Source organism: Homo sapiens, chromosome 4 (genome assembly GCF_000001405.40).
Source record: "Homo sapiens chromosome 4, GRCh38.p14 Primary Assembly".
Lineage (NCBI taxonomy): Eukaryota > Metazoa > Chordata > Mammalia > Primates > Hominidae > Homo > Homo sapiens.
In genome coordinates, this window is record NC_000004.12 from 168209126 (window position 1) to 168497483 (window position 288358).

Genomic DNA, 288358 nt, shown 5'->3' on the forward strand with positions numbered 1-288358 from the left:
CCTCCATACATACTCCTGGTGGGAGCAGGGCCAAGCAGGCTGTTGAGCTTCCATCCCTACCCTGAAACAACAAAGCAATGTGAACCACGCCTCTGTTTTCATTCTCCCAGGTTGTCAGCAAGGCCCAGTAGTGAGTTAAGTATACACCCCCACTAAAAGGCAACCAGGCAGGGGAATTCACTGTCCCACTAACACCAGAAATGTTTCAGAGGAAGTATGGGAGAAGCTAAACTTCAACAACACCACTATCTGCATTGAGGCAGTATAAGCCTATGCTCCGTTTGTCATAGTGATATCAGCAAGACCTAGCAGGAAGCTAATACCTGCCTGGCTCTCAAGCTGGTGAGGCTACACTTCACCAAGGAGATGACCTGTTCAAAAAGCATATTAAATATGATTCAGTGTTTCATCATATAATATCCAAAATGTTCAAGATACAATAAAAATTACTCATTATACCAATAATCAAGATAATTAAAACTTGAATAAGAAAAGACGATCAACTGATGCCAATACCAAGATCAATCTGATGTTAGGATTATTTGAAAAGAACTTTAAAAGCATCTATCATTATAATGTTTCAACAAGCAAACACATATTCTCTGGAAACAAATGGAAACATGGAAAAATCTGTGTAAAGAAATAGAAGTTATAAAGAACCAAGTGGAAATTATTGAATGGAAAAATATAATACAATAGCAAAAATCATTCTTCAAATATTTTTGCATGGCTTTAATAGTAGAGGGAAGACGACATAGAACAAAGTCAGTAGACCTGAGGATAAGTCAATAAAATTTACCCCATCTGAATAACAGAGATAAAGTGACTGAAAAAAGAAATAAACAGTTTTAGGAACTTGCAGGACAAAACCGAAGAGCTAACATATCATTGGAGGCAAAGAAGGATAGGGAAAAAAGGGTGGATCTGAAAGGGTATTCAAAGAATTAACGGCTGAAAAGTCCCAAATTTAACAAAAGACAGACAACTTCAGATTGAAGATGCTAAGTGATCCCCCAGTAAGACTTGAAAGAAAGCAATGCCAAGAAACATCTTAAACTTCTGAAATCTGTCAGAAAAAAAAAATATTTAAAGCAGACAGAGAAAAGTAACACATAACTAATAAAGAATTGCCAATCTGAAGCCATAAAGGCCAGAGGAGCTTCAATCATAAGTTTTACATCCAGGGAAAATATTCTTTAGGAATAAAGAGGAAATAAAAACATTGTCCCATGGGGAAAAAATGAAGAGAATTTATCACCAGCAAACCTATTCTTAATGAGTGGGTAAAGGAAGTTCTCTCAACAGAAAGAAAATGAATACAACAGAAAGAAAATGAATACAAAAGAAAGCACGGGACTTCAGAAAGGAAAGAAGAAAACCAGAAAGGAAAAGAAATAGAGTTAAATATAATAGAATATTCTTCTCATGAGCTTTTTAAATCATATTTGATAGGTGAAGTGGAATTTTTAACATTATCTAAAGTGGTGCTCAATGTATTTGGAGGAAATATTTAAGGAAATTATATTTTAAATGTGTGGAGGGCAAAAAAACCTAAATAAAAATAAAGTGATAAAAACTTTGATACCAGTATACTGTGATAAGTTACATGTGTATTGCTATGGTTTCCACATGTCCCCCAAATTTCATGTTTTGGAAACTTAGTTCCCAGATTCATATGTTGATGATATTTGGAGATGGGGCCTTTGGGATTTAATTAGGATCAGGTAAGATCATCTGAGTGAGATCCCTATGGTGGAAGTGATGACTATAAGAAGATAAAAAGATAATTTGAGAGGCTGAGGAGGGTGGATCACTTGATCTCAGGGGTTTGAGACCAGCCTGGCCAACATGGCAAAACCCCATCTCTACTAAAAATACAAACATTAGCTGGATGTGGTGTCACACGCCTGTAATCCCAGCTACTCAGGAGGCTGAGGCACAAGAATTGCTTGAACCTGGAGGCGGAGGCTGCAGTAAACTGAGATCACACCACTGCACTCCAGCCTCCAGATAAAAAGAGACCTAAGCTAACATACTCATGCCCTCTCACTGTATGATGCTCTCTGCCACATTATAAAGTAGCAAGAAGGCCCTCACCAGATGCCAACACCATGCCCTTGGACTTCTCAGCCTCCAAAACCAGGAGCCAAATAAACTTCTGTTCTTTACAAATTATCCATTCTGTAATATTCTGTTATAGCAACAGAAAACAAAGACACGTACATTGCAACACCTAGAGCAACCACTAAGAATACTACATATAGTGATATACTCGAAAACAATATAAGTAAATCAAGAAGTATGCCTAAAAATGTTCAGATAATTCACAGGAATACAAGAAAGGAGAAATAGGAGAATAACAAACAGAAGGAACATGAATATTTATAGCATAACCTAAAACTAGAAACAAGTTAAGTGTCCTTTAATGGGTTGATAGGTGAACAAACTATGGTACATCCATACCATGGAATGCTATTCATTAATAAAGAGGAAATAAACTATTGATATAAGCAGTGATTTGGACGGTCTTAAGGAAATTATGCTAAGTGAGAAAAGCATATCTCAAAAGGTTACATATTGTATGATTTGATTCCATTTATATAGGTGTTTGCTGTTGTTGCTGTTTTGTTTCGTTTTGAGACAGTCTCGCTCTGTCACCCAGGCTGGAGTGCAGTGGCATGATCTTGGCTCACTGCAACCTCCACCTCCTGGGTTCAAGCGATTCTCCCACCTCAGCCTCCTGAGTAGCTGGGATTACAGGCCTGAGCCACCATGCCTGGCTAATTTATGGTATTTTTTGTACAGATGGAGTTTCACCTTGTTTGCCAGGCTGGTCTCGAACTGCTGACCTCAGGTGATCTGCCCACCTTGGCCTCTCCGAGTGCTGGGATTACAGGCGTGCACTACCTCACCTGACCTCCATTTACATAGGTCTTGAAATAACAAAATTACAGAAATAGAGTACAGCTAGTGGTTGACAGAGATTAAAAAAAGGGGATGGTGTCAGATGGGGAAGAGAGAAGGGGTGTATGGAAGAGAGTGAGAGGGAAGTGAGTGTGGTTAAAAGGGCAAAGAGAAGCATCCTTATGGTGATGGAACTCTTCTGTATCTTGGCTGTGGTGATGGATATACAAACCTATGCATGCAATGAAATTGCATAGAACTAAATTCACATAAATGAGTGCATCTAAAACTGCACTATTAAATAATAGATCATTTAGTGTTAATTTCCTGGTTCTGATATTATATTGCATTATAATTATGCAAGCTGTTACCATTTGAGAAACTTGGCAAAGGGTATACAAGATCTCTTGTGAATTATTTCTTGTAACTACATCTATCTACAAATTTCTCAAAATAAATAATTTAATAATTGGCTATTGCAGGACACCTTGTAAAGGACCAATGACAATACGATTTTTTTCCCCTCTTGGGAAAAGGATGGGAATGAATTGTGGCCACCGTAATTTTTCTCCATCAAGTCTCACCAAGGACTCTGCATGTGTTTCTCAAAAACAAAAATTACATTTTATTACCACAAATAAAACATAAAATGCTTTTAGAGTTCCTATGTAAACTCATTCTTCATAAATTGTTGCAGGTCATTCCTTAAAGTTGTTGCTAAACATCAAAAATAAAGCTGCCCATTGGACCCACCTCAAGGTGGTTAGGTATAACTCCTCTCCTTTAAGAAGATTCTGGATTGTAAAAAATATTTCAGTTTCCTCCTAAAAATGAGGAAGTCAGATTCGCTCAGTAATATGAGAAAAAAAAATCTTCACGTCTCAATCAGACTCATGAAACTACAAATGGAGGAAAGCATCACGACAATATATTAACATTGTGTACCATTGTTTTGAGTACAGATTAACAGGCAGTAGAAAAACACTTTAGTCTCTTTTTTTATTATTATACTTTAAGTTCTGTGATACATGTGCAGAATGTCCAGGTTTGTTACATAGGTATACATGTGTCATGGTGTTTTGCTGTATCCATCAACCCGTCATCTACATTAAGTATTTCTCCTAATGCTCTCCCTCACCTTGCCCCCCACCCCCTGACAGGCCCTGGTGTGTGACGTTCCCATCCCTGTGTCCATGTGTTCTCATTGTTCAACTCTCACTTATGAGTGAGAACATGCAGTGTTTGGTTCTCTGTTCCTGTGATAGTTTGCTGAGAATGATGGTTCCCAGCTTCATTCATATCCCTACAAAGGACATGAACTCATCCTTTTTTATGGCTGTATAGTATTTCATGATGTATACAGGCCACATTTTCTTTACCCAGTCTATCATTACTGGCATTTGCGTTGGTTCCAAGTCTTTACTATTGCGAATAGTGCTGCAATAAACATATGTGTGCAAGTGTCTTTATAGTAGAATGATTTATAATCTTTTGGGTATATACCCCAGGAATGGAATTGCTGGGCCAAATGGTATTTCTGGTTCTAGATCCTTGAAGAATTGCCACACTGTCTTCCATAATGGTTGAACTAATATACACTCCCACCAACAGTCTAAAAGCATTCCTTTTTCTCCACATCCTCTCCAGCATGTGTTGTTTCCTGACATTTTAATGATCACCATTCTAACTGGTATGAGATGGTATCTCATTGTGGTTTTGATTTGCATTTCTCTAATGACCAGTGATGATGAGGTTTTTTCATATGATTCTTGGCCACATAAATGTCTTCTTTTGGGAAGTATCAGTTCATATCCTTTGCCCACTTTTTGATGGGGTTGTTTGTTTTTTTTCTTGTAAATTTGTTTAAGTTCCTTGTAGATTCTTGATATTAGACATGTCAATTTTGGCTTTTGTTGCAATTGCTTTTAGTGTTTTAGTCATGAAGTCTTTGCCCATGCCTATGTCCTGAGTGATATTGCCTAGGTTTTCTTCTAGGGTTTTTATGGTTTTAGGTCTTACATTTAAGTCTTTAATCCATCTTAATTTTTGTATAAGGTGTAAGGAAGGGGTCCAGTTTCAGTTTTCTGCATACAGCTAGCCAGTTTTCCCAGCACCATTTATTAAATAGGGAATCCTTTCCCCATTGCTTATTTTTGTCAGGTTTGTCAAAGGTCAGGTAGTTGTAGATGTGTGGTGTTATTTCTGAGGCCTCTGTTCTGTTCCCTTGTTCTATGTATCTGTTTTGGTACTAGTACCATGCTGTTTTGGTTACTGTAGCCTGGTAGTTTAGCTTGAAGTCAGGTAGCATGATGCCTCCAGCTCTATTTTATTTTGTTTGTTTGTTTTGTTTTTGTTGTTTTGTTTAGGATTGTCTTGGATATAGGAGCTCTTTTTTGGTTCTATATGAAGAACAAGAAGAGTTAACTATCCTAAATATATATGCACTCAATAGAGGAGCACCCAGATTCATAAAGTTCTCAAAGACCCACAAAGAGACTTAGACTCCCATACAATAATAGTGGGAGACTTTAACACCCCACTGTCAATATTAGACAGATCAATGAGACAGAAAATTAACAAGGATATTCAGGACTTGAATTCAGCTCTGGAACAAGTGGACCTAATAGATATCTACAGAACCGTCCACCCCAAATCAACAGAATATACATTCTTCTCAGCACCACATAGCACTTATTCTAAAATTAACCACATAGTTGGAAGTAAAACACTCCTCAGCAAATGTTAAGGAATGGAAATCATAATAAACAGTCTCTCAGACCATAGTGCAATCAAATTACAACTCAGGATTAAGAAACTCACTTAAAACCACACAACTACGTGGAAACTGAACAACTTGCTCCTGAATGACTACCGGATAAATAACAAAATTAAGGCCAAAATAAATAAGTTCTTTGAAACCAATGAGAACAAAGACACAACGTACCAGAATCTCTGGGACAGAGCTAAAGCAGTATTTACAGGAAAATTTATAGTACTAAATTCCCACATCAGAAAGTGGGAAAGGTCTAAAATTGACACCCTAACATCACAATTAAAAGAACTAGAGAAGCAAGAGCAAACAAATTCAAAAGCTAGCCAAAGACAAGAAATAACTAAGATCAGACAGAGTAGAACTGAAAGAGATAGAGTCATGAAAAACCCTTCAAAAAATCAATGAATTGGCTGGGCACGGTGGCTCATGCCTGTAATCCCAGGACTTTGGGAGGCTGAGGAGGGCAGATCACGAGGTCAGGAGATTGAGACTATCCTGGCTAACACAGTGAAACCCCGTCTGTACTGAAAATACAAAAAAATTAGCTGGGCGTGGTGGTGGGTGCCTGTAGTCCCAGCTACTCAGGAGGCTGAGGAAGGAGAATGGTGTTAACCCAGGAGGCAGAGCTTGCAGTGAGCCAAGATCACACCACTGCACTCCAGCCTGGGAGACACAGTGAGACTCCGTCTCAAAAAAAAAAAAAAAATCAATGAATCCAGTAGCTGATTTTCTTGAAAAGATTAACAAAATAGATAGATCACTAGCCAGACTACTAATAAAGAAGGAAAGAGAGAAGAATCAAATAGATACAATAAAGACGATAAAGGGGATATCACCACTGATCCCACAGAAACACAAACTACCATTAGAGAATACTATAAACACCTCTGTGCAAATAAACTAGAAAATATAGAAGAATTTGATATATTCCTGGACACATACACCCTCCCAGGACTAAACCAGGAAGAAGTTGAATCCCTGAATAGACTAATAGCAAGTTCTGAAATTGAGGCAGTAATTAATAGCCTACCAACCCAAAAAAGAAAACACTTTAGTTTCTAAGTGTCTTGGTGTCCAGAGTTCTTGCAGTGCTGATTTTAAGCAATGAAAATGAGATTAGCCCAAAGAAGGGAGAGACCTATAATATGGTACATGAAATGATGGGTTAGTCTCAGAAATCAGAATATTCTTCTATCTCCAGACAAAATGAAAAACAGGTTTTATTCTAAGCCAATGTAATCTATTTATAAATAATAGCATACAAAAGATCCTCTTTTCAGTAAGACATCTGGGTGGCAGGAGACAGCAAACTTTTTACTCTGAGGAAAAAATTTTATGTTTTAGTTTAGGATCTAAAATAGATTCTAGAACTCTGACCTGAGGCTAAGGGTAAAGGGGGAAGATTTTTATATATAAAGTACAATATATATGATGAATAGATTGTGCCAGAGGATTGATAGATGCATATATTTAACACAATGAGACCAATGGTAAACAGATCGAACCCACTTTATTTCTTTGTGCTTTTCCAGTCACTTATATACAATTACAATAAAGCAAATCATTCTCTATATTTTTGTTAAATCATCACAAAATGTATGTTTAAAAAGTAGTTTAAGTTTACTAGAAAGTACTATCTCAATAGCTGTATAGCTAACTTATGTAAATCATATTTATGCTAATTGAAGAGAATATATTTCACCTTCAGGATATTGTATTCATTTTTTCTAGCCTTAATAAACATTTTATAAATACTGACACTGGGGATAAAGTTACTGATAATATTATATTTACTTTGGCTTCGCAGAGTAAAAATTGTTATTCAGTCACATACAACATTCTCGCATTTTTTTAGTCAATCCTCAAACTACCTGAGATGTAACCATTATTACTCAGTTATAAAAAGAAACCAAGATTCAGGTATACTAAATAATTTGTGAGTATTCATGACAGAACATGGCAGGTTTGATTGCAACTCTGTTTGATTCCAAAGTGTTTGCTCTTTCCACTTCATCGTAATGTATTTCCACTTTATCATAATGTATTTCTGGCAAGAAGCATAAGAATCAAAAACGTGACCTGAAAAACTACTATGGAATTATTTTTAAGTGGTTTGCATAGACTTTGTTTTTAGACTTTGTTTAACTTTTCCCAAAAAGTTGTACTCAGTTGTTCAAAGGCTAAGACAACGTTGTCGTCTTCATTTTCACATAGCTCACGCAAGGAAACACTGGAAATGGGGAAAAAAATATAGGATCCACTTTAGTGAGATTGAATATTATAAGAAAGGCTTTCCTTGGTTAGGCAGAAGTAAGGAAATCCCATCAGATGATGAAATTATGTTAGCAAAATATGAGGAATAATGATAAGAAACATATTTCTCCTAAAAAATCTTGTATAAAAAATTTAAGAAAAGATAACAAAACAACCCCATGCAATTCTTCTCCATGACTATTACCAAGAGAGTCTGAAAAGCCATCAAATTCCACATAACTTGATCCCTTCTCCCTTCAAAAGTGCAACGCAAATTCCTTTTCTTTCCTCTACATATCTCTTGTGGAGTCATTTTGTGTTATTTATGCTAGTGTCCAGTGTATACTGAAACCCACAGGCAGCTACATCTACGAAGAGGAAAATATTGCTTTCTTTACCTAGATGTGTAAAAAGATAAGGACAACAAGATATGGTAAGCAGAATAATGGCCCTGCAAAGATGTCCATATCATATATTCCCCAGAAACCGATGAATAGGTCAGGTTACATGGCAAAGGGGAATGAATTATGGCTGCAGTGCGAATTAAAGTTGCGAATCAGCTGACCTTGAGATAGGAAAATAATCCTGGATTATCTGGGCAGGTTCAGTGTGATCTCAAAGGTCCCTGTAAGTGGAAGAGTGAGGCAGGAGAGAGTCAGAATGATGCAGTGTGAGTCTACGAACCATTGCTGGCTTTGGAGATGAAAGGGAGCCACAAGCCAAGGAATGCCGGCAGCCTCTAAAAGTTGGAAAAGGCAATAAAAGTAGATTGTCCCTTAAGAGCCTTTACAAAGAAATGCAGCCCTGCTGACAACTGGATTGAGCCCAAGAAGACACATTTTGGACTTCTGACCTCCAGAATTGTAAAATAATAAATTTGTGTTGGTTTAAGCCACTAGGTTTGTGGTAATTTGTTGCAGCAGCATTAAGAAACTAATGTACAGGTAACAAAAAAGGAGAGAAGAAATCCAAGAATGAACAGTACAGCTGGACTGATCAAGGGCTGAAAACTGTCATGATCTGACATCTTATCAGCCTTTTATTATTTGCCCCTACCTTGTTTCCACTAGAGTTCCAGTTATTTTCGAGTGTCATCACTGACCTACCACAAAAATTGATCAGTTCTGTCTCTACAACACCAAATTTCCTTCTGAGTTACAGACTTATCATTGTGACTACTGAACATTTCCTCCTGATTGATATCTCCCAGATATAATGTGATGTGTATAAATTCTAGCTCACTATTTTTCATTCTCATCCCCAAATGTCATGCTCATCCTTGTTTCCTATACATCCTTAACAAAAATAGGAACTTTGGTCATCTTTACCAACTGCATAAATTTTTTTACCAATTTCTTGAATTTTACCTCGTAAATATTTTTCTGATCACTCTTCTGCATCATATTTCAATTCCCTTAATTCAGACCTTCACTCATTTTCACCTGCATGACTGTTACAGCCTTTGCACCTACATATTTCTGCCACATATATAATCCGCATGCTCATGCTCCCCTCAGGCTTATGCACTGTCTACACGTTGCTCAAAAGATGAAGCCCAAACTTCTTAATGTTAACATAAAGACCTTTCCTGATATAGATCCAAATTCCATTTAAAGTCTCTTACAACAACCCAGCATCTTCCCCCATCTCTGTCAAATGCCCATAATCTCCATGTTGACATAGTGAGCTTGGAGTCTATCCCTGACACATCAGGCCCTTTCTCATTTCTGTACTTTGAAAATACTATTTCTTCTTCCCCATAATTTAAGGCTTAGTCAAAAAATTACCTCATTTGAGACTCTTTCTTTGAATGCAAGTCACATTAGTCATTCCCTTATCTGCCATCATAGCTCTGACCATGTTTGTAAGGTCTATAAGTCAGCTTCTTTCACTACACATGTAAGAATTTTTTTAAAGCAGGTATATCAATTTAATGATCCTTTGGCCAGGCGCAGTGGTTCTTGCCTGTAATCCTAGCACTTTGGGAGGCCAAGGCGGGTGGATTGCCTGAGCTCAGGAATTTTGAGACCAGCCTGGGCAGCATGGTGAAATCCCATCTGTACTAAAATACCAAAAAAAAAAAAAAATTAGCCAGGCATGGTGGTATACACCTGTAGTCCCAGCTACCTGGGAGGCTTAGGCAGGAGAATTGCTTGAACCTGGGAGGTGAGGTTGCAGTGAGCCGAGATCGCAACACTTCACTCCAGCCTGGGTGACAGAGCGTGACTCTCCGTCTCCAAAAAAAAAAAAAAATTATGAACCTTTATAGCTCAAATGCTTAGGAAGTGTGTCTCATACCAACAATGCTTCAATACTTCTTGGATGAATGTGTGAATGATTGATTGATTGATTTCCTTGCCCAAGTTTTTGAGACAGCTTCCAAGTCTGTGGAGTTTCTTGGGCTGCTCTGGAGATAATAACTTCAGTAACTATGAGCCACTCAAGGAATACCCTATCTAGAGATATTCCAAGTGGACAAAGCAGTTTCCTTCTGCTCCCAAAAGTTTTACTCTGTTATAAAAAGTCCAAACAGGCCGATTCTGCTCAGATCCAAGATATAAAAAGAGACTTGATTAGCAAGAACCTAATAATGGAGAGAGTTGTGGCAAATTAAATATATAAAAAGGGATAGGACGAAGCAACACCTATAAAGTATTGAGTTGCATGCAGATTGAAGGCTTTAGAAAGATGGACATTTAGGCCAGGAGCGGCAGCTAATGCCTGTAACCGCAGCACTTTGGGAGGGCAAGGCAGGCAGATCACCTGAGGTCAGGAGTTCGAGACCACACTAACCAACATGGAGAAACCCCCTCGCTACTAAAAATACAATATTAGCCGGGCATGGTGACACATGCCTGTAATCCCAGCTACTCAGGAGATTGAGGCAGGAGAACTGCTTGAACCCAGGAGGCAGAGGTTGTGGTGAGCCGAGATCATACCATTGCACTCCAGCCTGGGCAACAAGGGCAAAATTCTGTCTCAAAAAAAAAAGAAAAGAAAAAGAAAGATGGACATGCAACTAAGCAACAGTAGATGGTCAATGAAGCCTAAGAATGGGGTACCCACATAAAGTTTGGTGTTGCTTGGGACCCCACTAGGTTTTGTTAAAGGTGAAAATAGGAGGCCAATATGAAAGATCAGAGTCAGACGGAGCCTGGAGAAAACATCAGAGAAAACACAAAATTCAAAGTATGTAAGTGAATATAAACTAGAGACCGGATGGAACCCTAAGGAGCCCTCTGAAATATCGTGTCCCATGTCTTTGACATACACTGCTTGTGGCAATTGAGAATACCAGGATCGAGGAGTCAATGAAGCTTTTGAATATTGCTGCCTGTCAGTGCATGATGCCTGGGGCTGAGACTCTAGTCTGGATGAAACTTCATCTCAACTAGACATTGGAATTAATTCTGTTATAGAAATAATACAACACGTGTTGAACAGACATTCTGCAGAGCCTTTGGGGAGTTGAAATGCATAGCACAGAAGAAGCTTAATGGCACCTTCATGTACCTGGCTTATAGTAACAGCTCAACATTTTTCAAATTATAAATAAATTATTAAAAAATCTAAAATCAATATTTAAATATATAACACACCTGATAGATTTAATGGTGAGTGCAAAATCCTTCAACAAATAATAAGCATCTCCTTCATTCATCCTAAAGAAAACAACATTTTGAAAATTAATAATACAAAACATTAAAGAACATCCTATTTTATATTTAAATGCTGAATTTATCAGTAAGAGGTTGCTTTTGTCTGTCAAGATCTCTTTCCAAAAATTATTTCTGCCACAGACTCCTAGATATTGATCTAACCTATGGCAATGGTGATTATGAATTCAAGAGTTGAAATTTCACAATCATATATAAGCAATAAAAATAGGAGGCTGGCCATCTCAGGAGATAACCAAAACAGGAAAATAAAGCTCAGGAGGGTAAATTGGAACTAGAGACTCAAAAGGGAAGAAACAGTTGTATCATTTACTAATGTCACAGCTGCTTTATTCACAATGAGTCACTTTTTTTCAAAACAGTGCTCAACATCTTTGAAGAGTGTCAGATATTTTAATACCTTCATTCTATAAGGACTGCTCAACATTTTATGTAAAAAACAAAATTGGTTTCCTGCTTTGATGTGACAGAATGCCCCTCCCCAAATCTATGTGCTCAGTGCCCAAGTCAATTTCTTCATCCTGGATAAATCCAACAGTGTTTACCCCTGGCTACTATTTTTGAAAATGTTTTTCCTGCCACAGAACTAAAACAATTGTCATGTACTCAGTCCTCTATCTACTCTTCTCAAATACTGGAGAGCATGCCATTATTTGTTATTCAGTTTTAAAATATCTAATAATGAATAAACAGGAGAGTAATAAATACAAATATATCTATGAGCATGTGCAAATATTTATATCGTTAGAGCACAGCATGATGTCATGTGAGCTGGGCTAAGTGCCAAGATTTTGTTGGAAAACCACAAAGAAAAATAATACCGAATTGTTATTCTCTCTTGCCATTAGTCTCTAAAAAAAATCAATCTAGTATGTTTAGTATGATTTAACCTGCACTTGAAACTGTAATGAGGTTTCTTCCTTAAAATTCATTAAATTAATTCATTAGAGATGGAGATGGGAGGACAGAGAAACAGAGACAGACAGAGAGGACATACCTGTTATCCTGGACTAATCCTATCAAGGAACCATGTTTGTAGAAATCCAGTGCATAGGCATTAAGCGACATTTTCCTTCCTCGGTTATCAAATTTCTGTGACAACAGCACTGGAGCCTGAGAGCGATTGACACCGATTGTGCCTAGAGTAACCTGAAAAAATACGATTATTCTTAATGTATTATTTATGTATAAAGAAAGTTGATAATTTCTTATGTGGTGCTTTGTAGATACATCCTTTAGTTACCATTTTTAAAGCCCACTCTTCACTGTGAAGTAAGAGGGTGCCTTAGCCACACATTGTGGTAGCACCATCCTAAGCAAGAGTGGAGAGTGGCTCAGCTCCACCCCATGAAGATTATTGCCTCCACAAAATACCAATGGCACTTTCAACCATCCATCCACTAGAATATAGAAACACTCACTAGGAAAGAAAACCTAACACCATTTCATTCTCCTTATTGGTGAAAGGAATTTACTTGTAAACAGAATATTAATGAGCTAGAGGATTATACATCACAAGAAAGGAATTCAATTGAACAACTCTAACAATCTTGGGAACCCAATTACCTGAATAAAAAGGAGGAAGAAGGAAAACAAAAAGAAGAAAAGTAAAAAGAAGGCGGTGAATAGTTTTCCCATGTCTGCTCATTTTTTGCAAACTGTACTGTAGAGGATCAATAGAACTCTAGCATACTGTTATTATGAGTGTAAATTGGCACAGCTATTTTTTTTTGGTAGTTACAAATAAATTTTAACAACTAAGAAAATTCATACATAAATATCTATGAATAATAAGAGTTGACTCCATGTACTATATGCAGATCAGTGATGCAAATTATAAACTGCAGCAATATCTAAACAAGACTCTATTATTAAAATTTAATAATTTGCAGGTAACCATTCGAGTGACAGATATCAACTGCGTTCACTCCTGCTGAGACTTGTTTGGCACAGCTACTTTTTAAATGAGTTGGTAGTAGCTTGAAAAGTTTAATATTTGAATATTCTTATTCTATATGACTCAGAAAATTATTTTAACCCAGAAAATCAATACCTAAGAGAAACTATTGCACATACGCACGAGACATCCATAGCAACACTGTGTGTAATAGCAAAGACAAGAAACAAACACAACTATTCGAAACAGGAGAACAGATTAACAGGCTGTTTGATATTCACACTACAAAATATTATTAAGTACTAAAAATAAAAGAGAGTTCGACGTTACAGCAGGGATGAACCTTAAGGCATAGCACTGAATGTAAATAAAAGTGACTTTCAGGTGACTGCAGTAACTATTCCTTCACTTTTCATAAAATTCAAAAGCAAATTAATATAAAAAGGGATTTTGTAATATGTAGTTTTTAAAAAGAAAAGTGAAAAACACAAAGTTTAGAAAGGTTGATGGCCTGGGGGAAAACGGGAGACAAGAAAATGAAACGTGGGAGGAGTACACAGATCCTTAGTACATGGTGTTCATTTAGTTCGATGCTTTAGAACTTATCTATATGCTATAAAAGATATATTTGTATGTACGCTTAGCATTATATTAAAATGTAAAACTAATTTTATTAATTAAAATAAACAATAAAAGCAAAACAATTTTAAGAGGTTATAACTTACTCTAGTAAAGTAAATTTGTATAAAGTGAGTTGGGTAAGGTAAATGTGAGGGAATATGGAAAGAAAATGTGAGTTCAAGAGGAAAAGAACTGCAAATTTATAAATCCTTATAAAAAGTTTTCCTGACTTGTTCTTAACTTACTGACTATGGGTATGAAAACACTTTCTTGTTGATATTCCATTTTATACAATTAAAAGAATGATGCATTGGTTTTAACACACCAACATTTATTTGAAACTAAAAACTGTATTTTTAGAAAGTATTTAAATTTAGGATAAAAATGTATGTGTTCATTTAAAATGCACAAGATGTATATAGTTTTCAAAATTATTTTAAGTGATACATGACTATGATTTTGGAATAAAATAGAGTTGAGACACCAATGTCAATCCATAATATCAAATGTAATAAAACACTTTTTCTCAAAGTTTGTATTAAGATATAAATTAAATTTCACCAAGTGTCAACATTCAAATGAATTAGCCAGGATCTTCCAAATGTGTCTAGTTCTTTGCATTCCATTTTAGGCATCAATGATGCAGACTGTAAGTAGTATTTACAGCATTTATAGCAGTACTGAGAAAGTCTGAAGACAGTTTTATGTGCTACTTCCACAGAAAACCTGTGTCAATATCAGTAGAGCCTTCAAAGATTGAAGAAAAGTAGTGGTGCCTGGAAACTCTCTGAGCAGGGTCCTCAGGCCAACTCTGAGAAACAGAAATCATATTGACTTCAAGAGCACCAATTCCTGAATATATCTGTTGATACACCCAGATTTTTTTTTTCCTTTTTAAGCTGGGAAATTCGAAGTTCTTTCTAAGCTGCCTAGCAATATAAATCCATTCTTTCTTAAACAGCTTTTATTAATAAACCCCACTCTTCACTTACATGGTTTGGAGTTTCTAGTCGAAGCAAATCATCATCAAAGTTCCCAGACAGACAAACAAATGGTGAAATTGCTACTCTTCCTTCCTTGCAGCTCATCAAATGAGATACGAGTTGAGAGTCTTCACATTCTTTACCTGTGAATTCTGACAATAATAGTTAGGGATAGATTAGTGTTTTGAACTCAGTCAAATTGTCAAACCTCAGATACTTTCTCTAGACCATGTTACAAGGGGAGCCATTCAGCTTCATGTAATGAAGACTGAAATGTTTCGTAAGTTATATCGCATAAGGTTAGTAGCACAGCTTGGCACAGAATACATTCAATGAAAGTTGGCTATTAATGTTAGTATCACTATTATAAAAATGTGTATTATATTTTAGTTGCCTTAATCAATAAGAAATGAAAGACTAAATTTAAATTATATACTCTTATCAGAGAATTATTGTTATTACCTTTGTACTTTTTCTTACTGAACTCAGAATTGCCTTCAGAATCTTTCCTGAAACCATGCAGCCTCAATTAGTAAGTTTGGAAGTAGTGCATGAGAATAAATATATTTTCCATTTATATTCTTATAAAACCCAGATCAGACATTCAAACTGGGCTCTAATTTGTAATTGAGGCATAATATTCACAGACTCCAATCTCACCCCACCTGTGATGGTCACCTTTTTGTATCTATTTTCCCTTAGAAAGCTTCCATCTATTAGCTCATGAAAAAAAGTGCAAATGCTAAGAGTGTTAACCATGTACAAAACACTATTTTAAGATTTTCATATATGTTAACTTAATCATTTAAAACTCATCAAAACTACGTAGATAATGCTATTCCCTTTCTCATATATCTGTTCAGAAAACTAAGGCATGAGTATGGAGTCTCTTGCTCAAGATCTCACAGCTAATAAGTAGCAGAACCAGAGTTTGGACCCAGAAAATATGCTCAGAATCTGTGTTTATGAAAACTAAGCGTATTTCCTCTCAAGAGAGAGTGACAGAATTCGTCTCTAGTTTCTCTTCATCTCATAGATGCCCTTACTCAGTTTTCCAGGCTTGACCCTGAAGCAGCATTTAACAAGATGGTTATAAATTGCCCTACTTAGTTTGTCTCTTTTGCCCTTTTAATGTCTAATAAGCAAAATTTTTTTCTTTAGAAAGGAAAAGGAATCTCCTCACTTGAGGGCAAAATAAACTTTCTGGGGTTCCACTCTTCTTCCAGAATAAACTATTCTTAGGCAAGATTATTTATTCTTCAAATTGTTCCACAATGGAGGTAAAATATACTTACTGATTTTTGACAATGGGAGTTGATATTCCTGATTCATATCAGCCAGTTTGGAAACAATTCGTAGGAAAGTGGTAAAGTCCTCCATAATTTTCATGTTATATTCATCTAAAGCATCACTAAAATCCTCAGGGAGATCATCAAGGAACACCTAGAAGCCGAATAATTTTCATAGAGATAGATCTATTTACCTTCCTTCAAAACTGAATCGTTGGAAGAAGAAAGGTAAAGAACATTGCAATATAATTCTATAGTTATCTATTAATATTTATTCAATAATGTCACTGTTTCATTTTTTCACTGGTGAAGTTCAGGTAACTTCATGTTTTGTTTCTATTTGCAATTATGAAAACAAATACCTTACTCATTACCCTTAAAAATGTATTTTGACATACTGAATCAAAACCACTTTTAAATAGAAGCATGCCCTCAAATAACATTAGACTTGTGAAAATTTCAAAGACTCTAGTGACACATTTGAATAGCAAGCAATGAGACAAAGTACATTTGCATGCCTAGAGTAAATCTCGTTTTGTTTTGAGGGTTTTTTAAACCTCACTGGATTCATTTTGCTAATATTTAGTTAACTATTTTTTCACTTACATTCATGAAAGAGAAGTATCTCTAATTTTCCTTTTCATTATGTTCTAGTCAGGTTTTGGTATTAAAGCTAACTTTTGCCCTTAGAAAGAGTAAATATTCCCTCTTTTTGTATTATCCAGAAGAGTGTAGTGGACTGAATGTTTCATATTTTCTCAAAATTTATATGTTAAAATATGAACACTTAATGTGATGGGATTAGGACGCAGGGCCTTTGGGAGATGATTAGGTCATGAGGGTGGAGTCCTCATAACTGGAATTAGTGCCCATAAAAAAAGACGCCAGAGAGCTCCCTTGCCCCTTCCACCATGTGAGAACACAGCATAAAGACAACCATCTATGAACCAAAAAGCAGCCCCCACCAGACACCTTGATTTAGAACTTCCTTTTAATTATTAATTTTTTATTTTTGTGGGTCCATAGCAGGTGTGTATATTCATGGATTATATGAGATATTTCGATGCAGGCATGTAATGCATAATAATCACATCAGGGTAAATGGGGTATCCATCACTTCAAGCATTTATCCTTTGTGTTACAAACAATACAATTCTATTCTTTTAGTTATTCAGCCATAAAAAAGAATGAGATCCTGTCATTTGCAACAACATGTAAAGAATTGGAGGTCATTATGTTAAGTGAAATCAGCCAGGCACAAAAAGACACACTTCACACGTTCTCACTACTTTGTAGGACCTAAAAGTTAAAACAATTGAACTTATGCAGATAGAGTAGAAGGATGGTTATCAGAGGCTGGGAAGGGTAGCTGGGGGACGGAGAAGTGAATGTTTAATGGGTACCAAAAAATAGCTAGAAAGACTGGTCTCTTCTCAGCCTCCGAAACTGTGACAAGTAAATTTCTGTTGTTTATTAGCCAGCCAATCATTGCTACATTATAGCAGCCCAAACAGACTAAAATAAAATTTGTAAAAAGTTGGTGTTATTCTCTTTACGATAAAAATCATGCATATTTAAGATATACAAACTGGTGTTTTAATATACATATATAGTGATGTTATCCTTACAAAGTTTGGAAGAATTCACCAGTGAAGCCATCTGAGCCTTGGGTTTTCTTTGTGGGAATGTTTTTTTTTTTTTAAATAATAGATTAAATTTCTTTACTAGATATCAGAACCAGATTAATTATATCTTCCTTGCTCAGTTTTGGAAAGTTGTATTTTCTAGGAATTTGCCCATTTGTCTAAATAGTCAAATACGTTGCTATAAAGTCATTCACAAAATCTTCCTTTGCTCTTTGCGATGTCTAAAATAGAGCCTGTAGTACTGCCCCATTTTCTTTTCTGATACTTGTGCTTTTACTCCCTTATTCTTAATGAGTTTTGCTAGACATTAATCAATTTTATTATTCTTTACAAAGAACCAACTTAGAGGCTTTGTTGATTTCTTGTTCACACAATTATTGTTAATTTACTTTATATCTGTTCTCATTTTATTATTTCTTTCCTTCTACTTACTGTAGGTTAGATCTTCTTGTTCGTTTTGTTATTTTCTTAAGCTAAAGTTTAATTCATTGACTTTTCAGCCTGTATTTTTTTCTAATTTATGGTTTTAAGGCTGCAAATTCCTCTGTAAGCACTGAATAAATTCCAACTTATAAGCATTCTTATGTTTGCTTTATTTTTATTTAATGTAAAATATTTTTAAATGTCCATTTTATGTCTTTTTTATCCTTTGTGTATTTATAAATTAATTTTTTAACTTTTCACGCAATTGAGATACTTCTGATTCTTCTGGTTAGTGTTTACCTGGCATATATTTTTAATCATCTTACTTTCAAGCTTTCTCAGTTTTTATACCTAAAGTGTGACTTGTATAAATAGCATATATAGTCTGATGTCACTTAATGGCAGGGATATATTCTAAGAAATGTGGCATTAGGTGATATTGTCATTGTGCAAACATCACAAAGTGTACTTAAACAAACCTAGATCACATTACCTAGGCTTTATGGTACAGCCTATTGGTCCTAGGCTACAAACCTGTACAGCATGTTACTGAATTGAACACTTTAGGCAGCTGTAACACAATGGTAAGTATTTTGTGTATCCAGATATACCTGAATGAAGGAAAGGTACAGTAAAAATACAATATTATATTTATGCAACCATCATGTATGCAGTCTGTTGTGGATCAAAATGTCATTGTGTGGCACATGTCTATAGTTGTCTATATTTTAAGATATAGCCTGAAAATCTTTGTATTTTACTTAGTGTATTTAGTACATTTACATTTAATATAACTATTGATATAGCTATTTTCTACCTTGCCATTTGTTTTCTGTCTGAATTTGAACCACTCATTATATATTTTTTCTCTTCCCTTCTTGTTTTTACCAGTTTTTCCTTTTGTTAACATGTATGTGCACACTATTTTACTAGTCTTTTAGCTGTTACCCCAGAGATTATAAGATATAGCTTTAATTTTATATTTCTTAATCTTCCAAAATTTTAAAACATTTAAATGTATTAACCTTCTGAACTCTTACATTATAATTTTCATAAACTTCAGTTCTATGTATTATTTCAAATTTTATATGTTACAATTATTTTTTGACACAATGTGTATTCCTTTATATGTAATCACACATAACCCTTTCTATTGTGATTCATTCCTTCCTGCATTTTCATGTTTCCAAATTTTGGATTTTTTCTATGTACCTAAAGTATATATTTATTTTACTGCAGACTTGATAGCAATGAATAACCTCAGATTTCACATCTGAAAACATCTTAATTTTATCTTTATTTTGACGAATATTTCCTACAAGTGTAGAATTCAGGGATAGGAGTTATTTTAATTGAGCACATTAAAAATATTGTTCCATTGTCTGGAGAGCCAAAATAAAAATAAAAATAAAAAATGGCAGACAAGAGGCAGAACTAACTTGCAGCTCCCACTCAGACAGACAGATCAGCATGTGGAGACTCACACCATGAACTTTTGCTCCAAGAACTACCAAAGGAACACACCAGGAAAGCCAAGAGAATCCACAGACCCTTTCAAAGAAGTAACTTGCCTCTTCAGGCAAGCTGAAAAACTGTGAATGTCCAAAGTGTGAAAGGGGGAACATCCACCCCTTAACACATATCATCAATGGGGAAACTGAAGTTCCAGATCATGGGAGAAGGATCTGGAATTGAGACAAATTTAGAGAGCCAAGTGAAATATAGGTGTAGAGGAAGCAGTGGGATAAGCACTCTGGGCACTTTCGGTCCCCAGAAAAGCCGTTTCTGACTTTGTCTCACAGGGGTCCTTGGGAAGGCTGCCAATGGAATTGGGGAAAGACCACATGGAGAAGGAAACTTCCAGCTGAACTCTGTAACAATTTCAACCAAACACAAAGTTTCCTGGACAGAACCTGGGGCAGGGGGGTAAACAGGGAGTGCAGATACAAGCACAGAGGCTGCAGCAAGTGGGGAGGTGTGAAACCCAAGAGCCCTGCTTGCTTTCTCAGTGGGGAGGCTTGTAGCCTGGGGAAAGTTTTCAGCCCTGCTCACAGATTGCCTGGAAATAAATTCAGCGCTATTGGGGAGTGGGGGACAGTACTACAAGAACTGCTGAAAGGAGCTCTAACTCTTGAAACAAATCCCTGAAAGACACCAAAATAGAACCTCCTTAAAGCATAAATCTCACAAGACCTATAAAATAATAGCACAATGGAAAAAGAAAAAACAAGGTATTTGGGCAACAACTAGCATGATAAATAGAATAGTACCTCACATTTCAAAACTAAAATTGAATGTAAATGGCCTAAATGCTCCACTTAGAAGATTTGGAATAGCAAAATGGATAAGAATTCACCAACCAAGTATCTGCTGTCTTCAAGAGACTCACCTAACACATAAGGACTCACATAAATTTAAGGGAAAGGGGTGGAGAAACATATTCCATGGAAATGGACACCAAAAGCAAGCAGGAGTAGCTATTTTTATATCAGACAAAACAGATTTAAAGCAAAAATAGTTTAAAAAGACAGATGGACACTATATAATGATAAAAGGACTACTCCAACAGGAACACTTCACAATCCTAAATATATATACACCTAATACTGGAGCTCTCAAATTTATAAAACAATTACTAATATACCTAAGAAATGAGAAAGATAGCAACACAATAATAGTGGGGGACTTCAATACCCCATGACGGCACTAGACAGGTCATAAAGACAGAAAGTCAACAAATAATGGACTTAGACTACACCCTAGGACAAATGGACTTAACAGATATTTACAGAACATTCTACCCAACAATTGAAGAATATACATTCTATTCATCAGCACATGGAACATTCTCCAAGAAAGACCATATGATAGGCAACAAAACAAGCCTCAATAAGTGATCTCAGATCACAGTGGAATAAAATTGGAAATCAACTCCAAAAGAAATCCTCAAAACCATGCAAATACATGGAAATTAAATAACCTGCTCCTGAATGATTATTGGGTCAACAATGAAATCAGGATAGAAACTTAAAAAGTCTTTGAATTGAACAGTATTAGTGACACAACTGATTTAAAACCTCTGGGACAGAGCAAAAGTGATGCTAAGAGAAAAGTTCATAGCATTAAATGCCTACATCAAAAAGTCTGAAAGAGCAAAAATAGACAATCTAAGGTCACCCCTCAAGGAACTAGAGAAACAATAACAAACCAAACCCAAACCCAGCAGAAGAAAAGAAATAGCAAAGATCAGAGCAGAACTAAATGAAATTGAAACAAACAAACAAAACCAATACAAAAGATAAATGAAACTAAAAGCTGGTTCTTTGAAAAAATAAACAACATTGATAAATAGACCATTAGTGAGATTAGCCAAGAAAAGAAGAGAGATCCAAATAAGTTTCATCCAAAGAAATGAAACAGAAGATATTACAACCAATACCACAGAAGTACGAAAAAAAAAATTATTCAAGGCTACTATGAACACCTTTACGCACACAAACTGGAAAACTTAGAGGAGATGGGTAAATTCCTGGAAATATACAAATCTCCTAGATTAAACCAAGAAGAAATAGAAACTCTGAACAGACCAATAACAAGCAGTGAGATTGAAATGGTATATATTTTTTAAATGTCAACAAAAAAAGTCCAAAACTATATGGATTCACGACTGAATTCTATCAGGCATTCAAAGAAGATTTGGGACCAAGCCTACTGACACTATTTCAAAAGATAGAGAAAGAGGGAATCCTCCCTAAATTGTTCTATGAAGCCAATATCATCTTAATGTCAAAACCAGGAAATGACATAACAAAAAAAAAAAGAAAGAAAACTACAGACCAATATCTCTGATGAACATAAACGCAAAAACCCTCAACAAAATACTAGCAAACAGAATCCAACAGCAGATCAAAAAGATAATCTACCATGATCAAGTGAGTTTCATACTAGGGATGCTGGGATGGTTTATCATATGCAAGTGAATAAATGTAATATACTACATAAACAGATTTAAAAACAAAAATCACTGATCATCTAAATAGATGCAGAAAAAGCATTTGACAAAATCCAGCATCCCTTTAGGATTAAAACCCTCAGCAAAATTGGCATAGAAAGGACATAGCTTAAGGTAATAAAAGCCATCTAAGACAATCCCACAGTCAACGTTATACTTTACAGGGAAAAGTAGAAAGCATTCTCCCTGAGAACTGGAATAAGAAAAGGATGCCCATTTTCACCACTCTTACTCAACATAGTACTAGAAGTCCTAACCAGAGCAATCAAACAAAAGAAATAAATAAAGGACATCCATATCAGTAAAAAGGAAGTCAAACTGTCACCATTTCCCAATGATATGACTGAACACCTAGAAAAGCCTAAAGACTCGTCTAAAAAGCTCCTAGAACTGATAAATGAATTCAGTAAAGTTTCAGGATACAAAATTAATGTACACAAATCAGTAGCTCTGCCATACACCAACAGCAACCAAGCTGAGAATCAAATCAAGAACTCAGCCCCTTTTACAATAGCTGCAAATAGTAAAATAAAATACTTAGAAATATGCCTAACCAGGAGGTGAAAGACCTCTGCAAGGAAAACTACAACACACTGCTGAAAGAAATAATAGATATCACAAGCAGATTGAAACACATATCATGCTCATGTATGAGTAGAATAAATTCTGTGAAAATCATGAGGCTGCCAAAAGCAATCTACAAATTCAATTCCCATCAAAATACCAACATCATTCTTCACAGAACTAGAAAAAACAATCTTAAAATTCATATGGAACCAAAGAAAAGCCCATATAGTCAAAGGAAAACTAAGCAAAAAGAACAAATCTGGAAGCATCATACTACCTGACTTCAAACTATACTATACGGTTATAGTCACCAAAACCACAAGGTCCTGGCATAAATATAGACACATAGACCAATGGAACAGAATAAAGAACAGAAATAAAGGCAAATATTTACAGCCAACTGATCTTTGACAAACCAAATGAAAACATAAAATGGGGAAAGGACACCCTATTCAACACGTGGTGCTGGGATAATTGGCAAGCCACACGTAGCAGAATGAAACTGAATCCTTATCTCTCACCTTATACAAAAATCAATACAAGATGGATCAAAGACTTAATTCTAAGACCTGAAAGCATAAAAATTCTGGAAGACAATATTATAAAAACCCTTCTAGACATTGGCTTAGACAAAGGCTTCACGACCAAGAACCCAAAAGCAAATGCAACAAAAACAAAGATAAATAGATGGGACTTAATTAAACTAAAAGCTTCTGCACAGCAAAAGAAATAATCAGCAGAGTAAACAGACAGCCCACAGAGTGGGAGAAAATCACAAACTATCCATCCAACAAAGGACTCAATATTCAGAATCTACAAAGAACTCAAACAAAGCAGCAACAAAAAAACAAACAATCCCTTCAAAAAGTGAGCTAAGGACATGAATAGACAATTCTCAAAAGAAAATATATAAATGGCCAACAAACATATGAAAAAAATGCTTAACATTACTAATTATCAGGGAAATGCAAATCAAAACCACAGTGCAACGCCACCTTACTCCTGTAAGGATGGCCATAATCAAAAAATCAAAAATAATAGATGTTAGCGTGGATGTAGTGAAAAGGGAACACTTTTACAAAGCTGGTGGAAATGTAAACTAGTACAACCACCAGGGAAAACAGTATGGAGATTCCTTAACAAACTAAAAGTAGATCTACCATTTGATCCAGCAATCCCACTACTTGGTACCTACCCAGAGGAAAAGAAGTCTTTACACAAAAAAGATACTTGGACATGCATGTTTACAGCAGCACAATTTGCAATTACAAAAATATGGAACCAGCCTAAATGCCCATCAGTCAATGAGTGGATAAAGAAAATGTGGTACATATGTATTATGGAATACTACTCAGCCATAAATAGAAATGAAATAAGAGCATTCACAAGCAACCTGGATGGAGTTGGAGACCATTATTCTAAGTGAAATAACTCAGGAATTGAAAACCAAAAATCAAATCTTCCCACTCATAAGTGAGAGCTAAGCTATGAGGACACAAAGTCATAAAAATGGTACAATGGACTTTGGGGACCCATAGGAAAAGGTGTGAGGGGTGAGGAATAAAAGACTACACATTGGGTGCAGTGTACACTGCTTAGGTGATGGGTGCACCAAAATCTCAGAAATCACTACTAAAGAACTTATACATGTAACCAAACACCAACTGTTTCTCCAAAACCTACTGAAATAAAAAAAAATACCAAAAAAATTCATATGTGGTCATCCGGAAAAGTATCTTTGATATAAGTATAAAAAAGCAATAGCATGTCTAATATGATTCTAGTTATGTAACACCAAGAGTTTATATATGTATATATCAATGATTGCATGTATTTGCCTGTAAAATATCTGAATCAACAACAAAATATTGTTCCATTGTCCACTAGCTTCCATTATTTTGATTAAAAAGAAATCTAGCATTCTCATTGCTTCTTAGAAGGAAATGTGTCACTTTATTTCTGTCCTAGGTGATTTATGATTTTCTCTTTGTGCTTTTCAGCAGTTTAGCTTAATGTTTTTCTACATTTATCCTCCCTGAAGTTGACTACGGTTTTAAAACTATGGTGTGTTATCTTTAATCAGCTTTGGAAAATTCCCAGCTATTATCTTTTTGAATACTCTTCAGCCATTTTTCTCCACCATTTTTTTTTCTGGGACTCCCATTATATATACATTAAACTTTTTCCATGTGATTCATGTTTGTTACGCTGTCTGATTTTTTAATTTTTTTTAATCTCTGTGCTATACCTTGGATGCTTTCTATTATGCTGTCAACTTACTGATCATGACTTCTGAAATGCATATTCTAATGGTCAGATATTGTATTTTCAGTTCTAAAATGTCCAATTTAGTTTTATACATTCTAATTATCTAGTAAAAATATCCATCTTTTTATCAATTTTGTCTCTCTTCCTATTTTCTTGAACATATTAATCACACTTATAATCCTTATATGTTAATGCTAATGTCTGGATGATTTATGGATCTACAATTACCGACCTCTTTTCTTCCTGCTTATTGGTCATATGTTCATGCTTACTCACCATTTTAGGTTTTGTTTTGGTATTGGTTTTGCACCAGAAACTGTTTTCAAAGGACTTTACGGCTTTAGATGTTATCTTTCACAAGAGCGAATGCCCCCATTTTCGTGTTTGGCCAAGAGAGTGAAAGTATGATCACCTCAGTACAAGTACAGACTGCAGTGGGTATTGTTTTACAGTTTTAGTAAGCCTCATTTATGCTTTGTCTCTCTTTCTAGGTCATGGATTTCTTAAGATTTTGAGAATAAGGCTAGTTAGTCTTCGTCTTCTCAAATCTAAAAGACTGCTAAAGATCCACCTTTTTCCTATAGCACTTCCTAACCTGCTGTTAAATTTTCCAGTCCTAGATGGCTTCGAAAATGTCTTGAGGGGGATACAAGCCTACCTATGAAGGCAGACCCAGATCCTTTTCTCTAGTGAGTTTTTATTTAATATAATGGGACTTTAGGAATTATTATCTAATTTTTTCTTTTTCTTAGAGATGGGGTCTCTCTCTGTTCCCCAGGCTGGTCTCAAACTCCTGGGCTCAAGCAATCCTCCCACCTCTGCCTCCCAAAGTAGTGGGATTACAGGCTTGAGTCACCATGTCTGGCCTATTTTTTAAAGCTTTTTGGTGTAGTACCCCAACATTTCACGCAGATCTGTCTGTTATGCAGTAAAGTGTATTTTTATCATGAGCTTCTTTTTTCAAAATAGAGATAGTGAATTTTCTATGTTAAATATAAATTTATATAAACAGAACAATTAAATAATTGTTTCAAAAATGCATGAGTGGTGAAAAGTGTAAAGATGATAGGTCAATGACTAAAATTGTGTTCACTGCTCTAGAGGGCATTCTGTGAGAGCACAGATTTTTAATCCAGCATTGTGGGATTAGAAAATATATACTAATTCTTTTTGTTTGTTCCATAGCAACTTTTCACTAAGGTTATCTTGTATAAACCAGCATATCCCATTTTATTCTAGGGAAGTATAATAGTAATAGTATTTGATGTTGACTTGATGGTAGAGAATCATAACCAAAGAAAATGTTGCATGTTACAAATAAAATCGAAAAAGTGTTTCTCTGATTTTGGTCTCTGTGAGTCAAGTAATGATTTCTTAGATGACTATTCTGATATTTTCTCAGTGAAGACATTATAATTCACAACATATACTTCCCTTCCATAGTTCTACCTTAAGGTAAAAGGATCCTAAAAGAACAGTATATTCGGTGATACAGCTAGATGTTTCACTTAATGTATAATTAGCATATCTTTTCTTTAGTCACCTGATATTATAATTTGATACAATCAAATGAAAAACATGAATAAAATGTTTATCCTCTTTTTTTTCACAAAGACTTTAACTTTTTGGTAGATTTACAGAGGGAGACATCAATTACAGATTAAATATCACACTGATTACAAAAAGAACAAATTATTCTATAAAACAAATGAACTGCCCTTTGAATTAAAATTCTACAGCTGCTAAGTCATTTTAGGTAAGATCTATTTAGTGGTTTTACATTACTAAATTTTATCAGAATCACACAGTTTACCTTTGATTGATAAAACTCGAAGTGTGCATCTTGGAACTTTGGTGGAAAATATCTTCTTCCAAAGAGATGTGCCAATACTAATACTAGCTTTTCCATAACGTCTTGAGAAAAATGTTTTGAGCCTATATAAAACAAAGTGTCTTCTTGTAAATATGAAAGGGTATAATTCTATTTTTTCATGTTTAAATGGAATGTCATATTACATTTAATTTCATGGAAACTAAAAATTTATGACAAACATAGCAATTGAAGAATTACCATATATCCGCTAATAGTTTTTATCTGTGCCTTCTTTTTCATCCTTGCTACCTATACCCTAATTTAGATCCTAATGATCCCACACAAATTGCCTTATTTCCTTACCTAGATTTTCCTCCCTTTAGTCTATCTTAGTGATTTTAAGAACTACCATATAGATTTAGTGTTTAAATGTAAAAATCAAAGGATTTTAATCAAAAATGTATTAAATAAAATGTATTTAAAAATTTACTCAATATGGATAAAATTGTGCTATTTTTAGGGGAAAATATGATTCTAAATTACACTATTAATATACTATTAGCTATTTAGGTATACTATACAATAATATTCAAAGAAAATATGATTGGAAGAAAATATTCACAAACATTAATAGTGATTATCTGTGGATAGTGTAATTATGAGTAATTTTTTATTTTTAACTTAATGCTTTACTATATCCTTTTTCTATGATGAATATATATTATATTTAATTAGAAGAAAATATTTTCTAAAAAGTGTATATTATTTAATATGTTATTAATCCTGGAGGCAAGGAATCACTGAAGTTAATATTTTGGAGGTGTTGACATTGTAAATACATGTCATAAAACATGGCTGACTATCATTTAATATATATTAGTAGGTATTTACTTTATCAATTGAAGATCTATAAATTATCTACATATTAATTGTATTTTCTTTATTAAAAATATTCCTGAAGTGTTGTTTTTCTACAAATCTGTTGCTATTTTTGGACTCTCTCTCTACATATATATATAAAATCTCAAGCTTACCTTTCCTGGTTGGCTGACAGAGATCATGGAAGAGTCCATTTACAAGAAAACTGACAAAAACAAGATTAGAAGGTTCATGATAATGCAAATGTGATACAAGTCCAGCAAACCCCATAGGATTACCTTCTTGATCTAAATAGCCCTAAAGAACAAAAAACAATTTATTAGTTTGACTCAAGTCACCACATAATAAGTAACTTATTAAGTACCAGTTTAAAATAGTATTTAATGCCAATATAAGAAATATTTATAACTATTACTGGGCCCAACTTTTATAATTATACCATTTATAAATAATATCAATCATTGGATAGAACCTTCTAAAAGCTACAATTTGTTCAGCATGATAAGAAATCTAGATAGTAGTAATGCTATTTCCCAAAACAAAAGTGCAGTAATGCATACCTCTTTCACCAGGAACTGCAAAGAAAACAGGAAGTAAAGTTTTAACATGTCCATGACTCTGGGTTGCTTGAAGGACAGCAATGAATGCTTTAGCACTGATAGCACCTTTAAAGAAAAGAGTATTTTTAGACACACAATGTTAAGTGTTACGAAATACGTTTGAAAATGATAATAAATGATAGATCAATATCTATTATACCACAAAGATATCAGAAATGTATCAGAAAAAATTTGATTTCATATTATTTTATAGTGTTACATGGCAACTTCTTTAACAAAATAGAGCACATAAACTGAATTGTCAGAAATGAAACGTATTGCCAAACAGTCTGATTATTAAAGCCATTCCAGTTCAAGAGTTTATAGCTTTTAAGTTGTTCTAGGAGTAAAAAGATATATTATCCCATGTTCTGCAGTATTATTACAAAAATAATGTAACTAGGTTGATTTCACCAATGTTATAAAAATATTGCTTGTTTTCCAGAGTAAAACTGCATTAAAGTACATGTATCTTTCAACTTCCCATTAAAATGTCTATGAAATTCCAAAAAAAAAAAAAAAAAAAAAAACCCAGCATCACCAAAATTGAAACTTAACCTGTCTTTAGGCCTGAGGGTTTATAGAACCTAGAAAGAATCTCTACTTACTATAAGGTTAATGGACTAGGAGGAGGAAGGGAAGGAAAAAAATAAGGAAGGGAAGGGAAAGGGAGGGGAGGGGAGGAGAGGGGAGGGAAGGGAAGGGAAGGGAAGGGAAGGGAAGGGAAGGGAAGGGAAGGGAAGGGAAGGGAAGGGGAGAAAGGAAGAGGAAGGGAAGAGAGAGAAAAGGAAGAAGAGAGAAAGGAAGAAAGAGTGGAAGCGTAGAAGAAGGGAGTGCACTTTCCATCTCCTTACTGTGGGATGATATTTTTGAGGGCACCATATCTGGCCTTTTTTGCAACCTCTTCGCTCTCATATGCCACATATAGTCAGAGATGGCAATAGTCAGAAAACAGCATAGTAAAGGGTGAGGGTTTCATGGTGGTTCACTATAACCACAGAGGTACAGACCTCATATTAAAGTCATACTAAGATTATAAGAATCCTGATAGCATTGCATACTATAGTTTATTGTGATTAATGTCATCCAGATAATCAATGTGTAATAAGACTAGCAGAAGTAGAACGCGACCTTTCAGTCCAGAAAACTACATAGATGAAGATCTGCTAAACACTGATATTTGGGCCAAAAACTATTCATCCAGCTCAGCTCTGAAAGGGTATTTGATTAGCATTTAGGTGGATAGAGTGAAGCCAGAAGAAATTTCATACATCCTATTGCTTGGCAAACCATCAGATTTGGATAGATGTATCCAAAGTGATAAAATAGAAAAACACACAATAGATCAAATCTTCTTAAGAAAAATTGATCATCTTCCTAAAATTATGGTGATGCTGTAAATATTTACTGAATGTCTACATCAGAAAATCAGACAAACAAACATTATTGGCCTTGGAGTGCTTACATTCTAGTGGAAAATATAGAGAAAATATATAAAAACATGATAGAGATAGGAAGATAGAAAGATAGATGATAGGTAGATAGATGATTGATAGATGTAGATAGATGGATAGAAAGATAAATGATAGAATGATACATGATAGAAAGGTAGGTAGATAGCAGATAGCAGAGAGATGATAGAAGGAAGATAGATAGATAGATAGATAGATAGATAGATAGATAGAGGTAGGTAGATGGATAGAAATATAGATGATAGACATAAAGAAAGATAGATCAATGTAGATAGATACATAGATAGATTTGATGCTATATAGGAACTGATGAGAACTCTATTTAACTGAATAAGGAACATTGTCAATGCAGCAGACAGGGAAACATTTACAATTTAGAAGGCATGGTGAGGGTAGGCTTCACTATGTAATGTTAGAGCAAAGAATTTAATGTGGTAAGAGAGTGAGGCCATGTATATGTCTCAGGGACGATCTTAGAAGGAGAAGAAACAGCAAGAGCCATGGTCCTCAGACTGGAATGTGCCTGGGGTGTTCATGAAGCAGGTAGCAGGCCATATGGGAAAGAGGAAGAAGTGAGTTTTACAAGCTGGTAAGATATCATATTCTACAGGATCTCATAGACTGTGACAAGGACATCTTTTCCTCTAAAGAAAAGATCTGACCTATGAAAATTGTTTTCTATATGCAGCAAAAAAAAAAAGTTGTTTTGAAAAAATACTTATATGCCCTCTCTCACCACTCTTATTCAATACAGTATTGAAAGTTCTGGCCAGGGCAATCAGGCAAGAAAAAGAAATAAAGGATATTCAAAGAGGAAGAGAGGAACTCAAATTGTCTTTGTTTGCAGATGACATGATCCTATATCTAGAAAACCCCATCATCTCAACCCAAAAGCTTCTGAGAAGCAACTTCAGCAAAATCTCAGCATACAAAATCAATGTGCAAAAATCACAGGCATTTTACTACAAACCAACAACAGACAAGCGGAGAGCCAAATCACAAATGAACTCCCCTTCACAATTGCTACAAAGAGAATATAATACCTAGGAATACAGCTAATAAGGGAAGTGAAGGACCTTTTCAAGGAGAACTACAAACCACTGCTCAAGGATATCAGAGAGGACACAAACAAATGAAAAAACATTTCATGCTCATGGACAGAAAGAATCAATATTGTGAAAATGGCCATACTGCCCAGAGTAATTTATAGATTCAGTGCTATTCCCATTAAACTACCAGTGACTTTCTACACAGATTTAGAAAAAAACTATTTTAAAATTCATAGTGGAACCAAAAAAGAGCCCATACAGCCAAGACAATCCTAAGCAAAAAGAACAAGCTGGAGGCATCATGCTACCCAACTTCTACCTTTAACACAAGGCTACAGTAACCAAAACAGACACACAGACCATTGGAACAGAATAGAGAACTCAGAAACAAGACTATACATTTACAACCATCTGATCTTCAACAAAAACAAGCAATGGGGAAAGGGTTTCCTATTTAATAAATGGTAATAGAAGACCTGGATAGCCATGTGCAGAAAATGGAACTGGATCCTATCCTTACACCTTATACAAAAATTAACTCAAGGTGGATTAAAGACTTAAGGTACACCCCAAAATTATAAAAATTCTAGAAGATAACCTAGGCAATACTATTCAGGACATCGGCATGGGCAATATTTCATAATTGATGTGGTTTGGCTGTGTACCCACCCAAATCTCATCTTGAATTGAAACTCTCACAATTCCCGCATGTCATAGAAGGAACCCAGTGGGAGGTAATTGAATCATGGGGGCAGATCTTGCCCATGCAGTTCTCCTAATAGTGAATATGTCTTATGAAATCTGATGGTTTTAAAAAGAGGAATTCCCCTGCACAAGCTTGTTCTCTCTTTGCCTGCTGCCATCCATTGTAAGACATGACTTGCTCCTCCTTGCATTCTGCCATGATTATGAGACCTCCTCAGCCATGTGGAACTGTAAGTCCATTAAAACTCTTTCTTTTGTAAATTTCCCACTCTTGGGTATGTCTTTATCAGCAGCATGAAAACAGACTAATACAGTAAGTTGGTACCAGTAGAGTGGGGTGCTGCTGAAAAGATACCTGAAAATGTGGAAGTGACTTTGGAATTGGGTACTAGGCAGAAATTGGAACAGTTTGGAGGGCTCAGAAGCAGACAGGAACATGTGGGAAAGTTTGGAACTCCCTAAAGACTTCTTGAATGGCTTTGACCAAAATGCTGATAATGATATGGACAATGAAATTCAGGCTGAGGTGGTCTCAGATGGAGATGAGGAACTTGTTGGGAACTGGAGCAAAGGTGACTTTCGTTATGTTTTAGCAAAAAGACGGGCAGCATTTTGCCTCTGCCTGAGAGATTTATGGAACTTCGAACTTGAGAGAGATGATTTAGGGTATCTTGCAGAAGAAATTTCTAAGCAGCAAAGCATTCAAGAGGTGCCATGGGTGCTGTTAAAGGCATTCCGTTTTATAAGGGAAGCAGAGCATAAAAGTTCAGAAAATTTGCAGGCTGACAATGGGATAGAAATGAAAATCCCATTTTCTGAGGAGAAATTCAAGCTGGCTGCATAAATTTGCATAGGTAATAGGGAGCCAAACATTAATCACCAAGACAATGGGATGTCTCCAGGGCATGTCAGAGACCTTTGTGGCAGCCCCTTTCATCACAGGCCCAGAGATTTAGGAAAAAAAACTGGTTTCCTGGGCCAGGCCCAGGGTTCGTCTGCTGTGTAAAGTCTAGGAACCTGGTGCCTTGCATCCCAGCTGCTCCCGCTATGACTAAAAGGGGACAAGGTACAGCTCAGGCTATTGTTTCAGAGGGTGGAAGCCCCAAGCCTTGGCAGCTTACACGTGGTGTTGAGCATGACAGTGCACAGAAGTCAAGAACTGAGGTATGGGAACCTCTGCCTCAATTTCAGAGGATGTATGAAACTTCCCGGATGTCCAGGCAGAAGTTTGCTGCAGAGATGGGGCCCTCATGGAGAACCTCTGCTAGGGCAGTGCAAAGGGAAAATATGGGGTTGGAGAACCTGCACAGAGTCCCTCCTGGGGCACTGCCTATTGGAGCTGTGAGAAGAGGACCCCCACCCTCCAGACCCCAGAATGACACATCCACTGACAGCTTGCGCTGTGTGCCCGGAAAAGCCACAGACACTCAATGCCAGCCTATGAAGGCAGCCAGGAGGGGCACTATACCCTGCAAAGCCATTGAAGTGAAGCTGCCCAAGGCCATGGGAGCCCACCTCTTGCATCAGTGTGACCTGGATGTGAGACATGGAGTCAAAGGATATCATTTTTGAGCTTTAAGATTTGACTTTCCCACTGGATTTTGGACTTGCATGGGGCCTGTGGTGCCTTTGATTTGGCAAATTTCTCCCATTTGGAATGGCTGTATGTACCCAATGCCTGTACCCCCACTATATCTAGGAAGTAACTAACTTGCTTTTGATTTTACTAGCTCATAGGTAAAAGGGACTTGCCTTGTCTCAGATGAGACTTTGGACTGTGGAGTTTTGAGTTAATGCTGAAATGAGTTAAGACTCTGGGAGACTGTTAGAAAGGCATGATTGGTTTTGAAATGTGAGGATATGAGATTTGGGAGGGACCAGGAGTGGAATTATATGATTTGGCTGTGTCCCCACCCAAATCCCATCTTGAATTGTAACTCCCACAATTCCCATGGGTTGTGAGAGGAAACTGGTGTGAGGTAATTGAAACATGGGGGCGGGTCTTTCCCATGCTGTTCTCATGATAACGAATAAGTATTATGAGATCTGATGCTTTTAAAAAGAGGAGTTCCCTTGCACAAGCTCTCTCTCTCTTTGCCTGCTGCCATCCATTGTAAAACATGACTTGCTCCTCCTTGCCTTCTGCCATGATTGTGAGGCCTCCCCAACCATGTGGAACTGTAAGTCCATTAAACCTCTTTCTTTTGTAAATTGCCCAGTCTTGGGTATGTCTTTATCAGCAGCATGAACATGGAATAATACAATGATGAAAATGCCCAAAGCAATTGCAACAAAAGCAAACACTGATAAATGGGATCTAATTAAACTAAAGAGCTTCTGCACAGCAAAAGAAATGATCATCAGAGAAAACAAACAACCTACAGAATGGGAGAAAATTATCCATCCAACAAATGTCTAATATCCAGAGTCTACAAGGAACTTAAACAAATTTATAAGAAAAAAACAAACAACCCATTAAATAGTGGGCAAAGGACATGAAAGGACACTTCTCAAAAAAAGACATACATGCAGCCAACATATGAAAAAAACTCAACATCACCACTCATTAGAGAAATTCAAATCAAAACCACAATGAGATACCATCTCGCACTAATCAGAATGGCAATTATTAAAAAGTCAAGAAACAACAGATGCTGGTGAGGTTGCAGAGAAACAGGAATGCTTTTACACTGTTGCTGGGAGTGTAAATCAGTCCAACCGCATTGTGGAAGAGAGTGTGGAGATTCCTCAAAGAACTAGAGGTAGAAATACCACTTGACCCAGCAATTCCATTGCTGGGTATATGCCTAAAGAAATATAAATCATTCCATTATAAAGATATATGCATGTGTATGTTCACTGCAACACTATTCACAATAGCAAAACATGGAATCACTCCAAATGCCCATTAACAATAGACTGGATAAAGAAAGTGTGGTACATATACACCATGGAATACTATGCAGCTATAAAAAGGAATGAGATCATGTGCTTTGTTGGGACATGGATGGAGCTGGAAGCCATCATCCTCAGAAAACAAATGCAGAAACAGAAAACAAAACACCACATGTTCTCACTTATAAGTGGGAGGTGAACTATGAGAACACATGGACCCAGGGAGGGGAACAACACATACCAGGGCCTGTTGGGGCAGGGAGAGGAAGAGCATCAGGAAAAATAACTAATGCATGCTACGCTTAACACTTTGGTGATGGGTTGATAGGTGCAGCAAACCACCATGGCACATGTTTACATAACAAACCTGCACATCCTGCACATGTGCCTCAGAACTTAAAATAAAATAATATAAGAAGATGGAAAAAAAGAAAAAATTATTTGTCATACTTAATGGGTGCCAAATGATATGACTTCTTTGAGACAAGGCACTGGCACTACAGCCTATGGTATAGAGACAATATAAATTGACATTTAAAAAGTACATTATTATGATATAAAAGAGTGATGGATGGAGTAGTAAAGAATTTCAGGGGCCAGGTGCAGTGGCTCACGCCTGTAATCCCAGTACTTTGGGAGGCTAAGGTGGGTGGATCACAAGGTCAGGAGATCGAGACCATCCTGGTCAACATGGTCAAACCCTGTCTCTACTAAAATACAAAAAATTAGCCAGGTGTGGTGGCGCATACCTGTAGTCCCAGCTACTCAGGAAGCTGAGGCAGGGGAATTGCTTGAACCTGGGAGGCGGAGGTTGCAGTGAGCTGAGATCATGCCACCGCACTCCAGCCTGGGCTATAGAGCAAGACTCTATCTCAAAAAAGAAAAGAAAAAAGAAAGAAAAAAAAAGAATTTCAGGAAAACAAAAGTCCAGTAGTAGCAGAACTAAAATCCACATTTGCATTATGAAGAGCCATAACTGACACTTAAGACCATCAGTGATATGGAAGGTAAGTTTTATGTTTTCTCATAAAAAAAAATAGCAATGAAAAACAGAAAAGTGGGTTTCAATTTAAAAATTATAACTTTTCCTGAAAAAACAACAGAACAATTAACAGAAGCAAATAACAAAGATACAATTCAAGGATCTCTTCTTCATTTAAAAAATACCTGAGCATTGCATAGCAATATGAATGTACTTAACACTACTGAACTGTACACTTAAAATGGTTAAGATGGTAAATTTTATATGCATTTCACCGCAATAAATAAAAACCTGAGCATGAAGATTGAAAGGTCTCATATAATAACTAAAACATCAATTTTTAAAGGATCCATAAAATAGAAAATCATAGGAAATAAAACATTTGAAATAGAATAAAGAAAAAGATTCATATAATTGCATAAACAGAAAAAAATATCAAGTTAACTGCAAGAAAACAGAAACTGCCATGGCTCCTCTATGTAAAACATTAAATGCCAGAAGGCAACGGAAACAATCTTAGTTTGATTTGATGAATGAAGATAATAATATTCTAAGAATGTTATGCCCACTTTTAAGAGTCCCATATGTGAGAAGTTTACATGTGGGTCTTCCCAAATATGCAAAGCAAAGAAAATGAACCACCCTGATAACCATTTAAAAAAATAAGAAACCTTATTAGAAGATGTACTCCTCTTTATAGAGAGGTAAAAATGAAGAACTCAAGAATGGGGAAATTTTGGTCTTAAAAATGATGTATGACTGCTCTGTAGGATCAGCCAACTCATCAAAAGAATCCTAGAAGAATCCCCCCTTCAGAAAACAGTATCTGATTTAACTGGGCATGTTAATCACTATACAAAAACAGAAAGAACAGGTATCATTAACAATGCATCTCCATAAAGATGAGAATCAAATTATGTAATTATGAATTGTAAGTCTGTCATTGAGGGATTGGATACAAAATTTTTATCTGGGCAACACACATCAGGACACATTTACAACCATATTTTGAAGTTCAGTTACATACAACGATATCAGTGTTTAAAAATCAAATGCACACCCATGCCTAGAAAACTGGCTGAAAAAAAAAATGATAATGTGAATGTCTTTGGGGAGTGGAACAGGGGCACTTTTTCCTTATTTCAACGTTCTACATTTCCCACATACTCCTAAGTTTGAGTTACTTTTTTTATGAAACACTTAAACCTTTTTGTTACAAAATCATAAAAATAAATATTTTTTTCTTTCTAAATGGTAGAAAGGAGTCTATTAGTCACCTAGAGCTTTTTAAATCCATAGCCAGCACTTAACTATTATAGGACACTGCATTTCACACCTGAAAATAGTAATCCTGGGTAATTTTCAGTGCCCATCCAGCCACAAATTCCATGTCTGATGGTGGAAACAAACAAAACTGTTATTCTCCCTAGCTACCCCCAATTCTATACGATTCAAGACATTACAAAACATTAAAAGACTGATGAAACTCAAGGGTGATTGCTACAGACTTCTAAAAGAACAGCAGACCTGACTAAAGTCAGGCCAGTGATGAAGACTGAACCTCAGGCAGTGTCCAGCACGGTACCTTTGCCTTGGCATCCTCTGGGTCATCTCCCTTGGAAGCCAGCAGCATGAGTCGCAGGACCAGGGTTATGCTGAGAGGGAAGTGTCCTCTCAGCTCAGGAACATTGGATTTTATGAGTTTTCCTATTTTGGGGAATGGAATATCAAAGAAATATACATCTCCCATCAGGTCTTGACCTCTTCTTCCAGCACGGCCAGACATCTGAAAAGAGAATAGAATTACAATGTAAAACTTCCCTAAATGCTTCTACTGCCATAGTGTAAGAATGAGCCCTTTACTCTGGTTTGGAGCATGGAAATTGTGCATATGTCTAACCATTAAGGAACGGACACTAACATGCAACTACATAGTGCTTAGGAAATTTGCCATGACTGAGATAGATCTAAAAACTGAGACATCTGTCATCATTACGTACGTATTTCATGCCATTAATTGCAGTAGGCATTTGTGTAATATATATCAAAGAAATAATGATCTATTGAAGAAACAAAGAACACTGGCAAAGCAGTGATGTCAAAATCACTTACAGCTGAACTCTAATATACCAATTTTCTCTCCCGGCCCATCTTCCCCATCTCTCATCCCTTTTCTACCCTCTCTCACACACAAGTGTGTTGAGTTACAAATCACAAAATAAAATATGGGCACAAACAGAATAAATACATGAGTGAAATAAAATTCAGAAATGCTACTTGTGAAAAAGCAAGTTATGAATAAACTCTTTACAGAGCTTATGTTAACTCTTATTTATTAAGTGCTTAGACTATGGTAAGGCACTGGGAATGTAAGAGACGTACCCATACTGAAACAACCACAGAGTGGAAGATCTAGAACTCAAACCCTGACATTTCAATTCCCAAGTCCGTCATCCCACATATCAAACACCCTAGCTCAAGAGCCCAAAGGAGAAGATTCCCAAAAATGAGTCAGAAGAATTGATTCAGAGTATGGCAGCAGCAATAGAAATAAAAAGCAGGGGTTGTTAACATGCTGGGAAATGATATAAGAATGTTATATTGGGTAGGAACAAGGCCTATAAGGAGAACAAAAAGTGTTTAGAGATAAAGGGAGGGAAGCGCGTTGATAAAAACCTGCATGTGGGTGACATATCTAAATTTGATTCTGCGAGCAGAAATAATTATCAAATGTCTCTGAGCAGGGAGGTCGTATGAAGATAAACCACGTTGTCTGCAGGACGTGGTAGAATAAGGAGAATGGAGAATCAGGGGAATTGTACTAATAATACAAGGCTAAGAACGTACGATGAAAGATGGTGGATACAGAAATTGCAAGGCAAAAATCAAATACCTCTATGGGACAGTAATGAAGTGGGCTTGGTAACAGATTTGGTGTCAGGAGTAAAGATGAGGTCAGCATTAAAGATAATTCTAGAGTGCAAAATCTTGTGCACAGCAAATGAATGAGTAAATGCTTATCAAGCACCTTTGATGTCTATCTTCCATACAAATCACTTATTTAATTCTTGCAAATGCCGTGGGAGAGTAATTATTACCCATATTTTGGAGATAGAAAATGAGAATCAGGCAGTTCAGATATCTCATCCGAGGTCACACATCTGGTTAATCACACAATCCCAAATGCAGGTGCTTTCAACTATACCACAACTAAAACTGAAAGCCAGGCAAGGATGAATGTCCAGTTATGCTACTGTGAATTGTGGCATGTTTGTAAACTAAAGGTTCACATGTTTTACTACGCTATGGCCATATTTCAGCAATACAATAAGCAAGTTTATGCATTTTGCAATACCTGTCTATAATTCAACGCATCCAGATAGACTGAGTTTTGAGCAAAAACCACAGATTTACAAGGCATGTTGACACCTAAAGCAAGTGTTCCAGTAGCTGTCACCACCTTGAAAGAGAATAAAACAATTACTTCATAAAATAGCATTTTAATAGAATGCAAGTATTTCCTGTCATAAAGTTGCTGAAAAACTCTTTGAGCTTCAATTAAGCCACAATGGGAAAGCTAGAGAAACTAGACACATTGGTACTCTTGCTATTTCACAAACACCACAAGTACATTCCCAAATGCGCTGTTTGCTTTGCACAGAATATTCTTCCCCAAATATTCGTTTCTCTGGCTTCTTCAGCTGTCTACTCAAATGTCACAGAGGAATCTGTAGCTCACCACATCCAAAATAACCACCCCTACCATCATTATCTATCTCTGTCTCACATGATTTATCTTCATAGCATTAATGACTACCTCAATAATATTACTTGTTTGTTCACTTGTCTTATACCAGACTCCAAGCAAGATTCATTATTGTATCCACAGCATCCGTAAGAGTACCTGACAACTGATAGGTGTTCAGTAATTTTTTTTTTTTTTTGAGACGGAGTTTCGCTCTTGTCGCCCAAGCTGGAGTGCAATGGCACGATCTCGGCTCACTGCAACCTCCACCTCCCAGGTTCAGTCGATTCTCCTGCCTCAACCTCCCAAGTAGCTGGGATTACAGGCACCCACCACTACATTCGGCTAATTTTTGTATTTTTAGTAGAGACAGAGTTTCACCATGTTGGCTAGGCTGGTCTTGAACTCCCGACCTCAGCTGATCCACCCACTTTGCCCTCCCAAAATGCTGGGATTACAGGCGTGAGCCACTGCGCCAGGCCCAGTAAATATTTTTAAATGAATAACTAGAAAGAAAATTTTTTATGATAGGGCAATAATACTTTTACAAATCCACTTTTGGACAATTACCTATTTTGTCTACTAAAATTTGTTGAGATTATGCCTATGGAAAAAGCATACCTCAGTAATTTTAAAAAGTTGTCTTTCCCCCCTAAATTGTCATAACTGAGCAGAAAAGGAGCAGGACAAACTTAAAAGTTTACTTAGATAATCCTCTTTTCATATAATGCTGGGTATTTCTAATCATCTTCTCTTTCTTTTTATATTGATTGTCATACATGCCAATGGTTAGTATTAATGTTTAAGTATACGGAGTGATTTTCTGTAATTATTCTGTAACTGAAATCTATATATCTGCGAAAATGCAACACATCATTTATTACCTGTTTTTCTCAAGTTTTTTGATAAGAACAAAAATGTAGAAAATAATAATACATTTAGAAAATAACTAGAATAAATACCTTTTTAAAAAATGTTCTCTATAGCAAAGCTGTCACTATTTTCATAGTACCTTTTGTGGAGTGATCTCATTAACCTATTAGTAATTGAGCAACTACTATTTAACAGGTACTATTTTAAACACAGAATACCCTGATCAAAATAGGTGTTTCTCTCTTCTATCAATTCATAAGCATGTAGAAAATATTGTACGTGGTTATTAGCCTTTAAAAGAGATACATAATTTGTTATTAGTTAAGAGAAAAGCATAGCAAAGTTGCAAATGCTACATCTTATTTTTTTTTTCAGGGAATAGGATTTTTAACTATGATGTCAGATTTTCCTCAACATTTAGTTTAAAAGATGCTACCTAGAGTAGCAGAAACAATCTCAATCTCTTTGTCTTTCTTCCTCTCTCTCTTTTGTGAATGTAATATATGTCATACAAAATTCAATGTGAATAATTTTTAAAAGTCAGTCTATTTTTGAATATTACTAAAGATCCAAATTTACAAGCAAACCATATAAAGCTCCTTCATGAATTTATCCAGAAAATCCCTGCGCACTGTCATGGGACACACTACACAAAACATAGCAAGACTTCAGTTTGAAAGTTATTTTAGTATTCCTTTTGTTCATTATCACTGATAGGAGAGAGAACATAGATATATTTCATGGTAGAAAAATTTGCCAAAGTATTTATTTAGGAAATATTTTTATTCTCATGAAAAAGAGATAAACTAGGCCTTGTGCAGTGGCTAACACCTATAATCCCAGCACTTTGGGAGGCTGAGGCAGGCGGATCACCTAAGGTCAGGAGTTCGAGACCAGCCTGACCAGCATGGAGAAACCCCATCTCTACTAAAAATACAAAATTAGCTGGGCATGGTGGCACATGCCTGTAATCCCAGCTACTCAGGAGGTTCAACAACAAACAAACAAAAAGAGATAAACTGAGTAGTACATTTCAATCCCCTTTTCAATTAAATAAGACAGAGGATATCATGACTTTTTTTTTTTTTTTTTGAGACAAAGTCTTGCTCTTGTCCCCCAGGCTAGAGTGTGATGGCATGATCTCGGCTCACTGCAACCTCCACCTCCCGGGTTCAAGCGATTCTTCTGCCTCAACTTCCTGAATAGCTGGGATTACAGGCACCTGCCACCACGCCCGGCTAATTTTTGTATTTTTAGTAGAGGCAGAGTTTCACCATGTTGGCCAGGCTGGTCTCGAACTTCTGACCTAGGTGATCCGTCCATCTCGGCCTCCCAAAGTGCTGGTATTATAGGTATGACCCATCACGCCCGGCCAACTTATTTTTTTAAAAGACAATTACATGAGAAAAAAAGAAAAATGGTGGTTGTATTCTTTACTTTTCCTGAACATTCAGCTTGAAACAGTCACAATTTCAATTTTTAGAATGAAGAAAATTCACCTACCCTAAGATATCCTTTTCTAAAGAGGATTTCAACTAATTGTTTTTCTTTGAAACTCATAGCACTGTGATGATATCCAATACCCCTTTCTGCCAAGGCTTTCAATTCTTCACCTTTTCTTTCAAATTTTACTCGACCAAATACCTTCTGCAAAGTCTAAAAGAAGCAAGACATTTAGGGATTATGATTTAATTTTAATTATAATTAAAAATGTCTAAATGAAAATAACATGCATACTATGTAATAATTTGGCTAAACAGGCAACTATTTGAAACTGACTCTACATGAATACAAAGAACATTATGGCAGCAACAGTAACTACAAGAAAAATCTTCCCACTTCTTTGGACAGACCATCTTAAACTGTCTTACTCCACTTCTGGGGCAGAAAATTTTGACAAAGTAGCAGATAAAACACCAAGTGGTGGTGAGTGCATGACTGCTCTTGCCTGAGGGATATCAGTTGGCTATTGGAGCCTCAGGAGTTTTCCCCAACAGGGAGAATTCTCCAAGAAGGCAGAGGAGGTTCCTTACCCTATGTGGTCCGGGAATGCCTACTTCCCATTGAAACTGAGCACAAATGGACTTAAAAATATCCAGGTCTTAAAGAAGAAATACGGTTGTGTCCAGAGATACATGGACAAAGATGAACACTGCTTATGAAGGAAGAGCGACAAAAAAACGCTTCCAAAAGCAAAAGGCTGGTTAGTGGTTACTTCAATTATGTATTCACTCACACAACAGAATATCAAGTATTCATTAAAATGATGATCGAAATACATGGTTATAAAAAATAAGACACCATGAAGCTTACAAAAGAAGGTGCACAATAGAATGATACATATATGTGTACACACATACGCAAAATGTATGTAAGTTTGTATGTGTATAGTCACAGGAAAATGAGATAAAAGGTTGGTCTGGAAGGGCAGTGAGTACTATGAGTGATGACATTGATTTTATTATTACTATATTTATATCTTCAAATTTGTCTACTATAAGCATGAGTAATTTGCATTTTAAAAGGTTTCTGCATACCAGTTTTAGCTATTCCAATGCCTCTTTGGTGTTTTAGCTATAATGTAAAAAGCCCCTGATTTTGAGAAATTCTGTGAATATTACTTAAAGTGTATTGGACCACATGCACCCAAATTTTCAAATGCAGCATGTGAAATTGAAGTCTAGAATTCAGGCTGTGGAAACAATGTAATAGAAACAAATAACGAAACGGCAAACATTTTCAGAGGTGAACTGTTAACAGGCAAGAAATAATCTACAATTGCTAAATCTGTTGCACAGGTATCTCAGTGTGTGCTACTAGGGAATTTGACCTAGGAGACTCCTCCATGAACCCTGGCTTAGACTATTATGTCCTTTTTAGATATGCACTGCAGAGCATTCAAGAGTGATATGTAGCTAAAGGAGAGTTCTCTTTTGGTAGGGATTGTATTAATTATGTATTATATTATGCATATATCTTATTAAGCATTATCTACAACTAACAAGCTATGGCTGACAAATGAAATAGTTTGGAGAACGATCAGGTTGTAAGTGCTGACCTCAGTGTCCACTGCTTTTTGATCAGCATATGTGCAGTCCTGTGGGATTTCCAGGTTCTTCTCTAGACACTTCACTAGATTATCATGTTCAGCTTCATGTATTAGGCTTTGATCCACATTTCTGGTTTTTTTCTGGCTCTTTTCATCTCTGTTCATAAAAATAAAATTTTAATTAATGAAATTGTAAATAATGAATGAAGTAATTAATTTGATTTGGCCACCAGAGGATGCCCAAGACTTCCCAAGTCAGTCTTCTCACCCAGACTTCCACGGCTGTGCATCTTTATTATTTTATTTTATTTTATTTTATTTTCAAGATGGAGTCTTTCTCTGTCACCCAGGCTGGAGTGTAATGGCGTGATCTCAGCTCACTGCAACCTCCACTTCCTGGGTTCAAGCAATTCTCCTGCCTCAGCCTCCCGAGTAGCTGGGATTACAGGTGTCCACCACCGCACCTGGCTAAATTTTGTATCTTCAGTAGAGACGGGGTTTCACCATGTTGGCCAGGCTTGTCTTGAACTCCTGACCTCGTGGTCCACCTGCCTCGGCCTCCCAAAGTGCTGGGATTACAGGCATGAGCCACCGTGCCCGGCCTGCTGTGCATCTTTAATAACTCAGTCTTCCTCTAATGCCCTTCCTTTTCAGCCTCTGGATGTTATGATCCATCATGAGAAAATTCTATCACATATTGATATTTTCTGGGATGTTCCTTTTCCTTCTGGCTGTAGTCTTGCCAAACCCAGTTCTCCCAAGATAACTCTGTTTCTCCTTGTTAAAGTGATGATCATTTTCTCTTCCTCGGCCTTCATGACCCTGGGCTTGGATGTAAGGTAGGCATTCTCCTTGCTCCACATTGCCAATTCTAGTCATTCTCCTTCCCTCCTTGTAGTGGATGCTACAGCTGCTTTGAGTTGGGTTGCTAAGGCTCTCAGCTGCACCATTCCCTGGACAATTGCCCTAAACTGACAGAGGCCTCTTGGAGATGCCTGGGTGGTTACGACCTCTCCTGGGGATGGGAAATAGCCCACACCCAATGTCTGAGTGACATGAAGTATAAAAATCAGCCCCCTTGACTCAAGGTGGGGCAATTCTCTGGTGTCCTGGCATTCCCAGTAGGGTTAGAATCAGGCTATATTCTAGCAGAAGCCACATTCTTGCTTTTCTTCACCTTCCCTTTCTTGCTTCGTTCATTTTCTCATAGGTCCCTCATGAGCACACACCTTCAATAAATCCCTTCCACAGATATCCTCATCTCAGTGTATGCTACTAGGAATCTACCTAGAAGACTCCTCCGTAAACCCTGGCTTAGACTATTGTATCATCATACTGTGTTGTCCATCCATCACCCCTCAATGTAACATGCACCCAAGTCACTTATCACTTATTTGATTTTTTAAATTTTTCTCTTAGCTGTGCACGGAAGACAATTCTAAATATGAGAAGATGTGCTCACTTGTATGTCATCATTACGTGTTAAGTAACGTTACCTTTAACTCAGGGGAGAACGCTCTGACTATGGAAGGGCCTGGCCCTAAAATTTGCAGAGCATGTGGCAAAGCTCCACATATTATTGCCTCACTGTAAGTTTTTAGTCAAGGTAATAAACCGTCAAATAAAATAAATTCTATCCACCTACCTTGACAAATATAGCTCCATAATAACCTGGAATTCAAGGGTGAGAATGAGCTCCGGGTGGGCATGTCTCCTTAGCTCCACTGGCCCCTTGCTTTATGGGAATGGATGCAGATGGAAGAGGCCAGAGTGGGACTATCTAAAGGGTCCCCTCACCCTCACTTTATTTTTATAACTTGAAGTCACTAAGAAGGCTTACACCTCCTATGCTGTCCCTGGGTTTTTACCTCCCATGCTTCTAAGGAAACAGAAAAATAGGTAGAGGAAATATAAGCAGAAGGATCAGCAGCAAATTCTAGTTTGCTCTAGAATTTGGAAAACCTAAATCAGAAATGCTCTAAAAGCTGTTTCAACTTGGAGAGAAATATCTTTCATTCATTCAAATATATTTATGGAATAATATTACCTGCCAGGTAATGTGCTAAGCACTAAAGACACAAGAAGAAAAATACACGGTTCCTGTTGAAAAGGAACTTAAAATTTAGGAAAAAGAAATACATATAAACAACAATACATTACAATAATTGATCTACTAGCTATTGAAAGTGTAGAAGAACATAGGAGAGAGGGTAGAAATTCTAACTGCAGGAATCAAGGAAAGATTCAGAGATGAGATACCAAAAAGGGAGCAATCAGGAAGGAGGGCACTCAAGGCAGATGGGTCAGTTCATGGAAAGGAAGAGGTAGAAAAGTAAGTCATGTGAGGAGAATCATAAATATTGAGTATTGGTAGAGGAGAGTGGTAGGAAGTGAGACTGATCGAGTTAAGGCAAATACCAAAACATTTTGGCATAATGGTAAAGAAGCTTAGACTTCATCAGCTAAGCGAGGGCAAAGGAAGAACATTGAGCATGGGATAATTTAATCAATTCAAATGTGTGCAAGATCATTTGTTGACTGGATTGGAGAGTGGTGAACCTCAAGGCTCTCAAGTCCAAAAAAAACACCTCTGTGATCATCCAGGCAAGATATGATGAGCTTCTAAGCCAGGAAGTTACTTAAGATGGAGAGGATCATAGAGAGGGGATAAACATTTTGGCCCTAGAGTTGACAGAATTAGACATTGAGAGCAAGGAAGAGATGTTATATTAGCTAAGTCTTTCCAGGCATCAAATCAGCATTTCCATCCATTCTCAAGTTCTTTTTATGATCACTCACAAAACTGTGATGTTATATTAGTGAGACTTCTTTGTCATGACCAAAGACAAAGTGTGTAGTCTATATTTAAACCTTCTGAGAACTAAGTGATAGCCAGAGTTCATATATGTATCAAAGATGTGCTTATTGTGTAGGATGATTATGTCAGGTTATAAAATCTACCTAGGCTGACAGGCTGTGGTTCTACCTCTCCCAAGTCCTAAATGAGGCTGATTGATGCAATTAAGGAATGAATGTACAATTATGGTCACTCATCTTTATCCCATTCTCTCACCCAAATGTACTCAATTTAGAAATAAGTCCAAGCGACAACTAGAACTTATTTATAGAACATATTCAATTTACGTTTCCTACTAGGACTTGGGGAGTATTTTAACCCTCTACTTATCAATTTGTTTAGTTAACTACTTACATGATCTTTTGTTTCTCTATGGATTTTTTAACTTTTCGAAGTTTGTTAGCCATGACATGGGCTTCTTTATCAGCTTTGGGAGGCCTTTTTGTCTCCTGCTTTTTCTTTAGGAAAGTGCTCACACTTTCAGCTGCGTTTTCTACAGCTCCTAACTTGAATCTGGAAATAAAAAGAATGTGCGCCTTGAAAATAACATCATAAATACAATTCAAAACCATATTTCCATCTACTACTATCATCCCGACATCTGCCTGTTGGGTTTTTAATACCCACCTTTATAAATGTTACCCAGAATGTGCACACCAGGTGTTCTGAATCAGCAGACTCCTTATTAACTACCTTATAGTAAATAATGTTGCCTACCCTCCCCTTCTCCCTCCCCACTCCCCCCCACCCCACCCCGCCACCCAGACATTACCCCTGGGACAATGCAATCAGAACTCGTGGAAATTTTTCCTCTAAGAGTAGTCAAATATTCCATAAGCAAGGAACAGAGAACAATGGTTTTTCTCCGTTTATCTCCATTTATATGCAGAAGACAGATAGCTATCCCCAACACCACCCTTCTCTAAAAATGAGAAAAAAAAGATTAATCAACAAAAAATTGTTCTTTTGGTAGAAGGTGAGAACCTATGATTCTTTCCCAAAGAATAAACCCTAGTTGTTGCTGGACTTTGCAATGCAGAAATGTCTCCAAGGTCTGGGCTTTATACTTCTTGAAATGTAAATACCTAGGAATATAGTGATCCATACTTCCTGGCACCCTGGGGCTCAACCTAGCAACCTGGTCTAGGTTGGCTTTCTCAGATCTGAGCAATTAGCTACAAATTGCTAGACATTTATAGACAAATGGCTGCAGATCAAATTCTCCTGATACATGAAAAGTAAAATGTTTCTAGAGGAAGTAAAGGCAAACATTTCCTATGTTTATTTCACATGCATTTCCCTGTGTCAAGAAGCTAGGGCTTTTTACAGGAGCACTGAAAAGCCCAGGGAGGTCTTATTTCTCCACTGCATCTTGGTGGCAAAATGCTGTGGCTGCAAGTAGCCAGTAGCTATTGCCACTATATTAACCATAGCTTATTATAGCAAGTCATAGATTTGGTTTGTATAATAAAGCTTTTTAAATCTATGTTGTGAAGCAAAGGGCCTTTCTAAAGTTTTTATAGAGCTAACATCAAAAGGAAATGTGTTTAGCTACTAAACAGTAAATAAACTGGCACACTGGTGAAGTAAGAATTTTAAAACTGAGAGTCTATGCCACATGGCAAGAAATTTCATATAGTAGACAATAAAATAATGGTAATAGTAAAATTCAAGTTATACACAGTTGGCCGGGCATGGTGGCTCATGCCTGTAATCTCAGCACTTTGGGAGGCCGAGGTGGGCAGATCACCTGAAGTCAGGAGTTCGAGACCAGCCTGGACAACACAGTGACACAGAATTCAAAAATGAGCTGGGCGTGGTGGCACATGCCTGTAATCCCAGCTTGGGAGACTGAGGCAGGAGAATTGCTTGAACCTGGGAGGTGGAGGTTGCAGTGAGCTGAGATTGCACCACTGAACTCCAGCCTGGGCGACAGAGTAAAACTCCATCGCCCTTCAAAAAAAAAAAATTATACACAGTTGTCAGGCATTATTCTCAGTGACTTCAGTATGTTAACTCATTTAGTACTCACAACAATCCTATGAAGAAGGCACTATTAATATTAATATTTCTATTAATATCCTTATTGCCAGATTCAGTGACCTGCCCAAGAGCCCACAGTTTATATGTGGCAGAGTCTGGCCTGCAGGCCCCTGTTCTCAAATCCTGTTTTTAACTGACATATGTTGCTTCTCTTTTTACATTAATGCAAGTTACTGGGGCCTAGGAATATATTACTTTTTAAAATAGTGTCACTTTCATCATAGCACTTCATTTTTAAAAAACTCTTGTTCAAAGATCACTTAGAAATAATGTTGCCTCTTAAATCTCTCTGATAACCTACATTTTATGTCAACCAAAACAAAACCAAAGAAAAAATATCTCCAAATATGTTGACTATATTTGGAATTAGAAATGAGAATTATAACCCAAGATGCACAGCTATGGCAAGCCACATATGTATCTGAAGGGAGGAAGATAAAAGGAAGCTTGTACTGGCAAAAGGGGAAGTTCACATAAGCTGCTTAGAAACACAGTTCTTTGGTTTTGGAGACGCAAAACCAGAGCTGGCATCAATTTATCGGTGGAGATGCCATTACTGGGTGGGTGTTCTTTCAAGGGCATCTTATCTGAATTGCTTCAGCAGTAAATAAAGAACTGCCTGTGGGATTATTTTAGAAAGTCCTTGAGACAGTTTATCTCAGCCATGCAAGCATGAACAACCCGCCTTCATGCTCTCTCAGCTCCAGTCTGTTTGGATCTGACAAAAAGGGATCATCCTGGTATACAAGAATGAATGCGACCTAGAGATTAGACCTTATTCAATAACATTTTTGTAGCACTGTACTAAGTGCTTTCATAACTTATGTTTATTTAATTCTCACTCCAATCCTTTGTACTATTATTCTGATCATCTCATTTTGCAAATAAGTAAATTAAGGCTTAAAGTCATTAAGTAGCTGTCCAGAAATAACACAATTCATGGGGGCAGAGGTGGGATCCAAGTTTGGGTCTGGCCATGAAGTGTGTGCCCTTAAGCACACACTGCCATTGCCATCAAACACTGAATATGCTCCATGTATTTTTTTTTTAAGAGATCAGACTGCAAAAGGCTTAAGGGTACACTACTATTTGAAAAGCTCCTAGAGGTAAAACTTGAGCCCAGAAAAATCCTCAGATCTCTTGATGATCTGGGATCAAATTGTGTAATACCAAGGATGTTCACAGTTTATTTTGTAGAGAATTCAAGAGTCATATAAACATGCCAAGCTTCAATTCTTCAAGTATAATTAAACTTTTGATGTTTTCTGAAATATTTTAGTTTTAAAATATTTTAAGTATGTGAAGGATTTTGGAACATGCTACTCCCAAAATATACCACTCTGGCATATTAACTATTTTGAGTTGAAAGCACTAGAAAAAACAGCAGGGTCAAGAAGATCACTCTGATCTTCTTTCTTTTTCTTAAAAGTAGCAGATTAAATGCCCACAAAAATATGTTTTCATACCCGAAGGACAGTAACACTCCTATCTTCAAAGATGGGAACTTGAAGACAAGGGAAATCTATACTAAAAAACCTTGTTAAACTAACTCTTACCTTCCTAGTCACATCTTCACCCAAGTTACCCTAGCCTACACCCCTTTACTTTGTCACATTTTTCACAATTTACCACTCTTTGTCCAATTCACTATGTAAGTGTCCAACTCTAACTGCATCGTTGGGTTTTCAACTCCTTATGGAGCCTTCTGCACCATATAAAACATACTACATACATGTGCATGCTTTTCTATTGATTTGTCTTATATCAGTCTAATTCTGAGGCCCAGGTAAAAAAGCCTAAGGTGGTAGAAGTAAAATTTTGCCTCCCCTATATTTGTATGAAGGTATGAATAATAAACAGATATTTTTCAGTTTCTGTTTTGCAGTGAGGCTTTCAGAAATATCCCAGAGGTACAGAATTACTTTTGTTTCTAATTACAGTCTATAGCCACACTTGAAAGTGAAATGGGTGAGCTTTGTAAATCCTTGGCAGTGCAGAAATGTATTTTCCTTATCCCAACAACAAAGATAAAAGGAGTAATATTATTGCAATCCCCCAAATTTGCAAACACAATCTTACATTCACCCATCATCGTTATTTCAGAAATATATCATCAATGATTCATCCCTATATGTCTGTTTACATGTGAGCAAGTTTCATTAAACTTTTCCACCTAACAAAGACTCTGGATTTATTTACTTCAGCTTCCATGGCTTAAGTGTAGCTTGAAATTGCCCAAAGTAAATAGAGTATTGTGTTCTAGTCCCAAACTATGTTACCAAAGTTAATCCAGGATCTAGTATGTTATCCATTTAATAAATTATACTTTGATGTCCAACGAAATTGCACTATTTTGTTCAATTTTAAGCTATTTGATACTATAATATATAAAATTTAGCAAGATATCAGTGTATCTGGATCAGAGTTCTCATTACTATAAATTAAATATAATAAAATACACTGTCAATAAGTAGTATATTGTGAAGATACTTTAATTTTATGTGGGATACTTGTGTGCATATATATTCAATTTGTTTTGCAAAGAACCTTTATGTATTAAAAATTAACAAGGCTAAATAAAAAATAATAGTTTACAGTAGAAAGAAAACAAAAAATAGAGTAGCAAACTAAATAAAGAAGGTAATTCATAATAGCACAAATACAAATATAAGAATTGAACTAGAAAGTTGTATTTTTTTCTATGTCGTCTTTAATTTCTTTTTTTAAAATTATACTTTAAGTTCTAGGGTACATGTGCACAATGTGCAGGTTTGTTACACATGTATACATGTGCCATGTTGGTGTGCTGCACCCATTAACTCACCATTTACATTAGGTATATCTCCTAATGCTATCCCTCCCCTCTCCCACCACCCCACAACAGGCCCCGGTGTGTGATGTTCCCCTTCCTGTGTCCAAGTGTTCTCATTGTTCAATTCCCACCTATGAGTGAGAACATGCGGTTTTTAAACAAAACGTATGTATTCAAATAACCAATGGGTCCCAGAAATAGTAATGAACACCGCACTACGATAGGGAACTTTGTATAACACCCCTCACCTTAAAGCAGCAGTCCCCAACCTTTGTGGCACCGGGGACTGGTTTCATGGAAGACAACTTGGCAGTGGGTGGCGGTGGGGAAGTGGTGCACAAGGATCGAGGGGGATGGTTTCAGGATGAAACTGCCCCACCTCAGATCACCAGACATTCGTTAGATTCTCATAAGGAGCATGCAACCTAGATCTCTCACATGTGCAGTTCACAATAGGGTTGATCTGACAGGAAGTGGAGCTCAGGCAGCAATGCTCGCTGGCCCACCACTCACCTCCTGCTCTGTGGCACAATTCCTAACAGACCATGGGCTGGGCCAGTGATGGTCTGTGGCCTGGAGGTTGGGGACCTCTGCCTTAAAGGAATGAGTCTAATACAATTACAAGCAAAACCAAATTAAATTAAATAACTTACAAAAAAAATAGTGCAGGTAACTTCTCCATTTTCCTTAGTTTTTCAACTAGAAGTGGAAACATGGTGATCATGTTTTCTGGACTCAAATCTGCTTCAGGACTAAGATTCTGAAGTACCATTCTGGCCTGTAGTGGTGAATACAAAACAATTTTAAGTTCTGCATGAGAAAGAAAGAAATTACTACTTTTTGCTAAAATATTTTCATAGTTGTCTAATATATGTTTTTGGGTTTTTTTAAAATAGTCCTATGAAAGTACATTATAAAACGAGGCAAAGAACCATCAAAGAAACATACAAACCCATACACTAGAGAACAAAAATTTGGCAGTAATATATACACACATATGCAATTTAACCTGCAATTTTTAAGACAATACAAATCAGGAATAGAAGGATTTTTCAGCAAATGATGCTGGTTTCACTATGACAGGAGGGCAAGTGTGAATCAGTTTCTACATTATGTCAAAAAATCACATCCAAATATATTTTCAAGGTCTGTAAATGACAGAATAGCTAGAAGAAAATGTAACTCAATTATATTATGTTTTTGAATGGGAGTAGATTAAGGTATTACAACAAAAAAAAATCCAATGAGAAAAGTCTAATATATGTCATTCCTCAATCTGTGCCAATAAATCAAATTTCAAAATATGAAGACCATCAACTTATTAAAACAAATATCTGTAACTTATATAATTCCAGGTAAAGTTTTAATACACAAATAGTTCCTACAACTTGAAATAAGAAGAAGAAAAGGACAATAAACTGCAAGTCAAAAAAGACAGAGGAGTAAAACAATCTTCTCAGAGACTGTTACTGTGAGTTCAGTTTCTCTACTGCCAAAGTATCAACAATATCATCTCTATGGATAGTGAACCTTCTGTTCTTATCTGCTATGCCATTTAGAAGCAACCAGTAGCCTCTGGCACATGGTTCAGAAGACACTGAGGATAAGACAAAGACCAGTTTACTTTCTCTTTTTATTCTATCTCAGAATTACTAGACTTCAAGTTCAACTTAAATTTCTAAAATAAAAATTGAGGATTAAAAAAAATCAGAAAATGGTATTAACTGAATGATATAACTCAAGAAAACAACAAAAATAAAGTTTGGCCAAAAAGCGTATGAAAATTACCTGCTCTACGTTGCCATTTTTAATCCAACTTGTTAATTCTGCCTTTAGACTCTCTTCATATTTCCTAGCATCCATCTTTTTAATGACTAATTTATTGTTAAAATGAATGAAGTTTTCTGGGCACAGTTCCTTGAAAACAAATATTACAAAATTAGGCACAATCATGCAAGAAAATCCAAAAGTATTTCTCAATTATATGCCTCATTAACAGCCTTACAAGTTTCTTGAGCACAGAGATGGTTAAACTTTTTATCTCCACATGGCTTCTAATGCATAACGTTACTAGGATGGATGAGCTCTTCAAAAGAGAGGATACAAAGCAAAACAAAGTAGAAGATGAAAACAAACAGCAATTGGGACTTAGAAGGGAAGCAAGTGTAATAAAAAGAAATATGAATCTAAGGTGTAAGAAGACTGAAATATAATAGTGTTCTAGAAGTTGCAGAAGTTGAAAAGATTTCAAAAAAAAAAAAGAAGAAATATTCTCAGGAATTAAATAAAATACAAATTAAAACCCATTAAAAAACAAACAGATAATGTTAGAAATATGAGAAGAGGCACTCTTATTGTAGGAAGAGTCAACTAATAATTTTAAAAGATTAGATGCCAGTGATTAGAAAGGGTGAGAGTTTGTCAATATTATCATCCTCTATAATAGGATTAATTACATCATTATTATTTACCTGGGCCCGAGGCCAACTTTTCCAAATTTGAAACATGGCATCATACAGCTGGATGCTTTCTCGAGGTGAAAGGGTAAGATCAGGAGGGAATCCATACCTTTCAATCTGTTTAAAATAAAATTAAAATTTTTACTCTTTATTTTATTTTATGTCGTATCCTTTGCCTCTTAGTCACTATCATAACCCAAAGACACTGAAAGGCAATAAACTAAAATGTTCAAATGCTGATAGGTGCTAAATGCTACCAAATTCTATCAACACAGTTCCCTGAATCACAAAAGAGGGAAAAAAGCCAAAAGCCCACCAAAAAATTTTAATATTACTTCCCAAGACCTTTTCATTGTGCTAATTTTCTATGAACTGACTTCATAATTGAAATCAGAGCGATGGGAAGCTGAAAGATTTGTGGACTCAGTTTAGACAATACATAACTTCTATCTTACAGCTAACACCAAAACTGATGTAATTAAGAATGTGATTCTTTACTTTTATGTGTACCAAGCCAGGCTAAAATGGGAAAATCTTATTTGCTTAAGTTTCAAGATAAGAACTGGGTCAACTTCAAGATAAAGGCTCTTAAACCACCTTCAAGACTCCAAGAAATTTCTCCCAAAGGTCACTGACAGGTCTGCTTTAAGTCTTCTTAATAATGTATGCCATTCATTTTTTCCACAAATATTTTTAAGTGGAAATAAAAAATTCCTGTTCTCAAAAAGTTTCACTGTAGTATTTTCTACTGGTTTCAATCACTACTGCTACAAATCATTTGCATGTAGAAACATACTCTCTGAGATGTTAATAGGAATGTAGTATAGACTGAATGTTTGTCTTCCCCCAAAACTTACATATTGAAACCGAATCCCCAATGTGATGGTATCTGGAGGCAAATCCTCTGGGAGATGATTAGGTCATGAAGGAAGAACCCTCATGAATGGGATTAATGCTGTTATAAAAGAGACCACAGAGATCTCCCCTGTCCCTTCTGCCATGTGAGGGCACAGCAAGAAGACAGCTTATCTATGAACCAGAAAGCAGGCCCCCACAAGACACCAAATCTCCCAGGGCCTTGACCTTGGACTTCCCAGCCTCCAGAATTCTGAAAAATAAATCTTTGTTTCTAAAGCCTCTCAATTTGTGATATTTTTGTTACAGAAGCCTGTTGAATGGGCTAAGAGAGTATTCTTCAAAAAAGAAAAAAGAGAGAGAAATGATATATATTGTATCAAATAGGATTCTTTGGGATTTCTCACTGGAAATGTTAAACCTCAAAGAAGTAAATATAGCATGCAAATTTATCCAAAATAATTTGACAATAGGGCACTTGCTTTCGTAAATAGCTATTAATATGTTTTAAAATTCAGGCTTCAAATTTCGGGGCTAAAAAAGCCACTCCAAACACAACACAGTTGAAAAAAACTGGAGATGATGTTTGGTAGAATGGAAAGTACAGGAGAGTATGAATCAGAAGATCTGGTTCTAATTGCACCTGTAAATGCTAGTTCCTCATCCATAATATAGGAATGAAAATACAATATTTTTACTTCCACCCTAAAGACTGCAGTGAGAGCAGACAAAATCAACATATGTTCTTCAAACCTTTAAAACTATAGAACGTAAAACAATTCCTGGAATCATCGTTTAACATCTCAGTTGGAGTACTGAAAGATAGCTAAATGCTAAGGACTATATTATATCAACATACTAAATAAAACAAAACACCTATTATTTTGTAATGTTGGCATCTTGCTCTCTTGTTAGGTATTACTTGAAAGTGGTTACTTATTCGACCTATCTAAAATAAAAACATACAATAAATCCAAGATTTATTATAATTTTAAAATATAAATCTTCTGTTTTTGGTTGCTAGCTAGAATGCTTATGATTTCTTAAGTCTCTTAGCCTTTTAGAGAGGTCTGAGCTTCCTCATTTCTAAAATGGAGGATAATTCTGCCTGTGACATAGATTTCTTATGAGAATTATATTAGATAACATATGTAACAGACTTAGTAAAATGCCTGGCATATGATTAATGCCACAGCCATCAATATGATTGACTAATTATCCCTTATAGTTCTTAATCTTTTAAATCAGTTTAACAGTCCTATGCCTAAATACTGGGGATCCAATTCAGTTGTTCTCCACTACACAGTGACTAATGATCCTGCAAAAGTTGAGTGAGTCTAGGCAGAAAATGAAGAGAAATAAAAGGTCACAGATTTGTACCATTCTTTATTTATAAACACAATAGTATTATACCATGATGCTATTTTTGTAAACCACATTGTCCCTAATGTCATAGGTGACGGTAGGCATTGATCTATGCTGAGCAGAAACAGATAGATAGCAGTTCTTTCAAGGACTTCCTGGGGCTGATAGCTCTCCAGGAGTCAGCAGCTGTTCCTGTGTGGCATGAAAATTGGGCCAAAAGCCAAAGACACTGTCCTTAGCCAGAAACAAGCCATGTATGGATTGAAGGCGATCCCTCACCATGGTTGGATTCAGATCAGCTCACTGGTCCTGCCCCCACTCCTGAAATCATTTTTATACTACAACTATAGAGGAAAGGACCCAGGTGGATGGCCGTTCTTATGTTGCCATAGTTTATTATGTTTTTTTCTTGCCACTCCATTTTTTCATATTAATCTGAAAAATGGACTACACAAGACCAGGAATTATTTACTCAGTTGAAAGGTCTCTTTGGTTTTTATCACTGCTTCTTTAGGATATGTCCTATATAAACACATGCTATACCATGCAGCTGTCAAAACGGACTTACTAATACCTAAGTCTTTATGTTCATTCTGCATTCCTGCCACAAAAGTCTAGACATCTTAAGAAGACTCATACAACAGCATGACCTTTGCAGAAGTCATCTGGGGTCACAGCACACTGTAGCAGTTCTATTGCTTTCCAGTTACTCCATTAATAGCTACTGAAAATAGAGGAAAGGCACTTGGACCAAAATGACAATTTCAGCAAGTACTCCAAACCACTATATTCATTGCTGCTTAAAGATAATCTGCCTTGAACCATCCTACACAGAATAATTTTTAAAAACTATACTGTTTTTAAAATGCCACATAATGATGAAAATGTCAGATAACTCCTGGATATCATAAAGGAAAGAAGGGAGGGAAGGAGGGAAGGAGGGAAGGAAGGGAAGGGAAGGGAAGGGAAGGGAAGGGAAGGGAAGGGAAGGGAAGGGAAGGGAAGGGAGAAAGAAAAATGAGAGAATAAAGTGCCTTTTATTCTTATATGTGGGTTATCATCCATATTCTAGATTTGGGGTATGAGTTAAGTCACAAGAATTTTGTCCATATTTAGGTTTATTTAGAATTTGGATTGGGCCATTGTCACACAAGAGATAAGTTCCCATAACAAAATCCTATTAGAAAATTACCATCAGCCAGCTTGCTTTTAGAAGCCAACTTGTTTGAGATTGTATCCTGGCCCCACCATTTACTTAATGATGCAACACTGAGTTAGTTAAGTTCTCTATGCCTCACTTTCCTCATTGTAAAGTGGGAATAGTATTAAGACATCTATCATAAGATTGTTGTAATGGTTAAAAGAGGTTTAAAAACGTAGAATTTTTAGAACATGAAGTAAGTGCTCAATTTAGGTTAGCTGTTCTTATTTAACATACACTTAGTACCTTTTATATACATAGCAATTTGTTAGGAAATGAAGGACACAAAATTTGTCTTCAAAGAGTTATTCTAGTAAGTAAAGACTATATGCATGTAAACAACTTAAGCAGTAAGCTCATCATGGCTGGTGTCGTATTAGAAACACAGACAAGGTATTATTGAGAGAAGAAAGATTACATCTAGCTAAGAAAGTCAGAGAAGAATTCAGAAAAGGTTTCACATTTGAAGAATTATGGAAGATGAACAGTATCTGAATGACTGGTATTTGGCATCCGGTTTGAAATATTCTAAGAGCAATATATAGCATGAGGGCTGCCAGGTAAGATATCCCCAGTGAATGAATGGAAAGGAGATTGGGGCCAGGTCATAGATGACCTTGGTTGTCAAGCTAAGGAGGTATGCATTTAGCTTTTTCCAAAAGAAAGTCAAAAGAGACTTGGAAAGATCAAAATTATCTTCAAAGAAAGCTGAGAGTTACATTTAATTATATTCGTGTCAAATTATGTTGACTTTTGTGCTCTAAAAATTTTACATATTTTACCTCCTTTAATCATCACAACAATCTTATGATGGATGTCTTATTATGTTTAACATAACAGAATTTGGAATATATTTAAGGTTTTAGAAGGAAGACAAAACTATTGACTAATCATCACTTTGAAAGCCAAAGGAAGTTTAAATGGGCCATGTATGGGACTAGGATGAGAGAGGAAGAGAACTATGCAAGAAAAAGTAAGTAATCTTTCCCCACTCACACCCCGGTGTCCCAGCTGAAATCTTCCTAAGACCTCCACCTTACTGGCTCACCACCAAAAAAATCATGTCGTGATTGCTACATTAGTGAGAATGTCTTTTACCTGATTTTTCTATGTACTAGGGATTGTCTACATATAATTGTATGGCTGCACTATGAGAAGAATTAGTGTCAGAGGGGTAGACAGACAGACATGGGAGCTGAGAGGAAGAAAAATTGCCAAAGAAAACATCCGAGAATAAATAAAATTAGCTAAAAATTCAGGTTAAATTTGTAGTGGTTTTTAATCTTTGTGTATTCAGGCATTGTTGAAGAACCAATGAGAATTAGAAAGAATACTCTTGTTATTTTTTAAATTAAGGTTAAAGTATCAGTTTCTGTAATTCTGTAATTCTATTCTATAATTCTGATACATATCAATTAGGCAGCATTTATTTATAATATATACAAATATTTTATATTACTTAGAACAAATATGGCTAAAATATTACCTACATGATCTGTTGTTAGTGCAGCACATGGGTGAAAATGATCAAAATGAATGTCACCATGTTTTATTGAACATACATGCTTCTCTAGATCATTATACCTCTCTCCATAGAGCACTAAAAATGAAGAACAAGAATTTCCACATCAATGGAAATGTAATCACTGAAACAAATTTAAAGTAAACGGCATCAAGATCAAGGCAATGGCAGATTTTTTAAAAATAATAAAATAAAAGGCAAGCTTTATATAAATATATCAAACATACCAAGTCTAACTTTATACGATTGTTTTACTTGCAAGTAGTCTTTGGGAAAGCCGGCCTGACGACCCACATGTCTTTTAGAAGCGGTATTATTTTCAATTATTTTGTCTTCTTGTTTCCAGTACCATTTTACCGATTGTAGCCACCTTAAAAAATAAATGTACATATTATTTAGGCAGAACATGGAACTACTTCCTGTGAAATTAAGTAGTTTAAGTAAAGACAATTTCATCTTCCTTATAAAGTGTACTTAGGGGAATAGACTCAGAAGCCAGACTACCTGAAATTAAATCCCAACCTTCTTAGTAATAGCTGTGTCTCTTGGTTGAATAACTTCATCTTTCTGTACCTAGTTTTCCACATTTTAAAATGGAAATATGGTATTCATATTGGAACTGTGACTATTTAATAGTAGTAATGGAAGTAAGCTTAAATCATAAGGGTTGCTGGGCATTTAAAATAAATTAATACATGTAAAGCACTTAGAACAGTACTGGGCACATAGGAGGTATTATAGGATTGTTATTAGTAAATAAATAACTATTATTATAAAGTAAAAAAATTATTAGTAGTAGGCAAAAATCAAGCCCAATGACAAGATAAAATGGGGTTTTCATCTAATAAGAATTTGCTATCTTTCTAAACATCTCTGTAAAGTGGGAAAATGGACCACAGGACCCATGGCTGAGTGTGTTGTTATATCATTTTATTTTTTATTTCTTGGTGAAGGACAAAAAAAGAAACAAAAATATATCTTTTCTGATGAATCATTTTTGGGATGGGGGAAATTTCCTACTCAATTGTAGATCTAGGTGGGGAAGTCCTTAATTTATACAGGGTGGCTTTCCTCAACTACGGCCAGGAGGTGTAGAGAGATGCAGTTTCTTGAAGATTCAGAAATAAACTATTAAATTCACTAGAAAATTATGAAACTCCTCAGAATCCACAGAGAAATTATGAAATTCAAATATTCAAAATAGATAAACACTCTGTCCAAATTGAAACTTAATGCCTACTCGGTGAGATGTTCAGGATTACTTATGGTAGCTGAAAGAGCCAAAAAGGGACATCGGATCATGACAAGGAGATGTTCCCAGATTTCTGCTCCAATTTCTCCACCAAGACAATGAACCTATTAAACAAAAAAAAAAAAATCTCAACTGAAAAGTTGATTTAAAAATAGCAAATGAAAGTTAAGACATGGAATCTTGAAATTGTCATGCATGCCTTCCCATCGCCTTTAAGTGACCATGCCAAGTTTAAAGAAATATTAAAAATCCTCACAACCAATGCACCAACAGTTCTGCTTTACTTTACTTTCAAAAATTTCCTTCAACTCAATGCATTTCTCTTCATGTCTACTGCCAACCTAGCTACTCTCATATCTCAGCAGCGTTACCACAATACCCACTTGACTACTGTACTTAGCCTCCCTATCTGCCCTTAAATTCTTCACATCACAGCCAAAATAAAAATGTTGGCCGGGCACGGTGGCTCACGCCTGTAATCCCAGCACTTTGGGAGGCCGAGGAGGGCGGATCACGAGGTCAGGAGATCGAGGCCATCCTGGCTAACACAGTGAAACCCCGTCTCCACTAAGAAAACAAAAAAAAATTAGCCGGGCGTGGTGGTGGGTGCCTGTAGTCCCAGCTACTTCGGAGGCTGAGGCAGGAGAATGGCGTGAACCCGGAAGGCAGAGCTTGCAGTGAGCTGAGATCGCGCCACTGGGTTCCAGCCTGGGCAACAGAGCGAGACTCCATCTCAAAAAAAAAAAGTTTAAAAAGATAAACTATATCAAGTCATGTCACTAAATAAATTGCTTTAATATCTTCCCTTTGCATGTGAAATAAAATATAAACTCCTTAATGGGATGTATAATGTCTGGCATCATTTGGCCGCTGCTGCCTCTCTGGCTTTATCTCAATCCACTGTCTCCACCTTTACTATGGTCCAGAAAGAATGACCTTTTCTTTGTTCCTTGAACTCACCCTTTCTACCCAAGAGCTTTCACGTATATTATTCCCTCTGCTTAAAATACTCTTACCCTCTATTATTCAAATGGTAGAGTTCAGCTCAATGCCACTCCATAAAAAAGACTTTTCTGACCACCTATTCCAGAGTTGCCTCCTCCTGACACTCTGCCAGGACTGCAGTCATGACAGCCTGGTCTCTCCCTTCACAGTTTGTACCAACGTGGGCTGGCATCATCATTTGTGAGCTCACTTGTTTATTTCCTCTTTCTTGATTAAACTGCTGTCAGCTCCAGTGTCTAATAGATAAGGCATTAAGTAAACTGTAACCTTAGACCTGAATATTCTATTCCTAGCCACTGACACAAAGCCTAGCACTGAGGAGGCACTCCTTAAATATCTGCTGAGTAAATGAACGGATGAGCAAATCAAACTAGATTCAGAAAAGAGTCTCAAATGTGGTCTTCATTTAAGAGATTAAAGTATGACACCTAGCAAGCAACTGAAAAAGACTTACTATCAAAGTCAAATTATATACCTATTAGAATATGCATACCCACTGCCCATCTGGGCTTGTACTGGTGAGATAAAATACCACTCCATCAAATATTGACCTTATGCTTTGCACTAGATAGCACTGTTCCCTGATTCTGCCAGAATAGACATTAGCCTTTAAAACCTTTTGGTTTTATCCCTTACACAAAATTTGAAAAACTGAAATAGCCAAAGTCATATCGTCATAGCACTTCAGAGTTTTGAGATCAGATTTTAATTCAAAGTTCTAGATTGCACAGACAAAGTTGTTGGATTTTTGAAAACTATAATATTCAAGACCTTCATGATGCAATATGAGATTAACCAAAAATAAATATAATAAATCAGTATCAAACAAATCCAAAGCACAGCCTATTTGGTAGCTCCAAGTTTACAGCAAGGAAAAGGTAAGTTACAGAGATTTGTTAAACTTTTCCCCTTTGAATGTAAAATTCCACAGAGTCAAAGAATATATCTTTCTATCATGTTTTAAATCTCTTTTAATAAATATTCCCCCTTTTTTTTCTTTCTTTCTTTTTTTTTTTTTTTTTTTGGAGATGGAGTTTCGCTCTGGTACCCAGGCTGGAGTGCAGTGGTACGATCTTGGCTCACTGCAACCTCCACCTCCTGGGTTCAAGTGGTTCTCCTGCCTCAGCCTCCTGAGTAGCTGAGATTACAGGCACCTGCCACCACACCCAGCTAATTTTTGTATTTTTAGTAGAGATGGGGTTTCACCACGTTGGCCAGGCTGGCCTCAAACTCCTGACCTCAGGCAATCTGCCCACCTCAGCTTCCCACAGTCCTGGGATTAGAGGTGTGAGCCACCGCACCTGACCAATAAATATTCCAAATAATGCTGCAATATAGCTTTGCTAAGTATCTTCCATTTGCCCCAATAAATCGCTACAAATCTACATTGTTTTTTATTCTGCTCTCTCTTCCCAGGGAAGCTGACCCATAGACACTTCGTCAAAAGGACTCTTATGATTTCTGGTTCCACTGCGTTTGGCCTATGAAGGGTCTTGGCCATAGATCAGAAGAAGTGGGGAGACTGAGGCTGAGGTCATTTTTCCATTGGCTCCTTTCCTGCAAAGCTACCTTGAATCAGCTATGTTCCTCACAATATGGCCAACTCAATTGGAATCTCCTTTTGAGTTTCCATAAATGCTTCCACGCCCTGCCCCTTTAAGCCAAGGGGCAAACTACTAGCTCTATATTACTGCACTAACCCTTGTGGATTCCCTCACATACACCTTTGAAAAATACACTTCTTGAATTATTGCATTTCAAGAGTGTCATTTAATTATCTGTTGGGATCATGACTGATAAAACTTATGTAATTGACATCATTGTTAGAGCCAAAAATTATTTACTTTAGAGGTCAAAGATTGGATTGAAATCTCTGTCCAGGGAAACTTGTACCAGGATGGTTGAATTCTATTTCCCCTGAAACAGTTGTCAATGAAAGATTCCACTCCCATACAGAACTCTGCAGGGTGCATCATTTTACCCTATTGAGTCACAACAGGAAAAGGGAGCCAAAAAAGTGATTTTTCCTGAAAAATCACTCAGGAAAAAAAAACGGAGGCCTTCTCAATCTGAACTCCATCCAAGGGGATAGATGTCCTGAAACACCAAATATCTTCATTGCTATGCAAGTGTGCACTAGGGAATTAAGCAAAGAAAGAACACCAAACCTACCTCATCAAATATAACATATCTGATCTTTTTCACCCAGTTTTGGCGATGAGGAGCAAGCAGCAGAATTTCAAAGCAGGCAGGCACTGTAATAAGTACCTACAAAGAATAATATTGTGTGAAGTAACATTTTGAGCACTTACTATGTGTTGACATATTTACAGGAATATGTAAGATAGACTTATGAGTCCTGAATGTACCTGCTGATAATTGGCATATAACATTGCTTCTGAGAATTCAGGGTTTCATCAAAACTGTGCTATATTCATTGGAACCATATGAAACTGAAATTTTGTTAGGCCAAAAATGGTAGAAAATCAGATTTGAAGTTTACATCCTTGTTTATGAACATTCAGGGTTTAAAAATAGAAATTATTCATTGTCACAAGTTTCATTCTTTAAAACCTGACACTGACATAGAGTTTAGATTGAAAGATGTTTATTAAGAATCAGCTAGTGTGAAAAGAGCAGGGAAGCAGGAATGAGCAGAGGGGGAAGCCTAACTGCAAGGCAGGCCTGATGGAGCCTCAGCCAACCTAGCTCGCAGTTCTGGAGTAAGGACTGCTGTCAGAGTTGTTCCACATCAAGCCACAGCAGCCCGCTGCTTATACTTCTACTTAGCTCAGTTGCAGGGTAGAGACTGTGGAGGCAGAACTGGGGGAGCTGATGGCTGGCATCTATCTTAACCACACTCCCCACATCAAGTCCTTCTTTGAAAGGCAATCTGGGTAGAACATCTCCATGTCTACCATGCAATCTTCTATAATCATGTGTTCATTCTTATTTAGTCTTAATTGTTGATCTGTGAGTTCATAAGGGTGAAAACTGTCTATGATTTAACACCAGGTATACGATCCATAATACAACATTTTCTAAATCATGAGTATCCTTAATAGATACTTATGAAGAAAAAGTAATTGATTTAAAATTGAGATTTGTTAATTTTCTATAACATAGCATTCTTCAGATCATTCTGAATCCCTTTACAAACCAAGACAATGCAATAAAATATTAATGAAATCAGAAATCCAAAGGTCAGTGTCCTTAGAGAAAGATGAGTTCTAGTTCTCACTCTTTGAAATGTAACAATATTACATTTTTTCTAAAAGTATTTTGTCTTTCATAAATTCAAATAAATTATTTTCACAAGCCTTGTGAAGATGTTGAATTTCTAGTCAAAGAGACATACAAGTACAGTTATATAATTTGATAACACACTTATTAATTAAAATACCCTACCTGACAGTTTAAGGCATCATGACGATACTCCCTGGTGAAAACACCACAGAGAACTTCACCACTTGGCAGATTTTTCGTAAAACGATTCTGAACAGTTGCTGCCACTTGATTAACAAGGGCCTGATTGACAAAGAAAAAGATCCATTAGTCACATAATAGAGAGAGGTGAAATATCAGAGGACAACAAGAACTGTCTAAAAGTGTGTCCTGCTTTCAGTGCAGAAAGCTTACTAACCCCTTTCATCAACCCACTACTCTAAACACACTAACATATTCTCTTTGAGATAGTTGACTCAGCACACAAATCTCATTGATAAACCTCAACCTAAAGTAAAATGGAATTTAAAAAGTATTCATCAGAAGGAAAAACAGAAAATGTTGCCTATATATCAGAAAAAAAATTGTGTCTCCTATATTTGGTGACTTTCCTCTGATGTCTAAAGTTTGAATATGTATATGTTATTTTATGTACATGTTTGTGTGTGTGTGTATGTATGTGTATATGTATATGTATATTATTTTAGCTTCAGACACTGAAACAAGAAAATGCAGGTTAAAAAATAAAGTGAACTAGATCTACCATGTGACCATGTTCATTATTTTTAAATAGTAGGTTCAGGAATGAAAGAGAATATTATAGTCACTTGAGCACTACCTTTGTGGGTGCAACGTACACGACCACCCCGTCGTCGCTCTCCTTCAGCACTTTCTCCATACAGTAGTAGGAGGCATAGGTTTTGCCTGAGGACGTTGGGGCAACAATCACTGCTGACTCATTCTTATCCACAACATCAAGGAGCTCTCGCTGCAGGGTGCAGAGTACCATTCATGTCAAGAAACTGAACCGTATGTTACCAAAACAAAGACAGTATTTATAGACTTCCAATACGATTTTCTGAACCTCAAAGGATCTGTAGGTACATCTGAAGGTCTCATGTCATTCTCTCAGAAGAGATCATTTTTATGCTTTTGAACATCTGTAAGGTGGGTTTTATGTGTGACAAATGGAGAGGATGTCTGAACAAAATATCTTATTATTGAGAAAACATCTTGTAATTATTTGCTATTTACTAAGTGCGGTTGAGAAACTAAGTTCTAAGAAAGAGACAATATGTATATTACTGATGGTGAAGAAAATAGCTGAGGAGAAGAAACATCAAACATTCTTAATTTTACTACTGATATTCTACTTTCTACATAGAAGAATGCCAGGATGAGAGAGCTCCATCCCTTCAGCCGAAGAATGTTGACTAGCCGAAGAATGATAATAAGTCTATGTAATAGGTAGAAGGTGGGAAAACAACTCAAAACCCCAACCGGTCCACTCCCGGCCACACCTCAGCGTGAATTGGGCATCAGAAGAGTTACAATGTGAATGAAATTAATGGAGAGCATTAGTGCCTCTAGTCCTGCACTGAAGCAAGGAACCGGTCTTCCTATTCATGAAAAGGCACCATGCATTTTTTAACCTACCCCACCATCATAAGAAAGATTCTGAAGGGGGCAGTCTATTAGACTGAAGCTATAAAACTGCATTTCTGTAGGCAAACATGTTCAATTTATCAGCAAGTTGGTATGGTTCAATGTATGTAGAAATGCATCCTTTTCTTCTAAATTTTATATCCCTCAATATTAATTTTATATACATTTTTAGAATAGCTACTATGGTGACAGATGCAATGTGTAAATATCTAAACAATTGTCCCTACTATTTAAACTATCCAAATTTCTCTATGCACTTTATATATTTACATATGAAATCCTATTGACACACGGAAAACCTGGAGGCTGCTCCATGATGATACAGCTGGATGACACTGAGATAACATCAGAGCTAAACATATGACTCCATTAATGTACCTCCAAGGAAATGGTCTATATAATAAAAGAAAATCTCACTTTCTTTAAATGGGGAAAAAATAGTCCACATTTGACATTTTCAATAACAAAGTATCTTTAAATGACATGAACATCAAATATAACATGTACAGCCACAATAATGAGAAACCTCTGAGATCACATATAATAAGAAAATACAGTAATTTTTGTTTCATTTGCAGTATTACCTGCCATGTGTCGGGAATAAAATCCTGGACCCTGGGATCTGGGTCTTTTCTCTCATCTCGTATCAAATAATGGCCCATGTATTGCAGTTGGAACCGAGCTGGCCCAATGCCAACTGAATATTTATTCCTTTTCTTCACTTTTACATCATTTTCTGCATCCTGCATTATTTTAAAAGTCCATTTTGAAAATGACATTGAATTAGAATATCATTTAAATAAGTAAAACATTTATTACTGAGCACTTTCTATGTGAAAAGCATTTTACCACCTTTTAAATTTAAATTTTTTAAATCATTGTCTTAACTAGGTAAAATTAGTAGACATCAAGATTTTCAAATATACGTCATGATATTTGTGGCTACAACCTGATATATTTAAAGACAATTGAATAATCACACTAGTTTTGAGATGTTTTGCTAGAATTAAGTGCAGGGTTAGTTTTAAAGGATCTGCAGAGATTATCTGGCATTTAATCTGTTTGTCCAGGTAAGCATTTGTACAAATTTTCTCATTATGTATTACTTCAAGATTGGGCAGTTGGGTTACTACTAATAATAGTATTTTCAGTAAAAAAAAAAAAAAAATCTGGAAGAGATGACTATCTTTGCAAAACACTTTATGTATACCTAATAATTACCCTGTTGAAATTGAGCTATTCTGATAATATTACCTGGGCTGGATGTAAAGAACTTGCCAACTCATCAAATCCTAAATACTTAAGGCATCTGGCTATGAGTTGCCGATCATCTTCTTGTAAAAGTTCTGAGTATTTTTCCATCAAGGAGTGGATCCTTTTCATCACCTGAACAGCTATACTTAAATCTTTCGTGGTTTTACCTTGATAAACAATAAACAATAAAATTGTTATAAAGACCATCAAAAATAATTCATTTGATTACCCAAGATTAATCATCTAGATGGCCTCACTATCTCACTTGGCATTAGTGGAGGTTTTGGAGTAGAAAGGACCAAATAAAGTAAAATTGAAGTTCCACTATCCACACTTCATCATCTCTGTGGATTGTTGAGATGTAGCTATATCAGTGTTGGGAAAAAAATTGTAGTTCATAATAGAAATAAGATCAAAAAAGCTCAAGTTTGTAAAAGTTTAGGAAGAATAACAAATATTTTCTCCATCTTTTATTTTCATATGTGCTCTACTATGTTCAAAGAAAAATATCTTTATTACTTGAAATATCTGGTTAAAACCTTAGCAACATTTATTGAGTCCTATGGTTGACCACAGATAAGTATTTGGTGTACTCATTGGAGCCCTTCAATTCAATCCACCTCTTCCAACTGTCACATTCTAGATGTTGCTAATCTCTCTCCATTGCTTTATATTCATACATACCCTTTTTGTTCCTCTGCTCTGCTAATTATTTCATACTTATTATGTCAGGGTTTCTTCTAATCAATCACCTATATTTCACCTATTTAACAATATTAACTAACACCTACTGAATACAGTAAGAGGCTACAAAGGAAATGTAATACAGTTCATACTGATTGTTATGCACTGTTTTTCTAGGTGAGCAGTTCACTTAGAAAAACAATGCATAACACTTGATCATTCCCAATTAAGCAGCAGAAACAATAGGAGGTTGCTGGAGAGAAACAATAGGTCAGGGTGTTGGAGAGAACATGGAGGTCATGTGTTAAATGGATCAAAGTGTGGAGATGCTCAAAACTGACAGATCAACTAGGTTTGCTCAGAAGAACTGTCAGTTTGGAGGTATTATGGAACAAGATCATTTCACTTGCCGTGAGTTTACACATCTTGATGTGATCCTATTTCACCTGTATCTTCCTCTTTCTGCCTCTTCTTTTCTTTTTTACTACCTGCTATGGAAATTATAAAGTAGAGCACATGGTATCCACAGCAGCTTTGGAAGAACTCAGCGTGCCAGGGAAGCATGAATACAGTGTTACCCAAAAAAGAAATGTTTACTCATTGGTCTCAAAGGTGAATGACAGATTCTTCCTGGGTGCCTCATCGTTTTTGTTGGTTCCCTTAACCACGCCCACAACCTTATAAGTTGTTCTTTTTGCACCCGTCTTTGAAGGTGCTTATGGATGTGCTATATATTTGCCCTTGGGACCCTCTCTGAGATTTCATTGCTCATTGATAAAATACAAAATTGTCCTTTTATTGGTGGTGTCAGGGATCTGAGCTAAACTGTGGTTCAAAACTATTAAATGAAAATTCCAGGCCGGGCGCAGTGGCTCACACCCGTAATCCCAGCACTTTGGGAGGCCGAGGCGGGCAGATCACAACGTCAGGAGATGGAGACCATCCTGGCTAACATGGTGAATTAGCCGGATGCGGTGGTGGGCGCCTGTAGTCCCAGCTACTCAGGAGGCTGAGGGAGGAGAATGGCGTGAACCCAGGAGGCAGAGCTTGCAGTGAGCCGAGATAGTGCCACTGCACTGCAGCCTGAGCGAAAGAGCGAGACTCCATCTCAAAAAAAAAAAAAGAAAAAAAAAAAAAAGAAAATTCCAGAAATACATAAATCATATGTTTTTAAATTGCACACCATTTTGAGTCGTGTGATGAAATCTCGCACCATCTCACTTCATCCTGCTCAGGACATGAATCCTTCCTTTGTCCCCCATGTTCACACTGTAGACACCACCTTCCCATTAGTTACTTAGTAGCCACCTTGATGATCAGATTGACTGCATTGATGCCTCAGTGTTGGTGTTCAAATAACCCTTCTTTTACTTAATAGTGGCCCCAAACTGTAAAATAAGTGATGTTGGCAATTCAGATATGCCAAAAAGAAGCCATAAAGTGCTTTCTTTAAGTGAAAACATGAAAGTTCTTGACTTAATAAGTGAAGAAAAACTCATATGCTGAGGTTGCTAAGATCTACAGTCAGAAACAATCTTTTATCCATGAAGTTGTGAAGAAGAAAAAAGAAATCCGTGCTAGTTTTGCTGTTGCACCTCAAATGGCAAAAGTTTTGGACACAGTGTTTGATAAGTGCTTAGTTAAGATAGAAGGTGGAAGACATGAATAGAAAATATTTTCCAGGTGATGGAAACATGTTGCACCTGAAAGCATTGAATCTGTATGAAGACTTCAACAAGGCATCCTCTGAAATGAGTGACAATGACCCATTTTCTTCAAATATAGGATGGTTACACAAATTCAGGAATAGGTTTGGACTGAAAAATATAAAAAATACTGAAGCGGGCCGGGCTCAGTGGCTCACGCCTGTAATCCCAGCAATTTGAAAAGCTAAGGTGGGCAGATCATGAGGTCAAGAGATCGATGATCCTGGCCAACATGCCAACATGGTGAAATCCCATCTCTAGTAAAAATACAAAAATTAGCTGGGCATGGTGGTGTGTGCATGCAGTCCCAGATACTCAGGAGGCTGAGGCAGCAGAATAGCTTGAACCCAGGAGGCGGAGGTTGCAGTGAGCAAGATCACACCACTGCACTCCAGTCTGGTGACAGAGCGAGGCTCCATCTCAAAAACAGAACAAAACAAAAAAACTACTGACTGAAGAGGCTCCATCTGCCAATGAAGAAGCTGCTGCCACATTTCTGGCAGAGTTGAAGAAGTTGGTTAGAAAGAAAGGATACCATCCAAAGCAAGGTTTTAATTGTGATGAAACCAGGCTCTTCTGGAAGAAGATGCCCAATAGAACCTACACATTCATAAAAGTCCAAAGGAGGCACCAAGACATAAAACATGGAAGGACAGAGTAACCCTGGTACTAGGTGGCAATGCTGCAGTGCATATAATAAAGACAGGCATAGCATACAGACTGAAGAAGACATACACTCTCAAAAACAAAAGCAAAAATTATCTTCTTGTGTTCTGGCAACATAATCAGAAAGTGTGAATGACAGCCAACATTTTTATGGAATGGTTCTACCAATGCTTCTTCCCAGAAGTGAAAAAATACTTGAAAGAGGAAAGCTTGGAATACTAGACAATGCACCTAGCCATCCCAAATCTGTTTTTGTTGAAAATGAAAACATTGAGATTGTATTTTTACCTCCAAATACAAACTCACTGCTTCAGCGCCTTGACTATGGCATCATTCAGTTTGCCAAAGCCACATACACCTGCCTGGTGTTTGATTACATTCAATCAGCAATTGATGCAGACCCTAATCTGGACATGATAAGGTGCTGGAAATTATTCACTATTGCTGATGCAATAACACTCACCAAAGATGCAATGGATTAATTAAACCCAAAAACTATAAATGCCTGCTGGAAGAATTTATGGAGTAAAGTCCTGAGTGATATTCGAGACTTCCTGGGGATCAATGGAGAAGTTAGGAAAATAATTCATGCAGCAAGACTGATTGATAGAGAGAGATTTGCCAACGTGTTTGATAAAGAAGTGAAACAACATATTGAAGTTCATTAGGAAATGTTAACAAATGAGGAAATGGAAGAACTTATTGAGTCATCTAGGGAGGAAGATGAAGAACCTGAAGCAGAACCTGAATTTGCTGAAGTGTTTCAAATTACATGGATATTAAAAGAAAAAATATGGAATACAATTCTCAGATGGAACACAGCATTAAAGTCACCCATATAATCACAAAAGAATGGCAACCTTCACAGAGACACTTTGATGAGTTAAAAAGTGACAACAGTGGCTGGGCGCAATGGCTCACGTCCGTAATCCCAGCACTTTGGGAGGCCGTGGCAGGTGGATCACAAAGTCAGGAGTTCAAGAGCAGGAGTTCAAAGAAATTAAACTTTATCATAGGTATGTATGCATAGGAAAAAACAATATACATGGCATTTGGTACTATCCACAGTTTCAGGCAACCATTGTGGGTCTTAGAACATACCCCCGGCAGGTAGCGGGAAACTATTGTAAAGGTAATAATGTATAAAGTAAGATAGGGCATGTAAGTCTTCTAATGCAAATTTCCAGTTAACAAATGGCAACTATCATCATTACATTTGTATTAATTCTCCAACTCACCGAAATAACAAAACAGAATTACATACCTTCTTCACTTCGGCAATGTTCTTTCCAGGCTTTCAAGCAAGCAGTTAACCCCACCATTTCAACCTGAAGTTTCACACAGCTACTTTTACAGGATTTCAAAAAATCTTCCAGGCTCTTTATTCCAGAGTGTAAATTTTCTTTCAATTGCTCTTCAATAGAAAATGACAAAGCATTCCACTTTTGCTCTTCCTTTTGTTCTTCCCTGGCAAATAACCTTTTCTTATTCTCTCTAGCAATTATTTCAGCCTTGGTCTCCTGCCCCAAAGGAAAAAACATCTCTTAAGACAAGTTGAAAATATTCCAAGATAACAGGTCATGAGTGAGACAATATTATGGGTGTATTGAAGACTTTGACCATCATCCCATTTTGAGTAGATGTGAAAAATTTCTTTTTTTCTTTTGGAAATTAAGCCTCTGTTAATTTATAACTTAAGACAATTTAATTTAGGGAGTGTAAAGGCTCTCTGTAGATAATTTTCTAGATTTCTGAGTGGTGTGGTTTATAAATAAAACAGTAAATGTTGCTGGGCGTGGTGAATGACACCTGTAATCCCAGCACTTTGGGAGGCTGAGGCTGGAGGATCATCTGAAGCCAGGAGTTTCAGACCAGCCTGGCCCACATGGTGAAACCTCTTACCTACTAAAAATACAAAAATTAGCTGGGCATGGTGGCACGCTCCTGTAGTCCCAGCTACTTGGGAGGCTGAGGCATGAGAATCCCTTGAACCTGGGAGGCAGAGGTTGCAGTGAGCCGAGATTGGGCCACTGCACTCCAGCCTGGGCGATGGAGCAGGACTCTGTCTCAGAAAAATAAAAAAGAAGAAGAAAAGTTAATGTCACAAAATCAGAGACAACAGACTGCCTCTCTTTTCATTTCTCCATGCTATGATATCTGCTGCTCTCTCTGGAATCGCCTGTCCTCTTCCATTCTTCCCACATCACCTCCCTGTTCTCTACTTGTTTATGATATTTCCTCCATGAAGCTTTCCCTGACTCTCCCAAGTCGAAGTCATGTATTCTTCCTCTGCTCAGACACCTATTGAAGCACTCATTAACATAAACTGTAGTTGTAATTTCATTTGCCATTCCTCCTCTCTTGATTGAGATCCTTGAGACAGGAATGTGCCTTTGTTGTCTGTATGTCTCAAGCACAAAGCATTTAGTCCATAATGTTTGATGAGTGAATAAGGAAAGAGGAAGAAGAGGAGTAGATAAGAGGAACAACACAAATACAACTGATTTGCTCTTCCTCAATAAGCACTTCCAATTAACTTAAACATAGTATGGACCCACTTTTACTATGCTTTTACCAACCTGACTCATTAATCTACAAAGACAAATTAGAGAATTGTTGTATTAGCAAGAGGATTCCAACACATTTTCCACACTTCTGGTTAGTCACGAAATTAATATGTAAATGCCTGCCTATAATGAAGTCAAGTTTAGTTGTCATCACTCTCTAAATTAGAAACAAATAATTCTAATCAATAATATTTGAGTTTTCCCAGTGTTTAGTCTTCCTAATTTGCTGTGTTGGGCCAATTTAGCATGGTTCTGTTTCAATAGTACAAGGGTTACCTTTGACCCTTTGCCATGTAGATTTTTCTATTTTCATACATTGTATTATGTAACAAGAATTTCTGCAAATTTACCATTTCATAACATCTCTCAAAACAACAACAACAAAAAAACTGAAAAGCAGTAGCCTTTTGTCACCCATAATAAAAAAGTAAATGTTTAATTAAGTAGTCTCACTGACAATACAATTGGCTATAAAAATGAAAAGGAGGAGAGAAACAACGATCACACAGTTGGGCTCAGAGAGGCTTCTCTTTGGCTCTTAAAACAAAAGATGGGACAGCCCAACTGCTTAAACTTTTGAAGCAGTTCAAGAATAGAGGCTTCACAGAACATGTGAGAACCTTTTAGAGTAATTTGTGATTATTTTTTGAAGTTATCCTGAGTAGAAAATACAAGAACTTTTTTGATAAGTCCTTGAACTGATGAACTATCTGTCTCTCGGAGTTCTGAAAATGTCCACTGAAGGCTTGACAAAGAGATGCACATTTTCCTGATCTTGCCAAAATTTTCGCAAAAGTAATTATTCAGAAGTGAAAATAAAAATATTTTTTGAGGTCTTTATATGTTCCATTCCTGATAACTTCACCACGTTTATTTCAATTTGTTAAGGTGGATATGTGACAAATACCTTTATTTGTGATTGGTTTTGTTAAGTTGGTACTTTCTCTAATATACTAAAACCTTTCATCTTGAGAGAAACTTTTTTGTGAAAATTAATGCCATTTCCAAAACCCCAACTTTGAGGCCACAGAAAGATACTAAAGCCTGATGAGTTTTCCATTTGTTTAAGATGGAAACCATTTATGACCTGCCTCTAAAGTCAGATAATCAGAAAATTCAGTTTTAAAATAAAAATATCTGTACTTAGACATTAATGTTTCAGGAATTATCAACTGATAATTTTAGATCATAAACTATTAGTATTATTATTCCAGAAATAGATTGGAACTTTCCTTATTTACTCCTTGTATTCCATCCCCAGTTACGTCTCCCAGGAAAAGAGTAGAAAAATGACATCCCAAGAAGGAAAAAGGTAAGTTTGCAGGAGTACAAGCCACACAGAAAGAGGGAATGGAGAGTTCTAACCTTCCACTCAAAAAATGTGTTGGATTAATCAATCATTTAAATACTTTGGAAAAGTGTAAACACTCTTTATAATTTAGAAAAAAAGTAGATAAACATTTCATATCCATTTTTACTACCTATATGAAAAAGATTTTCACTGTCATTAATGAACAACTATATTTTTAACGTTAGTTTAAAATTTCTAAACTCAAAACTTTAGTCACTTAATTATTCTTCAAAGAGATACATATGTTATTATGTATAGAATATCATTACAACTTTTTTATGAAGGTTAGGCTTTTTCAGCAAGAGGTAAAAGAATAAGTAATCATATACAAAAATATATGCATATAAATATCAAGAAAAGGCATTATATAAAAAGAAACCACCAAAGGGATAACACATATCAACCTGATAAAAGAAAAGGAAAATTTTTTTAATTGGATAGAATTTATAGAACCTACGTGTGCCTTTTTGCTCTTGGGCCCACTAAAATCCTTCTTTGACTTAATAGTTTGAGTCACGATGATTTTCGAAGAGACTGTTTCTAATGAATTCCCATAAAACCGTTGGAAAACATGATACTTTTGCACAGATCTAAGAACACGAGGGTCTCTAGATTTTTCTGAAAAAGAAAAGACTTAAAATGTAACTTTATTGTAGTTTTTCAATAGCATTCTCATCAATTCTTCATATTATTCCACATCCAGTAGTTAAATTAGTGGAAAAGTAATTTAATCTCATTATCTTTCTTAAAGAGAGAACGTAAAATCAAGTTAATAATTCCTTTTCTTATTTAAAAGATGGAAGTGACAAAACACACTTTCATGGTCTACCTCCTAAATTAGGTATCAGGTGCAACAAAAAAAATGACGGATTCCATTCATTACCTATGTCCTGTGCCCTGTGAATTAGTTTAAGAAGAAGGTAGAGGCAGAGTGAAGAAGACAACCATCTAAGATATTCTGACTTCTTGTATCACTGGATAGAAAAAATCCTTACTCCGGACCATAGCCATAGAGCCAGAGCCCAGAGCATGGCAGCTAAAATGGTAAAATTTAATAACATAAGATGCCCCCAAAGTCAAGATATGCCTTACTCCCTTATCTCCATAAAAACTGTAATACTCACAGTAATGAAATAACTAAGCTGATTAATTTTTCTATGTCTGTAACTACACATATCACACCAGACCACTCCGAAGCATGTTAATGGTTCATCTAAAGTATCCCCCCACACCTTGGTCATTATTTACATACCCAGGTACTTCACAGGAGCATACTTGCTATGCCTACTCCTAGGTTATTCTCAGAGTAAGTTTTGTCAACTCTAACGGGGCTGGGGGTAAGCATAGGGATACAGAAAGTTGAGATGAAGACAAGATCCCAAATTCAGTCTCTGTTGATCCACTGTTAGTGGTTTCATGGGCCTCCTTCTGTAGTTTCAACCACCCTGAGCATGAAGGCAGATAGAATGCTGGTGCTTGTTACATGCAGCCAATCGGGTGTTATCAAACAGTTAAAATTGCTTGAAAGACTATGGTCTCAATATATATGACTCCAAGGAATACATACATTGCTTAAACTACAAACCATCTTTCCTTGAAACAACTTCTAGCACTTCCTCCTAAAACACATACATATCTACATACGTACGACTGTCAATAAAGAGAGAGAGAATTTTTCATTACCATCTTTCCCAATGCACATCTAAATATCTTGTAGACTATTTTCATTCAAAAAAATTTAATTTGTGTCTTATGATAATTTTCCACTATAAAATAAGAGGCAGAGAGTAAAGTAGATTTAAATTTATATCACTGGAGTCACAGAGCTTACCATCAAACTGACACCTGGACCTGTCATAATCATCACTCAGGGGTTTATGAGAATGCCAGTGCACAAGTTCATCAAATTCCTTTTGTTTAACCAGTGAAGTAACAATAGGATCATCACTGTGAGACAAAAAAAGGCATATTTTAAATTGCACACTTCCAAATATAACACAGCACAGATTTTATTTTATAATGTTTTTGAAAATCATAGTTCCCCTTCTTCTTTCTGCAATATGATGTGGGTGGTAGACTCCAAACAGCAGTTTATTAGAGGTTTAATAAATCAAAATCTACTCCATGTCTCTAACAGTCCCATCAATATCAACTAATAGGCATTCATTAATTCATTAATTTAAAATATGCAGCTGTAGTGATTTATTCTAAGATTAAAAACTATACAGATTTTTACATAGTAATGGCCAAAAGGCATTGAAAATTTTGATTTTAAATTCATTATGTATTACAAACACATACTACATGTAATGTACTCTAATCGTCTGCATTTCAAATAATCCTCGTTGAGTAACTCATGTATTCCACACAAGTATTTATTGAGGCACAGTTTTTGGCCTTATACCTCTTTAGAAAAGGCAAATCTTTCAAAATATCTCCAGCAAATTTATCAACCACAAAAGATGACGTTGGAATAAAACCCAAATTGGGCACCATTTCATTGGAGCTGTCTGTAAACAAACAAAAAAAAATTGAGACAAGGTCAAATGTAAAGCTTTCAGACAGGAATATTACATATTATTTTCTAAAACTTCATATTAAAAACATTTTATATTAATCTTATTTACATATATCAAGTTCAGCCCTTCTCATAAAGCTATTTCCCACAGTAAAACACTTTGGAACACAGTAGAGTATAAAGAATCAGACAGCATTTTGGCATATATGTGGATATGCATGGGGGATGGGTGGGTGGATATGCATGGGGGATGGGTGGGTGAATGGATGCATGGATGGGTGGATGGATGTATGCATGGATGGGTGGATGGATGGATGGGTAAGTAGACAGATGACAGATGGATAAATCAGATAGGTAGGTAGATGGGAAGAAGAAAGGAAGGAGGGAAGAAAGGAAGGAAGGAAGGAAGGAAGGAAGGAAGGAAGGAAGGAAGGGAGGAAGGGAGGGAGGGAAAGGAAAGAATGAAAGAAAGAAAGAAAGAAAGAAAGAAAGAAAGGAGGGAGGGAAGGAAGGATGGAGGGAGGAAGGAAGGAAAGAAAAAAGAAAAAGAAAGAAAGAAAGAAAAGCAAGCAAGCAAGCACACAGGGAGGGAGGGAGGGAGGAAGGAAGGAAAGAAGGAAGGAAGGAAGGAAGAAAGGAAGGAAGATAAAGAAAAATACCTATGCCTTTTATTTTCAAATGTGAATTCCTTTTATTATCCCTTATTATAAGACAAAGATTTTGACGATGGAAGCCTCAGAGATTATATATCTATATACATATACATACACATATACAAAGACTTTCATGAAAATGAAATAAAAAAGAAGTAGGGAAAAATACAGATGGTAATGAAATTATTTGATATGATTACAGTATTCTCTTGAGTCCTCCTTGATTTTATACACACACACACACACACACACACACACCACACGAGATAGATAGATAGATAGATAGATAGATAGATATTACATATCAAGTATATTATGATAATAGACAAATGAATGACTTTTTATTCTATTGAATGTCTGGTTCATGATTCCAGGTTAACCACCATTGCTCTGCCTGGGATCCTCCTAGTGCTCCCTGTGCCTGCGTTTGTCGGGATCCTTTCTTATTTAAGCCCCTGCAACTTGCTGCCTAAAAGAGGTGGAGAGCCCATGTGGCCTTCCCTAAATTTTTCAGCCCCTAGGATGTTTTGAGCTTAGCTATAATGTTATAAAAAGATGTTTGGTGTCTCTTATTCAGCATCTCAAGTGCTTTACACAAAGAGATTTTTCTGTGGACCTATAACTGCCATATTGCTGGAAATGGAAGTCATATATATCTGGCTGTGTTTTTTAATTGAAACAATATTAATTATAAGCAAAATGTAAATCTTCATAATTATAGTCACAGCATACCACTCCAAGGATATAAGAATAAAGGTAATTTATTTTTATTATTAAAATTCAAGTGCCAGAAAATTATTTATACTTGCAGCACTGAATTAGTGGTGTTTCCTAAACACTTTCAGAGGAATAATGCTTTCATTTCAGATTAATTTAGAAATTTATTACCTTTGATTGGTGATGGTTTCTTTTCAAGAAAACAAACTTTTGTTGTTCTCAGAGGAAATGGCTGTCCAACCTCAAAGTCTCTGACCAACTTTGATACGGTATTCCAGAGATATTCATAATCTTTCATAATGGTATCTCCCAAATTCAAATGTAGGCCTACATAACAATTAAAAACACTAAATACTAGAAGCCATCCACTCCCACATAAAGAATCATTAGTCACATTTTGAGTAAATTCATGGAATTCTGAAATACTTTCCACATAGTGAAATTTTTAGTGAGTTCCACACTGGACATAAATGAAAATGGTCACTAGTGTTGACTATGAGATACAGATTGTAAAGTTTATCTTGTTTTTATTGTTAATAACTAAGTATTAAATTTGTAAGCACATTAACCCACAAACGCATCGTGAACATTTAACTACTCTTTAAGGTAATAAAAATGTTATGCCACACATAACTTTACAACAAACAAAACAGAATAAAAACTTTAGTTTTTGAGAGATGAGAAAATTGGTAAAGGATTGTTAAGTTTATATGCAGCTAATTCATTACAATGATTACAACATGAAGGAACCACATCACTGTGGTCAAAGCTTCAATAATGTTCAATCAGTTAGAGTTCTGTCCAAATATGTTTTTGTTTTGTTTTGTTCGGTTTTACTATTAGGAAACATCAGAAATCTTACCCTAAGAAAAGATTTTAAAGAAAGAAAAACAAATTACATATAAAAATATATAAATTAGCCTTATCTTTTGGAAAAAAATAAATTTTCTAAATATCTCAATAGTAGTGAAATAATTAAATTAATTAAACTTTATGAAGAAATATTATGCATGCATTTAAATGAAAAGTTCAACTTTTGAAATTAACTGAAAATGCTGGACACGCAAACATATATTTTCTCCTGAAATACTTTTAATGTAATATTAAGTGAAAAACATATTTTAAAATACAGCATTCCCTCTAATTGCAACTAAAATATTACATACAAATGTGAACAAAGATGAAAATAATTGCTATGTTATATGTTGGAAGTACAGAAAAATTATTTTGTAGTTTTAAATTCCTTATAAAGTTTATCTGTGGATGGAAGTATGATTATAATATACTGAGATGGTACCTTTTACATTTTCATTTTCATAGTAAAAAGCAATATTCTTCAACAAAAGCTCATCATTTAAGTCAGAAAGGTGAATTAAATTCAGATTCCAAAATTCAAAAGTATGTATATTTCTTAAGATGAAATATTCACACCACTTTTTCTGAAAATTGAAAAGAAAACCAAGTTATTGGCAATATTCATATTAGCAATAAACTATAGGGTTCATATGCTTCTGAACTGAAAGGCAGTGGGCAGGATCATTCCAATCCTTGTTTAGGCAAGCCCATTCAGGCTGGGTAATGGTGAATGCTTTACACCTTAAGGAATTAAAGCATAAAATAAAATAAAAACTGATCCAAAAATGCATTCTGTATAGTTCTTTATCCCGAATCAAGGAAATCTGCATTTGACTCTTAAAATAGTGTTTTTCTCACACTGTTACCCACAGATAGAATTCCAAAGCTACAGAAATACTTCTGCTTTGAAATGTGCCTCTGTTCTTTATTTAGATTTTAATATGTTCAGATTCAACCTTCAGGTCAAAAGAGCATTTAAAAAAATGTGTTTGAGTGTTCAGGGACCTAGAAGATGCTGAATCCTTCAAACTCTTAAGATTCCCATCCACCTACCTGGCTGGTCTCCATGCTTCAAGATTCAGAGTAAACCTCATGGAATGATCCCTTCTACGATTTGCTTAGTTGCTTTCTCAAGAGGCCTCAAGAAATGTCAAAAATTTCTTTTATTTTGAAAATATTAGGGGCTACCTGAAATTACACTTCAAGCTACAGAGTGTTACCAAATATCAGGCATGGAGTATGGGAAAGGCAGGAAGGTTGGCTGACTATGGGCTGATCAGCTGTTACTCCATAGGGCATATATTTGGAAGCTGGACAGAGTGAAGTCAGATCTCAACTTGATCATTCATTAGCTGTGCTCATGGACCACATAGCTGAGTCCAAGTTTTTCCTTTGCAAAATGAGGACATAAGAGGATCGTTGTTATGTCTAATTAAAGACTAAGGTTTTCTATTAGGTAAAGTACAACCTAGACCTTAGTCTCTTAATTATGATCAACAGTGAGCTCCGTTTCATTAAAACCAATGTATTTTCAGTCCTCAACCTATTACAATCCTCTATAGCAGCTGATACTATTAACCACATCCACATTTTGAACTGCCCAGTTCCTTTGACCTTCAGGACAACCCATTCTCCTTGATTTTATTCCCATCTATCTAAGTAGTTCCTTCTCAGTATCTTTTGCCACTGTCTCAACCCATACTTAAGTGTTTAATATTGGAATATTTGAACTCCCTGTCCTCAGCTCTCTTACCATATCTCTCTTCCAAAATAATTTCATCTCTTAGCATAGCATCAATTAACATCCACAGGGTAACAATTCCTAAACTTTTATCTCCAGCCCATTCCACCCTTCTAAGTCCAAAACATTATTTCAAATTGTTTACTAGATATCTCCATGTGGACATTGCATTGGCACTCAAAACTCAGTATTTCCAAAAAAGAAACCATTGATCCTTCCCCACTAACGTGCCCTTCATACAATGACGGCATCCCCACAAATGCTCAAGCCAGGGGTCTAGGAACTATTTGACTCCTTCCTTTCCCTCGTTACCCATATTCAATCACTAAACTTGTCATTCTTCACCTTAAATAACTCTTAAAATTGCCCAGTGCTATTCATCCCTACTTACCTCTCACTGGTCCCTGGCACCATCAACACTTACATGACTGAGGTAATAGCCACCTAATTTCCCCAAGTCCCCCCTGTTTTGCCTCTACAATGCACTCTCTGCATTGCAAGCCAGGGAAAGTTTCTGCAAATGCAAGTGCCACTCATCCATTTGAAACCACTCAGTGAATCCTCATTGGGCTTCTATCAAGTTACATCTGTATTTTCTTAACAGGGCCTACAGAATCCTACGTGACTTGTCTCTTGCCCGCCTCTTCAGCTTCATCACTTTCCCATATTTTTGCTACCCCTGCTGTGATAGATGTATCTCAGTTCCTTGGTTATGCCATCCTCGGGATAATCACACATGCTGCTTCACGCCCTACAATCCAGTTTCATCCTCTCTGCATCCTGCTAACTCCTTCTATTCCTCCAGGACTTGGGTCACTTCACTTCTCTTCATTTCTTTCTGTTTTCTTTTCTTTTCTTTTTTTTTTTTTTTTTTGAGACGGAGCCTCGCTCTGTCACCCAGGCTGGAGTACAGTGGTGCGATCTCGGCTCACTGCAAGCTCCGCCTCCTGGGTTCACACCATTCTCCCGCCGCAGCCTCCCGAGCAGCTGGGACTACAGGTGCCTACCACCATGCCTGGCTACTTTTTATTTTTTTTGGTATATTTTTAGTAGAGACGGGGTTTCACCATGTTAGCCAGGATGGTCTTGATCTCCTGACCTCATGATCCTCCTGACCTCATGATCCACCTGCCTTGGCCTCCGAAAGTTCTGGGATTACAGGTGTGAGCCACCGCGGCCGGCCTGTCTTCATTTCTTAAGAAACACCATCGTTTTCAGACTACGTTGGATCTTTTTATTATCAGATTATAAAGCATTCTATGATTCCGTCTTCATAATTACTTTTAAAATTTAATATCTGTCTTCTGTGGAAAATGTAGGTCTATGAAGGGGTTGGAGTGGGAAGGGTAAATATGTTTTTATTTTTCTCACTCTATCCCAGTGATTACCACAATGTACTAAATGTTTGTGGACTGGCTTCCTAGTTAATTGGTCATAAAATACTTTCCTTGAACATTTTCACTGTATGTATAATGATCCTTAAAAAAAGTTCATGCCAATTGATCCTTTAATCCCATTTCTAGCTCTCAAGCCAAAATCAATAACCCCAAATTAAAGGAAAAGGCTTATACACAAAGAGAATAACAACATCTATAATACAACCATCAAAGTCTTCTTAATATTCCATAATAGAGAAATGGGTAAGTAAACCATGGTACTAAAAGATAACTAGTAGCCATTAAAAATGATACTAATATTGTGAAAGGAAATAGAAAAACATGAAAAAATATATGTATATATAGAGTTCCAATATAAGAAACAATAAAACATCAGAAAAATCTATGCATTTAAAATAAAAAGAATAAACCAAAATGTTAACAGTTATCCCTATTGATTAAAATGGTAGACCTCCGGGGAAGTTTTTCTTCTGTTTTTGCTTCTATTTCTCTAAAGTATCCAAATTGTCTCTAAATATTCTCTATAAGAGTTGAAAGTAATAAACTACAAAACTGATTTCTTCAGTTCCTCTTAAGAGCAGACCACAGTGATCACCAACCATCAACTACAGTTGATAACACAAAAACCTGACCTTGGCAGAGATTTAACAAAGGAAAAATAGAGAGGCTTTTTCCTTAGGTTAGATATATATCATGCTATTTGTTAGTTCTCCTAAACATAGATGCTGAAATTGGAAAGTGACTGATGTAGCCCATTAAACTTTTATAGCCCCCAAGGGGCTAATAGTAGTCCCACATAAGAGAATTTTGAAAGTTATTGTAGTTTCTATCAAACATTCAAAACACAAAAATAGTAAACTAATAAAGAGTACATTTACCATTTGTAATAAAGGCTTCATGTCCTCAGCCCAATGGGAAGTGATGACTCTAGCACAAGCTCTTTGAGAAAGAGGCAGATGGAGTAGAAAAACCACAGTGAGACAATGCAGTTTACACAAATCTTCCATCTCCTGCAGGGTTAAGCAATTACTGTTCACCTGAATAAAATAAAGAAGGTATAAGCCAGAGAACAGCAGGGTGTGACATTGCATAATAAGCATCTAGGACCACAAAAGCTGACAGCTACCTTTGCTGTTCAGGAATCATGAATTATTCCTTTCTTTCTTTCTTTCTTTCTTTCTTTTTTTTTTTTTTTTTGAGACAGAGTTTTGCTCTTTCACCCAGGCTGGAGTGAAGTGGCCCAATCTCAGCTCACAGCAACCTCCAACCCAAGGTTCAAGTGATTCTCCTGCCTCAGCCTCCCGAGTAGCTGGGATTATAGATACCTGCCACCATGCCCAGCTAATTTTTGTATTTTTAGTAGAGGCACTGTTTCACCATGGCCAGGCTGGTCTCGAACTCCTGACCTCAGGTAACCCACCTGCCTCGGCCTCCCAAAGTGCTAGGATTACTCGTGTGAGACACCATGCCCAGCTGAATTATTACATTTTTCATTCTACATTTTTTAAGACTTTCCTTTTCTTTATAACATAAACTCTACTGCATTTATACAGATGTGAGGTAAGTGGAATGGGAAGCTGCTGGCTTAATCGCATTTAAAATAAAACATTTTTCAGGATTTTTAGTTAAGCCAAACTCTACATGAGCTGATCGAGCAACTAATAAAGTCGTAATTTCACAGGACTCTACGCTGATGGAGCCACACATTAAATGCTCTATCCCATCCAAGGCATCATATTTTTAAATAATATTGAAAATTACCAGGGCGAGGACACCAGGATGGTAATATATCTGAAAAACCTGCCCTGTGAGAACACGGGTAAAGAAGTGGACACATCTGATATCATGGGACAAGAACGTCATAGCTATCTTCAAACATTTGCAGGGCTATCAACAAAGCAAGTGTAAGATTTCATCAGGGCACCTCCAGAAGGCCAAATAGAGTCTAATCATTAGAAATTCCAGAGAGGCAGATTTGACTTAGTATCATTTTTGTGAGAATGATTTAAAATACTATGTCTAGTTATGAAGAAATGTTTCACTAAAAATATATTCAATCTGATAATTGGAAAAACAATTATAAGGATGCTAAGTAAAAGATAATGAGCCCTGAATATTTCTGAAATGTTCAGAAACTTCATTTCTCTTTAATAGAAACCTTCAGCCAAGAATCCCCCAGTAGGTAGATTGTATACAGAATAGTATGTATACACATGCGTCTGAGTGTGTAAGTGTGTGTGTGTATGTGTAAACACGCACACCCATAAGCACATATACTTAGAGACAACTGTATATTGGGGGAAGGAAAACAGACTGGCCAACAGATTCTTAATGGACCCTACTGGCCATAAAGAAAGTTAAAAACTTTAGTATCTCTCCAGCTAGGATGACGCCAAGACACTACAGCAGGAAGGTTCTTTCAAAAGACACTTTGATATTGTGGAACTTGCACAAGATGGACCGGAGTTCAATCCACCTTGCTATTTAGTACGTTTGGTTTGAAAAATGTTACCTGGACTATTTGAACTTCAGTGTTCTCATAGGTGAAATGGGAATACTAATGCCTTTCTCACAATGCTGTTGTGAGGATTTAAGGGCACAATGCATACAAAAAGCCCAAAACATACTAGCATATTAGGCCTCCACCAAGTGCTAATATCCTGTCTTGTTTCATTTTCTTTTGGATGATTTAGACTAAATATATACTAAGTGAAACATGCACATAGTAAAACATTAAATCATTTAATGGCACAATAAGTGTTTCCTGATAGACACAAATTTCAGTTTTATTTTCTGAAGTTTATATAAATAAGAGAAAAACATGAAGTACCAAATAGAGGAAATGAAAGATACAAATCAACAAAATTTCAAATGTGGAGAGAAATAGTATTTCTCAGTAAAGTTATAAAAACCACACCTGTTGGATCTCAGTTTCCTGACCAGAGGAGGGCTCTCTGTTTCCTAAAAAGCGATGGTACATTCTCAAAGATAATGAGCATGAAGTAACACAAAAGACACGCCGAATGTCAGATCCTTCTGGCCAGACTTGTGTAAGCAGAGATACAGTCTTGTGTGCCTGTCAAAGAAAAAAATTGTAATGTGTCATGCTATTTAGAAAAATATTTTTATTTGTAAGTGATCTTACTAGTGGGTACTACTAGGCTTAATACATGTGTGACAAAATAATCTGTACAACAAACCCCCGTGACACAAGTTTACCTCCATAAAAAACCTACACATATACCCCTGAACTTAAAGTTAAAAAAATGAAATAATAAAATTTTTCTGAGACGAAAGGAAACCTGTGTACATAGAATAAAAGAGCTCACTGTATAACAAGAGAAACAATGAAATGAAATTAGATCCTCACACCATATGCAAAAAGCAACTCAAAATGGATTAAAGACTTACATACAAGACTTGAAAGTGTAAAACTACTAGAAGAAAACATAGGAGGAAAGCTCCACAACATTGGTCTGGGCAATGATATTTTGGATACGGCCACAAAAGCACAGGCAACAAAAGCAAAAATAGCCAAATGGGATGGCATCAAAGTAAACATCTTCTGCACAGCAAATGAAAGAGGCAGTCCACAGATTTTGCAAACGATACATTTATTTATTTATTTATTTATTTATTTATTTATTTAGAGACAGGGTCTCACTCTATCACCCAGACTGGAGTGCAGTGGCCCAATCTCAGCTCATTGCAATCTCTGCCTCCCAGGCTCAAGCGATTCTCTTGCCTCAGCCTCCCAAGTAGCTAGGATTACAGGCATGTGCCACTACTGCCAGGCTAATTTTTGTATTTTTAGTAGAGATGGGATTTCACCATGTTGGCCAGGCTGGTCTCAAACTAATCACCTCAAATGATCCACCCACCTAGGCCTCCCAAAGTGCTGGGATTACAGGTATGAGCCACCGCGCCCAGCCAAACTATACATTTAATAAGGAGTTAAGATCTAAAGTATAGAAACAACTCAAACTCAATAGTAAGAAAACAAATAATCCCATTTAAAAATAGACAAACGACCTGGACAGTCATTACTAAAAACACACAAACAAACAAAAAACCCAACGGCCAATAGGTACATGAAAGATATGCTCAGCGTTAATAATTATACCAATAATTAGGCAAATGCAAATTAAAACTACAATGAGATATCACCTCACATCTGTCAGAAGGGCTTTTATCAAAAAGATGAAAGATAACAAGTGTCAGAGAGGAAGCAGAGAAAAGAGAACTCTAATACATTGTTGGTAGGAATGTAAATCAGTACAGGCATTATGTAAAACGATATGAAGCTTCCTCAAAAAACTACAATTAGAACTATCATAGGACCCAGTAATCCCATGTCTGGGTATGTATCCAAAGGAACCGAAATTAGTATGGTTAAAGCAAACTAAATATGGCTGGAGAAGGACTTCGTACTTCTATATTTGAATCCTTCTGGATGAATTGCAATGTAACTTAATAGGTAGACAAGATTGAAAACCTAGTTTAGGAGTATGTTCTTGTAACAGTCGCTGTCTTGGCCAATCCCTTACTTCAATCACTCATACACTGCTGAGCGTTCAAACTGTGTTCAAATAAGGCAAATGCAGAGTTGTACCCAATCCAGCTATTCTGTACCTCACTTCCGATTCCTGTATGTCACTTTACATTTTTTGTCTATAAGTTTGTTCAGACCATGAGGCACCCCTGGAGTCTCTCTGAATCTGCTGTGATTCTGGAGGCTGCCTGATATGTGAATCGTTCATTGCTCAATTAAACTCCTTTAAATTTAATTCAGCTGAAGTTTTTCTTTTAACAGTATTTCGAAGGTATATCTGCACTCCCATGTTCATTGACACATTGTTCACAACAATCAAGACGTGGATCAACCTAAGTGTTTATCAACAGATGAACGGACAGTGAAAATGAGGTATATATACACAATGGAATACTATTGAGCATTTAAAACGGGGGGAAATCCTGTCATTTTCAACAACATGAATGAATCTGGAGGATATTATGCTAGGTGAAATAAGCCAAGACAAAGAGACAAATACCAAATGATCTCACTTATATGTAGAATCTAACGAAGTTGAACTCATAGAAATAGAGAAGAGAAACTCTTCTCTTCAGAGGGTGAGGGGAGAAACGGAGACTTGCTGACCCAAGGGTACAAACTTTCAGATAAAAAAGAGGAATGGGTTTTGAGATCTATTATACAGCAGGATGACTACAACCAATAATAATGTCATATATTTCAAAATAAGTGCATAAATTTCAAATGTCTCACAATAAAAAATGATAGGTAAGCAAGGTGATGGATATGTTAATTAGCTCCATGTAATCATGTCACGTTGTATACATATATCAAAACAAAACGTTGTACTTCATAAATATATAGTTATGATGTGTCAATCAAAAATATTTTTTTAATTTAAAATTTTTAAAAAGAATAGAAACTATTTAAAAGGAACTACCTAAGGGGACAATTTTCTGAAAACAGGTTTGGGAAAGAAAAGGAAGCTTTAAAAAAGGAAGAAGTATCCTTTGGCAATTAAGTGGCGAAAGAGTAAAAGAAGACAAAGAAGAATTTGAGGGCTCTGCAAGTCAGAAGAAAAGCAGGTAATTTGAAGACCCAAAACCACTCACCCACTACCAAACAAATAAATAAACAAACTAACAAAAACCCCACTAACATGCCTGGATTCTGACAAGCTGGCAGAAAAAGATAACATTAAATTAAATTATATTAAATTAATTGGATTGGATTAAATCGAATTAAAGTATCTTGTAACAAACCTCGGTATCATTAAAATGAAAAGAAAGTACATAGAGAGCTATTACAAAAAATAATAGCAGGAAAAAAAATTCACACAAATTGTGTGAAAAATCTCATCATTATCTCCAAAAGTAGTAATAATATCAGCAATTATAAAGCAGAAGAAATCTCTAAGTCTACATTCTAAATATGGATATACTCAAACAAGCATTCGAACATACAAAAAGTGATCTTTTTTTTTTTTTTTTTGAGGCGGAGTCTCACTCTGTCACCAGGCTGCAGTACAGTGGCATGATCTGGGCCCACAGGAACCTCCACCTCCTGGGTTCGGCAATCTCAGCTCACTGCAACTGCCATCTCCAGGTTCACGCGATTCTCCTGCCTCAGCCTCCCGAGTAGCTGGGACTACAGGCATGCACCACCATGCCCGGCTAATTCTTGTATTTTTAGTAGAGACGGGGTTTCACCATGATGGTGAGAATGGTCTCAATCTCTTGACCTTGTGATTCACCTACCTTGGCCTCCCAAAGTGCTGGGATTACAGGCATAAGCCACCACGCCCAGCCAAAAAATGATCTTTATTCAGCAACTGATAAACCAAAAACAGGGCTGGAAAGAAAGAAAGAAAAAGAAAGAAAGAAAGAGAGAGAGAGACGAAAGAAAGAAAGAAAGAAAGAAAGAAAGAAAGAAAGAAAGAAAGAAAGAAAGAAAGAAAGAAAGAAAGAAAGAAAGAAAGAAAGAGAAAGAAAGAAAGAAAGAAAGACAATAAATAATTAATTCCGCAAAATAATCATAGAAAAATGCAAAGCTATGCAGAAATAAAGAATAAGTTACAAGATGCCCAAAGGAGAATAATCTCAATAAAATTTAATGAAGACAGGTAGGAAAACAACCAAATGACATAAAATAAAAACCAAAAAAGGTCAGAAAAATAATAGTGGAAATGAAAGACAGAAAAATATTTGTATCATTGCACATCTTATCAAAAACAAAACTGGGCCAGGTGCGGTGGCTCATGCCTATAATCCCAGCACTTTGGGAGGCTGGGGCCAGGAGTTCGAGACCAGCCTAGAAAACATGACAAAAGCTCATTTCTAATAAAAATTAGCCAGGTGTGGTGGCACAGGCCTGTAGTTCCAGCTACTTGGGAGGCTGAGGGGGAAGAATTGCTTGAATCAGGGAGGCAAGGAGGTTGCTGTGATCGTGTCACTGCACTCTAGCTTGGGCAATAGAACAAGACTCTGTCTCAATGAAAAATAATAAATAATAAAATAATAGTAATAATGATAATTTAATAATAAAATTAATATTTTTAAAATAATAATCCTAGAAAACCCACTATACACAATAAATGAGTGCTAATGGATACTGAGAAAAATTAAAACTTCAGAAACCAAATAGTGAAAGGTAAAATAAGGAAACAGAGAATTGAGATTATTCTTTTTATAAAAATGGTACAGCATGGTAATTACAAACGTAATTACCATAACGAAACATGTAAAACAGCCCAAAGTTTAAAATTGTTTAAATAAAATAACAAAGAATACACATATCGTAAAGAAACTTAACAAACACACCAGAATACAAATGCCTATAATATATTATAGAATCAAGACCAAACGTATCAGTCATAACAGTAAATGTGAGACTTACCTATAAAAGAAAAAATAATTTCAACTTGCACCACATTCCATATATAAGACACACAACTAAAACAAAGTGATTCAGAAATACTAAAAATAAAGGAATGGACATAATTCTATCAGGTAAATGGAAACTAAAAGAGAGCAGAAGTTAGTATCTTTATATTGGGCTAAGTAGAATTCAAACTCAAAAGCATTACATGTGAAAAAGAAAAGCAGTCTTTTATTCTAAAAGCCACAATCTATAATGAAAAGATAATCCTTATGAAAAATTATCCAACATATGCATGGCAACCAACTTTGTGAAACAAAAATGACAAAAGATAAAAGAAACTCTATAGAGAAACTCACCTATAGTAACAAATTTTAAAACACAAGAGAGACAGCTGGACAAAAAAATAAGTTAAGGGATAAAAGACAAACCACCATAATCAACAGAGTAGACCTTATGAATCAAACTACATTGTGGTGATAGGGAATCTTCATTTGTCTTAAATGTCCCCAGCACATCCATAAAAATTAACTATATGTTAACATCTTCATAATACAATAAAGGTAGTGGAAAAAAAAAAGAAATTTTAAAAATCATGAACGTAGCCGGGCACGGTGGCTCATGCCTGTAATCCCAGCACGTTGGGAGGCCAAGGAGGGCAGATCATGAGGTCAAGAGATTGAAACCATCCTGGCCAACTTGGTGAAATCCCGTCTCTACTAAAAATACAAAAATTAGCTGGGCTTGGTGGCATGAGCCTGTAGTCCCAGCTACTCGGAAGGCTGAGGCAGGAGAATTGCTTGAACCCAGGAGGTGGAGGATGCAGTGAACCGAGATTGTGCCACTGCACTCTGGCCTGGCGACAGAGCGAGACTGTCTCAAAAAAAAAAAAAAAAAAAAAAAAAAATCACAAACGTGCTTTAATCTGGAACTTAAAAACATTTCTATTCGGTCAAACTTGGGTGAAAGGAAATACAAACTAAAATTACAGAATTTATTTTTTTAATGACAAAAAATTTACAGCATAATCTATGGGCTATATTTAAAGCAGTGATTCAGAGGAAAGTTTATTTCACTAAATATGTTTAACAATAAAAATAAACGAATTTTAAAAATGAGTAAGTTCCCAGCCCCCCCAAAAATCTAAAAGAAACAACAACATAAAAACCAAAAAAGTAAGATGAAAGAAAGCACAAAATAAATTAAAAAATCAACAGATCTCATTAATAAATCAAAATTCTTGGTTTTAAATAACTTAAAAACAGACAAACCACTAGCTAACCTGATCATAAAAAAAAACCAAGAGAATTCACAAATACACAAAATAAAAACTAAAAGGGAAAGTAATTAATGAAACAAGATAAATTAAATCACAAAAGCCTACTTCACAAAGTTCTATGCAAATAGACTTGAAAACTTAAGTGAAATAGATAATTTTCACAGAAGAATAAATTACTAAATTTGACCCCATTAGAGTTAACAAGCCCAAAGAAGTCAATTGCCATGGAAGAAATACAGAAAATTAAGAAACTACCTCACAAAAAAGCACCAGGACTATATGGCTTCACAGGAGATTTCTATCAAATCTTCAAAGACTAGATAATCCCAATGATCTACACATTATTTCACAATATTGAAAAAGAGGAGAAGACATTCTAATCTTTTTTATGAAGAACATACCACACTGACATCTAACCAGATAAAGGCAATTCAAAGAAACAAAATTACAGAAATATCATTCATGCATACTGATGCAAAAATTCTAAACAAAATGTTAGTAAACAGAATCCAACACCATATTAAGAAGTAATAAACTATGACTAAGTTGGATTTATTCCAGTAATATAGAGTTGCTTCAATACAGGGAAAATCATTAATACAATACTAATAAAACTGAGGAGGAAAAATTGTGTAATTATATCCATAATTTTAGTAAACATTCATGCATTCATGATAAAAACACTCAAGCAAATAGAAGCTACGGCTGGGTGCGGTGGCTCACACCTGTAATCCCAACACTTTGGGAGGTCGAGGTGGGCAGATCACGAGTTCAGTAGTTCAAGACCAGCCTGGCCAACATGGTGAAACCCTGTCTCTACTAAAAATACAGAAATTAGCCGGGCATGGTGGCGGGCACCTGTAGTTCCAGTTACTTGGGAGGCTGAGGCAGAAGAAGTGCTTGAACCTGGGAGGTGGATGTTGCAATGAGCCGAGATCATGCCACTGCACTCCAACCTGGGGGACGAATTGAGACTCTGTCTCAAAAAAAAAAGAAGCTACGATCTATGTGTTTAACACCAGAATGTGTGTGTGTGTGTGTGTGTGTGTGTGTAGTGGAAGTGTTTCCTATACCTTTCACATACCTTTCAAAATGAACGTAATTAAAAACAACCAGGAAATAGGTGGGAGGGACCAAGATGAAATACAAACACTAACCAATGACTGTAACTGTATTACATAATAAAGGATAACATAACCACACCAAAGGAGGTGGGTGAGAAAGTCACTAGCCTGAATAACTTTGGAAACAGTATATTAACATATTCTATGGCTACAGTTAAAAAAGAACTGCACATAAATCTTATAATCTCATTGACTTTTTCTCACAGGTATGGTTAGCAATTACAAAATTACTATACGGAGGGAAATAATAGTCACGGGGGCTCCAAAACAGGGTGAGTCAGGGGGAGTGATGGTTGAAGAGTTACCTGCTGAGTACAACATTGGGTGATGGGTACACTAGAAAACCAAACTTCAACATTATGCAACATATTCATGTAACAAACCTGCATATGTATTCCCTGAATCTATAAAAATCAAAATAAATAAAATAAAATAACTTTCTGTGTATATAAAAATTGAACAAAAAAGTGAATATATTGTAGATAACGAAAGCTGGATTTCTCATGATTGAAGAGAGAAATTAAAAATAAAGAAAGGGGAGGGGTAAAATAAACCATTATGGATTTGGATCCTAGTTCAATTTGCTGAAAAGCCCTAGTAGCAATGACACCCCAGTAGCAGTTCACCAACAAAGTTTTCAGATCTGAACTTCTAAATGCCTTCTTCCTTGGCAAAGTAGTTAATTTCAGGGGTGGGGCAGGGAAAATACAAGATGAGACTGGACCATCTTGTGATTTCAGAAAGTTAGAAAGTACAGAAAGATGAGGGCTTGTAAAAGAACACAAGCGCCAACCTAAAGGGGCTTCTAATGTTCAAACCTGGAACATTTTGAGCTCCAAGATAATTATAATGTTGGATTTTAACCTGTAATATAAAATAAATATATTTATCCATACTGACATAAATAAACAAATAAATGGCAGCACTAGGACAGCTGTCCCTTACGGTGGAATTCCAAGGAAAGAGTGAAATAAAAGTCACCATTAGGCAAAAACATCAATAATTATTGTTGCAGACAAGATCCACTGTGGACATTAAAGTGAATCAACTAAAGTTTGAGAAGAAACAGGATCTGCATAGTCACAAAGCATGTCCTTCAAGATTTATTAACTACAAAGGGAAGATAGTAACTTCACAGTAGAGAAAACTGTCAGGCACCAACTTAACTAATGCTCAGACATATTGTTAGGATGTACTGAGGACCCAAGATTAATTCAGTGACATTCTGGCCAAAGATGTATAACCTCATTACTGATTCGCAGTCTTCAAAAATGTCAAGGTCATGAAAGACAAGAAAAGACTGAGAAACTGTTACAGACTGGGGGACACTCAAAAGTGTGACTGACAACTGAATGGATGTGGTATCCTGGACTGGATCCTGAAATAGCAAAGAGACATGAGTGGAAAAGTCAGTGTAATTGGAATAAGGTCTAAAGTTTAGTTAATAGGATTGACACAATGTTAATTTCCTGGTTTTCATAAATGTTCCGTGGTTATTTAAGATGTTAACATTAGGAGAAGCTGGATGAGAAGTACATGAGAACTCTGTATGATTTTTGCAACTTTTCTATAACTAAAAACTTAGTTCAAATACAAAGCTTTTTAAAATGTTTTGTTACCTCTTCCGTAATATTATTCCATTTTAAACTTCCAAAAAGAGGTGCTAATGCTGAAAGCTTAAATCTTTCCAACTGGTTAAGCAGGGTTGTATAAGCATCTTTAATGTTCTGCTTATTCTGTAAAATAAAGAAAAATCAGAAAAGTTGTTATAAATAAAATATGTAATTATTTTCCAACTATAGAAAATTACATATTTTAGATATAATTATGTTACGATATATTTCTAAGGAAAAAAATATGCCAATGTAATTGTAAGTTTTAAACCCCATTGAACATCACTATTTTGTCTTTGAAAGTTAATTTTTGCCTAGGAATATAGCGTATTTTGTTTTTTAACAGCTTCATAAAAGTATAATTAACATAACATAAAATTCCTTCATTTTGTTACAATTCAATGGCTGTTAGTAAATTTATCAACTTTGGAACCAATATCACAATCTAATTTTAGAACACTTCCAGCACCCTCCAAAACACCGTCATCCCCATTTAATGCCATATATTTTAACAAATTTCAAACATACACATGAATGAAAGATAGCATAACCCCCCTTTCAGGTACCTATCACCCAGCAGCAGCCATTTTAAATATGCATTGTATTTTCAATTGTATTTCACATAATCCTCAAATTGACTAATAACATAACTTCTTTAAGGTGAATATTCAACAAATTAGGAAATAGATTTTAACAAAAATAAAATCCTTCATTAAAAAAATTATTCAGCCGGGCTCGGTGGCTCACACCTGTAATCCTAGCACTTTGGGAGGCAGAGGCAGGCAGATCACGAGGTCAGGAGATCGAGACCATCCTGGCTAACACGGTGAAACCCCATCTCTACTAAAAATGCAAAAAATTAGCCGGGCATGGTGGCAGGTGCCTGTAGTCCCAGCTGCTCAGGAGGCTGAGGTAGGAGAATGGCGAGAACCCGGGAGGCGGAGCTTGCAGTGAGCTGAGATCACACCACTGCACTCCAGCCTGGGCGACAGAGCGAGACTCTGTCTCCAAAAAAAAAAAAAAATACTCTTAAGGAAAGATTCGACAGTGTGTAGGTACTGTTAAAACTCAGATTTAGAAATTGCTCTAACAGAGTAAAATGAGAAAATTAATAACAGTACTTCCTTCCAATATAAAAATGAATCCCAGGGCTATTCCTGCTCAGAGTAGGCAACCAGAATTGAAAATAGTTTAATAATAGTCAAGAGCCACATAACAATGTTTCTTTCAGCCACAGACCACTTATATGTTGGTGATCCCATAAGATTATAATGGAGCTGAAAAATTTCTACTGCCTAGTGATGTCATAGTGATGTCATAACACCACAGTGCAATGCACTACTCAAGTGTTCATGAGGCTGGTGTAAACACACTTACTGTGCTGCCAGGCATATAAAAGTACAGCATAGGCTGGGCGTGGTGGCTCACGTCTGTAATCCCAGCACTTTGGGAGGCCAAGACGGGCAGATCATGAGGTCAGGAGTTCGAGACCAGACTGGCCAACATAGTGAAACCCCGTCTCTACTAAAAACACAAAAATTGGCCCAGCATGGTGGTGCATGCCTGTAGTCTCAGCTACTTGGGAGGCTGAGGCAGGAGAATCGCTCAAACCCAGGAGGCAGAGGTTGTGGTGAGCTGAGATCGCACCACAGCACTCCAGCCTGGGCAACAGAGCAAGGCTCTGTCTCCAAAAAAACAACAATAAAAAAAGTACAGCATATACAATTATGTACAGTATATAATACTTGATCATGATAAAAATGACTGCTACTGACTTATGACTTACTGTACTATGCGAATTTTTTATTATTATTTCAGAGTATACTCTTTTCACTTGTATTTTTAAAACAGCTGCCAAACAGCCTCAGGAGGCCCTTAAGGAGCTATTCCAGAAGAAGGCATTGTTATCATAGAAGATGACAGCTCCATGTGTGTTACTGCCCCTGAAGACTTTCCAGTGGGACAAGATCTGGAGGTGGAAGACAGTTGATGTTGATGATCCTGACCCTGTGTATGCCTAGGCTAATGTGTGTGTTTGCATCTTTTTTTCTTTTAAGAAAAAAGCTTAAAAAGTACATATTTTAACAGAAAAAAAGCTGACAGAATAATGATAAAAAGAAAGAAAGGCCAGGCACAGTGATTCACACTTGTAATCTCAGCATTTTGGGAGGCTGAGGCAGTCAGATTGGTTGAGCCCCAGAGCTTGAGACCAGCCTGGGCAACATGGCAAAACCTTGTCTCTACAAAAAATACAAAAATTAGCTAGGCATGGTGGTGCGCACCTGTAATCCCAGCCACTCGACAGGCTGAGGCGGCAGGATCACTTGAGCCCGAGACGTGGAAGCTGCAGTGAGCTGTGATCACATCACTGCACTCCAGCCTGAGTGACAGAGTGAAGACACTGTCTCAAGAAAAATAAAGAAGGAAAATATTTTTGTACAGTTGTATAATGTGTTTGTACAGCTGTCAAAAAAATTTTGAAAATTAAAATTCACAAAATAAAAAATTACAGTAAGCTAATGTTAAGGTATTAAATAAAAAAGTATTTTTAAATAAATTTAATGTAGCCAAAGTGAATACTGTATATATTAATAACATCTACAGTGGTGTACAGTAATGTCCTAAGCCTTCACATTCACTCGTCAGTCACTCACTGACTCACCCAGGGCAACTTCTGGTCCTGCAAGCTCCATTCATGGTAAGTACCCTATACAAGTGTATCATTTTTAATCTTTTATACCATTTTCAAATGTACCTTTTCTATGTTTAGATATGCTTAGATACACAAATAATTATCATTGTGTTACAATTACCTAGAGTACTCAATACAGTAACATGCTGTATAGGTTTAGCCTAGGAACAGTAGGCTACATCAGATAGCCTAAGGGTGTCATAGGCTATACCATCTAGCTTTGTGTCTGTACACTAACGATGTTTACACAACAGTGAAATCGTCTAATGATGCATTTCTTGGAATGTATCCATGTGATGCATGACTGTACTAACTAAAGCAATACAAACTAGCTTATTTTATGGCAACCATGTGGATATTTCCAAATACATGAGGAGTATGACATAATTCTCAAACAGTGACAAATGTTAATTGTCTCAAAAATGATTTTGATGAATTAAAGAATGGCCCTCATATTCACAATTCACCATCAGTAGTGAAAAATAAGCAGAAACTGGATGTATTTATAATTTTATAAATAAATTTAGTAATTTATAAATAGCTATATTATTTAATGTACTAATTTTATTAATTTACTATATGGTACCGTATTGTCTTATTTATAATTTATTATGTAAATAAATTTATTATAATTTCTATTATATATTATATTATTATAGCTATCATTTATTTTATACATATAGTAATTTATAAATATATCCGTATGCATATTTACTCCCAAAATTTCAATACAATAATTGTCAAATATACTAATGTATCAAAATAATAACATCATGGAATTCGAACTCTAAGAACTTTGAAAATTCTCCTATTGATTACTTAATAATAAGAAATAAGCTTATTTCAGTTATTTTCCTTCTTTATTGACCTTCTCCATTGTTTTCTTATTAAAGGCTACCATATTAATAGCATTTTGTCAATATGTCTCAGCAACAGGGGCGTAATTTTTGCCTAATTCCATGCATTTCTGGCCTTCAATACCTTGAGGTCAACATATTATGCAGCAGTTAAGGACACAGGGGCTTGAGTCCAACTGTGTCTTTTCAAATCCATGTTCTACTATTCATTTGGTGTGTTTGGTGAGCAGATTACTGATTCTAGTATCTATTTCATCACTGTAAAATACAGACAATACTTAACACCTACCTTATAAGATTGGTTTTAAGGTTAAATAAAAATTATTCATGAGAAATACCAAGCACAATTTTATAACAATAAGTGTTTGATAAATGACTGCATTTGCATTATCATTATTTACTTAATATTATTAATTGTTATACCTATCTGTTAAGCCTCTGATAATTTCCTAGAGGAGGAGGAGAAAAAACTGAGTCAAGTAACTTAGAACATTTTGAAAATTTCTAGAAGAAATTGTCTTTTGGATGTGAATTACCTTCCAGGAAAAAATCTGGTGTCTGTACATGCTTGGAAGAAGGTATGCATAAAGGCAAAGAACATCAGATTCTTGCCCTGAGGAAAGTACAACGTTGACCTTCCTTGCCCAAGAATGAATGATTAAAAAGTTGAAAAGCTGTGTTTGTAGATCGTTCAGGCCTTCGTCTGCAACTATCAGGAAATATGGGTAACTCTCTTCCAAGAAACTTCCCCACTCTTTTGATAAGCATCTCGAAAATGTTGTTCGAACATCAATGGTGGTATTCTTCTGAAGATGAAGAATTAAAGCAGTTCTCAAAGAAAGAAGTTCAGGGAAGTTGAAATACGCATACTCGGCATCCTGTGGAGGAGGAGGTGAAGTACATTTTATTTCAAAATTATCATTTAATCATTTAGTTGGCTAACACATCATTAAAGGCACTGAAGGAATAAAATCCAACAGTTTTGTTCTGTCTGATGGTCGGGGAATAGACCCCTAAACTTTACTACCATCTTACAGATATTTGCTGAAAAAAATCACAGTTTGGATTTAAATGCATGTGTCTCCTTTAAGCAGGCACTTAATACTTGGAGCTTATCATGCTTACCCTTCCCATTTTCTAATTCTTTTCCTCTCCAATCTCATTTCAGAAAGAAAAAGAACAGAAAGCAAGTGGTAGATATAAATCATCTGCATCAGAAAGCTGAGGTGAACCATTGTGTTTTAGAGGATTGCTCCAGGTTACTGCAACCCTCCTTAAGCAACTGAGATTGTCTCGGCATAACAAAATTGGGGCAACCAACTAGATTGTAAACATTAGATCGGAAGCCTAGCTCTTTACACAAAACATGGCTGGCAAGCATTCAGCCATGTTCAGAAATGTAACAATAATTGAGACTGCAAAATGACTGAAAAGACTCACACCAAAGCTCTTTACCTTTAGGTATAGGATTAGGAAGGGTGGTAGTGGTTATGCATATCTTTATTTGAAATTGTTAAAAATTATATTAATTATATTCATAATAAAAAAGCAAACCAAAAATAGTATTATTTTGGAAATACCTCAAACAAACCATCATAAAACATTGATTATTATTGTTAGAGACTGGGTCTCACTATGTCACCCAGGCTGAAGTGCAGTGGCGTGATCATGGCTCACTGCAGTGTCAAACTCCTGGGCTCAAGTAATCCTCCCACCTCAGCCTCCCGAAGTGCTGGGATTACAGGCATGCACCACCGTGCCCAGCCAACAAAGCATTATTAATGACTGTCCCTAGGCTCAGATATATTTTCCTCTGGGCTCATATAAATTGCCTGCTGAGTTTTGAAAACAGAAATAGTTCTCAGAGCAGGAGAACTGGAATCCAGAGTTCAACTGGGCCGCTATTGAGGAGCTTTCTCATCCTCTCTCATGATCCTGTGTGTCCTTACAATAAAGTTCTCTTCATTCAAATAAAACATAATCTCAAGTGTGGTGATTTCTGAATACTGGGATTGTGGGTAATTTTTTCTCTTCTTTCCTTTCAATTTTCTGAACTTTTATAGATATAATCTACTTTGTAATAAGAAAAATATATATATAATAATTTAGGAAATTTTAGTTTTAGTTCTCATATTATAAAAAAGAACTCAACTATCATGTTACCTTGAAGAAAACTATGGTGAATTGTCCTCCTTTGCTAATAAGATCCACAAGATAGCGTTCAACCAGATAGAAGAAATGGAGGTTCTGCCCAGGCTTAAATGATATCTCACAGATACATGTGATAAGTAATGAATCCCCATCAATCAAAAAAAATTCAGATTCAACAAAATCATTGAATAAACTGGAATATCTAAAATGAAAAACAGTTAAAACAAAAATCACATATGCATTAAATCATGTTCCAAAAAGGCATCGTTCTTATTAGCTCATTATCATTATCATCAATAGCTAAATTTGCTGAGTTGTCTCATGGCAGTGTCTACACTAAGGCTTTTCAAACATATCTACATTCACAACTATCCTTCACAGGAGGAAGGCGGGATTATTCACATCTTAGGCTCAGAGAGCAAAGTATCCAAAGCCATGTGGCACAGCCTGATAGGACCATGAATATAGTACTTGTACCCTGCATATAAACCTAAATTATATATATTTTATGCTTAATCAACCTCAGCCCCTTACAAGTGGATTCACTGATGGCTATTGACAAATTAAGCAAGAGGAAACTGTTTCCATTCACTGTCATATAGCTCTAAAAGTGCTGTGTTGAACAATCATATATACATATATATAATAGTGTACATAGTTCTATATACTGTTATATATAATATTCTATACTATATATAGATATATATTATATATGTATATATATTATACATAGATACACACCAATATAAATACTGATACATAGATATATACTGATAAATGTATACTATATATTCAATAAATATATTAGAAAAATTTGTGAAAATTTGTGACTATTTGAAAAAACTCTCAAACCGTGCAGCCTACAAATATGAAAAAAATTTTAAGTTACCTATGTCACGAATGCATAAAGTATATGTAGTCTATTTTAGCATTTACTGCCATAAAATATACACAGATCTATTGTAAAAGTTAAAAATTATCTAAACTTATGCACGCACTTATAGACTACACATGGCAGCTTTCAGAGTTGAGAGAAGTGTAAACAAATGTTATGCTGCACTATTAAATCATAACTGCATAAAATTAACTCTAGTACATACTGTACTACTGTAATAACTTTGTAGCCACTTCTTGTTGTATGGTGGTAAGTTAGCAGTTCCTCTCCAGTAAACTGCTCTCCAAACACAATAAAAAGTGATCTCTCATGGTTCTTGCGTATTTTTCCATCATGTTTATTGCAATATCATAAACCCTAAATAAAACCATGGAACCCATATGAAGTGCCATTAGTGATGCCAGAAGTGTTCCCAAAAAGCAGAGAAAGTCATGACATTACAAGAAAAAGTTGAATTGCCTGATGTGTGTCATAGATTGATGCTTGCAGCTATAGTTGCCCACCACTTCCAGATAAATAAACCTAACGTAAGGACCATTGTAAAAAAATTTTTTTAAAGAAATGAGTGAAGGCATTGTTGCAGCAGTCATAAAAATCTTGCATTTTTTGTGAAAGGCTTTTTTTTTAATCTCACATTGAAAATAGAGCTTTTATGTGGGTGTGGGATTATCTAAAAAGGCAAATTTATAGACTCTAATATGATTCAAGAAAAAGCAAAGTATATGACAAAGCAAAAGGAAGACGAAATATCTAAAACTGGAAAATCTAATGCCAGCACAATATGGTTTGATAATTTTGGAAAGAAGTTTGGCTTTAAAAATGTCAAGATAACAAGAGAAGCAGTTTCAGCCAGCTAAGAGACAGAAGAAAATCATTGAGGGGAAAGAATATCTGCTTGAATAGGTTTTTAATGCAAATGAAATTATTCTGGAAAAAAAGTCACAAATAATATTTATTAGTACAAAACAAAAGTGAGCACCAGGATTTAGAGCAGGAAGGGATAAGCTAACTCTACTGTATTGTGTAAAGGCTGTTGGTTTTATCTTCAGGCCTGTCTTTATCTGTAAAGCTGCCAACTCCTGAGACTCGAAGGGAAAAGATAAACACCAGCTGCCAGTCTCTCAGATGTACAACAAAAAGTCCTGGACAATGAGGACACATTTTCCGAATTAGTTAAATTGATACTTTGTCCCTGAAATCAGGAAGTACCTTGCCAGTGAGGGAGACTGCTTTTCAAAGTACTTTTGATATTGGACAATGTCCCTGGCCACCTAGAACTCCATGAGTTCAACACAACGATGCTGAAGTGGTCTACTCGCCCCCAAACAAAATGTCTTTAATTCAGCCTTTAGATCAGAGTGTCATAAGAACCTTTAAGGCTCATTACACACAGTAATCTATGGAAAGAATTGTCAATGCTATGGAAGAGAACCCTGATAGACAGAACATCATGGAAGTCTGGGGGGATGGCACCATTGAAGATGTCACTATTGTTATGATCCACTCCCACTTAATAAATACATTTTTGCTTCCTTATGATTTTCTTAATTTTCTATACTAAGACCAGAGAAACAAGAGGGCAGGCAAGCCTTTGAAGGCATGTTTTGGGATTTTCTCTTCATCCCAGAATCAAATATTAGCCATTGAAGAATTTTAAGCAGGTGGCATTACGATGGGCTTTGCATTTGGAAAAGACTAGTCCAGCTACAAGATAGACAATAGATAGGATGGGTGCAAACTTCTTGGTAGAGCAGAGAGAAAGCTATTGCAGTTAAGTTTTGGAGGAGTAAAAAGTTAAACACCATCCTTTTGTAGTTCATAAATGTGATGATTGGGTTTTCATGTGTATGTGTTGGATGTGCCCTACTCAATCCTTGTTACAAAGTTATCTCATTATCCGGCTGGCATGAATTTAGAAAAAATATATAAAAATTAATTAACAATAATTTTTAAAAAGTTAAACATGGATTCTCAACTGCATAGTTGTTCAGTGCCCTTAGCCCCTACATTGTTCAATGGTCAACTGTCTATAAATCAGCATAAGGCCAAATAGACATACAGGGAACATGAGCTATGATTTCCCGTCTTTATTACTATAATAATACTCACTCAGCTTTTGGCATTTCATTCAAAATTAACTGGGACATTTCCTGTGAAAATGTTGTAAGAACATTTCTTTCTAAATTTAAAAAAAAAGAGAGAAAGAGAATGGGTTATTTTTCAATTGGTCCTTTTTACAGGAGCTATCATTTAGTTATTATTCAAGAAAGTAAAACAGTAATGTGGTTATTTTAATTCCATTAAATCTATGTAGTTTACAGGGTAACATTGTTTTATAATCTATAAATATTTTAAGTGGAAAATTACCCATTCTTGCTGCTGCCTGTGCCTCCAACCTGAACTGGCAAGTATTAAAGGTAGCAAATACCCTTTATTTTGGTACCTCTAAGTGGCAGTTCTTAATGAAAATGGCAGTCCTGCAAAAAAAGAAAAGAAAATGAGTCTTTATTCAACAAACATGTATTGAATGACTACTATATGTAAAGCAAAATATTAGACACAAGGAATACAAGAATGAACAAATCAACATTGCTGACAGTTCTCACAGAGCTTAAAGATAATTATTAATCAGATAATCATAGAAACAATGGAACATTGCAAAAACGACAAAGTCAAGAGGTCAGAGGAAGTTTCCCTAAAGAAATAATGCTTGAGCTGAGTTCTAAGAAATAAACAATAATTAATTAGGCAAAAAGAGAAAAAGTAGCATTTCTGGCAGAGGAAATACCAGAATACCATGTGTAAAAGCTCAGTGGCGTGAAGGGTTGTGGGTGACATTGATTCCAGAAAGAAGCCAGTAGGGCTGGAGTGGAGACCATCAAAGAAAAGACTAGAGAGGACAAGAGAAATAGAAGGACATGCAGAGCCTTTGAAGTCATGTTATAGAATTTTCTTTTCGTCCTAGAATGAAAAGTTAGCCACTGATGGATTTTAAGCAGGTGGTATTGTGATTGGCTTTGCACTTTGAAAAGATTAGTCCAGCTACAATATAGAGAATAAACAGGATGGGAGTAAGCTTCTTAGTAGAGCAGAAAGAAAGTTACTGTGCAGGAGAGTAATGATGATAATTTGATGTAATATAGTTTGATGGTAGCTGAGATAATAAAGCTGGAGAGATGTGGACTCACTTGAAGGACATTTAGGAGATGAGCTTGACATAATTTGGAACTGGACTGGATGTGGATGGACAAGAGAGGAAAGGGGGTTGTCAAGGATGACACAAGTTTCTAGCTCAAGTAACAGGATGGATGACTAGGCCATTCCCTGGGCTGGGAATTTTAGAACAAGGCTACGTGTCAGGAAAAGATTATGGCGGCATTTGTGAACCACCTGAATTTGACTTGCTTTCAAGATTCCCCATAAGCCATGATATGTAAGTAGTAAAATATACAAGTCTAGAGGACAAATACAAAGTCTGGACTAGATTTGAAGAGGTAAGTCATCTGAGTATTAACGGTAAATGAGGCCATTGGTGTAGATGAGCTTGCTTGGACAGGGAGAGACAGCATCATGGGAGAAGAGTACTAAAAACCCACATTTGAAGATACTAATACTTAATATATCAAGAGAGGAGGAAGAATCCACAAAGGTAATAGAGAAGAAAATACTAAAGAGGTAGATGAAAATGCACTTGAGCATTTTGTCATGGACACTAAATATTGAGACACTTGCCATTCAATATGTTAGGGCTATGAAACAGATAGGTAGATACACACATGATTTATGGATAGATAGTAGATAGATTGATTGATATAGATAGATATAGATGATGGATACACAGATAGATAGATAGATAGATATGATAGAGAGAGAGAGATTCCTATTCCATGATAGTAAGGAACATATAATGGTGATGCACATGCTGATATTAAATATTACAATAATAATGCAAGGAAGTATATGACTGTAATGACAAATAAGTTTAAAGAAAAATGGAATTACTGTGGGCTGGGGAGTTTAGGGACCCTTAATGGAGACACGAGCGTAAGTATGGTCTCTCACTCACTCAGTTACTATCTTATTTCAAAGATTATAGAGTATCTACACTTTACAAAACATTGTACTTGCTGAAACATATGCAAATATGCATGAAGCATGATTCTCTCCTTGTACAACCCAGTGTAAGTTGAAAGATAACTAAGTGACACACTACATCTAATTTGCTGTGTTCTAGCAGAAATGGCACAGGAAGCCATTAGAGAATTGAGAGGGAGTTCCTAAATCAGAATGAAGGGATCAGGGTCCTGTGTTCTGAGGTTTCAAGAACAGGTTGAAAAGATGATGAAGACTTATGAAAGCATGTTGGGGAAAGTGAGAGATATAGAGAATTACTTTTCAGGTAGCAAAATCAGCATCAGTTTAATGCATAAAGTTGTGAAACTACATGACAAGTTTGAGATCCTATGGGTTGTTCTACATGGCATAGGACAGGGTGACTCATTGGAGATGACATTGGAAAGGTAGGTTAGAACCAGACTATAATGGGTCTTGTGCCCAGGTCAGGAGATTAGGTATTTTCAAAAAACTCTCTGTCACCCATTTCATGCAATCCTCCACCTCACTAACTGTGCATTGGCCATACTATCTTTCTTCAACTCTCCAAATTGTACCAAGCTCAAATGGAAAAAAATGGGTCAGTGAGAACTGAACAGGCAAGAGAGAATTAACCCCAAGTATATTACAGAAAACTTCAGAAAGGATAGCATCAGATTCTACAAGATGAAATAAGTTAATTTACAGGTTCCCAGATGTTCACGATGCTCTTAGAGTCTCAGGAATTTTTTTATGCCACTCCTAGGACAAAATCAATAGCTAACCGTTTCATTTATTAAGTAGTTAGATACAAACAAATTAATAACTATTTATGTCCTGACAACTTAGAAATTGTTTTAAGAAATAATATACATAGATTAAAAGGAATAATATAGTTTTTATAATGAAATATAACTATGACTGAGACGTGAGTGCCCGTTAAACACTGTGAAACTTTCAGCAATAGCTATGGTGACAAAATAAAACTGCGTTAATGGGCAATCCCTCCTTAATTTGACAATCAAGGGATTCCGTAGCCTGCCTATGGGAAGTTTGAGATCCTACAGGTTGCTCTGCATGACATAGGACAGGGTATGCAAGACAATGCGTGTAAAGCCTAATAGGCTTTCCTCTTACATGCCCTATACTAAAGTAGGCTTACACACCCTAGGCTTTCCTCTTATATACCCTATACTAGAGCTACCCTATTAACCTCTGCCCCAACACATGCACGCCCTAACACCTAAACAGAATTCACAGTCATTATCCCCACTTCTCTGTCATTTAAGGGAGAGACATGCTAGAGATCCAGCCACCTGTAGTAACTAATGATTGAACACTCACACACACACACACACACACAAATTAGTACCAATAGACATTTGAGGCACACAAAAAAAGCAAAAATAAGAAACCAGATGAATAAGCATGATGCAGAGACAGAAAAGACCTTCAAAATTTTCTAATTACTGCTTTCAAAGAATTAAAAATATTTCTCATAAAATAGTAACAGGCTGCTAGAGAGAGAGAAAGAGAAAAAGAAAGCATGCAAGTATTCGTACACATTTAAAACATAATTTTACAAGGAAGAAAGTCATTGCAGAACAATAAAATGAGCATGCTGGAATTTTTAGTCAGTGATCTGTAGGGTTAAAGTCCAGGAAATTTTGTAAAGGATAAAAGTAAAAGACAAAGAGATGAAAAAATTCTAAAAATACTAAAATATCCAGGAATAAGTCAATAAGCTCTTTCTCCCCCTACTAATATTTCTAGTAGGAGATAACTAAGATTCCAAAATGAGTGGGGATAAAAATAATCAAAGATATATACTTAAACTAATATACTAATATTAGACTAGAACTAAAGAACAACATAATGTGTTTAGATTGAAATGTTTCTCTAACTACTGAGTAGAAATAATGACAAAAGAGAAAACTACGCCTAGGCACAACTTGTTAAAATTGCAGAGCTCCAAGAATAAAGAGAAAGACAGAAAAGGTACAAAGAAATGGAAGTCAGGCCATATGAGAACTGGTTTAAGAAATGAACACTGTTGGCCGACTACTTGCATTTTAATCTTGGTTCTGAAATATACTATAGTTCTATAAGCTTAGACAAGGTATTTACCATCTCTGAGTTTCAATTTACTTATCTATAAAATTGGAACAATAATATTACTCACCTCTGATTGTGTTTTCAAGCTACTTAAATGTATGAACTGATGGATACGAATTGATTAAAATAATACCTGGCACACAGAATTAATTAAAATAAGCAACATTCCTGGATGTTTTGATAAAATAAAGCACTTTCAGATTTCTAAAGGGAAAATAATTTGAACTTAGAATTCTGCATCTAAATAGTGATTCAATTCATGGAGGAGGCAAAAAGATGTAATTAGACTTCTAAGAAGTCATAAATTTCACCAACCATATATCCTTTTTTTATTTTAAGTTCTGAAATACATGTGCAGAACATGCAGGTTTGTTACATAGATATACATGTGCCATGGTGGTTTGCTGCACCTATCAACCCGTCATCCAGGTTTTAAGCACCTCATGCATTAGGTATTTGACCTAATGCTCTCCCTCCCTTTGCCCCCAACCCTCCGACAAGCCCCAGTGTGTGAGGTTCCCCTCCCTGTGTCCATGTGCTCTCATTGTTCCACTCCCACTTATGAGTGAGAACATGTGGTGTTTGGTTTTCTGTTCCTGTGTTAGTTTGCTGAGAATGATGGCTTCCAGCTTTATTCATGTCCCTGCAAAGGACACGAACTCATTCTTTTTTATGGCTGCATAGTGTTCCATGGGGTATATGTGCCACATTTTCTTTATCCAGCCTATCATTAATGGGTATTTGGGTTGGTTCCAAGTCTTTGCTATTGTAAATAGTGCTGCAATCAACATACATGTGCATGTGTCTTTACAGTAGAATGATTTATAATCCTTTGGGTATATACCCAGTAATGGGATTGCTGGGTCGAATAGTATTTCTGGTTCTAGATCCTTGAGGAATGGCCACGCTGTCTTCCAAAATGCCAACTATATATCTTAAATGATAATTTTATTTAAAGAGATAATACAGAAAATTGGGGAAAACCCATCAAGAATGAAGACAATCAAAAAACCATGAAACTTTGTGTGATTTAGAAAAGTTAAAGGAAGCTATAAAGAAAAACAAGAGAACCCATGGTACTTCGAATTTACAAAAGTCTATTTCAAACAGTAATTTTAACAACATAGAACTACATGTCTTAGCCTAGCAATTCCTAGATTGCTTCTACACTGAGTAATGTGTACATACTCATAATTTTGTCACTGCTGTTTACTTCTTTTTTACTGTTGACTCAACATACAAACAAATCACAAGAATCAAAGTCACAAACTGCTGTAAAATATGATAAACCTTGACAGTATGAAAATAATAATATAATTAACCAACTTGGCAGTTCACAAAGGGATGAATGAAAGAAAAATAAATATGAATGCTAAATTCTTCATCTTTCACAGCAGGATGTCCAGCAATAGCATCTGAAGACAATATATGAAAAAAAATAATGGTTTATGGAATCAAGAAATTATCCTGCTTTTCTTCTAAGTACTGCACCATCGCATTACCAAAGAGTAGATACAAGAGTGATTCATTTCTAGAAATAATGCAGCTAATAAACACAGAAGGAATGATAGAATTAGAATATCACCATTTTACAACTCCTAATGAATTAACAGATCTTGGTATTTTTAAACGATAGCACAACAAAAATAGAGGCAAGTGTCCACACCATCAGTGAAGTATTGTAGTTCTCCCAGCCAAAAAAAAAAGAAACCCAAAACTTGGGAGGCCAAGGCGGGCAGATCACCTGAGGTCGGGAGTTCGAGACCAGACTGGCCAACATGGTGAAACCCCATCTCTACTAAAAATGCAAACATTAGCTGGGCATGGTGACAGTCACCTGTAATCCCAGCTACTTGGGAGGCTGAGGTAGAAGAATCGCTTGAACCTGGGAGGCAGAGGTTGCAGTGAACTGAGATCAAGCCACTGCATTCCAGCCTGGGCAAAAGAGCAAGACTCCGTCTCAAAAAAAAAAAAAAAAAAAGAAGAAGAAGAAAAAAAAGAAAACCTGAATCTGATCAAAACGCTAGTAGTAATGATTAATTTACAAGAAATTTAGAGGCCAGCAAAATATGTTAAATGACACCACAGGGATTAGGACACATACACACACACACACATAAACACACACCCAACAGGACACACACATACAAAAACAAACAATCATAAGACCACAAATCTTACAAACGAATAAATTAAAAGGGGATGAAAGAAATTGCAAGAACCTTATAAGGCTTATCCTCCAATCACAGTAGTGTCAGAACCATATTCTGATTCAAACAATCTTAAAAAGGAAGAAGAAAAGAAGAAGGGAGGAAGAGAAATGGAAAAGAGAAAAAAGGAGGGAAGAGGAAAGGCGCAAAGGGGAGGTAAAGAGGAAAAAAATGGGGGCAAGGGAAGGGAAAGGAAATCATGGATTCTGTATTGGAACAGAATGGTGGAGCTACTTGATGAAAGGCATCAAGCTCCTGAAACCCTGCCTGGAGAAGAGCTGGTGGGTTAAAATGGCTTCCAGTACCCGGTATAACCCTCTCCCCTTGAGTGTGGACAGGACCTGTGAATTTAATGGCATAGTCTCTTTAATGATTCGGTTATATTATGTAAGACTTCATCATAGTAGACTCGGGAGATTCCCCCAAAGAGGCTTATACCTTCTTTAAAGGTACCCTATACCTTCTTTAACGGTATAAGCCACCTTGTTGTGAGAAGGCCACTGTAGCTAAGATCTCAGGGTGAAATCTAAAGACATGGGAACCCCCAGCCAACAGCCAGCAAGAAAGCAGGTAACCTCAGTCCTTTAGCTGCAAGAAACTGAATTCTTCCAACAACCTGAATGAGCATCCATGGTGTCCCATGAGGCCACAGCTCTGACACCTTGATTTCAGCTCGATGAGATGCTGAACAGAGAACTCACTTTACCCATGCCTGGGCTTCTGATCCACAGCAATTGTAAAATAATAAACTTGTAATGTTTTAAGCCACTATACCTGCCCCTTGACCAGGAATAAATTAAGTTACTGGAGTAGGAAATAAATTTCTATTGTCTTAAGCCACTGAAATTTAAGGGTGCACAGAAATTACCTGGGGGAATCTTATTAATAAACGCAGATTCTGATTCTACAAGTCTGGAGCAGGGATTGAAGGTGGAAGCTTCTTGCTGCTGTCAATGTACAGGTTTTACTGGCTGTGCTTAGATATGATGTCCCTTAATTTCTCCTCAACCTCCATTACCCAGCTCCCACCTTTGACGGGGACTCCTTAAATGCCTAACTAAGCACTCCTCTCTGTCTCAGACTTCAGGCCTTTCGCGGTTGTCCCTTTCCTCCGCCCCTCCCCACGCCCGGCCTTCCGGGCCAGCAGGGGGCCCGTGCGCCACGGCCTTGCGATCCCAGGAGGTTCCCCAGATTCCCGCGCCCCGAGCCCAGCACTCCTGGGCCACCTCCCTGTCCGGTCCGTTGAAGAAGACCTAGAACTCCCGCTAGACAGCTCCGCCCCAGGCTCTTCCCAAGGGACATCCCCGGCTCCTCACCGCGGACTCAGGACCGGTGGTGTCCAAAGACCCGCGAGCTGCGCGCCCCGCGGGGAGGGAGTGAAACAGAGACCTAGCGCAGAGCCCAGGTGGAAGTTCCAGGTTACCCCAGACCTGGCCTAGGACTCGGCGCTCTGAGCCACCGCAGCCAGTCTTTTATGCATCCGGCGGGAGTTTCGGTTTCCTTTCTCCTCTCAGAAGCACTTAGGTTTCAGTTTCCCTTCAGCACGAATTAGGCGAGGCACTTTCGTGGAAAGTTTAGCATCCTTCCCTTCAATCAGAATCTTAAGAAGGGGAGCATGGCGAGACGTTAGTTAAAAGGTATGAAGTTACAATAGCTAGGAAGAACCAGTTCTGGTATTCTATTCTGCAGTAGGGTGTGTATAGTTAACAATAATGCATATTTCAAAATAGCTAGAAGAGAGAATTTTGAATATTCTCATCACAAAGAAATAGTAAAGTTTTGAGGTAATAGATGGGCTAATTATCCTGATTTGATCATCACACAATGTATACATGTATTGAAACGTCACATTGTACCCCAAAAATATATACAATTATTATGCGTCAATTAAAAATAAAATGAAACTAAAAAAAACCTTAAAAGAGAGAGACAAAGGCAATAAAAATGGGCTTTGGAATTTGGGCATAAATATAGAGTAAATTGAGGCAGAAAAATTTGTAACATCTAAACAAGATAAAATCAAGAAGAGTTAGAATTTAGAAATTGATAAAATGTAAAAGACACTGTGGAATCTGAAACCCCACAATGAAATTGGAGATCTTGCTGCTTCTACTTGTATGCAAAAAGAAAAAAGAAAGTATGTAACAATACATGAACTTTGAGTTTCTGTTATGAGAAGCTGATGATTACTGTTCTGTATAAACTGTAATTGGTACTTTCATGGGCCAAGAATCAACATTAAAAAATAAATTGAAAATGCAGAATGGTCACATTTATTTGTGCCTCAAATTGATGAAATGTTCTCTTAATTTTTGCCTGTTGATACTTGCAGTGTGGGTTTCGATACTCATCTCCTTTCCTTTCAGTGCCCTCGTATGCTTGATTTCATTAATGCTATAAATATGCATTCATATATTGGAAATAGAAGAGGGTGTGGAGGAAAGACAGCAGTGAATTTGGGTAATCAGCATGATAAGAAGCCACAGGCTGCTTTGTCTACAAGGAAAGGAAAGAGCCAAGGTCCAGGCACTGCTCCACAGGGAACACAGAACAGAGAGAGTAGTGAATGATACTTTGTCTTGTGAAAAATTAGAGAGTCAAGTTGTTAAAAGAGGGGGATATGGGGAAGGAGGACATTTCTCACATCCATCAGACAATTACTTGTTTATTCATTTGTTTAGAAATTCACGTGTTTGTTAGTGATGAGATTAAGAAAGAAAATAAAAGACTCTAGAATTTAACACATGATTGGTCTTAAATCAGCCAATATTCCTGTCTCCTTCACTGTGATCTCTGATGTACCTGCCTGGGGTAGGCTGAATAATACCCTGCACTCCTCCCTCCAAAAGAGGCCAAAATCCTAATTCCTGGAACCTATGAATACAGTAACTTTCATAGCAAAAGTAACTTTGCAAAATAGATTAAATAAGAATCTTTAGAAGAGGAGATTACCCCTTACCCGGGATTATCCAGGTGGGCCCAAGGTCATCAGAAGGGCCTTTATAAGAGGGAGACAGGAGTTCGAGGGGCAATGTGATGATAGAAACAGTCAGTGACAGAATGTGGGGACACTACACAGATGGCGTTGAAGACAGTGGAAGGGACCACGGGCCAAGGAGTCTGGTGGTCTCTAGAAACTACCAAAGGCAAGGAAACATTTTTTTTTTCTAGAGCCTCCAGAAATCAGCCCTGATAACACCTTGACTTCAGCCCAGAGAGACTGATTTTGAACCTCTGAGCTCAGAACTGTAAGAGAACAAACTTGTGTGGTATTAAGCCACTAAATTTGTGGTAATTTGTTACAGCAGCCATAGAGAACTAATACAATATTGCAAACTGTATTGTAGGAAATGAATAACATATTTGCAAACAGCAGAAATAATGGATTGTGTTATAACAAGAGGTAGAATTAATTCAGACAGCTACTATGTGCTAAGCAATATGCTAATACCATATCAATGATCACAGCAAGTTCATGAGGTGTGTACTATGATTTCTGTCATTCTGTAGATAAGAAAAATAAAGCTTCGAGGGATAAAACAGCTAATAAATTATACTAAGATTCAAAATGTGGTCTAACCCAATGGCCTATCTACAACATTCTCTATTACATAATTTCATCAAATGCTTCAAATTCTACAACTGAAAGTGTTTCAGCTAGTGGACAAATGATTTTTTTTTGCTTAAATTATAAAGTTTTTTAGAATATATGATGTTCTACAGTTGTTTCGACTTTCAGTGACCGGATTTATCAGGTGAGAGTTCAAGACAACTTTGACTCATCCTCTTCAATTTTCCACCCCAAAGTATGTAAACACACAGAAACTTTTTATTTTTTTTTTACTTTTTCACTTCAACAGCCTACTCCCATGACCACACCCTGGACTTTGTTCTGAAGCTTGATAGTCACGTACTTTATTTTTCCTTTTAGACCCCTCCCTTTATGCCCTACACTTTAACCTCTGAGGACTCCCAAATGTTTGTCCTATCAGGGTGAACTCCATGAGCCAACACTTCAACTCTCCTCTTAATTAACATGTTCAACTGCTTGAACCTACTGACTTTCCTCTACACTTGCCTATAATTTGTTAATCCTGATTAATTCAAGTTTTCTTTTCTTTTTGATACCTGGCCACCAAGGGGAATGACCCAGTTAGGATCTCATCAAATGTATTATTTAACAACACAGCTGATACCTTTTTTTCTGTTCCCCTCAGCCTTCTGCATATTTCACAATGACAGTTACAATTCAGCACTTTACCATTCTCAAGTCTTTTAAATGATAGACCATCTCTTCTGTTTTCAAGGAGAATTCTCTCCAGCTTTCTGATAACTCCATATTCCAGTCTCACACAGAGTTTAAGCAGAACACACAGCATGCCACTTACACACAACATAACTAGCCTTCTAGATCTGGGTTTGGATCTCCCCTCAAGCATCCTAGCCCATCATTCTTCAGTTTGTTGTGTATTTTAACATCTCTTTGTCAACTAAAACATAGTGTTCATTCCACTAATAGGTTCAATTAGAACCTATTCAATTCAATAGAACTCAATTCAATAGAATTCAATTCTAATTGAACCTATTGAATTGAATAGGTTCAATAGGTTCAAACTTCCATTTTCAAACAATAAGAAAAATGATGTCATGCCCGATTTCAGCCCTTCTCTTTTCAGCATGGTGCCCTGTAGTGGTCTTCATCCATTGGCTACACTTCTTCACCTCCCTTCAAATTTCTCAGGCCCATTAGCCTAAATCTGATCTGGAACTGCTCTGTCAAAGATATCCAATGAGGATCCACTAATTGACAAATCCAAACAATGCTTGTTTAGTCCCTGTTTGATTTACTTGCCTCTGTTCAGCATTAGAAAGATAGTTTGTACAGCCCCTCTCTTCTAAAGTGCCTCTTCTCCCTTGATTTCAGTTACAATCTTCTCCTTCAAATCAATTTCTTTTCCCACCTTCTCTGTAAGGATCAGCAGAATCATCACATAACTACTGCTCAAGTTAGAAACCTGGGAGCCATTGTTGCATCCTCACTTCCCTCAAATCCCAGTAAATTCCAACTCCAAACACTTACAGAATCTTGAGTCTCTTGACTCTTCCATTTTTCCAAAGGCTAGAGCAAGCCTCATCATTTCTCATCTGGATTATTGAAACAACCTTTTCACTTTCTAACTCCAGTCTGTCCCTCCAATTCATTTTCTACTCTGCTGCATTTTTTCAGCAGGTAAAACTGAGCACATCAAGACCCCATTAAAAAACACTTCAATATATGCTCATTGCTTCTAGATCAAACTTTCCTATCAATATTTCCTCTCTTCTTAGAACACTTCAAATAGTTTATTCACCTCCTCTTCTCTCCATTGGTGAGGGAATGATTCCCACCCTAGGGGAAAGGGATGGCCAGACTCATGGCACTTGACACGGAAGTTTGACAGCAGTTTATTAGTCACATGTCCTCCCAGCCAAGGGAGAAGGAAACTGTGTGCCACACAGGGCCACACCGGGATGGAACTCAGGAGCAAAGTGAAAAAGCAGGGACTATGGGAACCAGGGTCTGCAATTACCAAAGGATGGGGGGAAGCTCCCTGTTTCCCACAGGAGGATGTGATTGTTTGATTGAATAATTTTGCTGGCTGACTAGACAGTGAAATCCAAAAGTTAAGTGCAACTGGTAGGGCTGATAGAGAAAGAGCTAGGTGGGAAGGCTTTGGAGCTGGGTGCAGAGTATATCTGGTGAGAGCCCAGAACTACTGGTTAGGTCTCTGGGGCCCCAAGAGCCTCAAAGCAGCCTCAACTTTCACATGGAGCAAGCACATGAAATTTTCAGCCTTATGATACAATGCCTTTCTATCCACTTAAAATTTGATGATGTCTGAGACTTACTGAGAGTAGGAGGGCTTTCCTAGGAAGCAAATCAGGTATTTGACCAGGAGGGAGAGGATCAAATAGTGAGATGGAAATCAAGAACATAAAATTTAGAGGTGCCCCCATTATGACCAATAAAAACAATTGAGGGACTCCTGTGGCACTGGTATAGGGAGTGCGAGTCCCCAGCGGTTGTGAATTTACATTAATCAATGCATGCATGTAGCAGTGGTGACACCCATGAGGGCATCTATTTGCCACATTGTAACTTTAATAAGAGCTCTTTGAACTGCCTGTTAGGCCTCTTAAATTAAACTGACTGGTACCGATATATAGGCAAGGTGGAAGTTCCACTGAATGCTTTCTTCAAGAGCCCACTGTTATATATTCTGAGAAGTGAAATGCACCTTTCTCACATTCATTAATGTCTAGAACTCCAAAGGGGATAAGAAATGTCCTCGTGAGGGCTTGTATTATGGCCTTAGTATGTATAGAGGTATCTATTACCTTAATTTATATTTTGGGTATCAGTAAGAAAGGAGATTTCCAGAGTTTTTTACCCCAAAGGAAGGAACTCATAGGCCATGGCCCGAGAATGGCCCAAGATTATGTAACAGTGGACAGATGGGACCAGTTCTCAATGAGGGCATCTAATGCGGAGATGACTTTCAAAGTTTAGCCAACAGTGCTGATGCTTGGGTTCCATCCTCTTTCAGAGACACCCTGGTTAAAGGATGGAAAGTCGCCACATTCCATTGAGCTCTAGCACATATCGTGGTGGTGATTCCATTCATTAAATCTATGAACTCCCATTTCTGTTCACTCAGTTGATCCCAGAGGCTCCCCAGGTAGTGTGGAGGCCTTCTCCAGCAATGTGGCATCTGGCAAGAGACTCAGGACAGGGGAGACCACCTCTTTCTACAAGTGAACTATGCCAGAGAGCCCAAGTTTGGCTCCATCCTGCATCCAGGAGGCCTTGGTAGCGGAGCCAGGCCGTGGAGTGTTGCTTCCATGACCAAAGCATAATGGGCAACTGGATAGAAAAGGTCACAGGCTTGGGGGCTGTGAGAGCCTCTGTTTTCAAGAGAGCCCAGGATGTGGCCAGTAAAATGCCAACACAATGGTGTACAGTACAGGGCTGAAGAAGGGCAATATTTTGTATCAGAAGTCATGGACAAGTTATGGCCATCACAGGTGGTTCAGAGACTTCATGAGGCATGAGAAGAGGTTGTTAAAGCCTCTACAGTGAAGAAGTCCCTGAGGGCACTAACAGAGATGCCTGCCCATTTCAGTTTGGACAGATTTTACAGCATTTGTTGGAGGGGGCCCTGTTTAAGGTGGGCTGATTTGCAAGTAAAAGCATCAGCGAGATTAAGTAAAATTTGTAAATGTGGAATATGTTGCCTCCAGAACCCAAAAGGACTAAAAGATGTTAGAAAGGGACAGTTATGTTCCTCTGCTCATCTTGACAGCATCAGAGATGGAGCAGTCCTCAGTTCGCCAAATAATTTTCAGGAATTTAACCAAGGTGGCAGGGTCTTATACTTATGCATGAACCAATGGTCCATCGCCTTTTTAAAGCTCCTTTATGAGTATTTGCATGTCTTGAATGAGTATCCCAAATGAATCTCTGCAGAGGAGGATATCATCAATGTATCGTACCTGTGCTTCTGGAGAAGGGTAGAAGCAGTTAAGATCTTGTCTGCAAAGACTGTGTGCAACAGAAGGCTGCTGAGGTATATCCACGGATGGCCTGGTAGAGGCGTATTATGTCCCTTCAGAAGTGAAGCCAAACTGCAGTCAAGAGGCTGGTGAAATACACACCGAACAGAAAATGTTAGTGAAATCTATTATAGCAGATTTTTTTAAAAAACAAATTTCTGGTTGGATAGAATCAGTAACTTTTTTTTGAGCATTATGTATGAGAGCCTTAAAGGGGCCCACAGCATTAAGTTTGTGAGGAGCCATTCATTCTTTCAAGGTTTAAGAACACGGCAAATAGGGCTGTTACCCACTGTTACCATATTGTTTTAGTTTTGATTTTTCTCTGACTCCAATGTGATTGTTTCAAGAGCTTTACCTGACATGTGGCTTTGTAAGAAAATTCAATGCTACTTATTTCTCCAGCTACAATAGGTTTCTACAAAGCCCAGATAATTGCATGCTTTCTTAAAATTAGGATGCCAACAATTTTTATTTTTTACAAAGAGAGTTCATTCTCTATTAATTTTGTTTAGGTTTGAATTGTGTAGTCATAACTTCAGTATTAAATTTATAAATCAGAAATAAACCTATGGTATTAATAAATTCATATGTGTATCTATGAAAAAGTGATTATGTCAATAACAATTTATTTACAGAAACAAAGGAAACATTTCCTCATTTAAGAATACATTCAAACAAAACCACAGATGCACGTATAAAATTAAAATGAGTACACTCCATCTGTGATATATCTGCCACAGGCTTTTTCAACACCAGTTGACTGGTCAGTGAGAGGAAACATTGGGGTCTAAGAATATGCCAGTTCCATAGAAATTCTTTCCCCAAATAGTCGTGAACAAACTGCTTGGCCAACAGATACACAACAGACCTCAGGATTTTAAGTTGCAGAGCAACTGTCTTCAGTGGTTGGCATTTCTTAAATACTTAAATCCTTCTTTGGTTCAACAGCTGATTTCCTCCTTTGTCATATTCTTTCCTATTTGTTTTCCCAGGGAGTGACAGCCACGTCTTTCCACATTAGACTTCTTGGGTAAGCAGCTTCTGAAATTGTCCCACAGCAGTCCATAGCTGTCCAGCGGTGACCTCTTTGCTTGCAAGTTGGATATCCCTTTTGACAAATATCTCTATGAGGCATGTATAATGTAAACTTTAAGAGAAACAAAACACTGTGCATTTTTAATTATGTCAAATAAGTCTTAAAGCCATTTTAAATGTTCAATTATTTCGGTAGATTACCCTTTTCCCTTTAGTGGAGAAAAATAAATAAAATAATGTAGAAAATCAAACTGTTTCAACTAGTCAATATGTTATCCTTTATTTCAACACAATTTAAAACATTAAAGCCTTCAGCCATAGAAAAGATGCTTACATTTTTAAATAATGCCTTAATAGTGTAAATGCAAATAAATAATTTCTTCTTCTTTCCATTAGCATTCAGTAATGAGTTTTTACTGTGCTATATCACTTTAAATGGTCCCTATGACCATTTAAAAATTTCATTTATTTCCTTAGCCATCCCACAAATTAAGAGATTTATGTTGTTTCCAATTATTAGTTATTATAAATAACAGGATGAATATGATTTTATACATGTCCTCAGAGTAAAGTAGAATAGGTCAAAGGATATGAACATTTTAAAGCGTGAATATTTTATTTTATTTTATTTTAATTTTATTTCATTTTGAGACGGAGTCTCACTCTATCACCCAGGCTGTAATGCAGTGGTACGATCTCGGCTCACTGCAATCTCCGCCTCCCAGGTTCAAGCGATTCTCCTGCCTTAGCCTCCCGAGTAGCTGGAATTACAGACACCCGCCATCACACCCGGCTAATTTTTGTATTTTTAGTAGAGACTGGGTTTCTCCCTGTTGGCCAGGCTGGTCTGGAACCCCTGACCTCAGGTGATCCGCCTGCCTCGGCCTCCCAAATTGCTGGGATTACAGGCATGAGCCACCTCGCCCAGCCTAAAGCATGAACATTTAAAAGTGTGAACATTTAAAGTGTGAAGAAACTGGTACACTTAGAAATGAATCCAAAGATTTGCAAATCTACAGACAATAGATGGCCTGGAATATAGGACACCTTGTTTCAGGGATTTAAAATCAATTAGGGTCACCTTTAGTGCTCTGGGTAAAAATATACTAAGTTCATATGTACATATTTTTTTAAGCCACTATATCACTTCTCGGCCTTTGGCTAAGATCAAGTGTTTAAAGTCACTATGTTTTGTAGTAATTTCTTACCCAGCAATAGATAATTGACATACATTTTGATTTGGGATTTTGGAAGCAGAGCACATCCAAGTGCAGCTGTGAAACTGAAGGACTGAAGATGAATAGAGGTGAGGATCAACAGATGTGAACAGGTCACAAAACAAGCATTAAGCAATATGTGAAGGTGTAGGATAAATAGAGAAACAGGTGATGATGTCTCCCAGGGTAATGACAGGACTTGAAAAAGAAGCACAAGTCCAACTGGATCCAAAGTCTTGATTAAACAAAGTAGGTCAACTCAAATGTCAAGAGCTTCAAAAGAGCAGGACTTTTTATAAGAAGAAGGAGTGATCATTTGGCAGCCATATCAGGACCCAGCCAAAAGATTGCTCACCCCTCTTCCCAACTTCAGCTACATGTGGAAGTGGGCTGCAGACAAATGTGAAAATGCATGAGACACTCGTTTTAACCATATGACCCTTGGTGAGGCACAGTAAGGCCAGATGCGAGCGAGAGGGAGGCTGGAAAGAGTTTTTCAATTTTGTTACTCAGAGTTCTCTGAAGGAACACCACCTGGAGGGTCACTCAGAGGAAGCACGGGTTTGGCCAAGAGGCATGAGAGAGGCACCTGCCAATAAGTGGCTATATTGTGGTTCGTGAAAGGGAACATGGAAAAGAAAAAGCAGTTTGGATTGGCTAGTTTGAGTAATTTCAGTGGGTTCTGGGGCCGAGGGGCTGCCCCTGATTGTCTGGTATCTGGCCCTGTGGTGATTAGGTGGGTGCATACAACCCCATATGGGAGATGGATAGGCTTAATGGGCTTCTCATAAAAGGAAGCTGGCCAGCTTCCAGCCAGGACCTCAAAACTGGGTCAAGAAAACATATTTTTTTTGCTTTTTTTTTTTTTTTTTACTTTAAGTTCTGGGATACATGTGCAGAACATGTAGGTTTATTACATAGGTATACATGTGCCATGGTGGTTTGCTGTACCCATCAACCCATCATCTAGGTTTTAAGCCCTACATGCATTAGGTATTTGTCCTAACGCTCTCCCACTCCTTGCCCCCCACCCCACAACAGGCCCCAGTGTGTGATGTTCCCCTCCTTGTGTCCATGGGTCTTCATTGTTCAACTCCCACTTATGAGTGAGAACATGTGGTGTTTGGTTTTCTGTGCCTGTGTTAGTTTGCTGAGAATGATGGCTTCCAGCTTCATCCATGTCCCTGCAAAGGACATGAACTCATCCTTTTTATGGCTGCATAGTATTCCATGGTGTATACATGCCATATTTTCTTTATCCAGTCTATCATTGATGATGGGCATTTGGGTTGGTTCCAAGTCTTTGCTATTGTAAATAGTGCTGCAATAAATATATGTGTGCATGTGTCTTTATAGTAGAATGATTTATAATCCTTTGGGTATATACCGAGTAATGGGATTGCTGGGTCAAATGGTATTTCTGGTTCTAAATCCTTGAGGAATTGCCACACTGTCTTCCACAATGGTTGAACTAATTTACACTCCTACCAACAGTGTAAAAGTGTTCCTATTTCTCCACAGCCTCACCAGCATCTGTTTTTTCCTGACCTTTTAATAATTGCCATTCTAACTGATATGAGATGGTATCAAATTGTGGTTTTGATTCGCATTTCTCTAATGACCAGTGATGATGAGCATTTTTTCATATGTTTGTTGGCTGCATAAATTCCTTCTTTTGAGCAGTGTCTGTTCATATCCTTTGCCCACTTTTTGATGGGGTTGTTTTTTTCTTGTAAATTTGTTTCAGTTCCTTGTACATTCTGGATATTAGACCTTTGTCAGATGGGTAGATTGCAAAACTTTTCTCCCATTCTGTAGGTTACCTGTTTACTCTGATGACAGTTTCTTTTGCTGTGCAAAAGCTCTTTAGTTTGATTAGATCCCATTTGTCAATTTTGGCTTTTGTTGCCATTGCTTTTTGTGTTTTAGTCATGAAGTCTTTGCCCATGCCTATGTCCTGAATAGTATTTGCCTAGGTTTTCTTCTAGGGTTTTTATGGTTTTGGGTTTTACATTTAAGTCTTTAATCCATCTTGAGTTAATTTTTGTATAAGGTGTAAGGAAGGGGTCCAGTTTCTGTTTTCTGCATATGGCTAGCCAGTTTTCCCAACACCATTTATTAAATACAGAATCCTTTCCCTATTGCTTGTTTTTGTCAGATTTGTCAAAGATCAGATTGTTGTAGATGTGTGGTGCTATTTCTGAGCGTTTGCCAGAAATGCTATACAGAATTGTCTATATATCTGTTTGGTACCAGTACCATGCTGCTGTGGTTACTGTAGCCTTGTAGTATAGTTTAAAGTCAGGCTGCATGATGCCTCCAGTTTTGTTCTTTATGCTTAGGATTGTCTTGGCTATATGGGCTCTTTTTTGGTTACATGTGAAATTTAAAGAGGTTTTTTCCAATTCTGCAAAAAAACTCAGTGGTGGCTTGATGGGAATACCATTGAATCTATAAATTACTTTGGGCAGTATGGCCATGTTCATGACACTGATTCTTCCTATCCATGATCATAGAATTTTTTTCCATTTGTTTGTGTCCTCTCTTATTTCCTTGAGCAGTGGTTTGTAGTTCTCCTTGAAGAGGTCCTTCACATCCCTTGTAAGTTGGATTCCTAGGTATTTTATTCTCTTTGTAGCAATTGTGAATGGAAGTTTACTCATGATTTGGCTCTCTGCTTGTCTATTGTTGGTGTATAGGAATACTTGTGATTTTTGCACATTGATTTTGTATCCTGAGACTCTGCTGAATTTGCTTATCAGCTTAAGGAGTTTTGGGGCTGAGATGATGGGGTTTTTTAAATATACAATCATGTCATCTGCAAACAGAGACAATTTGACTTCTCTCTTCTTATGTGAAAACCCTTTATTTCTTTCTCTTGCCGGATTACGCTGGCCAGAACTTCCAATACTATGTTAAATAGGAGTGATGAGAGAGGGCATTCTTGGGATTACGTTTATTGATTTGCATGTGTTGAACCAGCCTTGCATCCCAGGGGATGAAGCTGACTTTGTAATTGTGTATGTTTCATGAAGTTCTTGTGCTGTGTTTTTCAGCTCCATCAGGTCATTTATGTTCCTCTCTAAACTGCTTATTCTAGTTAGCAGTTTCTGTAACCTTTTATCAAGGTTCTTAGCTTTCTTGTCTTGGGTTAGAATATGCTCCTTTAGTTCAGAGGAGTTTGTTACTACCCACCTTTTGAAGCCTACTTCTATCAATTCTTCAGTCTCACTGTCTGTCATTTTTTGCTCTTGTTGGAGAGGAATTGTGATCATTTGGACGAGAAGAGGCATTCTGGTTTTTGGAATTTTCAGCATTTTTGCTCTGGTTTTTCCTCATCTCTGTGGATTTGTCTACCTTTGATCTTTGAGGGTGATGATATTTGGATGGGGTTTTTGTTTAGGGGTTCTTTATATTGATGTTGATGTTGTTGCTGTTTGTTAGTTTTTCTTCTAACAGTCAGGCCCCTCTTCTGCAGATCTGCTGCAGTTTGCTGGATGTCCACTCCAGATCCTGTTTGCCCGGGTATCACCAGTGGAGGCTGCAGAACACCAAAGATTGCTGCCTACTCCTTCCTCTGGAAGCTTCATCTCAGAGGGGCACTGGCCTGATGCCAGCAAAAGCTCTCCTGTTTGAGGTGTCTGTCAACCCCTGTCGGGGGATTTCTCCCAGTCAGGAGGCATGGGGGTCAGGGACCCACTTGAGGATGCAGTCTGTCACTTAGCAGAGCTGGTGAACTGTACTGGGAGAATCCCTCTTGTCAGAATCAGCTGCTCTCTTCAGAGCCAGCAGGCAGGAAAGATTAAATCCGCTGAAGCTGTGCCCACAGCCACCCCTTCCCCCAAGTGCTCTGTCCCAGGGAGATGAGGGTTTTGTCTGTAAGCCCCTGACTGGGGCTGTTACCTTTCCTTCAGAGATGCCCTGCCTAGTAAGAAGGAATCTACACAAGCAATCTGGCCACAATCTCTTTGCCATGCCCAGCCCAGACCTCCCAGCCTCCTTAGCACTGCCAGGGGGAAACTGCACACTCAAGCCACAGTAACGGCAAATGCCCTTCCCCCTAATAGGCTCGAGCGTCCCAGGTCGACTTCAGACTGCTGTGCTGGCAGCGAGAATTTCAAGCCAGTGGATTTTAGCTTGCTGGCCTCCGTGGAGATGGGATCCACTGAGTGAGACCACTTGACTCCCTGGCCTCAGCCCCCTTTCCAGGGGAGTGAACAGTTCTGTCTTGCTGGGGTTCCAGGTGCCACTGGGGTATGAAATAAAACTCCTGCAGCTAGCTCGGTGTCTGCCCAAACAGCCACCCCATTTTGTGCTTGAAACCCAGGGCCCTGGTGGTATAGGCACCCGAGGGAATCTCCTGGTCTGCAGACTGCAAAAACCATGGGGAAAGTGTAGTAACCGGGTAGGGTAGCACAGTCCCTCATGGCTTCCCTTGGCTGGGGGAGGGAGGTCTCCCAGCTTCTTGCACTTCCGGGATGAAGCGATGCCCCACCCTGCTTCTGCTCGCCTTCTGTGGGTTGGATCCGCTGCCTAACCAGTCCCATTGAGATGAACTGGGTACCTCAGTTGGAAATGCAGAAGTCATCCTCCTTCTGCATTGTCCTCGCTGGAAGCCGCCGACCAAAGCTGTTCCTATTTGGCCATCTTGGCCGCTCCTCAAGACAACATTTTTAAAAAATGGCTTTCAGATGGGGGTCTCACTGTGTTGCCCAGGCTGTACCGAAACTCCTGCACTCAAAGGATCCTCCCACCTCAGCCTCCCAAGGAGCTGGGTCTATGGGCGCACACCACCAGCCTAACCTGACAGCATCTAAAAAAACTAATTTGTAACACTGTATTACTTTCCAGGCACTAACCTCATCCTCAATGAATCAGTCTAACTTTGTTATAATAACTTAAGAGTCTTAGTCTGGTGTAAATTTTCTAAGGAAGAGAAGTTCTGTATTTCATATTCCTGTATTGCAATATTTTTTAACAGGTATTTTCTTCTCCACTCTGTACAGAATGAAAGAAATGTCATGTTGCATTATGTTTTTTGATGAAATCATATCCAGTTTTCAGACCTTTCAGGAGAATAAGCTTTTTTTTCCTTTTTTTTTTTTTTTTGTTCTTATGAATTTCTTCCTTCACTGGCCTTATACCCGGATTTACGGGCCAGGGAACCCAGGCAAATTTCAGGGAGGCCTCCTCTGGTCGGTAGTCCACTGCGGTTCACCATGAGACTCATTGTTCTAATCCCCATGGTCCATTACAAAGAAGAGGCACCCACTACTTTCACTGCAGCTTCCAAGGCCATGATGCTTAATGCTGAGTGCTCAGGAGTCTATGTCCAGGCCTGCTATGCCTTGACACTGTTCTGTCCTGCATGAGTGTCCTGGCCAATCACAGAACCCACCACCCACCTGCTTTTCCAGGCTCTGAGAACTCAACTCCTTCTCAGGCTAAGACCAGCATCTTCCTCTAGAAGCACAAGCCCCATCTGATGCTTCTAGAATTATTTCCATCATACGTATAAAACTGTATCATTTTGAGGGTTTTTACACCTATACTTGCAATTTTTTTATTCTTATAATTCAGAAATACAAAGTGAATTTCTCTCTGAGATAGAGGAAGTCTACTTATAATAAGACTTAGCTAGACTTCCTGAGAGGTAGAAGGGAAAACTTGTATTTTTTTAACACACCTTAAGAGGAAGGGAAACATTTTTTATTCATTTTAAAATGTCGGCCAGGCACAGTGGCTCATGCCTGTAATCCCAGCACTTTGGGAGGCCGAGGGAGGTGGATCACCTGAGATCGGGAGTTTGAGACCAGCCTGACCAACATGGAGAAACCCCATCTCTACTAAAAATACAAAATAAGCCAGGCGTAGTGGCGCATGCCTGTAATCCCAGCTACTTGGGAGGCTAAGGCAGGAGAATCGCTTGAACCCGGGAGGCAGAGGTTGCGGTGAGCGGAGATTGCACCATTGCACTCTAGCCTGGGCAACAAGAGCGAAAACTCCGTCTCAAAAAAAAAAAAAAAAAAAAAAAAAGAGTCAACAACAGCAAAAAGAAATGAGTAAGGTTTTATTAAAGGAAATATTAAATAGTGAGCATTTCTTCAGCACTGCATTGAGATGGGGTTGTAAAGTTTACCTAAGATTTATCAAAGTTACTGCCTGGGTGCAGTTCACTCTGGAGAAAAAAAAACCTGGTGAGACTCTGAGATCTGTACTATTCATTCAATAATAAAACATCGGAGGGAGGTGGGGAGGGTTAATGGGTACAAAAAAATTAGAAAGAATGAATAAGACCTAGTATTTGCTAGCACAACAGGGTGACTATAGTCAATAATAATTTAATTGTACATTTTAAAATAACTAAAAGAGTATAATTGGATTGTCTGTAAGACAAAAGATAAATGCTTGAGGGGGTGATATCCAATTTTCTGTGATGTGATTATTACATATTGCATGCCTGTACCAAACTATCTCATGTAGCCCATAAGTATATACCTACTATGTACCCACAAAAATTAAAAATAAATTTTTAAAATTAAATAAAACATTTGAAAACATTAACTTGATGGTAGATTTATATAATTTAATTGTTAAGAGAAAAAGCATCTATTTTATTTAAAAATTAATAATATATTGTATATATGATATTATTCACCATTTATCTAATTAATCCTGTTATTCCACTCCCTAATGCTCACACCACCACCAAGATTTTTCCAATGTTAATATTTTTACATATTGTACCATATCTTGTGTGAAGAAATAAAATTACAAGCACAGTTGAAGCTCTTATTTTCCCTTCCTCAATCCAATTCCCCAGACCTCTTCCAGTGATTCATCTGCTGTCTTCTAGGATGTGCGTTCTTAGGTCTGAAGGCTTCCGGATTAGTTTTTCTGGAGAAAAGTGGGGATGGGAAAGTAGGGTCTAACTGCACCTTAGGGATTCTTTCATCCTGGTTTGAAGCCCCTAACTCACTACATATATCCATAGTTTGCCAATTAACAGTATTTGTAAGGAAGTGACTGGTGCCTCCAATTCCTGAGCCTCCCTGGGCTCTAAGACAAATCGTTTGCATGTCATCAGCATCTCTTTCTGAAGGGGTTTCAGTTTTGATTTGCTCTGCTCTTCAATTTAGTTACATCACTACTTCATCTGTTTACCATTTCCAACAACCTTGTTGATTTCCAGCATATTTTACTATCTCTTACTCCAATCTTTGTCCTGTTAGGTTTGTATTATGATATTTGTGATGTTTTCAAAAGAAAAATCATATGTTAAATCAGCCAAGCTCACTTAGAAACTTGTTTAAATAAGAAGCTGGATCAAGTGTGATGATAAAGTATCATATAAATAAAAGACTCAGTACTTCAATTCCAAGTTAACATAACAAAGAATTTTTCATTATAGTTTCACCCTTTAGATATGGTTCTGCTACCAGACACTGGGACAGCCATGATTTTTGTTCTATTTACCTATATTTGCTATTTGGAGGATTAAAACATTAGACTACATTAAACACAGACTCTACAGAATAGGTAATATGGGTCTTGTGGGGTCATTTTGACAACTAAAGAAAAGACTTATCCTTGTTATGAACAAGTGTCCTACCCTACAGGCTATATTTAATTCTAGCATCTTCTGCTGTTGTATGATCTAGTACCCATTAACAATATGAAGAAATCTTTGACATTAGTCTTATATTTATATTATTTATAAGTATTCACAATCTCATTTATAATGTTGTTAATAGATGAAAAAATGGAACGTTGAGTCATTATCAACTGAATTAAATCAATATGTAGAGATAATTGCTTGGGCTTTTCATTTTAAGCCTAGATACAATCTTAGATTGCCCCAAATTAAAGGTATACAGTATAAAAATATGTAAGTTAGGTTCGTCCATTCATCCATTTAGTTATTCTTCCAACAAACATTTCTTGGACGCTTGATGTATTAGGAACTGATCTGAGAAATCAATGTATGACTTCAACCAGAGGTGTCCAATCTTTTGGCTTCCCTGGGCCACACTAGAAGAGGAAGAATTGTCTTGGGCCACACATAAAATATACTAATACTAATGAGAGCTGATGAGCTAAAAAAAAAAATCACAAAAAAAATCTCATAATGTTTTAAGAAAGTTTACAAATTTGTGTTGGGCCACATTCAAAGCCATCCTGGGCCACAGGTTGGGAAAACTTGGCTTAAACCCAGTCCCTATATGATTCCTGACAATCAATTTGATTTTCTTGTTATGAGCTATGTCTGTAATATTCATCAACATTGATGACCACTTTTACCTAACAATGTGAGTAAAACAGGTAGCTATTTTATAATAGTTACTGGGTTACTACGTTAAGATAATCTACCACTTGAGTAAAATTTAAATGCACATAGAAGATCATAGGAAGAAGAGCTTTCATTGGAGTGTCACTTCTTCTACTTGGAATCACATACTATACCTTTAATTGATTAAAAATATGCTGAAATGGCAGGTGGTGATTTTCAGCTACAAGTCCACAGTACACAGGAACATGTTTAAATCCTATGTTTATCAGATCTGTAAATATAGTTCCTTCTATGTTAAGTGGCTTTATTTCTAAGCACTCAGCCCTCAGTCCTGGGGGTGCTTCCCAGCCTGCTGCTGGAATTCCTGATCATGGCAGTCTGCTGAAACATGAGCTTAGTTACCAAATATAGCTGAGTGGAGTAAGAAGACAGATGAGAGTCTGAGGCCACAGTTGCCTCAAAGTGGCCATGGACCAGGCATTCTTTAATAAATAGACAAGACCAACCTCCATTCTCCCAGTAAAGAAGAAATACTCATCTGAAATTCACCACTTTTCTGGAGGCCTCAAACTGACCAAGTGTTGAAAACGTCTTTAAGGTGTATTTCGAAATGTTAACAAATAGTACAACATTTCAGGAACTTTAAAAAAAAACAGCTAAAATAATAACAATTTTTTTTCTGAAGTTATGATGCTATTTAGAAGATGCCTTGATTTTATTTTTATCTGGAGAGGAAAGGTGATAGGAATAGTATAGTCTTTCCAAAATACGCAATACATAAGATTACCTGCAGGCTTTATATCCACCTATGCTCTCGGAGAACTACATTTCTACTATAATCACAAGCATGCTACATTGGTGCTTTCAATCACAAAAGGATTAAATATACTCACGGAGAACTTTTCTCAAGATTGTGCATGTTTCACAGAAAATGATAATGCAGTTATAGGAAACTTCACCCATACTTAAGCTAAATACCGATGGCTAAAAACCAATACATTGCATATTTTAGTAACATTTGAAGTTGTGGATTATACTTTCAAATGATTTTTAAAAATAATTCACTAGATATAATAAAGTAATTGATACATTAAATAGAAGTTTTTAAAAATTATATTAATACATGAAATGTATATATTTCTTTTTCAAAAACTTAAAACTTGCCTAAGAAAACCACTATATAGTCTCTGGATGCTGGTTAAATTAAAACATTGCATTATAACATCACATTGCTTTAAGTTACATGTGAAATTTTCTTGCATCCAGTATAGGAGGCTGATAGAGATTAATTTTAGGTTCATATAGTTTTTGACATTTGCTATAATTGCTGATTGCCTATTAGTATGAAGACTACATATAAATGAAGAACACATATAAATTATTTCTAAAAGGTTATTTTTAATGGTTTAAAACCATTAAAAATCAAGTAAATCACTTTTGTACAGAAATTAAATCCTTATTACATGATTAATATCCCTTTCCATAATCAAATCTTACATAGATATGATTAAGATCTTGAGAAATAGTCCAACGAATTAGAGGAAAGTCTCTACTCTTCAACTGAATTATGCAAAATGATAAAATCATGGATGACTCATTAAATTATTGCAATTATGGACAGGGGCTGAGAGATTTATTGGGCTAACAAGCAAATGTATTATTTACAGTCCTAGGAAACAAATTAGAAGACATACTTGCCTGGCACCAAAACCAACTCAAATCCAGTTTCACAGCAAAAAAGATGTCATTCTCCCAGATTAAAAAAAAATCTTCACTTAATCTCATCAATGACTCCAACTATCACTCCATATCTCTGCTCCCTTTTATATGAAAACTAAAAACTTGTCTGTTCTTGCCTTCTTCACTGCTTCACCTCCCAGTCTTTCCTCAAACTACTCCATCAACATTTTTATCCTGATCACTCCCTTGTGAAACTGCTGTCTCACAGTAACCAACAACCTCCACATTGCTACATCCCTTCTCATCCTACTCAACGTCGACCTAGTTGATTATTCCCTCTTCTTAAAACACAGTCTACTCTTGACTTAAAGAACACCACCTTCTCCTTGTTTTTTTCCTACCTCACTGGCTACTTCTCAATCTTTTTTTCCAGCTCCTCAATTGATTTCTGACTTTAAAATGTTGGACTGAACAAAATTTCATCTCTCTTCTATTTATACTCACTCATGGCGATTTCACCAACTCCTATGGTTTTATGTATTATTTCTGTGCTAACTACTCCCATCTATTTATCTCAAGCCCTGGTCACTGCCTGAGTTCAAGCTATTCCTGGAATGTCTCATATGCTGCTCAGACTAGTTTGTTGCAAAACAGAACTCTTGAATCCTCCACATCCTCATACCTCCTCTTCTCTATCTCTCTAAATAGCACTCGCCCTATCACAAGGCAAAAGTCTCCAGGTCACCCTCGTTTCCTCTCTTAACCTCCTAACTATTATACAGTTCATCAACAAGTTCTTTCTTGAATTTTCCAGTTATCTGGAACTTCACTCAGAGTTAACCTAAATACTGATGGTCAAATACTGATCCCTTCTAATTGTATCCAACCAATTCCAAGTTCCATGACTATCATAGTAACATGCTTCTCCTCCCATCTCCTTCTCTCTATGCTCGTGTCACTGGAAACATCTTTTATAAATGCAAGTCAGATCATATTCATATCCTGGCCAAACTGTTCCAATGGCTTTCTTTAATATTTAGGTTTCACAGCCTACAAGATCCAACATTCCATCACCTTTCAAACCCCTCCACACTCATCTTGCACTGTGCTCTTTTGTGCCGCCTAGCTATGCTGGCCTTCTCTCTACAGCTTGACCACAGTTCATTCTTTTCTCAGGAGCACTGACCTACTGTCACTTCTGCCTGGAAATTTCTTTCTCCCAAACAATTGCATAGCTTGTTTCTTCTCCCACATTCTACATCACTCCCTATTTAGTCACAGACTCTATTACTACATAAAACTATATCATATGTTATATGTTTCTTTATTATCTTCCTACTTCATTAGAAGGCAAACTCCTTAAAAGCAATGACTTTTTTCTTTTCCTTATTTATGTCCATATCTAGATCAGCACCTGATGCATAGCAGGTGTTCAATGAACTAGAAACTCAACTGTTGTCAATACTGTCTCTTCATGACGTATTTTTCTTCTTTGTGCCAACTCAACTTCTCTGATCCACAGCAGAGAGCTTTACATCTTACTGCTTTATTTGCTAAAGAAATATTCTCTCTCGGTATTTTCATGTCAAAAAAATTCCAGAAAAGGAACTCATTGAAAGAGAAATTTTACATTATTTTAATAAATAGAGCATGAAATGCTGCCAGGGTTCCCTATGAAACCATGGTGCCAGCTTGCTCTTTAAAGTTCCTGCTCAAAAACAAAAACACAAAACAGAACAGAGAAGTGCTGCTATTAGACCTACCTCAAATGTAATTATGATTGGACACAATTACCGTCAATGATTCCTACCCAAGAAGAGGTCTGAATAAAGAAGTTAGAAACAGATCCTCTTTTGAAACGGATACCAGGTTGCATCCCATCTCCTCTATTATTCTTTCAAAAAGAAGGGGTCAAAGATTTGCTCATTCATCTGAAAAAAAAAAAAAAAGACTTTATCTTCCAGCCAAAGACTTGGAAATGTGATAAAGGGTATAAAACAAGTAAAGAGTGAAAGCTAATTTGGTAATATATTAAGATTATTTATTATTCCAATGACAGAAATAAACCACTCTTACATTAAGCATATGGTAAAGGATAAGAGATGGTAAAAATTTCTAGAGTCTCTGGGTCTCTATTTTTCTAAAACTGCTATCATTGTGATTTTTTTAATATACTTTATTTTCAGAGCAGTTTTAGGTTCATAGAAAAACTGGAAGAAGAAATAGAGATTTCTTGTATACCCCATCCTAAAATACGCATAGCCTCTGAGACTATCAAAATCCTTATATGAAAGTAGTACATTTGTTACAATTGATGAACCTACAGTGACAATCATAATCACCCAAGTTTCATAGCTTACATTTGTGTTCACCTGTGATAGTGTACGTTCTATGAGTTTTGGCAAATTTGTAATGACATGTTTCCACCATTATAGCATCACACATAGTAGTTTTACTGCTGCTAAAAAAAATCCTCCACCCATTCATCCCTCCCTCCTCTCAACTTCTGGTGACCAAAAATCCTTTGACAGTCTTCATAGTTTTGGCATTTCCCAAATCTCATATAAGTGGAATCATACAATATCTAGTCTTTTGAAATTGACCTTTTTCACTTAGTAATAATGTGTATTTAAAGGCCTTTCATGTGTTTTAATGACTTGATGGCTCATTCCATTTTAGAGTTGAATAATATTCCATTGTCTGGATGTATCATGGTTTATTTATCCATTTACCTACCGAAGAACATCTTGGTTATTTTCCAAGTTTTGAAAATTATGAATAAAGCCAATATAAATATCCATGTACATATTTTTGTGTAGGCATAAGTTTTCAACTCATTTGAGTAAATAACAAGGAGTACTATTTCTGGATTATATAAGAGTATATTTAGTTTTGTAAGAAACTGCCAAACTGTTTTCCATCATTTCCACAAGGAAGTAATGAGCATTTCAGTCGTTCCACATCCTTGCTAGCATTTGATAGTGTTTTAGATTTTGGCCATTCTAATAGGCGTGTAGTGGTGTCTCATTGTTCTATTAACTTCCATTTTCCTGATGACATATGATATTGAGCATCTTTTCATATACTTGTTATCCATATATCTTTTTGGTGAAATGTCCATTCAGGTCTTTATTTATTCAGATTTTTTTTTCATTTAAAACATTTTATTTATTTTTTTCATTTAAAACATTTTATAAAATCCAAACATATTTTGAAGAAAAATTCCCCAGACAAAATGAGAGAAATAAACCTCTCTTCCATTAAGTATCATATACTTCCTGAGACTTTCCATTCAGCTTCATTTTTAGCTATTTCACCTTTGTAAAGAAGTATTCTGATAACCTCATCTCTCAGTCTTACATCATATATGGTCTGAAGGTCATAACTTTGAAATTTAAAGACTGTAAGATTATATTCTTTTATGTCTCTTTATTGAAGTTCTCCATGACATTTTCAAGTAGAGTACTATATTAGAATTTTGCATTTGCTGCTCCCAACCAAATTTTTACATTTACGTTTTCTTTGGTTGTATTTTTTTATTGTTTTAAGTTCAGGGGTACATATGCATGTTTGTTTTGTAGGTAAATTGCGCGTTGTGGGGGTATGGATTATTTCATCACCCAGGTAATAAGCATAGTACCCAAAAGGTAGTTTTTCAATTCTCACCCACCTCCCACCCTCTACACTCAAGTAGGCCCTGGTGTCTCTTGTTCCCTTTTTTGTATCCATATGTACTCAATGTCTAACTCCCACTTAACAAGTGAGAACATGTGGTATTTGGTTTTTGGTTCCTGTGTTAGTTCACTTAGGATAATGATCTCCAGCTCCATCCATGTCGCTGAAAATGACATAATCTCATTCTTTTTTGTGGTTGCATAGTATGCCATGGTATATATGCACCATTTTATCTTCATCAGTCCACCACTGATGGACATTTAGGTTAATTCCACGTCTTTGCTACCATGAATAGTGCTGTGATAAATATATGTATGCATGTGTTTTAATGGTAGAGTGAATGATATTTCTTTGGGTATATACCCAATAGTGGGATTGCTGGGTCAAATGGTAATTCTAAGTTCTTTGAGAAATTGCCAAACTGCTTTCTGAAATAGTTGAACTAGTTTACATTTCCACCAGCAGTGTATAATTGTTCCCTTTTGTACACGACTTTGCCAGCATCTGTTATTTTTTGACTTCTTAATAATAGCCATTCTGACTGATGCAAGATAGTATCTCATTGTAGTTTTAATTTTCATTTCTCCCATCATAAGTAATGTTAAGCATTCTTTCACATGTTTGTTGGCTGCGTGTATGTCTTCTTTTGAAAAGTGTCTGTCCATTTTAGATCTCTCCTGCTTTCTCTTGTGGGCATTTAGTGCCATAAATTTCCCTCTACACACTGCTTTAAATGTGTCCCAGAGATTCAGGTATGTTGTGTCTTTGTTCTCATTGGTTTCAAAGAACATCTTTATTTCTGCCTTTATTTCGTTATTTACCCAGTAGTCACTCAGAAGCAGGTTGTTCAGTTTCCATGTAGTTGAGCAGTTTTGAGTGAGTTTCTTAATCCTGAGTACTAGTTTGATTGCACTGTGGTATGAGAGACAGTTTGTTGTGATTTCTGTTCTTTTACATTTGCTGAGGAGTGCTTTACTTCTAACTATGTGGTCAATTTTGGAATAAGTGCAGTGTGGTGCTGAGAAGAGTGTATATTCTGTTGATTTGGGGTGGAGACTTCCGTATATGTCTATTAGGTCTGCTTGGTGCAGAGGTGAGTTCAATTCCTGGATATCCTTCTTAACTTTCTGTCTTGTTGATCTGTCTAATGTTGAGAGTGGGGTGTTGAAGTCTCCCATTATTATTGTGTGGGAGTCTAAGTCTCTTTGTAGGTCTCTAAGGGCTTGCTTTATGAATCTGGGTGCTCCTGTATTGGGTGTATATATATTTAGGATAGTTAGCTCTTCTTGTTGGATTGATCCCTTTACCGTTAAGTAATGGTCTTCTTTGTCTCTTTTCATCTTTGTTGGTTTAAAGTCTGTTTTATCAGAGACTAGGATTGCAAACCCTGCTTTTTTTTTGTTTTCCATTTGCTTGGTAGATCTTCCTCCATCCCTTTATTTTGAGCCTATGTGTGTCTCTGCACATGAGATGGGTCTCTGGAATATGGCACACTGATGGGTCTTGACTCTTTATCCAATTTGCCAGTCTGTGTCTTTTAATTGGAGCATTTAGCTCGTTTGCATTTAAGGTGAATATTGTTATGTGTGAATTTGATCTGTCATTATGATGTTAGCTGGTTATTTTGCTCATTAGTTTATGCAGTTTCTTCCTAGCATCGATGGTCTTTACAATTTGGCATGTTCTTGCATTGGCTGGTACCGGTTGTTCCTTCCCATGTTTAGTGCTTCCTTCAGGAGCTCTTGTAAGGCAGGCCTGGTGGTGAAAAAATCTTTCAGCATTTGCTTGTCTGTAAAGGATTTTACTTCTCCTTCACTTATGAAGCTTAGTTTTGCTGGATATGAAATTCTGGGTTGAAAATCCTTTTCTTTAAGAATGTTGAATATTGGTCCCCACTCTATTCTGGCTTGTAGAGTTTCTGCCAAGAGATCCACTGTTAGTTTGATGGGCTTCCCTTTGTGGGTAACCCGACCTTTCTCTCTGGCTGCCCTTAACATTTTTTCCTTCATTTCAACTTTGGTGAATCTGACAATTAGGTGCCTTGGGGTTGCTCTTCTCGAGGAGTATCTTTGTGGCATTCTCTGTATTTCTTGAATTTGAATGTTGGCCTGCCTTGCTAGGTTGGGGAAGTTCTCCTGGATAATATCCTGAAGAGTGTTTTCCAACTTGTTCCATTCTCCCCATCACTTTCAGGTACACCAATCAGACGTAGATTTGGTCTTTTCACATAGTCCCATATTTCTTGGAGGCTTTCTTCATTTCTTTTTACTCTTTTTTCTCTAAACTTCTCTTCTCGCTTCATTTCATTCATTTGATCTTCCATCACTGATACCCTTTCTTCCATTTGATCGAATCGGCTACTGAAGCTTGTGCATGTATCACATAGTTCTCGTGCCATGGTTTTCAGCTCCATCAGGTCATTTAAGGTCTTCTCTATGCTGTTTATTCTAGTTAGCTATTCGTCTAATCGTTTTTCAAGGTTTTTAGCTTCTTTGCGATGGGTTCAAACACCCTCCTTTAGCTTGGAGAAGTTTGTTATTACCGATCTTCTGAAGCCTACTTCTGTCAACTCATCAAAGTCATTCTCCATCCAGCTTTGTTCCATTGCTGGCGAGGAGCTGCGTTCCTTTGGAGGAGAAGAGGCGCTCTGATTTTTAGAATTTTCAGCTTTTCTGCTCTGGTTTCTCCCCATCTTTGTGGTTTTATCTACCTTTGGTTTTTGATGATGGTGACCTACAGGTGGGGCTTTGGTGTGGATGTCCTTTTTGTTGATATTGATGCTATTCCTTTCTGTTTGTCAGTTTTCCTTCTAACAGTCAGGACCTTCAGCTTCAGGTCTGGTGGAGTTTGCTGGAGGACCACTCCAGACCCTGTTTGCCTGGGTATCACCAGCAGAGGCTTCAGAACAGCAAATATTGCAGAACAGCAAATGTTGCTGCCTGATCCTTCCTCTGGAAGCTTCATCTCAGAGCGACACCCAGCTGTATGAGGTGTCAGTCATCCCCTACTGGGAGGTGTCTCCCAGTTAGGCTACTCAGGGGTCAGGGACCCACTTGAGGAGACAGTCTGTCCATTCTCAGATGTCAAACTTCGTGCTGGGAGAACCACTACTCCCTTCACAGCTGTCAGACAGGGACTTTTAAGTCTGTAGAAGTTTCTGCTGCCTTTTGTTCAGCTATGTCCTGCCCCCAGAGGTGGAGTGTACAGAGGTAGACAGGCCTCATCGAGCTGCGTGGGCTCCACCCAGTTCGAGCTTCCTGGCCTGGTTTTTTGAAAAGATCAACAAAATTGATAGATCGCTAGCAAGACTAATGAAGAAAAGAGAGAAGAATCAAATAGACGCAATAAAAAATGATAAAAGGAATATCACCACTGATCCCACAGAAATACAAACTACCATAAAAGAATACTATAAACACCTCTACGCAAATAAACTAGAAAATCTAGAAGAAATGGATACATTCCTCGACAAATACACCCTCCCAAGACTAAACCAGGAAGAAGTTGAATCCCTGAATAGACGAATAACAGGCTCTGAAATTGAAGCAACAATTAATAGACTACCAACCAAAAAAAGTCCAGGACCAGACAGATTCACAGTTGAATTCTACCAGAGGTACAAAGAAGAGCTGGTACCATTCCTTCTGAAACTATTCCATCAATAGAAAAAGACGGAATCCTCCCTAACTCATTTTATGAGGTCAGCATCATCCTGATACCAAAGCCTGGCAGAGACACAACAGAAAAAGAGAATTTGGGACCAATATCCCTGATGAACATCGATGTAAAAATCCTCCATAAAATACTGGCAAACCAAATCCAGCAGCACATCCAAAAGCTTATCCACCATGATCAAGTTAGCTTCATCCCTGGGATGCAAGGCTAGTTCAACATATGCAAATCAATAAACATAATCCATCATATAAACAGAACCAAAGACAAAAACCACATGATTATCTCAGTAGATGCAGAAAAGGCCTTTGACAAAATTCAACAGCCCTTCATGCTAAAAACTCTCAATAAACTAGGTATTGATGGAATGTATCTGAAAATAATAAGAGCTATTTATGACAAACCCACAGCCAATATCACACTGAGTGGGCAAAAACTGGAAGCATTCCCTTTGAAAACTGGCACAAGACAGGAGTGCCCTCTCTCACCACTCCTATTCAACATACTGTTGGAAGTTCTGGCCAGGGCAATCAGGCAGGTGAAAGAAATAAAGGGTATTCAATTAGGAAAAGTGGAAGTCAAATTGTCCCTGTTTGCAGATGACATGATTGTAAATTTAGAAAATCCCATTGTCTGAGCCCAAAATCTCCTTAAGCTGATAAGCAACTTCAGCAAAGTCTCAGGATACAAAATCAATGTGCAAAAATCACGAGCATTCCTATACACCAACAACAGACAAACAGAGAGGCAAATCATGAGTGAACTACCATTCACAATTGCTTCAAAGAGAATAAAATACCTAGGAATCCAACTTACAAGGGATGTGAAGGACCTCTTCAAGGAGAACTGCAAATCACTGCTCAATGAAATGAAAGAGGACACAAACAAATGGAAGAACATTCCATGCTCATGGATAGGAAGAATCAATATCGTGAAAATGGCCATACTGCCCAAGGTAATTTATAGATTCACTGCCATCCCCATCAAGCTACCAACGACTTTCTTTACAGAATTGGAAAAAACTACTTTAAAGTTCATATGGAACCAAAAAAGAGCCCGCATTAACAAGACAATCCTAAGCAAAAAGAACAAGGCTGGAGGCATCATGCTACCTGACTTCAAACTATACTTCAAGGCTACAGTAACCAAAACAGCATGGTACTGGTACCAAAACAGAGATATAGACCAATGGAACAGAACAGAGCCCTCAGAAATAATACCACACATCTACAACCATCTGATCTTTGACAAACCTAACAAAAACAAGAAATGGGGAAACGATTCCCTATTTAATAAATGGTGCTGGGAAAACTGGCTACCCATATGTAGAAAGCTGAAACTGGATCCCTTCCTTACACCTTACACAAAAATTAATTCAAGATGGATTAAAGACTTCAATGTTAGACCTAAAACCATAAAAACCCTAGAAGAAAACCTAGGCAATACCACTCAGGACATAGGCATGGGCAAGGACTTCATAACTAAAACAGCAAAAGCAATGTGAACAAAAGCCAAAATAGACAAATGAGATTTAATTAAACTAAAGAGCTTCTGCACAGCAAAAGAAACTACCATCAGAGTGAACAGGCAACCTACAGAATGGGAGAAAATTTTTACAATCTACCCATCTGACAAAGGGCTAATATCCAGAATCTACAAAGAACTTAAACAAATTTATAAGAAAAAATCAAACAACCCCATCAAAAAGTGAGCGAAGGATATGAACAGACACTTCTCAAAAGAAGACATTTATGCAGCCAACAGACAATGAAAAAATGCTCATCATCTCTGGTCATTAGAGAAATGCAACTCAAAACCACAATGAGAGATACCATCTCACACCAGTTAGAATGGCAATCATTAAAAAGTCAGGAAACAACAGGTGCTGGAGAGGATGTGGAGAAATAGGAACATTTTTACACTGTTGGTAGGAGTGTAAACGAGTTCAACCATTGTGGAAGTCAGTGTGGCGATTCCTCAAGGATCTAGAACTAGAAATACCATTTGACCTAGCCATCCCATTACTGGGTATATACCCAAAAGATTATAAATCATGTTACTATAAAGACACATGCACACGTATGTTCACTGCGGCACTATTCACAATAGCAAAGACTTGGAATCAACCCAAATGTCCATCAATGATAGACTGGATTAAGAAAATGTAGCACATATACTCCATGGAATACTATGCAGCTATAAAAAGGATGAGTTCATGTCCTTTGTAGGGACATGGATGAAGCTGGAAACTATCATTCTGAGCAAACTATTGCAAGGACAGAAAACCAAACACTGCATGTTCTCACTCATAGGTGGGAACTGAACAATGAGAACACTTGGACACAGGGCGGGGAACATCACACACCAGGGCCTGTCATGGGATGCGGGGAATGGGGAGGGATGGCGTTAAGAGAAATACCTATTGTAAATGACGAGTTAATGGGTGCAGCACACCAACATGGCACATGTATTCATATGTAACAAACCTGCACATTGTGAACATGTACCCTAGAACTTGAAGTATAATAATAAAAAAAAGGGAAGTGTCTGTGTCTATTGCCCACTTTTTAACATGATGTTGTTTTTTTGCTTGTAAATTTGTTTAAGTTCTTTATAGATGCTGAATATTAGACCTTTGTCAGATCCAACAGTTTGGAAATATTTTCTCCCATTCTGTTAGGTTGTCTGTTTACTCTGCTGATGGTTTCTTTTGCTGTGCAGAAGCTCTTTAGTTTGATTAGGTCCCATTTGTTGATTTTTATTTTTGTTGCAACTGCTTTTGGTATATTTGTCATGAAATCCTTACCTGATCCTATGTCCAAAATGGTATTTTCTTTGTTATCTTCCAGGGTTTTTATAGTTTTATGTTTTACACTTAAGTCTTTAATCCTTCTTGAGTTGATTTTTGTAGGTGGTATAATGTAGGGGTCCAGGCTCAATCTTTTGCATATGGCTACTCAGTTATCTTAGTACCATTTATTGAAGGTGGAGTACTTTCCCCATTGCTTGTTTTTGCCAACTTCATTGACCATCAGATGGTTGTAGGTTTGTAGCAGTTTTTCTGGGCTCTCTATTCAGTTCCATTGTTCTATGTGTCTGTTTTTGTATCAGTACCACACTGATTAGTTACTGTAGTTTTGTAGTATAGTTTTGAAGTCAGTCAATATGACACTTTCAGCTTTGTTCTCTTTGCTTAAGATTGCCTTGGCTATTCGAGCTCTTTTTTTGGTTCCATATTAATTTTACAATATTTTTTCTAATTCTGTTAAGAATGTCATTGGTTTGAGGAAATAGCATTGAATCTACAAATTGCTTTGGGCAGTATGGCCATTTTAACAATATTGATTTTTTCCTTCCATGAGCAATGACTGTTTTTCCATTTGTTTGTGTCGTCTCTGATTTCTTTTAGCAGTGTTTTGTAATGCTCTTTGCAGAGGTCTTTCACTTTCCTGGTAGCTGTATTCCTAGAAATTTTATTCTTATTGTGGTCATTTTTTTTTTTTTTTTTTTTGAGACAGAGTTTCACTCCTTTTGCCCAGGCTGGAGTGCAATGGCGCAACCTCTGTCTCCCAGGTTCAAGCGATTCTTCTGCCTCAGCCTCCCAAGTAGCTGGGATTACAGGTGCCTGTCACCAAGCCCTGCTAATTTTTTGTATTTTTCATGGAGATGGGGTTTCACCATGTTGGCCAGGATGGTCTCAATCTCTTGACTTCATGATCCGCCCACCCCAGACTCCCAAAGTGCTGGGATTACAGGTGTGAGCCACCGCACCCAGCCTGCGGTAATTATAAATGGGATTGCAATCTGGATTTGGCTCTAGCTTGGATGTTATTGGTATATAGAAATGTTGCTGATTTTACTACATTGATTTTGTATCTTGAAACTTTGCTGAAGTTGTTTATCAGAACAAGGAGCTTTTGGGCAGAGACTGTGGGGTTTTCTGGGTATAGAATCATATTGTCTTCAAACAGAGATAGTTTGACTTCCTCTCTTCCTGTTTGGATGTCTTTTTTTTCTCTTGCCTGATTCCTCTGGCTAGGATTTCCAGTACTATGTCAAATAGGAGTCATGGGAGAGAGCATTTTTATCTTGTTCTGCTTTTCAAGGAGAATGCTTCTAGCTTTTGCCCATTCTGCAGGTTGGCTATGGGTTTGTCATAGATGAGTCTTATTATTTTGAAGTCTGTTCCTTCAATGCATAATCGAGGGTTTTAACATGAAAGAATATTGAATTTTATTGAAGGCATTTTCTTCATCTATTGAGATAATTATTTGTTTTTTGGTTTTAATTTTGTGTATGTGGTAAATCACGTTTATTGATTTGCACATTTTGAACCAACCTTGCATCCCAGGGATGAAGCCTACTTGATCATGGGGGAATAGCTTTTCGATGTGCTGCTGAATTTGTTTTGCTAGTATTTTGTTAAGGATTTCTGCATCATATTCACCAAGAATATTGGTCTGAAGTTTTCTTTTTTTGTTGTATCTTTGCTAGGTTTTGGTATCAGGATGATCCTGGCCTCATAAAATGAGTTAGGGAGGAGTCTTTCCTCAATTTTTTGAAACAGTTTCAGTAGGAATGGTACAAGTTATTTTTTATATATCTGATAGAATTTGACTGTGAATTCATCTGGTCCTGGGCTCTTTGTGGTTGGTAGGATTTTTATTAATGATTCAATTTTGGAACTCATTATTGGTCTATTCCTGTCCTGGACCAAGTTATTTCTTCCTAGTCCATTCCTGGGAGGTTGTATGTTCCCAGGATTTTATCCTTTTCTTCTAGGTTTTCTACTTTGTGTGCATAGAGGTGTTTACAGTCACCTCTGTTGAGTGTCTTTTAATATTTCTGCAGGATTAGTGGTAATGCCCCTTTTGTCATCTTTTTCTTTATTGGTCTAGCTAGTGATTTATCAATGTTATTTATTCTCTCAAAGAATCAATTATTAGATTCATTGATCTTCTGTGTGGTTTTCTATATCTCGATTTCCTTCAGCTCAGCACTGATTGTGGTTATTTCTTGTCTTCTGCTAGCTTTGGGGTTGGTTTGCTCATTTCTCTAGTTCCTCTGGGTGTGATGTTAGGTTGTTAATTTGAGATCTTTTTAACTTTTTGATGTGAGCATTCAGTGCTATAAACTTCCCTCGTCACACTGCTTTAGCTGTGTCCCAGAGATTCTGGTATGTTGTATCTTTGTAATCTTTGGTTTCAAAGAATTTCTTGATTTCTGCCTTAATTTCATTGTTTACCCAAAAAGTCATTCAGGGGCAGGTTCTTTAAATTCTATGCTTTTATGTGATTTTCTTAGTATTGATGTATATTTTATTGCACTATGGTCTGAGAGTGTGGTTGGTATGACTTTTTTTTTCTTTTAAATTTACTGAGGACTATTTTATGGCCAATTGTGCAGCAAATTTTAGAGTATGTGCCATGTGCAGATGAGAAGAATGCATATTCTGTTGTTTTGGGGTGGAGGGTTCTGTAGATATCTGTTAGGCCCATTTGGTCAAATGTCAAGTTTTGATCCCGAATATCTTTGCTAGTTTTCTGCCTCAGTGATCTGTCTAATACTGTCAGTGGGGTATTGAACACTCCCATTATTCTTGTGTGGTTATCTAAGTCTCTTCATAGGTCTGTAAGAATTTGCTTTATAAATCTAGGTGCTCCTGTCCCAGGTGCATCTATATTTAGGATAATTAGGTCTTCTTGTTGAATTAACCCCTTTACCATTATGTAATATTGACATGGTTTGGCTCTGTGTCCCTACTCAAATCTCATCTCGAGTTGTAATCCCCACATGTCAAGAGAGAGCCTGGTGGGTGGTGATTGGATCATGGGGGCAGGTTCCCCTATATGCTGTTCTCATGAGTTCCCACAAAATAGTGCATTCTCATGATATCTGATGGTTTAAAAGTGTGTGACAGTTCCCCTTCACTCTCTCTTTCTCTCCTGCCACAATGTAAGATGTGCCTTGATTCCTCTTTGCCTTCTTCCATGATGATAAGTTTCCTGAGGCCTCACCAGCCATGCAGAACTGAGTCAATGAAGCCTCTTTTCTGGCCAGGCGTGGTGGCTCACACCTGTAATCCCAGCATTTTGGGAGGCCAAGGCAGGTGAATCACCTGAGGTCAGGAGTTCAAGACCAGTCTGGCCAACAAGGTGAAACCCCGTCTCCACTAAAAATAAAAAAATTAGCTGGGCACGGTGGTGGACGCCTATAATCCCAGCCTCCCAGCCACTTGGGAGGCTGAGGCAGGAGAATTGCCTGAACCCCAGAGGCAGAGGTTGCAGTGAGTCAAGATCACGCCATTGCACTCCAGCTTGGGCGACAAGATTGAAACTCCCATCTCAAAACAACAACAACAACAACAACAAAAAACCAACAACAACAAAAACAACAAAAAAGCACTTTTCTTTATAAATTACCCAGTCTCACGTAGTTCTTTAGAGCAGTGTGAAAATGGACTAATACAAATATTCTTCTTCTTTTTTTTTTTCCTGGCACAGGGTCTCACTCCATCACTTACTACAATCTCTGCCTCCTGGGTTCAAGTGATTCTCATGCCTCAGCCTCCCAAATAGCTGGGATTACAGGTGCCTATCACCACCCCTGGCTAATTTTTGTATTTTTAGTAGAGACAGGGTTCTACCATGTTGTCCAGGTTGGTCTTGATATCCTGGCCTCGAGTGATCCACCCACATTGGCTTCCCAAAGTGCTGGGATTACAGGCATGAGCCACCATACCTGGCCTTGTCCTTTTTTATTGTTCATTTAAAGGCTGTTTTGTCTAAAATTAGAATACCAATCCCTGCTATTTTTCTGTTTTCCATTTGCATGGTAGGTTTTTCCCCATCTCTTCACTTTGAACCTACTGGTGTCACTGCCTGTGAGATGGGTTTCTTATAGACAGCATACAGTTGGGTCTTGCTTCTTTATCCAACTTGCCACTCTGTGACTTTTAATTGGGGCATTTAGCCCATTTACATTCAAGGTTATTATTGACATGAGCAGATTTTAAACTGCACATGTCTGACTGAGATATTTCAGATAACTGTTCTGCAGTCTCTGAGATTCTTTCCTCAGCTTGGTCGATTCTGCTATTAATACTTGCAACTGTATTCTGAAATTCTTGAAGTGAGTTTGTCAGCTCTTTCAGTTCAGTTCGGTTCTTTCTTAAATGGCCCTTTTGTCTTTATCTCCTGTATTGTTTTCTTATATTCCTTAGAGTGCCAGGACTAGGTTTTGACTTTCTCTTGAATGTTGATGACCTTCATTTCTATTGTGTTGTTAGCTGGTTGTTATGCAGACTTGATTGTGTAGTTGCTTTATAGTGTCAATGGTCTATGTACTTAAGTGTGTTTTGCGGTGACCGTAACAGTCTTTCCTTTCCATATTTAAAGCATTCCCTAAAAGACCTCTTGGAAGGCAGGCCTCATGGTAACCAACTTCCTTAGCATTTGCTTGTCTGAAAAGGATCTTATTTCTCCTTCACTTATGAAAGTTAGTGTGGCTGGATATGAAATTCTTCAGTGGAATGTATTTTCTTTAAGATTACTGAATATAGGCCCCCAATATCTTCTAGCTTGTAGAGTTTCTGCTGCAAGGTCTGCTGTTAGTTTAATGGGGTTCCCTTTGTAGCTGACCTTCCCCTTCTCTAGAACTGCCTTTAACAATTTCTTTCTTTCATTTTGAACTTAAAGAATCTGATGACAATGTGTCTTGGTGATGGTTATCTTGTATAGTATCGTAAAGGTGTTCTCTGTATTTACTGGATTTGAATGTTGGCCACTCTAAAAACGTTGAGGAAATGTGCATGGATGATACCCTTAAATATGTTTTCCAAGTTGCTTGTTTTCACTCCCTGTCTTTCAGGGACAAGAATGAGCCATAGATTTGGTCTCTTCACATAATCCCATATTTCTTGGAGGCTTTGTTCATTCTTTATTGCTTTTGCTTTATTTTTGTCTGACTGAGATATTTCATGTAACTGTTCTGCAATCTCTGAGGTTCTTTCCTCAGCTTGGTTGATTTTGCTGTTAATACTTGCAGTTGTATTCTGAAATTCTTGAAGTGAGATTTTCAGCTCTATCAATTCAGTTTGGTTCTTTCTTAATATGACCCTTTTGTCTTTATCTCCTATATTGTTTTCTTATATTCCTTAGAGTGCTAAGATTGGGTTTTGACTTTCTCTTGAATGCTGATGACCTTCATTCCTTATCCATGTTCTGAATTCTATTTCTGACATTTCAGCCATCTCAGCGTAGTTAAGAACCATTGCTGGGAAACTAGTGTAGTTGTTTGAAGACAAGAAGATACTCTGGCCTTTTCGGTTGTCAGAGTTCTTGAGATGGTTCTTTCTCATCTGTGTGGACTGATGTTCCTAAAGTCTTTGACACTGCTATCCTTTAGATGGGCTTTTTTCCTTTCATCTTCTTTGATGCCCTTGCTTTCATCTTCTTTGATGCCCTTGGGGGTTTGATTATGACATAATGTGGGTTCAGTCTACTGTTTTTAATTCTAGTCTGCTCCTGGGTCTTGCAGGAGCCCCTTCTGATTACTGTCTCCATGCCCACGTTTCTTTTGTTGTGTGTTCTGGTCCACAAGGCTCCCTCAGGTAGGGACTCCTGTTGGCAGACAGGCTGAATCCTTGCCCGTCAGCCTTAATCTGCTGTCCAAATGCCTCCTGGGAGAACATGGGGTTGCACCTGCCCAGAGAGTTCAGGCAGAAGTGGTACCATTGGGCTGGAAGCTCTAGCAGATGTGGGCCATCTGGCTATGAGAAGCTGGGACAGGTAGAGCTGCCCACCCTGCCTTTGGGTCATTTCCAGAGTAACAGGAGGCTAGGCCCCTCACTTAATTCAGGCAGTGTAGGACTCTGGTCTAGAAGCTGTAGCTGGCATGGTTCCCCTGGTTATCAGTGACGGGGATAGGTGGGTTCACCAATTCTGACATCTGGGTGCTTCCTAGAACAAGGGGCTGTGCCCTAGGGCTGAGTTCACACAAGTGTGACCACTAGGCCAAAAGCTCTAGTAACCATAGCACTTCTGGCCATGAGTGAAAAGGGTAGGTGAGGTAGCCCATCCTGCCATCTGGGCATTTCCTGGGACAATGAGAGGCTGCAGCTGCCAGTTGAGTTCAAATCAAAGCAGAACCACTGGGCCAGAAGCTAGCACTAGTACCGACCCCCATTTGGCAAATAGGGTGGAGCAGTCTTACTACTCCCAGGCACTACAACTATGGCCTCCATTGGAGCTACCATGCCAGATTCTGGTTTGCTATAGGGCCCAAGGCTTGTAGATGTCCCCTTTGTCTCAAGAGTTGCCCCTACTAAATTTCCAGGTGGTTCTATGCCTCAGCCTAGAAGCAGGGTAGGGGAAATGTGGATGGGAAGAGACAGACAGGGAGATCCTGTCATTTCCAGTATTGCACAGGTGCCTGTGAAGAGCATGAGTCATCCAGGGGTCTCTTACTCACTTATCCTTTCCCATGTCAGAGAGGTTCTTCTGGCTCTATGATGAGCCCAGACAGGCTGGTGCCTGGCTTCACGACTCCCTGCTTTGTCCCCCTGCTACCTTGATGGATTCCAATGTGGTTTCTCTAATGCAGCCTTCAGGGTGAGTTTTCACTAGCTACTTTGTTTCCTTTCCATGAGAGTGGTGCTTCTAGTCTGCCATCTTAGCCCAATCCCCTTCGAGATTTTTATTTTGAAAAGGTAAATCATCGATTTAATTTCACTGGATGTTTCATATAAAGATACTGTCTTCAAATACTAATTATATTTGCAAAGCAAAAGAAGAATAAAAACAATATGTATAATCATCATTTAAACTCTGAATTTCAGAATTTTTAAGTCTCAAAAAGGGGAACATTTTTAGTAACATATTAGGTCAAACCTAAGTTGACTAAAATTATCTAACTGAATTCTTAGCCTAAGCAAAAATCTCATGAATCCATTTTATTTCTTTTTATATTTTATGTTGTCTTTTTGTAAGAAAACAATTTATAGAAATTCCAGAATTTTATTTAAGATGGTATTGTTTTAGTTAGGGGTCTCCAGAGAAACAGAAACAATAGAACATATACAGAGAGATATGAGGAGATTTATTTTAGGAATTGGCTCATGTGGTTATAAAAGTCAAGAAGTTCTGTGATCTGCCACTTGCAAGCTGGAGAAACAGGAAAGCAGGAAGTATAATTCAGTCCCAGCCCAAAGACCTGAGGATTGGCGATGGAGCCTGTGGGTTGCCAATGGTGTATGTCCCACTCTGAGTCCAAAAGCCCCAGAATCAGGAGTGCTGATGTCTAAGGGCAGCAGAAGATGGATGTATCTGTTCAAGCAAAGAAAGTAAATTTGCCTTTCCTCTACCTTTTTGTTCTATTCTGTCCCTCAGTAAATTGGATAATGCCTGCTCCTCTGTTCTTGCTTGCTGCCTACTTTATCCATGGAAGCCCATAGCAAATTAATTATTTTAAATTAACTATTTTAAATTTCCATTCTGATAATTCCAACACTTCTGCCAAGTCTGATTCTGACGCTTGCTCCATCTCTTCAAACTGGTTTTTTTGCCTTTTAGTAATTTTTTGCCCAGTAATTTTTTCTTGATAGCCAGATATAATGTACTGGGTAAAAAGAACTGCTGTAAACAACAGGTCTTTAGTAATGCGGTGGTAAGTTGTTGGGGGAGTGGTCTATAGTCCTATACAGTCATGCATTGCATAATGACATTTTGGTCAATGACAGACTGCATATATGGCAGTGGCCCCATAAGATTATAACACCATATATTTATTGTACCTTTTCTATGTTTAGATATGTTTAGCTATACAAATATTTACCATTGTGTTATAAGTACCTATAGTGTTGAGTACAGTAAAATGCTATACAGTCTTGTAGCCTAAGAGCTATAGTTTATACCACATGGTTTAGGAGTATAATAGGCTACACTATCTAAGTTCATGTAAGTACACTCCATAATGTTCACACAATGACAAAAATCACCTAACAATGTATTTCTCAGAACATATTTCCATTAAGAAGAGACTTATGACTATAATTATTTCTGTCATTTAGTGAGCTTGTGCCTCAAGACTATGAACTTTACAAGTGCTCCTCAGCTTTATTCTACGCCCTGCTTTAGGTGGGGTAGATGGCTAGAGTGGGCTGAAGTTGGGTATTTCCCTTCTAACAGGTGAGTTAGTCTCTGATAAAACTCCAGCAGGCTAGTCTCTGAGTAACTAGTTTCTCTTGAGGGCAGACCTTATTAAAAAGAACAGAGTGCTCTGGCACATTTTAAAACAGTTTATTTTATCTTACTCCTTCCAGAAGCATGAGGGGATTCTTCTCCAATATTCAGTTCCCAGATATAAAACTCACAGAAGCATGGCTCCCAGCTGAATGTATCCCCCTGGAGTTTTCAGCTCTCAGATGTGCCCACACTGAGCAATTCGTTCATTAAAGTTCAGGTTTTCCTACTCCAGCACTATTTCCTGTGGAGGTTTCTGCCTCAGTATGTTGTGATTCTCTGTATCCACCTGCCTTTTGCTCGAATTTGAGGGGCCTGTGACATCACTTCTCTCAGGGATGTAGAATAATTATCAATTTTTCAGTTCATTTCTATTTTCACTAATTAGGATGGAGTGGTTGATTCCAAGATTCTTACATGAGAAACCAGAAACTAGAAGTCACATCCATTTACTTTTAATTTGCATATGTCTTTATGTTTAAAAGAGGTTTCTTGTAGACAACACATAGTTGGTTATTGTGTTTTGATCCACTCTGACAATCTCTCTTTTGCTGTGTTTAAGCCTTTGATATTTAAAGTTATTATCTATAAAGCTGGATTAATATCTACTATGTTTGTTACTATGTGCTTATTTTAAATAAAAATTTTAGGATTAGCCCTAAGAAAATAGTCACAAGTAAGATTTTGGCACATGACTAATATAAACCAATTTTGGGTTAAATTCTAAGGAAAAGAGGCTTTTCCATTTCTAGACAAAGTGTTTTTCTAAGCCTATGTAATGTATCTGTTAAGTAATGCCATATGATAAATGGTGTCTTGGTACATTCTGGATGATACAAAAGGTTATGTCTTTCACCCTGAGAAAGAAATGCTCTGTGTTCAAGGTCTAGGTCTAAAACAGATTTTGTAGTATGTGACCTAGGGCTGCAGTAAAGATAGATAGCAATGAAAGCAAAATACCTAATGCGTAGGTGTCTACAAATGGATGGACTAACAGATTTAACATAAGGAACACAACAGTAAATCAATTTAATGCCCTTTATTTTCTGATGGGTGCCAAGTCACTTACTACATAAACTACAACAATACCAAGTTTTCAGCTAATTGTTTGCTTAAAGAATCACAGAACTTACATTCAAGATTTCATTTACATACAAAATTCACTTGAGGTTTTCTGGTTGAAACTTTCAATAGCTTTAAGAATTATATTCTCTAATTTTTAAATCACTTGCAGTTTAAGCTCATTTGAGAAACTTTTTTCTCCTTCAGAGTACCGTATTCATTTATCACAGCAAAAACGCACCTTTAAAGGTTTGTTTTTGTTATGGTTGCTGTTTGTTCCCTTATGTTTGTTTGTATGCTTGTTTTTTAAGTATGATACTGAGGGCAGAAACAATCTGAATTCCATATTCGGGTTCACAGGGTATATATATTTTTTCTGTTAGATACACACTCCTTAATCACTGCCAGGAAGTGTACTCTTGATCATTTAGAAATAAGAAAGTGTAGGGGACTTAAACAAAATCTATCATTGCTATTGAACAAAACAGTTGAATCAGCATGTTCTGCTTTCAACAGGAAAGTGGTTTATAACTACTCCAAGTGACTGTTTTAGTCAATTCAGACTGCTTCAACAGAAAACCACAGACTAGATGGCTAAACAACAAACATGTATTTCTCACAATCCTGGAGGCTGGAAAGTTCAAGATCATGGTGTAAGTAGATTCAGTTCTGTTGAGGGCTTGCTTCTTGGTCTGCAGATGGCCATCTTCCCATTGTATCATCCAGTGGTAGTGAGCAGAGATTGGAGAACAAGCTCTCTTGTCTCTCTGTTAAAGGCACTAATTACATCCAAGGAGCTCCACCCTCATGACCTATCATCTCCTAATACCATCACATTGAGGGTTAGAATTTCAATATAAAAATTTTGGAGGGGAGGGCACAAACATCCAGTCCACAGCAGTGAGTTTCTTGTAATCTCAGAAGTCTTCTTACATAACTAAATTGTTGTTCAGAATTGATTTGGGTCCTTTGTGATTTATTGATCATTAATTTAAAATTCAATTAACTTGGGGATGTATTGAAAACTTGACAATGTGAAACTAATTTTGCTATACATTAACTACTAAAAAAACCACTACCGTTCATTAAGTCACCACCCAATCCCAATCACTTTTCTTACATTATCTCATTTAATCCTCAAAACAACTAGAGGTATTCATTTTTACTCCGGTTTTGCCAAAAATGAAGTTAAAGCTCAGATATATTACATAACTTAAAGTCATTCAGTTAGAAAATAGCAGAGCTGATATCTGAGTTTAATTCTGTTTGACTCCAAGACAAACATTTTTTCCATTTCATTGTGTAAGCTTAATTATATCTCTCCTTGCAAAGGGATAAATACCACATAATCAGACTTGAAAGTTTTCCATGGTGTTATTCTAAATGATTTTGACTCATTTGAATTTGCATTTCTTGAAGTTTCTCATAAAAGGTTTGACTCAATTGTTTAAATGCCAGGACTACATTGTCACGCTTATTTTCACATAGTTCACTCAAGGAGTCACTGTATAAATGATAATAATAATAAAAAAATAATGAGCCCACATTTTTATAACAATCAATATTATTAAAAGGTTAGCAGAAGTAATTCCCCCCAAAATCTATCAGATGTAAATATGGAGAAAAAGTACGCAGAATATTAATAAAATGCACAGTTATCTTGTAAAATCTTTACAACATACATCATGTATCTTGAGAAAGATAAAGATATATACCTTCACACAGTTCTTCTTTTTTTCTTTTTTCTTTTTCTTTTTTTTTTTTTTTTTTTTTGAGACAGAGTCTCGCTCTGTTGCCCAGGTTGGAGTGCAGTGGCGTGATCTGATCTCGGCTCACTGCAACCTCTGCCTCCTGGGTTCAAGCAATTCTCTGCCTCAGCCTCCTGAGTAGCTGGGATTATAGGCACCCGGCTAATTTTTATATTTTTAGTAGCGACAGGGTTTCACCATCTTGGCCAGGCTGGTCTTGAACTCCTGACCTCGTGATCCACCCGCCTCGGCCTCTCAAAGTGCTGGGATTACAGGCGTGGGCCACCGTGTCCGGCCACAGTTCCTCTTTATATTACACCTAAACTTGCTCTGTGAGTTTGTAAGACCACAGAATTCCATATTCTTAGAACCTAGAAGTGTTATTCAACTTCTTTTCTTCTCTTTACACATCTCATGAAAGCCATATGGACTTCCTAATATAGGGACAATTATTTTTAAAAACCCACAGTCACCCAATTCAGTGGAAAAAAATTCTGTCCCTATCCATATATCTTAGGATAGAAGCTGGGGTGAATGAGAGGAGACATAGAAAAGTGAGTCCCTCAGCTACCTGACATGCTATTCGAGCATTGCAATCAATTGGGATTTGACATTTTGCCATCCTTTTCGTTTTCATGCTCCACCTTATTCACTCTAGAGCAGAGTTTCAGTTTTTTACTAGTCCTCAGTGGCTGAATATTAGGAATGATCACATCTTTATCTCTAAGTCTGAAATTCCTCCAGAGTTTCAGACATATTATTCTATTGACTGCTGAACATTTCCCCCTGGATGTCTTATAGACAACACATGTGACATTTTAAATTCCAACTCATACTTTTTTATTGTCAGTTCTGAAGTCATCATCATGTATTCCCTACTTTCATTAACACTATCATTAACCAAATTAGAAACCCAATTTGTCATAATATCTCTTTCCCCATTGCATGAATTCCTCCTCTTAAATATTTCTCCAATCCTTATCATTCATTTCTACCACCACTGCCTAATTCAAGCCTTCATTTTCTCTCACCTGGAATATGGGTATAGCCTCCAGCTTTAGCTCCCTGCTTTCAGTTTCTCTACCTCTTGAGTTAATCTATATACCCTGCCAGAATAATATCTCTAAAACATAGATCTATGTCGTACTCATCCTTAGAAACTCCCCTTTGTCTACCATTTGTCTCACCTTTGTCTACCATTTTAAATCCAAACTTCATTGCCTAACAAATAAGACCCTTCGCATATACAACCAAATTCCTTTCAAAGACTCCACACTCACTTCTCAGCATTTTCCCCAGTCCCTGTCACAACCTCCACATTCTGTACTCCACCATCATTAGCTTGGGGCCTATCCCCGAATACATCAGGACCTTTAATATTTCTGCACATTTGGATACACTATTCTCCCTGCTTAAAATCTGACTACCCTAATTATTCTACTTAATTATCCTAATTAACTAGAATTATATTAAGTATAATTAATCTACTTAATGAATTTTCACTTCTCCTTTAAGACCTGATTGGAAATTACATCTTCTATAATGCTTTTTCCGATTATAGTAGCATTAATCATAAAGTTATTTATGTTATCTTAGTATTTTGTGTATAACTCAATCATAGCACTTACCACATATGACTGTCTACAAGAAAGTTTCTCCCATGACATTGAAGTGCCTGGAAGAGTGCCTCTAACACAGTAAGACCTTGATACTTTTATAATTGATAAATGAATGAAGGAATTATTTTTCCTGTTTAAACTCTTGAGATACATTTAAAATCTCCAAAGTTTCTCAGGCTACTCAAAGAGGTTGTAGCTTTGGTAGCTATAAGCCACTTGAGGAATCCTTTATGTAGAGATACTCCAAGTGGGCAAAGGAGGGTCATCCTAAGACTTTCACTCTTTGTAGAAAGCTTCCCAAAGGGTCAGACTCGGCTCAGACCAAGGAAAACCACAAATATGTCCTCACTAACAAGGAACTCTAAATAAATATTCTCCTTCCAAAACTGAATTTACGTGAAAAACCACATACACTTGATAAAGAAGTAAGGACTAGAGGTAAGGAAAATGGAGCTAGACAAAAACTGGATGACCAATGGAGCATAGAGAAAGGAGTGCCCACATAGAGTTCATATTTGCTTGGGTCTCTGTTGAGCATTGGGCAGATGAACATAGGAAATCAATGGGAGCTGCCAGAGTCTGGGAAAGGCACTGGGTACGAGAAAGATTTAACTGCTTTGAAGTGGATATAAACCAGAGACCTACTGAAGTCATTTATCTGACTCAGTGTGACTGCTCAGCATTTGTAGAAATTGAGTATAGTGAGAATATAGCGAGGCCTGGAGATTTATGAAGTCATGAGGAAGAGCCTTCCAGGCTCTGATCCGAATGAAATTCAATTACAAATGGATTTGAGATGAATCTTAATACAAAAAAAACAGCGTGACAGTGTCCTGAGGAATGGGTCTACAGAGCCTTTGGATAGCTGAATTGTAGAGAACCTGGGAGGCTCAATAGTATCTTCAGAGTGCTCCTTCATGAGAATCACAAACTTACACAAAGGAAGAGCTATATGTTTGCTAAACTATCATTAAATAATTGAGAAAATCAAACTCAGCATGAAACATACCTGATAGCCTGAATGTTGAATGCAAAATCTTTCAAACACTTTAAAAGCTGTCCCATACGCATCCTAAAGAGAACAACATTTCTTAATTAAAAAGTATAAAAACATAAACATAAAAGAATTAACTCAAACTTTAATAGTGGTCTGTCCATGGCAGTTAATTTATCTGCCAAATGCACTCCCAGTTAAGCATTCTATTGTATTAATCATAATGAAATTGAGAGGCATAGGTAAAAACCACAAAAAAAATTATTAAAGAGATAATTTGACCATTATCAAAGGGGGAGGGTGAAATATAAAAGTAAAGCATAGAAGGGTCAATGAGGACTACAGATTAAAGTGAAAACAAAACAAGTTGATAGACTAATATTATTTCTACTTACTTCTTCTACTTTCTTAGTTCTATTTCTACTTTCTTAGTTCTTCATAACTAAGAACTAGACCTAAGAAAAACAGATGTAGCTCAAGATTTGTCAAGAATAGGAGAACATTGAACAAGATGCAAGATGCCTCTGCCACACTGTCTCTCCTACCAGAAATGACTGGGAGTCAGGGTGGCTTCTTCCTACAGGAAAATGGTATGCAAAAGACTTCCAGCGGTTTCCACAGCCATCACAGATGCCAGCAGTTCTTGCTACAAGAGAGTCTCCCAGTCCTCACAGGCCCAGAATCTATTTTGGAGAGTTGCCAGAAGTTTAAGTAGTTTCGTTGCCCCAGAGTAAGAGCCCACATTGTGTATCTCCTCCTTCATGACCTAAGCAGCTATGGCATGATGACATTTTGAAGGCCAGTAGCCAATCTCTCTCTCCATCCCTGAAGCCCCACTATCATTTCACATCCAAAGCTATGTGGCAGCCCACCACCCACTGGGGAAAAGGCAGACATGCACAGCAAGAAAACCACTGAACAGGTGGCCAGGCCACTGCACCAGTGCATACTCGTGCTGCGCAGCCAGAAAAACCACCATGCCTGCACCAACCCATGCCAAGCCTGGCAGCCAGGGCAGAGGTGGCCCCACCTCCTGAAAAGACTGCGGCATGCCAGTCAGCCCAGCATGCATTTGCATGTGCCTGGCCTGACAGCCAGTTCAGCAGAGGCCTCACCTTCCCAGGGACACTGCCACACAGCCAGCAGTCCCACTACACATGCACTTGGCCCAATATCCAGTTCAACAGCAGCCCGACCTCCCCATAGACACTGCCACACAGCTGGCCAGCCCACATATGCCTGCACTCAAACCAACAGCAGTCCAACAGTGGTCTTACCTCCTCCAGAGACACTACTGCACAGCTGGCTGGCTCACTGCACCCACAGATACCCAGCTCAAGAGCCAGCCTGGTGATAGCCTCACTTCTCTGGAGAGTCCACCATACAGCCTGCTGGCACACTGAACCAAAATATTCCTGCCCCAAATAACCAGCTCAGTGCCCCTGCCCCCACCAAAACCATACCACCAACATCTGTAGCCTATCCTCCTGTAGATATCATACAAAAGAACCAAAAAAATCGTGGAGCTAAAGAATTCAATGCATTAAGTTTTAAAAGAATGAGAGCTTTAGCAACAGACTAGATCAAGCTAAAGAAATAATTTCTGAATTTGAAGACTGGTCTTTTGAAATAACCAGTCAAAGAGGGAAAAAGAATAAAAAGGAATTAAGAAACCATATAGGACTTATGGGACACCATTAAATGAACAAATATTCACCTTATAGGGGCACCAGAGGGAGAAGTAGAGAGATATTTTGTTATTATTATTAACAAAATAATAGCTGAAAACTTCCCATGTCTTGGGAGATATATGCATCTAAGAAGCTCAAAAGTCCCCAATTAGTTTCAACCCACAAAGATACTCTCTGAGGCACATTATAACCAAACTGTCAAAAGTCAAAGACAAAGAATTCTAAATGCTGAAGAGAAAAGCATCAAGTCACACATAACGGAATCCTCATGAGACTATCAGCAGATTCCCAGCAGAAACCTCACAGGCCAGGAAAGAATGGAATGATATATTCAAAGCGCTGAAAGAAAAAGAAAAGTCAGTCAAGAATACTACATCCAGGAAAGCTATCCTTCAGAAATGAAGGAGAAATAAAGATCTTCCCAGACAAGCAAAAGCTGAGGAAATTTATCACTACTAGTCTAGGCTTACAAGAAATTCTTAAGTGAATGCTACAACTAAAAATGAAAGAATGATCATTACTATCACAAAAATATTTGAAAGATTAAAACTCATCGATAGAAGTAAATTCGTAATCAAATTCAGAATAACCTCATGCTGTCTGGGTGCTACGGAAATCCTTCAGTTCTCTAGTCCGAAAGCTTTAAGTCAAAATGGTCAAAAAACAACAACACCTACAATTAATGACTAAAGAATACACAATAGATAAAGATGTAAATTAAGTCAACAAAAACAGAAATTATTGTGGGGAAGCAAGAAAGTCTAAAATATTTTTATGTGACCAAAGTCAAGTTGTTATCAGCATAAAATAGTCTATTATAACTACAAGACTCTTTATGTTAGCACATGATAACCACAAAGAAAGAACTTAGAGCAGGCACACAAATGAGAAAAAAGAAGAAAATAAAGCTTAGCACCACAGAAAACCACCAAACCACAGACATAAACAACAAGAGAGGAATAAAGGAACAAAGAATCTACAAAACGACCAGAAAACAATGAACAAAATGGCAGATGTAAGTTCTTACCTACTTATAATTACCTCGAAAATAAATAAAGTCTCCAGTTAAAAGATACAGAGTGAATGGATTTTATTTTAAAGGTAACAGAGTAAAACCCTGTCTGTACAAAAAAGAAAAATAAAAAATTAGCCAGGTGTGGTGGTGTGCACCTGTAGTCCTAGCTACTCAGGAGGCTGAGCTGGGAGGACTGAATGAACCCAGGAGTTGGAGGCTGCAGTGAGCTATGATTGTGCCACTGTACTCCAGCCCCAGTGACAGAGAGAGACTCCATCTCTTAAAAAAATTAACTCAATGTACAATTGTATGCTGACTACTACAGAATCACCTCACCATTAAAGACAAGCATAGAATGAAAGTGAAGGAAGGGACAAAGATATCCCATGCAAAGAGAAATCAAAAGTGAGCAGGAGTAGCAATACTTATATCAGATAAAATGAACTTTAAGACAAAAACTATAAAAAGGACAAAGTCATTATATAATGATAAAGGAATCAATTCAACAAGAGGATATAGCATTGTAATTCTATATACCAAAACATCCAAATATATAAAGCAATTATTATTAGATCTAAAAGGAGAGACAAACTGCAGTATAATAATATTAGGGACTTCAACATCCCACTTTCAACAATGAATGGGTCATCCAGGCGAAAAAATAACAAGGAATCATCAGAATTAAACTGCACCATAGACCAAATTGACCTAACAGCCTTTTTTTAGAGACAGGGTCTTGCTGTGATGCCTAGGCTGGTCTTGAACTCCTGACCTCAAGTGATCATCCCACCTCAACCTCCCAAAGTGCTGGGATTACAGGTGTGGGCCACTGTGCCTGGCTGATATTTTTTACAGAATATTCTGTCCAACAGCTTCAGAATGCACATTTTTCTCAACCGTACATGGAACATTCTCTTGGATAGATCATATGTTTGATCACCAAACAAGTCTGAACAAATTTAAGAATATAGAGATCATATCAAGTAACTTTTCTGAGCAAAATGGTATGAAACTAGAAATCAGCAACAAGAAATGCTCTGGAAAATTTACAAATACATGGAAATTAAACAACTACTCTTAAAAAAAACCCAACAGATCAATAAGCAAATTAAAAGGGAAACTTAAATATTTCTTAAGACAAATGAGAATGGAAACACATTATAACAAAACTTATGGAACACAGAAAAAGCAGTTTTAAAATGGAATTTATAGCAATAAAGGCCTAAATCAAAAAAGAAGAAACATTTTTACTAAACAACCAAATGATGCACCTCAAGAAACTTAATATACAAGAACAAACTAAACCCAAAACTGGTAGAAGGAAAGAATAAAGCTTAAAGAAGCAGACGTAAACAAAATAGAGGCAAAAAATGCAATTTGAAAGGTCAGTGAAATGAAGATGGTTTTAAAAAGATAAACAAAATTGATAAACCTTTAGCTAGACTAAGAAAAAAGAGGGAAGACTAAAATAAATAAAATTAGATATTAAAAAGGAGACATTACAACAGTTCCACAGAAGTACAAAAAATAATAAGATACTATTATCAACAACTATACACTAACACATTTGATAACATGGGAGAAATGGCTAAGTTCCTGGACATATACAACTTCCCAAAATTAAATAAAGAAGAAATAGAAAATCTAAACAGAGCAGTAATGAGAGAAGAAATTGAACTAGTAATCATAAGTTTTTCATCAGAAAAAAAAAAAAGCCCACGACTTAATGGCTTCACTGCTGAATTCTACCAAACATTTAAAGAAGACTAATACCAATCCTCTTCAAGCTATTAAGGGAATTTAAGAGGAGGGACTACTTCCAAATTTTTTTTACAAGACCAACATTATTCTGACTCCAAAACCAGATAAGGATACAGCAACAACAACAAAAATTATAGGCCAATATCTCTGATAAACACAAATCCAAAAATTCTCAACAAGATACTAGCAAACCAAATTCAAAAGCACATTAAAAATGTCATTCAATAAGATCAAGGGGGATTTATCCAGGGAATGCAAGGATAGTGCAATATATGCAAATCAATAAATGAGATAAATAGCATTAACAGGAAAACAAAAACCATATGATCTTTTGATAGATACAGAAAAGGCATTTGACAAAATTCAAAACATCCCTTCATAATAAAAACTCTTAACAAATTAGGTATAGAAGATATGTACGTCAACACAATAAAAGCCATATATGACAAATCCATAGCTAACATCATACGATCAGGAATAAGACAAGGATGCCGACTTTCACCATTTTTATTCAACATAGTACTAGTAGTCCTAGCCAGGGCAAGCAGACAAGAGAATAAATAATTAAAGACATCCAAATCGGAAAGGAAAAAGTCAGATTGTCCCTGTTTTCAGACAAGATCTTATATACAGGAAACCCTAAAGACTTAATGAAAAACTGCTAGAACTGATCAACAAACAATATAAATTTGCAGGATACAAAATTAACACACAAAAATCAGTAGTGTTTCTATGCAATAATAGCAAACTGTCTGAAAATAAAAAGTTTTTTTAAAACAAATTCATTTACAATAGCTACAAAAAATTAGATAATAAATAAACAAGAAGGTAAAAGATCTCTACACTGAAAACTGTAAAACATTGATGAAAGAAATTAAAGAGGACACTAAGAAATGAAAAGATATTCCACGTTCAGGGAATGAAAAAAATAGTATTGTTAAAATGGCCACACTACCCAAAATGATCTATAAATTTAATACAATCTCCATTAAAATACCAATGACATTTTTTACAAAAATAGGAAAAAAAATCCTAAAATTTGTAGGAAACCACAAAAAGTCCCAAATATGCAAAGCAATCCTCAGCAAAAAGAATGCAGCTAGAGGCATCACACTGACTTCAACACACTATATACTACAAAGCTATCATAAACAAAACAGTATGATTCCATCATAAAAACCACATACTTTGACCAATGAAACAGTAGAAAACCCAGAAATAAATCCACACATTTACACCCAACTGATTTTTTATAAATTAGCTTTTCCCTCATGTGTGCCAAGAACACACACGAGGGAAAAGGGAATGTGTGTTTAATATGTTATGCCATTATATTATATGTTAATATATTATATGCTATTATATATGTGTTTAATAGGTTATGCTGATATGTTATATGTTAATATGTTAATAACATATTAAATATAATAGCATAATATAATATGCTAATATGTCAATATATGATGCTGGGAAAATTAGATATACACATGCACAAGAATGAGACTAGACTCCTACTTCTCACCATATACAAAAATCTACTCAAAATGGTTAAAGACTTAAATGTAAAACCTGAAACTATGAAACAATATGGTTTGGCTGTGTCTCCACACAAATCTCATCATGAATCTTAACTCCCACAATTACCACATGTCGTGGGAGGAACCCAGTGGGAGGTTATTGATTTATGAGGGCGGGTCTTTTCTGCACTGTTCTTCTGATAGTGAATGAGTCTCATGAGACCTGATGGTTTTAAAAACAGGAATGTCCCTGTATAAGCTCTCTTTTCTCATCTGCCACCATGTGAGACGTGCCTTTCACCTTCTGCCATGATGGTAAGGTCTCCACAGCCCTATGGAACTCTAAGTCCAATAAAACTTTTTCTTTTGTAAGTTGTCCAGTCTTGGGCATGTCTTTATCAGCAGTGTGAAAATGAACTAACACAGTAAATTGGTACCAGTAGAGTGGGGTGCTGCTGAAAAGATAACTGAAAATGTGGAAGTGACTTTGGAACTGGGTAACAGGCAGAGGTTGAAACAGTTTGGAAAGCTCAGAAGAAGATAGGAAAACGTGGGAAAGTTTGGAACTTCCTAAAGACTTGCTGAATGGCTTTGCCCAAAATGCTGATAGCAATATGGACAATAAAGTCCAGTCTAAGGTGGTCTCAGATGGAAATGAGGAACTTATTGGGAACTGGAGCAAAGGTAGCTCTTGTATGTTTTAGCAAAGAGACTGGCAGCATTTTGCCCCTGCCCTAGAGATTTATGGAACTTAGAACTTGAGAGAGATGATTTAGGGTACCTGGAGAAAGAAATTTCTAAGCAGCAAAGCATTCAAGAGGTGACTTGGGTACTGTTAAAGGCATTCAGTTTTATAAGAGAAGCAGAGCATAACAGTTTGGAAAATTTGCAGCTTGGCAATGCAATAGAAAAGAAAATTCCATTTTCTGAGGAGAAATTTAAGCCAGCTGCAGAAATTTGCATAAGTAACAAGGAGCCTAACGTTAATCCCCAAGACAACGGGGTAAATGTCTCCAGGATGTGGCAGAGGTCTTCATGGCAGACCCTCCCATCAGAGGTCTGGAAACCCAGGAGGAAAAAGTGGTTTCATGGGCCAGGCCCAGGGTCCCTGTGCTGTGTGCAGCCTAGGGACTTTGTGCCCTGCATCCCAGCTGCTCCAGCCATGGCTGAAAAAGGCTAATGTAGAGCTTGAGCCATGGCTCCAAAGGGTGCAAGCCCCAAGCCTTGGTAGCTTCCACATGGTGTTCAGCCTGCAGGTGCACAGAAGTCAATAATTGAGATTTGGGAACCCCTGCCTAGATTTCAGAAGATGTATGGAAACGCCTGGATGCCCAGGCAGAAGTTTGCTGCAGGAGCAGGGCCCCCATGGAGAACCTGTTCTCAGGCAGTGAAGAAGGAAAATGTGGGGTCAGAGCCCCCACGCAGAATCCTAAGTGGGGCACTGCCTAGTGGAGCTGTGAGAAGAGGGCCACTATCCTCTGTACCCCAGAATGGTAGACCCACTGAAAGCTTGCACTGTGCACCTGGAAAAGCCACAGACACTCAATGCCAGCCTGTGAAAGCAGCCAGGAGGGAGGCTGTACCCTGCAAAGCCAAAGGGGTGGAGCTGCCCAAGACTATGGAAACCCACCTCTTGCATCAGCATGGCTCGGATGCAAGACATGGAGTCAAAAGAGATCATTTTGGAGCTTTAAGATTTGACTGCCCTGCTGGATTTCAAGTTGCATGGGGCCTGTAGCCCCTTTGTTTTGGCCAATTTCTCCCATTTGGAATGGCTGTATTTACCCAATCCTCATACCCCCACTGTATCTAGGAAGTAACTAACTTGCTTTTGATTTTACAGGCTCATAGATGGAATGGACTTGCCTTGTATCAGATAAGACATTGTACAGTAGACTTTTGAGTTAATGCTGAAATGAGTTAAGACTCTGGGGGACTGCTGGGAAGGCATGATTGGTTTTGAAATGTGAGGACATGAGATTTGGGAGGGGCCAGGGGCAGAATGATATAGTTTGCCTGTGTCCCCACCCAAATCTTATCTTGAATTGTAACTCCCACAATTCCCATGTGTCATGGGAGGAACCCGGTGCGAGGTGACTGAATTATGGGGGCAGGTCTTTCCTGAGCTGTTCTCCTGATAGTGAATGAGTCTCACAAGGTCTGATGGTTTTAAAAATGGGAGTTTCCCTGCACATGCTCTCTTCTCTTGTCTGCGGCCATGTGAGACATGTCTTTCAACTTCCATCATGATTGTGAGGTTGCGGAACTGTAGGTCAAATAAACCCCTTTCTTTTTAAATTGCCCAGTCTTGGGTATGTCTTTATCGGCAGTGTGAAAACAAACTAATACAGCCATTTAAAAAAAACAAAAAAAAAAAAACAGCAGAAAAACTTCATGATATTGGACTGGGCAAGGATTTTTTAAATAAGATCTCAAAAACAGAAGCAATAAAAGCAAAAATAGACAAAAGAGATTACATCAAACTAAAAAGTTTTCCACAGTAAAGAAAACAACAGAGTGGAGAGATAACCTATAAGATGGGAGAAAAATATCGACACACTATACATCAGACAAAAGATTCATATCCAGAATACATAAGAAACATAACAGCAAAAAAAATCTATTTAAAAATGGGCAAAAAACTTTAATAGACATTTCTCAACAGAAAGTATACAAAAGGCCAACAGGTATATGAAAAAATGTTCACTATCACTAATCATCATAAAATGCCAATCAAAACCACCATCAAATACCACCTCACTCTAGTTAGCATGGCTATTAATAATAAAAAGACAAAAGAAAGCAAGTGTTGGTGTGAATGTGACGGAAAGGGAACCCTTACATGCTGTGGGTAGGATTATAAATGAGTATATCCATTATGGAAAACAGTGTGTAAATTCTTCAAAACATTAAAACTAGAATTACGATAAGATCAAGCAATCCCACTACTAGATATATATCCAAAGAAATTAAATCAGTATGTCAAAGAGATATCTGCACTCCCATCCTTATTGCCACACTATTTACAATAGCTATGATATGGAATCAACTTAAGTGTCCAACAGTGGATGAACAGATAAAGAAAATGTGGTACATATACACAATTAGATACTATTCAGCCATAAAAAGGAATGAAATCCTGTCATTTGTGGCAACATGAATCAATCTGGAGGACATTATGTTAAGTGAAATAATCCAGAGACAGAAAGAAAAATATTGCATGATATCACTCACATGTAAAGTTTAAAAAGAAGAAAAATTAATACAATAGAAGTAGAGGGTAGAATAATGGTTACAAAGATTGGGGAGGGGAAGAGAAAGGAGAAGGTGGGCAGAGGTTGATCAACATGTACAAAATTACAGTAAGTAGATAGGAGGAATAAGTTCTAGTGTTTTATTGCACAGTAAGGTACGTATAGTTAACAGCATTGTATTGTAGATTACAAAGTAGCCAGAAGAGAGGTTTTGAACATTCTCACCACAAAAAAATGATAAGTGCATAAGGTGATGGGTACCCTGGCTAACCTGATTTGATCATTATGCAACATGTATGTTTCACAATATCAAACTGTATCCTATATATATGTGCAGTTACAATATGTCAATTTATAAACTTTAAAAAGAACAGCATTTAAATATTTAAAACTTATTTTTATCAGAATTATTTAAAAATGTATGTAAAATACATATAGAATTCCTGAATCACTGTTTAAAAGCATGACTTTCCCCATTTCTACCTACTTGTTTCCATGGCTAAATTCTTCACGTTCCATGTGAATTCTAAGTATTCATCCTTCTTTACTGCTTTGTAAAATGTTTTCCATGTCAAAGAACTAGAACAAGTGTCACTTTCTAGCAGACACCAGCTAAGTTAACTTTCTCAAAATGTAACTTTCAGATCTTTTCCCTCCATGTCACATTTGTGGGAAAAAAATAAATATTAATTTATTTCATAAAAAAGATTTATTTCATTAAAAATATTAATTTATTTCATAAAAAATAATATTTTATATACTCCTAGAAATCAACATTCTTTCTTAATGAATAATTAGTGTAACGGTAAATTATACTAATAATTTAGTATAGTTTATTACTAAATCATATTAAGAGAAATGTTAGTATAATTAAAATATCTTTTTGAGCTTTGTAATATATCCAAATTTTCTGTCTTCAGAATTACATTCACCAGAACTAGTTCAAGTGCCAAAATTTTGGTAGTAGCCCCAAAATCCCAAATAATACTGGAGTTTCTAATCACCAGAAATCAGTCTTCTACGAAGTGATCTAGTATGATTTTTATGATTCATCTGTATTTTAAACTCTTAAAAGATTAGGTATTAAAATTTCTATTTAAAAATATATAATATAAATTTATGTTTATATAACTATATAATGTAAATTATATGCTGTTACATATATAATATGAATATACAATAATAAAACATAGATATATATGTATGTATATATTTTACAGAAACATACCCATAAACTTACCCATTTTTTTGGTCTAATCTTGTCAAGCAGTTGTGTTTATAGAAATTGAGCACATATGCATTTAGTGGCATTCTCCTTCCTCGGTTATCTAATTTCCATGGCCACAGCAGAGGAGCCTGAGTGCCACTAACACCGACTGTGCGCAGGATGACCTGAAGAAAGACATTTTCTATTACTTCATTACTGATATGTAAAGAGTAACTGTTTGCAGTTTGAGATTTCCTTTGTATGAATCTGTTTCTTAAAGTACGTTCTGAAGAAGTTGAAGTGAAGGAGGCAGGCAGAGGGGGATTCCCATGGGGGTTGAGGGAAATAGGGCCCATTACAGTGAGGGAAAGGGCGTGTTACAGACACTGGCCACTGTGACACTAAGCATGCCTCGGGAATGGGCAGCACCGCTGAGGGAAATAGGAACTCTCAAAGCATACTGAAGGCAATTTCAACCATCCAACTACAATACTGTTAGCAACATTCACTAAGGAAAAATAAATAGAAGCTGATTTTAAGGTAGAATTTTCATCGTTATCTTCATTGGTGCACAGAATGACCTTGAAAGGAGTGTCATGTAGCTAGTGTCTCCCTGTGCTCACAGGGAGAATAAAATGAAACAGCACAAACCTCTGGGCTCCAGAGAGAAGAAAAAAGTGGCAGAGGAGGAGGCAGAAGAGGAGAAAATGAAGAGAAGCAAAACAAACAAACAAAAACTAAGTCTCCGTGGTTCTGGGCACATTAGACAAATTAATCTGTACAGAATCAGAAGGAATCTGCAAATTCTGCCAGTGCATGGGTAAAATTAAACTGTGGAGCAAGTTGGAATAAAAATACAAGTTCAGGCCAGGCATGGTGGCTCATGCCTGTAATCCTAGCACTCTGGGAAGCTGAGGTGGGTGGATTGCTTGGGCCCAGGAGTTCAAGATCAGACTGGGCAATATGCTGAAAACCCATCTCTACTAAAAATATAAAAAATTAGCTGGGCATGCTGGCACGTGCGTGTAGTTCCAGGTATATGGGAGACTGAGGTGGGAGGATCACCTGAGCCCCGGAAGTTGAGGATGCAGTGAGCCGAGATAGTGCCACTGCACTCCAGCCTGGGCAAGAGAGTGAGACCCTGTCACAAATAAAAAGTGGGGAAAGGGAGGGGAGTCGAGGGAAGGGGAGGGGAGGGAAGGGAAGGGAAGATACAAAAGTTCAATGAGAAAAATACATAATGTAGAATTTGTAACTTTGAAGAAGTTGTTTGATCATCTGTGTTCTTTTCTATTTGTTTACTTTGGGTATCAAATAGCTTTGATATCTATATTCTTTTGGATAAACTTTTAAATAATTTAACAGTTCTTTTAAAATGTCAATATTTATAATGAACCTGAAATTGCATTAGCAGCTATTAAAATTTTGGTTAACAAAATTTTTAGATATCAACCCAAACTGTGCAAGAAGATTCACGATTTTTTAAAATTCCTTTAAACGTTACATATGCAAAAATACTTGAAGACCATATTTGACATGATGTGTGACTCTCTGACCCAGGGATAAAATAAGCCAGTGCACAGTGTCAATCTTTATTATTAAATATATTCAATGTGGAATTTATTTCTCATATTTCAAATTAAATCTAAAATCTTCCAGCACCCTAATATTTTATCCAGAACCTCCCAGAGGTTCTAATGCTTTGTGGCCCCCTTTGTAGACCACTGTCCCCAAAGATCCATGTGGTCTGGAGTAGAAAAGCACTATGAGGTCTATGATCAATTTTAGAAAAATGTGAGCCGCTTTCTTTTCCTCTTCCCACAGCAAACCTGTGGCAAACCTCATTTAAAAAAATGAGAAAAAACAGTGGTGTCTGAAATTTTAGACAAAGAAGCAGGGTTTCTCAGGCCAACTCCATAGAGCATAAATCACACTGGCCTCCAGGGCTTCATTCTCTTAGACAATGATGCTCATCAGTGGACATTTTTCAGTGTTTTGGGTTTGAGGTCCTATCAAGGCTTCACAGCAATGTAACCCCACTCTGTCTGTTAAACACATTTTGTACATAAGATGTATCCTTCACTTACCTGGTTGATAGTCTCTGGTCGAAGCAAATCATTATCTGTGTTCCCCGAAAGACAAACAAATGGTGAAATGGCTACTCTTCCTTTCTTGCAGCTCATCAAGTGAGACACGAGTTGGGAGTCTTCACATTCTTTACCTGTGAATTCTGACCATTTTGGACTAGGTCACGTTAGGTTTTAAAAATCAGCCCAAATGTTAACCCTTTCAAACTCACTGTAGGTCAAGCCACAGTAGGTGACATTCATCTCATCAGAATGAAAACTGATTGAGATATGGTGCATAAAGTCATTAACACAGCTTGGCACAGAGTAATCATTCAATCCATGTTGACTATTAACTTATTATCATTACTCTTTTTTATTACCTGTTATTTTTGCCTATGAACTCAGATATAACCTCAGAAACCTCCTAGACATGATGTTCAGGCAGCTCCTACCAGTGGATTTGGAGCTGGCATAAGAGATAAAACAGAGGTTCTGTCCAGCGAGTACCATCTCGCTGGACTTGGAAGGCACCAAGTCATGCACTCAGGTCTGGCTCGTTTTTCCCATCACGACACAATCACACACTCCCATCATCTTTTCTCTGCACTACTTTCCTTGCTTCCACCATTATTGTCTGCATTTGCTCATGCTGTGTCCTACATCAACAAATCTTGAGTAGCTACAATGCTTACCTCCCTGTCTTTTACTCCAACTATGACTATATTAGGAGACAGGGGAATATGGGAATCATTTTATGGCTCCACTCTTTACTCTTAGTCTAGCTTCTTTCCATTTATTCTCCCCTAAAAGTTTCCCGCTATAAAATTGAAATTTGGAAGCTTAGTTACTTTGCAATACCAGTTACTCCTCAATCAAGAACAAATAATTGAAGCAAAGAATGATATTTGCAACGTCTGCTAGAACTTTCCGTAATGATGGAAATATTCTACCTCTACTGTGTCCAAAGTAGAAGCCACTAGCACTGGAAAGTTAACGTGACTAAAGCTAAAGTGACTAAAGAATTAACTTTTCAATTGTTTTATTTTTAATCAACTTAATTTAAATAGTGACACGTAGCTAGCTGGTGGCTACCATGTTGGGTAGAATAGACTTACGCGATGTTGACTATGTGCTATGCACTGTTTTAAGAAACTTATAAACATTAATATACCTAATCCTCTAAAATTCTGTAAGCTAGGTAATATTTTTAGTCATTTCATTTTACAGATTAAAAAAATGAGACACAGAAAGATTAAGTAACTGGCATGAGACCTCATGGTTAATAAGTAGCAGAGCCAGGATTTAGACCTTGGCATTCTGCTGCCAGTGTTCACATTTGTAACCACTATGCAACTGCCCCTCAGGGGAAAAAAATGCCAGAAATTATGCCGTTTTCTTTTTCATCTGTCACTTTTTCTGATCCAGTTTTCCAACCTGAACAGATAGGCAACTTTCCATCAAAATGGTTCATGAATGACTTTTATTTTTTTTCCTCCATTGCCCAATTAATATTTGGTAATTATAAAGTTTTTTTTTAATTGGAAAACAGAGCCATTATCACACCCTACAATGGGCTAAATTGTTTTCTGGGGATAAAACACTTGGGTTAGTACAGCTGCCCTGTAATAAGCTCCTTTACCAGCTTTGAAGCATCCAATATCCAGAGGCTTTCTTAACCAAGATTGTTTACTCTTTAAATTGTTCCGGAATGGAACTAAAATCTGCTTACTGATTCTTGACAAAGGGAGTTGATGCTCTTTTTTCATGTTCACCGACTTGGAAGCAATCAGCAGGAAGGAGGCAAAATCCTTCATTACTGCCAGGTTATACTCATATAAAGCAGCTTTAAAATCCTCCGGGAGTTCGGCAAGGATCACCTATGGGCGAAATACATTTCAGAAAGATCTCTTTACTTTTATTTAAAAAATTAAACTGCTTGGTGATAAGATTGCAGCATAGTTCTGTAGATTGATGCTCATTCATCAAAACCCTTGATTACTTTACTCACCTGTGAGATTAAGGTAAAATTTCCTTTTGATTTCAACCAACATTTATAAATGTAAGTATCTTTCCTTAAAAAAGTTATTTTGACTCCACTTAGCCAAAACCACCAATTTAATAGAAACATGTCCTACACTGATCTTAAACTTAGGTATATTTCAGAGACTTGAGGGACATATTTAGAGAGCAAGTAACAAGTTAGTGTAGCAGTAGTAGCGTCAATGCTTTATTGAGTTCAGATTATGTGCCAACACTGTGCTTTGCTGCCCCAAGCACTTGTTATATGTTAGCTCAGTTAATCCTGAGAACAACCCTATGCAGTAAACATTTTCATCTACATTTTGTACATGAGGGAGCTAACCCTCACAGAGGTAAACTTGTTCCAAACCTGACAGGTAGTAGATAGAGAAGTAGCTGGTATTGCAAGCTAACTCAGCTTCCAAATTTCATGTTTAAAAACAAATTCTTTCAGAATTAGGACTAGAAGTTTCTTTAGTGTGAGTTAGAAATAGCTATGACATTAGAAATGTTCTTGGTTTTCTTCTGTTACAATTATGGGTTTTATTATTTATTTGATATTTTCCTTAATTTATTCATAACCTGTACTTTTCCAATAATTGAGGTATTTTATAAGGGTAAAGATAATACAATATGATCATATAAATCAAAATTTGGTAAAAAGGAAAGAAAAACAAGAAAGAGACTAAAATGGGGCACAAATTATATTCCAAGATTCCTAGGAGCAAGTGTGAATGACACATTTCAGAATGTCTATGAGATAAACAGCTATTTATTCTCAGCACTAATATCAGGTAAGAATTTTCCAGGGGGATTCTTACAAAAGGCAACCGTGTGGACATAATAAAGAATGCCCCTACCAACTCCTTACAGTGGATAGTATGACAATTTCCACAAGCCTACTTCGGACTCAGCTCCATCTGTGGATGGACCAAGACAAAAGAATAAATTGACAGGTGCAGCTCTACACTCTGGTCAAAGTGATATGGTCTCTTTACTGCTATGCCTTCCATGTCCTGCCATTGTGCCACTGCTGGACACCGTTCTAGGGCAGCACGTGCTGCTTACCATGTACACCTTGTGTTGTTTGCCACCTTCTCGAATGTGTATGCTATACAGCCCCATCAGGAGAGCAAGCTCTTGGAAGGTAGCAACTATGTTTCCCAATCATGATTTTTGCTATAGTTTACACATATTTATTGCTCAATAAATCTTTGCTAATTGACTAATATAGAGCAGTTATCCCAAATTATGGTACATAATATAAGAGGTACATGAGATGATTTAGTGTGACACACAGAACATTGAGTAATTATACATCAGTTTTAAAAAATAAAAAGTGGGCTGGGCATGGTGGCTCATGCCTGTAATCCCACCACTTTGGGAAGCCAAGGCGGGCGCATCACTTGAGGTCAGGAGTTTAAAACCAACCTGGCCAACCTGATGAAACCTCAACTGTACTAAAAATACAAAAAAATTAGCCAAGCGTGGTGGCGAAGCCTGTAATCCCAGCTACTTGGGAGGCTGAGGCAGGAGAATGGCTTGAACCTGGGAGGTGGAAGTTGCAGTGAGCTGAGATTGCGCCACTGCACTCTAGCCTGGGTGAGTGAGCAAGACTCTGTCTCAAATAAATAAATAAATAAATAAATAAATAAATAAATAAATAAATAAATAAAAATATCTTCTTTCCAGTCCTCTTCTATTCTTTCTGATAACCCTAGAAAGTCCAGAGGCAATAGACCACCATTGTTTCTCTAAAAGTTTATAATCTCTTTTTGTAGCAAAGAGAGAGAAGCTTCAGCTGAGAACCATGTTAACTGCATCTATTTTTATGGCTTCCTTAGTTTTGAAATCAAAGATCCTGGCTTTCTATTTACAGTAGTAGTAAATATGAAGTTTCCTTTTTAAATACTTTAAAATGTGTATGCATTTAAGAAAATGATTAACAGTTCCAGTGGTTTGCAATGTGGATATATGTCAGTAACTAAAATTGGGTGCTCAGGTCTGGAGGTATATCCAGAGGCATTGTGAGGTCAGAAAGCCTAGATTAATGCTAATTACCTTTTTGTTCTCTATTCACTAGGGTTACTGGATAGAAACAAGCTTCTTCTACATTCCCAGGTTCTAATGCACATTTTCTTGGGTTCTGTTTGCTTGTTATTATTTTGTTGTTGTGTCTTTAAAAAAATAAGAAATTGGAAACAAACAGTGTTACAAAAAAACTTAGAAAATAATTTTTCTTTCAGTCTCTCAACCCTTAAGTTAGGGGATTCTTTCTTAGGTGACCACCTCAATATTGTCTGAAGAGGACATTAGAGGTCATAATGTAATTCCTTCCCTGCACTCCCATCCCTAGCTGTAAACAATCCCAATGGAACTATAGGTTCAGCAGTAGGGCTGTCATTCTATTTAAATGACTATTTGTGTATGTAATCTCTGTTGCTACTGAATTACATAATTTGCTCCAATAAAGTGAAAAAACTTTAGGGATAAGAATTGTTTGTTAGATTAGCAGGGGAAGATGTTTGAACTAAAAATTAAATAGAACTCTAATTATGAAAAGACAACACTATTAAAACAAATGGAGTAGCTTATATTAATTTAACCCTATAGGTACTGAATGCTTTCCAGTAGCATACATTTAATAACTATCATTATTATATCATTGTAAGTATAACAAACTTTACCTTTGACTGAGAAAAACTTAAATTAGCATTTTGGAATTTTGCTGGAATATATTTTCTTCCAAACAAATTTGCCAATACTAACACGAGCTTTTCCATCACATCTTGGGAAAATTGTTGTGAGCCTATTGAAATAAAGAGCATTATTATAAATAAGAATAATGTTGATTCCATTTATTTTCTGCCTAAATTTGTTTTTATAGTACATTTCCTTTTGTTGAAGGCAAAATTTTCTAGCAAATATATACCTCAGAAATTGACCATATTTGCAATACTATGTGCACATTTATTTTTTTGGGTAAGACAGGAGATTTTATATTCTGTGCCTTGTTTTTCCATCCTTGCTATACCCGCCCTAGTTCCCACCCCAGAATGTTTACTAACTGGTTTCCTGACTTGCACTCTCCTTTCTTCAGGCCATCTTGAGAGTGATCAGCCTTTCCAAAGCATGAATATAAACATATCCCTCCTTTACTCAAAAACCTTTGAGGGTATCTCAACGGCTAATTGAAAAATCCAGGTTCCTTGGCCTGCTCTTTAGGGTGTTTCAAATCCTGTCAAAACAAAGCTTCCAAACTTACCTACCAACACTTCTAAACACTAGCTCTAGGTTCTGGTCATCTTGACCTACTCTCCACTCCCCATAACGCATGAGCACCATACTGTGGGCATTAAAAGGTGGCTAGGTTTAATTAACTGGGCTCTGAAGCATACTAAAATCATATGACCATCAGAAACTTATTGTCTTTCTATGCTTCTCCGTTTTCTCTTCTGCAAATATTCTTTATCAGTTAAGTAATATATAAGTAGCCCTCAAATACTCTTTATTAGAATAAATATCAGTTGACTTTTAGTGTCTAATTTTTTGGCATCTGTAAATCTGAACATATACTTAGTATTTATTTGCTTTAATAAATGAGAAGGAGGAAGAAGAGAAAAACATATCTGCGGTTTTGGCTATTCAATAAATATGTTGCCATTTTTCGACTACAGGTATAAAACCCAAGCTTACCTTTCCAGGCTGGCTTACAGAGATTATGGAAAAGGCCTCTCTTGAGAAAATTTACAAAAACAAGATTTGAAGGTTCATGACCATGCAAATATGATGCAAGTCCTGCAAATTTCTTTGGATTACCCTTTTTATTTAAATAGTCCTAAAAATGAGAAACAAAAAGTTGATTTAACTTGTCATGTACTCAAATACCATAAAATACCAGTGTGAGTGACTGACAAATATTACCTGACTTCATTTATTAATAAATGATAAGTAACATTATCATTGAATGCAGATTATAGAAATTTCAGTTGGTTTAGCATAGAAAGAAGTTTACACGGTACTAGTTACAGAGAACAAAAAGCCAAAGCACGATGATACCTCTTTGATAAGGAGCTGCAAGGAAAACAAAAAGTAAAGTTTCAAAGTCTCCATGGCTCTTCGTCTCTTAAAAGACAGCAATGAATGCTTTAGCACTGACAACACCTATAAAAGAAGAGTACTTTAATTTATCTAGTTTTAAACAGTATTTGTAAATACTGATATGTAATAAATAGTACACATACATACTATATAGATAAGGTTACCAGATCTTACGTGAAAGTAAATTTCATTTGATTTCATATTATCTCTTTGATTGTATCTTCACATGGCACATGCTTCCTTGAATTAAATACATCATATAAAGCAGAACTGTTATACATAACCCAGACTGGCAAATAATCTGCTAAATCCCTGAAACAGTGGTGACCAATAGTGGCCTGAAAAAATGAAGTATGAAAGCCAATCCGGCTTACAAGATTAGTTGTCTTAGGCCATTCTAAAGGTAAATAGAGTAATTATATTGTTCTGAATCTTGAGTTATCCCATTAAACCTAATGGAATTAGGTAGATTGCAGTCAACAGAATGGAAATATTTGGATCTGTGTCATCACCCAAATTTCATGTCAAATTGTAATCCCCAGTGTTGGAGGTGGGGCCTGATTGGAGGTGATTGGATCATGGAGGTGAATTTCCCCTCTGGTGCTGTTCTCATGATAGTGAGTTATCATGAGATCTGGTTGTTTAAAAGTGTGTAGCACCTCCCCTCTACCTCTCTTCCTCCTGCTCCAGCCATGCATGTAACACACGGCCTACTTCTGCTTCACTTTCTGACATGATTGAAAGTTTCCTGAGGCCTACCCAGAAGCAGAAGCTACTTATGCTTCCTGTACAGCCTGCAGAACCATAAGCCAATAAAATGTCTTTTCTTTATAAATTACCCAGTCTCAAGTGTCTCTGTATAGCAGCGTGAGAATGAACTAATACAGGAAGTTGATACTGAGGAGTGGGGCACTGCTATAAAGATATCTGAAAATGTGGAAGCGATTTTGGAACTGCATAGTGGACAGAGGTTGGAATTTTGTGGAGGGCTCAGAAGAAGACAGGAAGATGAGGGAAAGTTTGGATCCTAAAGACTTGTTAAACTGTTGTGATCAAAATGCTAATAGTAATATGGACAATGAAGTCCAGGCTAATGAGGTCTCAGATGGAGATGAAGAACTTATTGGGAACTGGAGCAAAGGTCAATTTTGTTAAGTGTTAGCAAAGAGGTTAGCTGCATTGTGCTCCTGCTCTAGGGAACTGTAGAACTTTGAACTTGAAAGAGATGATTTAGGGTATGTGGCAGAAATAAATTTCTAAGTAGCAAAGTGTTCAAGATGTAGCCTGGCTGCTTCTATCAACCTATGCGCATATGTGTTAGCAAAGAAATCACCTGAAACTAGAACTTGTATTTGAAAGGGAAGCAGAGTATAAATCTGAAAAATATGCAGCCTAGCCATGTGGCAGAAAAGAAAAGCCTATTTTCTGGGCAGGAATTCAAGCAGCCTGCATGTATTTGTATAACTAAAAGGAAGGCAAATGCTGATAGTCAAGACAATTGGAAAAGTCCTCACAGACATTTCAGAGACCTTTGCAGCATTCCCTCCCATCACAGGCTGGAGTGCAGTAGGTCATAGCTCACTGCAACCTCAAACTCCTGGACTCAAGTGATCCTCCTGCCTCAGCCTCCCAAATAGCTGGGACTACAGGTATATGCCACCATACCCAGCCAGTGAAACTTTTTCTAATAAAGAAACCAAAGCAATTAAAATAGAAATCAAATTAAAAATCTAATTTAATAAATATACTTCTTCAAAAACAACTTGAATGTGATAAATTGAAAAGGTTCTGAATATGATAAACACTATCAATTTTTTTTAAAAAAAAAAACTATAACTAGAAACTTCTCCTAAAAAAGTAACATATAAGAATAAAGAAAAGGATCCATATACATGGGCAGAAAAAGTCAAGTGACCTACAAGAAAACAGCAATCAGTAGGGCCACAGATTATATCTCCACAACAGTAGATGCCAAAGAAAATGAAGCATCGACAATTCTGAAGACTAATGGCTCAAATCCAAAAAATTTATGCCAGGTTAAATTGTCCTTACTACAAAAGAAAAAATCTCCTCAAATACGCAGGAGCCCAGAAAATATGCCACCCTCACAAACGTTATTATATGAAAAACAATAACAAAAACCTTTAAAGTGTACTACTCTCTCTTCCTGGGAGAGTAATCAAAACCAAGAATGGGGCCACTTTTACATAGAACTGGGTGTCGCTGTTCTCTGTGACTATCAAAAGGCACACACCTGACTCATTACAGGGTTCTGGGAAGACTCTTTGTCTTGGCAAGTGGAATCTGACGTAACTGGCCATGATAATGAATATATAAGAATATGGAAAACTTGGTAACCTTACAATGATATTTTATTAAATTTAAATTTTAATGTGAATTATATATTACTCAACATGGGGTTACATCCCCCAAAATTGTTCTGATTGAAAACCTCAGGCAAATTTACCAAATTCTGACATCTAGTTCAACATAACTGCATCCATTCTTTAAAAAGCAAACACTTACCCACATTTAGGTAGAAAAGACTGGAAGAAATATACCAAAATAATAAAGCAGTTTCCTTTGAGTAGTGGAACTATCGCTTCTTGGCCTTTTGGCTAAGATCAAGTGAGTAGTGGAACTAGGTATGGGTGATTTTTCCTTCTTTCAGCTTTTCTATGGTTCCAAATAAACTTTTATAAACAGGTTATTTTATATTTAAAATATAATTTTTATTTTTAATACAGCAATACTGTTTTCCTCATTTTTATCTGGAATTAAGAGTGACACATTTGAGAATACATTCAATCTTTCATTTCACTTATAATTCTTCTAATAATTCTTTAATGTAAAAATTTCATATTGATCTAATTAATTAAGTGGCAAATGCTGACAACATAACAGAATTTAAGGTAGAAGCAAATCTATTTTTCCACAAAAAATATATAGACAGTCAAAAACAAGTTATATTATCAGTTTTCACTCATACTTGACTTCCTTTATAAAGGAAAAAGTAAAAATCAACATATAAAAAGAATGAAAAAGTTAGCAAGTGCTTTTCCCATTCTTCTCTTTAATGAACACTAAAGCAAAACAAAAAAAACCTAAAACTAAAATCATAAGACCTGAGACTACAAACAATAATAGCTAGCATTTATGTGTTTACTACTCATCGAATATGATGCTAAGAAGTCCTTGACTTGCATTAACTATAATTTATAGTGGTTGTTATTGCCATTTTGTAGCTGACAGTTCTGAGATTTAGGAAAATGTAATTGCCTTATTAAAGTTAAATAGTCAGTAAATAATTGAACCAGGGACCTATTCCAGACCTTTATGAGTCTATAGCCAATATTCAACCACTATACTATATTGCTTTTCACACATTAAAATAACCCTGGTAATTCTTAATGCCTTATGGTCTTTGGTGGTAAAACAAAATTATTTTTTTCTGTCCTGAAGAAACATATAATAATCAAGAAAATGCAAAGCATTAAAAGAGTGATGAAACTGAAGAGCTATTGCTACTGTTGACGTGAAAAATACTGGGGCAAAATTAATATAGAGAGTTCATTTGGGCCAAGGTTGAAGACAGCTGTCTGGGACAGACACACTTCCAAGTTGTCCCAAAAAGTATTCTGCTCAGCCTTTGCTACAAGTAGATTTTTAAAGGCAAAAGGGGACAAGAAGTGGGCTGATACAAAGTTTTTTGACAGGAGTTCTCACAGTTTTACAGAAATAACATTGATTTGTGATTGGCTATACATTGTTGAACTACAAGGAATGAGGTATGGTGTCCAATGTATGGTGTTTTATGGCTACTTCATGTCAGTTAGCCTAGAGTTCACATAGGAAGTGGCTTCAAGAGGTAATTATTTAGCTCACGAGGGGAGTGAGACATGACTGCTGTCACACCCTGTCACACTCCAATGCCTCTCTGGGCCTGATAATTAAAGGGCACTCACATTCCTCAGATAAAAAGTTTCTTGGCCAAGTGCACTGGTTCACACCTGTAATCTCAACATTCTGGGAGGCCAAGGCAGGTGTGATGGTTAACACTGAGTGTCAACTTGATTGGATTGAAGCATTCAAAGTATTGATCCTAGGTGTGTCTTTGAGCGTGTTGCCAAAGGAGATTAACATTTGACTCAGTGGGCTGGGAAAGGCAGACCCACCCTTAATGTGGGTGGGCACCATCTAATCAGCTGCCAGCATGGCCAGAATATAAAGCAGGCAGAAAAAATGAAAAGGCTAGACTGACTTAGTCTCCCAAACTACATCTTTCTCCTGTGCTGGATACTTCCTGCCCTTGAGCATCAGACTCCAAGTTCTTTCATTTTGGGACTCAGACTGGCTTCCTTGCTCCTCAGCTTGCAGATGGCCTATTATGGGTCCTTGTGATCATGTGAGTTAATACTTAATAAACTCTTCTTTATACATATATCTATCCTATTAGTTCTGTCACTCTACAGAACCCTAATACAGTGGGTGGATTGCTTGAGCCCAGGAGTTTGAGACCAGCCTGGGCAACAGTGAGCCCTCACCTCTACACAAAAAAATAAAATAAAAATTAGCTGGGCATGGTGGTGTACACCTGTAGTCCCAGCTACTTGGGATGCTGAGATGGGAAGATCACTTGAGCCCAGGTGATTAAGGCTGCAGTAAACCATGATTGTACCACTGCACTCCAGCCTAGATGACACAGCAAGACCCTGTCTCCAAAACAATCAAACAAAAAGAAAGTTTATTTTCTTTCTCAAGACAGACTTCTAAAAGAGCAGCAGACCTGACTAGAGCCAGGCCAGTGATGAAGACTGAACCTCAGGCAGTGTCCAGCACGGTACCTTTGCCTTGGCATCCTCTGGGTCATCTCCCTTGGAAGCCAGCAGCATGAGTCGCAGGACCAGGGTTATGCTGAGAGGGAACTGTCCTCTCAGCTCAGGAACACTGGATGCAAGGAGTCTTTTTATTTTGGGCAATGGGATATCAAAGAAATACACATTTCCAAGCAGGTCTTGACCTCTTCTTCCAGCACGACCAGACATCTGGAAGCAGCAAAGAATCACAATGTAAAACCTCCACAGATAATTATCCTATGAAGTCCAAAGATTTATGACTTTACACTTGTTATCCGGGATTGTGTTAAATTGTGTATTTAGTCCTGAAACTAATCTATGTTAACATGGCACTTAAAAAATACAGTGTGGCTGGGCAAAAGAGATAAGGAGGCATTGTGATATATATTTGGTCTTTGGCCCCAGTTGCTGGCATATGACTCATAAAATCCTTGGACTCTCCAATATCTGTATGTGAATGAGTTGGCTGATAGCTGGCAGTCTCTAGGCAGCTTCAGGACGGGGACTGGTCACCAGAAAGACCAAGGCATGATTAGAGGATTGGGACTTTCAGCCCCTCCTCGCAATTTCTGGGGAAGGGAGAAGGGCTCAAGGTTAAGTTTATCACCAGTGGCTAATGGTTTAATTCTTCAGGCCTGTGTAGTGAAGTTTCCATAAAAACCTAAAGGGACTGTCTCAAAGAGCTTCCACACAGCTGAATACACGGAGTTTCCTGGAGGGTGGTGTGCCCTCAGAGGGCATGGAAGCTCCGTGCCCCTTGACCCATACCTTGCCCTCACAGCTCTTCTGTATCCTTTATAATATCCTTCATAATAAACTGATAAATATAAGTGTTTCTGAGTTCCATGAGCCACTCTAGAAAATTAACTAAACTCAAAGAGGGGGTCATGGGAACCCCAACTTGAAGCCAGTTGGTCATAAGTTCCAGAGGACTGCACTTGTGACTGGTGTCTGAAGAGGAGGCAGTCTTGGGGACTGAGCCCTCAATGTGTGGAATCCGATGCTATCTTCAGGTAGGTAATGTGGAATTGAATTGAGCTGCAGAATTGACTGCTCACTCGGTGGTGAGCAGAAATCCCCACACATTTGGTCACAGAAGTCTTCTGTGTTGATTGTAGTGATTATTATAGAGTGACAGAATAGAAAAAGCAGTTTGCGTTTTGCTCATATTCAGAGGCAGAGTCATTAACAGGTATTCCCTATCATGCAGACAACTGTACTAGGGATGGTAAGATGATACGTAAAAGAAACACAAATGGAATCTGCTCTAAAGGAGCTTAGAGTCCATATACCCCCACTCTTTCTCACCACACACACACACAAAGAGAAGGAGAGAGGGAGGGAGTGATAGAGGGATAGAGGGAGGGAGGGAGAGGGAAAGGGAGAAGGGGAGAGAGAGAGGGAGGAATAGAACTAGAGAGTGTCTTGAATAGGGAAAGTTCTCAGCCTTGTTTTCAATCAGATCCTTCATTTGCAAATGAAGGATTCAAACTTCTTCAGTTCTGCTTGGTTGAAATAGTTGAGCCCTGACTGGGTGGTTTCAAGCTCCAAACTAGAAGAGTCTGCCGGATGTTTCTTTCAAACGGCTGGAAGCGGGGAATTCCAACCACACTTGGCACCACCAACAGCAACTGTTCCCTATTTAAGCCATTTTCTCTAACTCTTTTAACAAATAGAGTTAAAAGTAATGAAATTTAAAAAGTGTGCCTAAGCTCCTTGAGATACAAATCAAGTAAATTTATTGAAAGAGACAACATTTTGAAAGGCTTCGTGGAAGAGGTATGTCAAGGACCAACTATTTGCAGAAGAAGTAACAGCCATTTATTCAATGCTTAATATGTGCTGGGCCCTTTATATAAATTAGTTTTAGGCGGTCTTCATAATAATCCAGTGAGGTACAGAGTATTGTCAGCCCCATTTAAAGATAAAGAAGGACTTCTAATATGATGTTGAAAAAAAAAAAAAGAACAAAGATAAGAAAAGTGAGCGCAGAGAACCTAAGTAACTTAGCCACAATCCAACAACTGAGAAGTAGCAGATTCAACTAATCCCTGATGTTTTTTTAATCAAAGTCACGTCCCCAAGGGCCAGGTGAGCCTGCCTCTGGGAATCCTAAAAATGAGATTCCTGAAGATTACGTGGTAGACAACCCATGCGAAACAATGACAGCAGAGAAGAAAAAAGCAAGAAGACAGAGATTAGAAAGATGGTTAGAAACAGTAAGAAGATTAGATTGATTAGGATAAATGTTCATGAGCATAAGAATATACATATTTTAGATAGAGAGCAAAAGGAATTTTATTGATAAAGGGCTTGAATATTGCCAACACTTCTATATTTGACCCTAGAGTAGAATTAGCCATCAAATATTCCCTTGCCAGAAAATGACATGAAGAAAAACGATGCTATCCATCATCTACAGCACAGAATAGAATACGGGCAAATCATAACCAGGAGGACTGTTAAAGTATGCCCCTGGCCAACAGACAGAATGGACTCCTGTGGCTGAGGTGCTCAAAGGTAAAACAGAACTAGGCAGTCACGGCAGGGTGAGGGAGTGGTCATGCATGCTGTGTTCTCAGAAAGATGTAAAGGTGTCAAAGGATGCTTCCTACGATCAAGCCAAACCAGCTGCTGTTGGTGGTGCCAAGATAAACTGTGGTTGGAAATCTCCACTCCTAGCTGTTTGAAAGAAACATCTGATGGAAACTTCTGGTTCGGAGCTTGGAAACCACTCAGTCAGAGCTCAACTATTTCAACCAATCAGAAAGGAAGAAGTTTGAATCCTTCATTTGCAAACAAAGGATCTGATTGAAAACAAGGCTGAGAACTTTCCCTATTTAGGCCAGACCCTCCCTTTGTTCTTTGAAGAGCCCACTTTCACTTACAGCAAAGGCTGAGTTTCTCCAATCTGCAGATTGTTTTTTATAGAAAATAAAACTCTGTTTTGCCTCTGCAGATCTCATATCCTTTTGTTAACACTCTTATAATAGCCCTGGGTAAAGAATGAAGGAAGAAGGATGCTGGCTACAGAAATTGTGATACAGAAATCTGAGGACACCACTGCAGAAAAGTAATTGGACGATCTGTGTAATAGATTAAGCATCAAAAGCAAAGGAGAGAAAAGCATTAAAGATGACTCCGGAGTGAAAAAGTGGGCACGGCAAATGAAGAAGGAAATGTTTATTAAGGACCTTTAATGTGTCTCTTTCCTATTTCACTTAATCCTCACATGGGCTGTGGGGTAGTGATTATCACAGCCATTCTGGAGACAGTGAAGGAAGATCCAGCAGTTCAGATATCTCATCTGAAGTCTCACATCTGTTTGGCAATAATCACCTCATGTCCACAGATTTTCCATTATCATGGTTTCCATTATACCACAACTGAAAATGACAGCCTGGCATAGATGGACGCACATTGTACAGAAGAAATCATCAGTTCCACAAATACCTTCAGCATCTCTTGTCATCCCCATGCTAATTGCTATTTGAGATACAAATTCCTTAATGGAATTTACAAGAGCACATAACAAGAACAGTGAAAGAACAAGCGCAATCACATTTCCCCAAAGCTGGAGTAATCAAAGAAGACTTCAAAGAAAACATATAAGGACAGTTCAATCAGACCCTTGTAAAGGGCTAGGATTTCAATCAGGGGAAAGAAGGAAAAGTCTCTAAGAGGAAGAAGGAGAGCAAATGTCCTGATGAACAAGGCATAGCAGAAATGAGAGGTCAATTACTAAAACAATTTGTGCCAGAAGGTTCTCACTAGGAAAGAACAAGAAATAAATATATATATTTTTAAAAAATCACATGGTGATCAGGATGCAAAGGGCCCTACTAATAACAGCTGGCATTCATTGAGCACTTACTATGTGCTGTGCACAGTTCTGAGTGGTGTACATTTTTCAGTTAGTCCTCATAATAACTTTCTAAAATATAATTATTGTCACCATCGTACAGATTGAGAAACTGACACCTGAGAAATTAACTAACTTGTCCGTAGTTGCACAGCTAGTAAAGAATATGGCAAAGAGTTAAGCCTAGGGAATCTAGGACCAGATTCCCCCATATTAATCATTATACATACTCCTTCAGAAGCACTGTGAAGATCTAGCACATAGGTACCTGAGGCAAGACTTGAGCCAGGCCACCAGTGTGGTGGTGAGCAGTCCCAGCAGGGGAGGGGCAGGGCAACAGGCTGGTTTGAATGTAGGCAGAATCAAGGTAATGCTGACATGGTGGTGAAGAGGCCCAGGAAAGGATACCAAGAGACTGTGATAGCAATAAGGGCATTCTGATAACTAGAGCAATCCCAGGAGTATGCCAATAAGGAGACTTTTGGAGTCCCTGGGAGGCAGTGAATGTGTTTTTGCTTATGGGAAAGAAGTGACTCATTGGGACCCAGGCAGCAGACTGTGGTAGGCAGCTTTCTCAGTGGCTGCTCCCAATGATTCTAATAATCACAGCTTCCTGCTATTCACAGCCTTGTGTAATCTGCTCTCCTTGATTGTTGAAGAAAAGCCAGGAAGGTGAAGCTAACAAGTATTCTCTTTATTTTACAGGCAATAAAGTCCTACGAAGATTGAGTGACATGAGGACAACACCTAGGAGCAGGTCATGACATGTATTTGACTCATAATAAATGCCATTTGAGGGAATATATAAATGAGTATATTTTGAAAGATAGAAAATGGAAAGACCAAAAGGAGAAAATGGCATGTTAGCAGAAAATCCATATCATTTTTTTCAATTAATACAGGAAAGCGTATTATTTGCTTTCAAGAGCTAATATAAAATACATAGTTCAGGGGTCTGTATTACCTGCTGTGCTAGGAAAAATCACACTCCCATGAGACTAGATTCCTCTATCAAAGAAAGCACTAGAAGGAAGGAAGGTGCATAGCTTCATGCCACATATTCAAATAGATCTAGAGAAAGAACAAGATTCTGATACAGCTGGACAAAGTCACTGAAGTCAGTTCCTGGGAAACCAGCTTTGGAGACTGAATTTTCTATTTATATTTCTAAATAATAACTTAGTTATTGAGTGAGAAACATAAATCCACAGGTAGATTTTCTTTTTTAAAACTTTTAAGTATAAAACATAGTAAATGCTTACTTCTAGTTGGAAGATGTGTCAAAATACTGACATGAAGTCAAAATAATGACAGCTAAACCAAGGCTGTAGCTATAAGATCATGACAAAACTGAGATGCATGAAATACTTTTGGTACGAAAGTGCAAGCAGTAGAACTAACATTTTCTGGTTCTCATTGTATGACAAATCCTTCTAGACAAATTGTAAATAACATAGAAATAATATGGAAATACAATTCTGTTTTAAGTGCATTTCTCTAGACAGAGACAACCTGACATTTGGGATGATGAGGTGGTTGTTGAGGGATGTAAGTGCAAGGGGCAATTCCCAGAAAGGTCTGCCACCTGACCCTCGAGAAACAAATAAAATCCATTCACAGAGAAAGTATATTTTATTCTGTCCTAGGAGATAATGCTAAGTCATCAGGGCAGGATAACAAAGTAGTTCCACTCTCATTGTGGTCCATAGTAAATAAATGATGTTGGATTTCTTCCAAACTAGTGATTTTGGCAAGGAAGAGAAAAAAGGAGACCATAATTCTGAAGGAAACAAAAGTCCCTTAAGAGAAACTTTGCTCTCTACATGAAAAAGAGAAAGACTGAAAAATTCCAGCTCAGGGACTTCCTGTTTTTCATAACAGAACATGGTAAAAGGTGATATGGTCTATAGCTATACTTGAGAAAAGGAAAATATGGCTTTTAAAGTTGAAACAGCAACATCCTAAAAGGTCATGAAATGGAGATAAACTCCTTTTCTCTGTAAAATCACAGTCTTCATATTCCAGTCTAGGAGAGTTCACATGATCTAAATTTGAATAAGAAAAGAGGAAAATTTCAAGAATAAGCAAAATGATAAAATTTATATTTTATAATTTATCTTTTATATTTCGAGACTAGGCAAAGATTATTGTCAGTTTTTTTTTTAGCAGTGTATAGAGAGGAGGTGATTTTTCTTCCCTTTGACTTACAATATATATCACATATAGGATGTCATATAAGGAAATGAGAAGACTCTCAGGTATAACATCTTTGTCTTTGTGTCTAAATCTCTGTTATATAGCCCTTCTCTTTTATTTTTATTTTTCTCACTCTCAACCTTGTTTTTGTTTCATTTATCTCTCTTTCCTCCCTCGCCTTATAATACAGACATATTTTTATCCTTGATTTTTAAAAAGTTATCTGGAGACCTCCGAGTAACATTTCTCACTCCAGAAATTCCACTAAAATGATAACAAAAACCTTTTTAAAAAAAAAGCATACTCCCAAGAAGGTGAATGGTATTAAAGGCTTGGAATTTGGAAAACAGGTGGTCAATGACTCCTAATTACTCAATACTAAACTTCAAGTAAGGAAGTCAAAACCTACCTAATTTAAATGACAGGATTCCCAAAAGACCCAGGAATTGATAATACCAAGTGCCACACACAGAGAAAGGCAAATTAAAGGAAACAGCTAACGCAAGGAATTTCAGACCATTTTACATACTCCCGGAAAAATAAAATAAAGGAGCACTATAAAGGATCAAGAATCAGAACAGCTGTACATTTCTCAAGAAATATAAAAACTACACTAAAAACTGAAATACATTAAGATTATTAAGCCAATAAACCCTAACTATGAAAAAGTAGTAACAACAGATAGATCACACAAAATGAAGCAACAAGATATGAGGCCACTCAACTCAAAAATGCTATGCCACATAGAAAGTAAAAGGAAGGACACAAACCGTAGCCTGTTACCAGATGTGAGTGCCACATGGTTCATTATTTCAAACTCAGCTTTCAGCAATGGGAGTTAAAGAGTCAGAGAGTTACCTGTCTGTAATTTAAAGCATCCAGATAGACTGAGTCTTGGGCAAAAACAACAGATTTGCATGGCATGTGGATCCCTAAGGCAAGTGTTTCAGTAGCTGTCACTACCTAGGAAAAAAAAAAAAAAACAGTCAATACACAATATAGCATATCTATAAGGACACAAGATCTATTTTCCACTCCAGTCACTGAACAACTCTTAGAGCTTTAACAAACCACATGTCATTAAAACTAACATACTAACCCTACTGTTCTTGCAACTGCCTGATTATTCAAAGAACATTGCTACTTCAGCATCCTAACTGTTGCCATTTGCTCACCCTAAAATCATTTTCCCCAAATCTCCATTTGCAGGCTTTTTCTGATCTCTATATAAATGTCCAAAAAGACTTCCTGCACCATCGTTTCTAAAATAACCATGTTTACTTGTCCCCCCAAGACCTTAAGTATCATGAGGACATGGGCATTGATCTCTCTTGGCCACTGCTGTATCCTCAACACCTGGAAGAGTATTGGACACACAGCAGATGCACAATAAATATGTGTCCAATAACTGCATGAATGAATGAACAACAAGCATACAAATTTTCCTTAAGATAGGGTAATAATGTTTTGTCTTACGTACTCTGGACAACCACCTTCTCTTATTCTCATGTTTGTTTATGGAGGTTTTATCCAAACAGCTAACTGATCTAATTAATTGAAGGATAATAAAGTTACATTTTCCTTCTTATTTACTCTCTTAATATCAGTTATGTGCCCAATCACCTATGTAATGCTAGGTGCATATAGCTGCTCTCTCTTCCTGTCAAATACACTAATATTAACCTGTGCCATAATTATTTCAATTATTTAATGATAAAGAGTGAGCAAAAAGACTTTCTAATTGATATTTATAAACCCATCCAAATTCAACCCATTATTGGTTCATCTGTAAAAGTTCATCAATAAAAATGAAAGGCTCAAATCACCAAACTTTAGAATTTAGCCATAATGAGTATCATTTAGAAAAAAAAAAGTGTTCTGGCCAAGTGTAGTGGCTCACGCCTGTAACTTCAGCACTTTGGGAGGCCAAGGCAGGCCGATCACCTGAGGTGAGGAGTTCGAGACCAGCCTGACCAACATGGAGAAACCCTGCCTCTATTAAAAATACAAAATTAGCCAGGCATGGTGGCACATGCCTGTAATCCCAACTACTCAGGAGGCAGAGGCAGAATTGCTTGAACCCTGGAGACGGACGTTGCAGCGAGCCGAGATTAAACCATTGCACTCCAGCCTGGGCAACAAGAGTGAAACTCTGTCTCAAAAAAAAAAAAAAAAAAAAGTGTTCCGTGTAGCAAGCTCCCACAGTCTCAGAATAACACTTTTATAACAATATGGCTATTCATTCATTTATATATTCATTCATTTACTCACTCATTAACTTTTATTGAGCCACTACTATGTGACAAGGTCTACAACACTGACTGTGATGAACAAAATTGGAGTGACCTTTGCCCATAATTAATAACCTTTATGAAAACTTTTCTGGTTATTTGTCCTTTAAAATGACAAATAAATGATACAGATATGAAAACTGAGCAGAGTTGTTCACAATATTTTATTTTTATAAACAGCAAGAAACAACTTTTATTTATGATATCTAATACTCCTCACTCTTCTTAAGATTACAAAAATGGCTGGGCATGGTGGCTCACGCCTGTAATACCAGCATTTCGGGAGGCTGAGGTGGGCTGATTACCTGAGGTCAGGAGTTTGAGACCAGCGTGGCCAACATGGTGAAACCCTGTCTCTACTAAAAATACAAAAATTAGCTGGGTGTGGTGGTGCATGCCTGTAATCCCAGCTACTGAAGAGAATGAGGCAGGAGAATGGCTTGAACCCAGGAGGCGGAGGTTGCAGTGAGCCGAGATTATGCCACTGCACTCCAGCCTGGGGGACAGAGCAAGACACCGTCTCACAAAAAAAAGATTACAAAATAAATACCCTGAATAGTGTAACGGCTACCCTTCTACACAACTCTTCACACACTGTCCCCACCTAGAAATAGAATATTGCAAGCTTCTGAAACATACTAACAAAAAGTTAACATAAAGCATTTAACTATGAGCCATCTAAGATGTCCTTACCCTCTTCCAAGTTCATTTGGAGGTATCACATCTATCAGCTCTGTCTAAAACATGTTAGTCTAGTGCAAGTTTTTTCCAATTCTTAAAAAAGAAATGTCTTTCTCTTAGCTGAGGTATGACATTAGAAAATAGTCTGACCAAATGTATAGTCATTTATACTAAATGTATAAATATCCTTATGAGCTGTCTAGGACAAAATTGTAAGAACTGTGTCCTAGATACTAAGTGTTAAAGAGTAAAGGGTTATGACCAGGCACAGTGGCTCACGCCTGTAATCCCAGCACTTTGGGAGCCCCAGGTGGGTGGATCATGAGGTCAGGAGTTCGAGAACAGGCTGGCCCGTATGGTGAAACCCTGTCTGTAATAAAATACAAAAAAAATTAACTGAGCATGATGGTGCGCGCTTGTAATCCCAGCTACACGGGACGGCTAAAGTAGGAAAATTGATTGACGCTGGGAGGTGGAGGTTGCAGTAAGCCAAGATCGCGCCACTGCACTCCAGCCTGGAAAACAGAGCGAGACTCGATCTAATAAAAATTAAAAAAAAAAAAAGAGTAAAGTGTTACACCTGGATTACCACAGCTATACTACTCCATTATAAATATTATTTTTCAACGTAGAAATAATTTTTAAACTCCTCTAATAAATGGGATAGATGGAGCAGTCCAGTCCAGTGAGTTGTAATAAAAAGACACTGGTTAGATGAGAAAACCAACTGGTATAATTTTTTACCTTTTAGTGGTATTCAGCATCATAATATGCACAACTTTATTTTTTAAATGCAAAGAAATTTACCTACCCTAATAAGCCCTTTTACAAAGAGTATCTCAACAAACTCTTTTTCTTTAAAATACATGCTGCTGTGATGATATCCAATCCCCCTTTGTGCTAAAGCCTTCAGTTCTTTGCCGTGTCTTGTAAATCGCACTCGCGGTAATACCCTCTCCAAAGTCTAAAACAAGAAAGAAGTGTAAAACAATTGATGATGTATTTTATTTAATTTCAAGCTCAATCAGAATCAAAGGACATTTTCACAAGCAAATCACTTACATCTTGCACACAGTGAGGCTGCCCTTTGACCCTGAACCTACATGTTTTATGACTACGGAAACAATCTGCCCATTTTTGTGAACAGACTCTCTCAGAAAAGAGGCATTCATAAACCAAAGGGGAAGATGCTATTGAAGCAGCAGATCAAATGCCCAGGACAGATGAGTAAACAATCTTCTGCTGCCTGAGAGAGACAGACTACTTCTCTACTGGAACCTTAGGAGTCCTTTTCAAGCAAAGAGAGAGAGACTTCTCCAAGAAGGCAGAGCGAGATCTCTACTCTAGATGATCAGACAATTCTTACTTCTCACTGAACCACTCACAAGTCATATCCAACCCCTTAAAAATGTCCATACCCTCATAGCCTCACTTCTAAGAATTTATCCTCAGGAGGAAATCCAGCAGTTGGCAAAGATGTCAAAGGTAAAAATGTATTAAGAGAACAAGAAAAAACAATAAAAATAGCCTATGCAGCCTAGAGTAAGACAACTGGTTACATAAATTATAATCATCCACATAAATATATACTATGAAGCTATTAAAATAATAATGTAGCTCTATTGTTGTTGGCAAGAAATAAATAAGTAAGGGAGGAAAGGAGATTACAGACCAATTTGTATATAATATGGCCTTATTTTATTAACGAATAAATACATGAAATGTCTATGTGACTGTGGACATGCTTGTGACTACAGGCAATAGAATAAAAGATCTGATAGAACAGTGAGTCTCTCTGAGCTGTGACATTATTTTTATTTTCTATTTTCAAGTACTTCTGCAATGGACATAAATTACTTGCATAATAAAAAATGTTTAAATGCCATACCATCCTTGGATATTTCAATATCTGTTTAAAGAAATGTTTTGAATGTTATATAGGTCTCTGAAATTGAAACTTTCAGTTGACATTATTTAAAATATATTGTGTCATAAAACCCAAACGTGACCAGAATTAAAATATATCATATTGAATTGAATTCTAGAATCAGGCTATAAACTAATCCAGGATAATAGAGTGAAATAAAATAAGAGGCTGACATTCACACTGAGCAAGGAAGAGTCACTTATAGAACTTTAGCACATTAAATTGGGATAATCATTGCAAAACAAACAAAATCACACACAGAGATAATCATATTTCAAAGGTATTACACAAGTCATTTCAGTGTTCAAAGATATTAAACGATCACTATGATAAAATGTCACAACTGTAACGTATTATATTAATAATTCTCTGACGTACTGAGTCTTTATTCCTGGTAATTTCAGTGTGTAGGGCTTTGACATCAGCATACGTGCAGTCCTCAGAAATTTCCAGAATCTTCAGATTCTCCAGGAAATTAATATATTCAGCTCTATACACTTTTTTTCTTTCCAGTTTTTCAGCCTTCTTTGGGTTTTTTTTAGTGCTACTATTTAAAAAAAAAAAAAAACTTTTAAGTAATGAAAACTCATATTCAGTTACTGCAAGAAGCCTAAGGCCCCACAGATTTCCCTTGGTCATCCGACGTTGACAGTAGCTCCATCAATCCTGACTTGGTCTCCCCTTCCTCACGTGCACTTCCACCATTTCATCTAGAAGTCAGGTCCCCTCATCAGCAAAATCCTCTATATTTTCTTCATTTTCTCTGCATAATTTCTCCTCCTTCACACTGTAACAGATATCCAGTTCTTCTCAGGAAAATTTCTGCTACTGAATCTCTTTTGAGCAGTGGCCAGAGCACAGTGGAAAAGCAAAGGGGGCGGGGTGTGTGGCACAGTCTAGAATTAGTTGGCACATCCCCTGATCCCAGTAACTCTGGTCTTATGAAGAGGGTTCCAGAAAGAAAAGGGTAATTTAAATATCCATGCTGACAGCAGAGACCCTTCCTGACTAGGCCTAAGAGAAAAATTGATTATACCATTAAATACTCTTTATTTTCATGGCCCATATCATTCATTACACATCCAACTTGAAATGTAGTTCCTAGTCCTGAAAAAAGACTGACTGAAGAGAATCAGTCACCGAGAAGACCTGGAGCTCCGACATCTCTCTCCCAGGTATTTTTCCCTTCCCCTACGTCCAAAAAATATACACAACAAGCAGAAAGAAGATCAAAGCAGTGGTGGAAACAATAGAGAGCTTGCCCTAGTCTTTAGGCAACGTCTGAATTAGAAGGGCTACGGAAGTTGTTTCAATATTGTTACAGACTGAATGTTTGTGCCCCCTCAAAACAAATTCATATGTTGAAATCCTAAACTCCATTTGTGATATCAGAAGGTGGGGTCTTTAGGAGGTGATTAAGTCACGAAGACAGAGTTTTCATGAATGGGATTGGCGACCTTATAAAAGAGGCTCCAGAGACATCCCTCGCCCCTTCCACCAAGTAAGGACACAGAGAAGACAGCTCTCTATGAACCAGGAAGCAGCTCTGTCAACATCCTGATCTTGGACTTCCTAACCTCCAGAACTGTGAGAAATAAGTTTCTGTTTAGAAGCCACTTAGTCTATGGTAACTTGTTATGGACTAAGACAAATGTTGAGGGAAGGTTTAATTAGTCTTTCAAAAGTATTTATGAAGCACTATTACTATGTGCCAGGCAATATGCTATTACTGAGGGACTCAAAGAAGAATATGCACAGTTCTGGTAAGGGAACTCCCAATCTAAAGAAAATAAAGATATGGAAACAACTGCAATGCAGTGTTATAATTAATCCAAATGCTTTAATGATTCAAAGTGGAATGAGAACAAAAGACAAAGGGTAATAGATCTATCTGAGGCAATCATTATAAACTTCAGAGAGAAGACAGATTTTAAACAAAAGATGTGGGGGAAATGAGCAGATTTATGAGCTAACAGGAAGGAAGGCCCTCCAGGTAGATGCAGTGTGTGCTACATAGATTCAGATGGTGGAGAGCAATTCATGTGAGTGCCTACCCATTAACAACCCTACCAAGCCATTCAGAAGGAAGAACTTTGTATGTACGACAATCTAACTAAATGTGCACATTAGAACTGATGGCAGCAGTGGCTAATCTGGAGCGGCCGCTGCCAGGACACCGGCTGCAGTGGGAGAGGCAAGGCCAGGGCTGCGTGCTCCATGGAGCCAGCAGAAGCTGGGAACAGGTGGAAGTCCTGCCCACTTCTGAGTTGACAGGGTGGGAGACGCCTTCCCCAGGCACAGCTGTAGCCACCCAAGCTGCAGCTGCAGCTGCAGACCCAGGCATCCCTGTGCTCTTGGGGGCTGGGAGCAGGCAGGAGCCCCGCCCTTATGGGAATAGCTGCAGCCACCCAAGCCATGGCTGCAGACCCGGGCCTCCCCGTGCACTTGGGTGCCAGGAGTGGACAGGAGCCCCATCCTTCCAGATATAGCTGCAGCCACCCAAGCTGCAACTGTGGACCCAGGCATCTCCACACTCTCGGGGGCCCAGGAAGGCCCCCTTCCCTCTGCAGGTTTGGAAGCACCTGCTCCCACTACCTGGCCTCTCTCTGCTCCAAGTCCCTACTCCACAGGCTCAGAAGTGTCTGCTCCTGCTGCCTGGCCTCTCCCTGCTCCTGGCACCCACTCCAAACTCAGAGAAAAGTTGAGGCCAAGCCTAGGTGCTGTCACAACCTAGCCAGGTGTGTGCACGCTCAGGACAGCGCTGACATGCCAGCCCCCTGTTGACTCGGCTGTTTCCAGACATTGAGTGCCAGTGAGCATGGGAGGGAGGCCAAAGTGGGGGCTAAGAGCAGCTCGGCACTGGCCTGCAGGCGGCCCTTTGGCACAAAGAGCCTGGGTGCCATGAACAGCAGCAGGAGGCAGACAGGCTCGGAGCAGAAAGGAGTGGGTCCCTGGTGAAGTCCCACCTTCAAGCTGAGAAAGGCCTGAAACCTGGGGGCTGGGCTGCCAGTCCTGTGGACCAGAGTGGGAACTTAACGGTGCTTTCTCCAGGCCTGCCCATGGCCACCCATGGACCAATCAGCACACACTTCTTCCCCTCTGAATCCTATATAAACCTCAGACTCAGCCAGACTTGAGGACTCAACAGACGACCAGCTTCCGAGAGGAGCTACCCACTCCAGGGTCTCCTCTCTGCTGAGAGCTGAGCAGATGTCAGGATTACCAGCTACGGAGGGGAGCTACCCACTCCAGGGCCTCATCTCTGCTAAAAGCTGAGGACTCAACAGGGCAACCAACTGCAAAGAGGAGTGACCCACTCCAGGGTCTTCTCTCCACTGAGAGCTAAGCACTTGATGGGATTACCTGCCTGCAGAGAGGAGCAACCCACTCCAGGGTCTCCTCTCTGCTAAGAGCTCAACACTCAATGGGACATCCCACCTGCAGAGAGAAGCTACCCACTGCAGGTCTCCTCTGAGCTGTTCCATTTCTCAATAAAGCTCTTCTTCACCTTGCTTACCCTCCACTTGTCTGTGTACCTCATTCTTCCTGGATACGGGACAAGAACTTGGGACCACTGAATGGCAGGGCTAAAAGACCTGTAACACAAACAGGGCTGAAACACACCCCTTGCTTGCCACGTTATGGGTGATGAGCTGGAGAGAAGAGAGAAGGAGAGAAGAGCTGCAGCCCTTCAGGGAGCCAGACCTAGGAGCTCCCCAAGCCATGGCTGTGATAACTTCTTTGGGGCTCTGCAGTTCCTGGCATCTCTGGGCACCACCATGTTCCCCCATGCCAGCCGTGGAAGCTGCTTGCAGTACGCCTGGTCCAGCCCCAGCCTCACAGGAAGCTGGTGCCCGTGACAGTGCCTGGAGCTGCCCACCCCTCTGCAGCTAGCATGCCTGGCTGTGTGCAGCAAAGGTGCCATTGGCCACAGAGGTTTCCGGCCAGAAAAGCAACACCCGTAACAGAATCCCATAACAGAACAACCAGACCAGCACCTGTATTTCAATAACATTGGAACAGGTGAACCTGGAACAAGAAATTACACATGAGAAAGACTCCAAAGAATGCCAAATAACAAATGGCAAGGACCTGAACCAAGGCAGAGCCAGTAAGTGAGGATGGAGAGGATGGCAAGGAGAGAAGAAATATTTTGACCATGGAACTGTCAGAATTAATCAGACCTTGGGGAGAAAGGAAAAAAAAATCACAGCAGTGAAGTCCTACCCCAAGCATACGATTGGTATGGCAATTCATTCTATAGGCCATTCTTTTGTTTTTAAGTTTTATTTTAAGTTCAATGGTACATGTGCAGATTTGTTATATAGGTAAACTTAGGTCATGAGAGTTTGTTGTACAGATTATTTCATAACCCAGGTATTAAGCCTAGTGCCTATTAGGTATTTCTCCTGATCCTCTCTCTCCCTTTTCCTCCCACCCTCCACCCTCGGATAGGCCCCAGTGTGTGTTGTTCCCCTCTATGTGTCCATGTATTCTCATAATTTACTTCCTACTTATAAGTGAGAACATGTAGTATTTGGTTTTCTGTTCCTGCATTAGTTTGCTAAGAATAATGGCCTACAGCTCTATCAATGTCCCTGTAAAGGACATAATCTCATTCTTTTTTATGGCTGCATAGTATTCCTTGGTGTACATGTACCACATTTTCCTTATCCAGTCTATCATTGATGGGCATCTAGGTTGATTCCATGTCTTTGCTATTGTGAATGGTGCTTCAGTGAACATATGCATGCATGTATCTTTACAACAGAATGATTTATATTCCTTTGGGTAGACGCCCAGCAATGGGATTGCTGGGTTGAATGGTATTTCTGTCTTTTGGTCTTTGAGGAATCACCACACTATCTTCCACAATGGTTGAACTAATTTACACTCCCACCAATAGTGAATAAGCGTTCTACAGACCAGGAAACCTCCAGGTTGTGGCCTAGGGCATGAATGCAGGTTATGGTTAAGTAGGCTGAGGGCCTCCTAGGAGGCCCAGTTGACCCTTAGGCTTACAGGCTGTAGTCCCACCTCCCCGATTCCTAAATGAAATCCATCTACATGTATAAGAGGGATTCCCTTCCTCCCATCCTCCCACCCAAATTTACTCTATTTGCAAAAACTGTGAAGCAATAACAAGAACCTCTTTGTGGCTCAGGTCTCTAAACATTTCTGACAGTGTCTTGTAAATATTTTAGTCTTCAGGGGCCAATTTGTTTAAGTAAACATTAATACTTACATCCTTTTCTGTGTCTTCCTCACTTTTTCAAGTACTTCATCTATTGCAAAGACATAACTATGACATTCAGTGTGGGGATGGCTTTTTGTCTCTGTCTTCTCCAGAAAAGTGCACACACTTCCAGCTCTTTTTCCCACATCATCATTCTTAAACCTTAAAACAAATGAAAACAGTGCTTTGAAAAGACTATGTTTCTATCCATATTGTAAACCAAAAATAAAATTATAAGGCCCCTCAATCATCTGAATAGACTTCATCCTAGGCCAGGGCACTCTAAAATTTAAACTGAAAGACTGGTTTAAGCCCCGATGGGAAGTAGGGGTTCAACATACCTCTCGATACTCTCCAGCATTAACACCAATGTAGACCTTAAGTCTGATAAGAAACATTTACAGTCTATTCTCTCTGAAGCCAGCTACCTGGAGGCTTCATGTGCCTGGTAAAACTCTGGTCTCCACAACCTCTTATCATAACCCAGACATCCCTTTCTGTTGATAACTATTTCAACCAATTCCCAATCAGAAAATTTTTAAATCTACCTGTAACCTGGAAGCCTCCCTCCCCAACTTTGAGTTGTCCTGCCTTTCTGGACCAAACCAAGGTATATGTTAAATGTATTTGATTAATGTCTCATATCTCCCTAAAATGTATAAAACCAAGCTGTAGCCCTTGGGCACATGTTCTCAGGATCTCCTGTGGGATGTGTCACAGGCCATGGTCACTCATATTTGGCTCGGAATAAATCTCTTCAAATACTTTAGGGAGTTTGACAATATCATATGTCCATTTACCATGATCATCTTGACATACAGTTTGCTAGAAAAAAATGTTTTGGCTCAATGTATGTAATGTCCAGTAATATAACACTCATTCTAGGCTGAGTTCACCATAGAATTTTTTCGAATACTACTTGTGAGGCCATGGATTTACTAGCATGTTTAGAAAACAGACTTCGAAAAGAAATCCTATTTAGCTGATCAGCATTAAATTAATACACTGAAGAAACAAAGACTAGGAAAGTCACAGTCTACTATGCATGGTAAGAAGATCTGGTATGTAAAAAAGCAAAAATAATAATAGCAAACAATGACCAAGTTCCAGGCACTGTTCTATGTGGCTTCAATATATTAACTAATTTAATCTCTACCATGACGTTATGAGGAAGGTAATATTATCTCTGTTTTGCAGATGAAGAAGTAAATGCCAAAGGAAATTTTAAAATGTCTTCAAGGTCACATAGCCTAGTAACTGGTCAGGTTAAGATTAGAACCCGGGCAACTCAGCTTCAACTTCAGAGGCTTTTTTTTTTTTTTTTTTTTTGAGACAGGCTCTTGCTCTGTCGCCCAGACTGGAGTACAGTGGTGCACTCGCAGCTCACTGAAGCAGAGGCTATATGTCTAACTGCACTTCTAAATTTGCTTCCGTGTTCACAGTAATAGAAGTTAATATGCAACACCCACATACTACTGGTTGCAAACAGTACTCTAAATGACAGCATTAAATGATTCTTCTTACTGCTTTAACACAAACAAACCTAGGTCATCTAGAATTAATTTTCCTTTTTCAATCCCTCTGATAATCTATGACAAGAGTCCAGTGTAAAAAAAAAAAAAATTCTAGTGAATGGGCCTCAATCAGTCATGTTTTCTACTGATTAGTTAAGTGTTTTATATAAATTATTTCATTTAACCCATATCACAACCCAATGAATTAGTTATTATCTCCATTTTTCAAATGAGGCTGCAAGAAGCTAAATAGATTTTCAGAAGTCACATAGCCAAAGGAGGGCAGAGCTGCAGTTTAAGCTAAGATTTGACCCAAAGTATGCGCTCTTAACTACGCCTCTACATGGGCACCAGTCACTAATCATGCATCTTGTCAGCACCATGTGTTTTTTCTAGGGTCCAGATTAGGGAAGGGAAGTTGACCCAGCTTGAGCCTAAACCAACTGTCATAGAGTTCTCAATGTTCCAGAGCTACAAACCAGTGGACTCAACCTAGGATTTCTGTAGCATATTTTCAAGACAACTGGAAACTCCGTTAAAGCTGGCAAAGATCTCGTTCCCAAACATTTAAAATGTCTATTTTTAAAAATAATTTATTTTACAAAAGTAAATGCATGTAAGTGTATAAATAATGAATCCTGTTTCTGTTCAGATTCCTATCCCAAAGTCATACTTTCAGCCATTCCTCAGTGATATATAGGGGTACATTTGTTTCTAACTAAAATTCAGAGCCACACTGGAAAGTAATCTAGATAGATGTTATAACATGTTGGCAGAATACCTCATTTGTTTACTCTGGTCCAAGCACAAAAGAAGAAGAAATTTTCTTGTAATTCCCCACATTTGTGACTTCAGTCATACTACTCTTTAATTTCTCTTATCATCATCTTTTGGTTACTGACCACCAGCACGGACTTCGGATGCGTAACAGAACACATGTGGCTTAGTGCTACCATTTAACGTATCTACACACCTATGTGTTTGTGTGTTTGTCTTTGTAAACAACTTCACATTACCATTGGATCAAGGTCCTGGGAATTTATTTTATGCAAATTTTCGTAGTTAAAATAATTTAAAATTCTCTGGGCTAAATAAGTTTTTTGGTTCTGATTATTAGAGTGGGTCCAGGGTACACAGTGTTACCCACTTAATGTGTCCCACTTCGGTTCTCCTAATCAAAGAGAGATGCTAAATACCACTCAAGGTCTTTTTAGTATACCACACCATATCAAGGAAAGCCTCTGGGCTTAGTTTTCTTAGCTATAAATTAAAAACCAAACATTCAATAAATTATGAATGCTTTATGTGTTTTACATCTGTACATGAAAAATGCAATTTAGTTCCTAAAGGAACATTTCTAAAGTTAATGATAGTTGCTTACAAAAAGAAATTTAGGAAAGCTGAAAACCTTTTTAAAAATCAAAAGTCAAGGAAGTAAGAGGGTAATAAGATGAAAAATTTTATAAGGATTGACCTAGAAGACTGACCCATTTCTTTAAAAATAAAATCTATATTATTTTTCTAAAATGCAACAAAATGGTAAAAGTAGGGTTACTTCTAACCACTATATATAAATGAGACTAATTGAAAACAAAACCAAACAAAAAATTCTCACATATAAACAAAGATAAATTAAGTTTCAGTTACTTACAAAAAAAATATTGCAGGCAACTTATCCATTTGTCTTAACTTTTCAACAAGAAGAGGAAACATTTTCACCATATCTTTTGAACTAGACAATGAATCCGGACTAAGGTTCTTCAGTACTCTTTTGACCTACAACAGTAAGTAAAAATTATTTAAAAAAAAAAAAAGAATTTGTGGAAACAGAAGAAAGAAAGGAATTATTTTGTTGTCTAAAATTAGAATAATTTTTCATATATAATTTTGGGTGGGTTTTTAAAATAGTCCTTTAATATTATCAAGTAGTGGTAAAAGTCAACAGAGTCACAGACATCTCTATACTAAAGAATAGATAATAAAAGATATAAAATATAATATATGATATTTTGTAGGTACTACAAATAAGTCAGTAGGATAAGGATGTTCATAAAATGTTGCTGTTTCAACTGTTGCAGGAAGAGTGACAAAGGGTTTCTCCAGTTATTATATAACAAAATAGCTGCCAAATATGTTAAGGAGTATATAAAACCTATAATGGAAAAGAAATTTAATTTCTTAAAATTAAAAAGAAAAAGTTTTAACTATGTCTACCAATAATTTGTAATAGTATACAGACATGTTTATAATGCTTAACTGAAAATTCAAGAGATAAGTGAGTCACAAAATACAATGGCCAATAGAAGTGTAATAAGTTGTTCACCTCAGATATTGTTGAAATTGTGGATAGTAACTTTTATCCTACTATTCCATATTTGATAATTTTTTTATAAACAGCATCTACCTCTTTTTTAATCAGAAAAAATAAATGTTATTTTACATCAGGAAAATTAACATTAAATTCCTTTACATAATATACAATGGAAAATCTTTGATGAAATAGTTATGGCTATCATGAATAATTTTCTTGACAAAGTTATTTTCCAGTTTAATTATCATTTGAGGGGTGGCAAATAGGGACATCCTTGGTATTCAGTTTTCCCCTGATTAACATTTAATGGAACACAGCATTCTGTGCCAAACAGGCTAAATTATTTGTAATATTTCCTAACATCAGTATCATTTTTTTTTTTTTTGAAGATGAGTCTCCCTCTGTTGCCCAGACTGGAGTACAGTGGCATGATCTTGGCTCACTGCAACCTCTGCCTCCCAGGCTCAAGTGATTCTTCCACTTCAATCTCCAGAGTAGCTAGGATTACAGGCATGCGCCACCACATCTGGCTAATTTTTGTATTTTTTTAGAGACAGGATTTCACCATGTTGGCCAGGCTGGTCACAAGCTTCTGGCCTCAAGTGATCCACTCGCCTCAGCTTCCCAAAGTGCTGGGATTATAGGTGTGAGCCACCACTCCCGGCCAACCCATACCATTTTTATCTTTATTTCTTTCACCACCAGAGTGAAAAATGCAAATAAACATGACAGTCAGCAAACTAGAACCAAAGATGCATCAATGTTATGCTCAAAGATATCTTTGCTTCTCAGCATAGCCACCTACGAGTCTGTCATCTATAAATTTGCCTGAGCCTCTTTCAGGTATATTTATATTTTCTCATTTATCATCATGTACATGAGTTTCAGAAATTGGTTATTTTTAAATAATTTATTTTTATTTGCACAAAACTTTCTTAGATTAGCCCCTGTACTAATTCCTGATCTCCACTATCATTCCTCTGGAGCCAGTCCCTCTTCTGTGAAAGCCTCGGCAACATTGGTTCTCCTGTTAAAGTTAAAGGTTCTTCGTTTTTAGCTGTTTGTAGCTGTTACCTGAAGAAACCAAAAGCCTATGGTGCATGTTTTAAAGGTCACTGAGCTAAGAAATGAAACCATTTCCCTCCTCCTTTATTCTATCTCATACTCACTGGATAACATGTTTAAATGGAATTACTAAAACAAAAATCGGAATAAAAAGATTACAAAACATTTATTGGCTAAATTATTATGCAACTCCAAACAATTAACAATTAAGTGAAACTTTGTCCAAGAAAGTGTGAAAATTACCTTCTTCACTTGGCCATTTTTAATCCAATTTGTCAATTCTGCCTTTAAGTTTTCTTCATATTTTCTAGCATCCAACTTCTTAATGACTATCTTATTCTTAAAAAGAATGAATTCCTCTGGACACAATTCCTTGGGGGGAAAATTATCACAAAATTAAGCTAAGCTATGCAATCTATAGTAAGAAAAATACAATGATGTATTTAAGTTTACTTGTCTCCTTAACAAAATTGCAAACTCCTTGAGGGCAGAGGCTGTTGAACATCTTTTTACCTCCCAATAATTTCTAACACATAAACCTATGATGATGGGTGAACTCTTCAAAAGAAAGAATACAGGGCACAGCTGATGAAAAGATGAAAACCAACAGAGAAGAGAATAGAGGAATATAAGTCCAAAAACACAATTAAAGTAGTATGGTATCCCAAAAGCTAAAAGAAGACATATTTTTGAGAATTACAGAATATTCCATGCTACGTACAATAATAAAGTCACAAAGAATGGCTGAAAATAAGAAAAAATAACTGATTATTTCAAAATAGCAGCATCAACCAAGTAGAGAGAATAAGTGTGCTTACCTGTAGAGTAATTTTGCTATATTCTGGAATAGCATTAACTAAAGTTCATTTTGGTGAATATATATTTCTATATTTACCTGAGCCCTGGGCCAAGTTTCCCAGACTTGAGCCATGGTATCATAAAGCTGGATGCTTTCTTGAGGGGTGAGGGTAAGATCAGGTGGGAATCCATACTTTTCAATCTGTGAATAAACAAATTAATGGATGGATGAAGAAATAAAATTACAATGTTTATATTTCTTTTATTTTATCTTTCATGACTAAACCCTCAAGTCTTTACCTGTGAATCCAGGGACATTAAAAGGCAATCAACTGTAATATTTCACCTCTGCAAGGATCTGTTAATAAAGTCTTAACAAAGTAGCATCCCTAACCTGCTGAAATGGAAAACTTCAAAATCCACTAATAAGTTTCAGTACTATTTCCTGAGACTATTTGCACTAGATAATAAACTAACACTGCTCTATGAAACTTCCTTAGAATGCCAGTGAGGGTACTGGGTGGCTGGAAAATATGAGCTCTTACAGAATAGCCTCAGTTTAGACAAAAAATATACCTTTCTTTTTGAAATATCCCTTTGAAACAGACATTAAAATGTGTTTAGTGATGAAGATGATTTTATGGGTACCAAGCCACGTAAAAAGGGACAAACCTTTGCCCCTAGAGATCCAATACAAGAGCCGGATCAAGTTTATAAGGGCAAAGACCCTCAGACAACCTTCAGATACTCAAAGAAATTTCTACCTGATGGTTACCCTGGTTACTGATCAGCTTCCGTCTGAAGCCTTTAGAACTCATGCACTACTTTTTCTCTCACAAATACTGTTGATGTTAGTTGTGTGCAAAGCACCATGTAGGGTACAAGAACAAATCCTGTCCTCATAGCCTTTGTGTTCTATACTCTTTTGGCTTCAATCACCACTTCTTCGAATCCATTATGTACAAAAGGGATAAAGTAACATCTAAACCGTAACACCAAGAAAAAAATTAAAGATGAGTAACTATGGGAAAGGCCCTATTAAGCAAGTTAACCAAGTATCTTTATGTCAAGGTTTCTGTTATGTTCATGTGTACTGTGAATCTCTAAGAAAGGGACAGGATATCACACTTCTCCCAAATATACTTGAGGAAGGAACCCTTCCTTTAAAAAATGCCTATTACTGGTTTCTAGAAGATTGGAAATACTGGGCTAAAGGAGCCACTCCAAAGATAGAGTTCAGAAAGCAAAGAAAGGCTGTTTGATGGACTGTACCGCACAGCTGGGTTCTAATCACAGCTCTAATCACTACTCCCTGGGGTTCTGTTTTTCTTGTCTATAATATGAGAATGACAATGTCTTCATTGCTTGTCTTCAAGATTGTGGTGAGATTCAAGAGGTTAATATAGCAAGGTTTTCTTTTTATTCTATGTTATGCAACATAAAGAATCATCATTTAGCAATTCTCAGATTGAATTTATGAAGCTAGCTAGTTGGCAGGGACTTCATTTGAACACACTAGTAACTGTATTCATTATCTCAGAAGGTGAGGATTTCAGTATCTCATAAACTGCATCTTGCAGGTGACCAAATATTCTGTCTATAAATGAAGCCATTCTTGACTTAAGTAATTAGTTTTCTAAGAATTATCAAGTACATACTAATGCTGTGCTTCTATTTTGGTCTCTAGAATAATAGTGATTCATTTTCAAAGCATCTCCCTTCCTTTATGAATGCCTTGGTTTCCCGTCTCTAAAATGGGAATAATTATCCTTACACCACAGATTTGTTGTGAGGATTAAATGATATAATGTATACAATATGCTGTTAAAATGCCTGACTCTTTTTGAGTATCCCATCCATCATAGTGACTGATTATTAACTTTCAGGTATTCTTTTTCATCACTTTGTCAACTGTATCACTAAAAGGATATATTCAATTCAATTGTTCTCCTCTGCACAACATGTAATTAGCTGGTTTCTCTTAAGCTGGCCTAGATAATACATAAAATTATATAGAAAGACAATATATAAAAGATCATTATATGGTTGTATCGGTTTGTACTTCTTCATTCATAAACAAAAGCATATCATACCACAATGCTCCTTTTGAAAAAAAAATTAAAATGAACAAAAAATAAGTAAAAAAGTTACATACTAAGCATTTATCAGAACTACACAGAAAGAGACAGACAGTAGTTCTTTCGAGGACTGCCTGGTGCCGACAGCCTCTTTGGGCACTGAGCAGCTGTTCTTTTACGGCAGCATAATTTGTAGGAAGGCTGTGCAGCTCTTCCCTTAGCCCAGGAACAAGCCATATATGGATTGCAGTGATCCCTCACCACAGCTGGATTAAAGCCAGCTCACTCATCCTGTTCCCATGCCTTCCTTCCCAAAGCTATTTCCATGAGTGTTACAGAGAATAAATCCAAGGTTAGAAGGTTCCTTTACATTCTTCTCCTGTTGCTTCAATGTATTCTGCTTCCCCTCATGAATGAACAATTTCAGTGTAATCTCATGAATACTATACTCATTTGGATAGACCATCTTGCTATTGTCATTGCTATCTTAGGAGCACGAAGAAAGGTCTTATATAAATGCACACCTCACAAATTTAACCAGTTGTCTAAGCATTTTAAGAAGCATGTCTCTCTAGTTGTCTAGTTACTTTACAAAAGTAAAGTATCACAGAGTAAAGAGCTGAGAAGATTCATACAACAGCACAGCTCTGCAGAAGTCATACAGGGTCAGAACACACTGTAATGGTTCTGTTGCTTTCCAATTACTCCATTAATAGCTACTGAGAATAGACGAAGGCACATGGCCAAAATGATGATCTTACCAAGAACTCCAGGCCACTGTACTCACAAATGCTTAAAGGTAACTTACCTTAAATCACTCTAAGCAGAGTAAACCATTAAAAAATTATAAAATACTATGCAACTAAAAACTTGCTGAAAATTCAATGCTGAAGATATCAAAATATAATTGGAAGGCTTAAAGAGTGATGTATGCTTATCATATATCTATTCCCTAAGCACAGAGTCAGAGAAATAGGGAGGGATAGGGACAGAAATGCCATTTGGAATGAGTCACTGCAAAGCCAAGAAAAAACTACATAATAAAATTATGTTTGAAAATGTCTGGAAGACAGAATCACTTTAAGTGAGTTTTACATGCCCTTAATCACCATAGCTCAGAATCTATGAAGTAATTTCCATTTAATTCCTTACTCGTGCATTCGATCCACAAATTATTTAGTATAACACTATGATTAAGAACATTAGGCTTTGGGGTCAGAACTTCTGAGTTTGTACCATAGTCTGACAATTACTAACTGAGTCCTTGGACTAGTTAAACAACCTCACTAGCCCTCTTTTTCCTCATCTGTAAGTTGGGAATAATTATAGTACATTTATTATAAAGATGTTGTGAAGGTTAAAAGAGAAATATATATAAATATTAACAAGTGCCTGCCACGTAAATTCTCAACACATCTTTGCAATCATCATTCCACAAATATTTACTGAGCAACTTTTGTGTATATGGCACTATGAGCTAGCTATAAGGTAATCCAGGGGTGAAAAAGTGCAAAATTTTTCATTAACAATTTTATAATTTAATAAGAAAAAGAAGACATGAAAGCAAAAAATTATAACAGCAGGCTAAACATAATTGGTGTCATTTAAAAAGTACAAATAATAAGTTACATATTATCAGAAAAGAAGATTAATTCCATCCATGTGGAGAGATCATAGAAAGACTTCTGGAAAAAAAAATCTCACATTAGCAAAGACATGGAAGACGAATAGAATCTGGAAACTTAGAGTTTGGCATCTGGAATGAAGCATTCCAGGTATAGTACACAGCATGAACCCTTTAGGTAAGCTACATCCAGGGTTTGAGTGAAAAGCTGAGGAAAGTCTAAGTTATAGAAGATTTGAATGCCAGGCTACAAAGTCTGAAATTTATTTCCAGTGGAGAAACATTGAAGACTTTTGAGTAGAATAAGGACAGGATCAGAATTATGTTTTAGGAAGATAAATGGAACAGCATAATTTTGGATATAAAGTAATAAAAAAAGGACCAACTATTGGCTAATGTCATTATATCTTCACAAGGCAACTTGAACCTATATAATTTAATAACAGAGATAGGATGGAAAAAGAGGAGAGAATAGCAGGAGAAATTAATGTCTTCCCACACTCATAATCCAGTGCCTCAAGTGAGATCTCCGAAAACTTCATCTTCTCAATCCACCATGAAAAAAGTCATGTTCCGATTTTTATGTTGGTAGGAAATGTCTCTTCCCTGTTCAGATCATTTGGTAATGGGAACTTCGGACATGAATGAGGACTGCCAATACAGTTGTGGCAGCACTGTTAGTCACAGAGAAGTAGAAGACAGAAATAGATACTAAGAAGCCGTAAATAGGAAAGGATAATGTCTGTAAATAAAGAAAAGGAATAAACTAACCAAAGAACCCGAATTAGAACTCTCCATTACTTCCTCTCCAGTTATTAAACTTTGGGTGTCCCAAATGACTTTGAGGATCTAATGAAAGCTAGAAGAATGTATACACACACAATTTAGGGGTTTTTCACTTTTCTATGAAGTCCATCCTTGATGTCCGTGTACCTGAGGTTAAGATTATCTGTAAAGATGGCCTAATAGAAGCCTCCTGTGAGAATCAGCCCCTACAGGAACTCCAAATTGAACAACTATGCACACAAAAGGCACCTTTATAAGAACCAAAAATCAGGTGAGTGATCACAGTATCTGGTTTTAACTCTGTATCACTGAAGGAGGCACTGAAGAGGGCAGGAAAGACAGTGTCGACCTGCCAATGCCACCCATCCCACATCCTCCAGCAGTGGCCACATGGCATGCAGAGAGAGTCTGTGCACTTGGAAGAGGGAAAGCATGGTGACTGGGACTTTGCATTAGAATTCAGTGTTACCCTGTCACAGCGAAAAGCAACACCAGGCAGAACTCAGCTGGCACCAGTGGAGGGAGCATTTAGACTAGCCTGACCCAGAGGAGAACTGCCCATCCCAGCAGTCGAAACCTGACTTCCAGGATGGGTAATTCTGAAACTGGCAAGCTCGTCACTGGGGGTTAAAGTGCCCGAGGGTCCTAAATAAACTTGAAAAGCAGCCTAGGCCACAAGGACTACAATTCCTGGGCAAGTCATGGTGCTGTGCTGGGCTCAGAGCCTATGGACTTGGGGTGTATGCAATCTACTGAGACACCAGCTGAGGAGAGCTAGGGAGTGATTGCATCATCCCTCCCCCAACCCTAAGCAGTGCAGCTCGCAGCTCTGAGCAAAACTCCTCCCTTCTGCTTGCTGAGAGGAGAGGGAAGAGTAAAGACGACTTTGTCTTCAAACTTGGACACCAGCTTAGCCACAGTAGGATAGAGCACTGAGCAAAGTCATGAGGCCCCCATTCCAGGCCCTCGCTCCCAGACCTTTCTAGACACATGCTGAAACCTGCTGCCTTGAAAAGATGGACCCAGATTTGGCAGGATTCATCACCCACTGAATAAAGAGCACTTGGGCCCTGAATAAGCAGCAGTGGTAGCTAGGTAGTACGTGGCCGTGTGCCTGGGGTGATACTCTGAGGCATGCTGGCTTCAGATATGACCCAGCACCTTCCTAGCTGTGGTGGCTATGGGGAGAGACTACTTCTGCTTGAAGAAAAGAGAGGGAAGAGTAAATGGGACTTTGTCTTGCAGCTCAGATGCCAACTCAGGCACAGTGGAGTAGAGCACTGAGCAGGCTCTTGGGGTCCCCAAGTGCAGGCCCTGGCTCTTGGATGGCATCTCTGAACTTACCCTGGGCCAGAGAAAAGCCTGTTGGCCTGAAGGGAGAGACCCAGGCCTTGTAGCATTCACCATAAGCTGACTGAAGAGGCCTTGGGCCTTGAGTGAAGATTAGCAGTAGCCAGGAAAAACTCACCATGGGCCAGGGCCGCTGGTGGTCACAGAGAGAGACTCCTCTACTTGTGGGAAAAAAAAAGGGAAGAGTAGATAGATCCTGACTCCAAGCCCTGGATCCCAAACAACATCTCTGGACCCACGTGAGATCCGGGGAACCTGCCACCTTGAAGAAAAGGACACCAGCCTGGCTGGCTTCACCACCTACTGATTGTAGAGTCCTCAGGCCTTGAATGAAAATTGGCAGTAGCCAGACAATGATTATTGTGAGCCTAGGGCAATACCTAGTGCTGTGCTTGATTCCATTCTAACCCAGTGCAGTCTCTGCAGTGGAGACCACAGGGATGCTATGTTGCTTTCTCTTCCCAGCTCCAGGCAGCTCAACACAGAGAAAAAGATTCCATTTGTTTGGGAGACAGTAAGGGAAGAAAACTAAAGTCTCTGATAATCCAGAGAATTATTCAGGATCTTATCCAAATCACCAAAGTGGTTCCTCTATGAGACTGCAAGAGCCACAGCCTCACTGAGCTTGGGGTGCCCCCCAGTGCAGATAATGGCTGCAGTGACCAAAATCTTAGATCACAACATCCAAGTCCCTCCAAATACCTGGGAAGCCTTCTCAAGGACAAGTACAAATAAGCCCAGACTGTGAAGACTACAATAAATGCCTAACTACTTAATGTCTAAGCATCAATGAATATCCACAAGCATCAAGACCATCCAGGAAAATATGACCTCACCTAATGAACTAAATAAGGTACCAGGAACCAATTATGGAAAGACAAAGATATGTGACTTTTCAGGCCGATAATTTAAAATAGCTGTTTTGAGGAAACTCAAAAAGCCAGTATTACCCTGATATCAAAACAAGGCAAAGACACATTAAAAAAAGAAAACTACAGGCCAATATCCCTGATGAATATTAATGCAAAACTCCTCAACAAAATGCTAGCGAACTGAGTTAAACAACACATTTAAAAGATATTTCATTATGGCCACATGGGATTTATCACAGCAATGTAGGGATGGTTCTACATACACAAATCAATGTGATATATAATATCAATAGAATGATAGCAGGATCCTATTAGATAAATTTAACAAAGATATTGAAATAATTAAAAAGAATCAAGCAAAAGCTGACATACTGAAGAATCCACCAGAGTCTCTTGATAGCAAAATTAATCAAGCAGAAGTGAGCATTAGTGAGCCTGAAGAAAGGCTATTTGAAAATATATAGTCAAAAGAGAAAAAAGAAAAGAGAATTAAAAATGATAAAAGCATTCCTGTAAGATATAGAAAATAGCCTCAAAAGGGCAAATCTAAGATTTATTGGCCTTAAAGGGGCTTAAAACCCCTAGAGTGAGGAGAAAGTTTATTCAAAGGGATAATAACAGAAAACTTCCCAAACCTAGAGAAATATACCAATACTCATATACAAGAAGATATAGAACACCAAGCAGATTTAACCCAAAGAAGACTATCTCAAGACATTTAATAATCATACTCCCAAAGGTCAAGAATAAAGAAAGGATCCTAAAAGCAGCAAGAGAAAAGAAACAAATAACACAATGGTGCTCCTATATGTCTGGCAGCAGACTTCTCAGTGGAAACCTCACAGGCCAGAAGAGAGTGGCATGACATAAAGGGCTGAAGGAAAAAATCTTTTATCATGGGATAGTATATCCAGTGAAAATATCCTTCAGACATGAAGGAGAAATAAAGACTTCCTCAGACAAAAGCTAAGAGATTTCAGCAACACCTGTCCTACAAGAAGTGCTAAAGGGAGTTCTTCAGTGGGAAAGAAAAGGATGTTAATGAGCATTAAGAAACCACCTGAAGGTAAAAAAACTTACTAGTAAGTACACAGAAAAACACAGAATATTATAACATTGTAATTGTGATATGAGTATATCTTCAGTAGAAAGACAAAACAATGAACCTATCACAAATTACAGCCACAGCAACTTTTCAAGACAGACAATACAATAAGATATTAATAGAAACAACAAAAAGTCAAAAAACTAAAACTAGAGCTACCTTATGATCCAGCAATACCACTGCTACATATATACTTAAAAAAAAGGAAATCAGTATATCAAAGAGGTATCCGGACTCTCATGTTTATTGCAGCGCCATTCACAATAGCCAAGATTTGGAAGAAACCTAAGTGCCCATCAACAAATTAATGAATAAAGAAAATGTGGCACTTAAAAACAGTGGAATACCATTCAGCCATAAAAAAAAATAAGATCCTATCGTTTGCAACAACATAGATGGAATTGGATGTCACTATGTTAAGTGAAATAAGCCAGGCACAGAAAGAAAAACTTCACGTGTTCTAACTTATCTGTGGGAGCTAAAAATTAAAACAATGGAATGCATGGAGACAGAGAGTAGAGTGATGGTTACCAGAGGCTAGCAAAGACAGTGGGTTGGGTGGAAGAGGGAATGGTTAATGAGCACAAAAAAATAGATAGAATAAATAAGATCTAGTATGTGATAGCACAACAGAGGGATTATAGCTAACAGTAATTTATTGTATATTTTAAAATAACTAAAAGAGTAGAATTGGATTGTGCTTAAGGTAATGGATACATACCTCATTTAGTCTGATGTGGTTATTATGCTTGAGGTAATGGATACATAATTACCATTGTGTATCCATTAAAGGATAAATGCTTGAGGTAGTGGATACATACCTCATTTAGTCTGACGTGGTTATTATGCATTGCATGTCTGTATCAAAATATCTCATGTGCCCCATATATACAGCTACTTTAGATGCCCACAAAATTAAAAATAAAAAATGTATTAAATTTAAAAAATCAATGAATAAAATAAAAGAATCAGTAAAGAAAGAAAAAGATTATCTATACATGCTGCAGTTCTATGAAGATTGAGTCCCTTTCCAGTTGCGATATACACTAAAAATTCCACTAACAGGACAAATACACTTTTATACTTACAATATCTGTCGTTAGCGCAGCACAGGGATGAAAATGATCAAAATAAACATCATCATGTTTTACTGAACATATATGCTTCTCTAAATCATTGTATCTCTCTCCACAGAGCACTAGATACGAAGAGCAAGAATATCCAAATTAATGGACATACGATTATTAGAATATGGATTTAAAACACAAAAATCCCTATAAAAAGCTTTGTAGTAAAATATAAAAATATATAGTAAAACATAAAAAAAATAAGCTTACCAAGTCTAACTTCATATGATTGATTTTTATATGAATGGTCTTGGAGAAAGTTGAGACATTTGTCAGCCTGTTTTTCAGAAATACATTTCTCTTCCATAATCTTGTCTGCCTGTTTCCAGTACTGTTTTACTGATTGCAGCCACCTTACAGAATAAACATGCATATAATTTAAATAAAATATAGAAGTATTTATCAAGAACTTGGATATTTTAAACAAAGAAAATTTCACAAGTTTAAAAATTTAGAGCATGCCCTCTCAATTTAAACCACCTGAGTTGACTTCAGAGCTGTGGACTTTGGGCAAATTCCTCAGCTTCTCTATGCCTCCCTTTCTCCATCATAACATAGAAGATAACGAAAGTATCTTTCTCATAAGGGTGTTGCGTGGCTTGAATGAGTTAGCGTGCCTGCCACATAGAAAGCACTGTGTGCTTGTTACCAGTGCTGCTGTTACTGCCATCGTCGCTGTTACCAGGAAAAATCAAGTCTGGTAACAAAACAATACTTGACGTTCATATAATGCTTTGTTGTTCTTATGATTGTCATCTGCAAGGTCAATGACTGTGTCCCAGTTATTTCCATTTTAGCTTTAATTATTGGATAAGGACAAAGAAAGGGGGATACAATTCTCTCTCTTACTTCAGATGACATTTACTTGAAAATTTTTAGAAATTGTCCTGCACAATTTCAGATCTGGCTATGGGAGACCTTGATTTTCTTTGGAGAAGATGTTTTCCTTCTCTAACTTCCAGGAAATATATCTTCAAAAAAATTTGAGAAAGCCAGACATGGTAATGTACACCTGTGGTCCCAGCTACTCAGGAGGCTGAGGTGGGAGGATTCCTTCAGCCCAGGAGTTTAAGGCCAGCCTGGGCAACAAAGCAAGACCACTGACGTTTCAAAGATTGGGTAATAAATTTATTTGAAAGTTATCATAGAAAAAACCTTAAAGACTTCAGACCATATAGACAGTATATAATTCAACCACTGAATATATAACAACCACTCTTTTTACCTATACCTACTTGGTGAGAAGATTTGGGTTATTTATGGTAGCTGAAAGAACCAAAAAGGGACATCGAATAATGACAAGGAGGAGCTCCCAAAATTTTGCTCCAACTTCTCTGCCAAGATAATGGACCTAGTAAAGAAAAAAAAATCAGTTGAAAAGTTGATGTCAAAATCGTAAATAAAAAATAGAAGCATAAAATCATCATGCATATTTTTCCAGTTTCCTATAAATGACCTAACCTAAATAAAGTGAATGGTGATAAATTCAGACAATAGACATCATGACACTTAACTGTCTCCAATCTCCATATCGAAACCATTATTAATTCCTACAGATTCCAATTCCAAAAATCTATTTTGAAGCTATGTTTTTCTCTCCATTTTTTGTTGTCATTGAAGCCACCATCACCTGGCTTTCTACAACAGCCTTCTGATTTTTCTCTTAGCTTCCACTCTTTCTCTATACTTTCTTCACATCATAGCCCTAATGGTATTATTAAACAAAAATCAAATTAGGCTACATACCTAATTAAATCCCTACACTGTCCTCCCAATGCATTTACAGTAAACCACAAGCTGCTTAACTGGAAGTGTAACTTCCTGCATGGTCTGGCTTCTTCCCACCTTTCCAACCCCATCTCAGGCCACTTTCCCCGCCATGCACTCTGCTCCCAACATACTGGCCTTCTTTTCATACCTTGAACACACGTGTTCCACCTGAGGGCCTTCACATATACGACCCTGCTACTTAAAATCCTCATCCACCTCTTAGCTGACCATTCCTGCTTATCCCTGCAAAGCCCAGCTGAAGGTCATTGCCTCAGAAACACCTTCCCTGAGTACCTGCTCCAAAGTTGTTGTTCTTACTTCCCATTTTGCTATTATCTTGGTGAAAACTAACTGATTTTTTTTTCTTCAGAGTTTGTATCACAATGTTTACTTATATTTTCATTGGTACATTTACTTATTTAATTGCTCTCCCCTTCACTAAACCACAAGGTCAGTACTGGCATATCAGGGAGAAAGCACAGTGTCTAGCACAGAGTAGGTACTCAATTAATATCTGTTGAATGAATGAATCAATCCTCTTTGGTTCAATAATGCAAATTAAGACTTAGAGAGGAGGTCCAAATTTTGGTCTTAAACAGAATACATCGTGACAATTGGGTCTCAGCTGGAAAGACTTACTAATCAAGGCTAGTAATAAATACATAAAGAAGAATATTTTCATATCCCTTCTGACTTTGATCTAGTCAGATAATCGCCCACTTTACCAAATGCTAATCTTATATTTTGTATCAGCAGGCAATTTCTCTGAACTTTCTAGAATAAACAATTTTTAAAGCCTTCTTACAATCAAGTTTTGTGCATGTATAAATCAGAAAACCAAAGTTACCCACATTTTGTTTTTTGTTTTGAGATGGAGTTTCGTTATTGTTGCCCAGGCTGAAGTGCAGTGGTGTGATCTTGGCTCACTGCAACCTCTGCCTCCCGGGTTCAAGTGATTTTCCTGCCTCAGTCTCCCGAATAGCTGAGATTACGGGAGCATGCCACCATGCCTGGATAGTTTTTGTATTTGTAGTAGAGACGGGGTTTCACCATGTTGGTCAGGCTGGTCTCGAACTCCTGACCTCAGGTGATCCACCCGCCTCAGCCTCCCAAAGTACTGGGTTTACAGGCATGAGCCACCACACCCGGCCTCATTACCCATGTTTTAACATTATTGTGCTTAGGCATTTTGAGATGAGACCACAATCCAAGGTTCTAGATCATAAAGATCAAGGTTTTTGTTTTGTTTTGTTTTCCCTTAAAACGGGAATGTTCAAAGTCAGCAACACACAATACAGCCTGATGCATAAAAGGAAACAGACTACTTTCAGCACAAAGAAAGCAGAATGACAGCATGTCTACCAACTCTCAACTTCACACAAAAAAGGAGTAGATTCACTACATAGGTTTATCACCTAGTTTTCCTTTAAGTTGAAAATTCCTTGAAGCAACAAAATACAAAGCTTGAATTCTATTTACAGTTCTTTCCATTCATTTTGATAATAACATAGCTATGTCCTTCCAGATCTACACCATTCGCCACCTTCCTCTCTGGCCAATGAGTCTGACCTTGGGAATTGGCTCACCCAGCCTCCTTAGCCCTCTAGCTTCTACTGGGTTTGGCCAGTGGGAAGCCTAGGCAAGAAATGGGAAGGAGAGAAGACAGTGAGGTCAAGGTCTTTATTCTTTTGCTCTCTCTCCCTAAGAGGTCAACCTTGGCCAGCTGCATTTCTTCACCAAGGTCACTGTTCTTCTCAAAGAGACATATCTATAGAATCTCTCTTCTGTTAAGGTTCATAATGCTTCCCCCTCCCTTCATCCTTACAGGGTTGAAAGGCTTGTACTATTCTGGATTACTGCACTTACCTTGTGGTTTCCCTTGTACAAACCTTTGTAAACAGCCCCTTAGTAAAAACACTTTTCTAAAAATTGTACTAACGTGAATATGCAATCTGTTTTCCATTGGTACCCTGGCTGACGCACAACTTAACTGCCATCATTGAAAAAGCCCTATATTCTTTAAATTACAAATTATAGGGTGTATGCAGACTAGAACATCAACCAGAGAACTAACACCAAACCTACCTCATCAAATATAACATATCTGATCCTTTCCACCCATTTTTGGCGATGAGGAGCAAGCAACAGGATTTCAAAACATTCCGGCACTGTAATAAGTACCTACAAATATGAATGATTAGTGTAGCTAACTTTATGGAGCATTAATTTTATATCAGGCATAGTAATAGGAACCTAGAAAATATGCTGCTGCTGATAGCAGTTTCATTAAGATAATATTGCATCTTTGACGTTTTTCATTTAAGTCTTTACATTTATGAACATTTGGATTAATGAAAATGAAAAAGAGCTTCTACTCTGTAACGACTGTTTTACATTTTGTTTAGTCTTAAATGTCTACTTTGTGAATTCAATAAGGGAGACAATCTATCTTAATCTATGATTTACCTATCGACGGGTCCACTATCAACACACAATCTTTTTGAGACAAGGTTTTATTATGAGGATCCATAAATATCATTCAAAAGAACTAGCAATTTTGAATGGAAAGAAAAGGTTGGGTAGTCATTTAGTAATGCATTGGGTTTGTTAAATCTACTTGAATCCCTTTCTAAGTTATACTGAAATATCATAATCTTCTATTTGAAATTTCAGATCACAATGTAAGTATAAATATTGTTCACAAGACCTAGCAATTTTGAATGGAAAGACAAGGTTGGATAGTCATTTAGTAATGCATTGGGTTTGTCAAATCTACTTGACTCCCTCTCTAAGTTATAATGAAATATCATAACTTTCTATTTGAAATTTCAGTTCACAATGTGAATATCCTTAGAGATGGTGAGCCTAGTTCTTACTTTTTAGAGTAGAACAACCTTAAATTTTCCTTAGAGCAATTTCATTTTCTTTGTGAATTCAGTGAAATGATTTCTATAAGGGCTTGTGTTTTGCAGATTCCCAGCAAAACAGTTATATAAGTACTGCTCTATAATTTGATAATAAACTCATTAATTAATATGTCATACCTGACAGTTTAGTACATTGTGACAATAATCTCTTGTAAAAGCACCGCATAGAGTTCTGCCGGCAGGCAACGTTTTAGTAAAACGATTCTCAACAGTTGCAGCCACTTGACCAACAAGGGACTGATTGACAAGAAAAAAAACCATTAGTCACTTAGTAGAGAAGAGACATATAAAACCTTGAGGACAACCGAATCCATACACATACACACACACACACACACACACACACACACACACACACACACTTCAATGAAAATGAAATGAAGTAGGGAAAAATACAGATGGTAATGAAATTATCTGATACCACTGAGTATTCTCTTTGATCCTCCTTGATTTTAAACACACACACACATACACACACACACACACACACACACACATGAGATAGATAGATAGATAGATAGATAGATAGATAGATAGATAGACAGACAGACAGACAGACAGATATTACATATCATGTATATGGTGACAATGGGCAAATGAATGACTTTCTATTGAATATCTGGTTCATGATTCCAGGTAAACCACCATTGCTCTGCCTGGGATCCTCCTAGTGCTCTCTCTGCCTGTGTTTGTCGGGATCCTTTCTTATTTAAGCCCCTGCAACTTGCTGCCTAAAAGAGGCAAAGAGCCCATGTGGCCTTCTCTTAAAATTTTCAGCCCCTAGGATTCCCCTTCTATTGTTCTGAGCTTAACTATAATTATATAAAAAGATGTTTGGTGTCTCTTATCCAGCATTTCAGGTATTTTACACAAAGAGATTTTTCTGTTGACCTATATGGCCATATTGCTGGAAATGGAAGTCATATATACCTGGCTGTATTTTTTAATTGAAACAATATTAATTAAAAGAAAAACATAAATCTTCATAATTATAATCATAGCATACCACTCCAAGGGAGGGAGGGAAAATAAAAAAGGAAAGGGGAGAGAGAAAGAAAGAAAGGGAAACAACTTAAAATGTAAATTTTTAAAAAATTAATCCTTAAAAATACTATAGTCATCATTTTTATATTCATGATAGTGAAATATTTTCTAAAAATAAGTATAATTGCAGTAACTATAAATGAAAATATTAACATATGAGATGAAATAAAAATATCAAAAATAGTTTCTTGGCCGGGCACGGTGGCTCACGCCTGTAATCCCAACACTTCAGGAGGCCAAGGTGGGTGGATCACCTGAGGTGATCAAGACCAGCCTAGCCAACATGGTGAAACCCTGTCTCTACTAAAAACACAAAAATTAGCCCAGCATGGCAGCACGTGCCTATAATCCCAGCTACTCATGAGGCTGAGGCGGGAGAATCACTTGAACACGGGAGGTGGAGGTTGCAGTGAGCCGAGATCGCGCCACTGCACTCCAGCCTGAGTGACAGAGCAAGACTCTGTCTCAAAAATAAAATAACAGTGAATTAGATCTAGCATGTGACCGTGTGCATTCTTTTTAAAGGGGATGTTCAGGAACAAAAGCAAAAATGAAAGTCATTCAAACACTACCTTTGCGGGTGCAACGTACACAACCACCCCGACATCGCTCTCCCTCAGCACTTTCTCCATGCAGTAGTAGGAAGCATAGGTTTTGCCTGAGGACGTTGGGGCAACAATCACTGCTGACTCATTCTTATCTACCACATCCAGGAGTTCCTGCTGCAGGGTACAAAGCACCATTTGTGTCAAGAAAGTGAACAGCATGTTACCAAAACACAGACAGTATCCTTTGTACCTTCTGTCTCCTGTGCCTGTATTATGCTACCTTTGGGGGAACTCCCTGAACCCCTGAAGATTAGGTCTGGTGAACACTCGAAGGATTCAGGAAAATACCTGGATTACTCATGCCATTCCCTCAGAAAAGAGATTTTGTTTTACATTTTGGCCTAGAGAGAGGGTTTCATTTCTGCAAAATAGAAAGGGAGACTGAGTAAAACATATTTTTCCATTAGAAAACACTTTTTCCAATTGTCATTGAGTAAGTACAGAAAGAGGTTTCCAAAACTGAGCTGTAAGAACTAGTAATGCCACATTAGCATGCCTTCACATACAAACAGGTATCAGTATAACTTCCACTGATGGTGAAAATAAAAAGGCCAAGAAGGGGAAGAAATGAATGATTTCTCATACTCTAGTTACATTCTCCAGGCACAGTAGAGGAAAGACATTAAACAAGATTAAGAAGTTTATGCAAAATTTGACATGTAGAGACACAGTAATGAAAAGTTCTGAAGTCACACTGATTAGAAAAGTACAATGTTTGTTGTCATTACCTGCCATGCGTTGGGAATAAAATCCTGGACCCTGGGATCCCGATCTTTTCTTTCATCTCTTATCAAGTAATGGCCCATGTATTGCAGTTGAAACCGAGCTGGTCCAATGTCAATCGAATATTTCTTCTTATTTTTGTCATCTCCTATCTGTTATTTTAATATATTATTTGAAATCAACTTAAACTTCAAAATTGAATAAACATTTATTAAATATCCACTGAGCACATTCTATGCACAAGGCATTTTTACTACACTTTTTTTTATTTTTTTGAGACAGGGTCTTTCTCTGTCACCCAGGCTGGAGTGCAGTGACGCCATCATAGCTCACTGCAGCCTTGAACTGCTGAGTGCAAGTGATCTTCCTACCTCAGCCCCACCACTCCCTATCCCATGCCCTGGCTGAGTAGCTGGGACTACAGGCACATGCTATCAATTGTGGCTAATATTGTGTGTGTGTGTGTGTGTGTGTGTGTGTGTTGTAGAGACAGGGTGTTGCCATGTTACCCAGGCTGGTCTTGAACTACTGGGCTCAAGTGATCTGCTCACCTTGACCTTCCAAAGTGCTGAGATTACAGGCGTGAGCTACCATGCCTGGCCTACTATGCTTTTAAATAGTGTAATATTTAAGTAAGAAGAGTTTTCCTGCCTAAAATGTTATTCTTGGGAAAAGTCAAATAGCAGATATTAACGTTAAAAAAAGTTCATCCTGGAATTGGAACCTGGAACCTTATTAAAGACCATTCTTCAATCTCACTACATTACAGTTTTTAGATTGCACTAGAATTAAGTATAGGATTCATTCCTGTTACCAAGAGGGTTTAAAGTGGCATCTGGATATCATCTAGTATTTAATTTCTGTTTTCAGGAAGCATCTGTACAAATTTTCTAATTTTAATTTACTTCAAAGTTTGGCAGCTAGGTTATTAATAAGTAATCTCATATCTATTATTTTATAAACTAGAATCAGAGTAAACATAGTCAATTGATAACTCTATATGTGAGATACTTCATTAGACCTATTAGTTATTCTTCCATATTAAAATTGAGTAAAAATTTAAAGTATAAGAAATTCTAGTTCTCTTACCAGAGTTGGATCCAAAGAGTTTGCCAGATCATTAAAGCCTAAATATTTAAGGCATTTAGCTATATATTGATGATGTTCTGCTTCCAAAATTTCTGGGTATCTCTCCAGGAGTGAATGAATCCTTTTCATCATTTGAACAGCTATACTTAAATCTTTCGAAATTTTGCCTTGTTAAAGAAACAATAAAATTGTTATAAAGAACACCAAAAATAACTGGTTGATCACTTACGACAATCATTGAGTTAATCAATTAACCTCATGTGATTAAACCTCACTATTTTACTTGACTTTAAAGGAGATTTTAGAGCATTAAAAACTAAAACTCATGATTAAATTAAATTAAAACTCCATCTACACACATTTAATTATCATCTTAAGTAACTTAGACATAGCTGGGTAAGTATAGGCAAAAAAGAAAAGAAACAAACTTTGTGATTTATAGCAGAAATATGAACCATTTAAACTGAGCTCTGTACTCATTTCCAGAGAAAAATAACACAATAACCCACATATTATTTGTGTGTCTTCTACTCTTGTTCACAGGAAAAAGTCCTATGATTTTAGATGCCTGACCAAAACATGAGCAACATTTATCAAGGCCTACTCTTGACCACATACAGTACTTGTATTTATGAAACCATCAGCAGAACCCTTCAATTATTGAGGGCTAAGATACAACCTCACTGCATCCCAATCATTCTATCCAGACTCTCCTAAGCCCTTCTATTACCTCCTGTTCACTTATAGCCTCTTTATCTCTATCCCACTACTAACCACTCCATATAAAGTCATATAAAGTCTTTATCCTCTTTCCTCTTTGTTAAGAAATATCCTCTTTCTTAACAAATACTACTGAGCAACTGCTTATGCAGACCACCAATGTATGCTTTAAGGAAGTACAAATGAAATTTAAGACAGAGTTCTTACATCAAGGAACCTTCAATCTAATTGGAGAACAAGGGATTAGTGTTGAAACAGATCAGTAAAATATCTAAGTGATTTACAATTCAGGGTCCAAATGGAGTCATAGAAGCAGTGTTATGTGAGCAGGAGAAGTTGGGAGGACTCCACAAGAGGATGGCCTTGAAGGACACACAGAATTTAGGCCAATAGAGACAAGCAGAAGAACATCTGTAGCAGAAACTGATATTACCTCCTCAACATCCATTCTCACCCAATGCTTTCTTATAAATCCCCATACTAATGGATACTGCAATAGGTCCAATTCAAAGTTCACATTTTCTAATCTCTCTGTGGTTTGGTGCGGTTTTGTTACTAAGTTTGGCCATTGAGAAGTAAGCAAAAATTGGTGGAATTTCTGGGATGAAGCCTCCTTCCATAGAAGAAATACAGCATGAATGTACAAATTTGCCCTTTTTCTTCTTCCTACTTTGTTTTGGAATACAGTTATCATGGCTGTAGCATCAGCCACCAACTGCATTCATGACATAACTTTAAGAATACAACTCATGCACTAAGAACGGTACAATACGATGATAGCGGAGCCTAAGTTCCCAGTGACACTGAACTGCCTATCTCTGGACTTCTTTTACATGAAAGAGAAATAAACTATCTTTTTTAAGCCATTATTAATTCCTATCTCTGTTAATAGCTAATGGCAATTCCTATCTGATATGGCATCAAGTAAAAACACATATGCTAAAGCTTAGAGATGAAAATGAGCATAGTCTCTGACAGCCCACTGAGGTACTGGCTTTGCTGGGAAGTAGAATAGAGAGACATGAGCGTGACTACAGAGTCACGTGGCCACACGTGAAAAGGATCTGAGTAGGACATACTCAAGACAGGGTGATCAACCACAACTTGAGGAGGAATTGTCAGCTTGGTCTAGCATCAAAATCACATATCTCAGGCTGGGCACAGTGGCTCAAGCCTGTAATCCTAGCTCTTTGGGACGCCCTGGCGGATAGATCACCTGAGGTCAGGAGTTCAAGACCAGCCTGGCCAACATGGCAAAACCCCGTCTCTACTAAAAATACAAAAATTAGCCAGGCATGGTGGCAGGAGCCTGTAATCCCAGCTACTCAGGAGGCTAAGGCAGGAGAATCACCTGAAGCTTGAATCTGGGAGGTGGAGGTTGCAGTGAGCTAAGATCACTCTACTGCACTCCAGCCTGGGTGACAGTGAGACTCCATCCCAAAAAAAAGAAAAAAAAATCACATATCTCTACTCAGTTTTTTCTGATTCTTTCCCTCAGTTGGCTCTTCCACAAGTCAATATTCAGGAAACTAAGTAATAAAAGCACACACTACAAGCCATATGAAGACGTAATACCTGGAAATAGTATGCACACATCATTTCTGCTACATATTTCACCAAAATCATTCTCTGCTGCCAGTTGGAGACATTGATACAGGAGAGCACAGGGAGCCACAGAAATTTGAGGGAGCACTTAGAATGCTAGGCAGGCAGGGCCCATTCCAACCCACTTCCCTCCCTGCCAGCCCACAGTGTGGAAATGGTTGTGTACCGTTACCTAGGACTGCAGGTGCTATTGGGCATCTATTCCCCCATAGCTATGGCTCTCAAGGAATTCTGGTAACCGTTCACTCCCCTGCTCTTGTCAAGAACTAGGAAAGGGCTGAGATTTTATTCTATTTACAAGCTAGAAATTTAGTCTTTCACAGTCTCATGGTTGCTGGCAAAAGACATGAGACTCCTGGGTCAGAAACAAAAGGCTTTATTATCATGGCCCAGTTAACAATATAACCATCATGTATATGTCGGTTCCCCTTGTGCTCCATGGCGGAGATAAAGAGCCCAGGTAGAAACCACACACAAAGTAGGTTGATGTCACAGCTAAGGAAATCTACACTTAGAAAACCGAAATATTTTATAATGGGTCTCAGGCAAAACCTGCTTCTTTGCCCTGGAGGGAAATGTGATCTTTATTAACTGGACAGTAAACAAACTTGGCCTTTGCCCTAGAGAGGAACACAATTTCTTCCTTCCAAGCCTGTTCACTATACAAACACACTTAAAAAGATAGTCTGGAAGTGAACCTGTCAATGCTTCTGCTGGCTAGACGGGCAGAAACATGGAAAAACCCATGGAGAATCACCTCCCAACAGCAACTTCACATCTCCCTGGTGCTGACAGCTTTCCTTCTCTGATAGGCCCTGTTGCTGCTGCTGAGCCTCACCTTGCTTTGCTGATCCCCTTAATTCTCTCCACACTTTTTGAAAGAGTTTTTTCTTTATACTCTCCTCATTTCTTTTTGAATGTGCCATCTTTTCCCTGTTGGGACCCTCTGTCTAACCTCTGCAATTCCACTTTCTTGTCTGCAAAATATAATAATAACTATCTTAAAGGGTCATGTTGACAATAAAATCAGACAATGGATTATACAAAGTTTTAGCACAACCATGCATTCAGTAAATATGTTAACATCATTAATATTTTCATCACTACTCTTTATCCATAGAGTATGGAGTCCCATACCTTCACCTCGGCAATGTTTTTTCCATGCTTTAAAGCAGGCAATTAATCCTAACATTTCAACTCCAAATTTCACTGAATTACTTGCACATGATGTCAAATAATCTTCCAATTTCCTTATTCCAGAATGTAAATTGTTCTTCATCTCCTCTTCAATAGAAAACAGCAGATCATCGTTTTGCTGAGCTTTGTTCTGATCTTCTTTGAGAAATGACTTTTTCTTACTCTTTTTGGTAATTTGGTGGGGTTTGGTATTCTGCTCAATAATAAAAGGAACATATGAAACAAGTGGGAAAATTCCATTATGACATTTCACTAGTGAGATTATTTTTTGTGCACTTACTGAGGACTCTGGCCATCATTCTACTCGTGCACAGGCAAGAATTCTTAATGTCTTTTCTTAAAATTAAAGTCTGTATGATGCAAACCTACTTAAACTTCAGTATAAATGTAAATTGCCTCTTACTGCAGAATATTTTCTAGATTTCTAAATGGTGTAAATTATTAATAAAAAAGTAAAAGTAAATGGAAGAAAACAAAGAAGAGAAAGAGTAGCCACTGAGCTTGATTGTAGGGCAGCTTCTTGGGGATTTGGAACTTAATTAATTTATTCATTCTCCACCCCACAAAGCATTTTGGGCCTCCCAGATCCCACTCGCTCTTTGGAGATTCATGTTGAAAAACACCAACGGTCTAAGCAGACATTAGTCAATGTGGGGAAAAAAACAGAAATCCCACTGGAAAATGGAGGAGTCACACACACTTAGTGGGGTGGTAATTTTTCCCACCTCTCCCCTAACTAGATCAAACATTTAATTCCCATTTTGCTTCTATTTCAGTGTGGAGGCTGCTCCTAGGCCTCACACTACCAACATAACAGAACTGAGTGAGCTCCCATCAGTTCCTGGCCCTGCAATTAGGGCTGCCAAAGGAGCAGAGGTGCACAGCCTGGGCCCCAGGAGCCAGCCTTGGGCACAGGGCTTGGCAAAGCAAAGGGCTCAGCTGGGTGAGGCCCTTGCACAAAGGCTGCAGAAGATGGTTGCTTCAGGATGCTGTATTCACTTTGATCCTTATGCTTGAAGCCAAGCCTGGACCTTTGCCTGAGCCAGCCCCACCTGGCCACCCTCAGCCCAGAGGAGGTTAGGTCTGTGGGCTGAGGTGGAGCCTCTGCAGTTGAAAGCATGTGTTGTGTGGCTGGATGGACCCTTAAATAGCTCTAGGAGAGAGACCCAACAGCAGTGCTAAGAAACCTACAGTGTAATCAGTGATAACTATTATCTAGAATGGCTTTGAGGAGATATCCTGTCACTGATTGTAGCCTTTGCAACTTCAGCCTGGTTAATGAATTGACGGTCTGGCAAGGAAAAGGAAGACTCTAGATCTCTGATTAACAATTTTCTGAAATTAGTGGGAAAGAGAAATGTTTTCATTTTTTGGATCTTTTCCTTGTGGGGCTTTTATGTTTCATTCTCCAAAAATATTCCCTTTCCTACTCCAGTTAGGGTAAGGCAGCCATGATAAGTGCCATTGGTCATCAATAGTTTGGTTTGTGCTCTTTCACGTATTTAGCATGGTTGACCTCAGGAAGGGGATTTACCAAAGCAAATAAATGTCTTTCCTTAATTCCCAACCATGAGGCTAAGAGAGAAGTACTGAAGCCTAATGAAATCCCCTCTGATGAAGAATGATCGCAAAGTAGTACCTTCCCAAGCAGAACCATAAAATCTACCGTTTGTTCAGTTATAAACACTATCATTTGTGTTACCTGATACTTTTCCACATTATCTTTTTAAATTTTTTTTGAATTACAGGGATTCTAAGTTTGTAAACAAGCATGGTCTAGTGTAAAGGCAGGAAGAGAAAGAAAATAGGTATGGAAGATTCCTACCCTTTCAAGAAGACCTGGTCTTACCTTTAATATAAACAAAAGTCCAGGACAGATTAATGGCATAAATGACTTAAAAACATGGACAGTTTTCCAAATTCAGGCAAAATAATGAAGCTGATGGAAATGTTAGGCCTATTTTTACCACCTCTATGTAAAAAGATTTTCACTGTAACAAACTAATATACAAAAATTCCTTTTCTTTTTTTTTTAGACAGAGTCTTGCTCTATCACCAAGGCTGGAGTGCAGTGACACGATCTTGGCTCACTGCAACCTCCACCTGCTGGGTTCAAGCAATTGTCCTACCTCAGCCTCCTGAGTAGCTGGGATTACAGGCACCCGCCACCATTCCTAGCTATTTTTTTATATTTTTAGAGGCGATAGGGTTTCACCACGTTGGCCAGCCAGGCTGGTGTCGAACTCCTGACCTCAGGTGATCCGCCCACCTTGGCCTCCCAAAGTGCTGGGATTACAGGTGTGAGCCACTGCACCCAGCCCACAAACATTTCTTTTAACTTAAATTTGACTTTTCTAAATCCAAGCTTGTAATTCTTTGATGCATTAAGCTTGTTATCAGATAAATCTATCTTTTCTTATTCTAAAAAAGATAGAATACTAGATTTTATGTAATCTTCTTAGGATTTCTAATGGCAAGCAAGTAAAATAACTCATTTGTAAGTGATATGATTTGGGTCTGTGGCCCCACCAAATCTTATGTCGAATTGTAATCTCCAGCATTGGAAGCTGGGCCTGATGGGAGGTGACTGCATCATGGGGAGGGGGTTTCCGATAAATGGTTAACACCATCCCACTTGGTGCTGTTCTCATGATAGTGAATGAGTGACTTGTGCAAGATCTGGTTGTTTAAAAGTATGTAGCACCTCCCCAACACTTCCTCCTACTCCAGTCATGTGAAGTGCCATCTCCCCCTTTGTCTTCTATCATGATTATAAGTTCCCTGAAGGCTGGGTGTGGTGGCTCACACCTGTAATCCCAGCACTTTGGGAGGCCAAGGTGGGTGGATCACCTGAGGTCGGGAGTTCGAGACCAGCCTGGCCAACAGGAAGAAACCCTGTGTCTACTAAAAATACCAAGAATTAGCCGGGCCTGGTGGTGGGTGCTTGTAATCCCAGCTACTTGGGAGGCTGAGGAAGAAGAATTGCTTCAACCCGGGAGGCGGAGGTTGCAGTGAGCCAAGATCGTGTCACTGCACTTCAGCCTGGGCAACAAGAGCGAAACTCCATCTCAGAAAAGAAAAAGAAAAAGAAAAAGAAGTTCCCTGAGGCCCAGAAGCTGATGCCACCACAGTTTCTGTACAGCCTGCAGAACTGTGAGCCAATTAAACCTTTTTTCTTTATAAATTACCCAATCGCAGGTATATCTTTCTAGCAATGTGAGAATGGACTAAGACAGTTAGCAAACATGAGAAAGAAGAGAATGGAAGACACCTCCAGAGACAAATATGAGCCTAAAGAAAACAAAACAACATCAAAGAAAAAAATTAGGTAAAATCTTTGCGATCTACCTGTAATATTTCACCACTGGCACCACTGGAATCCTCCTTTGGCCGAGTAGTTTGAGTCACAATGACTTTCGTAGAGATTGATTCTAACGATTTCCCATAAAATTGCTGATAATCCTGAATCTTTTTCAGGAAATCAAGAACATGAGGATCTCTAGATTGTTCTGAAATAGAAAGACTTAAAATGTAAACATGTATTTTAAAATATTGCTATATATGTGTGCTACCCACACATTATTTTTTTAACTCCAGAATAATAATTCAGTATTTGCCAATGAGGTCAGATTACCATACGCTAACAAAATAATTCCCTATATTATTTGAAGAAGAGAGAGGACGAAGCTCTGCTAATGTCCGGGTCTAAGTACCTGGACATTGCCCCTGTCATTTGGCAGGAGAAGAGGAGAAGAGGAAGGTTGGGGGCAGTCTAATAGCACATTCACCTGCAACAGGGGTCTACAAACTAGGTCCACATGATCAAATCTGATGAGTACATTTTTTAAAATTGGTTACACTCTAAATGATTATATGAGTACCTACATCATGCTGTCAATTTTGGTCTCTTGGTTTGCAAAGCCTAAAATATTTATTACTTAGACCTTTCAGAAAAAGTTTGTTGACTCCGGACCTAAAACATTCTGTTTGCACTCCTAAAAAGGAAAACCTCTACTTCTGGTCCCAGTCAAATATTTAGGAGCTTACAGCTGACAGATGCTGATACCAATTACCTTACACCATGCAAAAATTCAAATGACACAGAAAATTCCCAGGAAGCAAGGCTAGATTCACTTGAGACCTAGGAACACTCTTTACAAACATAAAAGATATAAATAAGCTAGTGTTTTGTTGTTTTGGATGTTGTTGCTTTTTCCGTGTCTGTGTATGTGATCACAAATCAAACCACTCTGGAAACACACCATGCAGAATCTTCGTAGACACTTACATAAATAGCTTATTCCTATATGCAATTGGCATACTTACTTGACTTATTTCTAGATCCTTCTGAAAAGTTTTACCAGTTCTGCAATGAGAACACATGGACACAGGAAGGGGAACATCACACTCTGGGGACTGTTGTGCGGTGGGGGGTGGGGGGAGGGATAGCATTAAGAGATATACCTAATGCTAAATGACGAGTTAATGGGTGCAGCACACCAGCATGGCACATGTATACATATGTAACTAACCTGCACATTGTGCACATGTACCCTAAAACTTAAAGTATAATAATAATAAAATAAAATAAAAAGAAAAGTTTTACTAGTTCTGAAAAGGGTGGAAATAAACATCGGATTGGAGAAAGACACTAAAAGAATGAACCAGGAAAAAAAGATCTATGAATTCCTTTCCTTAGGACCCATTTTTAATTGTTTCATGGGCTTTACTTTTTGTAGATTCAACTCCTCCTCATTACTGAGTTTTCATGGGCACAATTATGCTGGTACTTGGCAGCATGCAATCAACTAGACAATAGTTTAGCAGGAAAAGAGCTAAAATGTTAGGAAGACTATGGCTGTATCAGCATATTTACTTCAAGGTATAGACAGATTCCTAAAACCATCAAGTATCTTTCCCACTTAAACAGCATCTGATATTTTCATGACAATACCATGCATATGTACATCCTTAAAAGATTAATAAATCTCTATTTGAATTAACAGATACATCTGCATGCATACGTACATATGCACACCAGATAATATAATGGGATTTTTTTCAGACAGCATGCTTCCTACTGTGCCTCTTCAATTAATATATATATATATATTGTGTGTGTGTGTGTATATATATATACACACATATATGTATAGTATATATTGTATATAGAGATCTCATTCAAAATATATATTATATATAATATATAGATAGATCTCATTCAAAATAGAACGTGTTTACAATGTAATATCTTTTCACTGTTAATAAAAAGAGCAGCAAAGGCAATTCATATAAGCTCTATTTTATCGTGGTTACAGAGCTCACCATCAACATGACATTTGATCCTGTCATAGTCGTCACTAAGGAGTCTTTGAGCATGCCAGTGCAAAAGTTCATCAGATGTCTTTTGTTTAAACAGTGAAGGAACAACCGGATCATCACTGTAAAAATAAATACATAATTTTTTTAAATTTTAAGCTTTTCAAATTTTAGCACAAACTTCAGGCTGTGATAACAGAAATTGTACAACCTCTTTTTCTATTTGTGTGATATAATGTGGGTCATAAAACCTCAGAGACATAAAAACCCTGAATTTCTGCCATTCCTGTAACAGTCACATCCACATCAACAACAATGTAGTAAACTTTATAGCTGGAGTAATTTTATTATACGTTCAAAATAATATAGATTTTTATATAGTAATGTTCAAATAATATTGACATACTAGATGTTACAATCACTTAAATGTATTATAGTCACATTATATAGAATTTACCATATCCTGATATGATATATTACATAGACATTTTGATGAGTCATTCACTTCACTAGTATTTTCAAGTTGATGGCACTAAATCAGGTACTTCATTAACTCTGTACCTCTTTAGAATAGGCAAATCCTTCATCATATCTCCAACAAACTCATCAATTACAGCAGATGTCATTGGAATAAAGCCCACACTAGGCATCTTTTCCAAGGAGATTTCTGAAAACAAATATAAATTTAAGATGAGAGGAAAGGTGTAACTATCCTATATGAATTTTGAACATTATTTTTAAAATTTCAAATGCATAATATTTTACATAAATTTTACTAATGTTTACCAAGTTAGAGCTTCCAAATGAGATATTCCTCAAAGCAAACATGTTGTAGCAAGCCAGTATATTAAAAATTAGTATATAACCATTTACATATGTATGTAGATGGTAGCAGATCACTAGATAGACAAACATGTAGATTTTCCATTTCCAAGTACTTATTCTTTTTTATTATGTCACAGTATGAATAATGTGTCACAGTATAGTAATAACAGCACTTGAAAAAAGAAGCACCACTCAGAGTTCACCTACATAAAAGCCTCCATGAAAATTAAATCACAAAAATAGGAAAAAATTAATAATAAAAGTATTTTATTTATCACCAAATACTCTTTGGAGCCTTCTTTAATTTCTATTTTCACAGTTCCTATGTATGGTTTACATGCTGAATATAATAGACTAGAGGATTTTTAAATTTAGCTGTGTTCAAAACTGTAGATGAAAAAATATAATCCTTCTCCTCCCTCATTCCTAAATTCTGGACAATATCCTTTTGCCAATGTATCCACAATTCCCATCTGCATTCCTCTTGCATCTCTCACTTTCCTTTGGGACTATTTCCTTCTTCCTGAATTGTATCATATACAAATATTTTTAATGAGGATATGATGCCAGTAAACTCAGTTCTTGTGCATCTGAAAATATCTATATTATCTCCTCATTCATAAGTTGTACTTATACTAGTTACACTAGCCCCCAACAACCATTATTTTGTCTCATTACTTAAAAGATATTATTTCATTACCATCTTGCTTTTATTGTTATTGTGGAGAAGTCTGCTAGCAATTTAACTTTTATGTCTTTGTAGGTAACTGTTTTCTTTCTTATTCTTAAGAGAACTTTGTTTTTGGTTTGCTGCGGTTGCACTATAATGTATCTAGTGGTGTGTGTTTGTGTGTGTGTTGTGTGTGCATAGATGCGTGAGTGTGTACATGTGTATATCGTATATGAGACTCATTTCTGCATCCTAACTCCAGGTATTTGTGTCTTTCATTAAATCAGAAAAAAATTATTTTCAGTCATTATCTATGGATATTTCTTCCTCTGATGTCTCTATCCTCTGCTTCTGAAACTCCAATTGGACATGTGATTGACCTAAGGTATCCAAAGGCTTAGAGAGATTGGAAGGTTAGAGTGACTTATCATGTAAGACCTGCTCACTCACCCCATGAGGGTGCAGAGGACACACCTTCCACCACAACTATGAGAAATAAAATTGTAAGGGGAACCCCAGAATTCTGGAATAGCTCCATAGTTACGCTATTGTGTAAGTCAGAAATTGCTGTGGGAACTGCTACCAGCAAATTTGGATCCCTAAATGCCACAGGGATAATTCAATCCTGGGGTGGCAGGGGCCAAGTGGCAGCACTTAATCACTAAAGATAAAGTAGTTATGGTTACCATAATGGACGGCAAAGTCAAAGCAATAATCTGAATAGTCTGATTCACAGAAACCTACAGCATTGGCTAGCTGGTCATAGTGTTCCTAGAAAAAAACAAAAGATGGGCATTCCACTAAATTCTAAATTGATCTGTACAAAAGGAAGAGTTCTAAGGTAAGTGAACAGATGCCTAACTTAAATCACCAGTCATAGCTCCTTAATCAGTTCCTAAACTTAAGCCCTGTTACAGACCCAGAACCCCTTGATTGGAGAAAAGGCTAAATCCCTTTGAAGAAGGACCCTGCTCCACTGCCAAAACTCATACTGTTCATCTTTCTTCAGTCTTCCTCAAAGGGACCTACTGCTATTTATCAGGGTAACTGTCCACTGGAGAAGGGGAAATCATCTGACTTCAGGGGATTACTGGATACTGATTCTGAACTGGCACTAATTCCAGAAGACCCAAAATGTCACTGTGCTCCCAACCCCCAACCCCCAGTCAGTAAGGGCTTGTGGAACGTCAGGTGACTGATGAAGTTTTCTCTCAAGTTCATCTCACAGTGGGTCCCTGAATCTTCTGTGTGGTTATTTCACCAGTTTCAGAATGCGTAACTGGGACAGACATACTCAGCAACTCAACACATCTCCAGGTTGGTTCCCTGACCTGTGGAACGAGGGCTTATGGAAGCCACTAGAACTGTCTATACTTAGAAAAATTGTAAGCCAAAAGTAATACTGCATTCCTGGAGGGATTACAGAGATTAATGCCACTATTAAGGACTTGAAAAATACAGGAGTGCTGATTTTCCTCACATCCACATTCAACCTGACTATTGGGCCTATGCAGAAAGACAGATGAATTCTGGAAATTGCCAGTAGATTCCTGTAAATTTAACCCTATGATGACTCCAACTGCAGCTGCTGTTCCAGAGGTGGTTTCATTGTTTGAGCAAAATAATATACCTCCTGGTACCTGGTACGCAGCTATCGAGCTGGCAAATGCTTTTTTTCTCCATTCCTGTTAATAAAGACCACCAGGAGCTATTTACTTTCAGCTGGAAAGGCCAGAAAAATATACCTTCACTGTCCTACCCTAGCCCCATGTCATAATTTAGCCCCCAGGGAATTTTCCGGAAGAAATTTTTTTCTTCCACAAAGTATCTCACTGGTCCATCACATTGTTCATATTACGCTGCTCGGATCTAGTGAATAAGAAGTAGACACTACTTGACATACCAATAGGACATTTGTATGTCAAAGATGGGAAATCAATTCAGCAAAAATTCAGAGAATTTCCATCTCAGCAAAATTTGTTGATGGTGGAAAATGAACGGAACAAAAATTCAAGGATGTTCCACCTCTGCAAAACTTGTAGGAGTCCAATTGTGTGGGGCATATCAAGATATCCTTTCTTAGGAGAAGGGTAGTTGTTGCATCTGGCCCCTCCTACAATAAAAAATAAAGTATAATGCCTGGGGGAGCCTTTGTGAATTTGGAAAGCTACATTTCTCACTTAGGTGTGCTATTCTGGCTTATTGATCAAGTGACCTGAAAAGTTGCTAGTTTTTATTGGAGCCGAGAATAAGAGAAGGCCCTGCAACATGTCCAGGCTGACACGATTGCAGGCTTCCCTCATGAAAGGAGTCATTCCCTCTTCTTACTGGAATAGACAGTTACTCTGGATATAGTTACCTTCCCTGCATGCAATGCTTCTGCCAGAAATACTATCCTTGGACTTACAGAACCCGTATCCACAATCTTGGTATTTCACACAATATGGTTTCTGATCACAAGGAACTCACTTTATAGCAAATGAGGTGTGGCGGTGGGTCTACGTTCATGGAAAGCACTGGTCTTACCATATTCTCCATCATCCTGAAGCAGTTGCCTCAGTAGAATAGTCTAACAGCATTTTAGAGACACAGTTACAGTGTGAGCTAGGTGGAAATACTTTGAAGGCTGGGGCAACGTTCTCCAGAAGGCTGTAATTACTCTGAATTAGTGGCCAATATATAGTGTTGTTTGTGAATTATAGGCATAATTCACAATTCAGGATTCCAGGGATAGAAAACGAATGACTCCACAAACTATTACCCCTAAGTGATATGCTAGCAAAATTTCTGCTTTCTGTTCTGGCACCCCTATGTTCTGTTTGTTTAGATATCTTAGTTCCAAAGAGAGGAATGTTTCCACCAGGAGACACAACAATGATTCCATTGAACTAGAAGTTAGGACTGCCATCTTGCCATTTTGAGCTCCTTGTACCTCTGAATCAACAGGCAAAGGAAAGGGTTATTGTGCTGGCTGCTGTGATTTATCCTGATTCTCCAGGGGACATTGGGCTGCTACTACTCAATGGAGGGGTAAGAAAAAGTATGTCCAGAATACAGGAGATCCCTTAAGGGTTCCGTAGTACATCCCTTCATACTACCATGCCATGTGATTAACGTCAATGGAAAACTACAACAACCCAATGCAAACAGTACTCTATGGGTCCAGACCCTTAAGGAACAAAGGATTGGACTGGACTGTGTTCTTCAAAGAGACATGTTCGAGTCCTAATTCGCACTATCTGTGAATGTGACCTTATTTTGAAATAGGGTCTTTGCAGATGAAATCAAGTTAAGATAAGGTTATTCTGGATTAGGGTGAGGCCTAATGTAATAACTGCTATTCTTACAAGAACAGAGAAACTTGAACACAGACCCAGAGGAAACACACAGAGAGAAGGAGAACACTATGTAAAGGTAGAGGCAGAGATGAAAGTGATGCATCTACAAGCCAAGGAACACCAAGGATTGCCAGCAGCCTCCAGAAGCTGAGAGAGAGGCATGGGATTGTAAATTCAAAATAAAATCCAAAGTCCAACCCCCGCAACTAACTGAATGGACCCCCTAATGGCCAAGGTTACCCCAGAGAAACATTTAAGACTGAGTTCTGAGCCACGATGCAAAGGAAAGTCAGATAGGCCTCACTATACTCTCCTCCCTCTTGCAGTTTAGACACAAAAACTGACTAGCGTTAATGTTAAAATAGAGATTGCAAGACTGACAGAACAGAATCTTTGTGGCAATAAGATCATGAACAAGATCTAAGGCCATGCCAGTCAAAGGTGATGTCATGCACCCTATAGGTCACTATGACTCAGTATACCGTGGCTTGCTCTGATAACCTGACTCTGGCAGAACATCACATGATGATTAGCAGACTCCTGGTCTTCACTTAAACCCTTCGGCTGACTCCATGGGGTTTTTTTTTGGGTTTTTTTGGTTTTGTTTTTTGAAACGGAGTCTCACTTTGTCACCCATGCTGGAGTGCAGGGGCGCAATCTCAGCTCACTGCAACCTCCAACTCCTGGGTTCAAGCGATTCTCCTGCCTCAGCCTCCCGAGTAGCTGGGATTACAGGCACATGCCACCATGCCCAGATAATTTTTTGTATTTTTAGTAAAGATGGGGTTTTACTGTGTTAGCCAGGATGGTCTCGATCTCCTGACCTGGTGATCCCCCTGCCTCGGCCTCCCAAAGTGCTGGGATTACAGGCCTGAGACACCACAACTGGCCCCAAGTTTTTAGACAAAGCTTTGTTCCTTTAACCAATTGCAAATGAAATCATCTCCAAATCTACCTATAATCTGTAAGCCCCTGCTTCAAGATATCCTGCCTTTTGGGGCCAGTGTATACCTCCTATGTATTGATTTATATCTTTACCTGTAACTCCTGCCTCCCTGAAATATATAAAACCAAACTGTAACCCAACCACCTCAGGGCCACTTACTCAAGACTTCTTGGGATTGTGTTTTCCCCAGGCCACAGTCAACCATATTAGCTAAGAATAAACCTCTTTAAAATATTTTGTGTTTTCCCCAGGCCACAGTCACCCATATTAGCTAAGAATAAACCTCTTTAAAATATTTTACAAAGTTTAGTTTTTCCATTAACAGTTTGGTTTTTAATTCAGGCCCTCCAGAAGAAACCAATTTTGTAGACAATTTGATTTCAGACATTAACCTCCAGACCTGTAAGAGAATAAACTTCTGTTGCTATAAGCCACCAGCTTGTGGTGCTTTGTGACAGCAACCCTGGAAAAGGAGGACCTCAGGCAAAGAACCATGACCAGCTTAGGTGCTTGCTGGGTGCAAAGGGTTTAGGGAATAGGTAATGGGAGGAGAAGGCAGTCATAAATACCAGCTATGACCATGTGACCAGTTACAGAAATGAGGACTCTAATAGTTAGGGGTATTTCTTCCTTATTTTGTCTTGAAAATACGTATATATTAAGCAGATATTTTTGTTTTCTTCTTTTATCAGTTTACATACAATGTAGTCATAATAGTGTGCTTTGTATCACAGTATTTAGGTTACAGGATATCAAAGCAGACGAGTGAAAATTGCCCAAGAACTTAGCATTGTCTTTTGAAGGAAGAGTTAACATGCCGTTGGTTGTATGCAGTATAGTTGTATCATGTTAAGCACAAGTGTGATTTCGTTAGTGCCTTTATTGGGAGATTAAGTATGGTTTAAGGATATGTATATGGGTGCTCAGATGACAAGAGGTAGACTGAAATGGTCAGTTTTAGATGTCAACTTCATCAGACTATAGTTCCCTAGTTATCCAATCAAACATGAATCTGGATGTTGTTGTAAAGGTATTTGTAGATGGGCTTAAAGACTATAATCAATTTTACTTTAAGTAAAGAAGACTATCCTAGATAATATAGAAGAGCCTGATCCAATCATCTCAAAGTCCCTGAGTGCAGAATTGAGGTTTCCCTGAGGTAGAACAAATTCCACCTGTAGGCTGCAACTTCAGCTCATGCCCCAAAGCTCCACCCTCCCCTTCCTTAAGACCTGCCCTATAAATTTTGGACTTGCCGAGCCAGTCCCTATAATCAGGTAAGGTAATTCCCTGCAATAAATCTCTTAACATGTGTATCCTACTAGTTCTGTGTATCTGGTAGAAACCTAACTGATACACTTCCCAAATGGGCCTTTGACTCAAAACAACAAAAATCAACCTGTCAGCAGACTATTATTAAAAATCAACAAGCCAATTATAAAATTTAAATGAAAATGCAAAGGATTCAGAATAAACTAAACAATCTTCAAAAGAACAAAGTTGGAGCACATATACTACCAAAACCAAAGTTTCTTACAGAACTACCATAATCAACTTTAATATTGGTTCAAGGATAAACAAGGCTCAAGGATAAACTTATGAAAGAGAACAGAGGGTGAAGAAATAACCCCTCTCTCACACCATACAAAAGTAAATTCAAGATCAATCATAGACTTGTGAAATACTTACGACCTATACTTTATAAACAGGCAAAACTCAGCAGGCACTTCACAAGAGGATATTCAAATGGCCAATAACAGATGAAAAGTCCAAGAAAATGCAAATTCAAACCACAATGAGCTACCCCCACGCACCCATCAGAATGGCCAAAATAAAAAAGACTAACAATAGGCTGGGCATGATGGTGTACACCTGTAATCCCAGCAGTTTGGGAGGCCCAGGTGGAAGGTTTGCTTGAGGCCAGGAATTCAAGATTACAGTGAGCTATGATGGTGTCTCTGCACTCCAGCCTGGGCAATAGAGTGAGACTCTGTCTCACACACACACAAAAAAAGATTGACAAGGCTGGGAAGCAATTCTAAAATTCCAAAATGCCCACATGGAAGGTGGGAGTTTAACTTGGAACTATCACCTTAGAAAATATGTGGACAGTAGTTCATAAAGCTGCATTTCTATGTATATACTTGAAGTGAATAAATGCATATATCTACCTAAAGTTATATGTAAGAATATTCATAACAGTTTTACCCTTCAATCACTTCTCATTACTTTTACAATTTCCTAAGTCCTTAACAGAGCCAGCAAGTACCCCCTCCTCAGTTTCATCAGCTTTTCTCCTCTCTGGTCACACTAAACATATCTCAGCTCCTTGGGGAATTCTCAAATGCCATGTCCTCTCTGGAAAACCTTTTGCTCTTCCCTTCCCCCAGCTAACTATTACTCATCCTTCAGACCACGACTCATTGCACTTCTCTTCACTTCCTCAGAGAGGTCAACCTTTCCAGACTGGGTTGGTCTGTTAATCATTAGTTTCCACAGCACTCATTAGTTCCTCCTTCATATCCATCAGCACCTTTGTAATCATTTTACCGCTTCTTCAACAATTCAATAGCCAATAGGAAATGCTCCAAATGGACAGAGTGTAATATATTCATACAAAGAGACAGTTCACAGCAATAACTTTTAAGCATAATGGTAAATACAACAGGCAGGAATGTCTCAGACATTATACCGAGAGGAAAAAAGATAGAAAGAATATACACTATATGACTCCATCCCAATGAAGTTCAAAGCAGACAAAACTAAGAAATCATATTGAAGTCTGTTAAAGAGATGAGAGGAGGGGGAGGATGGATTGGGAAGTGGCCCGAGGAACTTTCTCTTGAGGTGCTGGAAATGGCCTCTCTCTTGATCCAGGTGGTTATCACACAGATGTATATATCTGTGTAAAATTTCACCAGGCTTTACTCTGCACACTGGTTTACTTTAACCACATTATTATATGTATTTTAAACCTCAATTAAGAGGTAAACAAGAAAGCACAGTGAAGGAAAATTATTTACACTTGGAAGAATTGAATTATTAGGGCTTCTAAAAGTTGTTCAGGACAAACATGCTTTTGTTCCACTTTAATTTACCCATTTAGTACCTTGAATGACCGATTTCTCTTGTCTAAGAAAATGTCTTCTTGTTGTTCTCAGAGGAAAAGACTTTCCAACGTTAAATTCTTTAACCAGGTGTGACACAACATTCCACAGGTCTTCATAATCCCTCCTAATGGAATCTCCCAAATTCAAATGTGGTTCTGCATAACAATAAAAAATATTAAAATCTCAAAAGTCATACACATGCAGACACACACAGAGCATCTTTTTTGAATAAATTCATAGAGCTCTGGAAAGATGATCAAATATGGAAACTTACAGTGAGTTACACAATACACTTGCATGAAAATTAGTCATGACACTATGACAGTACTTTTTTAAAGTCATTTTCTCTTTAAATATAATGCAGAGCCAGGTACTGTGACATGGGCCTGTGGTTCCAGCTACTCAGGAGGCTGAGGCGGGAGGATCGCTTGAGCCCAAGAGTTCAAGACCATCTGGGCAATGTACCGAGATGCCCTCCCTGCCCAAAAAATTAACAAAGGAACATCACCATTTTAATCATAGTCCTTATTAAATAATGTGAATGATAAATATATAATTATTCCCAAAAATAATGAAGCACAATATGCTACATATAAGCTTGCAACTTTAAAAACTAATTTCAAAACAAGTTTTTAAAGAGTTTACAGAATATGGGGGAGGAGCCAAGATGGCCGAATAGGAACAGCTCTGGTCTACAGCTCCCAGCGTGAGCAACGCAGAAGACGGGTGATTTCTGCATTTCCATATGAGGTACCGGGTTCATCTCACTAGGGAGTGCCAGACAGTGGGCACAGGTCAGTGGGTGCGCGCACCGTGTGCGAGCCGAAGCAGGGCGAGGCATTGCCTCACTTGGGAAGCGCAAGGGGTCAGGGAGTTCCCTTTCTGAGTCAAAGAAAGGGGTGACGGACGGCACCTGGAAAATCGGGTCACTCCCACCAGAATACTGCACTTTTGCGACGGGCTTAAAAAACGGCGCACCACGAGATTATATCCCGCACCTGGCTCAGAGGGTCCTACGCCCACGGAGTCTCGCTGATTGCTAGCACAGCAGTCTGAGATCAAACTGCAAGGCGGCAGCGAGGCTGGGGGAGGGGCGGCAGCGAGGCTGGGGGAGGGGCGCCCGCCATTGCCCAGGCTTGATTAGGTAAACAAAGCAGCCTGGAAGCGCGAACTGGGTGGAGCCCACCACAGCTCAAGGAGGCCTGCCTGCCTCTGTAGGCTCCACCTCTGGGGGCAGGGCACAGACAAAGAAAAAGGCAGCAGTAACCTCTGCAGACTTAAATGTCCCTGTCTGACAGCTTTGAAGAGAGCAGTGGTTCTCCCAGCACGCAGCTGGAGATCTGAGAACGGGCAGACTGCCTCCTCAAGTGGGTCCCTGACCCCTGACCCCCGAGCAGCCTAACTGGGAGGCACCCCCCAGCAGGGGCACACTGACACCTCACACGGCAGGGTACTCCAACAGACCTGCAGCTGAGGGTCCTCTCTGTTAGAAGGAAAACTAACAAACAGAAAGGACATCCACACCAAAAACCCATCTGTACATCACCATCATCAAAGACCAAAAGTAGATAAAACCACAAAGATGGGGAAAAAACAGAACAGAAAAACTGGAAACTATAAAAAGCAGAGCGCCTCTCCTCCTCCAAAGGAACGCAGTTCCTCACCAGCAATGGAACAAAGCTGGATGGAGAATGACTTTGATGAGCTGAGAGAAGAAGGCTTCAGACGATCAAATTACTCTGAGCTATGGGAGGACATTCAAACCAAAGGCAAAGAAGTTGAAAACTTTGAAAAAAATTTAGACGAATGTACAACTAGAATAACCAATACAGAGAAGTGCTTAAAGGAGCTGATGGAGCTGAAAACCAAGGCTCAAGAACTAAGTGAAGAATGCAGAAGCCTCAGGAGCCGATGCGATCAACTGGAAGAAAGGGTATCAGCAATGGAAGATGAAATGAATGAAATGAAGCGAGAAGGGAAGTTTAGAGAAAAAAGAATAAAAAGAAATGAGCAAAGCCTCCAAGATATATGGGACTATGTGAAAAGACCAAATCTACGTCTGATTGGTGTACCTGAAAGTGATGGGGAGAATGGAACCAAGTTGGAAAACACTCTGCAGGATATTATCCAGGAGAACTTCTCCAATCTAGCAAGGCAGGCCAACGTTCAGATTCAGGAAATATAGAGAACGCCAAAAAGATACTCCTCGAGAAGAGCAACTCCAAGACACATAATTGTCAGATTCACCAAAGTTCAAATGAAGGAAAAAATGTTAAGGGCAGCCAGAGAGAAAGGTTGGGTTACCCTCAAAGGGAAGCCCATCAGACTAACAGCGGATCTCTCGGCAGAAACCCTACAAGCCAGAAGAGAGTGGGGGCCAATATTCAACATTCTTAAAGAAAAGAATTTTCAACCCAGAATTTCATATCCAGCCAAACTAAGCTTCATAAGTGAGGGAGAAATAAAATACTTTACAGACAAGCAAATGCTGAGAGATTTTGTCACCACCAGGCCTGCCATACAAGAGCTCCTGAAGGAAGCACTAAACATGGAAAGGAACAACCGGTACCAGCCGCTGCAAAATCATGCCAAAATGTAAAGACCAGCGAGACTAGGAAGAAACTGCATCAACTAACAAGCAAAATAACCAGCTAACATCATAATGACAGGATCAAATTCACACATAACAATATTAACTTTAAATGTAAATGGACTAAATGCTCCAATTAAAAGACACAGACTGGCAAATTGGATAAACAGTCAAGACCCATCAGTGTGCTGTATTCAGGAAACCCATCTCACGTGCAGAGACACACATAGGCTCAAAATAAAAGGATGGAGGAAGATCTACCAAGCCAATGGAAAACAAAAAAAGGCAGGGGTTGCAATCCTAGTCTCTGATAAAACAGACTTTAAACCAACAAAGATCAAAAGAGACAAAGAAGGCCATTACATAATGGTAAAGGGATCAATTCAGCAAGAAGAGCTAACTATCCTAAATATATATGCACCCAATACAGGAGCACCAAGATTCATAAAGCAAGTCCTGAGTGACCTACAAAGAGACTTAGACTCCCACACATTAATAATGGGAGACTTTAACACCCCACTGTCAACATTAGACAGATCAACGAGACAGAAAGTCAACAAGGATACCCAGGAATTGAACTCAGCTCTGCACCAAGCAGACCTAATAGACATCTACAGAACTCTCCACCCCAAATCAACAGAATATACATTTTTTTCAGCACCACACCACACCTATTCCAAAATTGACCACATACTTGCAAGTAAAGCTCTCCTCAGCAAATGTAAAAGAACAGAAATTATAACAAACTATCTCTCAGACCACAGTGCAATCAAACTAGAACTCAGGATTAAGAATCTCACTCAAAACCGCTCAACTACATGGAAACTGAACAACCTGCTCCTAAATGACTACTGGGTACATAACGAAATGAAGGCAGAAATAAAGATGTTCTTTGAAACCAACGAGAACAAAGACACAACATACCAGAATCTCTGGGATGCATTCAAAGCAGTGTGTAGAGGGAAATTTATAGCACTAAATGCCCACAAGAGAAAGCAGGAAAGATCCAAAATTGACACCCTAACATCACAATTAAAAGAACTAGAAAAGCAAGAGCAAACACATTCAAAAGCTAGCAGAAGGCAAGAAATAACTAAAATCAGAGCAGAACTGAAGGAAATAGAGACACAAAAAACCCTTCAAAAAATTAATGAATCCAGGAGCTGGTTTTTTGAAAGGATCAACAAAATTGATAGACCTCTAGCAAGACTAATAAAGAAAAAAAGAGAGAAGAATCAAATAGACGCAATAAAAAATGATAAAGGGGATATCACCACCGATCCCACAGAAATACAAACTACCATCAGAGAATACTACAAACACCTCTACGCAAATAAACTAGAAAATCTAGAAGAAATGGATAAATTCCTGGACACATACACTCTCCCAAGACTAAACCAGGAAGAAGTTGAAACTCTGAATAGACCAATAACAGGAGCTGAAATTGTGGCAATAATCAATAGCTTACCAACCAAAAAGAGTCCAGGACCAGATGGATTCACAGCCAAATTCTACCAGAGATACAAGGAGGAACTGGTACCATTCCTTCTGAAACTATTCCAATCAATAGAAAAAGAGGGAATTCTCCCTAACTCATTTTATGAGGCCAGCATCATTCTGATACCAAAGCCAGGCAGAGACACAACAAAAGAAGAGAATTTTAGACCAATATCCTTGATGAACATTGATGCAAAAATCCTCAATAAAATACTGGCAAAACAAATCCAGCAGCACATCCAAAAGCTTATCCACCATGATCAAGTGGGCTTCATCCCTGGGATGCAAGGCTGGTTCAATATACACAAATCAATAAATGTAATCCAGCATATAAACAGAGCCAAAGACAAAAACCACATGATTATCTCAATAGATGCAGAAAAAGCCTTTGACAAAATTCAACAACCCTTCATGCTAAAAACTCTCAATAAATTAGGTATTGATGGGATGTATTTCAAAATAATAAGAGCTATCTATGACAAACCCACAGCCAATATCATACTGAATGGGCAAAAACTGGAAGCATTCCCTTTGAAAACTGGCACAAGACAGGGATGCCCTCTCTCACCACTCCTATTCAACATAGTGTTGGAAGTTCTGGCCAGGGCAATTAGGCAGGAGAAGGAAATAAAGAGTATTAAATTAGGAAAAGAGGAAGTCAAATTGTCCCTGTTTGCAGACGACATGATTGTATATCTAGAAAACCCCATTGTCTCAGCCCAAAATCTCCTTAAGCTGATAAGCAACTTCAGCAAAGTCTCAGGATACAAAATCAATGTACAAAAATCACCAGCATTCTTAAACACCAACAACAGACAAACAGAGAGCCAAATCATGAGTGAACTCCCATTCACAATTGCTTCAAAGAGAATAAAATACCTAGGAATCCAACTTACAAAGGATGTGAAGGACCTCTTCAAGGAGAACTACAAACCACTGCTCAAGGAAATCAAAGAGGATACAAACAAATGGAAGAACATTCCATGCTCATGGGTAGGAAGAATCAATATTGTGAAAATGGCCATACTGCCCAAGGTGATTTACAGATTCAATGCCATCCCCATCAAGCTACCAATGACTTTCTTCACAGAATTGGAAAAAACTACTTTAAAGTTCATACGGAACCGAAAAAGAGACTGCATCACCAAGTCAATCCTAAGCCAAAAGAACAAAGCTGGAGGCATCACACTACCTGACTTCAAACTATACTACAAGGCTACAGGAACCAAAACAGCATGGTACTGGTACCAAAACAGAGATATAGATCAATGGAACAGAACAGAGCCCTCAGAAATAACACCGCATATCTACAACTATCTGATCTTTGACAAACCTGAGAAAAACAAGCAATGGGGAAAGGATTCCCTATTTAATAAATGGTGCTGGGAAAACTGGCTAGCCATATGTAGAAAGCTGAAACTGGATCCCTTCCTTACACCTTATACAAAAATCAATTCAAGATGGATTAAAGACTTAAACGTTAGACCTAAAACCATAAAAACCCTAGAAGAAAACCTAGGCATTACCATTCAGGACATAGGCATGGGCAAGGACTTCATGTCTAAAACACCAAAAGCAATGGCAACAAAAGCCAAAATTGGCAAATGGGATCTAATTAAACTAAAGAGCTTCTGCACAGCAAAAGAAACTACCATCAGAGTGAACAGGCAACCTACAAAATGGGAGAAAATTTTCGCAACCTACTCATCTGACAAAGGGCTAATATCCAGAATCTACAATGAACTCAAACAAATTTACAAGAAAAAAACAAACAACCCCATCAAAAAGTGGGCAAAGAATATGAACAGACACTTCTCAAAAGAAGACATTTATGCAGCCAAAAAACACATGAAAAAATGCTCATCATCACTGGCCATCAGAGAAATGCAAATCAAAACCACAATGAGATACCATCTCACACCAGTTAGAATGGCAAACATTAAAAAGTCAGGAAACAACAGGTGCTGGAGAGGATGTGGAGAAATAGGAATGCTTTTACACTGTTAGTGGGACTGTAAACTAGTTCAACCATTGTGGAAGTCAGTGTGGCGATTCCTCAGGGATCTAGACCTGGAAATACCATTTGACCCAGCCATCCCATTACTGGGTATATACCCAAAGGACTATAAATCATGCTGCTATAAAGACATATGCACACATTATTGTGGCATTATTCACAATAGCAAAGACTTGGAACCAACCCAAATGTCCAACAATGATAGACTGGATTAAGAAAATGCGGCACATATACACCATGGAATACTATGCAGCCATAAAAAATGATGAGTTCATGTCCTTTGTAGGGACATGGATGAAATTGGAAATCATCATTCTCAGTAAACTATCGCAAGATCAAAAAAACCAAACACCGCATATTCTCACTCATAGGTGGGAATTGAACAATGAGATCACATGGACACAGGAAGGGGAATATCACACTCTGGGGACTGTTGTGGGGTGGGGGGAGGGGGGAGGGATAGCATCGGGAGATATACCTAATGCTAGATGACGAGTTAGTGGGTGCAGCGCACCAGCATGGCACATGTATACATATGTAACTAACCTGCACAATGTGCACATGTACCCTAAAACTTAAAGTATAATAAAAAAAAAAGGAGTTTACAGAATATGGAGAGGGTGAGAATTTTGTTAAAACTAGTAAAATTTGCTACATTTTATGCAGTCAGTTTATTCAAGTGTTTGTCATTTAAGGGAATTAAATGCCAGAGGTCCAAAAAACTTCAATAATGTTCGTTCAGGAAAAATATGTTTTGAAATGTTTTATTATTCTCTGACTATGTAAGCCACTCTAGATAATTTACTCTATAAAAATATTCAAAGGAAGGCAAAAATTATGTATGTACCAAAATGCAGTTTTATTTATTTTTAGGAAAAATGCAATATATCCTTAAATGTTCAAAAATAGTGAAAGGATTATATTAATTACAGCAAGCGTTATAAAATATCATGCATCTACCATTTAAATAAAAAATATAACTATTAATATGCTATCATATCATAGCATATCATATCATAGCATTATACTCATTTTCAAATGCTATTAAGTGAAGAAAAAATAAAATACGTAAAAAGTATGTACACACACAAAGGTTTTCAAGAAACAAAAATGTTGCTGTGGTATGTACTGGAAAATTTATAAGGGTTTTATATAATTTGTTCATGATATAATGTTAATGCATATTCAGGTACTACCTTGAGTACTTTCAAATTCATAGTAGAAGGCTATATTCTTTAACAATTGCTCATCATACAAGTCAGAAACATGATTTAAATTCAGATTCCAGCATCCAAAAACGTTTAAGTTGCTTAAAATGAAATATTCACACCACTTGTTCTGAAAATTAAAAATAAAACATTATTAGCAGGGAGGCATGGAATAATTTCATACTCCTGGTTAACCCCCTATAAGGTAGGTCACAAGGGACATTTCTGGGTGGAATGATAAAGTCATTACAATCACAAATATTACAGATGGTGATCTATAAGTCCCCAAACTAATGCTTTCATATCTTTACTTTTAAAACTGGGAATTGCACTGCTTATCCTAGTACTCATTATTTACCTTATAGTACGCTGTTCCCTTAATGTGGTACTAAAACTATAGATGACAATACTAACACCTTTGTCATGCAGGTCCTGGGATCCCAGCCAGGCCTGCATGAGTACATTTAGACAGTTGCAAACTGGTTCCATTCCTCTCACTTTGGGGTCAACACCTACCCCCACTACACCCCTGGTGAGCAGGAAGAAGTTAGAGCGGTCTTTGCCCTTTTTCCATCTTCTTTAGCCAAGACCTTAAGATTAAGAGGCACATATACACCATGGAATACTATGCAGCCATAAAAAATGATGAGTTCATGTCCTTTGTAGGGACATGGATGAAATTGGAAACCATCATTCTCAGTAAACTATCGCAAGATCAAAAAACCAAACACCGCATATTCTCACTCATAGGTGGGAATTGAACAATGAGATCACATGGACACAGGAAGGGGAATATCACACTCTGGGGACTGTGGTGGGGTCGGGGGAGGGGGGAGGGATAGCATTGGGAGATATACCTAATGCTAGATGACACGTTAGTGGGTGCAGCGCACCAGCATGGCACATGTATACATATGTAACTAACCTGCACAATGTGCACATGTACCCTAAAACTTAGAGTATAATAAAAAAAAAAAAACATTAAAACAAAAAAAAAAAATGCAAAAAAAAAAAAAGAAAAAAGAAAAAAATTACTAAATGATGTGCTTGACTAAGAAAGAGGCTGAAACTGAAAAGAGTAGGCTGCAAGAAGCAATGGTGAAAAAATAAAATAATGAAAATAGAATAAAAATAAAATAAACATGTGGGTAAAAATAAAAAAAAAAAAAAAAAAGAGGTTATAAAACCCAGAAGTAGGGATTGAAACCACCATTGCAAAATTATGACTGAAACGGTGAAAGAGATCTGACTTAACTAACTCCACCTTGCTTCTAACCTCCAAGCTGTTCTTGTTTGTTCCTGGGTGTAGGCTGAACTAACTTTGGAAGGAACTTTGTTTACAGTTTATAGTTTGAAACAAAGATGATAACAGCCCTTTCTCAAAACAAACCCCCTTCATTCCTGGGGACTCGGCGGCCCATGGAGGACTAACAAATTAGTCAAAAGATTAGAAATTATGGCTTAGGAGTCATGCAGCTGGAGGCTACAAGATTCTGACCCTCCCCAGTATTGCTCCTGGGGATAAAACCACTATTGTAAAACCTAAGCCAGTACTTGAGATATTTTGCAGACCTTGCACGTGATGGATCAGCTGACATCAGCCAGCTCTATAAACTGGCTCATCTGATCTTGTGGTCCCCATCCAGGAACTGACTCAGTGCAAGAAGACAGCTTCAACGCCCTATGATTTCATCTCTGACCTGACCAATCAGCATTCTTGGCTCACTGGCTTCCCCCTACCCACCAAGTTGTCCTTAAAAACTCTGATCTCCAAATGCTCAGGGGAGACTGAATTGAATAATAATAAAACTCTGGTCTCCCTCAAAAAAAAAAAAAAAGATTACAGATGAACTAAGACCAACTCCAAGGAAAGAGTTGCCTCCACTACCTTTATTTTATACCCATCCACTCACTATTGTTGAATATTCCATAGATTTTGTACCCCATCACTCTACCAAAACAGCTCTTAATAATAATTAGCCTTGGCTAGGTACCATGGCTTATGCCTATAATCCCAACACTTTGTGAGGCTGAGGCAGGAGGATTGTTTGAGCCCAGGCATTCAAGACCAGCCTTGGCAACATGACCAGACCTTGCCTCTACAAAAAATAAAATTAGCCAGGCATGGTGGCGTATAGTCCCATCTATTAGAGAGGCTGAGGTGGGAGGATCACTTGAGCCTGGGAGGTCGAGGCTGCAGTGAGCTATGGTCATGCCACAGCACTCCAGCCTGGGCAACAGAGCAAGATCTTGTCTCAAAACAATAATAATAATGACAACAATAATAATTGGCCTTGACTTTCATGCAATTAAATTAAAGTCACTGAATTTTCTTGTCAACATCCTCATATTATCTGCAGAATTTGACACTAATAAACCATTTCCTTCTTTTTGAAATATGATTCATATGAACTCTAAGATATCATATTCTCCCAGATTTTCTACCATCTATCTTCACCACTCTTTTTCAGTGTCTTTTTCTAATTCTTAAGCTTCTACCTGACCACTAAATTCTGGAATATCTCTGGACCCTGAACCTAGATGTCCTCTCATTTTACCTAGAAAAACACATAACTGGTATGGTATTCAGAACCACTCATGGGCTGATGTGTCCCAAATTTTTATTCCCAGTCTAAAGAATACTTAAACTGCCTTTTACATATTTCCTTTGGAAGTCTCATTGCCACCACCTCAAACTCACTATTTCCCAAACTCATTGTTTTCCTCTTCAGAATGTTCTTCTTTCGGTGGCAGCATCCATACAGTTGGCCTAGCCAGAAACCTGAAAGTCATCATTGACTCTTCCTTCTCCCTTCTGCCTCATATCCTGTTCCTTAACCCTGTCAGTTTCAAAGCCTAAAGAACTCTTGTATCTTTGACTTCTATTTGTTCCTATTGCCACCAACATCTTAGCCATGTTAGCATCATCACCATGTGATCACTGGGGTGGTTTCCTCACCTCTATATTTGGATGTCTACAATGCGCTCTATGCACTTCAGCCAAAGAACTCTTAAACAAAAATGTCAATTTCAGCTTGAAATCCTTCAATCACTTCTCATTATTCTTAGGATTTCCTAAGTCCTTAACAGAGCCAACAAGTACTATATTGATTTTTCTCCTACCCCCTCCTCAGCTTCATCAGCTTTTCTCCTCTCTGGTCACACTAAACATATCTGAGCTCCTTGTGGCATTCGCAAGTGCTATGTCCTCTCTTGAAAACCTTTTGCTCTTCCCTTCCCCCACTAACTACTACTCATCCTTCAGACCATGAGTCATTTCACTTGTCTTCACTCTTCAGAGAGGTCAACCTTTCCAGACTGGGTTGTATCTCTTAATCATTCATTTCCAAAGCTTCATTAGTCCCTCCTTCATATCCATCAGCACCTTTGTAATCATTTTACTGCTTATTCAATAATGCAAATTGAAGTTCCATGGAAGAAGAAGAGATATGAGTTTGTATTTTTCTCCACTCCTTCCTTGGTGCTTATCACAGTGAATATGCACTGAATAAACATGTGTGGACCAGCTGCCTGACAGACTGGTTTTAAAATGTCTATGATAACAATTTGACAGTATCTATCAAGATCCTCAAATTTTCCATACCTTTTTGGCTTATCATCTCTTTTCCCATTTCAGAAAATCTATTCAAGGTAATTCATTACAAATTATCCCTCAAGGCCAGTAGCATTTATGATACAAAAGCTTCAAATGATCCTAATGTCCCTTTATAGAGGTATGATTAAGTAAACTACAATACAATCACTCAAACGTATTTAGTAGCCATAAAAATTATGCTAACCAGCTTGAGTGAATGGGTACCCCATTCTCCATGATGTGATTATTAGGCATTGCATGCCTGTATCAAAACATCTAATGCACTCAATAAATATGTACAACTACTATGTACTCACAAAAATTAAAAATTTTAAAAATTATGCTAACCAAAAGTGAAAATGCTTTTACAATAAAATAATATGTAGCATATATCGTATGATTGCAACCATAACAAAAACTAGGCCCTAAAATAAAAAATGAAAGAAATTAAACCAAAATATTAACCGTTAACAGTATTAATTTGAACAGTGGGTTAGGAGTACATATTATTATTTTTTCTTCAATTTTTAACTTTCCTTTAATACACTTTTATTAAAAACAGAAAAAATAAATTCATAAACACTTTTCCTGAGTTTCTCTACAAAGAGAATACAATGTCAATCAATTTTCTATGATTGATTATACAAAAACAAGATCTCATCAGAGATAAGAAGGAAAAAGAGGAGGCTCTCATGCTTCTATAAAACAGATATACTGTGGTTTTCCTCATTACACTACCAAAAATAAAAGTTGTTGAAAATAGGAACTTGATTTATCAGCTAATTAGATCTGGCATTATTCCAATATAACTCTAGTTTTAAAGGTGATCATGGTTTTCATCTCTCATGTTCAGACAAAAAATAAACAAAATATGTTTACCATTTTTAAGAAAGAATCACTGTTCCTAATCCAAGAGCATGTGATGACTCGAGAACAAGCTCTCTGAGAAAGGGGTAAGTGGAGTTGAAAAGCCACACAGAGGCAACGCAGTCTGCAGAAATCTTCCACCTCCTGCAGGGATAGGCAATTACTGTGCACCTGCGTACAATAAAGAAGATGAGAACAGTCACAATGTCACGCTGTGAAATGGCATTGAAATAGGCACTCCACGAAGATCATATCTTCAAAGTTTTACATCTACATTTGTGAGAAAGTCCCCTTCTGCATACACAAACTTGGCTGCACTGATACAGAAGTAGGTAAGAGGGAGGGAAAGCTCCAGGCTTAGTAGTTCACATAATGCATTTCTTATGATTTTCAGTGAAGCTGGACTTTAAATGAGTTGGCAGCAAAGGAAGTCCCTGACCCAGAGGTCTGAGGATTGACAGAGCCCCATGTAAAATGCTCTGTCATTTCAGAGAATGAAGAGTAATATCTACAAACCCATGGCAGGTTCAGGGTGAGAAATCCCGGATGGCAATCTATCTGTAAAACGTATTGAATGAGAAATCGGGGAAGGAAATGGTCAAGTTTCACCTCCTGTGGCAGAGACTTCAGAACTATTTTCGAATATATAAAAGGTTGTCATATGGAAGGTTAAAAAAACCTTAATCTGGGTATCTTCATAGAGCAAAATTAGGGATAACTGAAATTACAAGGAGATTGATTTGGGTTCAATATGTTCATTTTTTTAAATTAGAACCACCAAAAACATCGTGCATGGTCATTTGAAAATATTTTTCCAAAAACAATTAGGCAAATAGAGTAAAGGAGATTCAAATGAGACAGTGATCCCTAGCCATCTCTAAATCATGTGAGAAAGAAGCAAATTAAATTAATCAATATGAACTTTTGTGAGAAATCAGCTTTTATACCCAGAACCCTATGATGGGTGCTATTCACACTCCCACCCACGGCACATCTTCAGCATAACATAAAAGTGAATATATTAAGGTAATTATCATTTTTAAGCATGCTCTTAAAATTCTGACAATCATGCTGAAATAAAGTTTCTAAGTTCTTCATTTTTTACTGTTTATCTTCAAAATTTAAGTATTCAAATTCACAATTTTAGAGAAATCTACATAGCTAAGATCTACTGTACTACATACTAAATTAAAATATTGGAGTGCTCTGTCTCCTACATTAAAAAGACTATTGCACAGTAATTCAGGATCTGGGCTCTGAAAACCGTCTAACTCCAGTCAAGACACTGTATGAGTCAGTTCTCCTATATGTATAAAATTGGGATAGTAACAGTACACTTTCTCATAGGGTTTCTGGAAAAACGTGAAATATCTAGAATATCACCAATACACAGTAAGCCCTAAATGTTACCTATTATTAGCTAGTCTTCATAACATCCCAGCTCTGTAGGTTGAAAGCAGCTATTAGCACACATTAGACAATCAATATCCTTAGCTAAGGGAATTAATAAATGTGTTATCAGTCAAGAGAAAGTCAAAGATGGGAAATTCAAACTAAGGAAAGAATCAAGAAGGAAGAAGCATAAAATGCTCACTGCTCTCTCCATTCTCCATTCTCCATGGTGCTCCCGAAGAGTAAACAGCTTCCTTTTTTTTTTTTTTTTTTTTTAGCAGCTAGAAGAATGTTGTTGTCATTTGTTGGGATGGAGAAGAGTGAGGCAGAAGCAGGTTTGGGGAGTTTGGTTCCAGAAATCCTAAATTTGAGATGTCTATTACAAATCCAAGTGAAAATGTTGAGTTGGTGGTTCAGACTAGAGGTCTGAAATTCCTCTAGTTATTTCAAAGGGACATTAAAATTGCCTTCCAAGATATGTATGATCAGTGGGGGTAGATATCATGTCTATTTCTTCTCTCTCTCCAAATATATTTATTTTTGGCATATATATTACCATGCACAAAGTAAATATTTTATGAAAACATGCTGATAGATTTAAGAAATGGACAATTTTCTCCTATAGAATACTAACTTCTTGAGCCCTGTACAGTCACATTATTTCTTTCTTTTTCTTTTTCTTTTTTTTTCTATTTCTTTTATTGCTGTTTGTTTTAAGAACAGAGTTTTCAGCCTGAAACACACCAATATCTAGACTGCATACAAACTTTGTGTGTGTGTGTGTGTGTGTGTGTGTGTACTTATGCAAGCAGGGATGCATATAGTAGAGCGGAAAATCCATGTTCCTCAAAAGATTCCTAAAGGGCCCTATAAGCTGAAAACAATTATAAAAATTCAGGATCTCTATAGTCTCAGTGACACTAATAAACAATAACAGAACTGTTCTTTTAAATACACAACTTAACAGAGCAGAATCATTACAAGCTGTGGAGCCAACCATCCTAGTCAAAATCCAGGCTGCCTTTTACCATGTGATTTTAGGTAGGTTAGGGAAGTCTTGGTCTCAAAGTCTTGAATCGACAGGAGAGAGTGATAATTGCTATACTGAAAAGTTGTAAGATTACATGGTGTCAGGTAACACAAAGACCCTGAAACACAGCGTATAGTGGGGCCCCTCCTCCAATTTGTTTCTTTTCCTCTTCCTCCTCACTTTCTCTGTTTTTTAGAAGAACTGGGCCAAATAACTACTAAGTGAAACACCAGATAAAACTTGCTGTACATTGTATTTTAAGAAAAACACTAAATTACGTAACATAATATTTTCTTATGTATACAGATTCTAATTTTTCTCCCCTTTTTGGTATTTAATACACATAAATTGGTGGGGGAAGGGGCTAAATTCCTAATGAAGAAAATGGCGGTCAGAAACCAAGAGTATGTCCACAGTGGAGAACCTGATGCCACCAGTGAAGTTATACCAGTTACACCTGATGAATGACAGCTTTCTGCCTGGCGGCTGTGTTCTTTTTACTTACTAAGACACGATGGTACATTCTCAAGGATAGTGAACATGAAGTGACACAGAGAACACGCTGGATGTCCGATCCTTCTGACCATAGGTGCTGAAGCAGAAATAGAGTCTGATACGCCTATCAAAAAAGAAATTTCTTCAAATGTCAAATTATTTAGAAATATTCTTTTACTCAGAAGTGCTCTTACTTGTAAGAAACATAAAGAAAACGATTGTATAGATTTGACTAAACGGAACTTCAAATGTTTAGTTTAAAAATGTATGATCATTTTAATGATAGAAAATTGAAAAATAATTACAACCAATATGCCAGAGAAATATGAAAACCTAAATATGTAAAGAAATTAAATAATAAGAAATTAAGATTTAGTAAAACATGAACTGATTCACAAAGAAGGAAATAGATTATTAATAAAAATAAAATCATCCCATTTTACTAAAAATCAGAGAAGTATATGTTAAAACAAAAATTAGCTTGTTATAAATATCAATAATATCAAAAATTTTAAAATAATATCACACAACATTGAAAATTGTGTGGTGAGTCACCTCTCTTACAGATTAAAGATAAAAGTACAGGTAGGTATAGAATTTCTGCAAAGCTCTTTGACAACGTCCATCAGGATCATTAAATATGTTGATGCCTTATGATCCAGTTTTGAATTTCTGGGAATTTAGCACAGAGGAATAATAACCCAATATGTATACAAAAAACATATACATCAAAATGTTCATTATAACATTATTTATATGAGCCAAAATTTTGAAGTAATTTAAGTGTCTAGCATTAAGAAAATATAATGCACTCATTAGATACTACATTTATGAAAAATTCTTAATGACAAGAAAATATGCAATAATCTTAATGAAATGTACACTAAAAATATATATACAGTCTGGGCATGGTGGCTCACAGCTATAATCCCAAGACTTTGGGAGGCCAAGGTAGGAGGATCACTTGAGCCCAGGAGTTCAAGACCAGCCTGGGTAACAAAGTGAGACACCATCTCTATATAAAATAAAAATTAAAAATTAGGCAGGCATGGTGGCATATGCCTGTGGGTCCAGCTACTCAGGAGGCTGAGGTGGGAGGATCACCTGAGCCTGGGAGGTCAAGGCTGCAGTGATCCATGATTGTGTCACTGCACTCCAGAATGGGCAACAGAGTGAGGCCTTGTCTGAAAAAAAAACAAAACAAAACACCAAAAACATATATATAAACTACATACACACACACACACACACACACACACACACATACACACACACACACACACAATATGTCCTCAGCTACACAAAAATATATGTTAAAACGCTAATATCAAGAAGTGGAATTATGGATATTCTTACTACTTTTGTGTTTTTTTCCAAACTTTCTTATGCAACCACCTTTTACCGCTTGAGCATCAGAAAAAAAAAAAAAGAAAGAGGTGCTTAGTAATCCATCATGATAAATAGTAGTATAAAGCATAGCTTGAGAAGATAATCAGAAAATTAGACTTAAGGTATAATTAATTCCACATTTTGACTGTTTATATGGCAAATGATATCTTAGAGCCCTCCTCAATTTGAATACTGGAAAATAAACATTACTGTTGCATTAAGTACTACAATTTTCTAGTTTCCCAGAGTCTGTTTTAAAATATGGCTTCCGGAAATGAATATAAAATTACATATGCCATCCGATGAATTCAAGGTACTCTGAGAGCATGACATTCTAAGATTCAGATAGTATACATGTACTAAGGAGGTATATGGCACCCTTTAGTCTGGTCTAAGGACTGAACTAATCACAAGTTCATTCTCATTTACCAAATTCTATCAAACTTTTATTTAAAGAAATAAAAATTTTAATACCTCTTCCATCATATCATTCCATTTCAAATGTTCAAAATGAGTTGCTAATACTAAAACCCTTATTTCTTCCAAGTGTTGTATGAGGCTTTTATATGCACTCTGAATCACTGTTTCATTCTGTAAAAGGGAGAAAACCATATAAAATATCTTAAATAAAGTATTTCCCAGCTGTAAAATATGAGACACTTGAGGCAAATCAAAACCACAATGAGATATTATCTCATGCTGGTCAGAATGGCGATTACTAAAAAGTCAAGAAACAACATATGCTGGCGAGTTTGTAGAGAAATACGAATGCTTATACACTGTTGGTGGGGATGAAATTAGTTCAACCATTATGGAAGACAGTGTGGCAATTCCTCAAAGACTTAGAACCAGAAATACCATTTGACCCAGCAATCCTATTACTGGGTATATACCCAAAGGAATATAAATCATTCTATTATAAAGATACATGCATAAGTATGTTCACTGCAGCACTACTCACAATAGCAAAGACATGAAATCAACCCAAATGCCCATCAATCATAGATTGGATAAAGAAAATGTGGTACATATATTCCATGGAATACTATGCAGCTGTGAAAAGGAACAACATCATGTCCTTCACAGGGACATGGATGGAGCTCGAAGCCATTATCCTCAGCAAACTAACGCAGGACCAGACAACCAAACACCACATGTTCTCACTTATAAGTGGGAGCTGAACAATGAGAACACATGGACACAGGGAAAGGAACAACACACACTAGGGCCTGTTGGGGGAACGGGGGAGGGAGAGCATCAGGATAAATAACTAATGCGTGCAGGGTTTAATACCTAGGTGATGGGTTGATAGGTGCAGCAAACCACCATGGCACACATTTACCTATGTAACAAACCTGCATGTTCTGCGCATGTATCCCAGAATTTAAAATAAAGTTAAATTAATTTTTTTAGTGAGACATTTGAATTCTACATTTGTTATAAGGTATACTAAGTAAAATCACCCTCATATGTCTTTAGGACAATTTTTCTTAAGCTCTGATAAACATGCATATTTCCTCTTTGACAAATTAATTTTTATTTCAGAATATAATGAACTGTCTTGGTATTATGGAGCTTTCAAAAATATAGAAACTTAGAGAAGGTAGTATGGACCCCCAATCCTGAACAATTATCAACATATAATACATCTATAATATTTATTGAGACTAATTTAAACAGTCCAAAGGGGGTGAGAAAAATAACTTCTTTTAGGGAAATACTTATAGATAATGAATTAGAAAATAATTTTACAGAAAATAAAATCATCAATTTAAGAAGAAAAGAAGGCCAGGCATGATGGCTCATGCCTGTAATCTCAGCACTTTGGGAGGCTGAGGCAGGAATATCACTTGAGCCCAGGAGTTTGAAACCAGCCTGGGCAACATAGCGAGACCCTATATAAATAAATAAATAAATAAATATGGTTATTCTTAAAGAGAGACCAATCAAGACCCTAGTATTGCATTTTTAAGTCAGAGTCTGGTATTTTTCAGGCAAAATAGAGACTTACTGGTAACAGTACCTCTTCTCAATATGAAAATAAAGTCTAGAGGCCAGGCACAGTGGCTCACGCCTGCAATCCCAGCACTTTAGGAGGCCAAGGTGGGTGGATCACCTGAGGTCAGGAGTTCAAGACCAGCCTGGGCAACATGGTGAAACCCTATCTCTACTAAGAATACAAAAATTAGCCTGGCGTGGTGGCAGGCACCTGTAATCCCAGCAACTTGGGAGGCCAAGGCAGGCAAGAGAATTGCTTGAACCAAGGAGGCGGAGGTTGCAGTGAGCCAAGATCACGCCACTGCACTCCAGCCTAGGCAATATATCAAGACACCAAAGGGAGGGAAGGAAGGAAGGAGGGAAGGAAGGAAGGAAGGAAGGAAGGAAGGAAGGAAGGAAGGAGGGAAGGGAGGGAGGGAAGGAGGGAAGGAAAGAGAAGTCTAAAGTTCAAAAAAAAAAAACCTGGGGAAATATTTTAATGACAGAATAAAAATAAAGCAAATAACTAATCTAAAAGCATGACAAACATCTGTATGTCTTAATTACATGAAGAATGTTTCTCAAAACATGATAAATTGTAGTTTTATTGCCATGTTGTACATTTAGAAGGCAATTTTCCAACCAAAACAAAAAACAAAGGCGGAGTTCCAATTTCAAAGGACAGAGATCTGCTATAAAAAGTAAAAATATGAATTACATTGAAAGATTATTTTTGATAAACTATCGAATGGCCTGCATCATCAGAATTCATTTCAAAATGTGAAAACTGGAACAAGACTAGATTCACTCATAAGATTATTAATATATTTTTTGACTCCCAAGTTTCATAACATAAATACTGCATAAACCTAATGTCAACTATACCAAAATAATGAGCCTATCATAATGCTTTGAAAATTCTTCAGACTTCATGAGTTTATGTTAAGGAATGAAATTATCTCATTACTTGCTTCTTTGTCAGTCTTCTTCATTTCTTTCTCATTAAGGGTCCTTCCTCCATGTTACCCATCATTTCACTGCCTATATGCAACACAGGAACCTCTAAACACATGGATTTCCAGTTAAATGCATTTCTTGCTTTCCAGGATCTGGGCGGCAGGACACCCTACGGCTAAATATAGAAGCTAGAGACATACTCCTTTGGGGAAATCCACTGTCAACCTTTTATTCGTAAAGGAAAACCACTTCTTTACTTATAACACTAACAAAAAAAAAAAGTATGGGTTTTCCACACCAATAATTGCCTAATTCTCTCCAGACACCAACTGGGTGCCATATAATTTAATTCCATTCTGACACTAACTACCCTGGGTTAAGGCAGGCCGCACAGGGTAAGGACTCAGTCCAACAAGATTGCCTCCCACTTCAGACACGAATCACAAATGCCGGGCTTCACATGCTGACAGACCAGCTACAAATCTGGGGTTCCCTCCTCACGTTTGGTAATTTGCTAGCATAGTTCACCAGAACTCAGGAAAAGTGGTTTGCTTGCTATTACCAGTTTATTATGAAGGATTCAACTGTGGAACAGCCAGATGGAACAGATGCACAGGGCAAGGTATGAGAAGAGGGGCAGATGGCCCCAGTAACACCCTGGGTGCACCACCCTCCCAGGACTTCCCAACCTGGGAGTTGAACAAACCTCACTGTTCGAGAGTTTTTATAGAGCTTAATATCTAGCCCCTCTTACTCTCCTTCCCAGAGGTTGGTGGCTGGGACTGAAGCTTCCAGCCTCTGATGGCTTGGTCCTTTTGGTGGCCAGCTCAACCCTGAGGCTATCCAGGGGCCCCACCCTAGGTTACCTCATTAGGAAAAATTCAGATGTGATCAAAAGCAGCTCCTTACAAATAACAAAAGACATTATTATTACTCAAGAAATTCCAAGGGTTTTAGGGGCTCTGTGACAGCAACTGGGGATAAAGTGCAAATATATTTCTTATTATACTACAATTAGGTACTCAACATGAGCAAATTACTTCAATACTCTAAATATTCTTTTACAGATGAGGTGACAATACCACAATTAGATATGAATAGATAGATATAATAATGCTACAAACCTTATAGGAGTACCCTGAGAATTAAGAGAAATTTAGAAAAAGGAATTGGCATAAGTGCTTAATAAATGTCCATCATTATCATTGTTACCATTATTAAATGTATTACCTCTTTGGAGACTGCCTATAATAAGTTCCATTAAAAATACAGAAAGAATATTGAGTTAGTGATTTTGAGAATTAAAACAAGAAATCAGGAAAAAAATGAGTTATTAATGTCAATTACCTCCTTGGAAAAAGTTTGGTTTCTGTCTGTGCTTTCCATAGTATATGCATAAAATCTGAGAGTATCAGATTCATGCCCTGATGAAAGCACAACATTGACTTTCATTCCCCAGGAATGTATGATTAGGAAGTTAAAAAGGTACGTTTGTAAATCACTCAGGCCTTCCTCTGAAACTATCAGAAAATACGGGTAATGCTGTTCCAAGAATAACTTCCAATCTTGTGATAAGCATCCAGAAAACTCCGTTTGCACATCAATGTTAGTATTGTGTTGAAGGTGGAGAATTAAAGCGGTCCTCAATGAAAGAAGTTCAGGAAAATCAAAATATGCATATTCAGCATCCTGTGGTGAGAAAAAGAAACAAGCACATCATTTTCAAATCTTCCTTTACTTATTTGTTAATTTTGTTGCTTACAGCACAAAGCTATACAGGACTGAACTCATGTGATCTAATTGTTTTGCTCAAGGGCCTTAAACTTGACTCCTTTCACAAGTGCATGCCACAGGTCAAAATGTGGATTATATAGATTCATCTCTTTTATTTGAGCAGGCATACACTACCACTTCACTTCTAATTCTTTTACTATCTATGTTCAAATAGGGATTAAAGTAGCAAGTGGATAGATGTATTTCATCTGAATTGAGAAGCTGATGTGAATCACTATTAGTAGATAAAAATGTAACATTCCAGGTGATGTGTCTCCTCCCTAAATAATGTAAGTCTTTTCTTGGCAAATCAAAATTTCTATTTTTCAAATTTACAAGAGAAAAAAAAAACCCACTAAAAAGTGGGCAAAGGACATAAACAGACACTTTTCAAAAGAAGACATATGGTCAGGCACAGTGGCTCACGCCTATAATCCCAGCAGTTTAGGAGGCCGAGGTGGGTGGATCATTTGAGGTCAGGAGGACGAGACCAGTCTGGCCAACATGGTGAAACCCTGTTTCTACTAAAAATACAAAAATTAGCTGGGCGCAGTGGTGGGTGCCTGCAAGCCCAGCTACTTGGGAGGCTGAAGCAGGAAAATCGCTTGAACCAGGGAGGCGGAGGTTGCAGTGAGCCGAGATCATGCCACTGCACGCCAGCCTGGGTGACAGAGAGACTGTGTCTCAAAACAAAAACAAAAACAAAAGAAGACACACATGCAGCCAGTAAGCATATAAAAAAAGCTCAGCATCCCTGATCATTAGAGAAATGCAAATCAAAACCACAATGAGATACCATCTCACGCCAGTCAGATGGCTATTATTAAAAATAATAAAAAATGAGAGTTAAAATAACTCAACATCAAAAAATAACAGATGCTGATAAAGTCGCAGAGAAAAAGGAATGCTTAACACTGTTGGTGGGAGTGTAAATTAGTTTGACCATTGTGGAAAACTGTGGCAATTCCTGAAAGATCTACCATTCGACCCAGCAATCCCATTACTGGGTATATATCCAAAGAAATATAAATCATTCCATCATAAAGACACATGCACGCATATGTTCACCGCAGCACTATTCACAATAGCAAAGACATGAAATCAAACTAAGTCATTGATGATAGACTGGACAAAGAAAATGTGGTACATATACATCATGGAATACTATGCATTCATAAACAAGAATGAGATCATGTCCCAAATGCAAAAACAGAAATCCAAATACTGCATGTTGTCACTTGTAAGTGGGAGCTAAATGATGAGAACACATGGACACATACAGGAAAACAACAGACACTGCAGCCTATTGGAGGGCGGAGGGTGGAGGGTGAGAGGTGGGAGAGTATCAGGAAAAATAACTAATGGGTACTAGGCTTAATACCTGGGTGAAGAAATAATCTGTACAACAAACCCCCATAAGACAAGCTTACCTACATAACAAACCTGCACATGTACCCCTGAACTAAGTTAAAAAAAAATCTGTTTTTAAATGATATTGACACTCTAGCCTACTAGACTGTCATAATTTAAAAAGAACCCTGACTTTTCTATAGGTATCAATCAAAACACTGCTTTCACTTTTAATGGTGCCAAAACTAACCCCCACCCCAAAAAAATCCTATGTATAAAGATTGAACAAATATAGACTAGAATTCTTAGGAGTAAAACAACAATTGCTTCTAGGAGTAGGATGAGGGAATGGGCTCATAATATACTTTTGTATTTGGGTTGAGATTTGTTACAATTGGAAGCCATTCAATCTGTAATTTTTAAAAACCATAGTATAATACACTGTTGAGGATGTTTATATAGATCAATCCAAATAAGGATAGTGCCTCTATTGATTTGCCATTCTACTGGAATGTAAATACAATTTCTTCTCAGTTTTGATCCTAAAGTGCTTCCTAGAATTTAAGCATACAAAATCAGAGAGCAAAGAAAGATGGTTGAGGGAAGTCTCCTCCTACCTCATGTTCCTAGGTGTCCTTAAAATAAGTATCTATTGTTGCAAATAAAAATTAATTTTAGCTATCAACTACTCTGACTTAATGACATTTCTAGAAGATTATATTCAAGAACTGTAGAATATATATTATTTCCAAGAACACATGGTACATTCACCAAAATAGGCCATGTATTGGACGTCAAAACAAGTCCCAATAGATGTTTAAATTATTGAAATTATACAGAAATATTTTCTTCAACCACAATGGAATTAAATTAGAAATCAATAACACATCTAGAAAAAACAAGAATTTATACATTAAAACAATAGTTTTTTAATTTTTAAAATCATCCTTAAGTGACTTTATAATTGTATTTTTTTTTTTTTTGGTAGAAACAGGATCTCACTTTGTTATTCACACTGGTCTTGTACTCTTGGCTTCAAATGATCCTCCCCATTCAGCCTCTCAAAGTGTTGTTATTACACATGTGAACCACCTCACCTGGACTAATTGCACATATCTATGGAGTACAGGGTGATATTTTGATATATATGTATACAATGCATAATGATCAAATCAGAGTAATTAGCATATTGATCACATCAGACACAATTATTTGTGTGTGTGCGTGTGTTGGAAACATGCCAAATCTGCTCTTCTAACTATGTGAAAAAATGCAATAAATTACTGTTAATTATATCCACCCTATGGTGCAATAATGTCCTCCAAGATCATCATGTTGCCACAAATGACCGAATTTTGTTTTTTATAGCCAAATAGTATTATATAGTGTATATATACACCACATTTTCTTTATCCATTCATGTGTTGATGAACACTTAGTTTGTTTCCATATGTTGGCTATGTAAATAGTGTTTCAATAAACACAGGACAGCAGATATCTCTTTAACATACTGATTTCCTATCCTTTGAATATATATCTAGTAGTGGAGTTGCTGGTTCATATAGTAATTCCTTTTTGTGTTTTTTGAGGAACCTCCATACTGTTTTCCATAATTACTGAATTAATTCAAATTCATACCAGCAGCATATGAGTTACCCTTTCTCTACATCCTTACTAGCATTTTTTTTTTGTCTTTTTGACAACAGCTATTCTAATGGGGTGAGATGCTATCTTATTATGGTTTGGATTTGCATTTCTCCGATGATTAATAATGTTGACTATGCTTTCATACATGTGTTGGCTATTTGTATGTCTTCTATTGAGAGATGCCTATTCAGCTCACTTGCCCACATTTTAATTGGATTATCTTTTTTTTCTTTTGCTATTGAGATGTTTGAGTTCCCTGCATATCCTGGATATTAATTCCTTGTAGGATAAATACTGACAAATATTCTTCCCATTCTGAAGGTGTCTCTTTACTCTGTTGATTATTTCCTTTCCTGTGCGGAAACTTTTTAGTTTGATATAATCCCATTTGTCTACTTTTGCTTTTGCTACCTGTGCTTCTGAAGTCTTCTCCATAAGATCTTCACACTAACCAATGTCCTGAAGCATTTCCCCTATGTTTTTTTCTAATAGTTTCATAGTTTTGGGTCCTACATTTAAGTCCTCAATCCATTTTGAATTGATTTTTTAATATAGTGAAAGTGAGGGTTCAGTTTCATTTTCCTGCATATGAATATCCAATTTCCTGAGCACCATTTACTGAAGACACTGTCCTTTCCCCAGTGAACGTTCTTGATATGTTTTTGTCAAAAATCATTTGGCTGTAAATACATGAATTTATTTTTGGGTTCTCTATTCTGTTCCACTGGTCCAACTGTGTTTTTATGCCAGTACCATGCTGTTTGGGTTACTAGAGCTTTGTGGAATACTTTGAAATCTAGTAGTGAAATACCCCCAGCTTTTAAAACAACAAATTTCTAAATAATCCACCAGTCAAAGAAAAAAGAATCACAAGAGATGTTAGAAATTATTTCTAATTAAATGGTAAAGAAAAAACCATTAGATGCAAATTTGTGATATGTAGCTAAAACAGAGCTTACAAGAAAAATTTTACTGTTCATAAATAGAAAATAAAAAAGATCTTAGCTTAAAATTTCAATTTATGAAGTTAGTGGAAAAAAGAGTAAGGAAAATCCAAGAGAAACAAATAAAGACAAGAGTAGAAATCAGTGAAATTAAAAAAAAGACAATACAGAAAATTAACAAAGTGAAAAAAGCTAGGTCTTTGAAAACATCAGCAAAATTGATAAATCACTAACTAGATTAATCAAGAAGAGGGAAGACACAACTTAGCAATATAAAGGATAAATGAGGGCAGAAGAAAATGGAAATTATCACAATAGAGAATCTGTGAGGCTTTGTCACATACAGTAGATGATATTATGGCTTTCACACATTTTTTAAAAAGTTAACTCCTTATTTTCCCTTAGCAGTATATCAGGTTATAGAATCAGAGATACAACAATGACAAATTACATTTCAATTTGTAAAATTATGTGATGATATTTATCATTCGAAAATAGAGGAATAAAAATCTGTCCTCATTTCACCAGATGTGAATTTCAAGTAGAGCAGTTGCTATTAAGAGTTGGTGCATGTTTCTGACCAGTCCCCTCCTGTTATGGCATCACTGGTTGTCACTAGCAGCTAGCCAAAAAATAAAGTCTTATTTTGCTGTATTAGTCAGGATTTCTGCAGTTTATGTTTAAAAACTGGTTTAGAGTATCCAGGTGATGGATATATGGTCCATGTATCCCCTTTTGGTAAGCTATAGTTACAATCTGTGTGCTTTGTTGCCTGCTACACAGAAAGCAGCAGATAATCAAAGATTTAAGGGACACAGACAGCTGCCAATTCACAAAATGAGAGTGTAACATGAAAGCTTTTTAGAGGTTTTTTGTTTGTGTTCTAACAAAACATGTTAGAACACGTTTTGTTAGAATACGTGTTGCTTTTGCAGTGTTCTTCTTTTCCTTAAGACAGGAATCAAGCTTACATATAAACTGTTGGTAATTTTAGTTTCCTTCTGTGTTATTCAGTGTAAAACTGCATAATCTGAAAATGAATGAAAAAATAAATATTTAGTGGCTAGGCACAGTGGCTCATGCCTGTAATCCCAACACTCTGGGTGGCCAAGATAGGTGGATTGCTTGACCTTGGGAGTTGGAGACTAGCCTGTACAACTCAGCAAGACCCCATCTTTATAAAAAATACAAAAATTAGCCAACCATGCTGCCACACGCCTGTAGTCCCAGCTACTCAGGAGGCTGAGGTGGGAGGTTCACTTGAGCCCAGGACACAGAGGTTACAGTGTGCCAAAATCATGCTACTGCTATGTTGCAGCCTGGGAGACAGAGTGAGACCCTGTTTCAAATTTTAAAAAAAGAAAATTTAGTTTCCATTCCAAAAAAAAAAAAAAAATGAAAGAAGGAGCTAACTAACACTAACATCACTACAAATCTTTAGGCAATAAGAGGAAAATAAGAGAATATTATAGGCAACTTTATGCCAAAACATTAGACAACTTAGATAAGGCGGGCAAATCCCTTGACATATACAATTAACAAAACTGACACAAGATAAAACAGAAAGTCTAAATGGCCCTATATTTATTAACGAAATTGACTTTGTTATCAAAAATTTTATTCCAAGGAAAACTCTAGACCCAAATGGTTTCACAGGAAAATTTGATCAAATTTTATCAAATTCGTCTGAGGAAATAATACCAATCTCATAAAGACTTTTTCAGAAAATAGAAGAGGAAAATGGACTTTTCAACACATTCACCAGGTCGGCATGATCCTGATACCAAAACCAAACGAAGGCATTATAAAAAATAAAATTGGCCTGGCACGGTGGCTCATGCCTGTAATCTCAGCACTTTGGGAGGCTGAAGCAGGCAGATCACCTGAGGTCCAGAGTTCAAGACCAGCCTGACCAACATGGGGAAACCCCATCTTTGCTAAAAATACAAAAATCAGCCAGGCATGGTGGCGCATGCCTGTAATCCCAGCCACACAGGAGGCTGAGATAGAAGAATTGCTTGCACCTGGGAGGCAAAGGTTGCAGTGAGCCGAGACCATGCCTTTGTACTCTAGCCTGGGCTACAGAGTGAGACTCCATCTCAAATAATAAATAAATAAATAAATAAACAAGTAAAATTACAGATTAATGTTTTTCATGACTATATACCAAAAACACTTAAAATATTAGCAAATCAAACCCAGCAATATATTAAAGAAAGGATATCTATCATGACCAACTAAGGTTTTCCCAGGAATAAAAGATTGAATTAATATTTAAAAATCACTTAATGTAATCTACCAAATTAAGAAAGTAAAAGAGGAAAGGTGTATCAGAGTTTCCATAAATGTAGAAAAAGCATTTTTTAAAATGTAACACCTATTAATTATAGAAACTCTCAGAAAACCTAAAATAAGAAGAAATTTTCTCAATTTGATAATGGATATATGTAAAATAACTACAGCTAATATGATACCTAGTAGGGAAATAATGGATACTTTCCCTTTAAGATCAAGAACCAGGTAAAGATTCCCACTCACTCTACTTCAGCATTTCTAGAGATGCCAATCACTGTAATAAGGCAAGAAAAAGCAATTAAAAAATAAAATTGGAAAATAAGAAATAAGCATGTATTTATTCACTGAAGACATTAAAAAATCTAAGAAATATACAAATAAGCCACTGAAATTAATAAGTTGTTTTAATAAGATTGCAGGATACCAGTTAACAAACAAAAATCAATTCTACTTCTATATACAAGCAGCAAAAACTAAAAAATTATTTTTAAAAATTCAATTTACGGTAAGATCAAAACATGAAATATCTTGAAATAGATTTAGCAAAAGATGTGCAACGCCTCCACACTGAAGACTACAAAACTGATAAAACAAATTAGAGATCTTAAAAAACAGAGATACATATTGTGTTCACTAACTGAAAGACTATATTGGTCTACAAATTTAATGAATATCATTAAAATCCCATCGTTCTTTTTAAATAGAAATTGGCAAGCTGATTCTAAAATTCGTGTGGAAATGCAGAGAACCTAGAATAGCCAAAGTTAAACAAAGAAGAACAAAGTGGGCTTCAAGATTTACTATAAAATTACACAAATCAGGACATTGTGGTACTGGTAATTTGTTAAATCCTTTGATGGAACATAGTAGAAAGCCCAGAAATGGACCTACACATATATAATCATTTGATTTTTTGATGAAGAAACCAAAGCAATCCACTGGTGGAAGAAAAATGTTCTCAACAATGGATGCTGGAACAAATCAACCTCAATCCCCCATTCACACCACAAACACACAAAAATTAATTCAAGAAATATCATAGACCAAAATGCAAAAGCTGAAACTACATACTTCTAGAATTATTAATAAATATAGGAAAATATCTTTGTGACTAAGAGATAGGCAATGATTCTTATCAGGATACAGGCACAATAACCATTAAAGAATAATAAGTTAGATTTCACCAAAATTAAAATATCTGGTCATCCAAAGATAGTACTAAGAAAACGAAGTGGCAGCCGGGCACGGTGGCTGATGCCTGTAATCCCAGCACTTTGGGAGGCAGAGGCGGGTAGATCACGAGGTCCGGAGATTGAGACCATCCTGCTAACACGATGAAACCCCATGTCTACTAAAAATACAAAAAAATTAGCCGGGCATGGTAGTGCATGCCTGTAGTTCCAAGTACTTAGGAGGCTGAGGCAGGAGAATGGCATGAACCCGGGAGGCAGAGGTTGCAGTGAGCCAAGATTGCGCCACTGCACTCCAGCCTACGTGACAGAGCGAGACTCTGTCTCAAAATGAAGTGACAAGCCACAGACTGGGAAAATATATTTGCAATAATATACATGACAAGAGGTTGTATACAGAATATATCAAGAACTACTACAACTCAATATTAAAAAGATAAAGAACCCAATTTAAAATGGTCAAAAGATACGAGCAGATGCTTCACAAGTCATAGTATACAAATGAACAATAAGCACTTGAAAAAGTAGGCAACATCATTAGCCATTTGATAAATACCAATTAAAACACAGGGACATAACACTACACATCCACCAGAATGGCTGGACTGACCAAATACAAATGTTTGCAACTACACAGGGCACCAGAACTGTTATTCATTGCTGGAGTGAGTGTAAAGGGGCACAACTACCTTAGGAAAAGCTTTGGCAGTTTTATAAAACATATATTTCAACCACAGATACATGCACAAGGAAAATAAAAACTTACGTCCACACGAAGACTTGCATGTGAATGCACATAGTAGCTTTATTCATCTAGGCAAGATATTGAAAGAGATTGCTCAACAGGAAAGTGTCCACTCAACAAGAAAATGGGTAAACAAACCGTGGCACATTTCTACAATAAAACCTTACTCAAAAGTGATAAAAGGAACAAAATACCACTGCACACAACAAAATGGATGCCTCTCAAAAATATTATGTTGAATGAAAGGTTTATACAAAGAGTTCATACTGTAAAATTCTATTTATTAAAAGTTCTAGAACTTTGGGAGACCAAGGCGGGTGGATTGCCTCAGGTCAGGTGTTCGACACCAGCCTGACCAATATGATGAAACCCTGTCTCTACTAAAAATACAAAAATTAGCTGAGCATGGTGGCACGCGCCTGTAATCCCAGCTACTTGGGAGGCTGAGAGAGTAGAATCACTTGAACCTAGGAGGTGGAGGTTGCAGTGAGCCGAGATCACGGCATTGCACTTCAGCCTGTGCAAAAAGAGCGAAACTCCATCTAAAAAAAAAAAAAGAAAGTTCTACAACAGGCAAAACTCAAGAAGGCAATAGAAAGGATTTAAACAGTGGTTGCTTCTAGGGGATGGGATGAGGATGGACTGGGCAGGGGCATGAGAAGACGTATTGTGGAACAAGAGTTTGGGTTACACGTGCATGCGTGTGTCAAAACTCAATGTACTGGTAAATACTATGCACGTGCCAAAGATCGTTAAATGGCATTAGGTTGGAGCAAAACTTTTTGTAACACATTTAAGATCTGTGCATTTTATTTCATGTAAATTTTACCATCAAAAAAACCTGCAAATAAGTACCGAACTCTAGTTAATGGCATGTATGATGAAGTGTTTCAGAGTTAAATGTAATGTCTACAACTATTTTGAAACGTACCCCCAAAATAAAAGGATTGACAGGTGAATAAAGGCATGGATAAGCTTACAGATATATGAAGAAGTAAGTAAAATAAAATGTAATTGTAGGATTTAGATGGTGGGATATAGATATTTGCTCTACAACCTTTCAACTTACCTGTATTTGAAATTTTATAATAAAATATTGAAACTTAAAGAATGGGCTTGCTGGTGCTTACCACAGGCTGAATTCTTACACTGACTATATAGAAAAGGAGGTAGAGTAAACCTACCCAATATACCCCTCAGCCCAGGCTCTGTGCCTGATCTATATTGTGAATGTGGGAACATAGAGTTGAGGGAAAAAAATTTAATAAAATAAAAAATAAAGAATGGTTATCTCTGAGTAGTGAAATTATGGGTAATTTTTTCTTTTGTTAACCTGTCTTTTTATATTTTCTATGATGACATGCTTCATTTTAGGTCAAAGGCTCTTTAGGTTAAGACATTTCAGTTATAGTCTTCAAAGGACTAAAACGACATCAATCATCATATATTACCTTAAAGAAAACTATGGTGAATTGTCCTCCGTTACTCAGAAGATCCACAAGATAGCATTCAACCAGATAGAAAAAGTGGAGATTCTGTCCCCACTTGAATGATTTTACACCCAGGCATGTGACAAGCAAGGAATCTCCATCAATCACAAAAAAATTAGATTCCACAAAATCATTTAATATGCTGGAATACCTAAAATAAAAATCAAAGAGAATAAAAATCACAGATGTTTCACAGAGACTTTGTTGCTGTTGTTGTTACTATTATTGCATAAGCTACTGTTTGTTGAGTACCTCATGCCAGTCCATGATGCCTTTTCAAATACCTCATTTAAGCAACTGTCCTTTATAAGAAGGAGATAGCACAATTACTATTTTATTAAAATAAAATTAGGCTCAGAGAGGCAAAGGAAATTATCCAATGCTAAATGGCAGAGCCAGGATTTGAACTTGAGAATATGATTCTAAAGGCTGTTATTCTGGATAAGGACATATATAACTCCCAGCTCCATGAATCTGATTGTTTTAGGAAACAATCTGTTCAGTGACAGCTAAGACAACTATAGGAAGAAGAGTGCGTTCCCATCATCTCCAAGCTGCTCCAAGATAAATAGGTTGAGTGATCATGTATATGTATATGGGTTAAGAGGGATGTGGAAACACAGAGCATACAATAGTATAGCTCCTTCTTTTTTACTTCACAGTACTTACCCAGCTTTTGGCATTTCATTCAAAATTAACTGTGTCATTTCCCTGAAAAATACTGCATGATCCTTTGACCCTAAAAATAAGGAGATTTTTTGAGCCATCAATATTTTTACACAGCTATATAATTTAGTAATTATTAAGGAAATGAAATATAGACATCCAATTACTTTGTAACATTATTGAATCTGAATATCTTACAAGATTGTTGCTTTATAGGCTACAAATATCAAAGATTGAGAATTACCCATCGTTGCTGCTTCTTGGGCTACAGGGTAGAAGAGTAGAGCTGGAATTTATTAAATATGGCTGATTTATTTTGACACCTCTAAAATGGCTACATTTGATGTGAATGGCACCTCTGTAATAAAAGAAAAAATAGAACTGCAGTTATTCCTAAAACAAAGAAATGGACCCAAAAAATATGGTTACATTTTCCACAGAGCAAGCAGTCTAGTAAATAAGCAAAGATTGATCAAATAATCATACAAAAAATTTCAAATCACAAATGTGACAAAAGGCACAGAGATGAGGGTGGCTTCCCTAAGGAATTAATGCATGAACTGAGATCTGAAGGAATGAGTACTCCCTTATAGTTAATTTGCCCCCCAAAAAAAGCAATAAAAAGTATTCTTGGCAAACAGAACAGCATGTGCAAAGGCCCTGTGACAGAGGACAGTATGGAAAGTACAAGATTCAGAAAAGAAGTTAGTGCGGCTGCAGCAGAGGGTAAGGCTGTGTCAGATAAGGTTAGAGAAAAAGGAAGCTAGGCAGTCTTTTAAGGAATTTTAAGGTGTTTCGTCTTCATCTTCAGAGCTAAACTCAGCCATTGATGGGTTTTAAACTGGTTGTAATTTGATTACACTTGCACGTGGTAAACATTACTCTATCTTTAGTAGAGAGAGCAGATTGGATGGGGAGGTGCATAAAGAAAGCTACTGAAATAGTCCTGTAGAAAGATGATGGTGGTTTGAGCTAATGTGGTGCTATTTAGAGCTGGAGAGATGTGGATTTATTGGGGGGCCATTTTGAAGATAAATGTGACATAGTTTGGCAATAGATTCCACATGGGAAGGGAGAGTTGGGGAGTGTCACAGATGACTCCTCAGATCCTAGCAAGGACAGGAGGATGGACGATGGGGCTTGAACAAAGCACACTGAAAGGTGGCCAAGTTTCTGGGCTAGAAATAGAACTATCAAGTCATTTGATTACTAAAGATAACTGAGGAAATGAGTATATATCACAGGTAGAGGAAATCACTGAATGCTGCTTATTAGTGACTCTGGGTCACCCCCAAAATAAGTTTCTGGCCACTCCTGATCACTCCCAAAATGAACTTTTGGCACTCAAATCCTTGTCTTAGGAGGTGATTCTGGGAGAACTCACTTCTTCACTTCATATTAACCATAAAGAATAGCAGCAAAATATGGTTAGAACTCAACATTGCCACAGGATTGGTAAGTAGAAAAGTATTTATAGCCAAAGTAAGTACAGTCTCTGTGAAACTGAAGGGACAGAAAGCAGAATGCATTTATTCAACAACTATTGAATGAGCAAACACCTGCTGTGTGACAGGCGCTGCACTTGGGGGTGGGAGTACAGTGAAAAGGACAAAAGTAGGCTTTGCTGCACTCTAGGAGCTTATCATTTAGTGGAAAAACATTAATAAAATTTTAAATATTTAAAAGTTAAGTACTATTTGAAAAATAAAAGAGTTATAACGAATTGGACAGGATTGCTACAGACAGTATCTCCAAGAAAGTGACATTTCAGATGAGCCCTGAAGGAGTGAATGGAGTGGTCATTCAAAGAGCCCCTCCCATTTAAGAGAGAGACAGGTTAGGAAAGCCTAAAACAGCTTTTTTATTAAGCACTGTAGTTTTTAAAATTTATAGTATGAATATAAAAGTAAGGATCGTCAGATATAACATACTGATCAGACAGAAAATAAACACCAAAAATGACAAATAAATAAACAAACTAAAAAACATCAAAATATTCTAAAAGACATACTGAGAAAAAGAGATAATTTAGAAGTCAGAAGAGAACTTTAAAAAATTCCACTAGAATTTTCATACAGAATCAAAGATACTGAATCTATGAAATAGGAGCTTGCATGCTGCTATTGAAAAGAAAAAAATACAGGAACAAGAAAGCACTCTTGAAAATTCAAAGCAAGATTGCAGATATAAAATAAATTAGTTTGCTGAACAATAAAACAGAATCCCAAGTTAAAAGACAGAGTCCAGAAAGACAATGAGATAGAAATAAAAGAAATATTAAGACACATGAAAGATTGATCGAAGCTTATATAATCCATTAAAAGGTAATCCTGGAGGAAATAACTGGGATACCAGAACGAGTGGTGAAAATAATTGAAAACATACTGTGAGAAAATGTAATTTAAGAAGACTGCCTCAGGGCTGAAGAAAAATATGAATCCCTGGATTAAAAAGGTTCTCCAAAAACAAAACAAGTTTGATGAAAAAAGAGAAAGCCACAGCTAGATATATCCTGATAAAATTTCAGTACTCCAAAGATAAAGAGAAAATCTAACGTCTGGCAAAAAAGAAAGACATTTTAGCCACAAAAGAATCAAAATGAAAGAGGCATTAAAGTGAATAAGAACATGAGCTCTGAAACCAGGATGCCTGGGTTGAATTCCTAATTCTACAACTAACTAGTTGTGTGGCCTGAGGCAAATTGCTTACCATCTCTGTTTCTGTTTCCTGTCTGCGAATTTGGAATACTATTATTATCCTAGGGTTGTCAAGATAAAATGTGTTAATATATAAACTGCTTAAAAAGCACCTGGACGTAATGAAAACTGATTAAAGTCAGCTCTTTTAACATTATGGCCAACACTGAATGCTCTGACATATGACCAATGTCTTTCATCTTCTTTAATGCTTTGAAAAGTCTACTGTAATCAAGTTTTAATTATATAGAATGCATTTCCTATTTGGATCTGATCACAAAACTTGACTCCATAATGAATACTATGTATACAGTTATGTTGTGTTTGTTTTTCAATTTTTAGACTCAATGTATAGATAAATAACAATGAACTTAATTTATTCAGAGAACCAAAATGTAAATGCTTTGAACATTGACAATATATTAAAATAGCTAACCAATTTGAGAAGTACAAAGAGGGAAAAATGTTAGGAAAAGAGTAGGAATGCTATTATTATCATTTATAAAAAAAAAAATAGGGAGCCCAGAAATAGCATTCAAAGATAATGTTATATACTAAATGTTTATGTCCCCCCAAAATTCATATTTTAAAGCCCTAAACCCCAGTGTGATGGTAATTGGAGATGGGGGCTTCAGGAGGTAATTAGGATTAGAGGAGGCTATAAGGATAGGGTCCTTATCGGATAGGACTGGTGTCTTCTTAAGAAGAAACATCAGAGAGCTCATACTCTCTCCCTTCTCCCTTCTCCCCTCCACCCCGCCCCTCCCCCTTTGCTCCTGCTTGCTCACTCTCTCTCTCAGAACACAGCAACAAGGTAGTCATGTACAAGCCAGGAAGAGAGCCCTCACCTCACCAGAAACTCAATCAGCCAGAATCTTGATCTTGTACTTCACAGCCTCCAGAATAGTGAGAAATAAATTTCTGTTGTTTAAGCCACCACTCTATAATATTTTGTTATGGCAGCTTTAGCAAACTAAGAGAGAAGATAAATCAAAAAATAAAGATTTAAGAAATAAAAGTTTTTAAAAAGAACATGTTTTGCAATGAAAAAACAAACACTTATCCCCTATTGTCAATACAAAGTGTAACTCTGATTAAGTAAATAGTATGAGAAGTTTGTCTTTACAGAAGTAACCCAGTTCAAAAAAATAAAAGAAGAAATGAGGAATTTATATTTTCCTCATTTTGAAACATCTAATAAATTAATGGATCTAGATATTGAACATCAATGAATACTAATACCATAAAAATGGAGATAGCAAGACATTCTCTGTCTCTGAATGGAATATGATGCCATCTATGTGAACTCTTAACAAAAATATAAAAAATTAAAAAGAACTGATTATGCCTCTAATTTTAAGAACTAACAGAGAATAGCGAGAGGAGACAAAGAGTCAGAGATGAAGAAAGAGAGAGAGAAAGAGGGAATCCTATAGATTAAAAAGCAAGACATTTATACACCAACTGTAATGTGAAGACTTTCTTTTGGATTCTGATGGAAGTTAAAAAAAATTGAAAAAAAAATCATATGCATCGGATCAGAGGTATCAACTATCCACTAAAATTCATGCTCCTCCTTCCACATTTAAGAATTATCACTGAGAAGCAGTGATCTGGCCAATGACTACATTTTCCCCATTCTTTTGCATCTGGAGATAGCCATGAAATTAGTCTTACCAATGGAACGTGAGTGGAAGTGATAGCCAGACTTTCGAGAAATAGGTATACCTTCTCTATTCTTCTCTTTTAAAAAGTTAGGTGCAAAGAACATTAAGACTCCAGGGAACAGTGGAACCACTATATGAAAGAAACTGGGTCCCTGAATCACTATTGGGCCGACTGGCCAGGAAAATCTGCTTTGAACTCTTAGAAGGACAATATATATAAATTTCTATTGTGTAATGCCACTGAAATTTGTAAGTTGTAATTGCTACCGAAGTTAGCATTCCCTTACTGCTACAGAAATTGGTACAAAAGTGAAATCTTGGCTGGGCGCGGTGGCTCACGTCTGTAATCCCAGCACTTTGGGAGGCCAAGGCGGACGGATCACAAGGTCAGGAGATCGAGACCATCCTGGCTAACATGGTGAAACCCTGTCTCTACTAAAAATACAAAAAATTAGCCGGGCGTGGTGGCAGGCGCCTGTAGTCCCGGCTACTCAGGAGGCTGAGGCAGGAGAATGGCATAAACCTGGGAGGCGGAGCTTGCAGTGAGCCGAGATCACGCCACTGCACTCCAGCCTGGGCGACAGAGCAAGACTCTGTCTAAAAAAAAAAAAAAGTGAAATCCTTCCTATCATTGCATAATGGTATAGTGCTATCGTTCTTTTAATCTAAAAATCCATGAATTGCAAGATACACCATCATTTTATGTACCACTAATTTTCTTAATACTAACAATTAAACCATAACATACCACAGGTTTGTAATTTTCATCCTCATCTTAGATGTAAAAAGAGAAGACACAGATTATAAAACCAATCAAACATGGTATGTATCTCCACCCTAATGGACAGATAATAGGCAGTGAGAAACTAGGCTTCTTGGGCTTAAAAGTTGGAAACCCAGGTGATGCAAAGCAAAATATCTGGTAAAAATCATCCCCTTCAAAACTAGGAAGCCAACCACATGCCAACAAGCCTGATGCTCACAGAAAAGTGATTGGAAAAGGTTGATGGTCAATGTCTATAGTGTTTTAGTTGCTGTTTTTGAGGAGCTATGACCAAGGAAGAATGGGAAAGAGAAATGTCTTAAGAAGGAACTGGGTGGTATGAAAGCAGAGCTGGAAAGAAGAGAATTGGCTGGACACAGCGCCTCATACCTATAATCCCAGCCCTTTGGGAAGCTGATGTGGGAGGACTGCTCAAGGCCAAGAGTTGGAGACCAACCTGGGCAACAAAATGAGACCACATCCCTATTTTAAAAAGGAAGGGAAGCGAAGGGGAGGGGAGGGGAGGGGAAAAGAGGAGAAGAAGGAAGGGAGCCAAGAAATTTGGGTCGCACAGGTGACAGCTTCTGTACTGCAAATAAAAAGTGATAGGACAAAAAAAAAAGAAAAAAAACACCTTGCTCAACAAAGACTCATAAAGAATTCTCAGTTAAACAGAAGGACTTAGCCTTGCTGCAAGTATTAGGTGGAGGTGTTACCCTCCCAGGCCAGACTATCATTTCAAATGAACTTAAGACAGATTATGCTAATTTGAGAGGGAATTAGGATGAAAATAGAAACTCTCTGGGTGTAATTAACGGCATAGGGAACTAACTAGAGCATAAGAAGCTGGATACATTTCTTAGAGAATTGTATTTCCAAATAAACTATGAGCTGCCTTAAAAATGGTTACATCAGTAAAACAAGCAGCAGGTTATAAAAAAGGGTGATATCAGTAAATCAACCAGCAGGTCTCCATACTTACAAAGCAGAAAATGAGCCTGCAGCAGGGAAAACCACAGAGATTTCCACCCACATCAACATAGCCGTGGATGATAATTAACATGGGTATTTTATTAAAAGCCATAAAGCTAATCCTGAGAAGAATTTTTAAAAATATATAATTCATATTAGAAGTATTTCTTTCACAGGGAGTCGTCGGAGTCTGTCTAAAGTAGATAAAACAAAAGACTGATTTGTAAGCATATAATTTATAAGCAACCAAGAAAGAAATGTATATCTTTGGAGTGGTAACGCCTCAGGAGAACTAAAACTGTGAGACTAAGTATGAAGGGGAAAGTAGTAGAGAAGGGCATTTAATTTTTGTTTTATGTCTTTCTCTTCTGCTTCAAATAAAACTGATCAATTATGACCCAGCATACCATGGGGTATCATACAGCAATTACTAAGTAAGACTGACAGGTACCAATAAATCATGAACCAAGAAAAGCATACCAGTATGACAGCCAAAATATCTTTTAAAGTGTATGGATCTAGAGATAGACAGATGATGGATCGATGGATGGACGGATGGTTGGATGGCTGGATGATGGATGGATGGATGGATGGATGGATGGATGGATGGATGGATAGAGAGATAGGAGCTATAGACAAAAACTTGTCTCTTTGTAGAGTATCAGGAAGGATTCACACTAAACTATCCCCAATATCTTTGGGATAGAAGGCGAAGAGCCTTGGAAGCATAACTCACCCTCATTTATTTTAGTACCCTCAACTCTCAGCACCTGAGTTCCACCAAACTTCAAACTGCAAATCTTAGATTGAATGGTATGTTACTGTTTTCAGGAGAACACTCGAAATCATGAAGGTCTGTATGTCGTTGATGTTATGGTTTGGACTTCTTATTGTGTCTTTAAAGGACTTGCTTCTGTTTGGTTCTGACCGCTTTTTCTAGCAGTCATTAGGAGCTTTCATAATCCTTAAGGCCCCATCACGGATGATGTCAGCTTCTTTGATTATGGAAAACCTTGAGAAGTTTATTATAAATTTATCAATGTAACTTTGTAAACAAAAGAGAAGCGGGAAAAAAGAACAAAGTACCTTTCCAGAGAAATAGTAAAACCTTATTTCCGCTATTAAGAGCTTAAATCCGGCCGGGCGCGGTGGCTCACGCCTGTAATCCCAGCACTTTGGGCGGCCTAGGCGGGCGGGTCACGAGGTCAGGAGATCGAGACCATCCTGGCCTAACATGGTGAAACCCCGTCTCTACTAAAAATAAAAAATAAAAAATAAAAAAAAATTAGCCGGGCGTGGTGGCGGGTGCCTGTAGTCCCAGCTACTCGGGAGGTTGAGGCAGGAGAATAGCGTGAACCCGGAAGGTGGAGGTTGCAGTGAGCAGAGATAACGCCACTGCACTCCAGCCTGGGCGACAGAGCGAGACTGACTCAAAAAAAAAAAAAAAAAAAAAGCTTAAATACAAGACGGAAAAAAGGGAAGCGGCTTGCTGCCTGTCAATGTCCAGGTTCGAATGGCTGTGCTCAGATGTGGTGACCCTTACTTTCTCCTCAGCACCCCAGATCCCCAGGCCCCCTCGGGTGCAGAGGACCCGTTAAATGCCTGAGCACTCTCCTCTCTCACGGTGGTTGTCCCTCTTCCCTACCTCTCCGCGAAGCTGCCGCCCGAGCCCAGTGGGCGCCCCAGCTTCCCTCGCCCGGCGCGCACGAAGCCACCAGGCCACCTCCCCGCCCGGTCCATCTGGATGTTGAAGGAATCCTAGAACCCCCGCGGGACAGCTCCGCTCCAGGGTCCCTAGCGACACCCGACGTCACCCGCAATCCTCACCCCGGCCGCCGAACCTGCTAGGTCCAAAGAGCTTCGGAGCTGCACGCCCCGCGGGGAGGAGGTGGAGCAGAGGAGACCGAGCGCAGAGCCTGGCGTCGGACTGGGCGCTCTGAGCCACACAGCAGCCAGCGCCTGAGTTTTTATCTAGGGAGTTAGTTTCGGTTTCTTTTCTCCACCGCGAGGCCTTTTCGATTTCCGCAGTTTTCTGGAGGTAGAATATAGGTCTGCATTGGTTTACTCTGAGAATCTTAGGGAAGTAATAGTAGAAGCGATGATATGCTATCTGGGACATGCATGTAATTGTAAAGGGAAAGAAAGCAGAGAAATCTGGGACTCTAAACAAGGAATTGAGGCTGAGAGTAAATGCAGCACGCTAAGCACTATGAAAGTCTGCGGTGAGGTGTGGCGTTTTTCTTTTCTGGCAAGGTACTGGACAGGCAAAAATGGAGTAAAAAAGGATTAGGGGCTTTGAGTTTCTGTCCTAAGAAGTTCATTTTATGAAAAATTTCCAATAGTATAACTGTCCAGTGTGAACATTTGAAAGACCAATCATCTATCACAGAGAATTTAAATTGAGAAGAAGAATGCTCTTTAGTTTTGTCATCAAGCTCATTAATGTTTGAAATTCGAGTTTCAACCCCAGCCCATCATGGTCTTTAGTGCTCCAGACGCTTAATTCCATGACGTTATGCATGTGCAGAATATATTGAGATTCAAGGTGGTGGTGAGGGTGCCCCAGTAACGGCATGGGGTAATAAATGGAGAGAAATCGAAACCGGAAGTTCTGTCTTCAAGAAAAGGAAAGGGTGGAAGTGACTTGTTCACAATAGAAAGAGCCCAGAAGAACAAAGTTTTTTCTCAGACTCTGGAATATAAAGTGGCTTCGAAAAGGAGGTGAAAACATTGCTCACTTCTGTCAGGATTTTTCTTTAATTTTATGTTTGGTTGAAAATAGTTATGATTCTCTTTCTCAATGAGGATGACATTGAGAAAGAACCTGAAATGACTCATGATTAAGTCATGAGTTCATCTCAGATGAATTCCTCTCTAGCATCTGATACTGGACCTTTGTATCATAAGAATGCATTTGCTAGCAGCAGAAAATTGGGCTTTGCTGTAAAAGCATTCATTGAGCTTTTTATGTGCCAGGCAATAGGCTAAGCCCTTAACATGTATTATCACATTAAATCTCACAGAAATCCCATGAGCAACTTTACTGTTGCTATTTTATGGATGAGGTAAATAAGGCTTAGAGAATTCAATTACTTGTCGATGACCCTACAGGTAGTTAATGGTAGCCAAGACTTCAAAATTTAATTCCAAAGATAATATCTACAATATTCTCTGTATATATTATCTCATTCCAGTTCTTTTAAATACTACAGTGTCATTATTCCTCCCCCAAAGCACATACAATTTAATGGGGATTTCCTCTTTTGGTTGTAGAAGTGGGCCCTACATGTTCTTAATATAATTGACTGTCTGCTGTTGTTTTTCTCTCTTAAAGATATAGATGTATCAGGTGGGGATTCCCTAGATGTTAACTCCACACATCCCACTTCCCACCGCAAAGTATATGTACAATGCACATAAGCAGACTCTACTCCAAATCAATATCCAGTTCTCTTCCACTTTAATAATATGTTACCATAACTCCAGCCTGGACATTATCCAGAAACTTGAAAATCATAAACTCCATTTCCACTTTTTAGAGACTTCCCCCTTGCCTCAATCTCTCAGTCTCCTTAGGAGCCCCACTCTTTCACCTCCCCAGGATCAACTCTGTGAACAGGCACTGAACCTTCCTCTCACTAACATTCTCAACTGCTTCATCCACTCTCTTTCCTCTGCACCTTCACTGCAACTTGATCACCTCAATCTAGTAAACCATTTTTTGCCCTTACCAGGACATTGAAGGAAATTGTCTAATATTTTTCACCTCAGATTTACTGTTTATGACTATAGGTTCCTGATCTTTTTTACAGTGGCCCTTAAAACCCTACAGCATCTTGCTGTTCTCTTCAAGTCCACTAAGAATATATCTGTTTTAAAGAGACTCCTTTTAACTGTCTGACACCTCCATCTAGTCCAAGAAGCCCATGACATGCTCCACATACAATATAACCACTCCCTTTTGAGTTGGTTACCTCCAGCTTCCTCAGGAATCTCACTCCATTCCTATATTGTTAACCTCTCTCTATTTACAGCTGTGGTAGACTGAATAATGGTCTCCCAAAGACATCTATGTCCTAATCCTTGTACCTATAAATATGTCATCTTCTGTTGCAAAAAGAACTTTGCAGATATTCCTAAGAATCTTGAGATGGGGAAATTACCCTGGATTATCTGGGGACCTGATATAATCAGAAGGGTCCTTATAAGAGGGAAGGACTATTATCAAAAAGGAACCAGGACAAGGATAATGTGGGAAATTATCAGGATTTCAAGACTGCAAAGGATGGTAAAAGTAAGAGACTCACTGCTGGGAAAACGTACTCTGGAGAAAAAGTCATGAGTACAGCTGGACAACCTTTTGCTAGTGCTTCAAAAAGATCTCTGTGACATACACAGGAAATCCAAAAGATTTCTGAGAATATCAGCAGAAACACTGCCAGCTTGAACTGAAAGGTACAGAGAGAGAATAAAATGAAAGACGGTTATAGGACTCCCAAAATTCCATAAGCAATAAACAGTCTGATAAAACTATTCAGCCCCAAACTTGTGCTATCTTTCATGAAGGATGACTCTGAGGGCAGAGCCTAGAGACACAAATGGTTATTCACAGGCCTTAAAACCTATGGAGTTAGCCTTGCAGATTTTTGAAATTTCTTGGCTTTTTCTCCTTCCATTTTCTCCCTTTGTGAACAGGAATATCTGTAACTGGTACCCTATTCCTGTTCCACCATTGTATTTTTGGAGCAAATAACTTGTTTTCTAGTCTTAAAGCTTCACATATGGAGAGAAATTTTGCCTCAGGATGGTTCATACCCAAAGTCTCAACTATACCTGATTTAATCATTTAGGTCTTTTCAGCAGATGAGATTTAGATGGGATTTTTGGACTTAAGTTGATACTACAATAGATTAGGACTTTGGGGGGACCTTGGAATGGCTCATTTTGCATATGGAATTGATGAGAATGTTTGGGGCAGAGAGTGCAATGACAAATAAATGGCTCCCAAAGCTGTGCATGCCCTAATCCCCAGAATGTGTGCATGTTACCTTACAGGGCAAAATGAACTTTGCATGTGATTAATTTAAAGATCTTGAGATGGAGGATTATCCTAGATTTTCCAGAGTAGGCCCGATGTAATCTCAAGGGTCCTTGTAAGAGAGAAATGGGAGATCAGAGGAGAGAGAAGATGCTGTGCTGCTGGCTTATACATGGAGAAAGGGACCACAAGCTAAGTAATACATGTGCCCTGTAGAAGCTGGAAAAGGTAAGGAAACAGACTCCCCGTTAGACCCCCTAGAAATAATGTAGCCCTACCAATACCTTGATTTTTAGGCTTCGGACCTCCAGAATTGTAACAAATGTGTGTTTTAAGTCACCAAGTTTGTGGTAACTTGCTATAGCAACAATAGGAATCTAATGCAACTGGCATTTACTATTCATTCCATTAAAATGATAAAGTCACTTTCCCCTCCAAAACAATTACAAGAATGAGCCCTGCCCTATTTCACTTTTTTTTTTTTTTTTTTTTTTGACGGAGTCTTGCTGTCGCCTAGGCTGGAGTACAGTAGCATGATCTCGGCTCACTGCAGCCTCTGCCCCCCGGGTTCCAGCGATTCTCCTGCCTCAGCCACCTGGTTAGCTGAGATTACAAGTGCATGCCACCATGCCTGGCTAATTTTTGTATTTTTAGTAGAGATGGGGTTTCACCATGTTGGCCAGGCTGGTTTCGAACTCCTGACCTCAGGTGATCTGCCCGCCTCAACCTCCCAAAGTGCTGGGATTACAGGTGTGAACTACCACACCAGGGCCTCATCTCCTCCTTTTGATCATGGCACTTCATAAGGGTATACAGTCATCATCTCCACTTCTCCTTCAAAGTCCTAAAGTTTATTGGTCTAGTCTATCTTTAGACCAGAATCTGCCCTGAAGCTCCTCTGCCAAACTCATTCATGATGACCTATTAATTGCCAAATTCAAACAGTGCTATGTAGTCCACGATTTATTGACCTATTGGTGATATTCAAGATTTTATACCAGCCTCTCCTTTCTTTTTCTTTTCTTTTCTTTTTTTTTAACTTGAATCAGGGTCTTGATCTGTCTCCCAGGCTGGAGTGCAATGGCATGATCTTGGCTCACCACAGTTGATACATCTGAATTCCATATTCTCTTTTATGTCATTCCTTCCACTCACTAGAATGAGCCTCATGTGTTGTCATCTGGTTTATTGCAAAAGCCTATTCATTTCCTGACTCCAGCCTGTTCTCTCCATTCTGTTTTCCACTCTCCTGCCAGGGTAATTTCTCTAGCATGTAAACCTGATCATGTTACTCCCTGTCTTAAAATCCATTAGCATTTCCTCATTGCTTTCAGATTAATCTGCCTATTGGTATTTCATCTTTTTTTAGAGCTCCCAAACACTATACCTTAATGGTGACAAGTAAGTGTTTTGATTCAGAGGATCTCTCTAATAACAGTTCCATCACGTATTAGCTTCAGTGTATTGGGTAAGTTAACCTCTGTCTTTCATCTCTAAAACGGGAGTTAAAAACAATCCACAGAGTTGTTAAAGGATTAAGTGAATTCAATGTTGTAAAGAGATCAGACACAAAGCAATAGGATGCAGGTATCATTATTATTATTCTCTTCAGGAAATACTGAGAACCATGAATGTAGCACTAGGTAGCTTGTCCTTCCTTGAGTTATGAGACAGATAACAGGGTCTTACTCTGTCTTAAAAAGTCTTAAAGCCTTGTGTTGAGTGGCAACAGTAATATCAATCCATATGCATTCAAACATCGTAATTTCTGGACATTCCTTTCTAGGGATTCACTAAACATGTATGTATGGTGACCTACTACGCCAGACACTTTTTATACACTGATACAAAATATTAAAAACTCCTTCCTTCAGAGTTTACATTCTAGTAAAGAATATAAACAATAACAAGAGAAGTAAAAAGTCCATTGTGTTAGATAAAAATAAGCTATAAGAGAAAAAATACATAGAGAAGAGGAGATATCAAATCCTGATGGGAAAAGAAGATGAAATTTTAGATAGGATAGACAGGGAAAGTCCCACTAAGAAGGTGACTTGACTAAAGATTGGAAGGAAGTTAGGCCATTCTTTTTTCTTGGAGAGACCAAGCCTGGCTGAGGGACAGGGAAATCCCTGAGATAGAGTGAGCCATGTGGGTTCAAGGAGCATTAGAGAGGCCTGTGTGACTGAAGCTGAAGGACTAGGCAAGAGTGGGAGAATGTCACAAAGATAAGGTGAGGAGGCAGATCATGCCTGATCCCAGAGAACAAAAGAGACTGTGACTTTTACTTTGAATGTGATAAGAAGGCATGTCATGGCAAATACATTGAGATTTTATCTTATTTATAATTTACTTTTATTAAATATTTGAACAATTCATGTATACATGTTCCTTTTGTTTTGGATATATGTTAAAGAAAAAATCAAGAAATGAAATTTAATATAAAAATAGTATAACAAATTGTATTCCTTACGTGTTTGACAATCTAACACTGGATTTTTTTCTTTTTTGGTTTGTTTTTTCTCTAATACTGATCATTGTTCTAGTGGCTTTTTTGACAGTTTTTGAGACAAAATTAAGTCAAGATAATGTAATATGTAGCTGTCCCTAGTTATCCATGGGGAACTAGTTCCAGGACCCTCTTGGATACTAAAATCCATGGATACTCAAGTCCCTTATGAAATGGCATATTTGCATATAAATTTTAAATCATCTCTAGATTACTTATAATACTTAAGACAATGTAAATACTATGTAAACAGTTATACTGTATTGTTTAGAGAATGACAAGAAAAAAGTATACATGTTCAATATTTCTGAATATCTTTGATCCATGGTTAGTTGAATCCACAGATGTAGAAGCCACAGAAGGCTGACTATATTATTTCATATATCTATTGTCTTATAAATTTTAAATATACTGCTCATTTTCCTATCCATGTGTTTTTTCTTATTGAATTGCAAGGCCACATCTTGCCAAGGTTTCCTTTCATTTTTTTAACTTGCCTTTTCTTCTTTTTAAATGAAGATTTTGTTTTAGTTTCACAGTTAGGAGCTTTTAAAAGTCATCAGATTTATCGCACTGTGCCTTTATATTTCCTTCATTTGCCCTTATGGATAGAAAACTCCTTCACTACCATAGAGCCAAAAAACAAACAAACAAAAAGGCATGTATTTTATTATGGTTATTTTTGGTTTTGTTTTTTCCATTTAGCACCTGAATTTATGTTGGTATATGGTGTGAGGTTTGATGGCCTAAGTGTGTTTAGTGAATGCCTCAGAGTTAATTCTTCAGACAGATGGCTGGTAAGCCAGGCACTGCCATCTGAAGTGACCCTGATGGGGACAGGGACCAGAGCAGGCCAGGGAGCAGGGTATGCACTGCAGCTGATCTCTCGGGTTTTGGAGACTTGATCCTACACCCTTGCTTTTAGGTGTGAACTTGCATTGCTGGGACAGTAGACCTTAGTCCTTTCTGTGGGGAACTGATTGCATTCCAGGCCTTCTGCCCTGGAAGGGGTCTGCCCTATCACCAACATCCTCACCCCTACATGATTCAGCAGGCTCTTCACTCTTGACTCACAGTGGTAAAACTCCACCCCTTTTTACTCATAACCTCTGCCTGGGCTCACTCCCTTGATCTGAATTAATATACTCTCATAAAGCTACTTCTTTTTTTCTTCAGAGGAATAACTGAAGTCCTCATCCATCCCCCGTGGCTTTCTACTTGATCAGTGTCCCCCTATCAACTTTCTGACCCACTGTCATCCGCAGCCCCCACCTCTCTAGCTGCATACCACTTGGGTTTCTCAGAAAAGCTCAAAGGACGAGGCTTCACCCTTTATGCTACTGAATTCCATTTATCTCCTTATTACTCACCGTCCACACCTATGATCATTGACTGATTTAAAATCTCCCCACCTCCCCCAGTCACTTTTCATACCAGACATAAACACCAGTGCGTAATAGCTGCCTACCCAGCCCAGTTAGAAGCTCCCAATTCCTCAGAGTGGCCTGAGGCAGAATAGTGTCCCTAAGGTCATCTCAGCTTCTAGATCCCAAGTCTGATTCTCTTTCCTTGCCTTCTCACTCATCTGCTAAGCTTGTTTATTGGGCAACACTAAGCAAAGTTAATGATTATTCCAGTCTTTAACTAGGACGTGAGAAGCTCTCTCCCCATCTTCACCCATTTCTGTGAAGCTTTCAGGGACTATGGGCCTCGCACTGATAGCACCTCCCCAGGCTGGGCTGGCCCAGACAGTCGAAGAGTAGGACCAGCCACTTCTCAGCCCAGCTGACATTTGGCAGCTTTGTGATTTTGGATAAGACATCTTCTCTTGGGAGGTCAGACAAGATCAACTCTTCCAGCTATGACATTGCGTGAGGCAATGAAGAGGGGAAAGTCCATGAATGGAAGGTGGAACTTGATTGGATCTGTTTTGTGGGTTCAGGAGAGGTCCTATCACAACTCACTGGAGGTAGGCAAGGTAGGTGAAGACTTCCATGGAAACTTCTGGCTCTGGGGTGCCTGCTTCACTGATGATTGAGTGGGCATCCTAAAGGGTACACCTCTGTCAAAGTAATTCAAAGTCCTGCTCATCATTCAGACTTGGCTTGTCAGGAATCAGGTACACTTGGATAACCTAGCCTTAATTCCATTCAATTTCCTTTTATCTCTTAGAAAAATATGATTACAGTTGTTCCTCAGTATCCAAGAGGGATTGGTTTCAGGACTCCCTGCAGATACCAAAATCTACAGATGCTCAAGTTCCTTATAAAAAAAAATGGTGTAGTGTTTTATATAATCTAGACACATCTTCCCATATACTTTAAATCATCTCCAGATTCCTTACAATACCTAATACAATGTAAATGCTTTATAAATAGGTGTTATACTATATTGTTTTTATTTGTATTATGTTTCATTGTTGTATTGTTGGCTTTTTAAAAATATTTTGGATGCACTGTTGGTTGAATTACCAAATGTAGAGTCCACGGAGGGCTGACTGCATTTTTAGGCTTATAATGCCAACATTTCTTTGACAAGTTCACTCTGTGTTATATTAATTTAGCTTTCATCTGCACAATCATTAGTACCATATTCAATTTATAATTCATAAATAATAAAGCATATTAACAAATGCATATGCTGTCTCTATGGAAAAGTAATTACCTAAAAATGTTATAAATAATCTGTTTTGATTTTACCCTGCAGAAAGTCTTCTTAAGAAACAATATATTCAATGAAACTACAGTCACAGTTACAGAAGTCAAACGAGCACACTGGGTCTGTGATATTTCTACAACAGGCTTTTTCAACACCTGTTAATCAGTCAATCAGAGGAAACCTCAGGGGCTGAAGATACGCCAGCTTGGTGGAAATTCCTTCCCAAAATAGCAATAGCTGAGCAAATTGCTAGGCTGACAGAAGTAGAGTATGCACAGTTCTTGGGATTTTGTGTGAGACAGCAACTGTCTTCGACGGTTGGCATTTTATCAAAGTTTAAATTCTTTGGTCCAACAGCTGATTTCCTCCTTTGTCATATTCTTTCCTATTTGCTTCCCCAGGCAGTGACAGCCATGTCCTTCCACATTAGACTTCTTGGGTAAGCAGCTTCTGAAATTGTTCTACAGCTGTTAGTAGCTGTCTGGCAGAGACCACTCCATTTGCAAGGTTGCTGAATATCGCTAAGTATCTCCATGAGGCATATAAAATGCAAACTTTAAGAGAAACAAAATATTGTTCATTTTGATTTAGGTCAAATAAATGTCAAAGCCTTTCTAAATAACTAATTATCTTGGTAGATTTGCCTTTTCTTTCTAGTAGAGGAAAAAAAAATCACCCTATACAGTTTATTGATGTCTTCATACGTAGTAAAATGTCAAAAGCAACTCAGTTTAAAGCATTAAAACTTCCAGCCATGCAAAGAGTCTTAACTTTTTTTAAGTTATATTCGGACTTCAAAGACTATTGATTTTCTTCCTGTTTCCCTTAGCATAATATAATCGGCATTTTTCCTTTAATATAAACACATCAGAAAAATCATATTTTATGGCTACTTTAAAATTCCATGAGTTTAAGCCATTCCATAACATGCACATTTAGATTGCTTTGATTTTTTCTTCTATAAATAATACAGAATTAAATGTGTTTTTATGTAAAGTGTTTACTGTAGTTAGGATTCTGTCCTTGGAACAGATCAGAGAGAGAGTGGATCAAAGGTTATGACATTTTAAAAGTAGCCAGATGAAGGTGAATGTTCATACAGTATATGCAGAATATGGTTCGCTTGTATATGGGTCTGATTTGCAAATCAGCTCACAAGAGCTGATCCACAGTAGAGGAAATCTGGTTTAAGATTTTTAAAGTCAGTAAAGTTTTTTTTTATTCTCCAAATAGAAACATACTGCATTCAAAATTTCTTTAATTGATTATTCTCTATTTTATACCCAAAGACTTAAAAAAATTTTACTCTCTAGTGGATTAAACAATTAAGAAAGGTTTTTTTAAGATTAAATGGACTTCAGGCTCATGACCGGAATTTTTTTTTTTTTTTTTTTTTTTTCCTTTTTGAGAAATGGAGTCTTATTATGTTACCCAGGCTGGCCTCAAAGTCCTGGGCTCAAGGGATCCTCCTGCCTCATTCTCCCGCATAGCTGGGACTACAGACAGGTACCACTGAGCACAGCAATTTGATGATAAATATAATGCAAATACATACAAATTTCAAACACAAAAAGAAAAAAATGAAGGTTTCCTTTAATCTTACCTTCCGGATATAATAACTAGTATACGATGTGTTTGTTTCACTTAATGCTATATTTGGGATAGCTTATTTCTGTATCACCTCTTGTTTTAGTACCTTAGAAAACACATTTAAAAATCATAATTATTGATAGGGAAAAGTATAAAGAGTAAGAAACAGTAACAGTCAAGATAATCTCTGATGCCATTTTTTTTCTCTGATGCCATTTTTAAAATAACAATACAGCATGTATGTTGGAGTCAACATACAACCCTATTTGCATCCTAGTCAGAATGCATTTTCTCACCAAAATTAACCTATCATCTTCGAGGAAAACTTCAAAATGTTTTATTCATATGTCAGGAAAGAGAGAGAAATTATAAAAATAGATATAAGTATACATACAAATATGATGATGCTCTAACACACTCTCATGTATACTCTTTTTATCCTAAATCTATCTTGAATATATTTCTATGACTACATACATATTTATCCATTCCACTATGATTTTTTTTCCAATTCATGTGAGCCAAAAGAACTTCAATTTGCTGAATGAAGTGAAATAGGAATCCAGTTTTTTAATAATGAGGGGGAAGTCAGTGGAACTGAACAAGGCCAAGAAATAAATCAAAACGTATGTAGTTATTTAATATATGCTGCCAATTCAAAATAATGTTCTTTCCATACAAGAATAAAATATGTCATTTTATTCATCCATTCCTCCATTCCTTGTATCGCCATAAGAAATCTGTTAGTACTCCAGTAGCAATGAAGGGCTACTCCTCTGCCCTTAGCGTTCCTTTTCACACAATCTTCCTAGATATTTTGCCATGCTAATTTGTCTAGGTAAATTTTGTGTCAGTTTTTCTAAGTCCAGCAAAAAATGCTACTTTATTTTTTATTTTTGTTTTTATTTTTTAGAAAGAAGACTTTGCTCTGCCACCCAGAATGGAGTGTGCAGTGGCACAATCATGGCTCACTGCAGCCTGAAACTCTTGGGCTCAAGCGATCCTCCCGCCTCAGCCTCCCAAGTGGCTGAGACTACAGGAACACACCACCACACCTGGCTAAATTTTTTAATTTTTCTAGAGACAAGGTCTCACTATATTGCCCAGGCTGATCTTGAACTCCTGGCCTCAAGCAATTCTCCTTCCTCAGCCTCCTAAAGTGTTGGGATTACAAGTGTGAACCGCTGTACCTGGCAAAAATGCTATTTTAATTGAGATTATATGACAGTTGTAGATTATTTTGATAAAGAACTGATTACATTACAAAATCAATTCTTCCTATATAAGAACGGGATATAGCATTCCATTTATTTCGTTATTTCATTCCTTTCTCTTCTTTAGTATACATTAAAACCTGCATATTAGTTGTTAGTATTCCTTGGTGTTTTATCTCATTACTATATATTGCATCATATGTGTGTATGGATAAATGTGTGTATGTATACACAGTCACACATGCACCTATACCTTAAAATATAATGTTAAAGTAGAACCATTCTCTTCACTTCTCACAAAAGTTTTTTTTTTCCATTGGGACTAGACATTGAATTTTGTCTGAAGACTCACTAACAATATATGGAGCTGACCATATGGCTTTTTTCTTTTGAGTTTCTTTTGAAGAATTAAATACTAGAAGTTTGGATGTTAAGCCAACTTTTATGACTTGGCTAAAACCCAATTGTCCAAAGTGTATTATTCTTTTAATACATTGTTGGCTTTTATTTATTACTATTTTTTTCAAATTTTATTTTACTATTCAAAACACCAATGTGCACTCGTCTGTCTTCATTCAATTTTATATTACTGAATAATGACATAATGATAAAAGGATAATATAATGATATAATGATGTTATTCTGTCTTTGTAAATTCCAAGACTTATTTTATTTGCTTAAATTCAATAAAATCTGCTTTTGAAATTAATTTTACTGGCTTTTTCACCCTAAATAATACTTGTCTCTACATTTGGACCCTTGTAAGGCAGATAGAAAATGAGATTATTTCTAAGGATCATAATAGCTAACTGTACCCCAATACTCGTATACAGACATAGATTTTGTTTCCAGACTATCTCAATTCTACTTCTATTACCTATCATCATAAGATTATGTTTCTCTCTTCATTTTTGTGCATATGCACAAGTTAGCAAACATCCCAAGTAGCAGAAACATGTGACCAAAAGATCACCCACAGGCTCAGGCTACATTTATGCAGATTTAATCACAGTTCATAAAATCGAGCTCATGAGGGACAAATCTGGAGTTCCCTGCTACGTACAGATAGATATACCAGTTTAATCAGACAAGTCTTTGGGGCCATACCTGATTCTGTGACATGTACACAAGCCAGATACAAAGTATGAGGAAGAAGTAGAAAGACTGGTCGTGGCTTGAAAGACACTTGTTCCCAGGATCCCCAGATGGACCATTGGGACAATTCTGCAAGTGTTTCATGCCTCCAATTTTAGTGTGTTCCTTGATCAGCCTTCTCAATTACCATTTTCTCACATGCTCCGTGATCCTTGTTTCCTGGTGGTTGACGCTGGGAATGAAGAGAGGAATAAAAGTGAAAAGGGAGTAAGTAGACTTGTTTCTTGAAACTTAGGATTTTCAAACTTCCTGGATCGTAAGAAAAAGAAAACGTCCAAGGGGGATGAATGAGCAAGTCTGCTGCATTCCTTTGCACACCCCTTTCATCAAGGAAACTTTGAATACCTTTACTTTTTCTATTGGCTGCCCAAGAGTTTGTATCTCCTAAAACAAAGTTTGTAAACCAGTATCCTCGATTGACCTGAACCTGGGAGGCAGACTGATAGATAATCTCAAAACAGAGTGATCTACAGCCTGGAAATTCTGGTGAAGAAGAAAAATCAGTGTATGAGAGAGCTAGAGGAAGAAAGTTTACAGTCAAATAACATGTTTGAACGTGCAGTTGTGAAAACAGAGCATGCCCCAATGTGGCTATAGGACTGATGGGTTAAAGGGAATAGAGGTGTGGTAGCCAACTGCCAAGATGACCACCAATGCATTGTCTTGCCAACTGGTTTTTACGCCTCTATGCAGTCTCCTCCCACAGTGGATACTGCCAATTTGTATAACTAAAGGATACTGCGGGAAAGACGAAATATGACCTCCAAGGCTGGATCATAAAAGATATAATGGGGCCGGGCGCGGTGGCTCACACCTGTAATCCCAAAACTATGGGAGGCTGAGGTGGGTGGATCACCTGAGGTCAGGAGTTTGTGACCAGCCTGGCCAACATGGTGAAACCCCATCTCTACTAAAAATACAAAAAAATATCTGGGCGTGGTGGTGGGCACCTGTAATCCCAGCTACTTGGGAGGCTGAGGCAGGAGAATCACTTGAACCCAGGAGGTGGAGGTTGCAGTGAGCTGAGGTCATGCCACTGCACTCCAGCAACAAGAGCAAAACTCCACTTTAAAAAAAAAGACATTGTGGCACAATCCAGCTGCCATGAAGCTAGGAAACTCAGGCAGTGACACAGAGAAGTCAACAGGGTTCCAGCCAATAACAGGACTAACTTTCCAGGCACGTGAGTGAGCTGCCTTGGAAGCAGATTTTCCAGCCCCAGCCATGCTTCCACCTGAAAGAAGCTGGGGCAACATCTTCAGTACTATCTCATGATACCCTGATCTGGAATTACCCAGCTAAGACTAATGGATTCCTGACACATAGAAACTGTGTGAAATAACAAATATATATTGTTTTAAGACATTAATTTTTGCAGTAATTTGTTATGAAGCAGTAGATAAGTTATATCTGATTTTGGAGGTGGAGGAGGTCTGTTTGTGTGATCTGTAAGAGGAACAGAGATGAAGATTCATAGAGAAAAGCAGGTCCAAAACCAATATGCCAACATATAGAATAGACAAATGGGTGCTGAGTCACCCAGAATAATGGCAGGGTGTGGAGTGAAGAAGAGAACCAAGAGCCCAACTAGATCCAAAGTCTTAATTTTAAAAAGTGGGATGGAGGATGGTTGATGCAAATATAAGTGCTTCAAAAGAGCAGGAATTTCTATAAGAAGAAGTAATCATTTGAAAGCTGAACTGGAGCCCCATGAAGGAGCCACAGACTCCCTTTCCCAACCTTCGTGCACACAGAAATGGGCTCTGGTGGAAAATATGAAAGTGCATGAGAAATGATATTACTGTCCACACACTAATCTCATCCTTAATATCAACTGGACCTTGCTATACTAACTTAAGAGTGTTGATCAAACTTTCTAAATTTTTTTGATGCCAATTTTCTAAGGAAAAGAACTTCTTATAAGATTTTTAAAACAAGCTTGGTTTGCTGCACTATTTGCAATACACACACAAAAAGGTCACATTTCTGTGTCCTTTTGAGTAAAGTCATATCCATCTTTGAAGCCTCTCTCAGGACCACAAGCTGTTTTTTTTTCTTTTTTCTTCTTATGGCTTCATCACTTCACTGGTGTTATACCAGGATTTAGGAACCAAGCAATCCAAAGAAATGTGGGAGAGGCCTCGTCTGGCCAGTAGTCCAACATGATTGCCTCTGGAATTCACCATGAGACTCACAGTTCACCAGAAGGCAGAGGCAAAAATCAGAGTTGCCAATTAAAATTATTTCTAAAGATGGGTTCACTGCTTCCTATTCCCAAGCCTTTCTGAGACTCCATGGGGTGAATCACTTGCTTCTTTTCTGTATCTCCTCCTGCAGGCATTTAAGCTTTGTAATTTAGTTACATGCATACTTATATTTATCTCTTTCCAACAATTTTGTTCATTTCTGATATCTTCTATTGTCTTCCCTCCCAATTTCTGCCCTTTTCAGTTTTTACTATTATCTTGTGGTTTTAGGAAAAAGCAGATATAAATATGTGTTTAAGCAATGCTATGGTTTGAAGGTTTTTGTCCCCTTCAAAATTTTTGTTGATTCCTAATCCCCTATGCAACAGTATCAGGAGGTGTAACGTTTAGAAGGTGATTCAGGAGGACTCCTCATGAATGGGATTTGATGCCCTTAGGGCTTGATGGAGGAAGTTTGACCCCCTCTTGCCCTTCCACCTTCTGCCATGTGAGGACACAGTGCTCAAGGCATCACTGTGGAAGCAGAGACAGGAACTTCACCAGACAACAAACCTGCTGGCACCTTGATCTTAGACTTCCCAGCCTCCAGAACTATGAGAAATCAATTTCTGTTCTTTGTAAATTACCCAGTCTGTGGCATTTTGTTATAATGACACAAACTAAGACAATCAATCAGAGTTATATTTCCTTGTAAGTATAAATTTTATTTTTTTATTTTTATTTTTATTTTTTTTAAGAAGGAGTCTCGCTCTGTCACCCAGGCTGGAGTGCAGTGATGGGATCTCGGCTCACTGCAAGCTCCGCCTCCCGGGTTCACACCATTCTCCTGCCTCAGCCTCCCAAGTGGCTGGGACTACAGGCACCCGCCACCACGCCCAGCTAATTTTTTGTATTTTTAGTAGAGAGGGGGTTTCACTGTGTTAGCCAGGATGGTCTCAATCTCCTGACCTCATGATCCACCCACCTCGGCCTCCCAAAGTACTGCAATTACAGGCATAAGCCACCACGCCCAGCCGTAAGTATAAATTTTAAAATCACTTCTTAATTAATATAATAGATGAAATGACCCACAGAAGTATCCACTCACAGAAAGGACCATTTCTAAAGGACCAGTTTGGCCTATAAAGAAAATACAATAGCAGACCTTCACAAATTTTCTAACATCAGAAAAGAAAAAATATTTAGATATTAAACTGAATCAAATGTGATGGTCTTACCCAGACAAAGGAAGACTCAGCACCCCATTTCCAAGTTAACTGGGAGCTTTTGTGTTGCTCTTTTTGCCCCCCTTATATTTGATTCTGCTACCTGACCTTTAAACAGAAAAGCTTTCTCTTCTTGCTATCTATGTTTGTTATTTAAAAGATCAAAATATTAAACTCTTGCTATATCTATTTGTCATTTGAAAGATCAAAATATTAAATGATTGTGAAACATTTTTTGCAACTGTAAGAGGGTTGATACTTTTCCTGAATATTATTCATTCAACATTCATTTATTTCTTTGACAAATATTTAAGAGATGCTCATGATGTCCTAGGCATTGAGCTAAGAACTCAATGTTGCAATGTGGATAAGATCCAGTCCCTGTGTGTTCATACTTATTTAATACTATTATAGACAAGGCCTTTAATACATACCATAGTCATATATCAATTTTTAATTAGCAATATGAAATAAGAGAACAATGGGACTTTCCACTCAATTTGACAGGTGGCTAAATTTTCAGTTACTGAATTTACTATTTTAGGGTAATCTAGCACATGACCAAAATTTAAATGCACAGAACAGAAGATCAGAGTAAGAAGAGCTTCCATTTGGATTATCACTTTTTCTACTTGGAGTCACATACTGTACTTTAAATTGATTAAGAACATGTTAAAGGTCCAGGTGGTGATTTCCAGCTACAAGTCCAAAGTATAGAAGAATGTGTTTAAATCCTACGTTTATCAGATCCATAAATATAGTTCCTTCTATGTTAAGTGGCTTTATTTCTAAGAACCCAGCCCTCGGTCCTGGGGGTGCTTCCCAGCCCGCTGCTGGAATTCCTGATCGTGGCAGTCTGCTGAAACATGAGCTCAGTTACCAAATATAGCTGAGTGGAGTAAGAGGACAGATGAGAGTCTGAGGCCACAGTTGCCTCAAAGTGACCACGGACCAGGCAGTCTCTAATGAATAGGCAAGGCCACAACCTCCATTCTCCCAGAAAAGAAGAAATGCTCATCTGAAATTCATCACCTCTCTGGAGTCTTCAAACTGACCAAGCATTGAAAAGGTCTGTAAGGTGTATCTTAATATACTAACTAGTAGGGCAACATTTTAAGGACTTAAAAAAAAAAAAACTAAAAATACAAAAGTTTTTCTGAAGATATGATACTATTTACAAGATACCTTAATTATTCTTTTGCTTGGAGAGGAAACGTAATGAGAATGTTACGGTTTTGCCAAAAACAGATAATACGTAAGATTTGCCTGCCCACTTCATCTCTGCCTTTGCTGTCAGAGAATTACACTTTCTGTTATAAGCTTAAGCATGCTAAGATGGTGCTATCAATTCCAAAAGG

At 37.5% G+C, this 288358-nt stretch overlaps 3 protein-coding genes, 1 long non-coding RNA gene and 2 other non-coding genes across 48 annotated transcripts in view, besides 7 other annotated features; 3 read left to right on the forward strand and 3 right to left on the reverse strand.

Annotated features, from left to right (window-relative positions):
• Positions 7169-116854, reverse strand: DDX60 (DExD/H-box helicase 60). Of its 7 annotated transcripts, XM_024454132.2 has the most exons (39): positions 116645-116854; positions 115714-115859; positions 102131-102240; positions 101873-101942; positions 98881-99070; positions 97254-97595; positions 93175-93291; positions 84662-84820; positions 82623-82781; positions 79049-79190; positions 77923-78078; positions 76268-76373; positions 75695-75810; positions 74321-74481; positions 71210-71465; positions 66890-67056; positions 66220-66378; positions 64809-64958; positions 64154-64273; positions 62918-63013; positions 59729-59844; positions 58716-58858; positions 58457-58566; positions 53558-53662; positions 52875-53003; positions 51740-51864; positions 46586-46744; positions 43384-43531; positions 41829-41981; positions 39063-39167; positions 37293-37493; positions 28566-28670; positions 28161-28302; positions 27127-27248; positions 16404-16551; positions 15118-15260; positions 12605-12756; positions 11530-11592; positions 7169-7907 (listed from the first exon to the last, which is right to left on the reverse strand). In XM_024454132.2, the coding sequence occupies exons 3-39, from the start codon at positions 102132-102134 to the stop codon at positions 7808-7810; spliced, it is 5139 nt and encodes a 1712-aa protein (XP_024309900.1). In that variant the 5' UTR covers positions 102135-102240; positions 115714-115859; positions 116645-116854; the 3' UTR covers positions 7169-7807. The 7 variants fall into 7 exon arrangements, with proteins under 7 accessions (XP_024309900.1, NP_060101.3, NP_001397790.1 ...); NM_017631.6 differs by lacking the exons at positions 115714-115859; positions 116645-116854 and adding an exon at positions 109497-109627; NM_001410861.1 differs by lacking the exons at positions 115714-115859; positions 116645-116854 and adding an exon at positions 109497-109627 and having other exon boundaries at positions 7169-8555.
• Positions 101567-101670, forward strand: LOC124900910 (small nucleolar RNA U13). Its single transcript, XR_007058552.1, has one exon. It is a non-coding gene; the product is annotated as a small nucleolar RNA U13 (small nucleolar RNA).
• Positions 109561-109890: an enhancer, noted in NCBI's record as "active region_22124". NCBI's record gives its function as "activates an Ori minimal core promoter by ATAC-STARR-seq in GM12878 lymphoblastoid cells {active_cell/tissue: GM12878}" and the evidence as "EXISTENCE:reporter gene assay evidence [ECO:0000049][PMID:35858748]".
• On the reverse strand, positions 147610-271367 carry DDX60L (DExD/H-box 60 like). 26 transcript variants are annotated; one of them, XM_047416397.1, is made up of 40 exons: positions 271252-271367; positions 270161-270436; positions 266871-266995; positions 263571-263684; positions 263330-263399; positions 262622-262811; positions 252574-252915; positions 248767-248883; positions 246914-247027; positions 243999-244157; positions 239513-239654; positions 232212-232367; positions 223885-223990; positions 223330-223445; positions 221353-221513; positions 217945-218197; positions 214483-214649; positions 213399-213545; positions 212635-212784; positions 211136-211255; positions 210177-210272; positions 207557-207672; positions 206532-206674; positions 206283-206392; positions 197477-197581; positions 196825-196953; positions 194857-194981; positions 191701-191853; positions 186834-187002; positions 185340-185492; positions 182415-182519; positions 175487-175687; positions 170601-170705; positions 170238-170379; positions 169229-169350; positions 166252-166399; positions 164541-164683; positions 162487-162638; positions 152024-152086; positions 147610-149151 (listed from the first exon to the last, which is right to left on the reverse strand). In XM_047416397.1, exons 4-40 carry the CDS (start codon positions 263572-263574, stop codon positions 149022-149024), a joined length of 5124 nt encoding a protein of 1707 aa, XP_047272353.1. In that variant the 5' UTR covers positions 263575-263684; positions 266871-266995; positions 270161-270436; positions 271252-271367; the 3' UTR covers positions 147610-149021. The 26 variants fall into 26 exon arrangements, with proteins under 26 accessions (XP_047272353.1, XP_011530705.1, XP_047272351.1 ...); XM_011532403.3 differs by lacking the exon at positions 270161-270436 and having other exon boundaries at positions 271266-271367; XM_047416395.1 differs by lacking the exon at positions 266871-266995 and having other exon boundaries at positions 271266-271367.
• Positions 154771-154940: an enhancer, noted in NCBI's record as "experimental_76106 CRE fragment used in MPRA reporter constructs". NCBI's record gives its function as "activates a minimal promoter by MPRAs in K562 erythroleukemia cells, with activity observed for both the introgressed and non-introgressed 4:169285132 variant alleles {active_cell/tissue: K562}" and the evidence as "EXISTENCE:reporter gene assay evidence [ECO:0000049][PMID:34662402]".
• Positions 167457-167626: an enhancer, noted in NCBI's record as "experimental_76110 CRE fragment used in MPRA reporter constructs". NCBI's record gives its function as "activates a minimal promoter by MPRAs in K562 erythroleukemia cells, with activity observed for both the introgressed and non-introgressed 4:169297818 variant alleles {active_cell/tissue: K562}" and the evidence as "EXISTENCE:reporter gene assay evidence [ECO:0000049][PMID:34662402]".
• Positions 170090-170259: an enhancer, noted in NCBI's record as "experimental_76113 CRE fragment used in MPRA reporter constructs". NCBI's record gives its function as "activates a minimal promoter by MPRAs in K562 erythroleukemia cells, with activity observed for the non-introgressed 4:169300451 variant allele {active_cell/tissue: K562}" and the evidence as "EXISTENCE:reporter gene assay evidence [ECO:0000049][PMID:34662402]".
• Positions 185172-185341: an enhancer, noted in NCBI's record as "experimental_76114 CRE fragment used in MPRA reporter constructs". NCBI's record gives its function as "activates a minimal promoter by MPRAs in K562 erythroleukemia cells, with activity observed for the non-introgressed 4:169315533 variant allele {active_cell/tissue: K562}" and the evidence as "EXISTENCE:reporter gene assay evidence [ECO:0000049][PMID:34662402]".
• LOC124900181 (small nucleolar RNA SNORA51) lies at positions 262284-262414 on the forward strand. The gene has a single exon (XR_007058529.1). It is a non-coding gene; the product is annotated as a small nucleolar RNA SNORA51 (small nucleolar RNA).
• Positions 271386-271625: an enhancer, noted in NCBI's record as "active region_22125". NCBI's record gives its function as "activates an Ori minimal core promoter by ATAC-STARR-seq in GM12878 lymphoblastoid cells {active_cell/tissue: GM12878}" and the evidence as "EXISTENCE:reporter gene assay evidence [ECO:0000049][PMID:35858748]".
• Positions 277625-288358, reverse strand: part of LOC107986198 (uncharacterized) — a 44091-nt gene continuing 33357 nt past the window's right edge. Inside the window, exons 2-4 of the long non-coding RNA XR_001741448.3 lie at positions 283541-283760; positions 281233-281325; positions 277625-280183 (exon numbers count right to left, since the gene is read on the reverse strand). This is a non-coding gene — a long non-coding RNA (uncharacterized LOC107986198). The remainder of the gene's footprint in view (positions 280184-281232; positions 281326-283540; positions 283761-288358) is intronic.
• Positions 277762-278961: an enhancer, noted in NCBI's record as "CDK7 strongly-dependent group 2 enhancer chr4:169408038-169409237 (GRCh37/hg19 assembly coordinates)". NCBI's record gives its function as "activates an origin of replication core promoter dependent on BRD2, BRD4, P300/CBP, MED14 and CDK7 cofactors, with strong dependence on CDK7, by STARR-seq in HCT116 cells {active_cell/tissue: HCT116}" and the evidence as "EXISTENCE:reporter gene assay evidence [ECO:0000049][PMID:35650434]".
• PALLD (palladin, cytoskeletal associated protein) overlaps positions 287927-288358 on the forward strand; it is a 431390-nt gene continuing 430958 nt past the window's right edge. For all 12 annotated transcript variants that reach the window (XM_011531768.3, XM_011531769.3, XM_011531771.3 and 9 more), the window contains exon 1: positions 287927-288069. The gene's annotated coding sequence lies outside the window, so the exon portion shown is untranslated. The remainder of the gene's footprint in view (positions 288070-288358) is intronic.

Bases quoted from the DNA above. Each gene is read 5' to 3' on its own strand.
- DDX60L (XM_005263341.5), bottom strand. The intron at 211,256-212,634 runs GTAGTGTTTGAA...CTTGTCAATCAG, and splicing joins TGTACGTTGCACCCGCAAAG to TCCCTTGTTGGTCAAGTGGC. The intron at 196,954-197,476 runs GTAAATATAGAA...TTTCCCCCCAAG, and splicing joins AAACTTGGCCCAGGGCTCAG to GAATTGTGTCCAGAGGAATT.
- DDX60 (XM_024454132.2), bottom strand. The intron at 97,596-98,880 runs GTAACATGATAG...CCTCCTCCACAG, and splicing joins TCACCATAGTTTTCTTCAAG to GATGCCGAGTATGCGTATTT. The intron at 51,865-52,874 runs GTAATTTTCATA...TCACCACTACAG, and splicing joins AAAATGGCAACGTAGAGCAG to GCCAGAATGGTACTTCAGAA.